The 246,090-nt window shown below is 41.9% G+C and overlaps 7 protein-coding genes across 17 annotated transcripts; 4 read left to right on the top strand and 3 right to left on the bottom strand.

The window, feature by feature from the left end:
* Window positions 1-4,555: 4,555 nt before the first annotated feature.
* Window positions 4,556-11,964, bottom strand: LOC110523880 (solute carrier family 25 member 46). Its single transcript, XM_021602987.2, has 8 exons — window positions 11,477-11,964; window positions 8,597-8,639; window positions 8,351-8,408; window positions 8,063-8,140; window positions 7,803-7,903; window positions 7,143-7,199; window positions 6,829-6,886; window positions 4,556-5,943 (listed from the first exon to the last, which is right to left on the bottom strand). Exons 1-8 carry the CDS (start codon window positions 11,724-11,726, stop codon window positions 5,368-5,370), a joined length of 1,221 nt encoding a protein of 406 aa, XP_021458662.2. The 5' UTR covers window positions 11,727-11,964; the 3' UTR covers window positions 4,556-5,367.
* Window positions 11,965-12,029: 65 nt separating this feature from the next.
* On the top strand, window positions 12,030-26,527 carry tmem232 (transmembrane protein 232). The gene is made up of 13 exons (XM_021602985.2): window positions 12,030-12,303; window positions 12,635-12,746; window positions 13,318-13,423; window positions 13,726-13,883; window positions 14,045-14,144; window positions 14,306-14,427; window positions 21,542-21,690; window positions 21,910-22,036; window positions 22,274-22,451; window positions 22,786-22,964; window positions 23,580-23,899; window positions 24,012-24,090; window positions 26,112-26,527. Exons 1-13 carry the CDS (start codon window positions 12,173-12,175, stop codon window positions 26,295-26,297), a joined length of 1,947 nt encoding a protein of 648 aa, XP_021458660.2. The 5' UTR covers window positions 12,030-12,172; the 3' UTR covers window positions 26,298-26,527.
* Window positions 26,528-27,986: 1,459 nt separating this feature from the next.
* Window positions 27,987-106,031, bottom strand: LOC110523878 (alpha-mannosidase 2). 3 transcript variants are annotated; one of them, XM_036977593.1, is made up of 22 exons: window positions 106,013-106,031; window positions 99,134-99,394; window positions 88,756-88,900; window positions 86,932-87,103; window positions 84,304-84,431; window positions 83,074-83,247; window positions 77,164-77,350; window positions 76,253-76,430; window positions 73,604-73,803; window positions 46,422-46,607; window positions 46,058-46,172; window positions 45,438-45,505; window positions 45,038-45,203; window positions 44,569-44,799; window positions 39,149-39,271; window positions 38,684-38,798; window positions 35,697-35,830; window positions 32,117-32,258; window positions 31,678-31,811; window positions 31,259-31,450; window positions 29,846-29,959; window positions 27,987-29,227 (listed from the first exon to the last, which is right to left on the bottom strand). In XM_036977593.1, exons 2-22 carry the CDS (start codon window positions 99,251-99,253, stop codon window positions 29,075-29,077), a joined length of 3,177 nt encoding a protein of 1,058 aa, XP_036833488.1. In that variant the 5' UTR covers window positions 99,254-99,394; window positions 106,013-106,031; the 3' UTR covers window positions 27,987-29,074. The 3 variants fall into 3 exon arrangements, with proteins under 3 accessions (XP_036833488.1, XP_036833486.1, XP_036833487.1); XM_036977591.1 differs by lacking the exon at window positions 106,013-106,031 and adding an exon at window positions 100,250-101,385; XM_036977592.1 differs by lacking the exon at window positions 106,013-106,031 and adding an exon at window positions 100,591-101,385.
* Window positions 103,013-116,893, top strand: pja2 (praja ring finger ubiquitin ligase 2). The gene is made up of 9 exons (XM_021602982.2): window positions 103,013-103,266; window positions 106,134-106,328; window positions 106,893-107,934; window positions 108,397-108,558; window positions 109,246-109,431; window positions 112,257-112,368; window positions 114,130-114,244; window positions 116,171-116,286; window positions 116,426-116,893. Exons 1-9 carry the CDS (start codon window positions 103,209-103,211, stop codon window positions 116,549-116,551), a joined length of 2,112 nt encoding a protein of 703 aa, XP_021458657.2. The 5' UTR covers window positions 103,013-103,208; the 3' UTR covers window positions 116,552-116,893.
* Window positions 116,894-117,140: 247 nt separating this feature from the next.
* On the bottom strand, window positions 117,141-152,608 carry fer (fer (fps/fes related) tyrosine kinase). Of its 3 annotated transcripts, none has more exons than XM_021602980.2 (19): window positions 152,466-152,608; window positions 147,310-147,618; window positions 146,611-146,784; window positions 146,318-146,417; window positions 145,660-145,843; window positions 139,189-139,326; window positions 137,370-137,489; window positions 137,107-137,229; window positions 133,409-133,598; window positions 128,647-128,742; window positions 128,157-128,363; window positions 127,508-127,630; window positions 125,718-125,774; window positions 125,467-125,582; window positions 125,177-125,271; window positions 124,930-125,053; window positions 122,007-122,161; window positions 121,416-121,538; window positions 117,141-120,850 (listed from the first exon to the last, which is right to left on the bottom strand). In XM_021602980.2, the coding sequence occupies exons 2-19, from the start codon at window positions 147,517-147,519 to the stop codon at window positions 120,714-120,716; spliced, it is 2,472 nt and encodes an 823-aa protein (XP_021458655.1). In that variant the 5' UTR covers window positions 147,520-147,618; window positions 152,466-152,608; the 3' UTR covers window positions 117,141-120,713. The 3 variants fall into 3 exon arrangements, with proteins under 3 accessions (XP_021458655.1, XP_021458656.1, XP_036833489.1); XM_021602981.2 differs by having other exon boundaries at window positions 128,157-128,360; XM_036977594.1 differs by lacking the exon at window positions 139,189-139,326.
* A 65,436-nt stretch (window positions 152,609-218,044) lies between these two features.
* Window positions 218,045-223,628, top strand: LOC110523874 (beta-1,3-galactosyl-O-glycosyl-glycoprotein beta-1,6-N-acetylglucosaminyltransferase 4). Of its 4 annotated transcripts, none has more exons than XM_021602979.2 (3): window positions 218,045-218,344; window positions 220,856-220,922; window positions 221,128-223,628. In XM_021602979.2, exon 3 carries the CDS (start codon window positions 221,129-221,131, stop codon window positions 222,479-222,481), a length of 1,353 nt encoding a protein of 450 aa, XP_021458654.1. In that variant the 5' UTR covers window positions 218,045-218,344; window positions 220,856-220,922; window position 221,128; the 3' UTR covers window positions 222,482-223,628. The 4 variants fall into 4 exon arrangements, with proteins under 4 accessions (XP_021458654.1, XP_036833485.1, XP_021458653.1 ...); XM_021602978.2 differs by having other exon boundaries at window positions 218,046-218,373; XM_021602977.2 differs by having other exon boundaries at window positions 218,047-218,389.
* A 6,651-nt stretch (window positions 223,629-230,279) lies between these two features.
* LOC118964609 (beta-1,3-galactosyl-O-glycosyl-glycoprotein beta-1,6-N-acetylglucosaminyltransferase 4-like) lies at window positions 230,280-235,863 on the top strand. 4 transcript variants are annotated; one of them, XM_036977589.1, is made up of 3 exons: window positions 230,280-230,579; window positions 233,091-233,157; window positions 233,363-235,863. In XM_036977589.1, the coding sequence occupies exon 3, from the start codon at window positions 233,364-233,366 to the stop codon at window positions 234,714-234,716; it is 1,353 nt and encodes a 450-aa protein (XP_036833484.1). In that variant the 5' UTR covers window positions 230,280-230,579; window positions 233,091-233,157; window position 233,363; the 3' UTR covers window positions 234,717-235,863. The 4 variants fall into 4 exon arrangements, with proteins under 4 accessions (XP_036833484.1, XP_036833480.1, XP_036833483.1 ...); XM_036977588.1 differs by having other exon boundaries at window positions 230,281-230,608; XM_036977587.1 differs by having other exon boundaries at window positions 230,282-230,624.
* The last annotated feature ends 10,227 nt before the right edge of the window (window positions 235,864-246,090 follow it).

The raw sequence follows: 246,090 nt of genomic DNA, 5'->3' as shown, positions 1-246,090 counted from the left end.
TGCATGTTTACATGGCCGTTTCGGAATGAAGTTCAGATTCCCACACTCTTCACCCTGTGAAAATCAAACATACAATCAAAGACAATACTATTTGTACCTTTGATTTCAGAGAAACCCCATGTGATTACTGTCTGTCATAACAATAACAATGAAAGACAAATATGGAAAATATGACAGATAAGAATGTTCAAAATACTCACCTTTGCAGAAGATGCCAAACTACATTGTATCATCCTCAATTCCTCCATATTCATCTGTGAGTAATTAACGCATTTTCCACTGGGCAGTGGGCAGTGAGACCATTTGAAAATGCAATTAGGCAGGATTGTCTGCAAAGTGAAATGAAATGTATAATATGATGGCTTTAAGTCATTGAAAAAAAAACATTTGGTCTAAGTCAAATCCAACCGATAGGATATTAAGAGTTTACCTTGTTATAATGCTTCGGTCTCCAACTTCCACAGTGCGTTTTCCACATTGCCTGCAAATGAAACCACGTAGGTGTTTCAAACCTCATGGAATCTCAGAATGTACAAACCTAATATCAACAAGATAATTAATACACTCAAAGAAACAAACTTTTAGAAATCTGACTTACATCCATGTTATATTTTGGTATGATATCATTTATAGCCTCATCCTGCATTTTTTGGAGACATCCCTTATGCATTGTTGAAATGCTGTCAGCAAGGTACACTGCAAAAGCCAGTGTGACATAACCTGCAAAAAATGAATTCGACACACAGACCAATACCACAATTACATCATGTCAGAAAGAAGCCAGGAAAGCTGTCAAAGTCAACATGTGTTCAATTGAATCAGTTACCAATCAATTGTCAAATTCAGTCATTTACCAATCAGTGCCTTGCTCATCTTTGTGTTAATTTGAGAACTGAACATTTCAGTGATCGGGCATCTTTTATACTCTCTCAAATCCCCTTAATTCAAATCCCCTTAATCACTCCATAAATGAAAAATGATCACGTGAACAAAATAAACTGTGACTCACAGTATGAATCATCTAGGCATGTACTTTAAACTAATGGTCAATTCATCTAACATTGAAGAAATCTCAACCCACTCACCACATTCCATAAAATCTCTGATCTCAGTTTGAATAACTCAGATTGTACTCAGATTGAAAAGGGTACACCTCTGATTGACAACACACCAAAGAGTTATCATACAAATTGATAAAATCAAATAGATAATTTCACTTTTCTCAAAAATGGAGTTCCCACAACTGTGGCCATTGCTGACATTTGAGCTTAGTCAGACCACTTTATCATAATGAAGACATCGGTCTGTGTGTGAGGGTATATTCTGCACTGGGCAGACAAACACATGCAGCCTGAAGCATACCTTACACTTGACCACCATGGTCCCATGTTTTATGAGCTGAAATAAAAGACACTAGACATTTCCCATACGTAGAAAAATATTATTTCTCTAAAATGTTGTGCAAATGTTTTTTACATTCCTATTTGTGAGCATTTCTCCTTTGCAAAGATAATCTACCTGACAGGTGTGGCATATCAAGAAGCGGATTAAACAGCATGATCATTAAACAGGTGCACCTTGTGCTGGGGACAATAAAAGGCCACTCTAAAATGTGCCGTTTTGTCACACAACACATTGCCAAAGTCGTCTCAAGTTTTGTGGGAGTGTGCAATTGGCATGCTGACTGCTGGAATGTCCACCAGAGCTGTTGCCAGAGAACCGAATGTTAATTTCTCTACCATAAGCCCCATCCAACATAGTTTTAGACAATTTGGCAGTCCTTCCAACCCAGCCTCACAACCGTAGACCAGACCCCGTGTAACCACACCAGCCCTCCACATCCGGCTTCTTCACCTGTGGGATCGTCTGAGACCAGCCACTCGGGTAGCTGATGAAACTGTGAGTATTCACAACAGAGGAATTTCTGCACAAACTGTCAGAAACCGTCTCAGTGAAGCTCATCTGCGTGCTCGTCGTCCTCACCAGGGTCTTGACCTGACTGCAGTTTGTCAATGTAACCCACTTCAGTGGGCAAATGCTCAACTTTGATGGCGACTAACACACTGGAGGAGTTTGCTCTTCATGGATAAATCCCGGTTTCAACTGTACCGGGAAGATGGCAGCCATATTGCTGTATGGTATCATGTGGGTGAGAGGTTTGCTGATGTCAATTTGTGAACAGAGTTACGACGTAATCCTCCTGAGGCCCATTGTAGTGCCATTCATCCACCGCCATCACCTCATGTTTCAGCATAATGCATAGTCGCAAGGATCTGTACACAATTCCTGGAAGCTGAAAATGTCCCAGTTCTTCCGTGCCCTGCATACTCACCAGACATGTCACCTATTGAGCACATTTGGGATGTTCTGAATCTACGTGTACAACAGCGTATTCCAGTTCATGCCAGAGTGGGACATTATTCCACAGGCCACAATCAACAGCCTGATCAACTCTATGCGAAAGAGATGTGTAGTGCTGCATGAGGCAAATGGTGTTCACACACTAGTGCTCTGGCGGTCCTGACAATTTATCAGCTGGCTCTTGTCATGCAAGACTTTTGGTCTCATGGTAATTGACCAATAATTAACATAAACACATTTAGCATCTCCAATAAATCCAATTTAATAATACATCAATTTAATATATAACAATCCATGATCTATTTTAGATCAGTGTGGCAGGGTAGCCTAGTGGTTAGAGCGTTGGACTAGTAACCGGAAGGTTGCAAGTTCAAATCCCTGAGCTGACAGTTAACCCACTGTTCCTAGGCTGTCATTGAAAATAAGAATTTGTTCTTAACTGACTTGCCTAGTTAAATAAAGGTAAAATAAAAAAACTATATTTCACATCAACAGAATATGAGTTGGGCTATTGTTGTATGTTATCTGGCTACATAGCATAGGCTGTAGGCTTGTTCATTTAGCAGAGAAGATATGCATATAAGTCCCTTGCTATATGATTTTATAGTAAGAAGAATATAATTAAATTTAGCTGAATAAAAAAAATATATATTTTTTCCCATTCCTGAGTTACGCTAGATTTAGATTTATTTGGCAACTTTAGTTGTGTTGATTCAAACCTTAGAATGTCTTAGAAATCAATACATAAATAGGCTGCATGATGCGACTATAGGCTATTGATGACTTGAGAAAGTCACAAAAAAAAGCTTGCCCCCTGTTCCTTGCTTCAGGCTGCACACACTGTTCTCTCATAAAGTGATCATATTATCACCCATCAGACTATTCTCAATGTAATATTGTCTTTACTAATACTGTGTTAAATTTGTTTTGATGTCGAATGGCCCATTATCAAATAGCAAATGGAAGGCGCTTTCCCGCCTTTTGGGTAGAATACTCTTATTTCACTCCAAGCACCCACCACTGTTTGAGGAGCATGCGGCCTCTTGCTGCGAAAGGTGATACTGCAGTCATGACTCATGACTGCCAGTGGCGGTAACACGTCACCGCAATAGCCCCAGTCACACCTGAGACTGGTTTTCTGATCCACCCCTAACTTTATTATTATTGCATCTGTGACCAACAGATGCATGTCTGTATTCCCAGTTGTGAAATCCATAGATTAGGGCCTAATGAACTTATTTTAACTGGCTGATTTCTTTATATGAACTGTAACTCAGTAAAATCTTTGAAATTGTTGCATGTTGCGTTTATATTTTTGTTCAGTGTAACTGCCCCAGGTAAATCCCTTGGTACCTAGAGCAGAATTCTTCATACCTCCCTTATGATGGCTGATACAGTACTTTTGGCCTACCTATGATTTGCACTATAATTATTAGTTGAATTCCAAAAAGCTTTTTATTGGGAATATACAGGTGTGACCTGTGTGTAGAGCTGGCTGGTAGACGAGACTAGTGTGGGTGGATGGAACGTTGTATATAACAATTAACAGCCCTATACTGAGGTCCAGTACATGTAAATCAGAGACATATTTAAATATACATTGAGTGTACAACACCTTAGGAACACCTTCCCAATATTGAGTTGCACCTCCTTTTGCCCTCAGAACAGCCTCACTTCATCGGGGGGATGGGACTCTACAAGGTGTTGAAAGCGTTCCACAGGGATGCTGGCCCATGCTGACTCAAATTCTTCCCACAGTTGTGTCAAGGTGGCTGGATGTCCTTTGGGTGATGGACAATTCTTGATACACACGGGAAACTGTTGAGTGTGGAAAAACCCAGCAACGTTGCCATTCTTGACCCACTCAAACCGGTGTGCCTGGCACCTACTACCATACCCCGTTCAAAGGCACTCAAAACTGCGATCCTTTTAATGGAAGGTGATGCCAAAGAAAATCCTGGATGGATTTAACAGGCAAAATCAATAAGGAATAATAGCTTACACCTGGTCAGTCTGTAATGGAAAGAGCAGGTGTTCCTAATGTTTTGAACAATTGGTGTATGTCTCCGAGGTAAACTATCTGAATGCTGGTTGGTATCCTACTGCATTTGGAGTCAATGATGTAGCTACTTTATCGCGGTCAGTCCTTGGCATTGGAGAACTCATTGTTCAAATTACACAAACGCACACCAAATATAAGTCAGCCATTTAATTTTAGCAAGGTTCTCAAGCGAGCTTATACATTTCCCTACTCTGAAAGTAAAGTCCTTAAACACTTAGAGGCAGTTCAATAATTTAAAATCCCTGAACTCAATCATCCATCTGCACAAATTATACATTATCTGCTCATGTTCCTAGTCTCGTACTAAATATCTTTAAATTGTTCCTAAATTTACAATGTACTGTACTCTGTGGATGCCAAAATGTGAACAACTTGATACATACCTACACACACAACATTATCACTCCTAAAGCAAATAATAATTTAAAGACATTCTGTACATACAATTCTGGCATAATCCATCATCTGCTAGTGCTAACACAAACCCAAAACCAACAGATTGTCACATTCATACAAAGCAGAAAAGCGCAAAGAAAGCGTGCGTCAACATGATTTGCAGAAAAGACTACTGACTGATACTTCACATAAATGATGCCAGGATGAGTTTGTTTGACAGATAGAAGGAAATATACACTTAACTTCCATGACTATTTGGGGATATTTGTTGATGCCATACCTTATAGAACATATTAAGTGCTTTGTGACACAGTGGAAGTGGTGACAATTACGTGAGGAACACCACTCTCGGCAAACACTTGAAATGTGCTTCTGGACAGAAAAAAACAAGTCATCTTTTGGTATTTTCCTTTTTTCCTCCATTTTTTTTTTAGGACAACATCCTCTGCAGTGAGCACAACCCTGACTCACGTGAGAAAAAAAACAGGTTTCAAAGGGGGGAACAACCGTCCCAAAAAACATTTAGGAATATATTCCATTGTTTAGCTTTAAGCGTTTTTCAGCAAGGTGGAATAGATCACCTTGGTGATCTGCAGCACGGCGGCGTGTAGCGAGTACTGCACCACGATGGAGCCAAAGCCTTTGTAGAATCCCAGGGCTCCCTCCTCTCGCCGGATCACATTCACACAGTCCCTGATACCCTCATACTGCGTGTTGATGGGCAGGACCTCAAAGCCCAGGTCCGTGTTGTCGATGATGGTGCGCGTGCCCTGGATGTGGAGCCTGTGCATCACCGTCTCCAGCGGATAGAGGAGGACGTCGGCACACAGACTGGCCACGAAACTGGCCATGAGTTCAGGGAAGTAGGCGTCCAGCATGGTCTGGACGGTCTCCGAGCCATCCACGGGCTGTTTGGCCGGGCTCCTCCGGCGCAGGAGGAAGAGCACTAGCTTCTGCACGGTGGAGCTCACCACATAGTGGAGGACCCCGTGGAGCACGGTGGGGAGCATGAGGCCCCACAGGGGCAGCAGGCGCTTGCTGTGGGGGATGCCCATGCCCATGACCCGGCCCACACCCTCCTTCACACAGTCCAGGATGCCAGGGTTGTCCCGGATGATCTCACTCTGGGGACACAACAAGGGACAGCATTGGTATGGTATGGCAGAATAGTTAAGAACGGCCTGAAATTACATTTGCTTGTGTGTTTGGATTGGAATGACCAGATCTGCGAAGGATTCGTAAAATGTACTGATTATTTGATACTGACAAAGGTGGAGTTTCCCAAAAACATAAAGATCATATTTATCTTTGGTAGACAATGGAAGAACGATGATCTTCACACAGTGGTAGGAAATTACCTAATTGTCATACTTGAGTAAGAGTATAGATACCTTAATAGAAAGTTACTCAAGTAAAAGTGAAAGTCACCCAGTAAAATACTACTTGAGTAAGTCTAAAAGTATTTGTTTTAAAATATACTTAAGTATCAAAAGTAAAAATCATTTCAAATTCCTTATATTAAGCTTTCTTGTTTTTAAAATGTACCGATATCCAGGGGCACACTCATACATAATTTACAAACAAAGCATTTGTGTTTAGTGAGTCCGCCAGATCAGAGGCAATAGGGATGACCAGGGATGTTCTCTTGATAAGTGCATGAATTGGACCATTTTCCTGTCCTGCTATGCATTTTGGGTGTAAGGGAAAATGTATGGAGTAAAAAGTACATTATTTTCTTTAGTAAACGTAGAAGTAAAATTTGTCAAAAATATAAATAATAAAGTAAAGATACCACAAAAAAAACTACATAAGCAGTACTTTAAATTATTTTTTATTTAAGTACTTTACACCACTGTCTTCACGCTCACGATGATCTTTATGTTTTAGGGGAAAGTCAGTTAGAAAGTGGAGGGGAGTTATAGATGTGATACCGATGGACAAGATAAGGGTGGCCAAAATACAACCGACCTCAAACGGATCATCATTCATATAAGTATGGACTCACTGACCTGCACAGTTTCAATGAGACTAGCTGAGTAAAATGGCATGGCAACCACATAGGTCAAACTGTAAGAAAGAGAGATACACAATGACTGTTCAAGAGATCAAAGCATTCTACCGAAATAAAGATATTATCAACACCATCTGATACCAGCATTTACTAAGGGTAAAGTCCCTTCAATTACACTGCACCGTTTTGAGAAATATATCCATTGGCAATCAATACTTATGCAACTGAATCCCCACTTTCACCAAACATACTTTGTCACTACTTTTTACAGTATGAAAACCATTATAAAACAAAGCAAATAAATGTTATTACCCTTTCAGAACCAAATGCCCAATAACTTGCTTTGGGTTCCATTTGTGGGAGAGTTCCCTGAGGAAACAAACATAGTCAGACCTCTATCCGTGGTACCAGTTCATATTTGTTTATTGCATATGTTCAAATAAGGAGATTCAACAGGATTGTGATTTTTAAGAAGTTAAAAAGATTGGTTGAAACTAGTTTTTGTGTTGCTTGAACAGTTACTGTTGAAGTATGTGCTATAGTTTTTTATTATGTTGTCGTCGTTCCCCCCCCCTTAGTGGTCTTTGATTTTGGTACTGGGACGTCTTGCTCATCTCACTGGAAACCTTGGAAGCTGATATATATGGCCCCTCTGAGTAGAATCGGCCACTTCAGCATGTTCTGGTAGACGCTACATTACAACGTGAATGCAAGTTTGACACTTAACGGCATCTAAAATGACTCGCAGTAGATGTGCTCGATTTTTATCAACAGCATTAAAAAAAACATTTAAAAAATGTGCTCATTGAAGTCTTGTCAAAGCTAATCCATAAGGAATAGGATATGGTGGGCGATCAGGCGATGACTAAGGGCAATATTTGTTCAGACCCGTTAGCTAGGTTTCTTGCGACCTGTAAGCTAGGATTCTTGCGACCTGTTAGCTAGGTTTCTTCTCTAAAATATAATCCATACCGTGGTAGTGGAGTACATTCACTAATGATGCCTTCTGTGCCCAATGTGACTCCTTGTACCACAAAGGTGCTGCCCATTCCTTTCCATAAGGCCTTAGGACCCTGCGAGCAGAGAATTCACAAATATATACCGGCATAAAAACAAAATGCCAGCCCCGAATTCACATTTTCAATATCCTTTGAACGTTTTCTTGCGATACACTGTCTGTTAGGACTAATTGTGAATGTTGAGTTTTTGGGATCATGAAAAACATGTATTACCTGACTCTTGGTGACATTATACATCACACTAACAGCAGTCAATGGGGACAGATGGTAGCACCTGGCATGATAATTGACCTGGAAGCCACAAAAAAACAAAACAGAATTAGGAATCATGAACATTTAATATTACTACTTACTTCATTCATACTTACTTCAAGCGCACTGGAGCATTCTAATGGACAACTGCGATATACCCAGGAAGATTGATATATTGTATGGTAGAAAAGTCTACAGACTACATCTGAGGTGGAACACATACAGTATCTAACCTGACCGTATGCTTACCTGGCACTGACGACGGAACACAATGCAAGGGTGAGCCAGGACATTTTCAGTAAAGAGACTGGAAGAAGAAGTCATGGTGTGAATAAATGAATATTACACTTCTACTGCATATGGAATGTTCAATGACGTAAATATATTTTCGTAGAAACGTTTTTTTCTCTTTCTTATGAATTCAATGTTGGATTATAGTCATCTCTTGACATTACTGGTGAACTACCGCCGTGGATAGGCCAAACACTGAATTACCTTGCAAGCCCGATACCAAATCCAGCAAATCTGTTCAACTGCTCTGAAAGAGAAAGAACAAATACATGTGAATATCAAACAGCAACATTTAAATCGCAAACCTATAGTCACTCAATAAGTAATAGTTTCTTATAACTATTTTGAGCGTCACAGATTGAGTAGCGTAGCAGCAGACTATTTTAATTGTGTTTGTTGTTTACAAACCGGGTATCTGGCACACGTATTAGTCAGATGTGGGCAATTCCACAGTATGGGAATTGCGCTGAGACTCCGAATTGTTCACTTGAAATCAATGCCAAACAAAAAACATTTACACTGAACATTTTTCAAAAACACATTTACTGGAAGAACTGCGCAGATGCAAAATTTGGTAGCAGAATTTCGGTAAAATCTCCCTCAGTTTTCGCACCGCATTTCCCCAAAAATATTAAATATCCACTCAGAATGATGATTCAAAAGATGTCTGCAGAAAGAATGGGGTGTCAGCGATGACATATCTGATCTTAGAGAAGCTGTCGTTGAAGAATATTCTCTGGGTTCTATTGGATAAATAACTATCCAACCATGTGCTAGCAGGTTATTTTCAATTTTTTTTAACCAATCATGTGTCATCTGGGTCAGTGCAGTACAAGTTGAGTGCACTTCTCTATACGCATGCAGAAAGTCAGCAGTTAACTTGTTCTTTGAAAAATAGCATTGTATTTGGTTAAACACAATTCTCTCCATCAGTTTACTAAGAACAGGCAGCAAATTGATTGGGCGGCTTTTAGATCCGGTAAAGGGTGCTTTACAATTTTTAGGCAGCGGAATTACTTTAGCTTCCGTCTACGTCTGTGGACCCACACTCCTTTAGGCTTTGGTTAAAGATCTAGCAAATAATGGTGGCAATACAGTCTGCTACCATTCCCATCAAGGTTGAGAATACCTGGTGGCTTATCATTATTGATAAATACCCTTACAAAATGAGATTGACATTTATAAACTGCAGTAAAAGTGCAGTAAGTGCAGTCAACTGTAGTATTTTGAACACAGTAGTTGCAGAATAACTGCAGTTACACTGCAAAATTACTGAAGTAAAAAAAAAGTGTTATTTTGGACGCAGTATTTGCAGCATGCTGCAATTAGACTGCACTCTAACTGCATTGTACTGCAGCAATCTTCTTTCATAAGGGATAACAAGTTTTTCCAACTCTCCTACACGAACTAGATGAAATTCTAAACAGGCAATCCTTCACTTTCATTATTAGATCTTTTATACGAAGATATAATGGTTCACTGTTGTTGTTTCCCTTGAGTTTTTCCACTTTACTAGTGAAATGGTTCATTGAAATGATTGGCAATATTGAAAGGTTTTGTTATAAATGAACCATCAACTTCAATGAACGATGGAGATTAACTGTACTGTCCAAACTTGTGAACATACGACGTCTTTACGGATCGGACCAAATCTGAACCAGTCATGGACGTCTATTTTTGGGCCAAATGAAGGCTGATCCAGACGTCTGTGGACGTTGAAATCAAGGCTGGACAAGGCAGACTGACCAAATCTCAAGTACTTTTAAACATCCATGGACGTCCGGTGTCGGTCGATGCGCAGTGGGTGAGGATGCTGGTTACAGTAAATGGAAAAAGAGGGGGCTCATGGATAGGTCTCATTAAGAGCCGGGGGAAGTTACATTAATTGGAGAGAGAAAGAGATAGAGGAAGAGAGAGAGGGAGGGGTTGTCTAGACTTTTCACACTATTGCTTTGACCACCAGACGACAGAAAAAGAAAACAGTTATGAGCTGAACATAACAAATGCCAGTGGAAGGGAAGACAGTAGCAGCAAACCAACTGTGGTTTGTGACTACTATGATTTCCCAATGTAACCAATTCAATAGTATAAATTCCATTAACGATTTTTCTGAAATTCTGTTACCAAAATTGATATTAGTAAAAACACGATAACTAATTGAAAGGTCTACCTTCACTTGTTAACTCTATGGGATGGAAAATGGTTGAAAAATGTATGTATGCCTTACTTTTCTCAACAACAAAAAATAGACACTTAGCTTTCATCTGACATGCTCCTATGAACTTCATATGTTGTTGCTCATGGGCAGTTTTACATGGAAATGACCATTGTTAAAGACACCCACAATATACTCCCCCCTGAGCTGTGTCAACAATATGCCATTAGCTGTAGTGTAAGCCTAATTGACAATCAATCAATGTTCACAAATCCACAACCAACCTAAAAGGTACAAATAACCAGAAAAGTGACTTTATAATATATGAATGATAGGCATTTAGATTTCTGTTGCACTCTACCGATGTTCCAGTAGGCCATGTTGCCTACTTGAGAACTGCACCTTGGTCTACTCTAGCCTCCCTCTCTCTTGGTCTTATCTGACAACATAAATGGCTGTCAGCCATCTTTCTCTGGACTTGGTTGGACACTAACGGCCCAATTGTACATGCAATAAAGAACAATGCCTCAGCCATAAAACTGTTTTGTTTTGTGTGTGTGTGTGTATATATATATATATATATATATATATATATATATATATATATATAAATAAACGTTATAGGCCTAGTTTGTGCTCTGTACTTCAATTTTTTTGTACTTCAATGTCACTGAATCCCTATATTGCACACACATCAGCTGTGACTGATAAATTATTGTAAATATAGATTTCAAGGCGAAGAAGCAAAACGTCTTCTACTGACACGGACTCTGCTAACATTTAAAAGCTAACGTTAGCTAGCCAGCTGAAATGTGTGAATGCTTTCACTTTCGAAACACTCATGACCCAGGGATGATACTGTGTCGTTGTCGTTGCTGTTAATGAAAAGGGCCAGCATTGCTGGAATGATCATGATGTCGATCCCCTACCGGATGGAGGAGCCGTGGGCAGGGTATCTTGAGCACCAGGCGCTGCAGGGGCCGCCTCAAATGGGGGCGTGCGGTCATCAAAATGCAAATTTCGGCTACCTGGAATATCTGGCGGTGTTGTTACCCAATTCTGTAGGTCAACACTAGAGGAATTATTAAATGACCTTCCACTGTAACCCCCACTGAAAGCCGTATCCTCCCTACCCCTGTAACCTAAGCCATCGAAATTGTCCGGACGCCGAGAAGTCATGCTGCCTGAGAGCTAAATAGGAGTGACAGCTCCCTGGTATCACGATTGGTCAAATGTGTGTAACTATGTCGCTCTCAAAATCTACGAGGAACACATTAAATATAAAACTAAACCACTGTATAACATCAATTTCGCAAGCTAGACACTCTAAATGACGTCGTTAGATAGCTAGCTATATAGCTAGCAAAACAACGCGAATGAACTGTCAACTGATCAACCGGAAGTGGTTTCGTTCTATTCCGCGTCCAAATTGCATTGTGGGATATGCATTTTTTGTGCACTTATTTGACATCGCTGTCATGCGTCCATGGAAACACAGCAAACAAACGAGACAGATGTACACGAGATGAGAGTGAAATTCCATAGACGTAGGCGAGGAAAACAGGTGTCTACAAAATGATGAAAGCTGCCAATGTTGTAATTTTGTATTTATAAAACTGTGCAAAATGCCTATAATTAAATTTCCAGTTGTCCATAATTTGGGTATAATTTCCCAAACACACAAAGAGGATTTGCAAAAAAGACTTTTCAAAAAAGCTCAGGAAATAACAATCACAACCAATTCAAAGGCTACCAGGTAAGGACTGAGTTTACTGCACTGTCCCTTTTTGATCTTAATTAAGTAATGTAGCCTATATGTGTGTAAAGGTCTGGACCATATGGCACAGGTGGTGGTGCGCAAAACCTCAGAGTTGCTGGTTCAAGCTCTGTCTCTGCAAAATGAGCTAGATTGGGGGAGCTCAATTTAGGCGACTGCCAAAATTTTGTTTTACTGTTTCAATCTCGATATATTTTTCTAAAATGTATATACCCATACCCCTTCGTAAAAAAAAAATGCATAGCCTACTACTGTAAGTTTGTTGTCTTCACATATGCCTACTGTATGGCAAAATGTATCTATTTTACAGAAACCCATTTGAAATAACAGAGGAGTTTATCAGAAAGTACAACAATTCCCATGGCTCTGAGGAACAAGAAAAGTATAATGAGCTGGCACGACAACTACTTAGCCGAAGCAAGGTGTTTACCTGGACTTATCTAATAATAAATGCTCATATTTTAATTTTCAAAATATCCAGGGGTGCGTTCAGTTCGTTTAAACGTTTGTTACATTACATAACGGCTTGTACTGAACAACACATTTCTCCAAAACGTTCTTCAAATTTCTTGAACAGACTTTGAAGGTACGTATTTAATAAAGGGCAGCGGCCATGCTGGCAGCGTTCCCCAACCCTCCCCCTTTCCCGTTTAATTGAACGTGCCATAATGTTTTTCGTACTGAACGCAGCCCAGGTGTCAATGTCCCGCATTCATTTCTCAACCATTTTCCGTGACAGTTCACAGAATTCCCAGCAGATGGTGACAAAATCAAATATGTGTGGCTATTTAACTGGACACTACGGTTGGGGCCAATTCCATTTAAATTACAGTCAATTCAGGAAGTACATTGAAATTCCAATTCTCTTTTTGCGTTTCAATTAGGAAAATTTGGCATAGGAATTTGGTTTACTTTCTGAATTTACTGGAATTTAAATGGAATTGACCCCAACCGTGCTGTACACCTCACAGTAATCATATTTTTCCTCAACAGCGCAGAGCTGGACTGAAATGCATGGGTGAGGGCTACCACGTTCAGCTTCCTCTGGCATGGGCAGAGATGCTGTTGCTTGGTTTGTGCCATGGTAAAATTCAAAATGGTAGGTTATTATTGAGAGACCTAATGTGCATAGAGTGCACTTTTCAATAACTGTACTGTAATGATTGGGCCGGGCCCTGATTTCTTTCCTGACCATTTGACCTGACCATTAAAAACCCAGGGCCCTATAGATTACTATAACTATGTAATTAGAGCCTAGAGGATTTCCTGGTCAAGTCACATGGTCAGGAAAGATTTAGGGCCTTGGTAATTATAATGATTATGAATAATATGTTAATGCCATAGCTGTTAACACATACTGTTTTTGTTTAAATCAAGACAAACATTGTGTTACCTCTTTAGATTCCCTGGATTCCCTTCTGATGTCACTGGACCATGCTCCAGTGCATGCAGAACAGATTCCCGCCCTCTTTTACCTGGGAGAGTCAGTCTTGTACTGGGTCTGTACTGATACGTCCCAGAAGCCCAATTTGTACACCTGCGAAGTGAAGATATTGAAGGTAGAGTGGACAGATCTAGGTTTCTTTTAAGTACGTGTCACTGTGTGGGAAAAAATACCTTATGTAACAAGTTTACAGAACAGCCATACTCCTAAAACAGGGTAAGAACTTGAATTGTATTATATTTAGTTCACCTTTGCAACTTTATTGTGCTCTTTTAGCTGGGATATTTGGTCTTCTTGAGACTATTTCTCTTTCACATCTCTGGAAACCTGAGTGGATACCAAAGAAGCAAATCCCATCTTCACGTTTTTTTAAAAGGTAGAGTACTAGATGGATAAATAGTGATTCATTCTACTTTTGCATAGCAATATCCTGTAATAGTGTAATTATTGTGTGTGTTCCCATGCAGGTTCTACTAATTGATGTGAACTGTGTTGTTGAAAAACACAACTAATGGCTATAAACTGTTTCCCTTTTAGCTCTGTCTCAGTGTGAGCCATGCTACCAACCGTATCCAAACATCTTGCTCTCAGTGCACTTCATGTTACGTTCAGGGGAGATCATTTGTGGACTGGAACCTTTTGAAGATGATTCAGCATCAGTAAGAGTTACATACAAATTCTAACAAATCTCCTAAAATATTTATTTTGGTCCTGATGGAACAGTTATTAAGAGCGCTGCCCATAGTATATACCCTTAATCAAGTAAAAGTACTTTAAAGTACTACTTAGGTCGTTGTATCTGTACTTTATTTTACTATTTATATTTTTGGACAAGTTATACTTTTACTTCACGACATTCCGAAAGAAAATCATGCACTTTTTACTCCATACATTTTCCCTGACATCCAAAAGTACTCGTTACATTTTGAATGCTTAGCAGTACTGAAAAATGGTCCAATTCACACACTTCTCAAGAGAACATCCCTGGTCATCCCTACTGCCTATGATCTCACTAAACAGACGTGCTTCGTTTATAAATTATGTCTGAGTGTTTGAGTGTGCTCCTGGCTATTGGTAAATTTTAAATAAAAAACAAGAAAATGGTTTCATCTAGTTTGCTTAATATAAGGAATTTGAAATTAATTATACTTTACTTTTGATACTGAAGTACATTTTAGCAATTACATTTAAGATGATATACAGTGCCTTGCGAAAGTATTCGGCCCACTTGAACTTTGCTTCCTTTTGCCACATTTCAGGCTTCAAACATAAAGATATTAAACTGTATTGTTTTGTGAAGAATCAACAACAAGTGGGACACAATCATGAAGTGGAACGACATTTATTGGATATTTCAAATTTTTTTAACAAATCAAAAACTGAAAAATTGGGCGTGCAAAATTATTCAGCCCCCTTAAGTTAATACTTTGTAGCGCCACCTTTTGCTGCGATTACAGCTGTAAGTCGCTTGGGGTATGTCTCTATCAGTTTTGCACATCGAGAGACTGAAATTTTTTCCCATTCCTCCTTGCAAAACAGCTCGAGCTCAGTGAGGTTGGATGGAGAGCATTTGTGAACAGCAGTTTTCAGTTCTTTCCACAGATTCTCGATTGGATTCAGGTCTGGACTTTGACTTGGCCATTCTAACACCTGGATATGTTTATTTTTGAACCATTCCATTGTAGATTTTGCTTTATGTTTTGGATCATTGTCTTGTTGGAAGACAAATCTCCGTCCCAGTCTCAGGTCTTTTGCAGACTCCATCAGGTTTTCTTCCAGAATGGTCCTGTATTTGGCTCCATCCATCTTCCCATCAATTTTAACCATCTTCCCTGTCCCTGCTGAAGAAAAGCAGGCCCAAACCATGATGCTGCCACCACCATGTTTGACAGTGGGTATGGTGTGTTCAGGGTGATGAGCTGTGTTGCTTTTACGCCAAACATAACGTTTTGCATTGTTGCCAAAAAGTTCAATTTTGGTTTCATCTGACCAGAGCACCTTCTTCCACATGTTTGGTGTGTCTCCCAGGTGGCTTGTGGCAAACTTTAAATGACACTTTTTATGGATATCTTTAAGAAATGGCTTTCTTCTTGCCACTCTTCCATAAAGGCCAGATTTGTGCAATATACGACTGATTGTTGTCCTATGGACAGAGTCTCCCACCTCAGCTGTAGATCTCTGCAGTCCATCCAGAGTGATCATGGGCCTCTTGGCTGCATCTCTGATCAGTCTTCTCCTTGTATGAGCTGAAAGTTTAGAGGGACGGCCAGGTCTTGGTAGATTTGCAGTGGTCTGATACTCCTTCCATTTCAATATTATCGCTTGCACAGTGCTACTTGGGATGTTTAAAGCTTGGGAAATCTTTTTGTATCCAAATCCGGCTTTAAACTTCTTCACAACAGTATCTCGGACCTGCCTGGTGTGTTCCTTGTTCTTCATGATGCTCTCTGCACTTTTAACGGACCTCTGAGACTATCACAGTGCAGGTGCATTTATACGGAGACTTGATTACACACAGGTGGATTGTATTTATCATCATTAGTCATTTAGGTCAACATTGGATCATTCAGAGATCCTCACTGAACTTCTGGAGAGTTTGCTGCACTGAAAGTAAAGGGGCTGAATAATTTTGCACGCCCAATTTTTCAGTTTTTGATTTGTTAAAAAAGTTTGAAATATCCAATAAATGTTGTTCCACTTCATGATTGTGTCCCACTTGTTGTTGATTCTTCACAAAAAAATACAGTTTTATATCTTTATGTTTGAAGCCTGAAATGTGGCAAAAGGTTGCAAAGTTCAAGGGGGCCGAATACTTTCGCAAGGCACTGTATCTTAACTTTTACTCAAGTATGACAATTGGGTACTTTTTCTACCAGTGCTGCTGGTAGAAAAAGTTGCTTTGGATAATACTCTTCTAAGTGGCATATATTCATTTAAATCCAGTCTATCCCAAAAATGAATTTGGTTTAAGATTAGTGTAAGATTAACATTGGAAAAGTGTATTCACGTTCACTCAAATGCATGTCAATATGTGTAATTCTGCACTGTGTCATAACACAACATGACTTATCTAGGTGACTAATTAAGCGATAATGCCCTCGAAACCGGTATTTGGAAGAAATATTGGCACGGGTTCAAGATTCTTGTGGACCTTTGGAAGAAGATAATACTTTTTAAAAACTCATTGTCTGAAATATAGCCATTCTCCTTAGCTTCTGTGAGGATCCCTTTCAATTCAGCTTTGAGATCCTCTGTAGGGTTGGAGGTCGGTAGAATTCATCATTGTATAATTGACGGTAGGCTTCTGTCACATTTGTCTTCACTCCACACTACGGTAGCGCCACCTTTTGTCTGCTTTTTTAACCACAACCCGTCCTTTTTTGGACAATGATTCAACTGCATCCCCCTCTGTCTTAGAAAAGTTATGTCATGTTTGGTTAGAGTAAATTTGACCTTTTAGTGTGGTATTCTGGACAATGGGACAAAAGGTGAACTTGGGCTTGAAAGGTGTTTTTGAGGGCACAGAAACTGCCTGACCTGAAACACCGGTGTCTGTAGTTGGAGAAATGTTTTGCTCGTACCAGGCCTTCAGATGTAGAAACAAAATAGGTCAATCTTTGTATTGAATTCATTAGTTGAGTATGTGGCTGCAAAGGACAGTCCTTTAGACAAGACCCTTACACAACCAGCATAAAGGGGTTCTCCAGAAATGTTGATCACAGCCTTGTTCTGGTCCTGCTTTGTGTGGTTGGATAGTCTTGATTTCTTCCTCCGTGTTGGCCTCTTCCACGTCCTCTCCCTCTCTTGTTGGGGAACCTGCGTGGCTCCTCTTCCTGGTCTAAAAAATCTTGGGAGGAGCCAGCCTTTGAGCGTCTGGGGTGATCCTCATCATTGCTGCTTGTAAATTTGATCTAGGCTTCCTCCTCTGTGGTGTGATTCTGAATTCTTGCGGGTTGCGGATTCTCCAGGTCAATGGGATGGTATTCTTCGGCTTGCAAGCCTCCCCTTTTTCCTCCAAATATAATGATGGTCATTATGGCCAAACAGTTCTATTCAGACCAGAGGACATTTCTCCAAAAAGTACGATATTTGTCCCCAGGTGCAGTTGCAAACCGTAGTCTGGCTTTTTTTATGGTGTGGTTGGAGCAGTGGCTTCTTCCTTGCTGAGCGGCCTTTCAGGTTATGTCGATATAGGACTCGTTTTACTGTGGATATAGATACTTTTGTACCTTTTTCCTTCACACGGTCCTTTGCTGTTGTTCTGGGATTGATTTGCACTTTTCGCACCAAAGTATGTTCATCTCTAGGAGGCAGAACACGTATCCTTCCTGATTGGTATGAAGGCTGCGTGGTACCATGGTATTTATACTTGCGTACTATTGTTTGTACAGAGGAACATGGTACCTTCAGGAATTTGGAAATTGCTCCCATGGATGAACCAGACTTGTGGAGGTCTAAAAAAAAGAATCTGAGGTCTTGGCTGATTTCTTTTGATTTTCCCATGATGTCAAGCAAAGAGTCACTGAGTGTGAAGGTAGGCCTTGAAATACATCCACAGGTACACCTCCAGTTGACTCAAATGATTCCAATTAGCCTATCAGAAGCTTCTAAAGCAATGACATTGTTTTCTGGAATTTTCCAAGCTGTTTAAAGGCACAGTCAACTTAGTGTACGTAAACTTCTGACCCACTGGAATTGTGATATAATGAATTTTAAGTGAAATAATCTGTCTGTAAAATGTCCTAACCGACTTGCCAAAACTATAGTTTGTTAACAAGAAATTTGTGAAGTGGTTGAAAAACAAGTTTTAATGACTCCAATCTAATTGTATGTAAACTTCTGACTTCAAATGTAGGTGGTAAGGCCCTGCAATAGACTTGCGTCCTGTCCAGGGGGTGTACTTTACATCAAGATGCCTCACGCTACAGAAACAGGAGATCGGCTCCTGCCCAATGAGCCGTTCCGGCTCTCACAAGCCAAAGCTCTTACATTGCTACTTCCTTACTACTTATGCCTACTATATTGTTGAAGATCCTTTCCATCATCTTACTCTAAATAGACAAAATATGTGTTTATGAGTTGTGAGACCCCTACCATCTCTGCCTAGCTTGCGCACGTTACTAAAATATCAAAAATTATTTTGGATTCCTGGAGCATTTAATATCTAATGCTTATTTGTATGACTTATTCAAAACTGTCCCAAGAATGGCTGCAATAGTAATACAAATATCATACTTTTTCAGAGACACAAGTACGCATATCAGATATGTGATTACACTGGCAAAATTGGGAAGAAGTGGAATAATAGAATAAGTGTGGGGAGTAACGGTAGTGTTCTTGGTGACAAGCACAGTAACTACCCTCTATTTTAGCCCATTGTTAAGAATGAGAATTGTTCCACTGATCAGACTAAATAAAGTAAATAGATAATAATAACATGAACTGACATGTTGTCCACCTAATCAAAGGATCAGAGAATGAATCTAGTACTGAAAGCATGAGCTACAGCTAGCTAGCACTGCAGTGCATAAAATGTGGTGAGTAGTTGACTCCAAGAGAAAGACAATAGTTGAACAGTTTTCAACATATGAATTTATTCAAAAATGAAGGAGAAGCGAGAGAGGGCGTGACAGTGTCATTTTTTCCTCACTTTTAGTTTCACTTACTTAGCTAGCAAATGTAGCTGGCTTGTTTAGTTACTCAACACCTGGCTAAAACAGAGGAATGCTATGTTAGCTAGCTGGCTATGACTATCCAACACATCACTGGAACTCTTCCATGTCAAGGTACGCTTTTTGTTTAATTAATTTATTGCCACCGGCACCTGCCGGTGTAACTGCTTACTGACTGTACACTGTGATCTTACTGCATGATTGTAGTGAGTTCACTAATGTATTTGTTTTATTAGCTATGTTGACTAGAATGTTACTTTAGCTAATATAGGTACAACGATGTATGCTGTGTGTAGCGGTTATGACATAGTTTGGCTTGGAAAGGTTTTTTCGCCTGGTCACATAGAGCTGATATGTTGTTTATTGAAGTCCACAAACAAAGGGAAAAGGTGAGAGGAGGAGAGTGCATAGAGGCGAGAAGGAATACAACGTGGCTGCTATGAAAGTGAACTGTGTTTATGCATGATCAGGTGGGTATTCATTCCACCGATTCTGTTTTAAAAAATGTCTTAAACGAAACGGGGAAAAATTACCAGAATTTGTCCAATAGAAACTCGTTTGCAACTGTTGGACGAATGATTACACCCTAGATAACGTAGGAGCAGGCAAGCATGTGCAAGGCGGTATTGAATGGGTCACTCTCTGTCCATGCGTCTGTCATCTCAAATTTTTCTCTCAACCTGTGTGCACCTACGTTGTAAACTTTCATTCAGGCTAGGTTGCAGCAACCACGTGATGGGTATAGGGAAAATTTGATCATGCAGTAGCCTAAACCTATCGATGTTACATTGAATTGGGTGAATGGAATTTGAATGACAGTCATCAAACATGCTGTAATAGAAAAAATAAAATCTTCACCCCTCATCATAAACGGCAGTGACCGCCACTGCTGTAAATCTGTCTTTGTCACAGCCTAAATGCCAAACGAGGGGACTAATGTGAGTGTGGATTAAATCGACTTTAGTACATGCTGTCAAAAGGCTGCATTCTGCAATAATAGGGACGGGAGTAACAGCAATTTTTGTTTTTACCGTGCTGCTCTTTTTACAGTTTTATAAACTCAGCGGATAACATTCTCGCTCTGCATTCAGCTACACTCTAATTTTGAGGGGCGTTTCTTTAAAACATGCATTCAATCCCCTTGATCCCTTACATAACTAGACCAATCATATGCTTCAATGTGCCGTTGTTCACTGTGCTGTTGCAAAACAGGACAGTGGTAGAGGTTCCGCTCGTAATGTTAAATTGCAGGCGCAGATGCTCCGATTTCAAAACGATTTGGAGCACAGTTGAAAAGTTAACGCGCTGACTATACAATTAACTAATTCGAAAAATAAAAACAGTACTTTTCAATGCGTGAGAAGAGGGTCAAATGTGTGTGTCCCTCTGCCAATGTGTGAGAGTTGGCAGATCTGCATCCACAACAATGAGCTTATGATGGGCGATTTCGCCTGGCATAGAAAATGTGCTCTCTCATCAGAACACTATTGTTCAGATGAGCTAGCCAACAACACAGCAAACACAATCACTTCAAACTGAAGCTGCAAACGAGCTGCATTTTGTTTCGTTCGACCTGTTTTCTATCGACCATTCTTTCCCTATAGCCATACAAATTATGCCAGCTGATTCATGATTTCGCCTGGCTGAGAAAAGCTGCCCGCCTGTCATTCTCATCCCGACCCTTACACCGTTTATTACTATGGGACAGCTAGAGGTCGAATTTCAATACTGAAACAATGTTGCAAATGTCAGTGAGACAGAGTAAGGTTTATACAAACATCCACTATTGAAAACCAGTTGCTAGTCTAAGAGAAACAGGAGATAATGTCAAGATGCTTTGTACAGCGGAGATCAAGTTGAACAATTCATATAAATTGCCTGGCTGGGTTGACGAGACAGTGGATTGCGCAGTGAGATGTAACAGAGTAAATAGGCATTTCAAAGTCATAGCTTTAGCCGGTGGTAATTTGTGGAATAGACACAGGCTGGAATACGGTTTCAACCAATAAACGTCCAAGATTAGACCCACCCACATATGCTGTTTGCATATCCCGTAGCTACGTCCTGATGCTTTCCATATGTGATCTGTTGTGTACTGTAGGCTCAGGCAGACTGTCAGGAGTATGACATGAACCAGGTGCTCTGGCATTGTCTTCTCAGTTGGTACTGCGTACAAAACAATGTCCGCCAGCTCTCCCAAGTGGCACAGCACCTCATCATGCTGAGAGAGGAGCTGCAGAAAGACAACTGGTTGGTTTGGGCTGGGTATTGTAATCTTGTTCTCTCCAACAGTCAAACGTTTTCATTAGTGCAACATTAGTTCCTACATTACTCCTGACGCATCATGCTTCATAAATATATGAATGTTTATTTTATACCAGTATCAAGTCATAAATACTTGTGTAATCATCCAAATCAAAGTGTTTTATTGTAAATTAATACATTTTATTTCATATTTGTTAAATCCAGGGTGGACTGTGCTTTGGGATTAATGGTTCTGGGTGAGGCTGCAAAGTCCAGCTTGTTGTGCCTTCAGATGTTGATGAGTCTCCACATCAACCCAAAGACAGAGCAGGATGGGATTATAGAAGAAAACGTAAAGCTATTAACTGCCATACATATTATGGGCTGGTTACCCAGACCAAGATTAAGCCTAGTCCTGGACTAAAAGTTATTTTAACTGGAGATTCTCCATTGAGCATGCTTTTTTTTAGCCCAGGTCTAGGCTAAATCTGGTTCTGGTAAAGCCGGCCCATAATCCACACACTAAATTAACTTCTCTCTCTTTTCATTTCTTTCATTCGTGCTAAAAGTATGTCATTCTCTTTTCCAGGAAGGTATGTCTCAGAGTGGTTGCTGGCCATGGCAGTTGGAACACATCTATACCACTGTGTTAGCAGACATATGCCAGCATAGCAGCAATGCAGAGATACAGAAAACAGCTCTGCTGGGCAGTCAAACCCCTCCAGGATATCACAATACTGATGGACTGCTTAAACTTCTGAACCACTGTAAGTCCAGGAAGTCGCATGACGGATGGAGATAGTGGAAAAACAAGCAAACAAACACTGAAGCATGAGCATTGTACAAAAATAGCCACATTTGTTTTGGTTTTGGTTTGTGGGAGTTATAGAGTTTTCATCATCTTCAGATTTTATGCCTAAATGATTTATTAGCCTAAACTTCCATTGCATGCATTACAGTTTAAAGCAAGAGTACGATCCAATGAAACAGCTTGCATTAACCATTATCTTTACACCAAAAGTCTAAAGCAGTAATTCCCTATCCTGGTCTCCAGTTTGTCAGGGTTTTCACTGAGTGTGGTGTCATCTGTTCATTCGCTAGCTGGCGCCGAGGCCTGGCAGCTGCGCTACAGTGCTGTTCAGGCTTTGGTGTGCGTATGCCGAGGGCTCAGCGGAGCTGTGTTGCAGGAGGGGCTGAGGAATGTGGCCTGGATCACTCTGCAGGAACACCTGTGCCAAGAGACTGACCAGAGAGTCGGAGATGCCGCCCGGGTTATAGAGGTGCCGAGTTGTTTTTGATATCTCTTAAGGTCCAGATCTTTTCCTAGTCAACGTACTCTCAAAGAAAAGAGATGTCTTTGACTTTTCATATACAACTGCTGTGTTGTCACAACTGCTTTTCCCTTTACAAAGTATTGTTTAAAGCACAAACATATCTGCTTACCAGGTTGGAGCTGAATAACATCATTAGGAAAATCCTGAAAGTCCTGAAATTTGTCACAGTCTATATATAGTATGGAAGATTCTGAAAACGAATATCAATTACCTGTAAAAGAGGATTCAGTCTTAAAATCCAAACAGAATCAGCAACTTGGCTTCTTATTCACACATTTATTGTTAGCTGAAATATAATTTGCATCAGAAAAAATGTAAAACTGGTTCTTACTTGTGATCGAAACGAAGGGAACAAAGGCAGTTTTTGGTGATTTATGGATCCAATTAAAGATTAGCATATTTTATCATTACTGTGGTTATTACCATGGCATTGTTTAATACTCTGTCCAAGTTTTTGCAAATGAAATGCATAACTACTAAATTACTTAACTTATTATTATTATTTTTTAAACATAAGTTAAGGCACTGCAATATATATGTGCTCTTTTATTTGTTTCCTAGGCTGAAACGAATGTTTCAGAGAGCAGTCTTCTCAGTGAGGGAGGGAAGCCATCATCATCTACCTCTGCTTCTAGCGTACCTGCTTGTCTACCTGGCCAACTGATCACTTGGAGGTTAGCATGTACCCTCTCTCAGCTCTACCTTCCCCCCACGCCTCTCCAGCTCACCCCCCACACCAAGGCCAAGAAGGAACCACCACCTCCCTCCAACAGACCTAGGCTGGAAGCCTGTCCTCCACTGCCTAAAGAAACAGTCCCTGGCCCTGCCAGTAAGACGCAGCATCCAACCAGACATCCAGAGGAATATCACAGTGCCCCGGGGTACAGTAAACAGATTTTGGCTAAATTGTTCTACGTTTGACTACAATACTTGATGTAACTATGGAAAAGAAGTGACATGTAATTGAACATGATGTCATTACATTTATCCTAGAAAAAGTAAGAAACATCAAACTTACATGGACTTCAATGCACGTACAGATGTTGACTTGATGAGAGTTGTGGAGGACCAGGTGAGAGCATTACATTAAGACATACATAAAAAGTGATTCACGCAAGGTATTACAAACCTGATACACGCAGATTACAATTATGAATGTCAATTTTGTATTGATAATGTCCCTTGCATAAATAGAGATGTGCCAAAAACAAATCATAGAGTGTAATTAGAAATGAATGTCCTTTTCCAGTGTGTGTGATGTGTTCCTTATGGTGGCATTGTGCCTGGGGATATACTGTACCCTGATTGCTTTTTGAGGATGTTCTCTTGCTAAAAGTGTATTAGCCAACCCTTACTGTGCATGGTTTAGGACAGTGCCTTGCGAAAGTATTCGGCCACCTTGAACTTTGCGACCTTTTGCCACATTTCAGGCTTCAAACATAAAGATATAAAACTGTATTTTTTTGTGAAGAATCAACAACAAGTGGGACACAATCATGAAGTGGAACGACATTTATTGGATATTTCAATTTTTTTTAACAAATCAAAAACTGAAAAATTGGGCGTGCAAAATTATTCAGCCCCCTTAAGTTAATACTTTGTAGCGCCACCTTTTGCTGCGATTACAGCTGTAATTCGCTTGGGGTATGTCTCTATCAGTTTTGCACATCGAGAGACTGAAATTTCTTCCCATTCCTCCTTGCAAAACAGCTCGAGCTCAGTGAGGTTGGATGGAGAGCATTTGTGAACAGCAGTTTTCAGTTCTTTCCACAGATTCTCGATTGGATTCAGGTCTGGACTTTGACTTGGCCATTCTAACACCTGGATATGTTTATTTTTGAACCATTCCATTGTAGATTTTGCTTTATGTTTTGTCTTGTTGGAAGACAAATCTCCGTCCCAGTCTCAGGTCTTTTGCAGACTCCATCAGGTTTTTTTCCAGAATGGTCCTGTATTTGGCTCCATCTATCTTCCCATCAATTTTAACCATCTTCCCTGTCCCTGCTGAAGAAAAGCAGGCCCAAACCATGATGCTGCCACCACCATGTTTGACAGTGGGGATGGTGTGTTCAGCTGTGTTGCTTTTACGCCAAACATAACGTTTTGCATTGTTGCCAAAAAGTTCAATTTTGGTTTCATCTGACCAGAGCACCTTCTTCCACATGTTTGGTGTGTCTCCCAGGTGGCTTGTGGCAAACTTTAAATGACACTTTTTATGGATATCTTTAAGAAATGGCTTTCTTCTTGCCACTCTTCCATAAAGGCCAGATTTGTGCAATATACGACTGATTGTTGTCCTATGGACAGAGTCTCCCACCCCAGCTGTAGATCTCTGCAGTCCATCCAGAGTGATCATGGGCCTCTTGGCTGCATCTCTGATCAGTCTTCTCCTTGTATGAGCTGAAAGTTTAGAGGGACGGCCAGGTCTTGGTAGATTTGCAGTGGTCTGATACTCCTTCCATTTCAATATTATCGCTTGCACAGTGCTACTTGGGATGTTTAAAGCTTGGGAAATCTTTTTGTATCCAAATCCAGCTTTAAACTTCTTCACAACAGTATCGTGGACCTGCCTGGTGTGTTCCTTGTTCTTCATGATGCTCTCTGCGCTTTTAACGGACCTCTGAGACTATCACAGTGCAGGTGCATTTATACAGAGACTTGATTACACACAGGTGGATTGTATTTATCATCATTAGTCATTTAGGTCAACATTGGATCATTCAGAGATCCTCACTGAACTTCTGGAGAGAGTTTGCTGCACTGAAAGTAAAGGGGCTGAATAATTTTGCACGCCCAATTTTTCAGTTTTTGATTTGTTAAAAAAGTTTTAAATATCCAATAAATGTCATTCCACTTCATGATTGTGTCCCACTTGTTGTTGATTCTTCACAAAAAAATACAGTTTTATATCTTTATGTTTGAAGCCTGAAATGTGGCAAAAGGTCGCAAAGGTCAAGGGGGCGAATACTTTCGCAAGGCACTGTATATTAGCAGTGATAACTTAATCAAAGTCACTGTAATTTCTGATGATGGTTGAAAGTAACTATGGTTGGGATGGAAATTCAAGTCAAATGTATTTTCATTTCACTACAGTGGCAAAAAGAACTACAGATCAAAATGGCAGAGGAGGAAGATGCTGAACAAAATGAATTAGAGAAAGTACAAAAGGAAAAAGAGGAACAATTCAAAGAGATTATGAGGAGGCGGGTGGAGAAAGTCAAGAAGGACACCAAACCATATGAGCTGCCTGAATATCAACAAACGGGAGGTCAAATCTGAATCTGAAAGAGACATACATGACTTGTGCCATGCTCTTTGTTATAATACTGATCCAAAAACATTTTTACCATGGTGATTGCATCTAGCATTATTTTGGGAGGGAATAGTGTCTTGCATACAACAAGTGCAAAATTGTTTTATGCACTTTATTTCATTTAATTGGCCAACGTAACTTGGGTTTCATCCTTTTTTAATCTCACATTATATTTACAGAAAGATAGAAAAAAAAATGACAAAATGTGACTCTTAGCGAGCAACATTGGTAGAAATTTGTGTGAACATTCCAAGTGAACTCGCAGTGCAGTTTCCCTTTACCTGCAAGTGATTGAATGGAACAAAACATCCAACGTGTGTGCTCTACCAAGAGGAGCTTCACAAAACGACAGTAGAGGACGTTGCACATCTCTGTTGAAGCAGTAGATATACTGCACTGAGGTTATCATAAGATGTGATTTAAAAAATAAAAAAAATGTGATAGCTGTGTAAAGCAACAAAAAATGTTTTATCACTCACCACATATACAGTGGGGAGAACAAGTATTTGATACACTGCTGCCGATTTTGCAGGTTTTCCTACTTACAAAGCATGTAGAGGTCTGTAATTTTTATCATAGGTACACTTCAACTGTGAGAGAAGGAATCTAAAACAAAAATCCAGAAAATCACATTGTATGATTTTTAAGTAAATAATTTGCATTTTATTGCATGACATAAGTATTTGATCACCTACCAACCAGTAAGAATTCCGGCTCTCACAGACCTGTTAGTTTTTCTTTAAGAAGCCCTCATGTTCAGCACTCATTACCTGTATTAACGGCACCTGTTTGAACACGTTACCTGTATAAAAGACACCTGTCCACACACTCAATCAAACAGACTCCAACCCCTCCACAATGCCCAAGACCAGAGAGCTGTGTAAGGACATCAAGAATAAATTGTAGACCTGCACAAGGCTGGGATGGGCTACAGGACAATAGGCAAGCAGCTTGGTGAGAAGGCAACAACTGTTGCTGCAATTATTAGAAAATTGAAGAAGTTCTCGATGACAGTCAATCACCCTCGGTCTGGGGCTCCATGCAAGATCTCACCTCGTGGGGCATCAATGATCATGAGGAAGGTGAGGGATCAGCCCAGAACTACACCGCAGGACTTGGTCAATGACCTGAAGAGAGCTGGGACCACAGTCTCAAAGAAAACCATTAGTAACACAATACGCCGTCATGGATTAAAATCCTGCAGCGCACGCAAGGTCCCCCTGCTCAAGCCAGTGCATGTCCAGGCCTGTCTGATGTTTGCCAATGACCATCTGGATGATCCAGAGGAGGAATGGGAGAAGTTCATGTGATCTGATGAGACAAAAATAGAGCCTTTTGGTCTAAACTCCACTCACCGTGTTTGGAGGAAGAAAAAGGATGAGTACAACCCCAAGAACACCATCCCAACCGTGAAGCATGGAGGTGGAAACCATTCTTTGGGGATGCTTTTCTGCAAAGGGCATAGGACGACTGCACCGTATTGAGGGGAGGATGGATGGGGCCATGTATCGCAAGATCTTGGCCAACAACCTCCTTCCCTCAGTAAGAGCATTGAATATGGGTTGTGGCTGGGTCTTCCAGCATCACAACGACCCGAAACACACAGCCAGGGCAACTAAGGAGTGGCTCTGTAAGAAGCATCTCAAGGTCCTGGAGTGGCCTAGCCAGTCTCCAGACCCGAACCCAATAGAAAATCTTTGGAGGGAGCTGAAAGTCTGTATTGCCCAGCGACAGCCCCGAAACCTGAAGGATCTGTATGGAGGAGTGGGCCAAAATCCCTGGTGCAGTGTTTGTAAACCTGGTTCAAGAACTACATGAAACGTATGATCTCTGTGATTGCAAACAAACGTTTCTGTACCAAATATTAAGTTCTGCTTTTCTGATGTATCAAATACTTAAAAATTACAGACCTCTACATGCTTTGTAAGTAGGAAAACCTGCTAAATCGGCAGTGTATCAAATACTTGTTCTCCCCACTGTATGAAGGTCAGAATAACAGACCCATATCAATTAATGTAATACCACATGTCAATCTTGTGACATCAACTATGAAATGCATTCATTTTGCATCGATAGCAAATTGTAAGTGACAATTTTCTCCCAAGACCAACATACAAAGATATGTACATAAGGCTCATTATAAAACTGTGAAATAAGGCACATTTCTTGCTCTTTGGAACGAACAACAAAACAAGATCTCACTTGCAATTAACAATTTATCACATATAAATGTTGACCGCTAAAAAAATATTGAATTAATATTTAGAATCAGTTGGCCTTCAAATATTTTTTCAGGCACGCCAAGGACATGAAGCAATATTCACTATGATTGAAGCCATACCTCAGTATAAAGAAAACAAAGAATCACATTGTACAAAATCATATCTGTGGAAAAAGGAAATCTGAACATGTGGTCATCCCAATAGATGTGAAATTGCAACACAAACGTTCCCAACACATACAGAACCTGAGACTGCAGCATAACTAGGTATACTGGACTCAAACAATATAATATTGCACTTGTAGAATTAAGCTTAAGCAAGTTCCATTTACTTCTCCTCCTGCCTCTCTTTCCTTCTCGTCCTCCCTCTCTTCTTCCTCTTTCCCTCCTTCTGTCTCTTCCAAGGATGTCCTATGCATTTCAGGCTTCTGCATAGCCTCGCTGACTATGTTTTTTCGGCACAGGAACAGAGGCCGGATGTTGGGCATGTTCCGTGGCGATCACCGACTCTCTGGCCAGCGCTCATGTCAGCTGCACACGGTATGTGCTGATCTCCATTGGCTTAAGGCTGATTTCCTCTTGGTTCGACCCTTTATCAGGCGTGTGCATCAGAGTAAGAGACGCAGGGGTGATGCTCTGGAATTTCAGTTCAGAAAACAGCTTCTCCATGCGGATCTGTGAGAAAACCAATCCAAACATGAACAATGGCATTATACCCGCATGTTTGAATAGGAAAACCCATTATGAAAGGCGTTGATGGATAGGTTCAATAAAAAAAATTGACACCGATGATCACGATGAAATACCATTTCCTTTTAGAAGCTATTAATATAACTGGACACTTAACAGGCTTATTAAATATATTAAGATTAAGTGCCTGGGTCAACAGAGATTTCACCATCTACTCTGGCCATTTTCTAATGAACACACTCTTGGTCATAACAGCCTTGATTTTCCTCTTGGAGAGAGATAAGTATTCACTTAAACTGATTATGGTTGCATTGTTACAGTTGTCATGACATTGGAAAAGGAGGAAATGTAATGAAAGGAATTTCCTTCCTCACTGCACATTTTCTGTGGCAAGTGACTCTTGAGCTTTTTTTGCTGGAGGGGAAGTTCATTTCTGTAACACTACTAGCTGCTTGAATAAAGAGCATCGCGTGCAACCCTCAGGTTAAAATTCCCTTTAATCACTAATTAATAAAGTGTTTGATCACAACTTTCATTTGTGTGTGTATAACGTGTGTGTTCCTGTGTGTGCTAGTGTGCCGGCATGTGTGTGGCAGGCCTTACCTTCCCCTGCGTGGTGGCACACAGTAGCCCTGTGTTCCTATTCGAGAGGGCGCAGTCAAAGCCTTTTCTGTGCAGAATCAAAGCCGCCTCGTCCGACGGCCCACCCCCTTCCTCCTGTAGGACCAGTGAGAAACTTCAGTCCCCATAAAGACCCCTCCTGTTCTCCCCCCCCCCCCTTCAGCCTAAACACTGGATCAATTATAGATACCACCCTTTCACAGGTCAGCTGCATTTCCACAGCCATGTTCGAGGTGCTGCTTCTGCAACAGACCTGGGTTCAAATACTGTTCTACATAATTTCAAACACTTTATCAGTGCTTTATTGAGCTAGTCTGGATGAATGGACCAATAGAATAGTCTCAATACCGCAAACCCCACCCCACCTATCTGGAATACCAGGCAAGAAAGATCGAAAGATTTTAAATAGTATTTGAACCCAGGTTCGGACTCTGAAACAGGGTTACTGCAGTCAATTTCATCCCCCTTTCAGAAACAGTTTTTTTTTGTTTTTACATCCACAGTTCCTGGCTGAGTATATGGAGATGCCACAGTGCATACTAAGTGTGTTAGTAGTAGGTAGTAGCGGCAGTGGTGTCATCATGTGAGTATTTGTATAAATGAGTACAAAGCCCTCGTCGAACACACATTCAACGATTCTGCCCGTCTCCTCTTTTGATTTGTTCTCAGAGTCAAATTGGATGTCCGAGCGTGCCTGTACAATCGATAATCGAGCAAATTGGTCGGCAGATCCCCGGAACAATTAGCTCGATCTTTGACATGATAGACGGCGGTGTCATCAGAGTTGATGGGCCATGCAACAACAAAGAGGAGATCATAGAAGACTTACAACATACAGATGTAGTGTTTATTTACAGAGATTATATAAGGAAATGAATGGAGAGCCCCTTGGAGGAGTGCTGAGTGTGTGTTTTGTCCTAACAAGCAATTAAGCCAGTATTCCATACAGCCAGGGTAATCCATACAGTCAGGGATGCGCTTAATCATATTAAAGACAATGACTATGAGAACACAGCGGTGCACTCATCACTTTAGAAAACCTGGTGACTCTTTGTAAGGAGTTGCTCCTATGTAGTACCACTGTAAGTACTGTGGCAACAGCATTGTATTAACATGTTACATAGTAATTCATCGTTTGAATACAGTAGCAAATGACGCGAGCGTTTCTTTTTTGGGGGAATAAGGAACGGGTTCATTCGAAAAATGTCCCGAACGCCATGAATATGCAAGTACAACGCAACGATTAAATCACTAGGGAACAACCTGTTAACGCAAGGTAAATGAAAACATTACTACACAGGTAAAAGAGCAACGGGATGTACGGCTTGTTGCGGCCTTATGCTCCACAGAGAGAAAAGAGAAGAAAGTATTATGTAGCAATACGAAAACCTTCACCTTGGACTGGATGGTGCGTAGGTTGACCAAGTGGACGTCACAGGGCAGTGATGAGGCCAGAGGGCTTAAGGGGGATAGAGACCGGGACTCTGCCTCCGTGCTCACAGCCATGGGGATCAGAGGGTGGTTCAGGTACAGCGACGACACGTGACTCAGCAGAGACGGGTAGCTGAGGGTAGAGAGTTTCTCCCCCTGGAAATATCAAAGCAGGGACATGGACGGGTTAGGGCAATACTCTGGTGCAAAAGTAACTGGGAAAAGAGAGGATTGATCATAATGTACTATAATGACAATGTTTGAACCTTAATCGTCTTAATCAAGTCTCCATTGTCAGTGAACCTCAGTAAACCTACAATAGAACTACACTCTACAGTAACTACGAAAATGACAAAATTGCTTCAAATTCCTGGTATTAGTACCCCATCGGTCTTGGCCCTCTTCTCCAGTAGCAGGCGGAAGGAGCTGGCAGTAACTTTGTTGTCCAGGACGCCCTGGCCCATCCCGCGGTTATCATCCTGGTTCAGCCGACGGTCCATGATCACCTCCAATTGGCCTGGAGGGGAAAAGGTCAAAGTTGATCTATTTCAATATCACATTGCCTTCTGTTTACATAACATAAATGTGTATATACATGTATTGCTTGGCAAGAAACAGCACGATAGAAATTGCACTCATTTTAAATCAAGTCATATCTCTCCTTCTTTTCACATCCTGGTGCCAAAATAGCAGATGACACTATGTACTGTACAGATGGTAATCTTAGAACCGAGCAGGGATGTCATCTTTCCTGGACAATTAAAGTACTGATGCCCTCCTTCCAATAGACAACAGAAAACAAATCCCCAGGCCTGCACTCACCACTCTTGAGGCTGGCGGAGCCCAGGGACTGTGCGGTGAGGAGGGTCAGTCTGGTGCCGGGGTCCTGAAGGTAGGCCATACTGGTCATGGGGTAAAAGTTTGCCTGGAGGGGAAGTTTGGCCATGGTTTTTCTAGACTGGATCTGCAAGAAAATCACATCAAAGATGGTGGATAAATGAAGATGTCCCACTCATGCGCTGACCAGCTGGCAAGTATCTTCACTGACATTTTCAACCTCTCCCTGATCCAGTCGGTAATACCTACATGTTTCAAGCAGACCACCATAGTCCCTTTGCCCAAGAAAGCAAAGGTAACCTGCCTAAATTACTATCGCCCCGTAGTACCCACATCTTTATTAATGCAATGCTTTGAAAGGCTGGTCATGGCAGTCATCAGCACCATCATCCCAGACACCCTGGACCCACTCCGAATCACATAACGCCCCAACAAATCCACAGATTATGCAATCTTTATTGAGCTCCACACTGCCCTTTCCCACCTGGACAAAAGGAACACCTATGTGAGAATGCTGTTCATTGAAGACAGCTCAGCGTTCAATACCATAGTGCCCTCCAAGCTCATCACTAAGCTCACAACCCTGGGACTGAACAACTTCCTCTGCAACTGGATCCTGGACTTCCTAACGGGCCGCCCCCAGTTGGTGAGGGTAGGCCACAACACATCCGCCACGCTGACCCTCAAGACGGGAGCCCCCAGGGGTGCATGCTTAGTCCCCTCCTGTACTCCCTGTTCACCCATGACTGCGCAGCCGCGCACGACTCCAACGCCATCATTAAGTTTCCTGACGACACGACAGTGCCTGATCACCGACGACAATGAGACAGCCTATAATGAGGATGTCAGTGTGTCAGTGACCTGGCAGTGTGGTGCCAGGACAATAACTTTTCCCTCAACGTCAGCAAGACAAAGGAGCTGATCGTGGACTACAGGAAACAGAGGGCTGAGAACGCCCCCATCCACATCGACTGGGCTATAGTGGAGCAGGTCCAGACCTTCAAATTCCTCGGTGTCAACATCACTAAAGAATTAACATGGTCCACACACACTAACACAGTCGTGAAGAAAGCATGACAATGCCTTTCCCCCTCAAAAGGCTGAAAAGATTTGGATCGGCCCTAAGATCTGGAAAAAGTTCTACAGCTGCACCATTGAAAGCATCTTGACTGGCTGCATTATCGCTTGGTATGTCAACTGCTTGGCATTCGACAGCAAGGCGCTACAGAGGGTAGTGTGTACAGCCCAGCACATCACTGGGGCCGAGCTCCCTGCCATTCAGGACGTCTATACCAGGCGGTGTTAGAGGAAGGCCCAAAAAATTGTCAAAGACTCCAGCCACCCAAGTCATAGACTGTTCTCTCTGCTACCGCACGGCAAACGGTACCGATGCACCAAGTTTGGAACCGAAAGGACCCTGAACAGCTTCTACCCCCAAGCCATAAGACTGCGAAATGGTTAGATAAATAGTTAACCAAATAGATACCTGGAGTATCTGCATTGACCCTTTTTGCACTAAGTCTTTTGACTCATTACATATGCTGTTGCTACTGTTTATTATCTGTCCCATTGCCTAGTCACTTTAACCCTACCTATATGTACATGTTTACCTCAATTAATTTGTACCCCTGCACATCGAATCGATACTGGTACTCTGTGTATATAGCCAAGTTTTCGTTACTCATTGTGTATTTATTTATTGTGTTATCATTTTTTCCCCTGTCATTTTTATTTTTTCTCTCTGCATTGTTGGGAAGGGTCTGTAAGTAAGCATTTCACTGTTAGTCTACACCTGTTGTTTACGAAGTATGTGACAAATAAAATTAGATTTGATGACTTTTACCATTGAAAAAAAAAAATGTCACAGTTCCGGTCTGCTTAAGGGGTGACTCTCCCATAGGCACCATTGCGATAGCAGCTGGGTCTGGTCTGCTTAGTTCATTGATTAACCAGAAAAAAAGCTGTCTCACTTCCTCTTCCGTCTCTGGTCACATATCAAGGTGATGTTGAGGAACCACGTGACCTGACTAGGAAAACCTTAAGGCCCTAGTTAGGGCTAGTCCATTTCCGCCTGAATGACGTGCCCAAAGTAAACTGCCTGTTGCTCAGGCCAGGATATGCATATAGTTAGTACCATTGGAAAGAAAACACTTTGAAGTTTGTAGAAATGTTAAAATAATGTAGGAGAATATAACAAAATCGATATGGTAGGAGAAAATCTAAAGAAAAACCAACCAAAGGTCATATTGAAAATTAGCTCCCTGGATGCAATTCATATGGCTTCCACAGGGTGTCAGTAGTCTTTGTTCAATGTTTCAGACTTGTAACTTCAAAAACTAATAAGAAATATCAGTTGTCGTACAGGGACACAGTCTTGGAAATTCGTGTTTGCGCGCCCCATGAAGACAATACCCCACTGCTAAAATCGGTTTCCTATTGAACATACTTATTTCCGTAAGAAGTATTATAGTTTGATTACAATTTTAGGGTATCTGAGGAATAAATAGAAATGTATTTTGACTTGTTGAAACAAAGTTTAGAGGTAGATTTTCTCTGCACAGTGAATGACTAAACATACTTTTTGGGATGTAAAGTAGGTTGAGTGGGATCTTAAGCCGACCGTCTTTGTTTTGACTACAATGGGTATGGGAAGCTGTTCAGCTGGGTTGTCTGTTGTTTGTTTGCATGAAGTGTTGCATGTCGGAGAAAAATATATTTAATCTCTGATGGCAGTAAATCCCTCTTAATCACTGAAAGTAAGGTCCGACTGCCAAAACCATGCAAATTGAGATTTTGAGGGAAAACACTGCCTCTCACTAGAATTACAGCAGAGTGTCTAATTGGCAAAGGAGCTCAGACACTGATCTGTCAAAAGATTCTCCCCTGAACAAAATGTAATCGTTTAAATCTGCATTTCTGACGTCGTTTTCAATTCAAAACTTTGTCATGACAAAATGGAAGATGTCCAAGAAGTCATTTATACGAATTTGGACATCTAATATACCCCCATTCAGCCAGTTCTATGTACATTTGATGTCAAGCTAATGCTACTAGCCATTTGTATCATAGTGAATTACTCTTGTCGTAACTGTTGACATGCTCAATGTCCATGCACAGTCTCGCATAGAAATCTCCAGTTCAGAAGCAAGAAAAGCAGTATTTGCTCTGGTATATGTGGCTCCGTTATATTGTGGAGTGCTTTCTCACAACTGGATAGCTAGGGACTGGGCTGTAATTGTGCATTCCTACTAGAAATGAAAATGAAAATGTTCCACCGTGTATAACTTGTGTACGGTTGCTCTTTGCCCGTGTTTTCTTCACTCAATGCATGTGTCTGTGATATCTTAAATATCAGGGGTGACTGCAGGGCTACATTTCCTTTCAAAGTGGCCCTCGAAGAGCTGTGACCGTTTTCCCTGTACACGCATCCTTCAGTGTGTACAAAATACAATTCTCATTCACTCATTGAATGATCTGGGGGGCAGTGCCTGAGTAGGGAGGGGAGGGGGTGAGCGGGCGAGTGAAAGGGAGAGAGAGAGAGAGCCAGGTCATACAGTAACAGTACCTGGAATCCGTTGAGGTCTGTGAAGAATCGATCCTTGCTGTCCACATCTGACGTTAACCTCATTGTAATTTCACGGTTGAACTCCCCCCTTATATCTACCGAGTTACAGATCTCCACCGCCTGGCCCTCCACACCTAGAGAGAGAGAGAGAGAGAGAGAGAGAGAGAGAGAGAGAGAGAGAGAGAGAGAGAGAGAGAGAGAGAGAAAGAAAGAGAACACTAACACAATCACAGAGCATATTCACAGCACATATTTATAAGCTTCCTTCCTCTTTTGGCTTGATTTTGATGTATTAATTATACTCCTAGTGAGTCTCAAAGGTTTGGACACACCTACTCATTCAAGGGTTTTTCTTTATTTGTACTACTTACTACATTGTAGAATGATAGTGAAAACATCAAAACTATGAATAAAACACATATGGAATCATGCACTACAGTCATGGCCAAAAGTTTTGAGAATGACACAAATATTAATTTCCACAAAGTTTGCTGCTTCAGTGTCTTTAGATATTTTTGTCAGATGTTACTATGGAATACTGAACTATAATTACAAGCATTTCATAAGTGTCAAAGGCTTTTATTGACAATTACATGAAGTTGATGCAAAGAGTCAATATTTGCAGTGTTGACCCTTCTTTTTCAAGACCTCTGCAATCCTCCCTGGCATGCTGTCAATTAACTTCTGGGCCACATCCTGACTGATGGCAGCCCATTCTTGCATAATCTATGCTTGAAGTTTGTCAGAATTTGTGGGGTTTTGTTTGTCCACCTGCCTCTTGAGGATTGAGCACAAGTTCTCAATGAGATTAAGGTCTGGGGAGTTTCCTGGCCATGGACCCAAAATATTGATGTTTTGTTCCCCGAGCCATTTAGTTATCACTTTTGCCTTGTGGCAAGGTGCTCCATTATGCTGGAAAAGGCATTGTTCGTCACCAAACTGTTACTGGATGGTTGGGAGAAGTTGCTCTCGGAGGATGTGTTGGTACCATTCTTTATTCATGGCTGTGTTCTTAGGCAAAATTGTGAGTGAGCCCACTCCCTTGGCTGAGAAGCAACCCCACACATGAATGGTCTCAGGATGCTTTACTATTGGCATGGCACAGGACTGATGGTAGCGCTCAAGCTTTTTTCTGGATGCCTCAAACAATCGGAAAGGGGATTCATCAGAGAAAATGACTTTACCCCCATTCTTAGCAGTCCAATCCCTGTATCCTTTGCAGAATATCAGTCTGTCCCTGATGTTTTTTGGCTTCTGGAGATAATTGGCTTCTTTGCTGCCCTTCTTGACACCAGGCCATCCTCCAAAAGTCTTCGACTCACTGTGCGTGCAGATGCACTCACACCTGCCTGCTGCCATTCCTGAGAAAGCTCTGTACTGGTGGTGCCCCAATCCCGCAGCTGAATCAACTTTAGGAGATGGTCCTGGCGCTTGCTGGACTTTCTTGGGCGCCCTGAAGCCTTCTTCACAACAATTGAACTGCTCTCCTTGAAGTTCTTGATGATCTGATAAATGGTTGATTAAGGTGCAATCTTACTGGCAGCAATATCCTTGCCTGTGAAGCCCTTTTTGTGCAAAGCAATGATGAAGGCACGTGTTTCCTTTCAGGTAACCATGGTTAACAGAGGAAGAAAAAAGATTCCAAGCACCACTCAGCATCAGCATCAGCAGAGTGATCTCCATCCTTGTCCTCGTCAACACTCACACCTGTGTTAACGAGAGAATCACTGACATGATTTCAGCTGGTCCTTTTGTGGCAGGGCTGAAATGCAGTGGAATTTTTTTGGGGGGGGGATTCAGTTAATTTGCATGGCAAAGAGGGACTTTGCAATTAATTGCAATTCATCTGATCACTCTTCATAACATTCTGAAGTATATGCAAATTGCCATCATACAAATTGAGGCAGCAGACTTTGTGAAAATTAATATTTATGTCATTCTCAAAACTTTTGGCCACGACTGTACATGATTCCATATGCGTTATTTCATAGTTTTGATGTCTTCACTATTATTCTACAATGTAGAAAACAGTAAAAAATAAAAAAATAAACCTTGAATGAGTAGATGTGTCCAAACTTTTGACTGGTACTGTACATTTTTTGGGAATACATCTTGCATTGTTTGATATCATTTTACATACCTAACTTAATTAATCCACCGAGAGGAGAAACAACAAAACAGTTGAAAAAAATGTTGCCCCAGTTCTTCAGATGAAAAAAAAAAAATAAACATAACCCCAGAAATAATGCAAAACATGAATAAATATATCTAAGAAGAAAAAATCCACAGTTACAGTACATAGACTTTGGGTGAATGCAAAAGCAGTAAAAAGTAAATTGGGTCTCAACATTGAGCCATTAAATATCGTAAATACATTAATAGAGGACCAATGTCACAGTGAAAAATTCCAAATGGGTAAATTACAACTATAGTGATACGTCTCGCAACATGTAGACTGTATCTTTATATACTGTACCCTCAGGTCAAAATATGCAATGAAACCATTCTTCAGTAAGAAATCTGCATGCTGGGTCCAATTAAGGCCTGGTTGGCTGTGTGATGACATGCAGCCCTTCAGGGGCTCCCTGGGTAGCATGACTGCAGCTTCCTTTTTATCGACGAGCACGCAAACAAAACAACACACATTTTCTCTTCGAAAGCAAGCCATTCAAAAGGTTTTTGCACTGACTAAACCGTCTCCCTCCCTCTCTCTCGACTATCCTAGTAAGCTCACTGAGTGAGTCTTCGCAGGGCTCATCTACAGACAGAGTTTTGGATCTTCTCCCATTTCAAAGACAAAACATTACGTTTCAGGGTGTTTTTGATATTTCAACGTTCTGTTTTTCTGATTTTGATACATGCAGGCTACGAAGGTCGCATGCATGTTTGTACAACTGCTTTCAGTTGATCACTGATCAGGTGTAACAGTGTATGGAGTCAATTGTAGATTGGCCACACATGCGCACGCACACACATTCCATCATTACCTTGAACATGATAGAGGCGTAGAGTGTGCGTCACATGATCAAAGGTAGTGGTGATCTCAGAGAACACAGATCCCTTGGTAACCCTTATCACTGGAGGCCGAGCGGGAGAGTACATCTGGAGGAGCACAGAAAACCAATGGGGATCAAATCACTCATAACACCCTCTCCCATCCATCCTCTGCCAATAATACCTCCTACAGAGAGTGTGCCGGCAAGGGAGCACAAATAAGGGAGAAAAGAGAGGGAAACTGGGGTAACAGAACTACTCTCTGATTCAGTGGTTTGGTTAAATGCAGAAGACACATTTCGGGATGAATGCATTCCGTTGTGCAGCTGACTTGGTATCTCCTTTCCCTTTACTGTAAGAGCTGAAAGCACTCTCCTCTTTACAAGGTTTCAGTGCCGCTGTAATGCTACACGTTGACAAAGGAGAATCAATCACGTTTAATAAAGTTGCCGAGTTACCTTGGCTTCCCCGTCAGGCAGGAACAAGTAGGCTCCGCTTTTATCTCGGTTGCTGGTTGTGCCGTACCACGCAAACTCCACCTTGATCTGGTGTTCTGAGCCGTCCTCTTTCAGCTTCAATCTCTGCGGATGTCAGTCAGAAGAAGGTCGGATTCAACACTTGCATCATCACCATTACATTGGCAGCTTGACATGAATAAAGAGAGCTAACGGATATGCTGTAATTCTACACAGACTGTATCCTGTGTTGTTGTAGTTGAGGTGGTTTGGTGAACAATGTGATGAGCTTGTGTGACGACTAATCTCGCCTGAAGACCTGAAGACTTGTTTTGTTTCCGAGAACTCATGCCTATGCTTTAGCTCAGAGGAATAATGTAGTCTTCTGTCACACAGACGACCCTGGTTTGATACCACGTCAGTACCATTAACAGTCTAGAAGTGTGATACATTCCTTGCGACCTTTCAGTGCAGGTCACAGTCACTAAACACTTCATGACTCTGGTTCAGTGCTAATATTAGAATAGGCTTGAATTATAGTCGTGCCGGTCACCACGACTATAGTATGGGATTGATTGAAGCTCAATGTAAATTCAAATCTCTCTAGCATCCTATCTAAGCCAATATGACACCAATGAATGAAAATTCTAAACCAATTTGATTGGAGGTACAACACACTCTCCCCGCCTCTCGTCATGACCCGTCCGGCCGTTACCTGAGAACCACTATACCGGATTTCTGACAGGGTTGTCAGACAATTTTTTTCCCAAACCTAGCTCAGTCTTTAGACGTCGATTAAAACGAGGCTACAGCGGATTGGATTGAATATGTTTGTAGGTGTAACAGTTTTTATTGAATTCACAATTTACCGCTCTCGCATGCACATTTTATTTTTATTTAACCTTTATTTAACTAGGCAAGTCAGTTACGAACAAATTATTATTTACAATGACATCCTACCAGGTACTAGTGGGTTAACTGCTTTGTTCAAGGGCTTAACGACATATTTTTACCATGTCAGCTCGGGGATTCAAGCCAGGAACCTTTCGGTTACTGGCCCAACACTCTAACCACTAGGCTACCTGCCGATTCACATTTCTGCCCAATAAAAACTAATAATGTGCTACTTTTTTGTAGCGTTTCTGACAATGCTAACACTTTTCAGCCGAATCTCAGAGATCTAAAACTAGGTTGAGCAACTCGGCTGCTGCGTAACAGTAATAGCTAACTAGTAGAAGGCTAGCAGCTGAAGCTAGCTTAGCTAACACCAGTTGGATGAAAAGCAAAAAGAGGGTGCTAGGTATATTTTGCTATGGAAGGTTTTTCATATTGACTGAAGTCATCTGTGTAAACTTCTGACCTGGACACTTGTGTGTAATCAGAGCACAAACAAATAAGCTAGCTAACAGGGATCGTAGTGTACAGGTTAGCGTCTCCGCCCTGATATTTGGACCATTCTCTTTCGTGTATAGTTTTTGACATTCCCCTCCCTTTCCCGACATACACACTAGTGCTAATTTTGATTTATTAGGGGTCTCTTAAAAATAAGATTTGGGGTTTGTTGGACATTTTTGAGTGGCAAGGGACAGGGAGTGTGACGTGTATGTAGTACTAGTGTGTGCGTCATTGCTACTACGGTGGAGAGACCAGCTCTCAATCTCTCAAGGAGGACGTCGTTGCCCTCATCCGTCAGATGCATGCCATCCCTACGGTACATCCCAGGGACACACTGCTTAAATGGCAGACTTACCAGCTCTGCAGTTGAATTGTTAAACAAGCATTTGATTACCCCCTCTCCTGACGTGCACACAAGAGCAGTGGACCTCTACACCAATCTTCGTGCTGCAGGGAATGCCCCAGCCTGCTTAATGGCCAGGATAGATGCCATTTATAAATGTGGGGAATCTGTTCTCTTTTACTGGGGTTGGACTACTGTGTACAGCGTTACTAAGAACATTTGTAGCTAAAGGATTTCGACCGCCTATCCAACGTCAGATTTCTAAATATGTATTCTTTAAAAAATATTTTGTACAGGTGTGGTAGAACTGTGCTTGAACAAGAAAGCCTGCATAACCTTGTAGCTCTTCAAGAGCAATTGTGGCCATCCCTGAACTGTATGTACAACGTTGACTATATCTGATGAATGTACGTTTGATTGTAAATCTTATATCTTGCAATAACTCATTATTGTTTACAGGTAATGTAGTACTATGCACTTCTTCAGTAGTTGTCACCTTCCGGTGTAAAAACCATGGAAATTAAAAACAAAAAAAATGTGTTTTAGGTGAGAAGTCGGCATTGATCTGAAATTCACCTGAGCACCACAAAGCGTACTTCACCCATGCTCTACCAAGGTTTTGCAGCACACATCTTTGACCTACTACGGTGGCTAGGTTTGTCTATTTGACTTCCAGCAGTGTGTGGGCAGGTTACTCTGGATTCAGACCTTTGTCAAACAGCCTAATTCATAATATTCAGAGGGATAATGGACTTTGCAGTGTCCTGCTATTAAAATAATATATATATATATATCATCAGTATGTATGTATTTTTCAGATACAGGCCTATTGCAAATGTGTATTATTGTAGCGTCATCATCTGTATTGCAAAAAGAAATACAAATACACATATAACCTTAAGCTACATAGTCTTTTGGCAAAGGCGATAAACTGCCCATTGATCACCACAGCAGTTGATAAAACAGGGCCATGTTTGAAATACAAGTGGTTCTGAGCTTATGTAAATACAACGCAGGTAAGCTAACGGTGACAGAAATCAGGAATGCAGACGTGCTCTATAGACCTCTATATCTATATGAGTGACTGAGTCGAACACACCACCACCTCCTGTTCTTATGTTGGGTACCTACTGACCCAAAAATAGGTATTTTTCAATGACATGTATTGTTAAAATAAAGGTTTAAGGAAATACAGGCAGGAACCACATTACTACAAGACAAAATAGCTCAATCAAGCCTGATGGTCTTGTAAGTATAAAAACAAAGCTTGCTTTCATATAATAAAACCTCCTCTAAGAGTATGAATTAGGCTGTTTGAGAAGGTTTGAAGTAACCTGCCGACACATTGTGGTAAGTACCATAAACCAACATAGCTACTGTAGTAGGTCAAAGCTGTGTGCTGGAAAACCTTGGTAGAGCATGGGTGAAGTACGCATTGTGGTGCTTGTGTGAATTTCCTTTATTTTTCGGCTTCAGACCAATGCCTACTTCTCACTTAAAACGTAGTTTTTGGTTTTTAATTATATAACACTTTTTCAGGAGTTCTGCGTTGTGCCCTGCTGTGTTGTGAAGTGCTATGCTTTACTAAGCTATGCTTTACTAAGCTATGCTTTACTTTACTAAGCTATGCTATAAGCTATGCTTTACTAAGCTATGCTTTACTTTACTAAGCTATGCTATAAGCTATGCTTTACTAAGCTATGCTTTACTTTACTAAGCTATGCTATAAGCTATGCTTTACTAAGCTATGCTTTACTTTACTAAGCTATGCTATAAGCTATGCTTTACTAAGCTATGCTTTACTTTACTAAGCTATGCTTTACTAAGCTACGCTATACTTTACTAAGCTATTCTTTACTAAGCTACGCTATACTTTACTAAGCTATGCTATAAGCTATGCTTTACTAAGCTATGCTTTACTAAGCTATGCTTTACTAAGATATGCTATAAGCTATGCTTTACTAAGCTATGCTTTACTAAGCTATGCTTTACTTTACTAAGCTATGCTTTACTAAGCTATTCTTTACTAAGCTACGCTATACTTTACTAAGCTATTCTTTACTAAGCTATGCTTTACTTTACTAAGCTATGCTATAAGCTATGCTTTACTAAACTATGCTATACTTTACTAAGCTATTCTTTACTAAGCTATGCTTTACTTTACTAAGCTATGCTATAAGCTATGCTTTACTAAACTATGCTTTACTTTACTAAGCTATTCTTTACTAAGCTATGCTTTACTTTACTAAGCTATGCTATAAGCTATGCTTTACTAAACTATGCTTTACTTTACTAAGCTATGCTTTACTAAGCTATGCTTTACTAAACTATGCTTTACTAAACTATTCTTTACTTTACTAAACTATGCTTTACTAAACTATGCTTTACTTTACTAAGCTATGCTTTACTAAACTATGCTTTACTTTACTAAGCTATGCTATAAGCTATGCTTTACTAAGCTATGCTTTACTAAACTATGCTTTACTTTACTAAGCTATGCTTTACTAAACTATGCTTTACTTTACTAAGCTATGCTATAAGCTATGCTTTACTAAGCTATGCTTTACTAAGCTATGCTTTACTAAACTATGCTATACTAAACTATGCTTTACTAAGCTATAGTATACTTTACTAAGCTATTATTTACTAAGCTATGCTTTACTAAGCTATGCTATAAGCTATGCTTTACTAAGCTATGCTTTACTAAGCTATGCTTTACTAAACTATGCTTTACTAAACTATGCTTTACTAAACTATGCTATACTAAACTATGCTTTACTAAGCTATGCTATACTTTACTAAGCTATTCTTTACTAAGCTATGCTTTACTAAGCTATGCTATAAGCTATGCTTTACTAAACTATGCTTTACTAAACTATGCTTTACTAAACTATGCTTTACTAAACTATGCTATACTAAACTATGCTTTACTAAGCTATGCTATACTTTACTAAGCTATTCTTTACTAAACTAAGCTATGCTTTACTAAACTATGCTTTACTAAACTATGCTTTACTAAACTATTCTTTACTAAACTATGCTTTACTAAACTATGCTTTACTAAACTATGCTTTACTAAGCTATGCTATACTTTACTAAGCTATTCTTTACTATGCTATTCTTTACTAAACTATGCTTTACTAAGCTATGCTATACTTTACTAAGCTATTCTTTACTATGCTATTCTTTACTAAACTATGCTTTACTAAACTATGCTTTACTAAACTATGCTTTACTAAGCTATTCATTACTATGCTATACTTTACTAAGCTATTCATTACTATGCTATACTAAGCTATACTTTACTAAACTATTCTTTACTAAACTATGCTTTACTAAACTATGCTTTACTAAGCTATTCATTACTATGCTATACTTTACTAAACTATTCTTTACTAAGCTATGCTATACTTTACTAAGCTATTCTTTACTTTACTAAGCTATGCTTTACTAAACTATGCTTTACTAAACTATGCTTTACTAAACTATGCTTTACTAAGCTATTCATTACTATGCTATGCTTTACTAAACTATGCTCTACTAAACTATGCTTTACTAAACTATGCTTTACTAAACTATGCTTTACTAAGCTATTCATTACTATGCTATGCTTTACTAAACTATGCCATGTTATGCTTTACCGTGCAATGGTATGCTTTGTTATGCTATGCTGTGCATGTCTCACCTCCATCAGGCCGGTGATGGGGGAGCTCCAGACCTGGAGGTGGGGGTTGTGGATGCTGAGCGGGGTGGAGGCGTCCTGGGGGATGTTAACTGTGAAGTGCTTCACGTTGACGGAAAGCTCGCCGCTCTGCCTGAAGAAGACGTATTCTGCAGTCTCCGCTCTGCCGCTCGCAGCCTCACCTAACTGGTACACCCCAAGACCCAGCGCTGGCACCTGCGCTATGAATGACAACTGACCCCAAGAGAAAACACCATAACATGAGATAATGTGGTGGAAAGCATACATGAACATAAAAGATAAAATCACAATGAACTGGTAACACATTGGTAATCAATCTCCAGTTAATCTCCGTGGTAACCTCATAGTCCTACCTGATTCTGCCATTATAAAAAACGATCGATAAATAACATTCACATGGATAAATAAAGGCTAAATACAAACACAAACGACAAAAAATTGACAATTGTACCTGGAAGGCCTCTGTGGAGGCTGTTGTGGGTTCGTTCCACACCGCGCTGACTTGAGCGGGGACGGGACGACCGTGGTCTGTGACCACACGTACGTGGGGAGTGTTCACATACACAGTCACCACTGACGTGCGGTCCTGCTCCGTGGGGTTGTAGACGACCACAGACCTGTTGGAAAATAGACAGGTTGGTGCGAGTTGCTAACGCTTTGAAAAGTCTGAAAGGCAAATTGGTCATAAAGAAAAGATTCCACAGCTGTTGTCATCAGGTTTAACATTGTTCAACCTAACCAGACTATTACTTCCTGTATTTATTCTAAATCATGTTTGCAATGTGAAAGGGGTCATAATATCAGGCAGAATGTGTAAGGGAAAAGGGAGGAAGATTTGTACGGTGCCTTACCTAGGCTGTGAGCTGATTTTCAGAACTGTTTTTCGAGGCAGGGCATCTTGAGCAGGCTGGATATCATCCTGAGAGAAATGAGATTAGAGTTGATTTGCAAAAGAACACCAATCTGGTATAGCTACACCAACACACAGTCCACGGGCTATATCCAGTCCTTATAGACTAGTTTTCAAAAAAATATATTTAATTTGAGTTTTTCTGGTATTGGTAATGCTTTTCAAAACGGAAAAGCTATTTAAACATCTAAGGCTCATTCACTTGAACACAATTTTCATTAGGTTTGGGTGAGTGAGATGCATATCGAGCGTCTTTTCAGCTGCTGTAGCGAAACCAGGAAGTGGAAGAGGATACTTTACTCTGAAAATTGATGTTGACTTCCTGCCCGGGCAATTTGCATATTCAAATCCTGATGTTGTGCCTCCTTCAGGGATTTGGCCGAAAGTAGAGTCTGGTAAACACTTCAAATGTAGCTATGGCACACATTTCACTCCCTGCACCACCACCATAAACTGTCACCCTTTGAAAATCACTATACTAATCTGAAATGTTGCTATGTACAATCAACTACCTTGTGTTTCAACACTAAAATTAAAATGCCAACGTTTTTTTTTACTCACCATTTGAAGGAAGGCCTTTGAGGGATTGTAACTGTATGCACTTTTGTCCTTCAGCACCAGCCAGTGAGCGGAATTGACGATCACTTGTTTCAAATTCAAAATGGAATGAAACAATCTGAGAAGGGAGATTTGTTCTAATGAAATGCCCAGAGGAAAGCAGTCAAAGTTCTTAGTCAAATATATAGTGTTTCACTTTAATTTAACCAACGTCTACAGCACAATGCTGGTAATAATCACAAAACCATGTCAGTGCCAATCCATTAAATTATTGATTAATCCTCGTGTTCACGTTTGAACTGCATCTCTCCCCATCAATTAAGACAATGAAAACTAATAAAGAAAGCAATAAAAAAAAAAGTGATACCTGATACCGTAGTCGATCACTACCAATTCCTTGCCGGTGCCTGTGATGGCGTCATGGTGCTGGAACAGGCCCAGGTTCCTCCTGGCTTCAGTGAGCAGTCTGTAATTCTCCATTGCTGGAAAATCATTCCGCTTCCCAGACCTCCTAATATTGGCCAGGGTGAGGGAGTAGATGATTTCAGCAGCCCTGAAGGACAGACAGAGAGAAGAGTTATTTTCTTCAGTATGCCTTTCCATGACACGAAGATAAGACATGGGTCGTGTTCATTAGGGAGGAAACGTTTTGAACAGGGAGATGCTACAGTGCCTTCAGAAAGTATTCAGACCCCTTGAATTTTTCCACATTTTGTTACGTTACAGCCTTATTCTAAAATGTATTTATTTTTTAAATACTCAGCAATCAACAGCAATCCCCATAATTCCAAAGGTTTTTAGGAATGTTTGGAAATGTATTAAAAATAAAAAACAGAAATCCAATATTTACATAAGTATTCAGACCTTTTGCTATGAGACTCGAAATTGAGCTCAGGTACATCCTGTTTCCGTTGATCATCCTTGAGATGTGTATACAACTTGGAGTCCACCTGTGGTACATTCAATTGATTGGACATGATTTGAAAAGGCTGTTTATATAAGGTCCCCCAGTTGACAGTGCCTGTCAGAGCAAAAACCAAGCCATGAGGTTGAAGGAATTGTCCGTAGAGCTCCAAGACGGGATTGTGTCGAAGCACACATCTGGGAAATGGTACCGAATAATTTCTGCTGAATTGAAGGTCCCCAAGAACACAGTGGCAAACATCATGGAAGAAGTTGCACGCATGACAAAACTGAGCAATCGGGGTAGTAAGGGCCTTGGTCAGGAAGGTGACCAAGAACCCGATGGTCACAATGACAGAGCTCTAGAGTTCCTCTGTGGAGATGGGAGAACCTTCCAGAAGGACAACCATCTCTGCAGCACTCCACCAATCAGGCCTTTATGGTAGAGTGACCTGATGGAATCCACCCATCAGTAAAAGGCCCATGACAGCCCGCATGGTGTTTGCTAAAAGGCACCTAAAGGACTCCAAGACCATTAGAAACAAGATTCTCTGGTCTAATGAAACGAAGATTGAACTCTTTGGCCTGAATGGCAAGCGTCACTTCTGGAGGGAACCTGGCACCATCCCTATGGTGAAGTATGGTGGTTTCAGCATCAGACTGTGGAGATGTTTTTCAGCGGCAGGGACTGGGGGACTAGTCAGGACCGAGGCAAAGATGAACGGAGTAAAGTACAGAGAGATCCTTAATGAAAACCTGCTCTAGAGTGCACAGGACCACAGATTGGGGTGAAGGTTCACCTTCTAACAGGACAACAACCCTAAGCACACAGCCAAGACAACGCAGGAGTGGCTTTGAGGCAAAGCATGGAGCATGGACATCTCTGGAGAGACCTGAAAATAGCTGTGTAGCAGCGCTCCAACCTGACAGAGCTTGAGAGGATCTGCCGAGAAGAATGGGAGACACTCCCCAAATACAGGTGTGCCAAGCTTGTAGCATCATACCCAAGAAGACTCGAGGCTGTAATTGCAGCCAAAGTTGCTTCAACAAAGTACTGAGTAAAGGGTCTGAATACTTATGTAAATGTGATATTTCAGTTTTACATTTTTTTTTATAAATGAGCAAAAATGTCTAAATCCTGTTTTTGCTATTTGATTATTGGATATTGTGGGCAGATTGATGATATAAAAACAACAACAATTTAATCAATTTTAGAATAAGGCTGTAACCTAACAAAATGTGGAAAAAGTCAAGGGGTCGGACTACTTTCCAAAGGCACTGTATATGATTTGTCCAATAAGACCGCAGATTTTTGTTTTCCATTGCAAAAAGTTTTGCTTTGTTCACTCATGTCAGTGAAGTGAAAAATAGTTGTTGATATATGGGTCATCATGGGCCAAGAGCGTAAGAAAAGTACTCCAAATTGACCACAGTTGGAAATCTCCCGTATTTGATTGCAATCAGAGTCTCAGCTTGTGTTATGGAACCCATTTAACCCCCGAGCCACAACAATGAAAACTGAGCTGCTCTTCTCCCAAAATAGAGGTCTTTTCATTTTCCCTAGATAGAGCTGTGGCGGTAATGACATTTTGTCAGTTGGTGATTATCAAGCAAATAACTGCCGTTCTCATGGTAATTGACCGTTAATGAACATAAACACATTTAGCATTTCCTGGCTTCCACGCATAGTGACATGACTGCCCTGTGAGGATCAGAATGGGTCAGATCAGCTCGGCGGTGGATGACAGTAGCCAGGCCCTCTCTCACCCACAGAAGGGGGGAAGGAGCTGCTGGGGGGTTGACAGTTCACACCCTCTTGTAAATTACTGGAGAAGAGGACTCTCTTTTGTCCCCTCCAATATTAACCAAAGGTGTCCCTTTGTTAACAGACAGTCTTCCCGCCGAAACTCTAACAGTTTCTAAAGCAAATACAGGAACAATATTTCTAACATAAGAACGTGGGGAATGGTCAGTGGGGAATAATCATTTCAAATGGATTGTTATTTTGTGGTGTCATTAAAAATGGTATAAAGGAAATACTGTAACTTGGAAAGTACAGTGCCTTGCGAAAGTATTCGGCCCCCTTGAACTTTGCGACCTTTTGCCATATTTCAGGCTTCAAACATAAAGATATAAAACTGTATTTTTTTGTGAAGAATCAACGACAAGTGGGACACAATCATGAAGTGGAACGACATTTATTGGATATTTCAAACTTTTTTAACAAATCAAAAACTGAAAAATTGGGCGTGCAAAATGATTCAGCCCCTTTACTTTCAGTGCAGCAAACTCTCTCCAGAAGTTCAGTGAGGATCTCTGAATGATCCAATGTTGACCTAAATGACTAATGATGATAAATACAATCCACCTGTGTGTAATTAAGTCTCCGTATAAATGCACCTGCACTGTGATAGTCTCAGAGGTCCGTTAAAAGCGCAGAGAGCATCATGAAGAACAAGGAACACACCAGGCAGGTCCGAGATACTGTTGTGAAGAAGTTTAAAGCCGGATTTGGATACAAAAAGATTTCCCAAGCTTTAAACATCCCAAGGAGCACTGTGCAAGCGATAATATTGAAATGGAAGGAGTATCAGACCACTGCAAATCTACCAAGACCTGGCCGTCCCTCTAAACTTTCAGCTCATACAAGGAGAAGACTGATCAGAGATGCAGCCAAGAGGCCCATGATCACTCTGGATGAACTGCAGAGATCTACAGCTGAGGTGGGAGACTCTGTCCATAGGACAACAATCAGTCGTATATTGCACAAATCTGGCCTTTATGGAAGAGTGGCAAGAAGAAAGCCATTTCTTAAAGATATACATAAAAAGTGTTGTTTAAAGTTTGCCACAAGCCACCTGGGAGACACACCAAACATGTGGAAGAAGGTGCTCTGGTCAGATGAATCCAAAATTGAACTTTTTGGCAACAATGCAAAACGTTATGTTTGGCGTAAAAGCAACACAGCTCATCACCCTGAACACACCATACCCACTGTCAAACATGGTGGTGGCAGCATCATGGTTTGGGCCTGCTTTTCTTCAGCAGGGACAGGGAAGATGGTTACAATTGTTGGGAAGATGGATGGAGCCAAATACAGGACCATTCTGGAAGAAAACCTGATGGAGTCTGCAAAAGACCTGAGACTGGGACGGAGATTTGTCTTCCAACAAGACAATGATCCAAAACATAAAGCAAAATCTACAATGGAATGGTTCAAAAATAAACATATCCAGGTGTTGGAATGGCCAAGTCAAAGTCCAGACCTGAATCCAATCGAGAATCTGTGGAAAGAACTGAAAACTGCTGTTCACAAATGCTCTCCATCCAACCTCACTGAGCTCGAGCAGTTTTGCAAGGAGGAATGGGAAAAAATGTCAGTCTCTCGATGTGCAAAACTGATAGAGACATACCCCAAGCGACTTACAGCTGTAATCGCAGCAAAAGGTGGCGCTACAAAGTATTAACTTAAGGGGGCTGAATAATTTTGCACGCCCCAATTTTTCAGTTTTTGATTTGTTAAAAAAGTTTGAAATATCCAATAAATGTCGTTCCACTTCATGATTGTGTCCCACTTGTTGTTGATTCTTCACAAAAAAATACAGTTTTATATCTTTATGTTTGAAGCCTGAAATGTGGCAAAAGGTCGCAAAGTTCAAGGGGGCCGAATACTTTCGCAAGGCACTGTATATCCCCTTTGTCTGTCAAGTTTCCATCAAATACATGCATATAATATGAAAAATGATGAAAGTATTAAGTAGGAATGTGATTTTAGGAGCCATAAGAGAATCTACCTCCTATAAACTGTGCATAAGTAGACACCCCCCGAGTGAGGTCAGAGAGCGTGTCAGTGTCACGTGTGCTCCCTCTCCAGTCTCTAGGTCACCAGGCTGCTTGTTATGGCGCACACCTGTCACCATCGTTACGCGCACCTGTGCTTCATCAGACTCACCTGGACTCCATCACCTCCTTAATTACCTGCCCTATTTATGTCACTCCATTTGGTTCCTTCCCCGAGCGTTATTGTAACGAAATGAACATTAGACCAGAAAAACGGTAGCCTACACGGTTGAAATGGTTGGAACTTTGAACCTCAACATGAGGTAAAGAAAAAATAAACTCACCTCCCAGACTAGACCAGAACATCGCCAGGCTGCAGCTGTGCATGTAAAGTGGTTGAAACTCTGACTATTAACACGAGGTGGAGAGAGGAGAAAACTCCCCTCTAGGACAATCACTGGTACGGCTGATTAGCTGTCCTAAGTCAAATATCTAGAAATGTTCATTTAAGTGGGACCATGCTATTACTCTTCAAATCATCCAACTGTACTATTCTCCTCAAACCATCGTATTACACTACTCTCATCACCCCACTAGGAACCATCGACACGGCTGGCTAGCCTATCTTCAAAGAAGCAGCTTCAGGAGCGAATGGAACAGAGTGAACTCTTTAGTTCTGTTCAGGACGGACAAAGACATTCACACATAAATACAATCATGATTTATTTTTTCAAAAGGGTGGTGGTTTGTGTGCAAAGTATATGATTACTGTGAGAATAGTTTTGTAAATGTATCAATGATAAGTGTCTTTTTCTCTCTCTCCCTCTCCATGTTGTTATGTAAAAAGCCACCATATTGTGTCAGTCCACTAGGGACCTTTAATTATGTATGAAGTGTGTATGTTTAATCTGTGTTATTATTTAGTTGGCTAGTAAATAAATAATTAAACCAATTTATGTAGTACTGAATCATAAGTAAGGCTGGAGGTTTTGCAGATTCAAGAAGGTTACGACTGTTCAGAATGACGATATGATAAAAGGTTATCATTAATGTGTTGACTGTTTTATGGATGTGATACGTAAAGATCCTTCAGAGTTTAATATGGGAGATGGTAACTCTTTAAACAGTTGTCCTTATGTTAGGCCCTGATCTGGCTATGGCTGTGGGCTACATATGGCTGTGGGCTACATTAGTTAATTTAGCAGAAAAGATTTGCTAAGAATTCCGTGGCACTATTTTATATGATTTTATAGAATGAAGAATACAATTGAACATTGATGAATAAAATAGAAAGGGTATTTTCTCCAAATGATTTGAGGGAGTGCTCACATGCAGCTATTCTGTGTTGAGGGGTTAACAAAGAAACAGGTCCTCCTATTTGCTTAATTTAGAGTTATTTAAGCAACTGTAGTTGTGATACAAACGTTGGGCTATATGTTTAGATGTTGTATACTCCATGATGCAACTCTAATGATGATTTGAAAAAAAAGGCATGAGCTATGCTTTGTTTTTTGAGCAGTACACACACTTAATCAGTCTCTCATTCACAATTTGACAAGCACTTGATAATGCCTCAAACTTCTCGGCGGCATCCCCATTGTGTGGCAGTAATGCCCCCTAAAGAAATCCATGCCTTTTGCGGCCAGTGACTGTTGAGCCCTAGGGCCGAATATATTAAATATAATTCCATTCTCCTGGCTGTGGGCTCCGAAGCACCTTTCACTCACATGGCTCTCTCAGATAGCTCAATTCTTAGTAGCCAATGCCCGTCACGTGATCAGGTCTTTTTCACAGGCTACACGTGAAGACGGACACATCAGGGACGGAACGGCCCGTGTCCTTATCCAATTCCGAGGCGTATATTAACAATATTGAAAGAATTGTCCACATTTACTTTTCGTCAGCCAACAAGATGAGTAGGCCTAACGAATAGCAAAAGAACTAGCCTATGTCAATCTACTATCCAGCAAAAGAACTAGCCTATGTCAATTTACTATCCCAATAGTACAAAAGTTGACCTATTATATTCTGTGAGAGAAAGAAATATTCAAAACATAGTCTGAGACAGTTGTGGGATGCGATAGATCCCAAATTAATACAACCATTAGCATCCAAAAAACGTGTGAGGCTGACGCAACAGATCAGAACGTTTAGCTTAAATGTTGATCAACTATTAGGCTATTTCTTCACATCATAAGCGCAAATGTTCCAAAATGCAATCAATTAGCGGGGAAAGTGACCGCAAATGCTATTCTGCATGTAATGCTTTTATTATAAAGGTTAGCATTTTCATGGTGAAAATGATCTTCCCTAAACTTGATACTCACGCGCTGCGTATGTATGCCAGTTAGGCCTCCCGAGTGGGGCAGCGGTCTAAGGCAATGTTAGGGGAGGGTTTGGACAACTGGGATGTCCTTGTCACATCGCACTCTAGCGACTCCTTGTGGCGGCCTGGCGCATGCACGCTGACTTCAGTCGCTAGCTGTATGGTGTTTCATTTGAAGAAGTTATTTGGCCACTTTAGTCGTGATATAAACCTTACCATAACTACATGAGGTGTGTGATTATGATTTGAAAACGTTGCAAAAAAAACTTACTGAGCACAAGCTGGGCATCATTCACAAGTGATAATATATAATTCACAAGTGATAGGCTAATATTGTCACCCATTAAACTATTCTTGATTTAATCTTGTCTTTACATGTACAAAAACATACATGTGTGAAATTTGTTTTGATTTAGAATGGACCATTATCATGCACCTGTCTAGAAACGGGCAGGGGATAAAAAAATAAAAAAACTTAAATAGCGAAAGGAGGACGCTTTTCCTGTGGTTCATTTCATGACAGCCAGATAGGCTACACTCCTGTTGCAAAGAGAAGCAATGTGCTTAATATTAGTCAAGTTTAAAAATAAATATAGTAGGCCTAGCCTATAGAAAGCTGATAGGATCCTCCTCTTTTTAATTGAGACCATCAAAACTCAGTTTTCTCACGAAATTGCATACCCTACAGAAATGTTGCGCAACATGAACTCATGGGCTCTCATGAAGTGTTTGACTAGATTCTTGAATTTGCATTGATGTCAGAGTGATTAGAGGGACAATAGAGTGCTTGAGTACCAGGCAGTTAGCAAGTTTGGTAGGCTACTAATGACCATCAGCAGCATCAGAGCTTGGAGAAGCCTAATTATTGTGACAAAACCGTTCACATGGAATTTGACTGCCGTCATGACTCGTGTCCGCCGGTGCGGCGGTAATACGGAACACCCTAACAGCCCTAGATAGTATCAAGGAAAACAGCTGATGGAAGAGTGTTCTCTTTAACTGCTTAAGCCCTGTAAGTGCTGTCAGGGAATCAGACACTATCAGTGTTACAGTTCTAAAGGTTCAATGCAGCTGTTTTTATCTTAATATCAAATACTTTCTGGGTAACAATTCAGTACTTTACTATGATGGTTTTCAATGAAAATGGTCAAAAAGAAACATAGCTTCGTAGCAAGAGCAATTTCTCCAGCAAGATGTTTGCCAGGAATGTCTGGGAGTGGTCTGAGTGGGGAGGGGAAAACTGAAAACGAGTTGGTATTGGCAGAGAGGTTTGGAACTCTTTCTTATTGGACTAATAACTCATTTTACCGCATGGTGATGTCACCATGGAAGACTAAAACTCCAACCCACCAAAAACAGACAGACATTTCAGGCAGTCTTTTCAAACAGCTCTTACACTAAAAGGGCATTATTATTATTTTCACAATATTATTCCAAACTCATGGTGCGGAAATATACTGTATATATTAAAACCCAGGAACTGCACTGGGCCTTCAAAATCACAATTCTGAGTTTGTGTTTCAGCTAGGGCTGTTAATGGTGACTGTATTACCGCCGCACCTACGGTCACACAGTCAAATTCCACGTGACCGTTTAGTCATGGTAACTAGGCTTCTCCAAATCTGTGCTCTGATGCTGCTGAAGGTCATTAGCTAATGTGCTAACTGCCAGTGCTAATGTCCTAGTACTCATCAATCTATTGCCCCTCTAATCACTCTAAAATCAATGCAAATGCATTCAAAAATCGAATTAAACACTTAATGAGAGCCCATGAGCACGTCACACAACATTTCTGTAGGCTATGCAATTGCGTGAGAAAACTGAGTTTTTATGGCCTCTATTGAAAAGAGGAGGATCCCATCAGCTTTCTATAATATTCAAATCAAATCAAACGTTATTTGTCGCATGCGCCGAATACAACAGGTGTCGGTAGACCTTACTGTGGAATGCTTACTTACAAGCCCCTAACCAACAGTGCAGTTCAAGAAAGAGTTAAGAAAATAATGACCAAATAAACTAAAGTAAAAAATTATTAAAAAGTAACACAATAAAATAACAATAACGAGGCTATATACAGGGGGGTACCGGTACTGAGTCAATGGGGCGGCAGGGTAGCCTAGTGGTTAGAGCGTTGGACTAGTAACCGAAAGGTTGCAAGTTCAAAACCCCGAGCTGACAAGGTACAAATCTGTCGTTCTGCCCCTGAACAGGCAGTTAACCCACAGTTCCTAGGCCGTCATTGAAAATAAGAATTTGTTCTTAACTGACTTGCCTAGTTGAATAAATAAAAAAAATGTGCGGGGGTACAGGTTAGTTGAGGTAATTTGTACATGTAGGTAGGGGTGAAGTGACTATGCATAGATAATGAACAGCGAGTAGCAGCAGTGTAAAAAAAAACAAATAGAGTGGCGGGAGGTTGATGTAAATAGGTCTGGTGGCCATTTGATGAATTGTTCAGCAGTCTTGGGGCTAGGTTCAGCAGGGCTTGGGGGTAGAATCAGTTAAGGAGCTTGCCGTGCGGTAGCAGAGAGAACAGTCTGTGACTGGAGTTTGACAATCTTTGGGGGCTTCCTCTAGTATATAGATCCTGGATGGCAGGAAGCTTGTGATAGCCACGCACTAGCCTCTATAGCCCCTTACGGTCAGATGCCGAGCAGTTGCCATACCAGGCGGTGATGCAACCGATCAGGATACACTAGATGGTGCAGCAGAACTTTTTCAGGATCTGGGGACCCATCTATTATATGGACAGCGTTGTTTGTCAGTGTCAGCAGAGTAGTACCCTGTAATTTGGCGTAATAAGAACGATTCTGCTAATGTCTCCAGTCATATAAAGAGTTGTACAATTGCATGAAATGTGTTTATAGAAGGCCATATTTTTCCCATGCAAAGAGGGAAGAAATTTATCTGATATCGCCTAGGAATATACTCGCTCAGCCATGCATTGAACTGCAGACATATAGAATGATGCATGAAGTGCTTTATTATAAAGGTGCATTTTTATGGTGAAAATGACTTTGCCCAAACTTGAAGCTCACACACCACCTATGTGTGCCAGGTTGTAAAGTGGATTCATGTGCTTAAAGTTAAGAACTGAGCAATAAATATAGCAGCACGAGAAAGCTGGGATCCTTTCTTTAAATAGTTGCCAGTCAAATCTCTGTTGTCACATGCTTATAAGAACACGTGTTTTGCTAGGCTCTGTGGGCATGTGACAACAGAGTTTTTGACTGGCAACTATTTAAAGAAAGGATCCCAGCTTTCTCGTGCCAAATCTTTTCAGTCTGCTGAGGGGGAAAAGGAGTTGTTGTGCCCTCTTCACGACTGTCTTGGTAATATTAAGCCCATTGCGTTGCTTTACAGCAGGAGTATAGCCTACCTGGCTGGCATGAAAATGAACCACAGGAAAAGCGTCCTTCATTTGCTAATCAAGTGCAGAGATGACATGTATTTTATTCCCCTGCTACTGTTCCGACAGGTGCATAATAACGGTTACATTCTAAATGTAAATGATGCCCAGCATGTGCAGTAAGACAAGAAACACCACATGCCTTTTTTTTGTTGCGACTTTTTCTAATCATAGTCACACACATCATGTAGCCTAGCGCATGGGCTTATAATTTGATTGTATCACAACTAAAGTGACCAAATAACTCCATACGTATCCTATAGGCTTTAGGACCCCCTGGAACATGGTTGGAGAGCACAGAGCTCACAGAGCCTAGCAAAACACGTGTTCTTATAAGCATGTGGCAACAGAGATTTGACTGGCAACTATTTAAAGAAAGGATCCCAGCTTTCTCGTGCTGCTATATTTATTGCTCAATTCTTAACTTTAAGCACATAAATCCACTTTACAACCTGGCACACATGTGAGCTTCAAGTTTGGGCAAAGTCATTTTCGCCATAAAAATGCACCTTTATAATAAAGCACTTCATGCATCATTCTATTTGCAGAGGTATGTAAGATAGTCTACTATTCCTAATGTGATGAGTAGATTGGATAGTCATCATTGAGGCTAATAATATAACTCAATCACTGTTCGCAAAAATAAATACAGTTCAATGCATGGCTGAGCGAGTATATTCCTAGGCGATATCAGATACATTTCTTCCCTCTTTGCATGGGAAAAAATATGGCCTTTTATAAACACATTTCATGCAATTGTACTACTCTTTATATGACTGGAGACATTAGCAGAATCGTTCTTAATACGTCAAATTACAGGGCACTACTCTGCTGACACTGGCAAACAACGTTGTCCATGTAATAGGTCTACAAGAAGGAGAGACACAAATTGAATATGCCGTCCATCAAAACTGGAGGAAATTATTGTCCAAAAAACAAACTTTTAAGTAACACGGACCCCATAATGATAAATAGTGAATATGCGCACCAGGGATATTGCCGATTCTCTCCACTGGTGCCAATAAGACAGGCTCTACTATTGTCCACTAAATTAAGTTGAGAATTTGTCTTTTCATTGTCTTCTCTTTACAGCTATAAACACGTGCTTTCCAAACTATGTTTTCCTGTGATTGTATTTTGAAATATTGCGGTATGCCTGGCTTGGCCTCTCTACTCTTCACAGTCACAACGCAACAATCATCTGCTCAAATTGCTTGCGCTACCTTTCCTTCTGACTGTAGGCAATACGATTTAAAGAAGGTAATGCTCCTCGGTGGCCAAATCATGCTTTAGTAGCCTATTATGAATAATTGTATTTATTTCTGTATAGATGGGAGTAGTTAGCCTATATCATTTGGGTAATTTAATTTAGGAATAGCTTCCCCTAGCCTTATGGATATGCTGCCTATGCTTGCATATTTAAAAACATAACCTGCCAAAATCTAAAAATATAGTCTTTGTAATACAGCTAAAGTTGCATAAATATCTCAAAATGAAGCATATAGTAGGACCTCACTCCCTCAGAAATCGTTTGGAGAAAATATCCTTACTAATTTATTCAGCTATGTTCAATTGTATTCATGCTTTAAGATAATATAAAATAATGCCACAGAATTCTAAGCAAATCTTGTCTGCTAATGTCACGTTCGTCATAATGATCGGACCAAGGCGCAGAGTGGTAAGCGTACATTCTTATTTATTTAACGAATGAACACTGAACAAAATAACAATACGAACCGTGAAGCTAATATGAGTAGTGCAGACAGGCAACTAAACATAGAACAAGAACCCACAAACACAAAAGGTGAAATAGCTACCTAAATATGATCCCCAATCAGAGACAACGATAAACAGCTGCCTCTGATTGGGAACCATATCAGGCCACCATAGACATACATACTACCTAGACCTACAAAACCCCTACACATACAAAACCCATAGACAATACAAAAACTAGCATACCTACCCTAGTCACACCCTGAACTAACCAAAATAATAAAGAAAACAGAGATATCTCAGGTCAGGGCGTGACAGCTAAGCAAAGCCCACAGCCATATGGCATAGCCAGATCAGGGCCTAACCAGTGGAGGCTCCTCAGAGGAGGAAGGGGAGGACCATCCTCTTCAGGGAAATTTCATTTAAAAAAAAATAGTGAAACATTAACTTCTCTAGGGTAGGGGCAGCATTGGGGATTTTGGATGAAAAGCGTGCCCAAATTAAACTGCCTGCTACTCAGCCATAAAATAATATGCATATACTTAGTAGATTTGGATAGAAAACACTCTGAAGTTTCTAAAACAGCTTAAATGATGTCTGTGAGTATAACAGAAACCATATGGCAGGCAAAAACCTGATCCAACCAGGAAGTGGGAAATCTGAGGTTTGTAGTTTTTCAACTCATTGCCTATCGAATATACAGTGTCTATGGGGTCAAATTGCACTTCCTAAAGCTTCCACTAGATGTCACCAGTCTTTAGAACCTTATTTGAGGCTTCTACTGTGAAGTGGGGGCGAATGAGAGGGGAATGAGTCAGAGGCCTGCCAGAGAGCCACGAGCTCAGTCTCGTGCGCTCACGTGAGAGCGAGCTCTGTTCCATTGCATTTCTACAGACAAAGGAATTCTCCGGTTGGAACATGTTACGGATACAAGTATCCTCTGTGTATCCTGTGAGTGTGTTTCTTTTCTCTCCTTCTCCCCTCACAGGTGAAAATCATCACTCCCCAATCAGTCACCAATCATCAATCAGAAGACACACCTCCTCCTGTTTCCTACCCAATCACCGTTCCTTTCCCTTTGTTTAAAAACCCTGTCAGTTGTTTGCTGTAGAGCTCAATCTCTCTGTAAATGCCATGTCTGTAGATCTCTCTGTTTCACTCTCTTTATGTATTGAGCTATCTTTTGTTTGAGCACCTCGATATCACTTTGTCCTCACCTGTGAGTATTGTTTTTGGTTATGGTGTTTGTTTGTTTGCTGGTGGGAAAAGGGGGAACCAAGACAAGTCGCCCATGGGCATACACTACCCGTAGGTAAACTTTGTTAAATACCCTAGTTAGAACTGGGCGGACCACCCACTGTATTTTTGGTTAGTTAGTTAGCTGTTGTTGAAATAGGCTAGTCTAGCTTAGGGGTGTTTTTGAATACTTATTATTTCTTTCCTTGGGTCCAGCTCAGCCCCTTTTCCTGCTCCCCCCATTACCGTGTGTTTTCCAATAAACCCTGAGTTTGATGGTAGATTTCAGTTGTCGTGGTTATTTCGTTCTCACTTTTACTTTGTCACTATTAGAATTTGTATGAGTTATGTTACGGGTCTCATTACCATCCCCCCTAGACTGTCGGGCCAAAAGGGATTCGTAACAGAACATTATTGAAGATTTATGTTAACATCGTAAAGATTGATTCTATACATCGTTTGACATGTTCCTACGAACTGTAATATGACTTTTCTGCCCGCGCGTCGTGAGTTTGGATTTGTGAACTGAACGCGCTAACAAAAGGAGGTATTTGGACATAAAAGATGGACATTGTCAAACAAAACAAACATTTATTGTGGAACTGGGATTCCTGGGAGTGCATTCTGATGAAGATCATCAAAGGTAAGTGAATATTTCTAATGTTATTTCTGACTTCTGTTAACTCCAACATGGCGGATATCTGTTTGACTTGATTTGTCTGAGCACCGTACTCAGATTATTGCATGGTGTGCTTTTTCCGTAAAGTTTAAACAAAATCTGACATAGCGGTTGCATTAAGGAGAGGTAGATCTAAAATTCCATGCATAACAGTTGTATCTTTAAGCAATGTTGATTATGAGTATTTCTGTAAATTGATGTGGCCCTCTGCAAAATCACTGGATGTTTTGGAACTACTGAACATAATGCGCCAATGTAAACTCAGATTTTTGGATATAAATATGAACTTTACAGAACAAAACATACACGTATTGTGTAACATGAAGTCCTTTGAGTGTCATCTGATGAAGATCATCAAAGGTTAGTGATTCATTTTATCTATATTTCTGCTTTTTGTGACTCCTCTCTTTGGCTGGAAAATGGCTGTGTTTTTCTGTGACTTGGCTCTGACCTAACATAATTGTTTGGTTTGCTTTCGTAGTAAAGCCTTTTTGAAATCGGATTTACAACAAGTGTTTCTTTAAAATGGTGTAAAATACATGTATGTTTGAGGAATTTTAGTTATGGGATTTCTGTTTTGAATTTGGCGCCCTGCAGTTTCACTGGCTGTTGACGAGGTGGGACGCTACCGTCCCACGTACCCTAGAGAAATTAAAAAAGTTATCCTTAGATTAAACTCTACTAAATATTCTCATGTCACCAAATAATTGATTAAAATACACTGTTTTGCAATGAAGGTCTACAGTAACTTCAACAGCCCTGTCTGGGGTAGCACCATGGTATAACCGGAGGACAGCTAGCTTCCGTCTTCCTCTGGCTACATTGACTTCAATACAAAACCCAGGAGGCTCCTAGGACTTTCCCCCTTCCATTGACATACATGGTAATTATGACCACTCCCGGAGGATGTTCTCCAACCAATCAAAGCTTTTGCAGTATGAAATGACATGTTGTCCATCCAGATAATTAACCTAGTGAGTTGTATTGGGATTGTGCCACAGAGCATTATGGGGGTTCTATGTGTTGAGAGGCTTGGTGACATTGTTGGATAGAGATTTTGGGGATATTATTCAATTCAAATTAGTTTTTTCAAACTACAGGAGATGGTGGAGGTATATTATACATTGTTTTCTTGGTTTTAGAACTTTATTTTTGTGCCCAGTTGGTGCAATTTATTTAAATTTGCCTTGCTAACTTCCATATCAGCACGAGTGTGCAGATTTCTCTGCCAGAATGAGTGAATGGCCAACGCTGACAAATGTTGTGGACTTTTTGTTGAAGAACCCCTTTCATTCTCTGGGGTACATGGGAAAGGTGTGAATTAAAAGCGAGGGTCGACCTCTGCCTGAGATTAGTTTCATGAATAAGGATGAAAAGATGAGGGCGTTCAGTACCACCTGACGTCAAAAGTATAACTGGTTAACGGGGAGATTTTCATCAAGCCGTCTGTATTGCTGGCCATGCCTGCTTTTGGAAAGTCTGAGCCTTGGTCGAAAGATGGGTACAGTGACCTGAAGAACATCGATTGTGTTCAGCTTAACGAAAAAACAAAAGCAGGGTATGCTCAGGTAGGCTTTCCACTTTCCTCCGGTATTTATTTAGCAAAGATGTTAACACATAATCACTCTGGACAGACACAAGCAAAAACTCCCGACAGAAATGTTGCCGCAGCCTAGGCTACACCTAAACACCTGACACGCTGTATTGGATAAAAACGAGACAATTTGAAAATTGCCCCACCGCTCTAAGACCAATGGTGTCACCAGTCTGCGTGCAGTTGTCAGTTATTGTCAGATATGTGGATGAAACAGGGTTTTATTCAGGAATGTTTCTTGGGATACTTTAAGAGGGCGAGGTGCGCAGTCTGTTTGACTTTATGAATTTTGAGATGTCTGAGTTTAACTTCATAGAGAAACTCGTTGTCCAAACCTACGATGGCGCAGCTGAAATGGAATGTATCTACTATTTGTATTTACAGCTGTTTGTATTAAGTCCCCTCCTGTTCCCTGATTAAGAGGTGATGATCACACCACTTTACCTGCCATTGTCAACTCTCTCCTGACATGAACTGAAGCTACTCATCCACTGGCACAATGAACGCTTCCCCTCAAAGAACTGTGAGTACCCCTATCAATTTTCTCTCATTCCTGTATGTAGAGTCAATCACATACACAATCACATTATTACACATCAATGATTTTACTCCTTGCTTGGACTAACTCATTCTTAGCTCTTTTGTCTAACTGTGTAGTGTGTTGTGTTATTGTTTTTTGTCTTCCCTGTCAAATCCTATCCTGCACTGGTCAAGTCTCTGAACACCTCAACTCATGCCTCATACATACCCTCATTCAATCACTGCTGTGATTCCTTTCCAACACAGTTTAACCAGTTAGAGCTCTAGGGGCGCTATTTCATTTTTGGATAAAAAACGTTCCCGTTTTAAGCGCGATATTTTGTCACGAAAAGATGCTCGACTATGCATATTCTTGACAGTTTTTGAAAGAAAACACTCTGAAGTTTCAGAATCTGCAAAGATTTTGTCTGTAAGTGCCCCAGAACTCATTCTACAGGCGAAACCAAGATGATGCATCACCCAGGAATTAGCAGAATTTCTGAAGCTCTGTTTTCCATTCTCTCCTTATATGGCTGTGATTGCGCAACGAATGAGCCTACACTTTCTGTCGTTCGCCCAAGGTCTTAGCAGCATTGTGACGTATTTGTAGGCATATCATTGGAAGATTGGCCATAAGAGACTACATTTTCCAGAGGTCCACCCGGTGTCCTTTGTCTAAATTTGTGCGTAATCTTCAGGTGCGGTCATTTTCTCCTGGGATTCAGGAGAGAAAGCATGTATCCAAGAACGATGTATCAATGAAGAGATATATGAAAAACACCTTGAGGCTTGATTCTAAAAAACGTTTGCCATGTTTTCAGTCGATATTATGGAGTTAATTTGGAAAAAAGTTTGCGTTTTGAGGACTGAATTTATGGATTTTTTTTGGTAGCCAAATGTGATGTATAAAACGGAGCTATTTCTAATACACAAGGAATCTTTTTGGAAAAACTGAGCATCTGCTATCTAACTGAGAGTATCCTCATTGAAAACATCAGAAGTTCTTCAAAGGTAAATGATTTTATTTGAAGGCTTTTATGTTTTTGTTAATGTTGCGTGCTGGATGCTAACGCTAATGCTAACGCTAAATGCTAACGCGAAATGCTAACTCTAGCTAGCTACTTTTGCACAAATGATTGTTTTTCTATGGTTGAGAAGCATATTTTGAAAATCTGAGATGACAGTGTTGTTTACAAAAGGCTAAGCTTGAGAGATGGCATATTTATTTCATTTCATTTGCGATTTTCATAAATAGTTAACGTTGTGTTATGCTAATGAGCTTGCTGATAGATTTACACAATCCTGGATACAGGGGTTTTTTCATAGCTAAACGTGACGCAGAAAACGGAGCGATTTGTCCTAAACAAATAATCTTTCAGGAAAAACTGAACATTTGCTATCTGAGAGTCTCCTCATTGAAAACATCTGAAGTTCTTCAAAGGTAAATGATTTTTTTGAATGCTTTTCTGTTTTTTTGTGTAAATGTTGCCAGCTGAATGCTAATGCTAAATGCTACGTTAGCCATCAATACTGTTACACAAATGATTGTTTTGCAATGGTTGAGAAGCATATTTTGAAAATCTGAGATGACAGTGTTGTTAACAAAAGGCTAAGCTTGAGAGCTAGCATATTTATTTCATTTGATTTGCGATTTTCATGAATAGTTAACGTTGCGTTATGGTAATGAGCTTGAGTCTGTATTCACGAACCCGGATCCGGGATGGGGAGATCAGAAAGGTTAAGTAGCCCCCTCATTCCCTTCCCATAATAGTTTGCTATAAATGTCTTTATTAAATGCTTTAGGTTAACATAAATAGTCTTTGACGATTTTTGAAACACACTTTGTCGTCTATATTCATCCTCCTCAATTTTTCAGGTCACCAGCCGCCACTGGGCCTAACACAAGGACAACTAAGAATATACTATGTTGTTCTTCTGAAATAAGCTACATGTTTCTTTAGACCTGTCTAAAATAAATAGACCTGTCTAAAATAAATGCCGTAGGCTATATTAAATTGATTTATTAGACTTTTTAAAATGTAGATGTTCAAATGGTCTGCATCAGGGGCTTGTAGGTTAGGAGATCCTGAACGTGTTTATGGTAATATATCATGGTAATTAACGGTCAATTACCATGAGACTGGCAGTTATTTGCATGACAATCACGGGCTGACAAAATGTCATGACCACCACAGTCCTAGTTTCAGCCCAATGGCAGCCCTGCCACTTGGTTTGGTATAAAGCTGAGGGATGGAGAACTGGGAGAATATAAGCACTCTTAAAGTCATAGGATAGTTTTTTACTAATGTATAACTTGATTACTGCTTTTACTCTACCGTATCTCAATATTTTATTGCGCATCCTGATAATCTTACTATGTTTTATGTCTTATTGTGTCTTTCTAGATTGTTACAATGGTGGAGCAACACCTCTCGTTTGTGGTAGTATCTCTAAGGAAATCATTGGTTTTAATGCAATGACTGCATCTTGAGAGCTTCTAACATAATACAACACACCGAGGCAACTGACCCAAATGCACCGTGTAAAAAGCCAATAGCTCTACCTCCGTCCAAGGAGAAAAACACATGTACAGAACGAGACAATGACTTAAGGGAACATCTCTTTCAGATGAATGAGGATGAGAGCATGCACACATACACCACATACTGTGCACAGTCTTGTTTGCAGCTTGAAAGGAGCCGCCGGTTGAGTGCCAAGACTAATTTAACGACTGTATTCTGATAAGCCATCTCCCGTCCTATATTTAGACACCATCAAATGCAAAACGGTCCTGTGTTTAATGAAAATCCACAAATCCATCCCTACTGTATTTGTTGGTGGACTGAATCTAACAAACTCCTTCCTGTTATGAAGTTGAACCATCCATGCATAACAATAGATGTGTACGCAGTCTTGAGACCTCAGCAGGACAGAAGAGGTTCGAAGTTCAAACGGATTCACACTCTCTGTGTGCTTAGTTCTTTCACTGACCACTTTGACGGCCTCACACAAGGGAGCCTGTAAGATTAGACCCTTATCTCAAAAGACAAAGCAAAGGAAATCAATATGTGCTGAGAACACAGTTTTAAACACTCTGAGTAAGGGTCTTTGTCCTGTTATCGGTAGAAAGTAGCCAAACTTTTGGTCAGAAGTTTGGGTACATGGTACTTTGAGGTGTATCTCAAGTGTATTCATAGAAGAAGCACTAGATTAGAAGGCCCGGATAATCAAGAGCTGCCGGGATTTCCCATGCATAGTCAGGAACAGAGAAGCTACTTCTGGAAAGTGTCTACAGTATTTGTCAATAACAGCTGGTGTGCGATGTCAAATAATAAAGAAGTCTCGAGGTATTGCTCGCCTGAGGTTGAGTACCTTACGATAAGCTGTAGACCACACTATCTACCAAGAGAGTTCTCATCTATATTATTCCTAGCCAACTATTTACCACGACAAACCGATGCTGTCACTAAGACCGCAACTCAACCACCTGTACAAGGCCATAAGAAAACAAGAAAATGCCTATCCAGAAGCTCCTAGTGGTCGAGGACTTTAATGCAGGCAAACTTAAATCCGTTACCTAATTTCTACCAGCATGTCTCATGTGCAACCAGATTAAAAAAACTCTATCAATACGGAAGTGGTCAGATGACACGGATGCTACGCTACAGGACTGTTCCTGCTAGCACAGACTGGAATATGTTCTGGGATTCATCTAATGGTATTTAAAAAAAAATAAAACAATTTCACTTTTATTTAACCAGGTAGGCCAGTTGAGAACAACAAGTTCTCATTTACAACTGCGACCTGGCCAAGATAAAGCACAGCAGTGCGACACAAACAACACAGAGTTAGTTACACATGGAATAAACAAACGTACAGTCAATAACACAATAGAAAAGTCTATATAAGAAATAGGCCATAGTGGCAAAATAATGACAATTTAGCAATTAATCACTGGAGTGATATATGTGCAGAATATGAATGTGCAAGTAGAGACACGGGTGCAAAGGAGCAAAAACACAGTTGGTTGGGCTATTTACAGATGGGCTATGTACTGATCTGTAAGCTGCTCTAACAGCTGATGCTTAAAGTTAGTGAGGGAGATATGAGTCCCCAGCTTCAGTGAATTTTGCAATTCGTTGCAGTCATTGGCAGCAGAGAACTGGAAGGAAAGGCGGCCAAAGGAGGAGTTGGCTTTGGGGGTGACCAGTGAAATATACCTGCTGGAGCGCGTGCTACGGGTGGGTGCTGCTATGGTGACGAGTGAGCTAAGATAAGGCGGGGCTTTACTTTGCAAAGACTTATAGATGACCTGGAGCCAGTGTGTTTGGCGACGAATCTGAAGCGAGGGCCAGCCAACGAGAGCATACAGGTCGCAGTGGTGGGAAGTATATGGGGCTTTGGTGACAAAACGGATGCACTGTGATAGACTGCATATAGTTTTCTGAGTAGAGCGTTGGAGGCTATTTTGTAAATGACATCGCCAAAGTCAAGGATCGGTAGGATAGTCAGTTTTACGAGGGTATGTTTGACAGCATGAGTGAAGGATGCTTTGTTGCGAAATAGGAAGCTGATTCTAGATTTAATTTTGGATTGGACATGCTTAACTTCTTGACGCTACCCATCCCTTAAGCGGGATAATTGTCATCAGCAACCGCTGAATAGCATAGCGCCTCAGTCAAATAATATTACTAAAAATATTCATATTCATGAAATCACAAGTGCAATATTGCAAAACACAGCTTAGCCTTTTGGTAATCCACCTGTCGTCTCAGATCTTGAAATTATGCTTTACAGCGAAAGCAATCCAAGCGTTTGTGTAAGTTTATCGATCGCATGACAAAACATTAAGTACACTTAGCATCAGGTAGCTTTGTCACAAATCAGAAAAGCAATCAAATTAATTGTTTACCTTTGATGATCTTCGGATGTTTTCACTCACGAGACTCACAGTTAACACAACAAATGTTCCTTTTGTTCCATAAAGATGATTTTTATAACCAAAATACCTCCGTTTGTTTGGCGCATTATGTTCAGAAATCCACAGGAAGGAGCAGTCACGACAACGCAGACAAATTCCAAATAATATCCGTAATGTCCACAGAAACATGTAAAATGTTTTTTATAATCAATCCGCAGGTTGTTTTTAAGATATATAATCAATAATATATCAACCGCAAATGTCTTTCACAGTAGGAGAGGGAAAAGCAATATCTATCCAAACTCTGTTGAGCAAGCAAAACTCATGTGACCACTTGACGCGATGCTATCGTTCTGGCTCATTTTTCAAAATAAAACCCTGAAACTATGTCTGAAGACTGACACCTTGACACCTCCCTTTAAATGGAGCAATGGGAGGCTATGGAACATGGAGTTTTCAAAATAGAAGCCACTTCCTGGTTGGATTTTTCTCTGGTGTCGCCTGCTGTTTTGGAAACTTTTGAGTGTTTTCTATTCTAATCTGTCAATGATATGCATATTCTAGCATCTGGTCCTGGGAAATAGGCCATTTACTTTGGGAACGTTATTTTTCCAACATAAAAATAGTGCTCCCTAGCTTCAAGAGGTTAATGTGAGTCTGAAAGGAGAGTTTACAGTCAAACCAACCTAGGTATTTGTAGTTGTCCACATAAGTCATAACCGTCCAGAGTAGTGATGCTAGATGGGCGGGCAGGTGCAGGCAGCGATCGGTTGAAGAGCATGCATTTAGTTTTACTTGCATTTAAGAGCAGTTGGAGGCCACGGAAGGAGAGTTGTATAGCATTGAAGCTCATCTGGAGGTTTGTTAACACAGTGTCCAAAGAAGGTCCAGAAGTATACAGAATGGTGTCTTCTGTGTAGAGGTGGATCAGAGAATCACCAGCAGCAAGAGCGACATCATTGAGGTATACAGAGAAAAGAGTCGGCCTGAGAATTGAACCCTGTGGCAACCCCATAGAGACAGCCAGTGGTCCGGACAACAGGCCCTCCGATTTGACACACTGAACTCTGTCTGAGAAGTAGTTGGTGAACCAGGCGAGGCAGTCATTTGAGAAACCAAGGCTGTTGGGGTCTGCGATAAGAATGCGGTGATTGACAGTCGAAAGCCTTGGCCAGGTCGACGAATACGGCTGCACAGTATTGTCTTTTATCGATGGCGGTTATGATATAGTTTAGGACCTTGAGTGTGGCCGAGGTGCACCCATGACCAGCTCGGAAACCAGATTGCATAGTGGAGAAGGTACGGTGGGATTCAAAATGGTCGGTGATCTGTTTGTTAACTTTGCTTTCAAAGACCTTGGAAAGGCAGGGTGGGATAGATATAGGTCTGAAACCGTTTGGGTCTAGAGTGTCTCCCCCTTTGAAGAGTGGGATGACTGCGGCAGATTTCCAATCTTTGGGGATCTCAGACGATACGAAAGAGAGGTTGAACAGGCTAGTAATAGGGGTTGAACAATTGCGGCAGATAATTCTAGAGAGGGTCCAGTTGAAAGGGGAAGGTGTAGCCAGGCGGAAAGCATGGCCAACCGGAGAAAAATGCTTATTGAAATTCTCAATTATCGTAGATTTATCAGTGGTGTTTCCACAGTGTTCCCTAGCCTCAGCTCAGTGGGCAGCTGGGAGGAGGTGCTCTTATTCTCCATGGACTTTACAGTGTCCCAGAACTTTTTGGAGTTTGTGCTACAGGATAAACATTTCTGTTTGAAAAAGCTAGCCTTTGCTTTCCTAACTGCCTGTGTATATTGGTGCCTAACTTCACTGAAAAGTTGCATATCGCGGGGGCTATTCGAGGCTAATGCAGAACGCCACAGGATGTTTTTTTGCTGGTCAAGGGTGTGAAACAAGGGCTATGCAGGCGAGCAGGGGACAGCGCATTCAGAAAAGCTAGTGGGCCGGGGCTAGTAGATGGTTCTTTGGCGATATCGTAACAGAATAGCCTGTTGAGACCACATCGGGCGATCACGTCGGCAGTACAGTCGTGATGGATCGGCGGGGCTCCGTGTCGACAATAAAGGGTCCAGGCCAATTGGCAAAGGAGGTATTGTAGCCCTAGAATTAGCTGGTATATGGACCTAGCTCGAGGCTAGCTCAAGGCTAGCTGGTGCTTGCTTCGGGACAGAGGCGTTAGCTAACAGTAGCCACTCGTTTGCAGCTAGCTAATTGCGATGATCCGGAACAATGATCCTGTGTAATGATCTAGAGCGGCAGGAATCCGGAATATACCACCTCAGTCATCGGCTTCATCAATAAGTGCAGCGCCGACGTCGTCCCCACAGTGGCCATACGTACACATCTCAACCAGAAATCATGGATTACAGGCAACATCCGCATCGAGTTAAAGGCTAGAGCTACCGTTTTCAAGGAGCAGGACACTAATCCGGACACTTATAAGAAATCCTGCTACGCCCTCAGACGAACCATAACAGGCAAAGCGTCAATACAGGATGAAGATTGAATCCTACTACACCGGCTCTGACACTCATCGGATGTGGCGGGGCTTGAAAACTATTACGGACTACAAAGGGAAACCTAGCCGCGACGCAATCTCAATCGCACTCCCTTCATTGCCCTTTCCCACCTGGACAAAATAAACAATTATTTGATGAATTGTTCAGCAGTCTTATGGCTTGAGGGTAGAAGCTGTTTAGGAACCTTTTGGTCCTAGACTTGGCGCTCCGGTACTGCTTGCCGTGCGGTAGCAGAAAGAAAAGTCTATTGTCTGACAATTTTTGGGGGTTTCCTCTTACACCACCTAGTGTATAGGTCCTGGATGTCAGGAAGCTTGGCCCCAGTGATGTACTGGGCCGTACGCACTTTCCCTCTGTAGATGCATATCAGTTGCCAGCGGTGATGCTTCCAGTCAGAATGCTCTTGATGGTGCATCTGTAGAACTTTTTAAATTTTTTTATATTTTTTTTACTACCCCCTTTTCTCCACAATTTCATGGTATCCAAGTGTTAGTAGTTACTATCTTGTCTCATCGCTACAACTCCCGTACGGGCGCGGGAGAGACGAAGGTCGAAAGCCATGCATCCTCCGAAACACAACCCAACCAAGCCGCACTGCTTCTTAACACAGCGCGCATCCAACCCGGAAGCCAGCTGCACCAATGTGTCAGAGGAAACACTGTGCACCTGGCGACCTGGTTAGCGTGCACTGCACCCGGCCCGCCACAGGAGTCGCTAGTGCGCGATGAAACAAGGATATCCCTACTGGCCAAGCCCTCCCTAACACGGACGACGCTAGGCCAATTGTGCGTCGCCCCATGGACCTCCCGGTCGCGACCAGCTGCGACAGAGCCTGGGCTCGATCCCAGAGTCTCTGGTGGCACAGCATCCGTGGTGGGTCAATGCAACTATTTAAATTGACCCACCCCCGCACATTGACTCGGAACTGGTACTGGTATTGTTATTTTATTGTTAATTTTTATATTTTTTTACTTGAGTTTATTTGGTAAATATTTTCTTAACTATTTCTTGAACTGCATTGTTGGTTAAAGAACCTCGTACGGATCTGCCACTTTTTTCAAATTTTCATCTAAAATGGCCTACCTAATTCTATCTGCCTGTAGCTCAGGCCCTGAAGCAAGGATATGCATATTCTTGGTACCATTTGAAAGGAAACACTTTGATGTTTGTGGAAATGTGAAAGGAATGTAGGAGAATTTAACACAATAGATCTGGTAAAAGATAATACGAAGAAAAAAACAACCGTTCTTTTGTATTTTTTTTGTACCATCATCTTTGAAATGCAAGAGAAAGGCCATAATGTATTATTCCAGCCCAGGTGCAATTTAGATTTTGGCCACTAGATGGCAGTAGTGTATGTGCAGCATTTTAGACTGCTCCAATGAACCATTGTATTTATGTTCAAACTGTTGTATCAAGACTGCCCAAATGTGCCTAATTTGTTTATTTATAACTTTTCCTGTTCAAAATTTAGCACTCTCCTTAAACAATAGCATGGTATTCCTTCACTGTAATAGCTACTGTAAATTGGAAGTTGCAGTTAGATTAACAAGAATTTAAGCTTTCTGCCAATATCAGATATGTCTATGTCCTGGGAAATGTTCTTGTTACTTACAACCTCATGCTAATCGCATGAGCCTACGTTAGCTCAACCGTCCCGTGGAAGGGGCACCGACTCCCGAAACCAAATCTAAACAAGGCCAAATCAGAAAGTCGCCTTTTAAGCTTGCAGTGTACATGAGGAAATGCCAAGTTGGCTGTCAATTAGCCAAACAATAGACCAAACGACATTGATTATTTATCTAGTTGCTGGGGAACAGCCCAAACCACAAGGCTCACTTGTGTAGAAACTATAGTATACTAATGAATGAATTAACATTTCTGTAAATGTGAATTTACACCACAGTGTAAACAGTGAAGTAAATTCAGTGAAGTATATTAAAATCTGCTAAATGGTACTACATACAAGTAAAATCAACATCAACTGTTGGTTTCCTGCATGTCTTCATTTATGCCCTGGCGACCCTAAAGTTGTGGCTCTATGCCTAGAAGACGCAGGCAGAAAAATATCCCACAAGTGTTACAGACCCTTTCTATAATCATGACTAACCTTCCCAACACCACACTCAACACAGGCTCTAACTGACCGTGCTGATGATGGGAAGAGATTGTCCTTTGCACTAATTTGGGAGAGACTGTCCATTGTACTAATTAAGGGTAACTACTAATTAAGGCTATTAATTAGTCTACTGGACTGTCTCCTTGCCGGAGAGGGTGTCTACCCCCGGCAGGTCCAACCAAGCCAGACAGGTCGAAGGGTAGCAGGCGGACAAAGCACCACCTACAACAAAATCCCCCACCACCTAAAAAAAAATGACGTGTTACATGAACCTTTACTAAAGAAAGAAACAGACTGGATCAAAGGCCATCAAACGACCTGGTGGAGATCTTCTCAAGCCTGTGAATTAAGGTTAAAGTCTACAAGTACTAAATGCATTAAAGTCAAGTCTGTCTGGTCAGTGTTTAAGGTGATTAGATGGTGGACCATTAGATTGGCTTTCCATTCTTTCAACACTTTGGGAGTGAGAAGACTGAATTAGAATATTTGATTGGATTTATATTCATCAATATGCAAGAGGTTGGTAAAAAAAAAACGTCATTACGAATGCAACAAATAATATCAAACAAGCATATTATTTCAATCAAAAAGGCTTGTAATAATTGTAATAGGCTTAGTTTGAGATCTGGGTTATTATTCACAGTTTATTTTGGGGCTGTCTCAGAGCTTCAAATGTAAAAATAACAATTTCTCCAATCAATTATGTGTTTATAATACTGTGCATTTTTACATTGCACAGTGGATTAGTTTCACCATGTCTTTGATTGAGTTACAGAATTCTTTATTTGAATTGGATCTCCATAAGCTGACACCTTGGCAACCACTAGGCTTCCTGGTAAATCAAATCAAACTTTATTTGTCACACGCGCCGAATACAACAGGTGTAGTACTATCAAGCCCGTTTAAGAAATGCTAGCGGCCAAGACTGAATTCAAACACGAGTTGGTTTCGGTGTGTGGTTTGATGTGGGTGTCTCTTGTGGGTTCGCAGGTGGGGAGAGCTATCCAAATTATTTAGCCAATTAGCTTCAAGCTAGCTGGTGTGCGACTATGGAAAAATTATTTTCATGTTGCACACCTTTTAGTTTTCTCATTAAATGCTTTCAATATTTGTATATGAATTTCTACAATTTATAGTTGGTTTAAGGTTTTTAAGTAATTGAAATTTGGAGCACTTGGAATTTTTATATTGTCCCATGTACATTGTGTAATTTAACGATGGTCCCTAACTAGCCCCATAGAGATATTCAAATTCAACCCTAATTTACCACAGACATTACGATTAGGTCACGTGCAGCTGCACTCTGAATTGATAATTACTTGTGTGCTGCCAGCTGTGGGCAGAATTGAAACAAACCCAACCTTAATTTACGTTGTGAGGCAGTCACAACCAAAAGTCTCACAAAACTCTTGTTTTGGACGAGACTGACTTCATGACCAAAATGATCCTATTTACATTTAGTAGTACATTTTGACACTAGAATAAATGTTTCGGCATCATATTGATGCCACATAGGTTGTTTTCTAAATGCGAAGGTCATTTTTTTAGGGGCAGTTGCTCTTTAACCAGTCATCCAATACATGCACTTACAGTGATTCACTTTCTATGTTGAAATTGTACTGCTTGTAAAAAATAATCTATGTAATCTGTTTTGGTTGACGGATGACGATTTGAAATTTAGCAATATATATACATTTTTTTAAAAATGTATATGACGTAGAAAAAGAAATTAGAATACGTTGTAAAAAAAAAAGAAACAGAGAAAAAAGAAACAGAGAAAGAGAAACAGGTTGCCACAAAATAACGGTCTGTGCTCCCACCTGAGGTGTGACTCCAGCACGCGGTCCAGGCGTTTGTAGAAGGGTCGGGAGGTGAAGTAGCCGCTCCAGTAGTGGTCATCTCTGTCTGCGTAAGTGAAGAAGTCTCCGCTGACCACAGGTAAAGAGGGAACAGTGTGACCGGGGTCTGTGGCCGATTTACGAAGAGCATTGAAGTAATCCGTGATGGTGCCGAACTGAGCCTAGAACAGAATACGCCAGTTAGAAGAGATCAACTTAAAATAGCTCTATCGTTAATGCTGCAGGGTAGTTTACTCTTCTGCTTTATTGAGAGCACTGTACCATTAAAATAGGTGGACACAAAAACAATATTTCAAGAAGGGTGGGAAGCCAACGAAACACACCATTTCACTATCGACCATCCGTCATTCCAATGAGGTGTTGCATCAAAACCTTAAACCCCACCATTTTCCACTATTGCAAACCTAATAGAGACAAAGTAGAATCTCAATTCAACGGCTCAGACACAAGAGGTATGTGGCAGGGTCTACAGTCAATCACGGATTACAAAAAGAAAACCAGCCCCGTCACGGACCAGGATGTCTTGCTCCCAGGCAGACTAAATAACTTTTTTGCCCGCTTTGAGGACAATACAGTGCCACTGACACGGCCTGCAACCAAAACATGCGGCCTCTCCTTCACTGCAGCCGAGGTGAGTAAAACATTTAAACGTGTTAACCCTCGCAAGGCTGCAGGCCCAGACGGCATCCCCAGCCGCGCCCTCAGAGCATGCGCAGACCAGCTGGCTGGTGTGTTTACGGACATATTCAATCAATCCCTATCCCAGTCTGCTGTTCCCACATGCTTCAAGAGGGCCACCATTGTTCCTGTTCCCAAGAAAGCTAAGGTAACTGAGCTAAACGACTACCGCCCCGTAGCACTGACTTCCATCATCATGAAGTGCTTTGAGAGACTATCAAGGACCATATCACCTCCACCCTACCTGACACCCTAGACCCACTCCAATTTGCTTACCGCCCAAATAGGTCCACAGACGATGCAATCTCAACCACACTGCACACTGCCCTAACCCATCTGGACAAGAGGAATACCTATGGGAGAATGCTGTTCATCGACTACAGCTCGGCATTTAACACCATAGTACCCTTCAAGCTCGTCCTCAAGCTCGAGACCCTGGGTCTCGACCCCGCCCTGTGCAACTGGGTACTGGACTTCCTGACGGGCCGCCCCCAAGTGGTGAGGGTAGGCAACAACATCTCCACCCTGCTGATCCTCAACACTGGGGCCCCACAAGGGTGCGTTCTGAGCCCTCTCCTGTACTCCCTGTTCACCCACGACTGTGTGGCCACGCACGCCTCCAACTCAATCATCAAGTTTGCGGACGACACAACAGTGGTAGGCTTGATTACCAACAACGACGAGACGGCCTACAGGGAGGAGGTGAGGGCCCTCGGAGTGTGGTGTCAGGAAAATAACCTCACACTCAACGTCAACAAAACTAAGGAGATGATTGTGGACTTCAGGAAACAGCAGAGGGAACACCCCCATATCCACATCGATGGAACAGTAGTGGAGAGGGTAGCAAGTTTTAAGTTCCTCGGCATACACATCACAGACAAACTGAATTGGTTCACCCACACAGACAGCATCGTGAAGAAGGCGCAGCAGCGCCTCTTCAACCTCAGGAGGCTGAAGAAATTCGGCTTGTCACCAAAAGCCCTCACAAACTTCTACAGATGCACAATCGAGAGCATCCTGGCGGGCTGTATCACCGCCTGGTACGGCAACTGCTCCACCCACAACCGTAAGGCTCTCCAGAGGGTAGTGAGGTCTGCACAACGCATCACCGGGGGCAAACTACCTGCCCTCCAGGACACCTACACCACCCGATGTTACAGGAAGGCCATAAAGATCATCAAGGACAACAACCACCCGAGCCACTGCCTGTTCACCCCGCTATCATCCAGAAGGCGAGGTCAGTACAGGTGCATCAAAGCTGGGACCGAGAGACTGAAAAACAGCTTCTATCTCAAGGCCATCAGACTGTTAAACAGCCACCACTAACATTGAGTGGCTGCTGCCAACACACTGACTCAACTCCAGCCACTTTAATAATGGGAATTGATGGGAAATTATGTAAAATATATCACTAGCCACTTTAAACATTGCTACCTAATATAATGTTTACATACCCTACATTATTAATCTCATATGGATACGTATATACTGTACTCTATATCATCTACTGCATCTTTATGTAATACATGTATCACTAGCCACTTTAACTATGCCACTTTGTTTACATACTCATCTCATATGTATATACTGTACTCAATACCATCTACTGTATCTTGCCTATGCCGCTCTGTACCATTACTCATTCATATATCTTTATGTACATATTCTTTATCCCCTTACACTTGTGTGTTTAAGACAGTAGTTTTGGAATTGTTAGTTAGATTACTTGTTGGTTATTACTGCATTGTCGGAACTAGAAGCACAAGCATTTCGCTACACTCACATTAACATCTGCTAACCATGTGTATGTGACAAACAATTTGATTTGATTTGATTTAATAAACATGAAATAAACCTGGCTGATTGAAAAGGAAATAAAAAATAAAAAACTTCCTGCATATTCACGCAACATTCCAGCTCCCAAAGTCAGACCTTGACGTGTAGTTCTGGATGAGAGTTCATGTAGTCAAAGAGCTTCTGGTAGTTCTGGAACTGCTGGTCCCACTCCAAGGCCTCTGTGTAGCGGAAGTCGTCCCCCAGGGGGACCATCACCACCTTGGTTCGGAACAGCTTGGACTTCTTCCTGTACTGGTCCAGCAGCATCTGAACCCTAGGGATCATGGGAAAAAGAGTTCACTATACTACAACGGATTCACAGTTTTCATGACATATTAAGCTGTAATCGTGCTTCTACACCTGCATTACTTGCTGTTTGGGGGTTTTAGGCTGGGTTTCTGTACAGCACTTTGTGACATCAGCTGATGTAAGAAGGGCTTTATAAATACATTTGATTGATTGATTGATAATTGTCAATGAATTATCTGTGTGTGTGTTCGTGCATTCACGTGTGTGGTCAATTCTCTAGTCTCTAATGGATTTGCTACTGTGTCAGAAAGTCCACTTATCATCAGAGACTATCTTGTGTTAGAAAAACAAAGGCCATCTGAAATTCCTATTACCACAAAATATTATCGTACAGTAGCTTCGATGTCTCATCTTATTCATACGAAGTGTTTGACCCTTGTCCATAACATTAGCAAACGGTGGAGAGAATGTGGACCGTCTGTCTACCCCATAGACCAGTGTTTCTAATACTTGTCTGTACTAGGGAGAGGAAAGCTACAGGACAGACCACCGATTAAGAAACACTTTACACAGAGGACCCAAAGCCTTTGTGACCAGCTTTGCTTTTGTCGTGTTTGAATGTCAAGTGTTGTTAGTAACTGTGAGCCTCAAGCCAAAGACAATTTCCTGTTTCATGTAAATTCGATAGAACAATAAAGATTGGTTTCTTATAGAGACACAGTATATCCCTCTCATTCCATTTCTATGTGATTGGTCACCTCTGTTGTACATTTCCATCCGTGATTGGCTGAGGGGGGACCCTCCAGGGACAGCTGACCCGCCCACCAGGAAGTCTCTTGAAGTCAAACTGGCAGCAGATCTTGGGGTCGGGGCCACACGTGTGGGGAACATCGTAACTGTAGAAGGGCATCATGTGACATAGAATGTCCGTGCTGGAGGCTGGGTCTGCACACAGATAGAATAGAACATGAAATAGAATAGAGAATTAGAATAGAACATAGAAAATTCTTAGGCATTCTTATTCTTATGACAACATTTCAGAATGTGGACTGTAAACATATAGCTAGCATGCAATGTCTAAAAACTGTTTGAAAGAAAAACTGTTTACATTTCTATCTGAAAGAGACTGGCCGCTGTGTGCACGCAGTATTCAAAAGTACGGTACTAACATTTATCCCTTATTAGAAATAACAACTAATTCCTGGTCGCTTGTATGATGATATAAAATGATATAAGACAAAATTGGATGATATAATCTGATCTGGCACTGAACCGATGACTAATTTGCTACGACCAAGCAGTTGTGGGTAAAATCACTGGGGAAGCCCCCCCCAAAAAAATAATGATGCTTGTAACCTGTTAATTCATATGCCGTGCCAATATAAAGGCCTAAAGGTTGATACAATAAGAAGACACAGCAGCATAATAAATTAAACCACACCTTTGTTTTATCACAAAACCAGATGGCAACCTCTGTCCAGTGAAGTCCACAAAGCATATTGCATGTAACAAACAGTTGCATGGTCAAGCAAGTTAATGTTTCTGACATTTAAAGACCACTAAAAAACTTTGAACCACAGAGAGTTACCGCAAGTCGCAAAGAAAACAAGAGCTGCCTCTACTATTCCAGAACCATTTGAACATCAAATCACCTATGCTTAGTCCAATACAGTGACAACTAACAGATACCAAAAACTATTTAGTCCAATCAACGTAAGCTGAATATGATGTGGCTGTCCATGGTTCTGATTTGTGTGTGTGTGTGCGTGCGTACGCATTTCTTGCAAGTAGAAAAACACGTTGACCTACTTTTAGAGAAACGCCAATGCCATTCTCCTCTCTTTCATGTTGACAAAACGGTCTACCACTCATATAGTAGACACTTATTTTTTGTTGTCCTAGGCTACTTGGCTAAAATGCTTGCTCGCGAGCCTAACTTCCATTCATGGGTAACGTTAGCTAGTTAGCATTAGCCTTCTACATCTAGCTACATGTTGAACTTCCATCCTCTCAGGCCAGGGGCACAACAATGTATGAATTAATGGTTGGTTCACAATTGCCGTTATAATCATTTGCCAGTATGACGAATTAAGTAAAACCACAAGTTCAAATCCCTTTGTCCATCCATGGCTAAATTTAGTTTTAGCTAGCTAACAACAGGAAGGACAACAACACGAGATGCAACAATTAAAGTTTTTCTGTCAATAACATATGCTCTCAATGGGATTTGATAGGAGTGATTCCAAAATCCAAGGTGGCTTCCCTTAACACTTTGTTTTGGTGTGCCAGGACCATTCACAGATGAGCTTTCTCAGTTACTCGCAACTCTGATTGGCAAATTTTTTATACTTTTTTTTTTTATCAAGGGAGGCCAAATGCTCGCTGGCTTCCTTTGCCTTCAATGCTACGGGTGGCAACAGTGTCATACTCGTTTGGACCAGACAGCATCAGATAGATGGCATTCACATTGAGAGACAGAGGGGCGCTGTTTCGCTCGCTTATATGCTTTCTCCTGGGAGATACTCTTGTGAATTGAAGGAAAATTATGAAACACAGAGAGACGAAAGATAAATCATTTATGTTTTTAAATGTTAATTGGTAAAATTTTTGGGGAAGCCTGGTTTCCCTTGGCATCTATGAATACACACCACTGCGGCCAAGTGAGATTAAATCCTATTTGTCCTGCAGTGGAAGTGGCCTGCTTCCTGAGCTGGAGCACGCTGTCACCTCCCATATGGATCTGCCAGTGTGACATTGCACATTTCAAACCATGCACTCTATTATGCCACAGGATGTCTGTCTCTCAAAACAATAGCAGAGTGATGTTTCCAAACCCTACATCAGTGTTGGTTTTCCATGACATGTATTTGACCCCGCGTTTGTTATTGAGTAGAGGGAACAGTGTCACGTGTGCTCCCTCTCCAGCCTCTAGGTCACCAGGCTGCTCAGTATGGCGCACACCTGTCACCATCGTTACGCGCACCTGCGTGTCATCAGACTCACCTGGACTCCATCACCTCCTTAATTACCTGCCCTATTTATGTCACTCCCTTTGGTTCCTTCCCTGGGCGTTATTGTTTCTGTTCCAGTGTATTGTCTGTGCGTCGTTTGTGGTTCTTATGTTGTATTGTGTTGTGTTTATTAAAACACTCACTCCCTGAACCTGCTTCCCGACTCTCAGCGCACATGGTTACACATACAGAGAAGGTAAGCAGCATACACACTAGCTTTAGAAAGCTTAATAATATACTGTATTCTACTGTTATTTGACCAGTAAGTTGCAGGTAAAACAACATTCTCAGACCAACCGACTGTCATTCGACTATTCATTCGACATTCATTTCATTCAAGTCTTCAAGGCTAAAAAACACGACTTAAAAAAAAATCTCATGTATATAATGTAGGTCCACTTTTATTTGTATGTTTCAAAACATTGTCCAGAGACTAAGCTATATAATTAGGGAGTGTGTCCCCTGGCAGAATGGCACCACATAGCCAAACAAACTAATCTACTCAAATCAAATTGTATTTATCACATGCGCCAAATACAACTGGTATAAACTTTACAGTGAAATTCTGGCTTACGAACCTTTCATAACGATGCAGTTTAAAAAAATTAAACACTAGCTGACAAAAATGAATAAAATAAAGTACACAAGAATGAAGCTATATACTGGTAGTACCAGTATCAGATCAATGTGCAGAGGTACGAGGTACTTGAGGTATATACAGTGCTTTGCGAAAGTATTCGGCCCCCTTGAACTTTGCGACCTTTTGCCACATTTCAGGCTTCAAACATAAAGATATAAAACTGTATTTTTTTGTGAAGAATCAACAACAAGTGGGACACAATCATGAAGTGGAACGACATTTATTGGATATTTCAAACTTTTTTAACAAATCAAAAACTGAAAAATTGGGCGTGCAAAATTATTCAGCCCCTTTACTTTCAGTGCAGCAAACTCTCTCCAGAAGTTCAGTGAGGATCTCTGAATGATCCAATGTTGACCTAAATGACTAATGATGATAAATACAATCCACCTGTGTGTAATCAAGTCTCCGTATAAATGCACCTGCACTGTGATAGTCTCAGAGGTCCGTTAAAAGCGCAGAGAGCATCATGAAGAACAAGGAACACACCAGGCAGGTCCGAGATACTGTTGTGAAGAAGTTTAAAGCCGGATTTGGATACAAAAAGATTTCCCAAGCTTTAAACATCCCAAGGAGCACTGTGCAAGCGATAATATTGAAATGGAAGGAGTATCAGACCACTGCAAATCTACCAAGACCTGGCCGTCCCTCTAAACTTTCAGCTCATACAAGGAGAAGACTGATCAGAGATGCAGCCAAGAGGCCCATGAGCAAAATCTACAATGGAATGGTTCAAAAATAAACATATCCAGGTGTTAGAATGGCCAAGTCAAAGTCCAGACCTGAATCCAATCGAGAATCTGTGGAAAGAACTGAAAACTGCTGTTCACAAATGCTCTCCATCCAACCTCACTGAGCTCGAGCTGTTTTGCAAGGAGGAATGGGAAAACATTTCAGTCTCTCGATGTGCAAAACTGATAGAGACATACCCCAAGTGACTTACAGCTGTAATCGCAGCAAAAGGTGGCTCTACAAAGTATTAACTTAAGGGGGCTGAATAATTTTGCACGCCCAATTTTTCAGTTTTTGATTTGTTAAAAAAGTTTGAAATATCCAATAAATGTCGTTCCACTTCATGATTGTGTCCCACTTGTTGTTGATTCTTCACAAAAAAATACAGTTTTATATCTTTATGTTTGAAGCCTGAAATGTGGCAAAAGGTCGCAAAGTTCAAGGGGGCCGAATACTTTCGCAAGGCACTGTATGAACACGAAGGCAGGGTAAAGTGACTAGGCATCAGGCTAGATAATAATAAAAACAGAGTAGCAGCAGCAAATGATGAGTGTAAAAGTATGTGTGTTTGTGTGAGTGTACGTGTGTATGTTTGTGTTGTGTCGGTATGAGTGTGTGTGTACTATGTATTTGAATATGTGAGGGATTTGCGTGGGAGAGACAATGTAGGGTGTGTGAGTGAGTATTTAAAGTCTAGTGAGTGTGCAAGGTCAATGCACGGTAGAGTCAGTGCAGATAGTTTGGGTACCATTGGTTGACTATTGGTTGACTACTAGTCTTTGGCCATTTTTGGGGTCTTCCTCTGACACCGCCTGATATAGAGGTCCTGTGGCAGGGAGCTCAGCCCCAGTGATGTATTGGGCTGTTCACACCACCCTTTGTAGCGCTTTACGGTCAAGGGCGGTGCTATCGCCATACCAAGCAGTGATGCAGCCAGTCAAGATGCTCTCGATGGTGCAGCTGTCAAACTTTATAAGGATTTGAGGGCCCATGCCAAATCTTTTCAGCCGCCCGAGGGGCATCAACAAGTATTCAATTCTAACATAAAACACTTCGATAAAAGTGAACCATAAGAACAGAGCAGAAACTGATCTGCTCTTTCATCATTGTCTACTATTAAATAACCACAACAGTATTTGATCATTCTCATGACGTAAATAAAAAAATTGTACAGACAGATGCTCTGGCATTGCAGACGATTTCAGCATCTGTCTACCCAGTGAGAATCATTAATGAGTACTGTATCATTTGGCTTAGGGGTTTGAGTAATCACCCGTTTTTGGACAGAGCGTCTGGGGGACGGTTGGTTCCAACATGGCTGCATGGACCCACTAACTAACAACGCCCGTTCTGTTACCAACTGATCCCTGTCACATGCGCGCGCAGGCACACACAGACACACAAAGCAGATGGTTCACGGCAAATGTGAAACCCCTTATGTTGGTCATGAGGATGTGGTCTCCATTGTTCTTATCAATCAGCGTGCTCATCATCAGACCTGGGTTCAAATAGTACTTATCTTTTTTCAAATGCTTCAGCTGTACTCGATTGAGCTTGCCTGGTGCAATGGAACCAACGTAATTGTTTCAAAAGTGAAAACCCTGCCCATCTGGCACTACGTTCAAGCTCAAACACAAATTGAAAGAAATCAAATACTATTTGAACCGAGATCTGTTCATCGCATAAAAGGCCTGCCAGACATTTTTAAGCCAGGCCTCAGTCCATACAAGGAGACAATCCCCTATACCACAGATGCTATAAGATGACGCCAAACAAAATCGGAGCCTTGAGAGACAAGCATGCTCTTGCATGTGATACGCATGAGAAATCCCTCTGCGCTGGTCTGAGTGAGTCAATACCGTCCACAGCAGATGCTACTGTCGCCTATCCTAGCGCTTTTAGTTACACAAGCTGATTGTCCAGAGTTCAACACTGGGCATCAAACCATCCACAGCATCTGCCACAGCAAATATGTAAAGGAAATGGAAGTAGCTGGAAGCATGCGTTTTCTACCGAGTATAAAGTAGTCACTCTGAGGTCATGTTCTTTTGTTTCTGCCGATAGAATTAAAACTAGGACTTTGAATATGCTAAATTCAATGGGTGAGCTAGCGCCTGAAACACCGAACGACTGAGAATAGAGGCATGAGGAGCAGATCTCTAAGGCAGAGGTCCGAAAGAGGGCCTTAGCGCCCCGCCTAGAAAACAATCTAGCTAGGGGAAACACTGGCTCTGGGAAAGCACCCTGAGAGAGCCACAGGGGACACAGTCAGTCTGCATACTTGCCCCAGTTCTGTCTCCAGAAGAACTCCAGGGTCTTCTGACTGGCAAAGTGTTTCTTGATGGAGTAGTGCACCCTCTGGATAAGCATGTTGGCCAGGCCAGCCTGTTTCAGCAGGTACGCGTTGGTAGGGGAGTAGCCAAACGGGTCCACAGCCCAGCCCGTCTCGGGTTTCACGCCTAACAGGGAAAACCAGAAGGAAGATTCAGGTTCATGCAAACAACTCTCCTCAAAATGTTGAGGAAAAATGGATAAACAATAGAAAACAATGAAACATCACCTAAAAATCTTTTGCGATAAACTTCTGTTACACAGGTCATCCCGTTCAATCAACCAGTCTTCATTTGTCATCCTCCCTAACTTTTTAACTCACCAGCTGCCACTGGGTTAATGTGTTCATGTGTAAACAGTTCAAATCTCTGATGGTTAAAGTATGCCAATCATTTTGTGTCAATCATGCAAAATAACATATGTTGAGCAGAATACACTGAGAGTACAAAACATTATGAGAGCGTTTATTCAAGACAAATCACTGGCATGTAGCTATCATTTGTGACTGGATGCGTGTGTAAACACACCTCTCTCTCCAGCACAGGGAAACAAACAGCTTCACAGTGAGTGTACAAAATAATATGAACACCTGCTCTTTCCATGGCATAGCCTGACCAGGTGAAACCAGCTGAAAGCTATGATCCCTTATTGATCACTTGTTAAATCCACTTCAATCACTGTAGATGAAGGGGTGGAGACCTGTTAAATACAGATTTTTAAGCCTCAAAGCAATTGAGACCTGGATTGTGTATGCGTGCCAATCAGAGGGTGAATGGTCAAGACAAAATATTTAAGTGCCTTTGAACGGGGTTTGGTGGTAGGTGCCAGGCGCACCGGTTTGTGTCAAGAACTGCAACACTGCTGGGTTTTTAACGCTCAACAGTTTCCAGTGTGTATCAAGAATGGTCCACCACCCAAAGGACATCCAGCCAAATTGACACAACTGTGGGAAACATTGGAGTCAACATGGGCCAGCATCCCTGTGGAACACTTTCGACACCTTGTAGAGTCCCACCCCCCTGAAGAATTGAGGTTGTTCTGAGGGGAAAAAGGGGGAGCAACAAAATATTAGGAAGATGTTCCAAATGTTTTGTACACTCAGTGTATGTTGTTTGCCAACAATATTTATTTTTTACGATCTCTTTCCAGATAACAAATGCCTGATATATTTATTATGTACTCACCCAAATTTCTCTCCAACCACTGGTGTCCCTCCAATAGCTGGTCAATTAATGCAAAGTAGTGCGAGTTGGCTTCATCAGGCATCACCCAGCCTCCAGTTGTAATCTCCAACTGGCCTCGCTCAACCAGACTAAACAACACCGAGCAAAAGGATCCGGATTTCAGATTGTCAACTCACTCAATTACCGTCTCATAGCTCACAAAACAAAATATAAACAAACAAATCGTGAAGCGATCCAAAAACCCTGCAGCTTCATGAATTTGAGCTTATTTTTTCCGTTCAACAGACAGGTATAATGTTTATTACTTGTTTAAAAAGAAAAAATTTAAAAAAAAAAACTGGATTAAAAAGAGATGCTTTCGGTCACAAACATTATGACATGGATAATATGACAATCTGAGGGTGTCAAACATGCATCTTAGTTGCAGGAGAAATCAAGGCCTCTACATATTGCAATAATCAGATCCATCTCCTCCTCCGTTGCTGTTTAATTATCTTACTCCTATGTCCTAAGAGTGAAACCAACCACTTTAGTAGATCCCCCCCCCCTTACTAGAAACCTCTTGCATTGACTTTGAGTCAGCATCGTTCCCCTGTTCGCAGAGCATATTTCAACTGCAGACCTCTTTAACGTGTCCCTGGCAAGTCCCTATAATATGTTGCTGCATGGAGCAGCAACACAAAGTACGACGACTCAGCCCTTTTTGGAATAGGAATAGCTCTTTATTTTCTCTCCTTGGAAACCGGATTTTCCTCTGGGATCATTCAATCACCGGTGGGTTTCTTTCACTGTTCTATGATTGGACGGGCGGGAGCGGGGTGTAGTGTAGGTCTGTCCGGGCGTTGAAGAGTTGGAGTGAGGAAAGCAGGTGCCATCTTCACTGAGCCGATAGCAACACTGCATTCTAACGAGGACGGATGGATGTGGCTGTCCTACAAATCCCAAACATGCTGCTCAAAAACAAGTTCCTCTCAAATCCTAAAGGTGTTTTCCCGAAGAAATAATAAGGTTGTTTGTTTGAATTTCTTGAGCGATAGTTCTCCGTGTACTGTAACGGGGGACATTTTATCATTAAGCGCCAGACCTTGAATTTGCTGACATCAAATGAAAACCTGCAAAGAAAATAAGTTATTAAATGAGCAACACCACCCTTCAAAAAAAGAGCAAACACGGAATATTCTCCAACAAAAAAAAAGGAATGGATCTGGTTCGCTTTGAACTCCCTGCGCATCAAATCAATAGTGAATAAATATTAGTGTTGGATTTTTCATCTTCCTCCATCCTTCACCTTAAGGCTGTTTTTGCTTGTGCTCCTAATTGGAATTCTAACCTGCAGCTGAAATGTTTATTGCATTTCATACACCGTTTTGTAATCTCCCAAGGCTTAGTGCTGAAACCTTACCCGCCAGTAGCTCATCGTGAGCATGGCCAATGCACACAGCATTTGTGATACCCTCTTTGCCTTTGGGGCTGTTTTCTGAAGCGGAAAACCCTATCCCCCCCTCTCCATGTCGTTCGCAGAGAACCCCCTGACTCCTGACAACTGTTACATCCTCAAGGGGACATTAGCAACAGCAAAGAGACTGAGGCAGAGAGAGAGCATGTGTGAGCCCATGTGCCTCTCACAAGCACAATTGATTTTATGACCTCACGACCATTTGGAGTCAGTTTGGCTTGTTAAGGCAATTCAAACCAATGAACTCCTGCTACCAGGTAAAGAATAGTTGTACTGTAAACTGGGACGCGGCCATTGATTTACCTGTACATACTGTATAATGACAATCTCAGGCTGTGAGGTTGAGTTAATTTATCTACAACTTCTTCACTTCTAATGTCATTGCATTTTTAATAAACCCTATAAAACCGCTAGCCCTAAGCAAGGTATAACCTTGCTTTAATTAAAATGGGAATAACAGGAGCATCGGAATGTTATTGCAAATCCACTAAGGAATTAGCTTCCATGTTTACAGCAGCCAAGCTAAATCAAGAATACACTAACAGAATCCATAAGTGAATTGCAGTGGTGTACAGTACTTAAGTAAAAAATACTTAAGTACTAATTAAGTTGTTTTATTCCTGTACTTTACTTTACTATTCATATTTTTGGAAACTTTTACTTTTACTTCACTACATTCCAAAAGAAAAGTATGTACTTTTTACTCCATACATTTTCCTTGACACCCAAAAGAACTTGTTACATTTTGAATGCTAAGCAGGACAGGAAAATGGTCTAATTCACACACTTATCAAGAGAACATTCCTGGACGTCCCTACTGCGTCTGATCTGGCGGACTCACTAAACACATGCTTTGTTTGTAAATGATGTCTGATTGTTGGAGCGTGCCCCTGGCTATCCGTAAATAAATTATAAAATGATGCTGTCTGGTTTGCTTTATATAAGGATTTTTTTTACTTTTCATACTTAAGTATATTTAAATACATTTAGACTTTTACTCAAGTAGGATTTTACTGGCCGATTTTCACTTTTACTTGACTCATTTTCTTTTAAGTTATCTTTACTTTTACTCAAGTATGACAACTGGGAAATTTTTTCACCACTGGTTATTTGCTGCTCGTATTGATTTCAGTCTCAACTTGAAGCTAGAATGACACAGACAGAACTCCTACCTCTTGACAGCGTCTCTCTTCTGGCCGTCGATGTTGTCCCACCACTTGGAGAAGTAGGAGATCTCGGACCAGATCATTTTCCTGCGGCTGTCCTCGTGGAGTTTCACCACCATGTTGTTCAGGATGTGCTGGGTCTGGTCCCGGTAGTAGTCGTCAAACGTCTTCAGCCATCCTGAAAATGAACAAATGGACAACTATGACAAAGTGGTTGAGCATACATTACGACTGTAGAGTGATGTGTAAAGGAACAATCTATGTATGCTCAGTTCTACATAAAATGCTATGTGATCTATCTGTCTGCCATAGATTAAATTAACGGATTCAATAAAGCCATCATTATCATCATCAGGTGAATGAGCAGAACATGTGGTTCAATCAATTTGCCACATCCATTGATTTCACATGTTATCATATTTCCAATGAAAATCAATGCATTAAAAAAAAAAAAACGGAAAATTGCATTGTTCTTTCCACTGCAAGACAAAATAGGGTAAATCATCCAGTGAACGGCAAACAGGCCTGAGTGCTTTTAATCTATGCAAGGGTGTGAATAGTCATGAGCTACAGTATACAGCTGTAAGGGGAAGACCAACCCAGTTAAATCAGAAAGACAGATCAGGTTACTAAAGAGTTAACCAATCTCAGGAACAAAGAATAGACTGGACCTGGCTGTTACTGAGCTGCAGATGCTGCTACTGAGCATACACAAGATGTGACAAGCGCCCGGAACTACCAGCACTCTTATTGCCTGCACTGACGCCTTAGTCTCTAGAATGCTTGTGGGGGACTACGCCTTCACACTGGAATACATAGTTCAAATGTTCTGTTTCTGTGGAAAATGTAACAGTGAGGAAATGTATAGAAAACAGGCTTCTTATACGTCTGATCAATTGTTTTTGTTTTCTGATCAATTGTTTTAGTGGTAACAGGACAAGACTTTCATCAATTGCTCTACGACCTTTATGTTGTATAATTAAGCAATAAGGCCCGATGGGGTGTGGTATAAAGCCATTATACCGCGGCTAAAGACCGTTCTTAAGCACGACACACCGCGGAGTGCCTGGATACAGCCCTTAGCCGTGGTATTATGGCCATATACCACAAGCCCCTGAGGTGCCTTATTGCTATTATAAACTAGTTACCAATGTAATTAGAGCAGTAAAAATACATGTTTTGTCATACCTGTAGTATATGGTCTGATATACAACGACTGTCAGAATTTAGGGTTCGAACCACCCAGTTTATAATGTGGTATAATGTAGTCTTTACGTTGTATGCTGTGGTATAATGCTTGTCTTTAGGTTGTATACTACGTTATAACGCTTGTCTTTACGTTGTATACTGTGGTATAATGCTTGTCTTTAGGTTGGATACTACATTATAATGCTTGTCTTTAGGTTGTATACTGTGGTATAACGCTTGTCTTTACGTTGTATACTGTGGTATAATGCTTGTCTTTACAATGTATACTGTGGTATAATGCTTGCTCCCTTGGCAGACCATGAAACACAATTAACCTAGAAATATGATTCCTGACTGCTGAGGAGCTGCCTACGCCTTGCTTCCTGTCTACACGAGGTGTGACTGTATTAAGTAGAGAAAACAAAGCGGTGAAGAAGTCACAGAGGAAAGTACAGTGTTTCTAGGTTAGCTTCTAAGGGACAATATACTCCAAAATGAAATGTGAGCGGATGTTTTTTAAACCTCAAAGGTAGTCTTATGTCAAGACAAATCCATGTCCCACGCCATCGGCTGTGAAGAACCACAACTTGGTTTTGGAGTGTGGTGTCCCTTTAATGCTCTCTGAAGTAGTGCACTGCTTACCAGGATCATTGTGTGAGTGGGGCACAACAAAGACTTGCAGTGGCTCGCTGTCCCATTCATTCTCCCGGTAGGTGATGTCAAATCCTTGTTTCCACACTCCCCCATCAGGATTGTCAAAGGTCAGAAGGTCATAAACATCCAGCAACTGAAAAAGACACACAAAAAACAAACACTCCAACCCCTGTTTCTGTTTTCTCCCCTGAGAAAAATAGTGGGATATTCTTTGAGGTAAACGACTACCGTGAAGAAGGTATGTTTCACCTGTTTATTGTCAACAATGTATGATTAGTAGTATTGAAAGTATTGAACAATATGGCCACAAATAGTCTTGTGTCACTGGTTTGCAGCAAAGCGTCACTTTATTAGGCAATGTTGCCTACTCTAGAATGTGTTCTAAGGAAGTTTAATGTATTTGCTTCAGCTTCAGTTTTGTGTTCACTTTATGTGAACAGCAGTCAAATTAAGTGCCCTACTCCACCACAGTGGAAAGAAAGAAAAGAAAACAACGCATCTGTCCCTGGAAATCGGTGTATGATAACATTCACATCTGTGATATCGGCAGGTCAGAAGAATGCAAACGAGAGATGGAACTTCTAATGCAACAGAGGCTGCTTGGGGTTTCTCTGGGACTCGCGCCAACTTAAATATCTGTCTTTGTTTTACGGCCAAATAAAATAACTGAATAATTGGAATGTGATACCGAGAGGACAAGATGATAAAATGTGTTGTCTGTCATGGGTTTATATGTCCAGTATGGAATGGTACAAGAACCCTTACTAAAGCCATGGTTTTAATAACAGGAACATGAAACGCAGGAAATAGCTTGTTATCATGATTGGTGTCAAGAAGAAACATGATGACACACAGTGCATTCGGAAAGTATGCAGACCCCTTGACTTTTTCCACATTTTGTTATGTTACAGCCTGATTCTAAAAATATATATATATTGAATAATCGTCAACAATCTACACACAATACCCCATAACGACAAAAGTGGAAAAGGGTTTGTAGACGTTTTTGCACAATTATTAAAAATGAAAAACATAACCTACGTTATTTATATAAGCATTCAGACCCTTTGCTATGAGACTCGAAATTGACCTCAGGTGCATCCTGTTTCCATTGATCATCCTTGAAATGTTTCTACAACTTGATTGGAGTTCACCTGTGGTAAATTTAATTGATTGGACATGATTTGGAAAGGCACACACCTGTCTATATAAGGTCCCACAATTGACAGTGCATGTCAGAGCAAAAACCAAGCCATAATGTCGAAGGAAATGTCCGTAGAGCTCTGAGACAGGATTGTGTTGAGGCACAGATCTGGGGAAGGGTACCAAAACATTTATGCAGCATTGAAGGTCCCCAAGAACACAGTGGCCTCCATCATTCTTAAATTGAATAACTTTGGAACTACCAAGACTCTTCCTAGAGCTGGCCACCCGGCCAAACTGAGCAATCGGGGGAGAAGGGCCTTGGTCAGGGAGGAGACCAAGAACCCGATGGTCACTCTGACAGAGCTCCAGAGTTCATCTGTGGAGATGGGAGAATCTTCCAGAAGGACAATCATCTCTGCAGCACTCCACTAATCAGGCCTTTATGGTAAAGTGATCAGACGGAAGCCACTCCTCAGTAAAAGGCACATGACAGCCCACTTGGAGTCTGCCAAAAGGCACCAAAATGACTCAGACCATGAGAAACAATATTCTCTGGTCTGATGAAACCAAGATTGAACTCTTTGGCCTGAATGCCAAGCAGCACATCTGGAGGAAACCTGGCACCATCCCTATGTGAAGCATGTTGGTGGCAGCATCATGCTGTTGGGATGTCTTTCAGCGGCATGGACTGGGAGACTAGTCAGGACCGAGGGAAAGATGAACGGAGCAAAGTGCAGAGAGATCCTTGATGAAACCTGCTCCAGAGTGCTCAGTTCGCCATCCAACAGGACAACAACCCATAAGCACACAGTCAAGACAATGCAGGAGTGCCTTCGGGACAAGTCTCTGAATGTCCTCGAGCGGCCCCGCCAGAGCCTGGACTTGAACCCGATCAAACATCTCTGGAGAGACCTGAAACAATCTGTGCAGCGACGCTCCCCATACAACCTGACAGAGCTTTAGAGGATCTGCAGAGAAGAATGGGAGAAACTCCACAACTACAAGTGTGCCAAGTTTGTATCGTCATACCCAAGAAGACTCGAGGCTGTTATCGCTGTCAATGGTGCATCAACAAAGTACTGAGTAAAGGGTCTGAATTCTTAGAATTGAAGTCGGAAGTTTACATACACCTTAGCCAAATACATTTAAACTCAGTTTTTCACAATTCCTGACAATTAAAAAAAATCCCTGTCTTAGGTCACTTAGGATCACCACTTTATTTTAAGAATGTGAAATGTCAGAATAACAGTAGAAAGAATTATTTATTTCAGCTTTTATTTCTTTCATCACATTCCAAGTGGGTCAGAAGTTTATGTACACTCAATTTGTATTTGGTAGCATTGCCTTTAAATTGTTTAACTTGGGTCAAATGTTTTGGGTAGCCTTCCACAAGCGTCCCACAATAAGTTGGGTGAATTTTGGCCCATTCCTCCTGACAGAGCTGGGTTAACAGAGTCAGGTTTGTAGGCCTCCTTGCTCGAAACGATTTTTCAGTTCTGCCCACAAATTTTCTATAGGCTTGAGGTCAGGGCTTTGTGATGGCCACTCCAATACCTTGACTTTGTTATCTTTAAGACATTTTGCCACAACTTTAGAAGTATGCCTGGGGTCATTATTCACTTGGAGGACCCATTTGCGATCAAGCTTCCTGACTGACGGATGTTTCCTGACTGATGTCTTGAGATGATGCTTCAATATATCCACATCATTTTCCTCCCTCATGATGTCATCTATTTTGTGAAGTGCACCAGTCCCTCCTGCAGCAAAGCACCCCCACAACATGATGCTGCCACCCCTGTGCTTTACGGTTGGGATGGTGTTCTTCGGCTTGCAAGTATCCCCATTTTTCCTCCAAACATAATGATGGTCATTATGGCCAAACAGTTCTATTTTTGTTTAATCAGACCAGAGGACATTTCTCCAAAAAGTACGATCTTTGTCCCCATGTGCAGTTGCAAACCGTAGTCTGGCTTTTTTATGGCGTTATTGGAGCAGTGGCTTCTTCCTTGCTGAACGGCCTTTCAGGTTATGTCGATATAGGACTCGTTTTACTGTGGATATAGATACCCATTTCCTCCAGCATCTTCATAAGGTCCTTTGCTGTTGTTCTGGGATTGATTTGCACTTTTTGCACCAAAGTACGTTCATCTCTAGGTGACAGAACGTGTCTCCTTCCTGAGCGGTATGATGGCTGCGTGGTCCCATGGTGTTTATACTTGCGTACTATTGTTTGTACAGATGAACGTGGTACCTTCAGGCGTTTGGAAATTGCTCTCAGGGGTGAATCAGACTTGTGGAGGTCTACCATTTTTTTTCTGAGGTCTTGGCTGATTTCTTTTGATTTTCCCATGATGTCAAGCAAAGAGGCACTGAGTTTGAAGGTAGGTCTTGAAATACATCGGGGTGGCAGGGTAGCCTAGTGGTTAGAGTGTTGGACTAGTAACCAGAAGGTTGCAAGTTCAAACCCCCGAGCTGACAAAGTACAAAGCTGACATTCTGCCCCTGAATAGGCAGTTAGCCTAGGAACAGAGAGTTGTCATTGAAAATAAGAATTTGTTCTTAACTGACTTGCCTAGTTAAATAAAGGTAAAATAAGTAAACATCCACTGTTACACCTCAAATGATGTCAATTAGCCTATCAGAAGCTTCAAATGACATAATTTTCTGGAATTTTCCAAGCTGTTTAAAGGCACAGTCAGCTTAGAGTATGTAAACTTCTGACCCATTGGAATTGTGATATAATGATTTATAAGTGAAATAATCTGTCCGTAAACAATTTTTGGAAAAATTACTTGTGTTGTGCACAAAGTAGATGTCCTGACCGACTTGCCAAAACTATAGTTTGTTAACAAGAAATTTGTGAAGTGGTTGAAAAAAGTTTTAATGACTCCAACCTAAGTGTATGTATACTTCCGACTTCAACTGTATGTAAATGTGATACTTCAGTTTGAATTTTTAATAAACGTACAAAAATGTCTAAAAACCTGTTTTGGCTTTGTCATTATGGGGTATTGTGTGTAGATGGATGAGGGGGGGAAATAACTATTTAATATATTTTAGAATAAGGCTGTAAAGTAACAAAATGTGGAAAAAGTCAAGAGGTCTGAATACTTTCCGAATGCTCCTTCTCTGGTTCAGGCTGTTGAAGAGCTCCAGACTGCTTTTCAGTCATTGCAGGCCTCCCTTTATGGTCTCAAACTGGTCTTGAATATACAAAAAACTAAATTCATGACCTTTACCAGAGCTAGAACTCTGCCAGAGAACGTTAGCATTGTCACATCAGGTGGCTAATTCATAGAAAAAGTGTCATCCTACAAATACCTAGGTTTTTGGTTGGATAACAAGTTGTCCTTTAAAGTTCATGTGAATAATCTTGAGACAAAGCTTAAATTGAAATTGGGTTTTTATTTTCGTAATAAGGCTTGCTTCCAGCTTACGGCTAGAAAAAAAGCTTGTTCAGGCCACTTTTCTCTCTGTAATTGATTATGGTGACTTGTTAAATACGCATGCAACCTCCTCCGTCTTACAGAGACTGGACTCTGTTATCATGCATCCATTCGCTTTATTACAAATGCCAAGTCACTCACCCACCATTGCACCGTGTACCAAATGGAAGGTTGGACCTCACTTTATATCCGCAGAAAGATACATTTGTATGTGTTCATCTACAAAACCCTTTTGGGTAAACTCCCTCTTTACCTGTGTAGTCTGGTCTGCTTTTATTTTTATTTTATTTTATTTTGCCTTTAATTAACCAGGTAGGCCAGTTGAGAACATGTTCTCATATACAACTGCCAAGATAAAGCAAAGCAGTGCGACAAAAAACAACAACACAGAGTTACACATGGGATAAACAAACGTACCGTCAATAACACAATAGAAATATCTGTATACAGTGTGAACAAATGAAGTAAGGAGGTAAGGCAATAAATATGCCAATAGTGGCAAAGTAATTACAGTGCCTTGCGAAAGTATTCGGCCCCCTTGAACTTTGCGACCTTTTGCCACATTTCAGGCTTCAAACATAAAGATATAAAACTGTATTTTTTTGTGAAGAATCAACAACAAGTGGGACACAATCATGAAGTGGAACGACATTTATTGAATATTTCAAACTTTTTTAACAAATCAAAAACTGAAAAATTGGGCGTGCAAAATTATTCAGCCCCTTTACTTTCAGTGCAGCAAACTCTCTCCAGAAGTTCAGTGAGGATCTCTGAATGATCCAATGTTGACCTAAATGACTAATGATGATAAATACAATCCACCTGTGTGTAATCAAGTCTCCGTATAAATGCACCTGCACTGTGATAGTCTCAGAGGTCCGTTAAAAGCACAGAGAGCATCATAAAGAACAAGGAACACACCAGGCAGGTCCGAGATACTGTTGTGAAGAAGTTTAAAGCCGGCTTTGGATACAAAAAGATTTCCCAAGCTTTAAACATCCCAAGGAGCACTGTGCAAGCGATAATATTGAAATGGAAGGAGTATCAGACCACTGCAAATCTACCAAGACCTGGCCGTCCCTCTAAACTTTTAGCTCATACAAGGAGAAGACTGATCAGAGATGCAGCCAAGAGGCCCATGATCACTCTGGATGAACTGCAGAGATCTACAGCTGAGGTGGGAGACTCTGTCCATAGAGACACACCAAACATGTGGAAGAAGGTGCTCTGGTCAGATGAAACCAAAATTGAACTTTTTGGCAACAATGCAAAACGTTATGTTTGGCGTAAAAGCAACACAGCTGAACACACCATCCCCACTGTCAAACATGGTGGTGGCAGCATCATGGTTTGGGCCTGCTTTTCTTCAGCAGGGACAGGGAAGATGGTTAAAATTGATGGGAAGATGGATGGAGCCAAATACAGGACCATTCTGGAAGAAAACCTGATGGAGTCTGCAAAAGACCTGAGACTGGGACGGAGATTTGTCTTCCAACAAGACAATGATCCATAACATAAAGCAAAATCTACAATGGAATGGTTCAAAAATAAACATATCCAGGTGTTAGAATGGCCAAGTCAAAGTCCAGACCTGAATCCAATCGAGAATCTGTGGAAAGAACTGAAAACTGCTGTTCACAAATGCTCTCCATCCAACCTCACTGAGCTCTAGCTGTTTTGCAAGGAGGAATGGGAAAAAATGTCAGTCTCTCGATGTGCAAAACTGATAGAGACATACCCCAAGCGACTTACAGCTGTAATCGCAGCAAAAGGTGGCGCTACAAAGTATTAACTTAAGGGGGCTGAATAATTTTGCACGCCCAATTTTTCAGTTTTTGATTTGTTAAAAAAGTTTGAAATATCCAATAATTGTCGTTCCACTTCATGATTGTGTCCCACTTGTTGTTGATTCTTCACAAAAAAATACAGTTTTATATCTTTATGTTTGAAGCCTGAAATGTGGCAAAAGGTCGCAAAGTTCAAGGGGGCCGAATACTTTCGCAAGGCACTGTACAATTTAGCAATTTACACTGGAGTGATGTATGTGCAGGTGAGGATGTGCAAGTAGAAATACTGGTGTGCAAAAGAGCAGAAAAACAAAAACAAATATGGGGATGAGGTAGGTAGTTGGTTGGGTGGGCTATTTACAGATGGGCTGTGTACAGCTGCAGCGATCGGTAAGCTGCTCAGACAGCTGATGCTTAAAGTTAGTGAGGGAGATATAAGTCTCCAACTTCAGTGAATTTTGCAATTCGTTCCAGTCATTGGCAGCAGAGAACTGGAAGGAAAGGCGGCCAAAGGGAGTGTTGGCATTGGGGATGACCAGTGAGATATACCTGCTGGATCACGTGCTACGGGTGGGTGTTGCTATGGTGACCAGTGAGCTGAGATAAGGAGGAGCTTTACCTAGCAAAGACTTATAGATGACTTGGAGCCAGTGGGTTTGGTGACATATGTAGCGAGAACCAGCCAACGAGAGCATACAGGTCGCAGTGGTGGGAAGTATATGGGGCTTTGGTGACAAAATGGATGGCACTGTGATAGACTGCATCCAATTTGCTGAGTAGAGTGTTGGAGGCTATTTTGTAAATGACATCGCCAAAGTCAAGGATCGGTAGGATAGTCAGTTTTACGAGGGTATGTTTGGCAGCATGAGTGAAGTAGGCTTTGTTGCGAAATAGGAAGCTGATTCTAGATTTAACTTTGGATTGGAGATGCTTAATGTGAGTCTGGAAGGAGAGTTTACAGTCTAGCCAGACACCTAGGTATTTATAGTTGTCCACAGATTCTAAGTCATAACCGTCCAGAGTAGTGATGCTAGACGGCCGGGCAGGTGCGGGCAGCGATCGGTTAAAGAGCATGCAATTCGTTTTACTTGCATTTTAAGAGCAGTTGGAGGCCACGGAAGGAGTGTTGTATGGCGTTGAAGCTCGTTTTGAGGTTTGTTAACACAGTGTCCAAAGATGGACCAGATGTATTCAGAATGGAGTCGTCTGCGTAGAGGTGGATCAAAGAGTCACCACCAGCAGTTACCGTACCCGGTCTGCTAGGTGGTTGCTACTTAAAGTCCCCAGGACATTCACAGTATTAGGCAAGACTGCCTTCTCTTCTTGTGCACCAGACGCATGGAATCATCTACAATCCATGCTTCATCTAGATATGTTAGTGCCCCTGAATGAATTTAATATATTGATGGGAGACTCTGTTACGAAGGAGTGTAAATGCTTTTTTTTAGGCTGGATCATGTTGTGTTGTATTGTTGTATGTTTTAATGATGAAATCTATTGATTGTTGCTGCCTTCTTGGCCAGGTCTCCCTTGAAAAAGAGACTCTGGGTCTCAATGGGCTTTTCTTAGTTAAATAAAGGTCAAATCGGGGCGTTGGACTAGTAACTGAAAGGTTGCAAGTTCGAATCCCCGAGCTGACAAGGTACAAATCTGTCGTTCTGCCCCTGAACAGGCAGTTAACCCACTGTTCCTAGGCCGTCATTGAAAAGAAGAATTTGTTCTTAACTGACTTGCCTAGTAAAATAAAGGTAAAATTTAAAAAAAAAATAAAACATGTAAAATATACACACACGGTGGCTATATACACTCATTCTGTCTATTTAAGCACAGGGGTGGCAGGTTTCTTTTTAATCCGTAACATTCTTGAGTATTGACTGACATAATTGTACCTAAAGGTACAATTATTCCATTCTCTACTGAAAGAAACCTGTATTTCAAGTTAAACTGCAGTCTCCTCCTCAACACTAGCTGCCCTCTTACATGTTACATGCATTTTTTTTGTGTATCCTATTTGTGAGATGTTTTACTAGGGTTGGGATGTATCCAGATGTCACAGCATTTCTGTACAATACCAATGTGTACTGTATTACCAGAAGTGCACACTGCTATCCAGAGCAAATTATAGTATCAATTAGGGTTAAGTGCCTTGCTCAAGGGCACATCCACAGATTATTCACCTAGACGGCTCAGGGATTTGAACCATTGACCTTTCGGTTACTGGCCCAACGCTCTTAACCGCTAGACTACCTGACACACAAAACAATTTTAGGTAACAGGGATCTTGATCCAGGAGGGGATTGAATGTCTCTGCTGTAACCAAGAAGCTTGATCTTGACATCTAGCCACTTACCTAGCAAGTTAGCAAACCAAATGCATAGCTGGCTAGAGCCCTGAGCTGGATATAATAGATTTTACACAGCTTAGATTTCTGATAGTTATACTTAAAGACACACTATGCATAAATTGTTCCGCCATTTCCTGGTTGCTAAAATTGAAATAGTTCCCCAAATTTCAGTTTGTGACAAAACAAGCAGTCATTGTACCATCTAAACCACTGTCAAATATCTTTTCCATAACTAAAAATATTGTATTTTCAGCTGTTTGAAGGTGGTGTACAAAACCAACAGCAAAAGACACAAAAGCAAAACTTAAGAACAGGAAGCATAGAACAGATCTACCACTTCTTAGACTTGCTTTCAATGAGACTGAAATATCTATGACTCACATTTCTATGTGAATTTGGTCGGGCCATTCAAAACATGACATATCGTAGCTTTAACTCATAGTTAGTTATAGGCAGTGGCATAGCACGCACCCCACATGCTCATGATATAGGTGCTGAGCAATTAAACAACATTTTGGTAATTATTTCGTTTTTAAGCAACTAATTGACCAATGTTGGTTCCATTATTTTAATTCCATTTAATGTTTTATTTTATTTTGCTCAAATACATAGTTTCTCTAGAGGTAAATCAGATCAAGCCCAAACTATGTGAGGTAGTAGGGAGTTTTAGTTTCCAAGAGGCCAATCTTCTACATGGTTTATCGCAGAAAACATGGCAATTAACTACAATGACCATAATCCATTGCGTGCCTACTTGTCTGGTGTGTTTCTTTTACGCCTGCTGCAATAGGTTAGTGTGGGGCAGACATGGCGTGGGAGACAAAATAATACACGATCGAGAGGGATAGAGAGCAGTTGCAGTTCCTGAAAATACATGAGCTAAGTGATTGATAGTTGGTGTTCAGCAGTCATAAAAGTAAACATTATTTACTTTGAAGAACTACTAAAATTGTGATTTTGTCAGACAGCATAGGCAGCAGCTCTACAGAGATGAGATGATGACTTGCACAACAACTGAAATATTTTAAAGTAAAGTCATGTGAATAAATGATGGTTAATAAGTGATAAGCAGTAATGGACAGTCACTACCATCATGGGACTTTTATTCATTGTTTTATTCTGTGTTGTTAAAGCATTCAACCCACGTATTGTATTTAATATTTATAAAATAATAAAAACCGAAAAAGTTTATATTTTTTTTAGAATCGGACCGAAACCAAACCAACCTCAAAAAGCACTAATCACTCAGCACTATCATGTTATTAATTATGAAAAATATTCATGACACATAGTGTAATGGTTTTTACATTTGTCCTTCATTTTAACACCATAGTCACGTCACACTGTAACAAGGATTTTCCCCATGGCTATTGCAAGGCTTCATATTTCACACTGATGGTAGGAGCAATTCAGCGTGGTAATGAGACCACGATGATGTCTCTCCGTATAACAAATTAATCTTATCAAATTAGGTTAGAGTTCAGTAAAAATAACACTGGCAGTTATAACGCTGTCCATTGAAGTTTTGTCCACTTCAAACGTTCACTGGAGGATGCTTTACAGCTCAAATTGATGTTCAAGCCTACAACAGCATTGCATCTACAAATACCTGAGCTGTTTCTGATTTTCTATAAAAGTCTTACCTGCACCCCCCCATCTGCTGGCTCAGAGAACTCCCTTGCTGCAAACTGACAGTCTTGGGAGTCAATAGGGAGGACCAGTGGAGGTGAAGCCAGCAGTTCTGGGTAGGGTCCTTGGCTCATGTTCCCTCCACCAGGAACCCCATCCTTGACCGACTCCTTCAGGTTGATCACAGAGTCCCTGATGTTGGTTATGATCTCGTTGTTCTCTGCCAGTAGTCTTTCCAAGCGGTCAATCTTGCCCTGCAGGATTGACAACTGGCCCTGGTCAAGGAAAATAAGGGATGGAGGAAAACAAGTTCACTGGCTTTATACAATACAGTATGCATCTAATTATTATGCAATAACCGTTGATAAATGAGTTATGACAGTCAATTGACAGTCAATAAACTAATTATAAACCCTTAATAAAAGTAACCTTATTATACTGTTACCAAAACGAGGACCTATGGGTATGTCCTCCATGGTGACAAATATAGCATACTATATTACACACAAATCCAAAGTGTCAACGCATATATAGGGTTAATTGTTAACCCCTCAATGAAAGGAAGTGGAAATGACGAATAAAGAGATAACAAGAGGTCAGTCACCTTCTTGTTGCACAAACATGTCCACTTTTACCAGTTTCACTTAGTCTCGATATCCCATACCTTGGGCAATAGCACTAGGCGCAAAATAGGTGTATAATAAGAGGGTGTAGGTTATGCTGGAACATTGTTATTGTGGGAGGCAACCCGATTGCCTAGAAATACACAACCCCACGATATCAAAATCTCAAAATGAAAATGGCCCTAGGATTTCCAAGAAAAGTCATACACTTGTGTTTATTGGAACCATTTCTGTTTCAAGACGATAACTATATCATGGCTACAGTTGCAAATGTGTTTCCTGTCGGGAAGCGAAAACTGTTAAACATTGTCTACATTGTTGGTACATTGTAACAATGAAAAAACTACTAGTTGGCCTACTAACCGTGACCATGCCTACAGCAGCCAATCAACACCAGTTATCTACACAGTAGCAGTTGATACGATTTTGAGGAAATAGGCTACTTTACAAATTCATTAATATTTGTGCAACTATGTAAAAACAAGGTTCATCATAAGTCAGACTTACATTTTGCAATCTATCCCCACCGTTGTTTGGACTTTTGGTATTGTCTAATTGCAGGTGATCCAGCATCAGGTACAATGAGAAGACCACTACACAAAATATGGCACTGCCAAAAACAGTGACTTGCCGATTGAGCCTTATCATCATTTACAATCGATACTGCCAGATGAATCGAAGTTGATCGCATTGAGTGACAGCAATAACCTATAGTCATGTAAATGCCCCTCTGCGAATGGTCGATGTCTTGACTCCGCGGCGAGGATCGGAAAATGTCTATGCTATTCCTAAAACTCTTTTATAAAATAGTAATACATTCTGCTTTAATGTGTTACGACGGAACTTACATAATTGTTGACATTCCCTCCTATTTACAATAAACTTTAAAAAGCTGGATCTGTCACCCAAAGGTAGCTTGAACCACAGACTGCGTCGTCAGTCGCAAAGTTTTAGTGTGAAAGATTAGTGTGATTCAGCAGATCGACCCCGTCTCCTTCCTGTATTTGTTTTCTGTTCAAATTAAGCGAGGAAGTGAAAAGCATATGGTATGAACGTGCGCCGCCTACCGACTCACAACTTTAATTTGTGGCGCACAGGTAAACTCGTGCGTTACTGCGTTTTTAGTCTAGCGCACAATGCGTAAACGTTTCCATCTCCATCGTTTTGCGATCATTGCCCTTATCCCACTGTAGTATCTTCCAGAAAACACGCCTCCAATGATTCATTTGTGATGCCACAACTTGGTCATTAACTCCAGAAAACACCAGAGACCTCATGAAAACAGCTGCATGGGCATGTTCAGCGCGCGCCACTGATGATTCCAGGCTGTCCAAATGCCAGCTTCTACTTGATCGCGTTTATATTTTCAACATTTGGAATAGAAAAAGAGAGAAAGATGTGACGCTATTTCATTGCAAATGTCAACAGCATCTGCGGAAATAGACAAGCCACCGACAAAAAAAAATAATTTCTTACTCCATTCTGATTGTAAGATTGAGATAAGCAAATAAAATTGAAAACGCCACACATTTCACTCAGCATTAATCGATTGAGTAAAGCGAGAGGAACGTGCAATTCTTTGCGTTACAAGTTTCCTTTGTGAATGTAATCTCACAGCTGAGAAACGTCTCCCTTCTCTCTCTCCGGGCCATAGTAGTAGCCCAGTAGGGCACAGGAGAACCGAAACTTGCATACGCCTCCTCTGACATCATTTGGTGACGAAAAATATAATTTGGATCAAATTTAACAGGTACAAAAAGATATGGATAGATTAATGGGGTAATTCGGAGTGTAAATTATCAACTATTTATATTAGGCTAATACTACTACTAATACTATTATTAATACAACTACTAGTATTAATAATAATATACATACTTGTTTTTTAAAGAAATGTAATTATATCATCAAGATCAAATCATCTAGATTTGTCAGTCAATCATTTATTCGTTTAAATAACTTAATGAATTTTGCTGCAATGTCAGATTACATTCACAAAGGAAACTTGTAACGCAAAGAATTGCACGTTCCTCTCGCTTTACTCAATCGATTAACGCTGCAATGTCGGATTTTTTTGTAAAGCGAGCTTCTAGGATCCCCATCCCTTGTTTGGCTTGGAACTCAAGCTGAGTTGGGAACAGATTTCTATGCAACCTCTTTAGCCTTCATTCATCCACCTTGGCCCCCACACCGGCCCATTTTTTCCCCCTTGAGGCTCCCATTATTAGCCAGCTCATTCCCACCCCCATAAAAAAAGTTGACACTATCTAAACATTTTGAGATAAGTAAGTCCAAATTTCGAGATAGTATATCAGAATGTTTGGATAGTATGTAAAAAAAATAAAAAAATGTTGTATCAAATTGTATCAATTTTCTTTAGATACTATCTAAAAAATGTTATTGAGCATTCGGAATTGTACATAACTGCCTGTTCAGGGATAGAACAACAGATTTGTAGCTTGTCAGCTCGGGGGTTTGAACTTACAACCTTCCGGTTACTAGTCCAACGCTCTAACCACTAGGCTACCCTGCCGCCCCGATGTATTTCAGTTTTGTTGTTGTCTGGAAAATATTGTATATCTAATAAGTATCACGCAAACTCATTCATAGATTCTACCCTGTAAAGACCTTTATTATACATAGATTTAAAATAGCTATTGATAACAAATGTGTATTTTGTGGTTGTGACCCAGAAACTCTTGACCATTTATTTTGGGACTGTTCTTATGTCAGAAGATTTTGGAGTGAGTTAGAAGATTTGATTTGAAAAGAAACAACTATTAATGGTAATCTGAGAGACTCTGATATTATGCTTTATTTTTATCCAAATGATATGGACCCTGACTTAACTTTCATGGTTAATTTGTTTATCTTTCATGGAAGATTCTTTATCCATAAAATGAAGTGGGCAGAGAACAAACCCCTTTTCACATTATTTAAGATAAAATGTAAATATTATTTTGAAATGATCAGTAAATGTAAAAACAAAAAAGCAATACGCACCCACCATAAAAGTATTTAACAAATTGAAAATGAATCTTGATATGTAATACCCCTCCTGTCTGTTAGGTTTATGTACTCTTGTTTGTATATTTCAGTTTTTTGTATTTATTGTGTTCATAATAAAAATAATATATATTTAAAAAAACATGGAAAACGAGCTCCGGACTGGATATACTTCTGGGCGCACATGCGCACTAGGCAAATTCAGGAAATGCCCTGATATCAGGAGCTGTTATATAAAAGTTATATTAAGCAATTCAGAGACTGAAACGAATACACCGGATGACAAATATTTAAGGATCGAATCGATATACATTCCCGGAATCAGCTGTAAATGTAAATAGTAAAACAAAGCTTAAAACGATGTTTGAAAAGGCGTACTCCTACTCCTCACTACTGATGTTGCAAATGCAGTCTCGGACATTCTGATTGGAGAGAGCCAGTCAGATGACACTCTTTGCGGATGACGTTGGCTTATAGGTTTGTTCGCAGTTTCGGACGGAGAGGAAGTGTCGGGACAGGTAATACGACCATTATTTTGTATTTGATATTGGTTAAAATAAGCAAGCTAGTTGAAAATAAGGTGATCGATAATGTTTGATTGATAACATCTGAAATGTTTTGTCCCTTGCCGTTTGAAAATTGCTACAGTAGCCAACTAGTTTACTGCATGCCTTGTTGACAACCAGAAGAGGGAAGCTTTTTTTTTTTGTTGACAAGCTAACGTTAGCTAGCTTAACACAACACAGTTAGTTAGCCAACGTTAGGCCAGGGCCAAGCGTTTTTCCAAGTTCCATCTACAAATAAAAATGTTATCTTGTGAAAATACACGCACTAATAATCAGCTATATTGACTAACGTTACTGTTATCGTATCGGGACCAATCGTTTCTACCTTCAGACCATCACATCAGGCTGCTGAATAGCCACCACTAACGTTAGTCAGCTAAGTTAGCTAACGCGTTACCTGCTCTCCCCTGCTATTCCCCCACAACGGATTTTTACTCTGCCCGTACCCAAACGACATTCATCAATGTTGCAGTTATTAATATGTGTATTATTGATATTTATTTATTTTTATTTATTTTTTTCACTTGGCCCTTACAAGTACAACCCCTCAAGGGTCACTCTGCCCCCCCCCCCCCCCTATTATCAGCAATTTCCACCTCATCAAGTCTTTACTCTGCCTCCATCCCCAATGGACATGCTTATTTATTCGTCACTGCCACAGTTATGATGTGTGTAGTTATATTTCTCTCTTTACCGTTTTCATGATTTGATTTCACTTGTTGGAGCGCTACCCTGCAATCACACCTGGAACCCTGTACATGTGACTATTAAACAACGAATCTGAATCGTAAGTTAGCTAAATTTTTGCTTGGGTGCAATTAGCTAGCAAGCTAATGACGTCATGAAAATAACTTTGTAACCAAGCAAGACAACATTGGGAAGCCGGTTGCAGTAATTATTCAGCTTGCTAGCTAACAAGCAACAGTATTGCTTATTCCGTTTCAATCAGGGCCGTCTAGTTAGCGCCATAATCTAGCTAAATGTTTGTTTACCATTAGCTGGCTATTAAATCATGTTGCACCTTAACGCAAGTAATGTTGCTGGTTACCTCCACAAGGCATGCATGATGATGATGATGATAATAATAATGCATGTTCTGTTATGCAACGATATGTTAACAAACTTAACCACTGGAAGGCCCAGAAAATTGTCAGACACCAGTCAGCCAAGTCATAGACTGTTCTCTCTGCTACTGCACGGCAAGCAGTATCGGAGTGCCAAGTCTAGGTGAAAGGCTCCTTAAACGCTTCTACCCCCCCCCCCCCCCCAAGCCATAAGACTGCAGAACAATTAATCAAATGGCCACCTGGACTATTTACATTGAACCCCCTCTCCCTATTTACACTGCTGCTACTTGCTGTTTACTATCTATTTACCCCTACCTGCATGCAGTGGTGTAAAGAATACTTTAAAGTACTACTTAAGTCGTTTTTTTTTGTTATCTGTACTTTTAAGTTACTGTTTTTTGACTACTTTTACTTCACTTATTTCCTAAAGAAAATAATGTACTTATTACTCCATACATTTTCTGACATCCAAAAGTACTTGTTACATTTTTAATGCTTAGCAGGACAGGAAAGTGATCCAATTCACACACCTATCAAGAGAACATCCCTGGTAATCCCTACTGGCTCTGAAGTGGAGGACTCAATAAACACATACTTCATTTGTAAATTATGTCTGCGTGTTGTAGTCTACCACTGGCTATTTTGTAAATAATACAAATAAAAAAAGAAAATTGTCCCGTCTGATCTTAAGCAATTTGAAATGATTTATACTTTTGATACTTAAGTATATTTAAAACCAAATACTTTTAGATGTTTACTCAAGTAGTATTTTACTGGGTGACTTTCACTTGTCATTTTCTATGAATGTATCTTTACTTTTACACAAGTATGACATTTGGGTACTTTTTCCACCACTGCCTACATGTACATGGGGCGGCAGGGTAGCCTAGTGGTTAGAGCGTTGGACTAGTAACCAAGTTCAAATCTCCGAGCTGACAAGGTACAAATCTGTCTTTCTGACCCTGAACAGACAGTTAACCCACTGTTCCTAGGCTGTCATTGAAAATAAGAATTTGTTCTTGACTGACTTGCCTAGTTAAATAAAGGTAAAATAAATGTACAAATTACCTTGACTAACCTGTACCCCCCCCCGCACATTGACTCGGTACCGGTACCCCCTGTATAGAGCCTCGGTATCACTTATTTTATTTTTGTACTTTATTTAAAAACATTTTGTTACCCCTTTTCTTGAACTGCATTGTTGGTTAAGGGCTTGTAAGTAAGCATTTCACAGGAAGGTACCTGTTGTATTCGGCACATGTGACAAAACATTTTATTTGAACCCAGCCAGAGATATATCATAATTTCTTTGGATAATTTCGTAGCACTGCTGGTAGTACTGAATTTTATGGTGTATATACATTTATTATATTATATACCTTTTCCATTTATCTCCAATTTTGGTCACATTTGTAGATGAACAAGAATTTTAGCAAGACCATGACGGTTTACTTTTCTTTCATGCCATGTTAATCATATTTGAGTGTTTTCGCTTTCCTTTGACAACATTTCCAGACAGATTTTAAGTGTAAAGAAGCCCACCACAACCGTAATGGCTTGCAGCAATGTTTCTTGTATCTTTACTGTGCTGTATTTTGTATGGATCAAAGCTCAAAGTTGCAGTTACTCACCCTCCCCTCTTTTCACACAATTTGTCTACTTTCAGGTTTCGATTAAACCATCAGTCACTCTGTTTGCAGCTTTTAGTTTTGAAGCTGTGTATTTCAATGTTGTTATTTCCTCTCTCTCTAGTGATGGGTCAGGAAGCTGGCAAGCCAGCCTGGCCCAAACCGGCTGTTGGATATCACACAATAACAGGAAGGAGATACGGCAGGAGGCATGCATACGTTAGCTTCCGTCCAACCTCTGCCAAGCACAGGAACCCAGCCAGTGTGGAGGATTGGCCAGCTACGGAAATGGACGGTGTTCACAGAGCGCATTCCATACGTACGTTCACGGTGCAAATACATCTATTATGCTCCATCTCAAGTCCCATTTGCAGTGCATTGATTAGCCAAGGGACAAGATGTAGGCTATTTGAGTCTGAAGAGCATATTTTTCTCTTTCAAGCAATGATACAGGTCTATATTTCTGCATGTTAGCAATGATAACAAGGTCGGCAAATCAATGAAAGTTGTGTTTATTGTTTTTGTGACATCATCCATGGCAGACCATTAAGCCGATTGTGTAGGGTATTCGGCAGCATGTGAGTGAGTACTGCATAGCTTGAGGTTTGGATTGATTTATCCTGTGACATGGAATGCAGTGTGAGCAAGCAGCTAAGCCTATGAATCCCTTATTCTGCTTTTTAATAAAATATGTCTGCTTGGAGCTGCTGCACGCTATATCTGTATTCAGAAAACAAGGACTGCTCTTTTCTGTCTTTGCTCTATTGTCTCTCTCTTCCTTTCTCTTTCAACAAGTGTAATCATTGTGTATTGACAAGTCATGGTAGATGTTTTGGTTGTGTTTTATTTAGCTGTGACTAAATGCCTCCCTCTCCTCCTCTAGCTTCAAAAGGGAACATGTCCTCGACGCTTCACACCAGCTTTCCTGTGTCATCGAGTTCGGTTCGCCCAGAAGTAAAAGCTAAATCTGGCAAAGATCCTCCCCACAAGAAACAGTTAACTTCTAGGAAGCCATCGGAAGCCCTCTCCGTCCATTACAAGAAACTAAAGAGTGACCAACCTGTAGCCTGTGACCAGGACCAAAATGTCTTGAAGAAAAGTGCTGAGGCCAGTGCGTGGCCTATCTCCGAGGACAGTAACCCATCTAATTCTAGCGTATTGAGCTTTGTAAATATTGATGCTTATGAGCCGGACAGTAGTGGAGGCGAGGAGGAGGGGCAGAGCTCCGACCTGTCTCATGGTCTCCAGAAAAGACTGGATGACATGATCTTCGAGCTGGGCAAGGAGTTTGACTATCTCAGCGGTTTGCACTCGTATTTGTATACAAAATCGTGTGAAGGGACGGACTGTTCCCTCAGAGACACTGAGTCAGTGAAAGATTCTAGAACGGATCCTAAATCCGACTCAAACACAGAGGAACCCCCTCCTGATAGGAATATATTGGAACACAACGCAACAGATCACATGGAAAACGGCACTGAGGACCACCATATACCAGATGACCTAGCAGCCGGTGGCTCTCCCATCGGTCCCAAAGGTCCTGCTGAGCCGGGGAACGACAACCAGAGAGGGACACAGTCGGAGATGGTGGTGAGGCCCAAAATTCGTAAGCAAACGAGTGAAACACACCTGGAGAAGAGGAAGAGTTCTCACCGCGAGGAGGTAGACTCTGGCTTAGCCAAGCAGGCCAGCAAGACCAAGTGTGTGTCTGCACCTCCTTTCTTTCTGACGCAAACAGAAAGGCCAAACCAGGAGATGCTCTTTGATTTTCCTCAGACTGAGTCGAATGGGTTTAGCCCTATAGAGAGGTGGCGTGAACATGGAGATGCTGGTAGCAAAATTCATTCAGATGAGGAAGATGAGATCTGGGAAGATCTGGAGGATTTCAATGAGACGTGTGCTCCTTTCATGAAGGCTGAGGAAAGGTATTGTAATACACATTTTGTTTTACATAGTACATTTTTGTTATTGGTCTTGGAGCCTAGTAAAATATGACAAAACTCACAGTGAGTGTGTGTGTATACGGTCAGTGAAATCTAATCATAAGGATTGGATTGCGGTGATGGGGAAACGTCAGTTAAACATTAGCAGTATAGATTGTCTGCACTTGGGAGTTATTCATAAAAGTAGACCGGTCATTTTCGAGATCTCTGAGCCATGACATTGCAACTCGCAATATTATTAAGCCTTTCTGGGAAAGTGTGTGAATACGAAGCTCTCTGTTGTCCTGATAAAGTATTAACTGGAGATTGAGGAAGCAAAGGTTGCTCGCGAAGGTCTTGTGTTTACTGCTAAGACCTCTGCTAGCGGATTGGTTGGTGTTTACTAGGAGGAAGTGTGTGTGTGTGCGTGCGTGTTTACACATCCGTGCGCGTGTGTATCTGCAGCTCGGAGTGCAGCGAGGGGGAGTGGGCAGCCTCGTGGACGTCGGACTCTGGCCTGGAGACGGAGCGTCAGAAAAGCTGGGAGACTCTGCCCGGCCTGGACGAGCTGCACATCAGCAACAGCAGCAGTCTGGAGGACGTACCCGAGCTCAGCCTGCCCCCTGCGTAAGCGCCATAACACATGCCTTATATACAGTTTACTCCTGATAAATACACCATGATGATACAGGCCTTGTACACAGTTCACTCCTGATAAATCCTGATAAATCAATTGCTTGAGACTGGTCTAAATGCATATGCACTAACCTGGAGCAAGGCAGACATGAGTAATTATCTGGAGTAGTTAAATAGAAACTATTCAAATTGAGACTGGGGACCACTGCACTTAGACTTTGCATTCATCAGTCAACTGTATGTATATAGAATTTCATTGGTAAGCACCGCCAGCCCTCAGATGCACATCTCCATGTGTGACTGCTGTGATGTTGAACCAGGGTGTGGACTGGAATGACGATTAAGCTAAGTGCCACAGCAGCACACTGTGTCCAAGCAAGGTCTTACATTAAATCCGTTGAGGCAGGCTGAATCATTCCCGTGGATATTGATTTTGATGAGTTAAGTAGCTAAGATGTACAGTAGCTCTGGCTTGTTTGCATATGTGTGTAGCTTGATAAATAGCGAGTTGCATAGCCTATGTTTTCTAGTACATACACTTTTTATTATTTTCAGTTGCAAGGTGAAAACTTGGTTTGCCACAATGAAAATCAGTGTTCCTTATTGGACAAGTTCCTCCCCGTTTCAGCCCCTTCTCTTCTGTCTGGCGCCCAATGAACATAGCCCTTGTGTGTGCAGGGAGCCTCCACCTTTGGAGGAGGGGGAGATTCCTTGGTTGATGTACAACGGAGAGGCGGGCAGCAGTAGTGACGAAGACCCCGATGGCATGAGTCACTTTGTCCACCCGGGCCTCTTCATCCTTGACGGCAACAACAACCTGGAGGATGACTCCAGCATGAGCGAGGACCTGGACGCTGAGTGGAGGTGGGGGGAAACATGAAGCTTTCTACTCCAAATTGTGAGAGTTGCACTGTGTGTCCAAAACATTAGGAGCACCTTCCATGACAGACTTTCCAGGGGGTATGGTAAGTGCCAGGCGCACCGGTTAGAGTGGGTCAAGAACTGTAACACTGCTGGGTTTTGTCACGCTCAACAGTTTCCCGTGTGTATCAAGAATGGTCCCCCACCCAAAGGACATCCAGCCTGTTTGACACAACTGTGGGAAACATGGGACTCAACCATGACTCTTTCGACACCCTGTAGAGTTCATGCCCCGGCGAATTGAGGCTGTTCTGAGGTCAATATTAGGAAGGTGTTCCTAATGTTTTCTACACGGCGTGTATAATTTAAGGCTCTTTTGTAGTTCGAGGCTATTCTCATTGACAAATATTTTAAGGGGAGGCAGCTTGACAGGTTTCTAATTTACATACTTTGGAACACTTTTCAATTTCCAGTACATCCTTGCCTAACCTTTGGTTGTGGCTGGCAGTAAGCTTGCAAACTATTCAACGAATGTGAGCAACTTTTCCTCAAAAACATATTGGGTTCACATTAATAATGCTACCAAACCATATTACAGCCTTGAATAATGTGCAGACAATGACAGTTTATATTTTCTTGTTCGTACAAGCGTTAGCTAAATGTAGCTTGCAAGACAATAACACTGCTAGCTAGCAATGTTAGCATTACCCCTCTCACATGAATATACATGTACGGTTTCAGCGTATTAAAGTTACCCGAGAACAAACCCAGCTTTATTTAATCAATATCGTGGAAGTTATTGTATGAGGTAAATGCAAAATTGTGACTGAGAATGTTGATGATTCCCCTGGAGTTCTTGCCTGGGCAGTGGGTCAGAGCAGCCAGTGGGGGAACACTGTTGAGCGTCCCTTAGGGATACGGTGGCAATTTCAGAATGTAATTCAATAAAACAAGCAGTGGCAATTTTTTTTTTTAGCATGTAAATCTTGGTGGGGAAAACTCCCCATTATTATTTAGTTTTTTTAGATGGGTGCTATTTGTTCAGCACTTTTTGAAATCCACAGCGACAGAATTTAGAACATGGGCTGTTCTGAATTCTGGGGGCTCCTGAATGGCGCTGCGGTCTAAGGCCCTGCATCTCAGTGCTAGAGGTGTCACTAGAGACCCTGGTTCGACTCCAGGCTGTATCGCCAGCCGTGATTGGGAGACCCATAGGGCGGCACACAATTAACCCAGCGCCGTCCGGGTTTGGCCGGAGTAGGCGGTCATTGTAAATAATAATTTATTTTCAACTGACTTACCTAGTTAAATAAATACAAAAAATGCCAGAAAAGCCATAACACAACACTAAACAATACATTCATTGCACAATAACGGTGACAAACGGTGCCCACCAAACTGTTAGGACCTACATAAAGCTGTCCCAACAGAGGAGCTTTATTTTCAGCACCATGGAGTGAATCCTTACCACTACTACATCAGTGGAGCCTTGTCTGGCAGCAGAACCGTTCATTCAGCCTCATTAAAATGTGGTTTCTCCTGACAATTGATCTGTACCAACTATGTCATAAGGGGACACCGAGCGGATAAGAGGCAATCCAGAATTTCGATTAAGACATTAATGAGCGAAGTACAGTACACATTTCCCTGGCACATTACATTTATGCAGTAGCATATAAGTCATTTTTGGACTCGCCTTACTGTGCTCACTTGAACAGTAAGGTGGTGCGGCGGTCCTTCTTGTGGGCAAATCGTGTCATCAAAGTCTGGCATTCTCTGGATTCATGTTGCGTTCAAGACAACTGGGAAATCGGAAAAAAACAAGGTTGAATCATGACGCCGGGGATCTTCAGGTCGAAGCTCTAGAAAGTGGCCCGAGTTCCCAACTTGGAATTCCAAGTTGGTTGACCGTTTTTAAGCGTCCCCCCCCCCCCCCCCTTTTTTTACATCTTTTTTTATTTCCCAGTTGTTTTAAACTCATTGAAGTCTAAGACTTACAAGTTTCCAGGAGTTTTGAACGCGGCAGAAGTCATGCTGGATTGACAACATGGTATTCAATGTATTCAACCTTTTCTGGCCCATGGTGTCGACTGTTTTTATACTTTTTAAGCTTTGAAAAGAGACACTTAAACCAAGACTTGGACCACAAGCGCTATGCACCGAATAGCAGGCTAGTGATTGCTTTGCCACGCTTGTAGTTAGCTACTGATTCCTTCCAAACTACTCATTGTTGAATATTCGACTTCTAACTTGTAATGTTTATGTCCAATGGCCGACGAGCACCGATACATTTTATCTCTAATTTCTCTGCCCCACCTGCCCTGAATGATGGGTTGCCACTGGAAACCAGTCTCAAATATAGTGATAATGTCTATATTACATTTCAGCTGTTTCAAAAACATTGCTATGCTATTAGTATTTCTACTGTATGAATTTTGGACTCAGCTAGACAATTCTGTTTCTACTGCCCTGCTGGACATTTGCCCCCCTCTAAGCGAGTGTCTTGCGCATCCCTCCAGAGGCAGTGTTCAAGACCTGAGAATTTCTCAAGTTTGAATTATAGCCATGTCTGTCGAGAAGCAATGCATCTCGAATTTCTTGAAATTCTCATCATAGAAAATGGATGCTTTGTTTCCCGGAGGTGGGAATATTTGCCTGTACTCTGTTGACTTTCACAACATGGTAGTTTCACTTCCTAAATGTAAGCTGTATGTAAAGCCAGGAGTTTTCTCTGACCCTGTGAACTGACCAGGAAGAATTGACATGGTATGCTATTGTTATGAGAGAAATCAGCACAATTCAATGCATTTTGTTTGGCTTCATCTTAGGTTGCTAGATGACTTTGGAGAGGGCTTTGGGATGGCTCAGGCTATTTCCTATGTGGATCCTCAGCTCCTCACATACATGGCTCTTGAAGAGCGCCTTGCCCAAGCTATGGAGGTAAGGCCCAAGTCCTAGACTCTTCAAGGGACAGCGACTGCACTGCTGCGTAGTCACAATGGGATCTCATTCTAGAGCACCTGGTTAAATTCTGCATGATATATATATATATATACATATTTTTTAAATGATGATCGTCTCTAAATGGTGAAACTAGTGAAAATACAGTGTGGTTACTGTAACATTTTTGCAAGTTTGTTTCACTTACGGTCATCCTAAAATGAAATATGGAATTATTTTTTCCATTTGTATGTTCTGCTACTTTCCTTGATTTGGACAATATGTGTTACTACATTAGACAAGCTCACGTTTTGAACACATTGAATTGGGGGGAATTACACATTATTTTTGTTAGTATAAAAGTTTAATAATCATGATGTATTGCTTAAAACAGATCAATGTCTTTGATTTTGTACCTTTTTTATTTAATTTGTCATTTTCTAATTTAAAAGGACAGACTAGAGAACAATTCTGGGCGGCCTCTATAAAAGTGACACACCAATACACGGATTTGACAAACTATCACTGAGATAGCAGCCAACCGTTGTCACTGTTGATATCCTGTTGCGGGTTGTGATTCATTGAGTGGTTTGTTCCATTTTCTGTGATGGCAGCCTCCCAAAATGTACGTCTGCCATTCCAAAATATAGATGGAACCCTTTTGTATAATGCATGTTTAAACAGCACATACAACCCAAACGTTTTGCCCCCCGCTCTATTGGTTTTCATGTGTAATTGATATGAGTGATTTAACAAAAGTATTGCGTTGGCATCAGTTCAGCTGGCTGTTTTCTACCAGTGAATTATACATTTTTCAAACCGTGTGTTTTTTGTTGTTGAGCTGTGCTAGTTTTTATAGGACGTGCAACCGGATTTTCCCCTCTCCACTCGCTCTATTGATTTCAATGTGATATCTATACGAGTAATCAACAAAAGTATTTCCCTTAATTTATTTGCAACACCCTTATCAAAATCTAACACTTTAAAATGTAGCCGACAGTCTTCTGCAGGTTGTTCTCTAACCAGTGATGTAAAAAAATATCTCCAGTTTCCATTTTTTTGGGGAGGGGGGGTTAGTTTCAACTTTGCATACAATCTGATTTCCCCCCTAATCGACATTTGATTTTATTGCCACATCAATTTTTTTAATTTTTTGCATATGCAGTTTATGGGGCTAGTTTTAATAAAATATGAGTAATCTGATTACTGTTGTGGCACATGTATGGGTAGGTTGTACGTTTTTATGTTTAGGTTTTCAATATATCACAAACTGTTTCTGTGTATTGACTATTGATTTGGACACTTCAAAACAGTGTTTTGACTTTGGGCTATTTATCAAAAGTTCTTGTCAACAGGAAGCAGAACGGGTTAATTTTCACCTTGTTTCAGAAATATGAATGGAACTTTCACCATTCATTTCCAATGGGATTCTACCTAATCAGGTAAAAACTGCTGAATGAGTCGATGTGCTGTGATTTTTATTTATTTTGATCATTGGGAAATCATGATAACTGGTTTGCTTTGCCTACAATGACCCGAGTCACTTAAGTTAAGTGCAGACGGAAGCATCTTAGGACCATATCTGTTAAACACCATTCCATCTCTCAAAAGGTTTGCGTCAAATGTGCATTTCAAGATGGTGCCACCCTACGTTGACAGACCGTGTTGCGGTCTTGTACAACATCGAGACACATTCCTAAAAAAATGTGTAACTACCGCGTAGGGACGTTGGCACCTAATGTTCTTCTGTTTGGTTCACAGGCGGCTTTAGCCCACCTTGAGTCTCTGTCCATCGACGTGGAGCAGGCTCACCCTCCTGCTACAGAACAGATCATCGAGTGTCTGCCTCAGATCACCATATTGGAGGACCACAGTGGTAAGTTCACAGTGGTAGGGCCACATCTTGTCCTAACAGACTAGCCCTTCCCTTCGCTCCTTTTTGAATTGGCTGTATTGTTAATGTGTGCAATTGCCCACTTTGCATTGGGGGGGGAATGGAGATTGTCACTCTTTCTGGGTGTAAAGTAGCTAAATACGGCTGAAGGTGCAATACTGTAAAGAATTCCATTCATTGGTCAATGTTGAAATTCCGAATGACCTTTGAAAATGCTCAAGCAAAGCCATATTTTCAGTGGTGGAACGAGTAAGATTAGTTGTTTTAATTTGGCATGCACTAATTACTGTAATAGGCCTAGGTAATGCTGTGCTTAATACCAACACGATGAGTGCCTTTTGTATCAGAATAAAAATAAAACATGTAGCCTAATTAGTGGGACTATCCACTCTGTAAATCCCCAACCTCGGTCTTTAGTCAGTTTTACCATTAGCCAACCAGCAGTCCAGTCCAGACTAACTGTCTGAAAGTCAGAAATTAGCTACTAATATATTATATATACAAAGTATGTGGACACCTTCAAATTAGTGGATTCTGCTATTTTAGCCACACCCGTTGCTATAGGTGTATAAAATCGAGCACACAGCCATGCAATCTCATTGGGAGCTTCATGAAATGGGTTTCCATGGTCGAGCAGCCTAAGATCACCATGTGCAATGCCTAGTGTCGGCTGGAGTGGTGTAAAGCTCGCCGCCATTGGACTCTGGAGCATTGGAAACACGGTCTCTGGAGTGATGAATAACGCGCCACCATCTAGCAGATTGATGGAGGAATCTGGGTTTGGCGAATGCCAGTAGAACACTACCTGCCCCAATGCATAGTGCCAGTTTGGGGAGGAGGAATAATGGTCTGGGGCTGTTTTTCATGGTTCGGTCTAGGCCCCTTAGTTCCAGTGTAGGGAAATCATAACGCTAGAGCATACAATGACATTCTAGACGATTCTGTGCTTCCAACTTTGTGGCAACCGTTTGGGGTAGGCCCTTCCTATTTCAACATGACAGTGGCCCTGTGAACAAAGCACGGAAATGGTTTGTCGATCGTTGTGAAGAACTTGACTGGCCTGTACAGAGCCCTGATCTCAACCCCATCGAACACCTTTGGGATGAATTGGAACGCCGACTGCGAGTCAGGCCTAATCTCCCAACATCAGTGTCCGACCTTACTAATGCAAGTCCCTGCAGCAATGTTCCAACATCTAGTGGAAAGCCTTCCCAGAAGAGTGGAGGCTGTTATAGCAGCATAGGGGGGAGCAACTCTATATTAATGACCATGATTTTGGAATGAGATCTTTGAGGAGCAGGTATCCACATACTCTTGGCCACGTAGTGGTATAAAGACTTTAAGCTCTGTTTATTAGTCTGCGAACTCTGCCAGAAAATGGATCATAAAAAAAGGTGTCACAATCTCTCAACACATCAACGCGTTCCCCATGGCAGTATCCCGCTGCTACAGAGCCGATGTGGTGCCACGACAGGAAGTAACTGTAAAGCAATGCATAATGAAACTGGGAGAGGGGGAAAGAACATTTTCATGCACTGGCGCCGCGTCAAGTTTATGACACGCCAGGCGTCCTCGGGAATAAATCACGGAATGCAGGCGTTGAGGGAAGATGGCCGCCATTCGTCATGCCATGTGTCGGAGTGTACAATTCCATCTGTGTGCACGTGGATCTAGCGATTCGAACGTGAATGCTTGGGGCTGTGAATACAAAACAGTGTGGTTGAGGCTGGGGATGTAGAACATGAAGTGATCGATGACGCGGCGCCGTTCTCTGACACTGACAATTAGTACTTCCTGTGTGTCTCCGTGTCAGTATCACTGGGCCTTTCTCGGCGTCTCTTTTTATAGCCTTTGTCCTTTCGCTATGCATCCCTCAATCTTTAGCCTTGCCTTTCTCTCTCCCTCTAGGGCAGGAACAGTGCTGTGCCATCTGCTGTTGTGAGTACGTCAAAGATGAGATTGCAACCCAGTTGCCGTGCCACCACATGTTCCACAAGATCTGCGTGACTCTCTGGCTCCAGAAGGTGTGTGTGTGGATAATTACTTATTTTGAAGTCTTACATTTTTTTTTTTTTTTAAGTAAACTAACCTTGCATGTAATTTAAATGATGGTGGCAGTCTAGCACCTGGTCTGTGATTTGACTTATGGTATCTTCTCTCTAGTCTGGGACTTGCCCTGTCTGTCGTCACGTCCTGTTGCCTGTTGTCGCTGAGACCCCTGCACCCACCTCGTTTGTGTCGGATCAGTACATCCCTCCGTCCAATCACAGCGCAGCCGGAACACGGTGAATCCACAGCCATAAGAGGCCTCTAACGCTTAAATTAAAATTATTACTTTTTCTGTCACTGCCTCTCTGCAATTTAGCATTTCATGAGGTTTATTTAGTTCTGCACATGTTAACAAGTTCCATGTCTGAGAGTGACAGTTCAGGCTTATTTTCTGAGAAAATATTATGTGTAATCAAGTTGTTTTAATGAAGGATAGGAAATTGCAATTTGTTTAGCCCAGATTTTTGTTAATGCATTTTACATGCACTTTTTTTTTTATACAGATGAAAGCACTGCTTATTATGCACCTTATTGTACTCATTTTGTTTCCCGTGTTCAATAAAGGCTGTAGTGTGGGCAAGGCTTTGTCTTCAAGAAGTCTATCAAAATAATAACTTCCTTACTCAGTTTGTATAAAAGCCATTTATACGAGGGAAAGATTAGGCACCACACCATCTCTCATACAATTTACCCACTTGTAAGCCTCTGGTTGCCTGTTGAATGAAAAAATCAGGATCAAATATTTGTATTCTGAAAATGGACTTAAAAGATTATGGTTTGTTGAAATTCATCTCTGCACCTCCCCAAACAGAACACTTCAGAGATTGAATTCAAAGAGCCAAGAGAGATTTATTGCAAGTACACAGTATTAAAAAAAAACAGGACATGAGATTTGATTATTAACAAGGGGAAAACAGTTAAGGACATTTTTCAATTCTTACTCTGAAGTGGGGTAACCGTGTAAAATTAATTTGAGAATTACTTAAATCCAGTGCATTGTCCACTTTTTTTAAATATATATATATATATTTTTTTTTTACTTTAGTGTCTTTATTAAAAGGGAAGCATGTTGAGCTAAACAATGAACACAACAGGTACTAGTGTGCCTTTTCTGATAGTGTCTTTAACATGGCCAAAGGTGCAATCAAAATATATAAAAGGTCTCTATTGTGGCAATAAATATCCCAGCCCTTTAAATTAGTCTGACACAGACTCAAATATTAGCAATATACTTTAGGAAAAGCGCTCAATAACGCACATACTTTGGAATGCTGTAAAGTTGGCCTTGGAGTAAATAAACAATGATACAGCACGAGGCATTCACATTGAATTGTGAAGCAGAATTACAGTCACTAAAAAAAACATGAGTAACAAAAGAAATTACAATTCCATTCAACACCGATGTAATAATGGTTTGCATATCATGCATTGGCCAGTAGTGTAGAGGTGAATCTCCAACTACGCAACTACACTTTGCATGAGAATAATACAAATAGAAAACAAATTCTATAAAAACAAAACACTGGAAAATATCTTAATACACTAACGAGATACAAAATGCTGAGGATACTATTTTAGTGTCTCAAATAAATAAAAGGGTTACTAAAAAGGTGTATGCCTTAAATTTGTTGAAACAGAAATATATTGAGCTCAACCAGTAGTTATGATGTAAGCACCCATTTCATTCTACAACTTTTTTGTTATTAAAGACCATGTTAATAAAAAAAATAAACGTACAAATCAATGTTTTTTTGGGGGGGTTTACAACTAAAGCTGTAACGCAAGAAAACCAATCTGGAGGTAATTTGACTGGAGAAACCACTGAATAACTGTTACTCCAGTCTACAAACGGCAACCCATTTACCATGTAGTGCACTACATGGTAAATAGGATGTCATTGGAGAGACAACAGACGAGGTCATGACAGTTTGACATTGTATACAGAGGATAGGAAACGGGAGGATCTTTCCAAATATCTTTTATACATACTAAAAATGTACAAATGAATCATGCAGACGCAAAACAGACAACGTTTTCTTTATCAAAATAAACCATTGGAAGAAACAATCCTAAAGAGTGACCTACATTTGCATGATTGCATTTTTTTCTCAGATTAGTATTAAAAAAAAACAATGTAGAAAAAGGTTATAGCATCTACAAGTATTTACAAAATACAGGAAGAGGAATGTTTGTAAAATTCGAAAGACAAGAAGTGAGATGGATGGATGTGATGTTTAATTCACAGAAGATGCTTTTAAAAAGACACACACCTGGACTGTCAGCACAAAATGGCAAGGAGCTTGGCTACATGAAGTCAACATGGCAGCCTTAGAGGAATGACCGAATACAGAAGCGACTGGAATAGCTAATTCACTAAAGAGCCAGGAAAAACTGGAGCCCATAGTTATTGACTAGGCCTAGGGGCTGAATTCAATCTGTGTTGCGGTAAAGCATGTTTTAAATTTAAAAGGCAACATTCCTGGTAAACGCTGCATATGTCGGCTCAATTAAAAATGATCTTTACATTTCAATCACGCCATACCGCCGATCTTCTGCGAATCAGATTGATTCGAGCCCTAGGTCCCAGAGTTTTATCTTGTCATGATGCATGGTCAGATAAAACTGGCCCTAAGTATACTTAATAAACTAGTTCACTGTACATTACTGAATGCAATGTCAACGATTTACAATTGTGTTTCACCAAAAATAATTGTCTGTTTGAAGTAGAAAATACCACAAATGAATGCATGGAGTTCCTTAACTGTCATGGCTAATGTAACAGCGGACTGTTTTTGACACAAAATGCGAAACGTCAGACAGTACAGTTACGACACATTCTAATTTTCAGATCATACAAAACTATTGAGGTTGTAACAACTGACCGAGACCAATACTTAGAAATGAGGCAGCAATCTGGAGGGTCTTTAAATTAAATAATTCAAAGTAAAATTGTATTAATTACAAAACTTAGACATTCATTCACTTTATAATTAAGGCAGTATTATTGCAATATTTCTGCATTATATAGCCTGAATAATTATAGGAAAGTGGTGTAACAAATTGCACTCATCCTTATGTTAAACTGAAAAGGTTTCCGAGATTGAATGGTGTGAGTGAAGAGAATACTTGATCTTTGGAAAGACATTGTAGCTGATCTCAAAATCATCACAAACAAGACTTTCAGCTAGAAGTATTTCTCTTCCTGGAAAGTCGAAAAGTCAAGCTTGAGACATACAATAATAACCCCCTAGGTATGATCTGCTGGTAAAGAGAACAACAGAACACTCATATGCAATCTGTCTAAAGACTGAAATGAGCTACAGAGTGCATCTACCTTTTCTGTCTGTTTTGGAGGTTGCACAGCTACACGAAACCTTTTTCACGTCCTCATAAACCATGCTACCTTAACAGGACCAAACTCAGGGCCCTAAAAAAAACAAAAAAAAAACATTTGGAAAACGTTCATTATTGTGGCTATGAATGAATGATGAGCAACAGCAGAAGTCATACAGTAAACTCAAAGTATTGGGACAGTGACACATTTGTTGTTGTTTTGGCTCTGTACTCCTGCACTTTGGGTTTTAAATGATACAATGACTGAGGTTAAAGTGCAGACTGTCAGCTTTAATTTGAGGGTATTTTTTTAATCCAAATTGAGAGAATCGAAATTACAGTACTTTTTGTACATAGTCGCCCCATTTTAGGGCACCAAAAGAATTAAGACAGTAAAAAGTTAAGTATTTTGTCCCATATTCATAGCACACAATGTCTACATCAAGTTTGTGGACGCATTTCCTGTTTAATGTGGTTGTTTCAGATTATTTTGGGCCCAATAGAAATGAATGGTAAATAATGTATTGCGCCATTTGAGTCACTTTTATTGTAAATATGAATATAATTTGCTTCTCAACACTTCTGTATTAATGTGGATGGTACCACGATTACAGATAATCCTGAAGGCACAAATATAATTTGTATCATTTGTCACTGTCCCAGTACGGTTGGAGCTCACTGTACGCGCAACGGAGCATGATCGTGTTATGTATTTTACACATAATCTTTCCAAGTTTGCATGGTTTTGCTCCAAAATACCTGAAGTTTACTGAGGTTCAGTAAGCGGTGAAAGAAAGGAAAAGGAATAAAAGAACACCAGGTTTAAAAAGAAATACGGTCGTATTTTGACAATGATCCAAGCGAAGCAGAGACCTCTCTCCTCGATAATGGCTCAAAACAGTTGCATAGGCAAATAACACAGTGATTTTGTGACAAAGTATAAACCGTAAATACAATCAAGACAAGTAGCATCAAGGACGTAACGTTCTGTGGTGTTTACTTGGGGTTGTAAGGGGATGATTCCCTGGAGGTGATGCATGACTTGGTCCCCCCTTCCCCTACCTGGGTGCTATTTTTTCTTGACCGAGGCCAGTTCTTTCTGAAGGTCGGCAAACTTCGGCCGGATTTCAGGCTTGTACTCCCAGCACTTCTGCATGACTTTGTAAACCTCATCAGGGCACTTTTGTGGACAGGACATTCTGTAGCCTAAGATGGGGGTGAAAGACAGACACACTTTCAGTGAACTTCCTAGGATGGATCGAGGCAGGATAATCAGGGGTATAAGGTTGGAAAACAAATTACCAACCAATGCGGTTCTCTTCACGACTGGCCAAATCCAATGCATGAGGACTCACTCGATGGTCAATGCATAATTATGGTGGCGTAGTCTTTTGAATTCCCTCATTACCTTCAGTTTTATACCTAATTAGTACACCGTTCATTCATTCTTAAAGACTGTTACCAGTCAGAAATGCCTTCATCAGACCACTAATGGTCATATGTGGTGTCCGATATCATTAGCAAATCTCTAGAAACAGGCAAAATCATAAGATACAATCGGTTAAACAATCTTGTCAAGGTAAAAAATAAATAAAAAGAGGCTCCAACAAAATATTGGAGCACATACTCCTCTGGCCACTGGCCTAAAAAAATCAACAACAGAGGAGTTGGCTAAAGCACAAACGGATCCGGCTACCAAGCTAACACAGATATTCTGTCAGACAAGGAAATCAAGACGACACTCTGAACCTTCGGAGGGACGTCTCCTTACCTTTCTCCACTTGCTCTCTGGCCTGCTGGTTGGTCATCCCAGGGTAAGGACACACTCCGAGACTAAACGTTTCCCATAAGAGGATCCCATAGCTCCACACGTCACTCTCCGAGCTGTATCTCCCTGGAACAACAACAACACTCTCAGTATTGGAGAAGAAATGTGGTGACATGTTGGGGATGTTGTGTCATCAAAAAGCTATGCTACCTTCTGCAGACTTCAAATCATATACTCCCTAAATACCAACTACTGTAGTTGCATTTAGCTGGGTTAGGCCAGTGTAATGGGGTTAGGCCAGTGTAATGGGGTTAGGCCAGTGTAATGGGGCTAGGCCAGTGTTATGGGGCTAGGCCAGTGTTATGGGGCTAGGCCAGTGTTATGGGGCTAGGCCAGTGTTATGGGGTTATGGCCAGTGTTATGGGGTTAGGCCAGTGTTATGGGGTTAGGCCAGTGTTATGGGGTTAGGCCAGTGTTATGCGGCTAGGCCAGTGTTATGCGGCTAGGCCAGTGTTGCTGTTAAGCACATAATGACAAATCTATTTGGAGGTTTGATAACGAAATTGGTGAAAAAGTAAAGCCACGCAGTTTTACCATAATTTAATGCCTCTGGAGCCGTCCACTTGATGGGGATCTGTTTGAGCCCGGACGACGAGTATATCCCATCATCCTCTTGTCTCGACATCCCAAAGTCGCTGATCTTCAGCAGGTTGCTCTCTCCCACCAGACAGTTCCTGGCAGCCAGATCCCTGTGGGAGACAGACGGAGCTACAATATCACTTTACGTGAACGAACAGTCACTCATGACCACAACATTTAACAGGCATTTCAACGGAAACCATTGCTCTCAGAGAAGTATTAGTCAATAGTTTCTATACCATGACAAGACTGGCAACATAGCGTTCAGCTAGATAGCCGTTCTCGCCGTTATTTGCTGCCCGCCTCAACATCTCCATCAAACAAGCAATTTATGCGCACGCACAGACACATTGGGTGCAGTAGCTAGATCAGAATATTTACAGAACAAAGTGAATGGATGTAGTGGTAGAGCCTGCTGATCGTGACAGATGCTAGCCATATGAATAACCATTTTAATGTACATATTAACAATGGGCCATTCAATAAATGACTTAAATAGTAGGCAAATCAGGACACCTAAAAACACATGTACATGAGTCGGGACAGACGGGGATCTCAACTACTACGGTACATGTAGGTTAAAGGTCACCATACTGTCTGTAAATCAGATGATGTGAACATTTATAATCTACAAAGAGAAAACTCATCCAACAGATAGTTTGGGCCCTGCTGCAGGTGGATGGGATGACCCTGTACCATCTCTGTGTGTGTGTGTATACACAAATCACAGGTTTGTGTGTAAGTATGCGCAAGAGTGTGTGCATGCGGCATGTTCAAATTGAGCCCTGTATCCCCCCGTTTCAATTGCACTGTGAGGAGGACTACAGATACTCAATATAAACTCAGCAAAAAAAGAAAAATCCCTTTTGTAGGACCCTGTCTTCCAAAGATCATTCGTAAAAATCCAAATAACTTCACAGATCTTCATGGTAAAAGGGTTTAAACACGGTTTCCCATTCTTGTGGAACGGTCGTTAAGACACTAACAGCTTACAGACGGTAGGCAATTAAGGTCACAGTTATGAAAACTTAGGACACTAAAGAGGCCTTCCTACCGACTCTGAAAAACACCAAAAGAAAGATGCCCAGGGTCCCTGCTCATCTGCGTGAACGTGCCTTAGGCATGCTGCAAGGAGGCATGAGGACTGGAGATGTGGCCAGGGCAATATCTTGCAATGTCTGTGCTGTGAGACGTCTAAGACAGTGTACAGAGAGACAGGACGGACAGCTGTGGCAGACAACGTGTAACAACACCTGCACAGGATCGGTACATCCGAACATCACACCTGCGGGACAGGTACAGGATGGCAACAACAACTGCTCGAATTACACCAGGAACGCACAATCCCTCCATCAGTGCTCAGACTGTCCGCAATAGGCTGAGAGAGGCTGGACTGAGGGCTTGTAGGCCTGTTGTAAGGCAGGTCCTCACCAGACATCACCGGCAACAACGTTGCCTATGGGCACAAACCCACCGTCGCTGGACCAGACAGGACTGGCAAAAAGTGCTCTTCACTTACGAGACGTGGTTTTGTCTCACCAGGGGTGATGGTCGGATTCGCGTTTATCCTCGAAGGAATGAGCGTTACACCGAGGCCTGTACTCTGGAGCGGGATCGATTTGGAGGTGGAGGGTCCGTCATGGTCTGGGGCATCATCGAACTGAGCTTGTTGCAATTTCCATGCTGTGCGTTACAGGGAAGACATCCTCCTCCCTCGTGTGGTACCCTTCCTGCAGGCTCATCCTGACATGACCCTCCAGCATGACAATGCCACCAGCCATACTGCTCATTCTGTGCATGATTTCCTGCAAGACAGGAATGTCAGTGTTCTGTCATAGCCAGCGAAGAGCCCGGATCTCAAACCCATTGAGCATGTCTGGGACCTGTTGGATAGGAGGGTGAGGGCTAGGGCCATTCCCCCCCCGAAATGTCCGGGAACATGCAGGTGCCTTGGTAGAAGAGTGGGGTAACATCTCACAGCAAGAACTGGCAAATCTGGTGTAGTCCATGAGGAGGAGATGCACTGCAGTACTTAATGCAGCTGGTGGCCACACCAGATACTGACTGTTACTTTTGATTTTGACCCCCCTTTGTTCAGAGACACATTATTTCATTTCTGTTAGTCACATGTCTGTGGTACTTGTTCAGTTTATGTCTCAGTTGTTGAATCTTGTTATGTTCATACAAATATTTACACATGCTAAGTTTGCTGAATATAAACGCAGTTGACAGTGAGAGGACGTTTCTTTTTTTGCTGAGTTTATTTTTCAAAGAACTTCTCCTGGCGTTTCTGCTGACTGCCAGCACTAAGCCGCGGAGTTGGGCCAAATTAGGCTGTCACTCAGGGGCACTGGTCCCGGTGAGATAAGTAAGAGCAATGCACCGGAGATGATTTGATAGACCCGCTGTGCTAAGAGAAATGTAAGACTGATTGCAGCAGCAGCAGCACCTCACTTTCTCTTGCTATCACTATCTGGCTTGGTGGAAATAGTTTTCACCTGAAAACACAATCTCAAATTAGCCAGCATAGAGAAATGGCTCAGAGCTCAAGGTGTTACTATCAAAGCTGATAGTGTTGTAAACCATGTTAAGCAGCGAGAGATCCATGTTGTCCTCTCACATATCTTACTTCGGGGGGAGGGGGGGGGGATCATGGAATTGTAGTTAGGTTTGAAAATGGAGTGGGCTTGCTGCTAGGGCAAGAGGTTTCATGTATAAAATGTTGTACCATTAACAGGACCCATGAGTAAAAATAAGAACAGCTGAACTGAAATTCTGTTCAACGCATGGACAATCTCTTGAACGTTAGACAGATAGGTCTATTTGGTTGGAATACTCGATGCAGAATAATGAACATACAGCACACGTAAACCAATACCTGTGGATGCAGTTTTTGAGCTCGAGGTAAGCCATTCCTGCAGCAGCATCTAAAGAAAACTTCACCAGCTGTTTGGTCTTCAGGTCTTCCTTCTTCTTCCGGAGGAACGACAAGAAGTCCCCTCCTTCCAATAAGATATCAAAATCTATGTTCAGAATTGTAACATTCGGGGGGGGGGGACATCAACGGAGTTATGTCCCAAAAAAGTTTGTTTCTGTATGGCAGTACTGTACGCTACTGGACTTACCTGACACGAGCTCCATCACAATGTAAATAGGCTGCCGTTGTGTGCAGACGCCTATCAGCTTCACAATGTTGGCGTGGTCATACTGCTTCAGGATCCTGTAGCAGCAACATTTGACAGTACGAGACAGTTACACATTTGTCAGAACTCTAAAACACCAGACTAAAAGTTTGTTCAGGTAAATACATGTCAAATATGAGTGAACAGATGTTTCTAGGCACTTAAAAAAGGGACCTGCGACTGATGGCGGACATTTCCCTCCACTATATTGCAGGATATATTGCTCCTCTCACCTGGCTTCTGATAGGAACTTAATCTTCAGCTCCTGTGGAAGATCCTCTTTACATGTCTTGACTGCCACAGGAGTCTTGTCCCGCAATGTTCCTTTGAATACCTCACCAAAGTTGCCCTAAGAACAAAGAAAGAAAAACAGAGATACAGTAACAAAAGTTTGTTTAGTATATATTAATTTAACAACCAAAAAACAACCACCTCTGTCCTACAGGTGTGGGGAACACAAAGAGGATATCCAAAACCCACTAACTTTGCCAAGGAGCTCTCCAAGAAGAACATCCTCATGGTTGAGTATCCATTTTTTATCCTACGAAAGATGGAACAAAACACAGGCAATGTAAACACCAAATACAAAACATCCACACACACACACACACACACACACACACACACACACACACGCTACTGTGTAACAAAGCATCGACTGACTATTTATTGTATGATCAAAATTCCTATAAAACCGAGAAACAATTACTTCAGCCACAAAAACCTTGATGCCTCAAAAACATTTTCACGGAGCAAGAAAATAATGGTCCAGCTAAACATAACACATTCCAATGGCCAGTCTCATTGAATAAAAATAATGATCCAATCTTCCAAGTGCGATGTGGTGCCTAATGGGAAAATGTCACCGCTTTGCCATGAAGTGCTCACAAAAAGACTATTTAAAAACACTTAGTGTTCGGCGGCTTCAGCAGACCCAATACAGTAGTAATGACAACAACCATTAACCCTGTGTTCGTAATGGCTGGGGCAATTAAAACACCATTATGTTCAACACCAACCGGGTAGCTTAGGAGGACTCTAGCACTTCTTTATGATTAAACCTGGCTATTGAAAGTGTTGACTTATTTCCCTCTATCGAGAAAACGCCAGGCATATTGGATCCAGTTGCAGCACATAGCGGATATTAAAATACATTTGCACTACGAGCCTATACATGAGAAATGTGCCGTGAAAGATGTCATACAGGTCAGGAAACCAGAGGTTAACAGCGTCAATGGCTAAAATAGCCAAGGAATCTTTTGGAGCACATTATGATCAATGTAATTTAATACAGAGGACTGAAAAGCCCGATTGGAGTATGTTTCATTAAATTGTGGCAAGTGTAGTTAGAACTTAACCTCCAGAAAGATGTTCAACTGTGATCACAGCACAGTACTTATTAAAACTGAAATATTTACTTGATTTCAGATTCTCACTATATTTCAGGATATGGCCATAACCTGCGGAACAAAACATCAAATAACGCTGAGATGATGCGGTATGTCAGAACGTCGGAAAATCAATCAATTAAAAGTCGCGAGTACCAGCGGTAGATAGTGGATGTGTACATAATGAGTCTCAGTGAGAGAGCCTGTAAAAAAGTAATGCATCTCAAATGAAGGACTTGGTGAAAACTGACTGAAATGAGAGCCGAGTACAAAAGCACCACGGCAGTCATACAAACCGATGTATGTTTATTCCGTGACTCAGTTTGGTAGAGCGTGGCGCTCGCAACGCCAGGGTTGTGGGTCTGATTCCCACGAGGGACCAGTATGAAAATGCATGCATGCACTCACTACCGTTAGTCGCTCTGGATAAGAGCATCTGCTAAATGACAAAAACTTTATGAAAATGTAAATAAGAACTTCAGAACCTTTAATATCATGATTTAGGGCCAGGAGTCGGGGCCCTATTCGTAAGGTACAACTAGGACTAATAGTTATAGAGCCTAGACCACTGATGTCGCTGAAAACGACTTGAGACGTGGGTGTTGCTTGCTATCCTTTTCCTGTTTTGGAAGCATCAAATGTAAATGTGAATGCTCATTTTGAAATTGACGGGGCTTATTTCTGAACGTCTATTAGCCTAACACCAGACGCTTCTGGACAACCTGACCGTATTAACGAGTTTTACAGTGTGCCATTAAAAGGCCTCCAAGTGAGCTCGATGGCTGTTGTAATAATTACATTTCCCATCCCTGTTGGGACAACTCCCACTGACTTCTGATCTACATCACATGGTGAATGAACATGGATATGAGAGAAAATGTTTTACCTTGACGACTGGGTTTAAAAGCACCACCCCTGACTTCTTGGTAATGACTTGCTTTGTGGTGTAATGGTGTTCAATTAACTGAGGAATGGTCGGGAAGCCAGTGCCTTCAAAACGATACTGGTTCTGCGGACAAAGAGCAGAAAGTAGGTATAAAAAAAAAAGAAAGACTTGTGCAAAGCCAGAACAGCTCATTGGCCTTACCCCCAATCCATCTCCGTAATGCTGAGTACCATTTTGGTACGACTCGGCTGGGGATTAAACTCCCAATCTTCCAATCTCAGGGAAGACACTAACTGCAAGGCTACTGACTTAGTCATTAATGCATTCAAAATATTTGCTAATCATCATCTTTCGTTTTTACGGAAACCTTATAACTTCACAAGCAATTACTAACAGCATTACTTGTGACTGCCTTCGGAATCAATGAACCGTAGAATTCCTTGTCAAATAGTTTCAGTTCGTACCAAGTTGCCTGTGAACTTGTATCTCTGTATATGTAACAGACACAAAGTAATCATTGGCTGAGGCACATCATCGCATCAAATATACCCGAAGACATCCTTTTTTTTTGTCTCTTATACTGCCGAAACCCAATTGCTCTGAAGGGAGACAAACAGCTTTTATTCACAACTGAACGCGTAGAACTCACGTCTGCAAACTGGATGATGAAGTGTCTCCGTTGTCCGTCGGAGAAGACAGACAGGACATACTCGCCAGGCTTGCCATGGCTCTCCCGGACCAGGAAGTCGCCTTGCTGTTTGAGCAGCTCCTGGGCCTCGGTCCTGGGGATGGCCCCGTGGTACCACTCCTGGTCCCCCAGGGGCTTCTCACTGGTCGGGATCACGTCAAAAAACTGCTGGACACGTACGACGGAATGAAATATGATATTATGATGATATGATAATGACAGTTAGGGATCAATTGTGAATTACTCTTCAATTGTCAGTCAAGACAGCTGGAGGATCTGTGTCACGCCACTCAGAAAAGGACATGTTGTTGACGAGACGTGATAAAACAGATCATTCACAATTGGAATGCAATGTGTACGATACACAACATATTTTCCACACTCACTACACAAGGCAACACAAACAATGGTTTTAAAAACAATTTTTGAAATAACAGACTTCAGAACCTACAGATGATGAGCCAAGGACAGATTTCGGAGAGCGGATGATACCGGCGATGGAATGACGCAAGGTGTCAAACTTTGATATCTTGTCTTTGCCTTTGTCCTAAAAATGACAGAGAAATATGTTAGACTGATAAGCAGTCGAGCATTAACAATTGAACAAGCCCAATATAGAAAACCTGACTGTACTGTATGTTCGGGAGGGTTAGAGTGATCCCTATGTGCTCACACTGCCCTCCTCTGTTCACCCAGCTATCTGCAGAGAGAGCTGAAGCCCAAAAGGAGGCTCAACAGCACTAAATCATCTCACATACCAGTCAACACAAGGCTTTGTATGTCGCGCTCATACGTTGCCCCATTCAAAGTCAAACATCTCAATGTCAATGAAATATGTTTCCCATTTCACTAAAAGGACTAAGTCAATGGAAAACTAGTACGCAACATCATTCTGAACTGGTTTTCTATGACACCATCGTCTTTAAACAGAAACCTGATTGACACACAGACACACTGTCACATTTCATCTCCCCAGATGGGCAGGCACAGCATTGTCCTTAAGAAAAAAACAAAAAAACATTTCAGTAGTCTGAATGAATGTCCTTGGAGACAGCAGAAGACAAAAAAAAAAAAAAAAAACATACTGACCTACTACCATACAATGAAAATGTACAGGACCATGCACAGAATGAATAGAACGGTCATAGAAGCTCTAACCCTGACAATTTGACTGCTAAACTCATAAGTACACTCGCAATGGCTGCCGAGTATTGTGATGTAATCATTTTCATGGTCATTTGGAATGTTCTATCAACTGATACGATATTCACGTGATAAGGACGAATTCCCCTCGACCACAACTTGGGGAAACCAACAAAAAAATCCCCATTGAAACAGAGCAAACTCACTTAAACAGAAATAACAAAACATGCCATAAAGCTACGTTGTTCAATGTACATTTAACCAGGTCAAAAAATCCCAACCTACGATTCGCAGTGCTCTCCCGTAGGGAAATATGAGCCTGCGATAAGTCCTGTGGCTTAGGCTATTTGTGGGAGAATGGGAAAAGTGGGGATCCGTTGTCCAAGTAGGCTACACATACAGTGCCTTCAGAAAGTATTCATACCCTTTGACTTATTCCACATTTGTTGTTACAGCCTGATACATTTTTCTCTCTCACCCATCTTCACACAATACCCGATAATGACAAAGTGAAAACATGTTTTTCTAAATGTTTACAAATTGATTGAAAATGAAATACAGAAATGTCTCATTTACATAAGTATTCAATACATGTTAGCATCACCCTTGGCAGCAATTACGGCTATGCGTCTTCATGGGTAACCATTTAAGTCTTGCCATAGATTTTCAAGCAGATTTAAGTCAAAACTAACTTGGCCACTCACTGTCTTCTTGGTAAGCAATTCCAGTGTAGATTTGGTCTTGTGTTTTAGTTTATTGTCCTGCTGAAACGTGAATTCATCTCCTAGTGTCTGGTGGAAAGCAGTCTGAACCAGAGTTTCCTCTACGATTTTGCCTGTGCTCAGCTCCATTCCGTTTATTTTTTATTATGGAAAAACTCCCCAGTCCTAAACGATAACAAGCATACCCATAACATGATGCAGCCACCACTATGCTTGAAAATCTGGAGTGTGGTACTCAGTAATGTGTTGTACTGGATTTGCCCCAAACATAGCACTTTGTATCCAGGACACAAAAGTGAATTGCTCTGCCACATTTTTTGCATTATTACTTTAGTGCCTTGTTGCAAAAAGGATGAATATTTTTGAATATTTTTATTCTGTACAGGTGTCCTTTTCACTCTGTCAACTAGGTTAGTATTGAGCGGTTTCCTTCCTCTCCAGGAGCTGAGTTAGGAAGGACGCCTGTATCTAGTGACTGGGTGTATTGATACACCATCCAAAGTGCAATTAGTAATTTCGCTATGCTCAAAGGAATATTCCTTATCCTTTTTTTTAATGTTTATATACCCATCTATCAATAGGTGCCCTTCTTTGTGAGGAATTGGATTACCTCCCTGGTTTTTGTGCTTGAACTTCACTGCTTGACTGATACAGATAATTGTATGTGTGGGGTACAGAGATGAGGTACTCATTCAAAAATCCTGTTAAACACTATATTGCACACAGAGTGAGTCAATGCAGCTTATTATGAGACTTGTTAAGCACACACATGCAACAATTTGAACAATTTTACCAAGTTACAGTTCATATAAGGAAATCAATTCATTAGGCCCTAATCTATGGATTTCACATCTAGGCATAGGCCCACCCACTGGGGAGCCAGGCCCAGCCAATCAGAATGAGTTTTCCCCCACAAAAAGGCTTTATTACAGACAGAAATGTTCCTAAATTTCATCAGCTGTTCGGGTGGCTGGTCTCAGACGATCCCGCAGGTAATGAAGCCGGATGTGAAGGTCCTGGGCTGGCGTGGTTACACGTCATCTACGATTGTGAGGCCGGTTGGATGTACTGCCAAATTCTCTAAAACGACATTGGAGGCAGCTTATGGTAGAGAAATTAACATTAAATGATCTGGAAACAGCTCTTGTGGACATTCCTGCAGTCAGCATGCCAATCGCACGCTCCTTCAATACTTGAGACATCTGTGGCATTGTGTTGTGTGACAAAACTGCACATTTTAGAGTGGCCTTTTATTGTCCCCAGCACAATGCGCACCTATGTAATGTTTATGCTGTTTAATGCGCTTCTTGATATGCCACACCTGCCAGGTGGATGGATTATCTTGGCAAAGGATAAATGCTCAAACAGGGATGTAAACAAATTTGTGCACAAAATTTGAGCGAAAGTATACATTTCGAAAAACATAATTCCACTTCGACATTATGGGGTATTGTGTGTAGGCCAGTGATATTTTTTTTAATCTGTTTTTCAATTTTAAATTCAGGCTGTAACATAATGTGGAAAAAGTCAAGGGGTGTGAATACTTTCTGAAGGCACTGTAGCTAGCTATGTGTGTGGAAAACGTTTAATCAGAGGTTTAGACATTTAACTTGTTTGGTAGTCTAACTGTAGCTGGCAAATGTCCCATCGCTGGAGAATAAACTGGACGAGCTCCGTTTGAGACTATCCTATCAACGGGACATTAAGAACTGTAATATACTATGCTTCTCGGGAGTCGTGGCTAAACAAAGACCTGGATAATATACATCTAGCTTGCTTTTCTATGCATCGGCAGGACAGAACGGCAGAGTCCGGTAAGATCAGGGTTGGTGGTTTTGTCTCTCTTTATTATGTGTACATTGTCCCTTATAAATAAATAAAAATGAACAACCGCTGGTGCGCGATGAGTTAGAATACCCAATTATTAAATGTAGACCATACAATTTAGAAAGAGTTTTCACCTGTATTTTTCGTAGCTGTCTAGTTATCATTACAAACCGATGCTGGCACGAAGACCACACTCAATGAGCTGTATAGGGCTATAAGCAAACAAGAAAATGCTCGTCCAGATGTGGCGCTCCCAGTGGCCGTGATTATAATACAGGGACACTGAAATCTGTTTTACAGGAAATGGAGGGCTGAACATGACCCCATTCAAATCGACGGGGTTGTAGTAGAGCGGGTTGAGAGCTTCAAGTTTCTTGGTGTCCACATCACTAAGGACCTATCATGGTCCAAACACACCAACACAGGCGTTAAGATTTGGCATGGGCCCTCAGATCTTCAAGAAGTTCTACAGCTGCGCCACTGAGAACATCTTGACTGGCTGCATCACCGCTTGGTATGCAAACTGCTCGGCATCCGACCACAAGGCGCTCCAGAGGGTAGTGCATACGGCCCAGTACATCACTGGGGCCGAACTCCCTGCCATCCAGGACCTCTATAACAGGCGGTATCAGAGGAAGGCCCTAAAAACTGTTGAAGACTCCAGCCACCCAAGTCATAGGCTGTTCTCTCTGCAAGTGCTACCGGAGCACCGAATCTGTGACCGAAATGCAGCTGAACAGCTTCCACCCCCAAGCCATAAGACTACTGAACAGTTAATCAAATTTACATTGACCCCCTCTATTATTTATGTATCTTAATTGTTTTTCACTGACTCCCTTGCACACTCACTAAACTCTACGCACACACACACACACACACACACTACATACACACATGCATATTGACGCCATACACACACCGACACACTTACACATATGCTGCCGATACTCTGTTTATTATATATCCTGATTGCCTAGTCACTTCAACCCCTACCCACATGTACATACTGCGTTAACTCAATTACCTCGTACCCCTGCACATTGACTCGGTACTGGTACTCCTTGTATACAGCCTTGTTATTGTGTTACTATTTCCTTTTTAATTTCGTTAATATTTGTTTTACTTTTTAACTCTGCACTGTTGAGAATGGGCTCGTGAGTAAGCATTTGTCTGTAAAGTCGACACCTTTTTATTTGATCTAATCAATAGATGCCTTCAGAACGATATACAGCATCTCTCTGGGGAATGCATTTAAATAACACGGCAAAGACGACCGTTTGGCTCGACACAAAACGGTCTAAGACAGGACAGAAGTTCATACCGTGGGTCAGTCCGAGTGGAAAGTGCTGCATTCCTTCTTATTACAAAGCTGTGTCTGAGTGACAAGTAATAGCCTGAAATGCACACTGATAGGCTCTGTTTCACCATGGTTCACCATCGATATATCAGCTTGGATTCCAGGCTAGACAAGTAAGTTCTTCCCAATTAAAAACCAACAACTAATCAACAACACTGACGCACCATGGAGTTGACTGAGCGCGCGTCGTCCTCGTAGTTGACCATGGGGGGCAGCTCCTTGCCCTCATTCTCCTGCATCTTGTGGTCGAGCAGGTCCTTCTGGGCGCCCAGCTTGGCCACGGTGCAGCGCAGCAACTGGACAGTCTGCCTCAGATCCTCCAGAGACTGCTTCTGACTGAGCAGCAGAACCGCACTGATGGGGAGAGGGAGAATGAGTTAGGGAGTGAATGAGTGTGTTGTGAGAGAAACAAAGAGAGAGGGGCAGTGAGATGGAGAGAGAAAATGGGAGTATGTGTATGTGAGAGTGAAAAGATAGGGATAGATATGAGGGGGGGGGGGGGGGGGGGGGGGGTCACACTCTGGCGCTTCTCTGAATTCAAACAGAATTACGGCTTAATCTGCCTCTCGGAACGAGGAAAATTATTTTGGGGTTTGCTTTCTCCCAGAGCGATATATAGCCTACAGTGCAACAGCTCCAACTGCTTAGCTTTATCTGTGCTCTGATTAATGGGTGTGAAGACCAATGTTCCCGGCACTGAGCAAATTTTACTGTGAACACTGAGGCAATACCTGCTTTAAGTTACAGTTTTAACAGCGGCCGTGTAGCCTAGTGTGACTATTTGACTACAAGAGTGGCCTACCATCAAAAACAATGGAGAAAATGCATCCCAAAACATTTTAACATGGAACTAGCTGTTCTATCATTCAGCCTACAGTAACAGCCTTTTGAAGAAAAAAAAACATGCAGGCCTTAACATTAAACTAAAATAACACATCCTAGATCTGAATGAATTAAATATTCTTATTAAATACTTTTTTCTTTACATAGTTGAATGTGTTGACAACAAAATCATACAAAAATGATCAATGGAAATCAAATTTATCAACCCATGGAGGTCTGGATTTGGAGTGACACTCAAAATTAAAGTGGAAAACCACACTACAGGCTGATACAACTTTGATGTAATGTCCTTAAAACAAGTCAAAATGAGGCTCAGTAGTGTGTGTGGCCTCCACGTGCCTGTATGATCTCCCTACAAGCCTGGGCATGCTCCTGATGGGGTGGCGGATGGTCTCCTGAAGGATCTCCTCCCAGACCTGGACTAAAGCATCCGCCAACTCCTGGACAGTCTGTGGTGCAACGTGGCATGGTGGATGGAGCGAGACATGATGCCCCAAATGTGCTCAATTGGATTCAGGTCTGGGGAACGGGCGGGCCAGTCCATAGCATCAATGCCTTCCTCTTGCAGGAACTGCTGACACACTCCAGCCACATGAGGTCTAGCATTGTCTTGCATTAGGAGGAACCCAGGGCCAACCGCACCAGCATATGGTCTCAGAAGGGGTCTGAGGATCTCATCTCGGTACCTAATGGCAGTCAGGCTACCTCTGGCGAGCACATGGAGGGCTGTGCGGCCCCCCAAAGAAATGCCACCCCACACCATGACTGATGACATGACCATGACTCCACGGCTTCTCCAGACTCTGTCACGTCTGTCACGTGCTCAGTGTGAACCTGCTTTCATCTGTGAAGAGCACAGGGCGCCAGAGGTGAATTTGCCAATCTTGGTGTTCTCTGGCAAATGCCAAACGTCCCGCACGATGTTGGGCTGTAAGCACAACCCCAACCTGTGGACGTCGGGCCCTCGTACCACCCTCATGGAGTCTGTTTCTGACCGTTTGAGCAGACACATGCACATTTGTGGCCTGCTGGAGGTCATTTTGCAGGGCTCTGGCAGTGCTCCTCCTGCTCCTCTTTGCACAAAGGCGGAGGTAGCGGTCCTGCTTCTGGGTTGTTGCCCTCCTACGGCCTCCTCCACGGCTCCTGATGTACTGGCCTGTCTCATGGTAGCGCCTCCATGCTCTGGACACTACCCTGACAGACACAGCAAACCTTCTTGCCACAGCTCGCATTGATGTGCCATCCTGGATGAGCTGCACTACCTGAGCCACTTATGTGGGTTGTAGACTCCGTCTCATGCTACCACTAGAGTGAAAGCACTGCCAGCATTCAAAAGTGACCAAAACATCAGCCAGGAAGCATAGGAACTGAGAAGTGGTCTGTTGTTACCACATGCAGAACCACTCCTTTATTGGGGGTGTCTTGCTAATTGCCTATAATTTACACCTGTTGTCTATAGGTACACTTCAACTCTGACAGACAAAATGAGAGAAAAAAATCCAGAAATTTTTTAATGAATTTCTTTGCAAATTATGGTGGAAAATAAGTATTTGGTCACCTACAAACAAGCAAGATTTCTGGCTTTCACAGACCTGTAACTTCTTCTTTAAGAGGCTCCTCTGTCCTCCACTCGTTACCTGTATTAATGGCACCTGTTTGAACTTGTTATCAGTATAAAAGACACCTGTCCACAACCTCAAACAGTCACACTCCAAACTCCACTATGGCCAAGACCAAAGAGCTGTCAAAGGACACCAGAAACAAAATTGCAGACCTGCACCAGGCTGGGAAGACTGAATCTGCAATAGGTAAGCAGCTTGGTTTGAAGAAATCGACTGTGGGAGCAATTATTAGGAAATGAAAAACATACAAGACCACTGATAATCTCCCTCGATCTGGGGCTCCACCCCAAGATCTCACCCCGTGGGGTCAAAATGATCACAAGAACGGTGAGCAAAAATCCCAGAACCACACGGGGGGACCTAGTGAATGACCTGCAGAGAGCTGGGACCAAAGTAACAAAGCCTACCATCAGTAACTCACTACGCCGCCAGGGACTCATATCCTGCAGTGCCAGGTGTGTCCCCCTGCTTAAGCCAGTACATGTCCAGGCCCGTCTGAAGTTTGCTAGAGAGCATTTGGATGATCCAGAAGAAGATTGGGAGAATGTCATATGGTCAGATGAAACCAAAATATAACTTTTTGGTAAAAACTCAACTCGTCGTGTTTGGAGGACAAAGAATGCTGAGTTGCATCCAAAGAACACCATACCTACTGTGAAGCATGGGGGTGGAAACATCATGCTTTGGGGCTGTTTTTCTGCAAAGGGACCAGGACGACTGATCCGTGTAAAGGAAAGAATGAATGGGGCCATGTATCGTGAGATTTTGAGTGAAAACCTCCTTCCATCAGCAAGGGCATGGAAGATGAAACGTGGCTGGGTCTTTCAGCATGACAATGATCCCAAACACACCGCCCGGGCAACGAAGGAGTGGCTTCGTAAGAAGCATTTCAAGGTCCTGGAGTGGCCTAGCCAGTCTCCAGATCTCAACCCCATAGAACATCTTTGGAGGGAGTTGAAAGTCCGTGTTGCCCAGCGACAGCCCCAAAACATCACTGCTCTAGAGGAGATCTGCATGGAGGAATGGGCCAAAATACCAGCAACACTGTGTGAAAACCTTGTGAAGACTTACAGAAAATGTTTGACCTCTGTCATTGCCAACAAAGGGTATATAACAAAGTATTGAGAAACTTTTGTTATTGACCAAATACTTATTTTCCACCATAATTTTAAAATAAATTCATTAAAAATCCTACAATGTGATTTTCTGGATTTTTTTTCTCATTTTGTTTGTCATAGTTGAAGTGTACCTATGATGAAAATTACAGGCCTCTCTTATCTTTTTAAGTGGGAGAACTTACATAATTGGTGGCTGACTAAATACTTTTTTGCCCCACTGTATATACAACAATTAATTGTGTATTATAGCCTGATTAATCAGACAAGGTAGCAACGTACTCAGATTTCCTTTCACATGTTCTGGTGGACTCCTCGATCTTGTTCTCCAGGTCCTGCATAAGATCCTCCTTGCTGCGTAGGCTCTGCTGAGTGAGGACCAGCTCATCTGATGTGGATTTTAGCCTGTGGAAGAAGATGGATGGATCTCAAAAGTCCTTCCTTGATTCCTCACAACATCCTCCCACCTTCTTTTCAAAACATCAGCGCGAGACAGGGTCAATGACCGCAATTACTCTCCTCCCTTCATAAATTGTTTTACTCACATCGCTTGTAAACTGTCTGCAGTCAAATTGTTCCATAGGATCTCGTTTGCTTGAAGATTCTCTGTTTCCTCCAACAGTGAAATGTCAAATTCTACATTCGGTTCTTTGGTTTCTGGAGACCTGGAAGATGACATCTCATGTTAACCAAAATCATTTAAAATGGGGACAAAAATACTGTTACTTCAAGGAAAACACCCCAAAACTATTTTGGGGCATTTGTTTTATTAGTCCATTGATGATATAGTCCCAAAATGTTTTGCATGTCAGCAATCAAGTTTTCAAAATATTTAACTTAAAAAATACAGCAAGCTGTCCCATATGATGCAAAAAGAAGCATCATATGATGGATGCTAAGTGCATCATACAGGCCAGATTTGGGTATTTTGAAAGTTATGCATCTTGAAAACATGATTGCCGACATGCAAAACATTGAGACTATATCAACAATGGAATAATGAAACAAGTACCAAAATATCATTTTGGGGTGGAATTTTCCTTTAAAGATGGGCTGAACTGACTGATTTAGCCTCTAGGTCAATCCTCCTCATTAGGAAATGTAACTGAGAAAGAGATTTGGGTCTTGGAGGCATGCTTTGATGTGGTTGTCTCGTGTGTGTGTGTGTGTGTGTGTGTTCGCACGTGGGAAGCGTTTGTACACACTGCCAAAACAGTACACAATTAGTCACTCACCCTTCTAGATAACTTGAAACAGTCTAATCAGGTCGAGTCTGGAAGTAGCTTCCTTCGCCAATTAGCTTCAGCCGGCTGGTGTGTGACCGTGGCAAAGTTGGTTTGACTTTGGATAGCCTATCTGTGGGGCTAGTTAGGGACCGCCAATTAATTACACAATGTAATTACACAATGTAAATGGGACAATATTTTCATGTTGAACACCTTTTAGTTGTATCATTAAATGCTTTCAATATTTGTATATGAATTTCTACAATATATAGTGGTTTTGAGGTTTATAATTAATTGAAACTTGGAGCTATTGAAATGTTAAAATATTGTCCCAATATTGAGTGTACAAAACATTAGGAATACCTTCGTAATTTTGAGCCCCCCCCCCCCTTGCTCTCAGAACAACCTCAAGTTGACTGGATGTCCTTTGGGTGTACACAAAGGAAACTTTTGAGTGTGAAAAACCCAGCAGCGTTGCAGTTCTTGACACAAACCGGTGCGCCTGGCACCTATCATACCCCGTTCAAAGGCACTTACATCTTTTGTCTTGCCCATTCACCCTCTGAATGGCACACATACACACTCCATGTCTCAATTGTCTCAAGGCTTAAAAATCCTTCTTTAACCCGTCTCATCCCCTTCATCTACACTGAATAAAGTGGTTTTAACAAGTGACATCAATAAGGGATCATAGCTTTCACCTGGTCAGTCTATGTCATGGAAAGAGCAGGTGTTCATAATGTTTGGTACACTCATTGTACATTGTGTAATTTACTGTTAGTCCTTCACTAGCACCATAGGGATATCCAAAGTCAAACCAAATTGACCATGTGCATTACGATTGGGTCTTGATGATTACTTGGGTGCTGCCAAATGTGGGCAGGATTGAAATAACCCCAACCCAAAGAAAACGGTGGCGTTCCCTTAATTCTGTGACATTTTTTTTCCCCTAATCATCTCACAAATCTCCGATTTTGGACGAGACTGACTTTATGACCAAATTTGATCCTATTTACCCTTTGTAGTAAATTTTGACACTAGAATAAATGTTTATGACTCATCAATGCCACATGGCTGTTTTCAACCAGAGAAGTTGTTTTTTCAGTTCAGTCTCTAAGGCAAAATCACTAAAACCTACCTGTAGACCTCAATGAAGTGTTCATATTCTGACACAGGGTCAATTTGGTCGATGGACGTGTGTATTTCTTTGTGGACCTTCACTATTTCATCAGTTAAGAGACTGGTAATTTCACTGTATTCCTCCAAAATCCCCTTCCTGAAAATGACAAAACAGTTGGAAAATCATAAAACACAGTTAGAATACGCTCAATTTATCTATTAGTATAAATCTCTATGAAATATATTATCCAATAACTAAAAATATTGAATACATATTTCTTTGAAGTTGGTGGACCAAACTGAAAGCCAAAGACTCAAGTGCAACTCTCCACCGTGGTGCGGGAAATGGAATGCAGGGGAGGGGGATAGTTGTTTCGAATACAGCCTAAGTGTCGTTGCAATTTGCCAAACTTCCACAAGGGGGAACGTTAGAAATAGTTGCTTAAAGTAAAACAGCACCCCAAAACCACCTTTTGTTATTCGGTAAATTAGCCCATTGCTGATATAGTTACAAATTCTTTGCATGTCAGCAATCAAGTTTAAGATACATAGGTTTTCAAATACATAAATACAGCTGGTATGATGCATTCAGCATCATATGATGCCGGCTGTAAACAAATACCAAAAGATAGCTTTTGGGTGCAATTTTATTCAGTGTTGTAGTACTCGAGTCCGGTCTCGAGTACTACAAAAATCTAAAAGTACTACAAGTACTCAAGTACTACAAAAATTCCCATTTTATGCTAGCTAGCTGCTAGTAGGATGAGTTATCATGTTATGCCATTGGAGTGGGTGAGTGACTGACGTTTGTTTATATTGTTTCTCGGAGTCTATACACAGCTAGAGATGCAGGTGTGATTTGGTAAGCTGGCAAGAACTTGAACCCCTGTCATCCAGTTAGCACATATCTTGCGTTTGCAAATTCCCTCTGGCGATCTACTCCGATATCAGAGCACTCTCATCTGAGTGTGCCAGAGCACAGAACTGATACATTTATGAACACACAACACCCGCTGAATATGACAGGTGTCAGTAAACGTAGGCAGTGGTGGAAAAAGTACTTGAGCAAAAGTTAAGATGCCTCAATAGAAAATGACTCAAGTAAAAGTAACCCAGTAAAATTCTGCTTGAGTAAAAGTATAAAAGTATTTGGTTTAAAATATACTTAAGTATCAAAAGTATAAATAATTTCAAATTCCTTATATTAAGCAAACCAGATGGCACCATTTTCTAGTTTTTTAATCCAACATTCAGATATAATTTACTAACAAAGCATTTGTGTTTAGTGTGTCCGCCAGATCAGAGGCAGTAGGGATGACCAGGGATGTTCAGTTGATAAGTGCATGAATTTGACTATTTTCCTGTCCTGCTAAGCATTCAAAATGTAACGAGTACTTTTGGGTGTCAAGGAAAATGTATGGAGTAAAAAGTACTATATTTTCTTAAGGAATGTAGTCAAGTAAAAGTAAAAGTAGTCAAAAATATAAATAGTAGACCTCCCGAGTGGCGCAGTGGTCTAAGGAACCACATCGCAGTGCTAGCTGTGCCACTAGAGATTCTGGGTTCGAGTTCAGGCTCTGTCGTTCTTTCATTAGATTAGATTTTAGCTCATCTTGCTCTGGCTAGCATTACTTGTTGATGTGCATAACTGAGGGAGAGAGAGCCTACCTTGTCATGGTTGTTTGATCAATAGGACTGTAAAGTTCTCAAATGTAAGAGGACTCCCGTGGTGTTTACATAATTGCAGAAATCCATTCAGGTGTATTTTGTGGCTTTTGGCAAATGCGTTCTAATGATCTAAAAGTCACGCTGTTGCAACTGCCTGTAAACACACAGTCCAGTTCAAAGTGAATAATGGCAGGCCCTTGTGGCAAATGGCTTGTTTGTATAAAGGCCTACTGTAGCTCTGATTGGCTATGGCACATCGGTCTGTGTAGACTCCGGTCCTAGACAAAACAGATGTTTTTATTCGGGTTTTATTAATTGCAGTGTCTATTAATTGTCCAAACGCACAGCCTCTTTCCCGGTGTATATTACTATAGAATTTTCACAAATGCCTTAGTATACCTAATTACCAAACATTCTAAGTGGTCGCTTGCCAGATTTTGTATTTTTTATTTTTTTTGTACCATTTTTTTTTTTTTTTAAGTGTCATTCCTCCTGTGGGTGTATATGAACAGATTTTAATAAGATTTCATGGTCGGTAAAATGCTCTCAGTTCCACTTTAAATGCAACAATGTTTCACGCACATAAGTTATTTTCAAAGATATGGCTAACAGCAAGCGTGCTGCAATAAAAAATAAAAAACACAGTTCCAATCACCAGATGATGATCATTTAAAACTTAACTTCTTGTTTAAAGTTATTCTTGATAAGGGAGAAGCTAACAAATTAGCAACAACATCCTCTTTGATAACACCTGCTGCAGCCGCTACAAACTAGACGACAACAAACGCTAGCTAAGCTAGACCGTGGGGAAACTACTGCTTGCTATTGCGCGATGACCTGTTGCCTTCAAGGCAGAAGTTTCCATACATTTTTGCAAAAACGGTCTCACCCATTAAATCAAAATGTGATTGGTCACTCCAAAACGCTGCCCTAATACAGTTGAATGGCAGATGCCTTTATCTAGCGTCTGATGGCCTAACCAAGGGCTGACTAAACTAGCTAGATTTATCTCTTCAGAAACAAGCAAAAAAAATCCTGATTGGATCTTTTTTCCCCCTTCAGTGTTAACCCTTTCCAACAAAAACTGAAGAGATGAAATCAGATCATCATTGAAAATAATAATTATCATTACAATCATTATTTTATAAATCCTTCGCCCTTCTCTGAAGGCGTAGTCGGCCCTCATTGTTCCCCACTGTGTTTGGGTTAGTAATAATTTGTAGTGTGGCTCTATTTTCACTATTCTGAATGTCTAAAGAATCCATATGTTGTCCTGAAATATGAACACAGAAATACTGGACATTTTGGACTCTTATTATGGTGGTGATTTGACAAAATTAAAATCATGGTCTTGAACTGGACTCGCATTTTTCATTTAACCCTGTCTCGGTCTTGACTCGGTCTCCCCCCCCCCAGTCTTGGTCTTGACTCGGACTTGATTTTCTCCTGTCTTGGTCTTGAATCGGTCTCACTTTAGGTGGTCTCGAAAACTGGTTTTACATTAAAGCAACTATTTCTAACTTACTCCTTGTGGATTGCTGACATGCAAAACATTTTGGGACTATGTCAATAATGGACTAATATAATTTTCCTTTAACCTGTTTAGTGTAGGGGTCAGTATTTTGATGTATGGATGAAAAACGTACCCAAATGATACTGCCTATTTCTCAGGCCCAGAATCTAGAATATGCATATAGTTGTCAGATTAGGATAGAAAACACTCTAAAGTTCCCAAAACTGTGACAATATTGTCTGTGAGTATATCAGAACTGATATTGCAGGCGAAAACCTGAGGAAAATCCAACCAGGAAGTGCTGTTTTTTCTGAAACCTCTGTTCCATTGCCTGCCTTCACTCCATTTAAAGGGATATCAACCAGATTCATTTTCATATGGCTTCCCCATGGTGTGAACAGTCTTTAGACATAGTTTCAGGCTTTTACTTTGAAAAATCAGCGAGAAAGATCACATCACGTCATTGTATGGCTGGGTGCCAGCAGCGTTTTGCATACGCAACAGCTTGGAGCAGACATTTTATCTCTCTCTCCTATTGAAGATGCTACTGTCCCGGATGAAATATTTTGATTATATATTGTAAAAACAACCTGAGGATTGATTATAAAAACGTTTGACATGTTTCTACGAACTTTACGGATACTATTTGGAATTTTCGTCTGCCTGGTCGTGACCGCTCGAGCCTGTGGATTTCTGAACATAACTCGCCAAACAAATGGAGGTATTTTGGATATAAAAATAATCTTTATGGAACAAAAGGAACATTTATTGTGTAACTGGGAGTCTTGTGAGTGCAAACATTCAAAGATCATTCATTTTTATTGCTTTTCTGACTTTCGTGACCAATCTACTTGGCTGCTAGCTGTTTGTAATGTTTTGTCTGCTGAGAGAGATGTCCTTACATAAACTATTCATTGACCTGGCCAAGGCTTTCGACTCTGTCAATCACCACATCCTCATCGGCAGACTCGATAGCCTTGGTTTCTCAAATGATTGCCTCGCCTGGTTCACCAACTATTTCTCTGATAGAGTTCAGTGTGTCAAATCGGAGGGCCTGTTGTCCGGGCCTCTGGCAGTCTCTATTGGGGGTGCCACAGGGTTCAATTCTTGGACCGACTCTCTTCTCTGTATACATCAATGATGTCGCTCTTGCTGCTGGTGAGTCTCTGATCCATCTCTATGCAGACGACACCATTCTGTATACTTCTGGCCCTTCTTTGGACACTGTGTTAACAACCCTCCAGACGAGCTTCAATGCCATACAACACTCCTTCCGTGGCCTCCAATTGCTCTTAATTACAAGTAAAACTAAATGCATGCTCTTCAACCGATCGCTGCCTGCACCTGCCTGCCCGTCCAACATCACTACTCTGGACGGGTCTGTCTTCGAATATGTGGACAACTACAAATACCTAGGTGTCTGGTTAGACTGTAAACTCTCCTTCCAGACTCACAACAAACATCTCCAATCCAAAGTTAAATCTAGAATTGGCTTCCTATTTCGCAACAAAGCATCCTTCACTCATGCTGCCAAACATACCCTTGTAAAACTGACCATCCTACCGATCCTCGACTTCGGCGACGTCATTTACAAAATAGCCTCCAATATCCTACTCAATAAATTGGATGCAGTCTATCACAGTGCCATCCGTTTTGTCACCAAAGCCCCACATACTACCCACCACTGCGACCTGTACGCTCTCGTTGGCTGGCCCTCGCTTCATACTCGTCGCCAAACCCACTGGCTCCAGGTCATCTACAAGACCCTGCTAGGTAAAGCCCCAACCTTATCTCACCTCGCTGGTCACCTTAGCAGCACCCACCTGTAGCACGCGCTCCAGCAGGTATATCTCTCTGGTCACCCCCAAAACCAATTCTTACTTTGGCCGCCTCGCCTTCCAGTTCTCTGTTGCCAATGACTGGAACGAACTGCAAAAATCTCTGAAACTAGAAACACTTATCCCCCTCACTAGCTTTAAGCACCAGCTGTCAGAGAAGCTCACAGATTACTGCACCTGTACATAGCCCATCTATAATTTAACCCAAAACAACTACCTCTCCCCCTACTGTATTTATTTTGCTCCTTTGCACCCCCATTATTTCTATCTCTACTTTGCACATTTTTCCATTGCAAATCTACCATTCCAGTGTTTATTTTTTATATATATATATATATATTTTTTTTTACTTGCTATATTGTATTTACTTCGCCACCATGGCCTTTTTTGCCTTTACCTCCTTATCTCACCTCATTTGCTCACATTGTATATAGACTCATTTTTCTACTGTATTATTGACAGTATGTTTGTTTTACTCCATGTGTAACTCTGTGTTGTTGTACGTGTCGAACTGCTTTGCTTTATCTTGGCCAGGTCGCAATTGTAAATGAGAACTTGTTCTCAACTTGCCTACCTGGTTAAATAAAGGTGAAATAAATAAATAAATGCTTGGTATGCTTTCGCCGAAAAGCTTTTTTGAAATCTGACACGCCAGGTGGATTAACAACAAGCTAAACTGTGTTTTGCTATATTGCACTTGTGATTTCATGAAAATTAAATAATTTTAGTAATTTAATTTGAATTTGGCGCTCTGCAGTTCAGCGGATGTTGACAAAAATGATCCTGCTAACGGGATGGGTGCATCAAGAAGTTAAACAGGACATCTGAAAATGCCTCTGCCTCCTAGTAATCCCTTGACAGCTATGAAATTATGTGATTAAGCCTCATCTGGGATTGTCCCACATGAAAACAATAACTCCTAACTCGCTATACTAAAATTATTCTGGATTTACGTAATTCCGAAGAATGTTTAAATTGCCTGACATGTTAGGGTGTTACAGATATGGTAATCTGCAGTGTGCTGCTGGACGTCTAGGTTGGACATTGCAGAAAAGGAGCACTTTGCACACAGTGACATATGCACCCAAGTGTGTTAACCAACAACATTTCAGCCCGTAGACCTTCATCAGTTGTTAACCTAAGAGTCGGGACCAGTGGTGTAGTGGAGGGTAAACACCTTTGTGGGAAAAATGCAAAGTATAAGGACTTTTAATTTACTCACTGCGAACAGCGTTGTTTACCTACCTTATTTTTCAATACTACATCACTGGTAACAAGACGTAACAAAGTAGCATGACTTAAAGTAACACATCATATAGAATTGAAACAAAGTAACCTAACATAAAGTAACCTAACATAAACACACTTGGAGCATACATCGCAGTACATTGACCTCCAGCATCTTTTCAAAGCCATTCGATATCATGAGTATGTTGTAATCCCTTCCCGAATATCCGCTTGACACACTCACAGTGCACTGATCATCTCCTCCTGCATCTTCTGCAGGGAGTCGAGGAGGAGGGGCAGCGTGGTGTCGTGGTAGTGCTCCTGGTGGAGCTGGGCGCTCCGCACCGCCAGCACGTACTGGTTGTGGAGGTTGTGCAACTTCATAGTGGTCTTATCGTAGCGCTCCCTCGCCTTCTCTGGCTCCTTGCCTGAAATCAAAACAAGAAGACATTTTTAATTTGTTTTATTTAACCTTTATTTAACCAGGCAAGTCAGTTAAGAACAAATCCTTATTTACAATGACGGCCTAGTGGGTTAACTGCCTTGTTTGGGGGCAGAAGGACAGATTTTTACCTTGTCAGCTCAGGGATTCGATCCAGCAACCTCTCGGTTACTGGCCCAACGCTCTAACCACTAGTCTGCCGCCCCAAAGAAATGCTGTGCTGCTGGTTTGTACGGAGGTTTAATTTGGGTGTGCCTCATCATTCGAGGGACATCATTGGGTGTGCCTCATCATTCGCCTCCCATGTCAGTCATACGATCTGCCTCCAAAGGTTTGGTGCAGTAGGTATTGATGCACTTCAGATGGTTTCTACTAAGACTTCATGCATTTCTAAGGAAAACTCCACTACGAAAACATATTCAACTTGAGTTTTCTGTCAATGTTCAGTAGAAATGTTTACCTTTCACCATTGCTTCTCTGTATTTTTCTTTGGCACTGTGGGCGTCCTTTGTCAATTGTCTATAGGTGCCCTTTAACTTTTCTAGGTCACTTGTCGTCACCTAGAAGAGATAATGTCAGAAACATCACATTGTCAACAAAAGCATCTTTGACATAAAGTTCACCTCATTTATACTCGGACTACACGTGAAACACCCTGTCAACAAACGCCCCATAACCGTAAATAAGGTAATGCACAGGGAGGATAGTGTATGAAGAAACGGTAAATGTGTGTAAGGTGAGTGCATACAATACCTTGTTCATCTCGAACTCGATCTGTGTGTGGATGCTCTGGTAGCTCTTCTTGACCTGCTGCTTGTCTTTGATCATCATGGTGAGTCTGTGCAGAGGGCCCGAGTTCAGCTCCTCCGCGTGACACTTCATGATCTTACTCAGCTGTTCCGTCTGCTGGACCATGTGGGCCCAAGACTGGAGAGATGGAGGTGGAAGAAGATAGATGAGAGGGAGAGGAAGAGGGATATAGGAGATCGCAATGTCACGCCTGATTTCAGTATATAGGAAAATCAACTGGAACTTTAAGGCATGATGTATTGTGCAAATGTTTTCTTCTTCGAAGCAAAAGCATTTAACGCCTCCTGTAGAAAACTTTCTACACAACGCTGTGACTGATATCCCACTATAACCAACCCAGTTCCACACTCCCCTTCCAACATCCTGCTCAACAGCAGAAAAACAACCCACATTCATCAGTGTGGGATCCCCACTGGTAAAAACATCAGATAAAAAGGGAGATATGGTCTTAAATGAATCTACATGTTCACTAGTGTGTGTTGTGTCTGTAATAATATAGCATATCATTTTGGCTTCGGCGGTCAACAAACCACCATCTTATCATCTCCTATCTTGCCTTAGGTTGCTGTAGTCGGTGTTCACTGTTGGGTCTGTATTGTACCGGTCTTTACTGTGTATTGATATGTTTGAATAGGTTGATACCTTGGAGACGTTGCTGATGTAGTCCATCTGGGAGGAGTTGTCGTGCTTTTCCACCTGCTGGCTGATATTGAGGAGAAGTGATGCGTACTCCTTGTCGCTCTTCACCCGTAGCGTCATGAAGCGCTTTACCGTCTCCAGCAGCTTCAGCTCCCAGTCCTGCAGCTTCAACAGCCCGTCGTGGGAGTTCCGCAGGTCCCGTCCGAACCCCATCGTCCCTCTTCCCTTCAGTCTTCCTCAAGGCACGCTGTTTAGTCTCACACTTCGCTGGGCCGAGAGGACGGGGAAATCACCCTCAGGTCTGCATCTTTCCTGGAAGGAGGATTGAGAGGGACAGAAAACGAAGCATTGATATTTGCACATACAGAAGCTATAGTACATGGGTGAAACCTATTTTTCTACAAAGTACAGCAAACAGTTTGTGGATGGTTTTCTATGACATAGCCTAAATAAAAAGGCACTCCTTTCATTAGCCAAACCCTTTATAGACTGCAACAGCCTGTTAATGGAAGAGGCAGAGTTCTCTGAAATAATGAATAAGGAGGGGAGGACGACCAGCTTAGCTCAGGAAGTGGGTGTGAGAACAGTGAACAGCACAAAACTGAAGCGTAACAAGAGACGCAACACATAGACTAGCCCTAGCCGCATCACACCACAGCTCATCAGCTCTCAGGTAGGTAGCCTGTTAAACCACATGGAGACATTAAAACAAAGTTGATAGAGAGGCCAGAAACCATTGTTTGATATACTGTATCTACAACAACAGGATGTAGGCTAGTGAGTTCTCTAACATGAGACATAAGGGTCAACCTTTATAGATAGGGCAGCTTATACACATACAGACATGTGTATTCACTCTACCTCTGCTACTACTAGATATTTAATCTGTCTTTAAACCTCAGGGGGGGAAAGGGCATTATCTCCGAGCCTTCTGTTCTGTTCCATTGTCTCACAAGGGAGTACTAAAAAAAATAAGGTACCAAGAACATATCTTGAACTATCAGTTTTGGAAGATAAAAAGTTTGGCAAATACAATTTGTCAAAGATATACCAAGCATCCCAGAGGGTAGAAAAATGTGGTTTACTTTTTGGGAATGTGCTTGTGTGTGTCCCAGTAAGATCACACGTGCCACCCACTGTAGACTAATTGGAAAGGAACGTCTTCAAATAGTGTGCCTTAGTCTAATATTTGAAAACGTGCAATCTCCCTTATGAGAATGGAGCGGCTGAAATTCAGAGATGTAGAAACTTAACAAGAACCGCCTCATTCGTCAAGCAGACTTGTCTAACCTGTGTCATCAATGGGTCATAGCATAAATACCAGGACAAGCACAACAAGAGGCTACTAAGCAAACACAAAATGTCCTCCACATTCAGGAAACCTTTTTTAGTCTTGAATTGTAACAATTTAATGATACAGAAGATCATGTGAATTGTATTTAGGCTGTCCATGCAAAATCAAGTGGACGGAGTGGAGTTTCAGGTTTTCGGTCACGGATCCCAGTGAAATATTCAGGCTTGTTGCACATTCTTGGCATGATGATGTGAGCACTGCCTGAAATGAATTCAAAAGGCGTAATTTTACCACCCACAAGTCACAGGCTAACAAGGATGAGGTACATGACTCCACTCTACAGCGCGAGTACTGAAACTATACAGTTTATGGCTAATGTCTCTGGTTTACTTAAAAACAAGCTTTAAAATACCATTACAGAAGCTGGATCAGAAGCAAATCTTTCACAGCAGAAGACAAAAGCATAACCGAACCTCAAAATGATAACATAGGCCTTTTATCATTGAGGAAACCCCATAAACTGACATACACTAGGCTACTAAAAGTTAACTAGCTAAACAGGGACTTTGCCATTCTAGAAAAGCTTCTGTATTAGCCTAGGCCTAACAACCATGCATTTTTGTGAAACTTGATCTACTGGCTACCACTTGCCCCTTACATTACTGTGAACAGTTAACATCCCCTTTACAAGGTGGCTTTGATCACTTACCTGTAGCCACAGGCAACACCACACGTTTGACCTCAACAAAGACCATTTTCTAGAACACCTACCTTTAGTCAGATAAGATCAAGGGAGCATCTTCAGGAACACAGACTACAGTGCATGTTCAAGTCATCAGTCGCCTACCAAATGTAAAAGCCACCAGCAAGCATCCAGAGAAAAAGTATGAAAGAAAACCACAAAGTGGTTATAATGCAATTGATGTAGGCCGTGGGACACCAACAAGAGAACGCAAGGGGGGCCGCAACTCCCTATTCTCAAACATCGTAGGCTATATGACAAAAAAAAAATGATTGTTTTGTATGTTTCAATGTGAGTTTTATCAAACTATAGGCCTAACTATGACCAGACTGATTTATCCCACTAAACTAAAGCCACAAAATGTCAGTGTCTGACTGATAGGGAGACAAAAGTGGTTAAGGCAAACACCAACTAGGGATGGGGTAGGATCGATACAGTAGAGTATACTGTGACTACAAGTATCGATAAAAATGATAAAATAGATAGGTAGTTATGTTAGCTAGCACTATACAGTTGTACCTGTGCCGAAACTCCAGTATCTCATCCTATAGTCATTTTTACATGTTTTAAAATGGTGTGCCAACATCTTTGAGTACTTTTTTCTTCCTAAACTCGTTTTCTAATGGCTCTCTCTTGTTCCTCTGCAGCAGACATAGTGAGCAATATGTTTGGAACATCAAATTGAATAAAATCGCAGAATCTAAATCGCAAAAGCCAAACATAAAGAATTGAGATAAATATAGAATCGCAAAACGTATCACATCATATTGTTGGATGTCCCTGGCAATTCCCAGCACTACCACAAACTTACAAAAACAATGGAGTTGACTGCGAGAACACGTTTCAGCATTTGACATCCTGATAAACAAAGACCATTGAATAGGTCTGTGTTAGTAGACATTTAACACCTTTCAAGGCTTTTTTTCTCTCCATGCTTCCTAATGCAAGAGAGACGCAAAGCTGCGGACTTGGAGCTTCAGGAACAGGAAGCTGTAAACTGTGGTACACCTTCACCTTTTTCCCCTGACACAAAATGGCTGTTGGTTCCTCCATCATCAGGCAGGCAACATCTCAATACTTAGCCTTTAGGGTCTATAAAGACAACATTGAAAATCAAGCTTGCATAACATACTGAGTCATCCACAATACAGAAATAGCCTCTGACTGGCCATCTAGTGAAAGTACAAGAGGGAGTTTGTTGTGTCACTTACGAGACAGATCACTTTGACCTGACAGTGTATCGTGACAACAACAAACCCTGGGTACAAAAAAGGAAATTCAACCAAAGCCAGCACATTTCATGAGCACATTTCATAAGCCCAGATGTGAAAAACTTGTCAAACAATAAGTTAATGATAAAGATGAACAGCTCTCAATTTCAAACGACTCTTTGTAGTAAAAGATATAGGCTCTTTCCGTCCGAGCTTCATCAAGAGCTAATAAAGTTTCTATTGAGAGTTTCAGGACAAAGCTAGTCCCCTGTATATAGCCTTGTTATTGTCATTTTATTGTGTTACTTTTCATTATTTGTTACTTTAGTTTATTTGTATACATATTTTCTTAACTCTTTCTTGAACTGCATTGTTGGTTAAGGGCTTGTAAGTAAGATTTTCACAGTAACACCGCTTGTATTAGGCACATATGACAACTAAAGTTTGATTTGACCTAAATGAGGGACAACGAGCAAGGTGCAATGCCCAGACTATTTTCATGATTTACTGTAGCTGTTCCAGGCTGCATTAAATGGGTGTCAAATGGGCCACAATGTTGTTGTTGTTTTTTTTGTCACATTTGGGTTATTTTCCTCCCTAATGTGTGCAACAAATGACAAGTCAAACAGTGTGGTTGTACACTTGCACACAGGAGTATGACAGTGAAATGTCTTCATGTGATGTTGTTACAATCCTCTCTCACCAGCAATAACACAATTAGAGTGGGTGGTGGTGGGCTGCTGAAGGAGATCATCAGTGGGAGTTAGCTAAGCTCAACAAGGATTTGCTGTGTGCTACAGAACAGGGTCTGTAGGGAGGGTACTGCTACTTGAATACCCCATCTGAGCAAGCAGTCTAGTAAAGGAATGTCCTCATTCTTCTCACTGGTGTGGCATGAAAAGGTCATGGAACTCAAGGCTGACAGACAAACAGTGTCCCTGACATGAAACAACTGATGATGATATATTGTTTTCTGGATTTGCATTTCTAACCTGTGTTTATTAATGTAGGTGTATGCAAACACTGTCGCTAGCTAATATATTTCATTTGGCCAACGAGTAGCCTATCTATGATGGGAGAGAATATTGGACACAGCTGGTTGAGTGTGACAAAAGGTTTTGTCAAGTCCTATTGGACCAGTTGGCTGTGATAAGGTTTGCTGTAACTGCATCCGTTCCCTCCGCCCATTTTGTAGCAATTCATAATACAGTACTTCACAGCAGCATTGAACTTTTACCCAATAATACTGGTTATACTGCAAACAAGTTGTCATATGTCAAAACCAGTTCTGCTAAAACAATAACAATCATGATTAACTATTTGAAAGCTGACATAATTTGAACCGTTTCACCTAAAATGGCTATTTGACGTTACATGTTTCCCATCCCGAGGAAAGTTTTTGTTAACAATTATGCAGCAAAGCAAAGGCATTCGCTAGCTAGCAAGCTAGAACAACACAACAGCCAAATCTCCTTACAGTGTGGCGGTGCCTCTTCTTACCAAGTACAGTCCAGTAGTTAATTAGCAAGAGTAGGCTAACTAGCTAAATCTAAACATAATCTGATTCACATTGGCTAACTAGCAAACTATTTTATCGGTAGCGTGCTAGGTAACGTTACCCACAGTGACTATTTCACGGGCGATAAACAGCTATGTATTATAAAAGGTCGCTATAATAATATCATGGCTAATTAAGTTATCCGTATTTTGATTAGCTTGCTAGCTAGCCCGCTAGGTAAACTTAGCTATTCCTGCTATTAATGTCGGGTGCCTGGCTGGACGTTTTTTTTTTCTGTAGGAAAAAAAACTCCTAAACCATTTCTCGAGTGTTCGTTCTCTAGCAAATATCACATCTACATGTCGATTCCGTTCAAATAGACAGTTGATACAGTCAATGGCAGATTGCACTCACTTTATACTGATAGTTTCTTTTCTCTTCTACTATTTCTCAGTGTTTCCTGATTCCTTGGAATTCTTCTTTTCTTTTGCTCCGCTGCCCGAGTTGGGATTCGGGAGGGGTTTCCGCTTCGAGCTCTGTACTGGTACCATAGGATTATGACGTGTGTGTAAAATATTGTGTTTTAGAAAGAAAGATAAAATTTTAAATTACACAGCTCTGATCCTGATATACAGTGCCTTCAGAAAGTATTCATACCCCTTGACTTATTCCACATTTTGCTGTGTTACAGCCTGAATTCAAAATGGATGAAATGTATGTTTTTCTCTCACCCATCTATACATAATACCCCATATTGACCAAGTGAAAACGTGTTTTTAGAAATGTTAGCAAATTTATTGAAAGTGAAATACAGAAATATCTCATTTACGTAAGTATTCACACCCCTGAGTGAATACACGTTAGAATCACTGTTGGCAGCAATTACAGCTGTGAGTGTTTCTGGGTAAGTCTCTAAGAGTTTTGCACACCTGAATTGTACAATATTTGGATGAACCAGGTTTTCCTCTGTGATTTTGCCTGTGCTATTCTGTTTGTTTTTATCCTAAAAACTCCCTTTTCCTTGCTGATGGCAAGCATACCCATAACATGATGTAGCCACCACCATGCTTGAAAATATGAAGAGTGGTACTCAGTGATGTGTTGTGTTTGCCCCAAAACATAACACTTTGTATTCAGGACATAAAGTTAATTTCTTTGCCACATGTTTTGCAGTTTCACTTTAGTGCCTTATGGCAAACAGGATGCATGTTTTGGAATGGTTAAAAACAATTCTGTACAGACTTCCTTCTTTTTACTCTGTCAATTAGGTTAATATTGTGGAGTAACTACAATGTTGTTGATCCATGCTCAGTTTTCTCCCATTACAGCCATTAAACTCTGTAACTGTTTTAAAGTCACCATGGACCTCATGGTGAAATCCCTGGGCAGTTTCCTTCCTCTCCAGCAACTGAGTTACAGTAGGAAGGACGCCTGTATCTTTGTAGTGACTGGGTGTATTGGTACACCATCCAAAGTGTAATTAATAACTTCACCATGCTCAAAGGGATATTTAATGTCTTTATTTATTTAATTTATTTGTTATTTTACCAGGTAAGTTGACTGAGAACACCTTCTCATTTGCAGCAACGATTTGCAGCAACGGCCAATTGTAAACTGTTGTCTGTTTTTTTTTTTATTAAAACCTTCTTATGGATCAAATCCCGTTAGCGGGATCGATTAGGCAACAGCCGGTGAAATGGCAGAGCGCCAAATTCAAATTAAATTATTAGAAATATTTAACTTTCATAATATCAAAAGTGCAATACACCAAAATAAAGCTTAACTTCTTGTTAATCCAGCCACCGTGTCAGATTTCAAAAAGGCTTTAAGGCGAAAGCAAACCATGCTATTATCTGAGGACAGCACCCCATCAAACAAACACATGACAATCATATTTCAACCCGCCAGGCGCAACACAAAACTTAGAAATAACGATATAATTCATGCCTTACCTTTGAAGATCTTCTTCTGTTGGCACTCCAATATGTCCCATAAACATCACAAATAGTCATTTTGTTCGATTAATTCCATCGTTATATCCCCAAAATGTCCATTTATTTGGTGCGTTTGATTCAGAAAAACACTGGTTCCAACTCGCCCAACATGACTACTAAGTATCTAATAAGTTACCTGTAATCTTGGTCCAAACATTTCAAACAACTTTCCTAATCCAACTTTAGGTATTTTAAAACATAAATAATCGATACAATTTAAGACGGGATAAACTGTGTTCAATAGTGGATAAAATGAAAGTGGAGCGAGCTCCAGGTCACGTGCACCAAACAAAACAGTCCACTTGGCTGTACACCCAGAAAGGAAAGGGCTACTTCTTCATTACTCAAAGAAAAACATCAACCAATTTCTAAAGACTGTTGACATCTAGTGGATGCCATAGGAACTGCAAGCATATTTCTATTAAAACGGGCTTGCCATAGAAAACTAATGGAAAACAGATTGACCCCAAAAAAAGTTTTATTTGGATGGATTGTGCCCAGGGTTTTGCCTGCCAAATCAGTTCTGTTATACTCACAGACATTATTCAAACAGTTTAAGAAATTCAGTGTGTTTTCTATCCAAATCTACTAATAATATGCATATCCTAGCTTCTGGGCCTGAGTAGCAGGCAGTTTACTTTGGGAACACTTTTCATCCGGATGTGAAAATACTGACTCCTATCCCAGAGAGGTTTTAATTAACTAATCTACCAGTAAGTGTCCTTCTTTGCAAGGTATTGGAAAACGTCCCTGGTCTTTGTGCTTGAATCTGTGTTTGAAATTCACTGCTCGACTTAGATACCTTACAGATAATAATTGTATGTGTGGGATACAGAGATGACGTAGTCATTCAAAAATCATGTTAAACATTATTATTGCACACAGTGGTCAATCATCTCCACTGATTGAAGTGTGTTTAACAAGTGAAGTCAATAAGGTTGTGTCCATGCAACTTATTATGTGACTTGTTAAGCAAATATTTACTCCTGAACTTATTTAGGCTTGCCATAACAAAGGGGTTGAAAACTTATCGACTCAAGACATTTCAGGTTTTCCTTTTTAATTCATCTGTAAACAATTCTAAAAACATAATTCCACTTTGACATTGTGGGGTATTACAGTGCCTTGCGAAAGTATTCGGCCCCCTTGAACTTTGCGACCTTTTGCCACATTTCAGGCTTCAAACATAAAGATATAAAACTGTATTTTTTTGTGAAGAATCAACAACAAGTGGGACACAATCGTGAAGTGGAACGACATTTATTGGATATTTCAAACTTTTTTAACAAATCAAAAACTGAAAAATTGGGCGTGCAAAATTATTCAGCCCCCTTAAGTTAATACTTTGTAGTGCCACCTTCTGCTGCGATTACAGCTGTAAGTCGCTTGGGGTATGTCTCTACCAGTTTTGCACATCCTTGGGATGTTTAAAGCTTGGGAAATCTTTTTGTATCCAAATCCGGCTTTAAACTTCTTCACAACAGTGTCTCGGACCTGCCTGGTGTGTTCCTTGTTCTTCATGATGCTCTCTGCGCTTTTAACGGACCTCTGAGACTATCACAGTGCAGGTGCATTTATACGGAGACTTGATTACACACAGGTGGATTGTATTTATCATCATTAGTCATTTAGGTCAACATTGGATCATTCAGAGATCCTCACTGAACTTCTGGAGAGAGTTTGCTGCACTGAAAGTAAAGGGGCTGAATAATTTTGCACGCCCAATTTTTCAGTTTTTGATTTGTTAAAAAAGTTTGAAATATCCAATAAATGTCGTTCCACTTCATGATTGTGTCCCACTTGTTGTTGATTCTTCACAAAAAAATACAGTTTTATATCTTTATGTTTGAAGCCTGAAATGTGGCAAAAGGTCGCAAAGTTCAAGGGGGCCGAATACTTTCGCAAGGCACTGTATGTGTAGGCCAGTGATACAACATCTCAATTTAATCCATTATAAATTCCGGCTGTAACACAACACAATGTGGAATAAGTCGAGGGGTGTGAATACTTTCTGCAAGCCCCAATGTTCATCAAATCTTACTACTTGCAAGGTGTAAGACAATATTCTAAGGAGGCATTTGTAAAGTAGGCAGGCGCACTGTAAGGATTTCCTATTAATTATAATTGACAAGGAACAAACTGATAACTCTCTTGGCCTTTTGCTTGGTGTGAGAGTGTTATCAGCTACATGTTTCTTATCAATTATAATATTATATTATATTTTTACACTATCAGTTGAAAGAGACTACAATAGTAATGTTGCCTACTACATACTCCATAAGTTCCCAGGGGTGGGACTGGGACCATGTACACTACATGACCAAAAATATGTGGACACCTGCTCTTCGAACATCTCATTCCAAAATCCAAAAATCACGGGCATTAATATGGGGTTGGTTCCTCCCTTTGCTGCTATAACAGCCTCCACTCTTCTGGGAAGGCTTTCCACTAGATGTTGAAACATTGCTGCGGGGACTTGCTTCCATTCAGCCACAAGAAAATGAGTGAGGTCGGGCACTGATGTTGGGCGATTAGGCCTGGCTCACAGTCGGCGTTCCAATTCATCCCAAAGGTATTAGATGAGGTTGAGGTCAGGGCTCTGTGCAGGCCAGTCAAGTTCTTTCACACCAATCTCAACAAATCATTTCTGTATGTACTTCACTTTGTGCATGGGGGCATTGTCATGCTGAAACATGAAAGGGCCTACCCCAAACTGTTGCCACAAAGTTGGAAGCACAGAATCGTCTAGAATGTTATTGTATGCTGTAGCGTTAAGATTTCCCTTCACTGGAATTAAGGGGCCAAGACCGAACCATGAAAAACAGCCCCAGACCATTATTCCTCCTCCACAAAACTTTACAGTTGGCACTATGCATTCGGGCAGGAAGCATTCTCCTGGCATCCGACAAACCCAGATTCTTCCATTGGATTGCCAGATGGTGAAGAGTGATACATCACTCCAGAGAACACGTTTCCATTGCTCCAGAGTTTAATGCGGCGAGCTTTACACCACTCTAGCTGACTCTTGGCATTGTGCATGGTGATCTTAGGCTTGTGTGTGGCTGATCAGCCATGCAAACTCGTTTCATGAAGCTCCCGAGGGACAGTTATTTTGCTGACATTGCTTCCAGAGGCAGTTTGGAACTCGGTAGTGAGTGTTGCAACAGAGGACAGATGATTTTTATGAGCTACGTGCTTCAGCACTCGGCGGTCCTGTTCTGTGAGTTTGTGTGGCCTACCACTTCACGGGTGAGCAGTTGTTGCTCCCAGATGTTTCCCCTTCACAATAACAGCACTTACAGTTGACTGAGATCTTCAACTGTAAGTGATGTTATTGTGAAGGCTGGGCAGTTGTTGCTCCCAGATGTTTCCCCTTCACAATAACAGCACTTACAGTTGACTGAGATCTTCAACTGTAAGTGCTGTTATTGTGAAGGGGAAACATCTGGGAGCAACAACTGCTCAGCCGCGAAGTGGTAGGCCACACAAACTCACAGAACAGGACCGCCGAGTGCTGAAGCACGTAGCTCGTAAAAACCCTCTGTCCTCTGTTGCAACACTCACTACCGAGTTCCAAACTGCTCTAGCAGGGCATAAATTTGACCAACTCACTTGTTGGAAAGGCAGCATCCTATAACGGTGCCACATTGAAAGTCACTGAGATCTTCAGTAAGGCCATCCTACTGTCAATGTTTTCCAATAGAGATGGCATGGCTGTGTGCTCGATTTTATACACCTGTCAGCTACAGGTGTGGCTGAAATAGCAAACTCCAATAAGTTGAATTGGTGTCCACATACTTTTGTAGATACTGTATGGTGTAAATATTAACTGGTTATAGCTCTAATCTCAATTTTGAACAATCATTTCTTATGTTGAGCAGATCATCCACAAAATGATTTAACAACTCATATTATACATTTAAAGCCCCCATGCAGTCTTTCTAATTGTATGTTTAATAAATCACTGTCAGACTGATTTGTAATAGATTGTCATAACCCCAATTCAAAAATTAAACATTGACCTTTGATTAAATGACTTGTTTTACATGGTGGGGTCCTGGTACATTTTTAAAATCAAAATCGGGTCACGGTCTCCAAAAAGTTTGAGAACCCCTGCTCTAAAGCCTACCCCACTTAATAGTACGAGGATAAAAAGATGACTGGTCATTAACTAGTCTCGAAAACCTAGGCAACACATGCCGCATTCAATACAACTGGGCACTCCGAACTCGGAAAACTCTGACTTCTGACTTTAGTGTGTTCAAGACAACTGCAAACTCTGGAGAAAAAAATTGCACTGACTGGGAAAAATTGTTTTGAACGGTCATCCAACTTTGAAATCCATCGCGGGAACTCTGGCCTCTTTCTAGAGTTCTGACTTTCCGACCTGAAGACCCCTGACATCATGATTTGACCTCTTATTTTTTTTTAGTTCCCAGTTGTTTTGAACACGACAACAGTGACACGAAGAACAACTTCATTGCCTACGTCACTACTTTATCTGCTTGAATAAAATACTAAATAGTAGCTAGCAAGATGGAGATCACGGAGGTTGTTTTTAATCAGTGCAAGTGTCTATTCTGCATTAACTACCTTAAACTAAAATGACTGCAAAGGTTTTGCCTGCAAACCTTGGTTTTGAATTGCGACGTTCTGTCATGTCTACCTCCTGATTTGTTGGTAGAGTCCTCAGATTTGTTTTCCCCTTATCGACGTGACATAGTTCCTCTATGCCAACAGAGTAGAGCCCTGCACTATATACTATGGAACGCCGTTTGGGTCTTTGCTGTCAAGAAGATACATGTCAAATAACACTATTTTATGCGTCAAATAAGTTTATTGACCAATCAGGACCTGAATATGACTTCAAGTCACATAATAATTGAACACGTTCATATTTTTTTTTTTTTACATAGTTATTACACGTTGATTACACTCTCACTCGTATTTCATATGTATGGATACACAAGCATGAATTTTAAGCCTTTTGAATTTTAAGCCGTTTTTAGTATAAGGCCTACTCAGACCCAATTGCTTCTGAGAAATGAAAGGCCCAAAACCCGAAATCAGAAATAACTTCCTCCATTAGTAAATCCATTAGCTCATCCTCTCTTGTTTGTTATGGCTCTGCTCATGGTGCTCTGAGTCCGTCAATAAAGCAACTGCTCCGCTTGTGCTGCCTCTGCTCAATTAAGAGACACGAGAGAGCTGTTAGCTACTTTTTGTCACTCTAAACTAAGACAAAACCATTCAGGGACCATTATTATTTTCTGTGAAACAATAACCCCTGTCTTATATTTGACATGGTTGAAGCACTTCTAACACTATGTTATGACCTTAGTCAGATACTGCTGTACTGCGCAGCAGAGCATGCGCAAATGGCTCAGCTTCAATGTGTTAGTGATCAATTGAGTTATATCTGAGCCCTGCCCGTACTCTAGTTATTGATGAAAATAGAGGCCCTATCCCGTCCTAACCTGATGCATAATGTCGGTGCTATCAAGTCGGGCCCGTCGGGCTCAGGTCAGGTAGCAGAGCTCAACAAAAGAGTCCATCATCGAACCAGACCCTAGTCACTGTGTTGCCTAGGGTCCGGTTTTCAAGACTAGTCATTGCTCAGAATAATCAGGTCAGATTGTAATGTCATGGTGTTGGCCAACAACTACATCCCAACTGAACAGGCTGAAATTCACTTACACTAAAAGGGTATTATCATCATTTTCACAATTTCAGAGTGTTATTTCGACCTCATAGTGTGGAAATATAATTAAAGAAAACTTGAAATCACGTTTGTGACTGCACTGCGCCTTTAAAGCACTGCACATTGATTAACACATATTCCTGCATGAAGGTAATAGCACCCTCTAGTGGCTTACAATATCATGTATCATTTCTTAGTTCAGTCAAGCAAAACCTGTGCCTAGTCTTTGTTTTACTACTTTTTTCTAATAAATACTAATTCAGAGTTTGTGACTATTACCCATGCAAAATAATTTGGCATTGATCATTTTCATGTTTTCTGGCAAGGTGATCATCAGAGCCTTTGACACTGACAAAGTCCCTGAGGTGTGAAGTTTTGTAAACCTTACTCTTTTTGGAAACATTACTTTTTTTAAATGTTAAATCACTTGATGCCTGTTGAAGCTCTATTTGCTCTTAGTATTAAGATATAGGTCAAATAATATGTAAAATGCTTGAAAGTATTTGAGATGGCTTGACTGACATTGGAGTTTGCACTTTTCGGACGTGGTTCCATTATACATGGCACAGCTAAATCAAGTGCAGCTCAAATTATTGCTATTGATACCATGGCACTGTTGAATAGTTGTTTCTGATTGGATTGAAGGGCATTCAAAATCGTGCATTATTTTCCTATAATGCATGCTATAAACTGGGTGGTTCAAGCACTGAATGCTGATTGGCTGACAGCCGTGGTATATTAGACCATATACCACGGGTATGAGAAAACATTTATTTTTACTGCTCTAATTATAGTGGTAACCAGTTTATAATAGTAATAAGGCACCTCAGAGGTTTGTGGTATATAGCCAATATACCACGGCTAAGGTCTGTATCCAGGCACTCTGCGTTGCGTCGTGTGGTATATTGGCCATATACCACACCCCCTCAGGCCTTATTGCTTAATTATGGCTTAGATCCCGCTAACGGGATCGATATGACAACAGCCAGTGAAAGTGCAGGGCGCCAAATTCAAAACAACACAAATCTCAAAATTAAAATTCCTCAAACATTGAAGTATTTTACACCATTTTAAAGATAAACTTGTTGTTAATCCCACCACAGTGTCCGATTTCAAAAAGGCTTTACGACGAAAGCATACCAAACGATTATGTTAGGTCTGCACCTAGTCACAGAAAAACACAGCCATTTTTCCAGCCAAAGAGAGGAGTCACAAAAAGCAGAAAGAGATAAAATTAATCACTAATCTTTGATGATCTTCATCAGATGACACTCATAGGACTTCATGTTACACAATACATGTACGTTTTGTTCGATAAAGTTCATATTTATATCCAAAGATCTGAGTTTACATTGGCGCGTTATGTTCAGTAGTTCCAAAACATCTGGTGATTTTGCAGAGCCACATCAATTTACAGAAATACTCATCATAAATGTTGATGAAAATACAAGTGTTATGGATGGAACTTTAGATAAACTTCTCCTTAATGCAACAGCTGTGTCAGATTTCAAAAAAGCTTTACAGAAAAAGCACACCATGCAATAATCTGAGTACAGCGCTCAGACAACAAAACAAGCCATACAGATATCCGCCATGTTGTGGAGTGAACAGAAGTCAGAAATAGCATTATAAATATTCACTTACCGTTGATGATCTTCATCAGAATGCACTCCCAGTTCCACAATAAATGTTTGATTTGTTCGATAAAGTCCATAATTTATGTCCAAATACCTTCTTTTTGTTTGTGTGTTTAGTACACAATCCAAACTCACGACGCACGGGCAAGTCCAGGCGAAAGTTCAGACAAAAAGTCATAAACATGTCAAACGAAGTATAGAATCAATCTTTAGGATGTTTTTATCATAAATCTTCAATATTGTTTCAACCGGAGAATTCCTTTCTGTAGAAATGCAAGAAATGCAAACTAACTCTCACGTGAGCGCGTGTGATAAGCTCATGCCACTCTGGCAGACCTCTGACTCATTCAGCGCCCATTCCCCCCTCCTTCACAGTAGAAGCATCAAACAAGGTTCTAAAGACTGTTGACATCTAGTGGAAGCCTTAGGAAGTGCAATATGACCCCATAGACACTGTATATTCGATAGGCAATGGGTTGAAAAACTACAAACCTCAGAATTCTCACTTCCTGGTTGGATTTTTTCTCAGGTTTTTGCCTGCCATATGAGTTCTGTTATACTCACAGACATCATTCAAACAGTTTTAGAAACGTCAGAGTGTTTTCTATCCAAATCTACTGATAACATGCAGTAGATGGCAGTTTACTCTGGGCACCTTATTCATCCAAGCTACTATTAGGGCATGAGCATTTCACTGTACCCTGCAAGCAATTACATCTGCAACCCTGTGCATATGACTAATAAACAAATCTAATATTTTATAATTCACAGGGTTGGGTAGGTTACATTCTAAATGTAATCTGTTACAGTTACTAGTTACTTGTCCAAAATTGTAATCAGTAACGTAACTTTTTGTCACGCCCGGACCTTAGAGAGCCTTTTTTTATTCTCTATTTGGTTATGTCAGGGTGTGACTTGGGTCGGCAAATCTATGTTTCTATTTCTTTGTTGGCCTAGTATGGTTCCCAATCAGAGGCAGCTGTTTATCGTTGTCTCTGATTGGGAATCATACTTAGGCAGACCTTATTGTTACGGTGCGTGAATGAGGACCCAAAAACGAATTAACTTAAACAGAGCTTCTTTAATTACCAAACATAGGTAGGCTCAGACGGACCGGCAGATTCCGACAGGACAAGACAAGGTTACAGCAAACATGACGACAGTCTGGTTCAGGCATGAAACACAACAAACAAGAATCCGACAAGGACAGGAACAAAAACAGAGAGAGATATAGGGGACTAATCAGAGGGAAAAAGGGCACAGGTGGGAAAAGGGGTGACGAGGTAGTTAGGAGGAGACAAGGCACAGCTGGGGAAAAGAGGGGGAGAAAAGGTAACCTAACAACGACCAGCAGAGGGAGACAGGGTGAAGGGAAAGGACAGAAACATGACACAACATGACAGTACATGACAGTACCCCCCCACTCACCGAGCGCCTCCTGGCGCACTCGAGGAGGAAACCTGGCGGCAACGGAGGAAATCCTCGATCAGCGCACGGTCCAGCACGTCCCGAGAGGGAACCCAACTCCTCTCCTCAGGACCGTACCCCTCCCAATCTACGAGGTACTGGTGACCACGGCCCCGAGGACGCATGTCCAAAATTCTAAAAAAAAAATCAAATTTTATTTGTCACATACACATGGTTAGCAGATGTTAATGCGAGTGTAGCGAAATGCTTGTGCTTCTAGTTCCGACAATGCAGTAATAACAAGTAATCTAACTAACAATTCCAAAACTACTGTCTTGTACACAGTGTAAGGGGATAAAGAATATGTACATAAGGATATATGAATGAGTGATGGTACAGAGCAGCATAGGCAAGATACAGTAGATGGTATCGGGTACAGTATGTACAAATGAGATGAGTATGTAAACAAAGTGGCATAGTATAGTATAAAGTGGCTAGTGATACATGTATTACATAAGGATACCGTCGATGATATAGAGTACAGTATATACGTATGCATATGAGATGAATAATGTAGGGTAAGTAACATTTATATAAGGTAGCATTGTTTAAAGTGGCTAGTGATATATTTACATCATTTCCCATCAATTCCCATTATTAAAGTGGCTGGAGTTGAGTCAGTGTCAGTGTGTTGGCAGCAGCCACTCAGTGTTAGTGGTGGCTGTTTAACAGTCTGATGGCCTTGAGATAGAAGCTGTTTTTCAGTCTCTCGGTCCCAGCTTTGATGCACCTGTACTGACCTCGCCTTCTGGATGATAGCGGGGTGAACAGGCAGTGGCTCGGGTGGTTGATGTCCTTGATGATCTTTATGGCCTTCCTGTGACATCGGGTGGTGTAGGTGTCCTGGAGGGCAGGTAGTTTGCCCCCGGTGATGCGTTGTGCAGACCTCACTACCCTCTGGAGAGCCTTACGGTTGAGGGCGGTGCAGTTGCCATACCAGGCGGTGATACAGCCCGCCAGGATGCTCTCGATTGTGCATCTGTAGAAGTTTGTGAGTGCTTTTGGTGACAAGCCGAATTTCTTCAGCCTCCTGAGGTTGAAGAGGCGCTGCTGCGCCTTCTTCACGATGCTGTCTGTGTGAGTGGACCAATTCAGTTTGTCTGTGATGTGTATGCCGAGGAACTTAAAACTTGCTACCCTCTCCACTACTGTTCCATCGATGTGGATAGGGGGGTGTTCCCTCTGCTGTTTCCTGAAGTCCACAATCATCTCCTTAGTTTTGTTGACGTTGAGTGTGAGGTTGTTTACGGACCCTGTAGATGGGTGCGCCCTCGACAAGGATGGGGGGGGGGGGGGGGGGGGGGGGAAGACGAGCGGGGGCGCGAAGGACGGGCTTGATGCAGGAGACATGGAAGACCGGGTGGACGCGACGAAGGTATCGCGGAAGAAGAAGTCGAACTGCGACAGGATTAATGACCCGAGAAATACGGAACGGACCAATGAACCGCGGGGTCAACTTGCGAGAAGCCGTCTTAAGGGGAAGGTTCTGAGTGGAGAGCCAAACTCTCTGACCGCGACAATATCTAGGACTCTTAGTTCTACGCTTATTAGCAGCCCTCACAGTCTGCGTCCTATAACGGCAAAGTGCAGACCTGACCCTCTTCCAGGTGCGCTCGCAACGTTGGACAAAAGCCTGAGCGGAGGGGACGCTGGACTCGGCGAACTGAGATGAGAACAGCGGAGGCTGGTACCCGAGGCTACTCTGAAAAGGAGATAGCCCGGTCGCAGACGAAGGAAGCGAGTTGTGGGCGTATTCTGCCCAGGGGAGCTGTTCTGACCAAGACGCAGGGTTACGAAAAGAAAGACTGCGTAAGATGCGACCAATAGTCTGATTGGCCCGTTCTGCTTGACCGTTAGACTGGGGGTGAAAGCCGGAAGAGAGACTGACGGAAGCCCCAATCAAACGGCAAAACTCCCTCCAAAATTGAGACGTGAATTGCGGACCTCTGTCCGAAACGACGTCTGACGGAAGGCCATGAATTCTGAAAACATTCTCGATGATGATTTGTGCCGTCTCTTTAGCAGAAGGAAGCTTAGCAAGGGGAATGAAATGAGCCGCCTTAGAGAACCTATCGACAACCGTAAGAATAACAGTCTTCCCCGCTGACGAAGGCAGTCCGGTGACAAAATCTAAGGCGATGTGAGACCACGGTCGAGAGGGAATAGGAAGCGGCCTGAGACGGCCGGCAGGAGGAGAGTTACCGGACTTAGTCTGCGCGCAGACCGAACAAGCAGCCACGAAACGACGTGTGTCATGCTCCCGGGTGGGCCACCAAAAACGCTGGCGAATGGAAGCAAGCGTACCCCGAACGCCAGGGTGGCCGGCTAACTTGGCAGAGTGAGCCCACTGAAGAACGGCCAGACGAGTAGGAACGGGAACGAAAAGAAGGTTCCTAGGGCAAGCGTGCGGCGACGGAGTGTGAGTGAGCGCTTGTTTTACCTGCCTCTCAATTCCCCAGACAGTCAACCCGACAACACGCCCCTCAGGGAGAATCCCCTCGGGGTCAGTGGAGGCTACTGAAGAACTGAAGAGACGAGACAAAGCATCAGGCTTGGTGTTCTTAGAGCCCGGACGATAAGAAATCACGAACTCGAAACGAGCGAAAAACAGCGCCCAACGCGCCTGACGCGCATTAAGTCGTTTGGCAGAACGGATGTACTCAAGGTTCCTATGGTCAGTCCAAACGACAAAAGGAACGGTCGCCCCCTCCAACCACTGTCGCCATTCGCCTAGGGCTAACCGGATGGCGAGCAGTTCGCGGTTACCCACATCATAGTTACGTTCCGACGGCGACAGGCGATGAGAAAAATACGCGCATGGGTGGACCTTGTCGTCAGAGAGGGAGCGCTGAGAAAGAATGGCTCCCACGCCCACCTCTGACGCGTCAACCTCGACAACGAACTGTCTAGAGACGTCAGGTGTAACAAGGATAGGAGTGGATGTAAAACGATTCTTGAGGAGATCAAAAGCTCCCTGGGCGGAAACGGACCACTTAAAGCACGTCTTGACAGAAGTAAGGGCTGTGAGAGGAGCTGCCACCTGACCGAAATTACGGATGAAACGACGATAGAAGTTCGCGAAGCCGAGAAAGCGCTGCAGCTCGACGCGTGACTTAGGGACGGGCCAATCAATGACAGCTTGGACCTTAGCGGGATCCATCTTAATGCCTTCAGCGGAAATAACAGAACCGAGAAATGTGACGGAGGAGGCATGAAAAGTGCACTTCTCAGCCTTCACAAAAAGACAATTCTTTAAAAGGCGCTGGAGGACACGTCGAACGTGCTGAACATGAATCTGGAGTGACGGTGAAAAAATCAGGATATCGTCAAGGTAAACGAAAACAAAGATGTTCAGCATGTCTCTCAGGACATCATTGACTAATGCCTGAAAGACAGCTGGAGCGTTAGCGAGGCCGAAAGGAAGAACCCGGTATTCAAAGTGCCCTAACGGAGTGTTAAACGCCGTCTTCCACTCGTCCCCCTCCCTGATGCGCACGAGATGGTAAGCGTTACGAAGGTCCAACTTAGTGAAAAACCTGGCTCCCTGCAGGATCTCGAAGGCTGAAGACATAAGAGGAAGCGGATAACGATTCTTCACTGTTATGTCATTCAGCCCTCGATAATCTATGCAGGGGCGCAGAGACCCGTCCTTCTTCTTGACAAAAAAAAACCCCGCTCCGGCGGGAGAGGAGGAGGGGACTATGGTACCGGCGTCAAGAGCTACAGACAAATAATCTTCGAGAGCCTTACGTTCGGGAGCCGACAGAGAGTATAGTCTACCCCGGGGGGGGGGGTGGTTCCCGGAAGGAGATCAATACTACAATCATACGACCGGTGTGGAGGAAGAGAGGTGGCCCTGGACCGACTGAACACCGTGCGCAGATCGTGATATTCCTCCGGCACCCCTGTCAAATCACCAGGCTCCTCCTGTGAAGAAGAGACAGAGGAAACAGGAGGGATAGCAGACATTAAACATTTCACATGACAAGAGACGTTCCAGGAGAGGATAGAATTACTAGACCAATTAATGGAAGGATTATGACAAACTAGCCAGGGATGGCCCAAAACAACAGGTGTAAAAGGTGAACGAAAAATTAAAAAAGAAATGGTTTCACTATGATTACCAGAAACAGTGAGGGTTAAAGGTAGCGTCTCGCGCTGAATCCTGGGGAGAGGACTACCATCCAGGGCGAACAAGGCCGTGGGCTCCTTTAACTGTCTGAGAGGAATGTCATGTTCCCGAGCCCAGGTCTCGTCCATAAAACAGCCCTCCGCCCCAGAGTCTATTAAGGCACTGCAGGAAGCTGACGAACCAGTCCAGCGTAGATGGACCGACAAGGTAGTGCAGGATCTTGAAGGAGAGACAGGAGTAGTAGCGCTCACCAGTAGCCCTCCGCTTACTGACGAGCTCTGGCCTTTTACTGGACATGAAGTGACAAAATGACCAGCGGAACCGCAATAGAGACAGAGGCGGTTGGTGATTCTCCGTTCCCTCTCCTTAGTCGAGATGCGGATACCTCCCAGCTGCATGGGCTCAGCACCCGAGCCGGCAGAGGAAGATGGTAGTGATGCGGAGAGGGGGGCGACGGAGAGCGCGAGCTCCTTTCCACGAGCTCGGTGACGAAGATCAACCCGTCGCTCAATGCGAATAGCGAGTTCAATCAAGGAATCCACGCTGGAAGGAACCTCCCGGGAGAGAATCTCATCCTTTACCTCTGCGCGGAGACCCTCCAGAAGACGAGCGAGCAAGGCCGGCTCGTTCCAGCCACTGGAGACAGCAAGAGTGCGAAACTCAATAGAGTAGTCTGTTATGGATCGATTGCCTTGACATAGGGAAGACAGGGCCCTGGAAGCCTCCTCCCCAAAAACAGATCGATCAAAAACCCGTATCATCTCCTCCTTAAAGTCCTGATACTGGTTAGTACACTCAGCCCTTGCCTCCCAGATTGCCGTGCCCCACTCACGAGCCCGTCCAATAAGGAGAGATATGACGTAGGCGACACGAGCAGTGCTCCTGGAGTAAGTGTTGGGCTGGAGAGAAAACACAATATCACACTGGGTGAGGAACGAGCGGCATTCAGTGGGCTCCCCAGAGTAACACGGCGGGTTATTGATTCTGGGCTCCGGAGATTCGAAAGCCCTGGAAGTGGCCGGTGGATCGAGGCGGAGATGGTGAACCTGTTCTGTGAGGTTGGAGACTTGGGTGGCCAGGGTCTCAACGGCATGTCGAGCAGCAGACACTTCCTGCTCGTGTCTGCCTAGCATCGCTCCCTGGATCCCGACGGCTGAGTGGAGAGGATCCGAAGTCGCTGGGTCCATTCTTGGTCGGATTCTTCTGTTACGGTGCGTGAATGAGGACCCAAAAACGAATTAACTTAAACAGAGCTTCTTTAATTACCAAACATAGGTAGGCTCAGACGGACCGGCAGATTCCGACAGGACAAGACAAGACAAGGTTACAGCAAACATGACGACAGTCTGGTTCAGGCATGAAACACAACAAACAAGAATCCGACAAGGACAGGAACAAAAACAGAGAGAGATATAGGGGACTAATCAGAGGGAAAAAGGGCACAGGTGGGAAAAGGGGTGACGAGGTAGTTAGGAGGAGACAAGGCACAGCTGGGGAAAAGAGGGGGAGAAAAGGTAACCTAACAACGACCAGCAGAGGGAGACAGGGTGAAGGGAAAGGACAGAAACATGACACAACATGACAGTACATGACACTTATTCCCACTTTAGATTGTGGGATCTTGTTTTTGTGTAGCTGCCTGTGAGCAGCCAAGAACGTCACTTTTCGTTTGTGCTTGTTTGTTTGTGTTTGGTGAGTTTTGATTTATTAAAATATGTGGAACTCTATGCACGCTGCGCCTTGGTCTACTCACTCCAACAACGAACCTGACACTTTTGGATTACCTAAACTCAGTAACGTAATCTGATTAAAGTTACTTTTAGATGACTTTCCCCTTAAGAGGCATTAGAAGAAGACAAAAATGTATGTTACCAATTGAACGACATCTATTGCAGGATAAATCAATGTTCAAGTTTACATAGCTGGCCATATATGGGATGTTAAATTTTACTTTATGGGTTGGTTGTGTATGCTTCTTCTTCTAACCCATCACTTTCTACTACATATAATAATATGATTCAATTATATCTTTACATTAATATATATATAATTTATAAGTCCAAAAATGGATGTAACAACTACAGATTGCCCCTTTAAGACTATCAAAAGTGTGCGAGTTTGAGCACGTATCCATTAGGCCTCTGGATAATTATTTTTATCAGCATGAATTAGATTGAGCAATAAAAGCCACACTTTTATTCCATAGGCCGGGATCCACACTATGCAGCTGTTGCAAGAGTGCCTTTTTCACTAGCTATCCACTGGTTTCAAATGTTTTTTGATAGGCAGCTTAAACTTCCTGAATTCAACCATTAATTGTTTATGGTTCATTGAACACGCATGGGAAACCGTTTTTAAACCCTTTACAATGAAGATCTGTGAAGTTAATTGGATTTTTACAAATGATCTTTGAAAGACAGGGTCCTGAAAAAGGAACTATTCTTTTTTTGCTGAGTTTATTACAATGCTGTAACTGTAATCAATTATGTTCCAAGCAAAACATATTGTAATCAGATTACAGATACTGAAAACTAGATGATTACTTCTTGGAATACTTTTAAATTCAGAAATTATGTTTGTGGAAAAAATACATTATGAAACATTACGGATTTCTCAACAACATTCAATTCAGCAAAAAAAAAAGGCAAAGTTGAAGTTTGTTCCACCTGAACTAGTCTGACCACAAATCAGAGACCACTATCATGACACACCAAATGCATTTGATGGATCCTTTTTGTCTTCTTTGAATGCTGCTTTAAGGGGAAAGTAATCAGATTACATAACTGGGTTTGGGTAATCCAAAAGTTACAATTTTGGACAGGTAACAAGTAACTGTAACAGATTACATTAGAAAGAGTTACCTACCCAACCCTGACTAGTCTGCTTTTTCAGGCTGCAATAAATTATGCATCCTCCAGATGAGGCTGTTTAATATCATTTTTTTTAATCACCTTGGCACATTTTTCAGATGTAAGTGGTATATTAAAAACATTCTAAGTACCAAACTCTAAACTGATAACACTTGTAATGCCCCCTATTTTTTGTTCAGAACTTTGTGTATTCATTGAGGTTTCACAAAGAGAACATTTTGTTTCGTTACCAGAAATGGTAGGCTCATGATTTAGTCATTTTAACTACTCTTTAATCCAATAGAAAAAAATACAAGACACACATTTCAAAACTCTTCTTTTTGAAGTGCTGAATAGAAAGATGGTAATAATAATAGATGGTAAGTATAAGTTTCCATACAGTCTTTGACTACATCTTCCCTATATCTCATAAAGAGACAGGCGATACTGTATCAGTTGACAAGTCATGCAGGAAAGGTGATCTTGTACAATGTTGCATGAGGCCTCCCACTCTTTCTATTCTGGTTAGAGCCACTTTGCGCTGTTCTGTGAAGGGAGTAGTACACAGCATTGTACGAGAACTTCAGTTTCTTGGCAATTTCTCACATGGAATAACCTTCATTTTTCAGAACAAGAATATACTGCCGAGTTTCAGAAGAAAGGTCTTTCTTTCTGGCCATTTTGCGCCTGTAATTGAACCCACAAACGCTGATGCTCCAGATACTCAACTAGTCTAAAAAAGGCCAGTTTTATTGCTTCTTTAATCAGAACAACAGTTTTCAGCTGTTCTAACATAATTGCAAAAGGGTTTTCTAATGATCAATTAGCCTCTTAAAATGATAAACTTGGATTAGCTAACACAACAATGGGCCGCTGTACGCCTATGTAGATATTCCATTAAAAAAAATAATCAGCCGTTTCCAGCTACAATAGTTATTTACAACATTAACAATGTCTACACTGTATTTCTGATTCATTTTATGTTATTTTAATGGACTGAAAATGTGCTTTTCTTTCAAAAACAAGGAAATTTCTAAGTGACCCCAAACTTTTGAACGGTAGTGTGTATATATATATATATATATATATATATATATATGTGTGTGTGTATGTATATATATATATACAGTGCCTTGCGAAAGTATTCGGCCCCCTTGAACTTTACGACCTTTTGCCACATTTCAGGCTTCAAACATAAAGATATAAAACTGTATTTTTTTGTGAAGAATCAACAACAAGTGGGACACAATCATGAAGTGGAACGACATTTATTGGATATTTCTAACTTTTTTAACAAATCAAAAACTGAAAAATTGGGCGTGCAAAATTATTCAGCCCCCTTAAGTTAATGCTTTGTAGCGCCACCTTTTGCTGCGATTACAGCTGTAAGTCGCTTGGGGTATGTCTCTATCAGTTTTGCACATCGAGAGACTGAAATTTTTTCCCATTCCTCCTTGCAAAACAGCTAGAGCTCAGTGAGGTTGGATGGAGAGCATTTGTGAACAGCAGTTTTCAGTTCTTTCCACAGATTCTCGATTGGATTCAGGTCTGGACTTTGACTTGGCCATTCTAACACCTGGATATGTTTATTTTTGAACCATTCCATTGTAGATTTTGCTTTATGTTTTGGATAATTGTCTTGTTGGAAGACAAATCTCCGTCCCAGTCTCAGGTCTTTTGCAGACTCCATCAGGTTTTCTTCCAGAATGGTCCTGTATTTGGCTCCATCCATCTTCCCATCAATTTTAACCATCTTCCCTGTCCCTGCTGAAGAAAAGCAGGCCCAAACCATGATGCTGCCACCACCATGTTTGACAGTGGGGATGGTGTGTTCAGCTGTGTTGCTTTTACGCCAAACATAACGTTTTGCATTGTTGCCAAAAAGTTCAATTTTGGTTTCATCTGACCAGAGCACCTTCTTCCACATGTTTGGTGTGTCTCCCAGGTGGCTTGTGGCAAACTTTAAACAACACTTTTTATGGATATCTTTAAGAAATGGCTTTCTTCCATAAAGGCTAGATTTGTGCAATATACGACTGATTGTTGTCCTATGGACAGAGTCTCCCACCTCAGCTGTAGATCTCTGCAGTTCATCCAGAGTGATCATGGGCCTCTTGGCTGCATCTCTGATCAGTCTTCTCCTTGTATGAGCTGAAAGTTTAGAGGGACGGCCAGGTCTTGGTAGATTTGCAGTGGTCTGATACTCCTTCCATTTCAATATTATCGCTTGCACAGTGCTCCTTGGGATGTTTAAAGCTTGGGAAATCTTTTTGTATCCAAATCCGGCTTTAAACTTCTTCACAACAGTATCTCGGACCTGCCTGGTGTGTTCCTTGTTCTTCATGATGCTCTCTGCGCTTTTAACGGAACTCTGAGACTATCACAGTGCAGGTGCATTTATACGGAGACTTGATTACACACAGGTGGATTGTATTTATCATCATTAGTCATTTAGGTCAACATTGGATCATTCAGAGATCCTCACTGAACTTCTGGAGAGAGTTTGCTGCACTGAAAGTAAAGGGGCTGAATAATTTTGCACGCCCAATTTTTCAGTTTTTGATTTGTTAAAAAAGTTTGAAATATGAATTCCACTTCATAATCATCATAAAATAATGAATTCCACTTCATGATTGTGTCCCACTTGTTGTTGATTCTTCACAAAAAAATACAGTTTTATATCTTTATGTTTGAAGCCTGAAATGTGGCAAAAGGTCGTAAAGTTCAAGGGGGCCGAATACTTTCGCAAGGCACTGTATATATATATATATATATATATACAAGAAACAAAAGTGTGTTTTATCTCAAATGTAATTGTTGACAGCCAGTAGACACCATGTTTATACTTGACAAGGTGGCACATTTAAGTTGGTTATGTTGTGCAATGGAAGTTGTTTTCTGTTGGTGGTGAGCAAACATGTCCAACAAAAATATACAATATGACACCGGTTGGTGTCACCGCCTTAGTCAGTATGTGTTACACCTGTGCTGGTTGCCATCTTGTTAGTGGGAAGGGGTTTCACCTGGTGCTGGCCCAGGTGCTATTTAAGAGTGGCTGGCCTAATACTTCAGCTGTCTTGAAAGGAGTTTAGTGTGACTTTTTATTTTGTTTGCCTCTTTTTGGACACATTTAGTAGGTATCTGTTTGTTGTTGCTTGACAACTTTTAGTGAACATCCTCATGAATATCTTTCAGAACCCCTCATAAAACACCACCTGTTTTGTTTTGGTTGTTCAGTGACTTTGATAATTCCCCCTTCTGTTTGAGTGACATTTTTGGTGTTCTTGCTGAGGAACGTAACAATTCACACCCCTGAGTCAATGCATGTTGGACTCAAATTTGGCAGAAATTCCAGTTCTGAGTCTTTCTTAATAGGTCTCTAAGAACTTTGCTCACCTGGATTGTACAATATTTTCACATTTTGAATACTGTCAAGCTCTGTTGGTTGTTGTTCATTGCTAGTCAGCCATTTAAGTCTGCCATACATTTTCAAGATGTTTCAAGTCAATACTGTAACTAGGCCACTCGGGAACAGTCAATGTTTTCTTGGTAATCAACTTGTGTAATTTGGCTGTGATTGAGGTTACTGTCTTGCTGAAAGGTGAATTTGTCTCCCCGTGTCTGGTTAAAAGCAGATAAGCACAGGCAAAATCCTAGAGGAAAAGCTGGTTAACTCATTCAGCTTTTTTTATCCTGAAAGACTCCAGTCCTTAACGATTACAAGCATGCCCATAACATGATGAAACCACCAGTATGTTTGAAAATGGAGTGGTACTCAGTAATGTATTAGATTTGCCCCAAACATAACACTTTGTATTCAGGACAAAAAGTGAATTGCCTTGACACATTTGTTGCAGTATTGCTTTAGTCCCTTGTTGCACTGTCTATTAGGTTAATATTGTGGCAAAACGACAACATTGTGGATACATCCTCAGTTTTCTCCTATCACAGCCACTAACTGTTTTAAAGTCACCATTGGCCTCCTGATGAAATCCCTGAGCGGTTTACTTTTTCTCCGGCAACTGAGTTAGGAAAGATGCCTGTATCTTTAATGAATGGTGTATTGATACACCATCCAATTAAGTGATAATTCCCTCAAAGTCGGTGTTTTGAGGATATATTGGCACGGGTGTTAGGTCCGAAACAGTGCCAATATATCCTCCTAACACCAGCTTCGAGAACATTATCACTTTTATACAACGGGTTACCAACGATTGACATATTTTCATGACGTTATTTTGATGAATGCATTCATACTATTTCATTCTTCCACAAGATATAGTCCTCACACAAATCTAGGGTTACTACCCAAGCCGACGGGTTGTTCGTTCTATCGTTTCGGTTGCTACAGACGCGACCCAGTCAAAGTATTTTTGTTCAGTATCTATGGACGTGACCCAGTCGTTTGTTCTAAATGTTCCATTGCCGTACTCGCTGATTACATTCATATCCCTTGCTTGCTAACTTACAGTCACGTGTGACGACCCTCCCACTCTGTCTGCCGAATTCTTTCTCTTTGGTCTTGTTTTCCTTAATAGGATGTCGATGGGTGGAGCTGGGAGGGTTGTCAAGGAAATGGGACACATCTGGGCTCTGGTGTGTCCCGGGAATAAATGCACCTTTCCCCCCCATACATTGAAGAGACTCTCTCCACACATGCACACTGTTTTTGGTTGTGGCATTTTGGGTCTTTGTGTGCATTTTGTTTTGACCTCTCATTATCAGCATCTATGCGTGCATCCACTGAACACTACTGACTACACACACACACACACCATTGTTATTTGTATATAGTTTACTTCATACAAGAGCGTTGTCTCCCTCTTTGTTATGGACTACAAGCCGCTTCGTAACACAGAATAACAGCAACGTGGCTGCATTTGCATTTAAACTGTCTTCTAGTGACATTTATTTGGATAACAATGAGCTACTGAGAAGCGATTTCGCCTGGCACAGAAAATGTGCTCACTCGTCAGGACACTGTTGTTCTGGGAAGCTAGTCAACAAAACAGCTAACACAATCACTTCAAAATGAATCTAGAAAGACTGTAAACTAGCGGCACTTAGTTTTGTGTGACCTTTTTGCAAATGAAAAAAAGGCAGTTAATTCATGATTCTGACTGGTTGAGAAACACTGCTTGTCTCGTCCCGTCCCCTACACGTTCATTACTATGGGACAGTTGGAGATCGAATTTGAATATTGCAACAATGTTGCAAATGTTAGAGACAGACGGCAACAGGTTTATACAAATCTCCGCTGTTGAAAATGAGACAGTCGAATGTGCAGTCAGATGGAACAAAGAAATATAAATTTTAACATCATAGATTTAGCCGGAGGTAACTTGTGGAATAGACACCGGCTGGAAAGTGGTTTAAACCATTCAGGATTAGACCCACCCGTTGTAAAAAAAAAAAATTAAAAGTGTAACTTCACCATGCTCAAAAATATATTTTACCCATCGACCACTAGGTGCCCTCTATGAGCCACTGGAAAACATCCCTGGTCTTGGTGGTTGAATCTGAAATTCACTGCTTGACTGAAGGACCTTACAGCGATGAGGTAGTCATTCAAAAATCATGTTAAACACTATTGAACACAGTGAGTCCATGCAACTTATTACGTCACTTTTTAAGCAAAGTTTTACTCCTGAATTTATTTAGGCTTGCCTTAACAAAGTTGAATACTTATTTACTCGAGATTTCAGCTTTTCATTTTTAAATTTGTGAACAGTTCTAAAAACAACTCCACTTTGACATTGCTGTATTGTGTGTCGGCCAGTGTCAAATCTCAATTGAATCCATTTTAAATTCCGCCTATAATGCAAAATGTGGAAAAAGTCCAGGGGTGTGAATACTCTCTGAAGGAACTGTACATGCAAGCGCCAATGTCCAACAAATCACACACATCTTACATCCACTGTGCTCCATAAATACCCCTCTTTCTTCCTTGTGTTTGGTGAGAAAGCAAACATCAATAGGCTACAGTGTATGACAACATTGACTATATTTATTGAACAAAAATATGAAGTACAGGTACACCTTGTGCTGGGGACAACAAAAGGCCACTAAAATGTGCAGTTTTGTGTCACAATGCCACAGATGTCTGAAGTTTTGACATAGCGTGCAATTGGCATGGTGAATGCAGGAATGTACACCAGAGCTGTTGACAGAGAATTGAATGTTCATTTTAATACCATAAGTTGCATCCAAAGTCGTTTTAGAGAATTTGGCAGTACATCCAACTGGCCTCACAACCGCAGACCACGTGTAACTACGCCAGATCCGGCTTCTCCAAATCCGGCTTCTTCACCTGTGGGATTGTCTGAGACCAGCCACCTGGAGAGCTGATGAAACAGGAGTACTCTATTTCTGTCTGTAATGAAGCCCTTTTGTGGGGGAAAACTCATTCTGATTGGCTGGGCCTAGAGCCTGAGTGGGTGGGCCTATTTCACATGACTGGACAGGGGCGCAGCCATGGGTGGGCCTGGGCCTATGCCTATGCCCTCCTAGGCCCACCCATGGCTGCGCCCCTGTTCAGTCATGTGAAATTCAGATTAAGGTCTTATGAATGATTTCCTTTTATGAACTGTAAGTCAGTAAAATTGTTGATTGTTGCATGTTGGGTTTATATTTTTGAATTCGTAAAGTATTCACACCCCTTGATTTTTTATATCCACATTTTATTTTACAGCCTTATTCTACAATTGATTCAACTGACCCCCCCGCCTCATTCTACACACAATACCCCATAATGACAAAGCAAAAACAGTTTTTTTAGATCTTTTCTGAAAAAAAGTGTTCAGACCCTTTAGTCAGTACTTTATTGAAGCACCCTTTGTAGTGATTATTTAATGCAGCTGACAGTGAGAGGACATTTCTTTTTTTGCTGAGTTTACATATTGGGAACAGCCGCTCGTGAAAGAATGCTCTCGATGGTAACTCATACTGATTGTTCATTTCCAGCAATAATTATTTAAACGATTGCTTTTCAAATGTATGAAAAGGAACCACTTCCCTTACCAAGTAGTGAGTCATAAAGTCAGTTATTCTCTGCCATCTGTTGTGGTCTCTTTTGTATTTCTCCACCCAGGAGAACGCCTAAGCAACAACTCAGCTGTCCCTTGCCCCGTGTTTTGCTGCCACCTGTTGAATCTGTTGTGGCAGAGGTTCCTCTGAGTTCAGCTAATTTTGCAAGGTGGCTTCTCAGATTCGAGGTGTTTGCGAGTTTAACAAATATTTTCCTCTCACATATTCGGCAAATGGCTTCATCCAGGTTTATTAGCTGACCTTTCACAGTTGACTTGAATTCAAAATGTGCCCAAATGGCTGCAGTTGTGTTTGGTTTTGAAACAATATCCATGACAGTTTTTTAGAATCAGTTTCCACCTGTTATTGACAAACTGGGCCTGATGGGACTGCTCAGATCTTCTGCTCTTTTCTGTCCATATGGGAAGCCATGGTTAAATCAAGGTAAGTCAATACACCAGATTTTTCAAATATGTTTGTTTCTGCTATTGCTATCTCTGCAGATTATTCAAATTCAATCATGAAGTGTTTGATTTTCGACTGCATTTACATTGACCTCAGATTGATTAGAAGGACAATAGAGCCCTGAGTACCAGGCCATTAGTGACTTGATGGCTGTTAAGCCTAGTTACGGTGAATCAACGATCACGTGGAATTTTACAGCAGTCATGATTTACTGCTGGTATGGCATTAATCTGGCGTTAACAGCCCTAACCACAACTGGCACAGCTTCTTTCATGTGTCTAATGTTGGTCTTTGATTTAGCCCACAGTTCTTCAGGTACATCTTTTAGCCAATCAATGTGTGAATTATCTTGTAATACTACAGGCATGGTTTCAATTGTTTATTTTCATGGTATTGTCATTGCAGTAGCCCAGTATGGGGGATAGAAAGTTGCTGTTGGAAGTTGACCACTTTCCCTCTCCCTTCCAGGCCACCCAATCAATCAATCAAATGCATTGATAAAGTCCTTTTTACATCAGCAGATGTCACAAAGTGCTATAAAGAAACCTGTCTAAAACCCCAAACAGCATGGTGGCTAGGAAAAACTCCCTAGAAAGGCAGGAACCTAGGAAGAAACCTAGAAAGGAACCAGGCTTTGAGGGGTGGCCATCTCTCTTCTGGCTGTGATGGGTGGAGATTATAAGAGTGCATGGAAATTAAGGCCAGATTGTTTTTCAAGATGTTTAAACGTTCGTAGAGGACCAGCAGGATTAAATAATAATCACAGTGGTTGTAGATGTTGCAACAGTTCAGTCCCTCGGGAGTAAATGTCAGTTACTTCCATTACTTTCTTCATCCAAACACCCACATCTTTCCATTGAGTGTCAGGAGCTTTTGATAAACTACAATGGGGAACAGAGCCAGGGGCTTCAAACAGACTCGTCTCAGTCAGCAGCACTCCAGCTGCTACGAAGTCTTCTCCTCTGTATATCCCATTCATGGTCATCTCAACTTTCTCTTTTTGTTTTGACCATCTCTGTTGGGTCCTCTTCGCATGAGGGAACAGCAGCAGTACAATGCAGGTGTTCAGACACTTCTCAGTTAGCATGCAACGGGGAAGAGAGGGACTGCTCCCTCAGCTCTCCCTCAACATGTTGATCATTCCGGTGGCAAACATAGTAACAGTTCATCAGGCACGGAAATTTTCAATTTTCTCTCGATCCTAATGACAATCCTTCAGGGAATTCCATATGCTCATACTGTGTGCATTGTTTTCTTTGAGGGAGGGGGGGCAGACAGGGCAGATATTTTCAACACTGAAACCGCGGCCCCAGTGCCAACCAAAAATGGAATTCTATGTTTACCAACTAAAATGTCAATAAGGGGGTTTTGGGGTTTGACAGGTTTCTCCTGGTTCTTTATTTTCTTCTGTTACTGCCTCATCCTATATTTAGTAGTCCCTTCGTCCACCTCTTTCAAATGGGTTATCCACATGCATGCCAACAGGTGGGAGACGGCCACTCTCCTTTGCCTTCTCCAGCTCTAGGACAGTGTCTAGAGAAATGCCCTAACTGCCCACAGTTGTAGCAGCTCCAGTCTCCCCCTCTGTCAGTTCCAGAAGGGGCCCCTCATCCTCTACCTCTTCATCTGCCTCTTTTTATCTGGTTCTTGTCTTGGCTGGTTGCTTTCTGTCTTCAGCTCCAGCTCCTTCTGCAGCTCCTCCAACAGTTCCTGATCCCACGGTTCCTCCACCGGGCACAGGCCCACCCCCAAGTGGGTTATGAGGGGGTGGAAGGCCACCATCTCCATCTGCTGGTGGAGGATTTGGCAGTGGCGGATATAAAGGGGGGCCCTATGAAAGGGTTCCCCTCAGAGAAAGGCCAGCCAGGCTTCCTCTTTTTCTTGAATCTTTCTCTTCAAGTTGGCCTCTTACAGATACCAGTTTTTCTGTGCTCAGTGTCCCATCCGCAGGGAAATTTCCATCTGTCTATCTTGTCCAGTCTTCTGTTTGGCAAAATAAATTCACTACACGGCCCTTTTGGTTCCCAGCACGGATCCTCCATCCTATTCTTACAATTTCCCTTTCCTATACTAAATCCGTTGTTGAACTGTTTGTTTCCCTTCAGACTCTGGTGTTCGTGGCTGTACTTCCTCCCTCATATGGGCCTCAGTCACCTGGGGCACAGAGAGGGGAGAAGTCAGGCTTGTCTATCACATGTCCCTGTTGCTGTGCAGAATATCAGAAAGAGAATAGAGCAAATGAGGTCAGAAGGGAACATTGTTTCCATATGTGACTGTGACTCACCACCTGGATTCTGTGTAGCAATTTTTTTTTTTTTTACATTGGTAAAAAGTAAAATGGTATATCATACACTACATTTTGAGGAACAATGGGAAAGTCATTCTGCTTTGAAAGTTGATAAACTTGTAAACTTACTTTTGAGAAAAGGGCCTTGAATGTTTTGGTACCTACTGGAGAGATCTCCTTTACACCCATTCAGCATTTTTCACACCCTCTTAAGCCAGCCCCACCCATCTCTTTAAGGATTCACAGGTGAGGTCTAACAGTGAGTAGTGTAGTAAAGATAGACTAAAAGTGGTAGTAGTCTAGAATAAGGAAAAATTCCAGGTAAATAGAAAATAAAATACATTTATAAAAATATTTTATAAATATTAGATGGCACTTACCCAGACACACTTGTCTAAATTGATGGGTCATGTGAAAGAAATGCTATAACCCCCAGCCACATCCAGTGGTGGAAAAAGTACAACAATTGTCATAGAGTAAAAGTAACTTAATAGAAAATGACTCAAGTAAAAGTAGGCCAGTAAAATACTACTTGAGTTAAAGTATTTGGTTTTAAATATACTTAAGTGTAAACAGTAAATGGAATTGCTAAAATGTGCTTAAGTATCAAAAGTAAAAGTATAAATCATTTCAAATTCCTTGTATTAAACCAGACGGCCCAATTGTACTATATTTTTATTGACGGATAGCCAGGGGCACACTCCAGCACTCAGACATAATTTACAAACGAAGCATGTGTTTAGTGAGTCCGCCAGATCAAGTGCAGTAGGGATGACCTGGGATGTTCTCTTGATAAGTGTGTGAATTGGAGAATTCTCCTGTCAAAATGGGTGTCAGGGAAAATGTATGGAGTAAAAAGTCCATTATTTTATTTTGGGAATGTCGTGAAGTAAAAGTTGCCAAAAATATAAATATATAGATATATAAAAATATATATTTTGGTGTATGCTCTATCAATCTATCTATCCGCGTATGTCCGTAATCAGTATAAAGGATGAAATGTTGCTTACTTGTTGAGCAAAATCAAAGCTGTAATGCATCCTAATGTCTTTGCTTGCTGGTTTAGTAGGGGTCCCCAGAGACAGCTGCAGGTCTTGACAGGTGGTCTTACAGTCAGCAACCATCTTCTCATAGAAAGACTGCTCACTCTGAACAAGCAGGAGATGCTGCTCTTGCTTCTTCAGCTTGGCTGACTTAACAGCTTCTGGAAAATACAGCAATAATGTGAGATCAATACAAGTAGGGCCAATCATGTTGGAGGTCAATTAAATAATCAAAATGTGTTTATGCTTTACCTACCAATTGTTGTCATCGATTCCTTGTAGAGACACCACACTGCTGTTTTGTCACTTGGGATGGCAGCAGCAATCCACCAGAGTGTTTGTGGCCTGGGTGGCATTCTGGTAATACAATATCCTCTGAGTAGTTGTTGACTTAGTTCACTACTCGCTGCAAGTCCTCATACTTCAGGTTAAACCTGTGTTTGCTTTTGCCAGCTCTCTTTTTGATGGGAGGCATTAGACCATTATCCTTGTATGACTGGTGGAGGAGAGTCAGGCATGTTCTACTGATTCTAAAAGACAAATTTCAGAAACAAATATTTTAGCATTATTATACAATAGATGTGAAATGGCATCCTGAGATATCACTACACACAGTTAATCTTAACGTCAGCTAGCTATCTAACAGCAAGCTTTAACTTGGTATTTTGTTTAGACATGTAGCTAGCTAGCTAAACAATTAACCATCATTCCAAACCATAGAGTGCTAGCAATACAAATCGAATGTCACAGCTAGCTAAAGTTAACAATATAGGGTCAATGTTAGCTAGCTAACATTAGGCTGTAACTAGCAATGCGAAATGGCTTTCTGAGAAAATAGCATTATGGTCACGTTACACAAAGTCCATACACGTAAATGAATGTTAGCTAGCTAACAGCAAGCTTTAACTTGGGGTCTTTTGTTTAGACATGTAACGTTAATGTTAGCTCGCTAAACAATTAACTATAATCCCAAACCATAGCGTACTAGCAATACAAAAAAAATTGTCGTAGCTAGCTAAAGTTAACCAAATATAGTAGGTTCAATGTTAGCTAGCAATCCAGCCATCCATCAAACATCAGCTATTTAACAGCAAGCTTGAACTTGCAATGAAAACTACTTTATGACAAAAGTAGAAATGTATAATATCAAACTGTAACTAGACTATTTATTACCCCTTGTGACAAACCTCTTCAAGATTAGGAGAGTTTGTCACAAATTAAGCGGGAAACTGTCCCCAAAATCACCCCAGAATGAGAGTTCTTTCAAACAGGATAGTGTAAGGAAGTGCTATTTCTTATGCAGGTGACCAGCCTACTGCTATTACATTGCTATAACTGAGACAACGTATTTTCACAGTAAAACATGTTAGGTCCCATACAGGATAGCTCCCACACCCACACACACAGCACACACACATTACACACACTAACTGCCGAGGACACACAGATAAGACATACACCCACACATTGGGAGGAAGAGACAGCCTTGACTTGCAGAAACCAGCGCACACACCTAATCTCCTTTCTAGCCGAACATTGTGTGACAAAGAACGGGACTCAGAGGGATGACGGACGGCCCAACAGGGCCAATCCAAGAAGACTACACCTCAGCCTGAACCAACCCGAAGACCCGATCTTCTAGAATCAACCTACTTTCTGTTCTGTATATGAGACATGTGCAAACTGTTAGCGGGGCTTCTTTTCTGCTGGTTCCTTAAGAACCGAATGAAATGGGCCCGTATACGTTGTACCAGATATCTTTACTCATAATTAAACTGTCACTTGTCATACAATAGACCACCTTGTCTGAATCGATCCTTGACCGGCTCACCCTCCTACATATCCCATTATCAACAATAGTACCTGTGTGTTTGTTTCTCCATCCAGGTCCACCCAGGCCTCAGGCGAGGTCAAGGATAGCAGGGTTCGGTACACAAACTGGGTTCTCGGTAGGTCCAGGTCCAAACGCCAACAGGTAAGTCCAAACAGTCCAGCTCATACACGGTAAATCCAGACGATATATACTGTCTCTTTTTCTATGGTTTACAGATCCTTTCAGCCCCTCCTCTCTCTCTTCCTGGTTTGTCTTGACCCCTTATTTGTGGGTCGGCCCCACCTTCTGAGCGTTCCCCTTGCTTCTGGGAATGGTAGTTTTGGTGGTCAGCCATTTTGTGATCTGTAGTTCTGATCGGGGTGGCCATTTTAGTGAGAGGGCAGAGCCAGTTTATTAGTTCTGCTCTCACATATCTACCATTTATCACTCGACCCCCTTCTTTGCCACACATCTCCCACCCTAGATACGACCAAGTCAAAGTGAAACTGTTGGAGACTCAAAAACCACCACATCACCCGAGCGTTTTTCTCTTTTGCCCTCTCCATCCAAGTGAGTGGGGCATGGTCACTGATGAGGGTGAAGTGGCACCCTAGCAAGTAGTATTTCAGGTTTTCTAGATCCCACTTTACTGCCAGCGCCTCTTTCTCAACGACTGAGTAGTTGCCTCCCGTGGTTCCAGAATCCTGCTTAAAAACAGGATGGGGTGTTCCACTCCTTCTACCTCTTGGGATAGCATGGCTCTGAGCTCTGAGCTCTGAGGCATCTGTCTGAACCACGAACTCTCACTCAAAGTCTGGTACCACCAGCACCGGATTATAGCAGAGAGCCTCCTGTAATGTTCTAAATGCTTTGGTGGCCCTTTTCATCCCATTTTACCATGTTTGGCCCTCTGGCTCTAGTCATGTCGGTGAGTGGGGCGGCCACTGTGGCATAACTTGGGATGAACTTCCGGTAGTCAACTCTAGGAAGGCTCGAACCTGCTTCTTATTTACTGGTTTCGGCCATCCTCCAATGGCCTCCACAATCTTACGTTGGGGTTTGATTAACCCTCATCCCACGGTGTATCCCAGATACTCTGTTTCCTCTAACCCCACGTAACACTTGGCAGGGTTCACCGTGATGGCATGACGGTGTATTGAAACAAACCGTCAGGGGTGGCAAAGGCTGTCTTTTCTCTGGCTCTGGGGGTCAGAGGAATTTGCCAGTAACCTTTGGTTACATCTCCTAACTTCTTCTATTCTCTCCAGTACTTCATATGGTTCTTTCCATGTGTCTAGTAGTTTGCACTAACACCTTATCTCCTGGTTGAAATTCCCTCAGGGTAGCCTGCTGGTGCTCTTGTGGTTGTCTCATGTGCTCTCTGACGATGGGCATGACTGTGGCTATCCTGTCTTGCATTGCTGTGACGTGCTCTATAGCACTAGTATACGGGGTGGATTGGTGTTCCCGGGCGATGTCTAAGATTCCCCGGGGGTGCCTCCCATATACCAGCTCAAAGGGGGAAAACACCAGCGAGGCTTGGGGAACCTCTCTAATGGCAAACATCAGATACGGCAACATGCAATGCCAGTTTTTCCCATTCTTATCGATTACCTTCCTGAGTATTGACTTCAGGGTGCGATTGAATCTCTCAACCAGCCCGTCCGTCTGAGGATGGTAAACCAATGTCCTCAATTGTTTCACCTGCTACAATTTACAAAGTTCTGCCATAGGGCTGGACATAAAGGGGGTCCCTGGTCAGTAAGGATCTCCTTTGGAACCCCTACCCTGGTGAACCGCAGCATTAATTCCTTGGCAATAATTTTGGGAATGGCTTCTTGGTAGAGAGTGGCATAATCTACGTAGAATGACCAGAATGTATTGGTGCCCTCTGGCGGATTTGGGTAGTGAGGCCACTATATCCATCGCTATCCTCTCAAATGGCGTTTTGATTATGGGGAGTGGCACTAACATACTTCTAACAGCTGGTCGGGGAGCTGTTACCTGGCACTTGGGGCACTCTCCACAATGCCGAGCCACTTCAACCTGAATTCCTGGCCAGTAAAACCTCCTTACAATCCGGTCTCGGGTTTTATCGATACCAAGGTGTCATCCCAGAATGTGCCCATGAGCTAGATCCAGTACTGTCCTCCGGTACCGGGTTGGGACCAACAACTGTTCCACCACATCAACCCCTATTTTTGAGACTCTGTACACCAAACCCTTTTTCATGATTAACCTCTCTGATCTCCCAAACCCGGATCCGGTATCGTGACTACAGCCTCAAGCTCATTACCATAACGCAACGTTAACTATTCATGAAAATCGCAAATGAAATGAAATAAATATGCCATCTCGCAAGCTTAGCCTTTTGTAAACAACACTGTCATCTCAGATTTTCAAAATATGCTTCTCAACCATAGGAAAACAATAATTTGTGTAAAAGTAGCTAGCTAGCAAAGCATTTAGCGTTAGCATTAGCGTTAGCATCCAGCACGCAACATTTCAACAAAAACATAAAAGCCTTCAAATAAAATCATTTACCTTTGAAGAACTTCTGATGTTTTCAATGAGGATACTCTCAGTTAGATAGCAGATGCTCAGTTTTTCCAAAAAGATTCTTTGTGTATTAGAAATAGCTCCGTTTTATACATCACATTTGGCTACCAAAAAAAAAAACGAAAATTCAGTCCTCAAAACGCGAACTTTTTTCCAAATTAACTCCATAATATCGACTGAAAACATGGCAAACGTTGTTTAGAATCAATCATCAAGGTGTTTTTTACATATCTCTTCATTGATACATCGTTCTTGGACACATGGTTTCTCCCCTGAATCAAATGGTAAAGTACAAGCAGCTGGCAATTGCGCACCGAATTCCACGCAGGACACCAGGCGGACACTTGGAAAATGTAGTCTCTTATGGTCAATCTTCCAATGATATGCCTACAAATACGTCACAATGCTGCTAAGACCTTGGGCGAACGACAGAAAGTGTAGGCTCATTCCTTGCGCAATCACAGCCATATAAGGAGACAATGGAAAACAGAGCTTCAGAAATTCTGCTAATTCCTGGTTGATGCATCATCTTGGTTTCGCCTGTAGAATGAGTTCTGGGGCACTTACAGACAAAATCTTTGCAGATTCTGAAACTTCAGAGTGTTTTCTTTCCAAAACTGTCAAGAATATGCATAGTCGAGCATCTACAAAATATCGCGCTTAAAACGGGAACGTTTTTTATCCAAAAATGAAATAGCGCCCCTAGAGATCTAACAGGTTAAGTGGGGAAAGCTATTAGGCATCGTCCCATCATTTATGGGAGTACCATCTACGACCTGCACTTCTGCTCGGGCTCGCTACAGGGTTGGATCCTGGTTTAGGGCTGTCCCGAAAATAGTCAGGGACCCTGCCAGGTCTGTTGGTTCTAGATAGTTGTCTTCTGGATCCAGATTGACCCCGGCCCCACTAGTACCAGGCTGCTTGTTATGGACGAGGTCTGCCACTTCTTCCTCATCCTCCCCTACTAGCACCTGTGAGGTTGGCCCCTGGGAGACCTTCTCTTTTCTTGGCTTTGGTTGAAGGCTACATGCTACTTCCTGCTTGGTCAGGGTTGTTGGCTTCTCAAATATGCCGTTCTTTTGGCATAAATTCACAAAGTTAGGAAAGTATCTACCCAGCATTACATCATATAACATCTTTGGGACCACGCTGACCTCATAATCCAGCAGCCCGTCCTCGGTTTGTATGCTACTAAGGCTTTGGGGTACGGGTGGGTATCCCCATGAATGCATGTAACACTGATATCCTGACTTGTATCCAGTTTATGAGTCGGCACTAGGTTTGCAACGACCATACTTCCAGAATCAAGCAGGGCTTCAACCTTTTTCCCTTCAACCTTTACCATACACATGTGTTTGTTTCTTGATCTTTCAAGTACAGTGGTTACCACAGGACATGCATACAATATATCAGCTTCTTCTTTTTCCACAGAGGTTACATTGCATTGGCTCTTCTTTAATAGGGCAGTATGCTGCAATATGTCCCGGTCGATTACAATTGTAACAGATAATAGGGTTTCGAGGGGGGGACCTCGAAACCCTACTAAACCAGCAAGCAAACCGGTCCCGGTTTCCGTTTTTTTCTGTAGTGTCTTGGCCCCATTCTGATTCTTTCCACACTGCCCCACGCTGCTCTCTTCCCTTTTCAAATGTTGGAACAGTCTTACCCTGTCCGCTGATTTGCCCAGGCCTGGGGAATGGGGGTCTTTCCTCCTGTGCCTGCTCAGCTGTTCCTGCCGTACAATACCATTCAACCAGGCCCACGAGATGGTCGGCGGGAAAGTACCTTGTTCTGGCCAACCCATCATCAAACTTCTTGGGGTAGACCTTGCTGAAACTGGTCGACGATCTTAGCGGATGAACGGGTCTCCGGGCGCAACCATTTGCGTGCCAGGTGAATCAAGTCGGACATCTGTGTTCGGGGGGGGGGGGGGGTGGTTGTCCAGGTCGGTAGGACCACTGGTGGAAGCAATGTGCCCTCACGGTATCGGTCACTCCCAGTCTAGTCAGAATCACTCCCTTTAGTTTATCGTAATCCTGTGCATCTTTCAACTCCAGGTCGAAATACGCTTTTTGAGCATCCCCTACCAGGTATGGTGCCAGAAGCCCTGCCCATTCTTCTTTCGGCCACTTCTCCCTCTCTGCCGTCCTTTTGAAGGTGGTGAGATATGCTTCCACATCATCCTGCTGTGTCATTTTTTGAAGAAAAGGATTGGCCCGACTCTGGGTATTTGCAGCTGGTCCGCTAGCCCCTTTAGGCCTTTTCTTAACTCCCGGGTGTTTCTCTCTTGCTCCTCTCTGAGCAGCTGGTTGGTGCTGTGCTGGACCTGTAACGTATCCTGATACATTCGCATTGAATCCTGATGAGCTATTTGTTAAGCTCTAGTTGCCTCTTGTTGGGCGGCTGTCTCTTGTAACAGGGCCTGTATGGCTCCCTCCATACCCATTTTCCCAGAGCAAATTGTCATAACCAAACAAAGTCACAAAAAAACGTGACTGACCTTTGGAGTGCTAACTGAACATGATTTTTTTCTCTTTCTGCTACTTCCTACACATATAAAATAACACCTTGTGCTCAATAGCACCTTGTGCTATTATCAGTGGTTCTCAGACCATGAGGACACTTCTCATAAATGCTTACAGACAATTGTCAGTGGGGCTTTTACGGCCCTCACTCTAGACTTCTCCTGAGATTAGTTATAGCCTTCTCCTAAGAATATGGTACGCTCATTTTTCTGTTTAGTTTTATTGGTTTTTAAGCAAATTCATTTAAATTGATTTACTGAAATCAGTTGAGTTGTCCTTATACTGTAGGTCTTGTAGATATTGTGTTCCTCCCAGATGCATCCCACAGTGAAAGTCTGTTGGGCGTGTCCTTATCCTTTTTTTGGTGAGATGGGAATTTCCCTTAATGCCTTCCCAAGAAAGCGCCATCAGTGTTCCCTCTCAGACATTCACTGATGGATCATGTTGAGAAGATTAAACCTTTGTATTCGTGAGGCCAAAATTGTTGTGGAAATTCACCACTATGGACTTAAACTCAATGTAAATGAATCAATTTTCATTATCACGGCCGGAGAGGTTCACAAACTCAATCAAAGCTTGATGAAAACTATGAAAAGGGCGTTCCCATTCAGTTCTTAGATAACGCTATACAAACAAGTAATTTAAGCATGATCTACATTAATCATTATTAATGTTGGTTCCTGCATGTGACTGACCGATACCTCACAAGGCTTCTTCTCTCAAAGCTGAGACCTTGAAACTGAGATACTCCTTTTGGTTTCCAGAGTAATGTTCTGGACATACTGCCAAATTTCTTATATAGTGATAGTGATGATTTATCCCATGTGCAATCAATCATTGTGTACAATCAATCAGTCACTCGAATGAACACAACAGAGTTGGTTATTAGAAAAGCAGCATTTTTGCTAAACATACGATCTGTGTATTATCTGATACACACAAACATAACATTTTCCCTCCGTGTAAGGAAGCATGTGTGTAACTGTATGAAGCAAAATTCTTAAGTTAAACCACTCTACTGCAATGATTTTAGGAGTGTAAAGGCTATGAAATAAGGATTAGTTACTAGTCAGATTGTAAAACCCAGAATGAAGGGTTTGAAAGTGTCTGTGGTTTTATGTGTTGATTTTGCTTACTTTTAATATAATTATTTTTGATAGAACCTCCGTTGATAGTTTAAGCTATAATATAATGATTACCTTAAAATGTAACATTCATTATTACAGAACTGAGTGTAAGGGAAATTGTAATTGTCTGAAGAGAGAGCCTTGAGTTGTACACAGTATGCATCTCCTCTCACTCTATCTTGGATTGTGCAGGTGACTGTGACCTCCTCCTCAGACCAATTGGCAGAAGGCCCAGCATCTGTTCTGGGAGTTAAGATAGAAGTTTTTTGGGAAACAGCCAGTCATGCACAGGAACCAACCCTATGAACCCATGCCTATGTAGCTTTTTTTGTAGAGCAGTAAATAAGAGGACTGAAGGGATTCATTTAATATTGACTTAATATTGAATTTCTTCCACACTAGCTTTACCAACAGCCATATGAAAACCTTTTAAAAACAGAATAACACAATACAAAATTAACAAGGGCAACATCTAAGCAGGCAAAGGTGTTTGAGTGTAATCATGTTAGCCATATTGAGATTCAGAATAAAGTAGATTTACACCAAAACATTAATTTTTAGTTTTTTTTTTAAAGAATATGGGGGTGGGGGGGGCCTAGAGATGCAAAATCCTTCAAGGAACCTTGGACCCCAAATTGTTTTATTTTGATGTCAGATCCCACTTGTTTTCCTTAAAGCTCCAGAGCAGTTGACAACATAATTTTACACATTATGAGATACTGTGAAAATTATGATAATTCCCTTTTAGTGCAAGAACTGTTTAAAAAGCTATGTCAGCTTGTTTTGGTGGGGTGGAGTTTTGTCCTTCCATGAAGAAAATTGCTCCACCATAGATGGTCAAGTCAGACAGAGCACTGCGGACTGCAGCTTTCCTTCTCGTTCACTGACTTGTAACCAAAGAAAATGTTTGATTTGGCTAGCTGTGTGACGTGACACAAACCCATCTAGCAAACTTCGGTCAACTTGCACCGGAGACTGAATGTGTTTTGCGTATAATCTGCTTTTTACTCAAGCCTCCGATCTATCCTGTTGCCAATTTAACATGAATAGCCCATAGCCTACAGAATATTGTCTTGTCCAGTCATGGGAAAAGTACCCAATTCTCACACCCTGATCTGTTTAACCTGCCTTGTGCTTGTCTCCACCCCCCACCAGGTGTCTCCCATTTGTCCCCATTATCCCCTGTGTATTTATACCAGTGTTTTCTATTTGTCTGTTGCCAGTTCATCTTGCCCCGTCAAGTCTTACCAGCGTGTTTTCCCGTTTGAGTCTTTCTAGTTTCTGTTTTCTAGTCTTCCCGGTTCCAACCATTCTGCCTGCCCTGACCCTGAGCCTGCCTGCCGTTCTGTAACTCATTGACTCTGCCCTGGATTACTGACCTCTGCCTGCTCTCAACCTGCCCCGGCTTGTCCCCTCGTATAATAAATATTATGAGAACTGTACGATCCGCCTCCTGTGTCTGCATCTGGGTCATATCCTGAGTTGTGACAGTACGAACTGGCTATGACTGACCCAGCAGACTCGGATCAGCTCTGCGACACTGTCTCCTTACAAGGAGCCACCATTAGAAGACACAAGGACTTGCTACGGAACCTTATAGAAAGATTCCACACTGTGGCAGAACGCCATGACCAAACCTTCGATAACTTACTGGAGCAATTCTTCGGGCTATCTAATAGGCAGCAAGCCACAACGGTACCTGCCCAGACTCTCAGTAACCCCGCCTCTAGCGGTGCTTCTCCCCTTCCCACCCCGGCTCTCCAAGAACCCCACTTACCACCTCCAGAGCGCTATGCTGGGGATCCTGAAATATGCCGGGTGTTTCTCTCCCAGTTGTCCCTCATCTTCGAGCTGTAGCCCTCTTCATTTCCTTCGGATTGCTCGAAGATAGCGTACCTTATAACGCTGATGTCTGGGAGGGTGCTCGTCTTTGCTACGGTGATGTGGGAGCAACAAATCGCCGTGTGCCATAATCTGGAGGAGTTCGTGGCAGAAGTAAGGAAGGTGTTTGATTCTCCGATGTCCGGGAGAAAGGAGACTCAGAAGCTTCTGCAACTGCGTCAGGATTCCCGTAGTGTGGCTGACTACGCTGTAGATTTTCGTACGTTGGCTGCCGAGAGTGCCTGGAATCCAGAGTCCCTATTCAACACCTTCCTTCATGGATTATCGGAGAGGGTCAAAGATGACCTCGCAGCCTGGGAGCTACCCATGGACCTCAATTTCCTCATAGCCCTGACTATAGGGATTGCTGGGCAGCTATGGGAACACAGGAGGGAGAGGAAGTCTGTTCCCGACCACTCATTTCTCCCTCGCCTCCGAAGAATCCCAGAAGTCCCAGACGCCTACACTTCCAAGAGAATCCGAAGTTACCGGAGTTCCCTTGGGAATCATCGAGGACTGTCGACTTGTCTTTTCCGGCATCCATGCAACTGGGCATGGCTAGATTATCCCCTGAGGAATGTTCACGCAGACTAAGCTCTAAAAGCTGTCGGTATTTTATATATCCACCTGTCCAATAAAAAGCCCAGGCCCATCAGAAGGTAGGAGTACGCTGGTGGGCCATGAGTCTTTACTCATACTCCTCTCCATGCTATCCTGTTGTAGGGGGGGGGGGTCCCGGTCCCGGTCTTAGAGTGGGCTCATTCCTATAAGCTAATCTGGCTCCTGCCGAACCCTGGCTTTCCTCCGAACCCTGGCCTTCCTCTATCACATGACCTACAGAATGGTCAAGCAAGTTCATGCTAACGACATTTTCGGATCACTAAACAACTTAATTTAGAACCACGGAAAGTTACTGCAAGTCGCAAAGAAAACAGGAGCTGCCTCAACTATTACAGCACCATTTCAACTTCGACATCAAATCACCTATGGTTAGTCGAATACAGTGACAACAAAAAGATATCAAAAACAATTTAGTCTAATCAATGTAAGCTAAATATGATGTCCATGGTTCTGATTTCTTTGTGTGCCTGCATTCGTGCAAGTAGAAAAACATGTTGACCCTCCCTACTTGTAGAGAAAAGCCAATGCCATCCTCCTCTCTTTCATGTTGACAAAACGGTCTATCATTCTGTCACACAGTAGACACTTGATTTTTGGCTATAATCATTAGCCAGTACGGAGATTTAAGTAAAACGACAATCCAAATCCCTATCTTCATCCATGGCAAGGCTAATTTAGGAAAGGAACAATTTTAGCTAGCTAGCTAGTTAGCCACCGGAGGACAACAACACAACGAGATGCAACAATTCAAGTTGTTTCTGTCAATGATGTATGGTCTCAATGTGATTTGACAGGGGAGACGCCAAACCCAAGCTGGCCGTGACACATTTTGTTTTGGTGTGTCGGGACCATTCACAGTTGAGCTCACTCAGTTTAGCTCAACGCTGATTGGCTATAATTTTATACTTTATCAAGGGAGGCCAAATTCTCACTGGCTTCCCTTGCATTCAATGCTACAGGCGGCAACATTGTCATACTCGTTTGGATCAGATAGATGGCCCTAACAGAGACAGAGGGCCGCTGTTTCGCTCACTCAGATGCTTTCTCCTGTGTGATACATTAAGCCTCTTGCGAATTGAAGGGAAATTATGAAACACAGAGAGAGGAAAGATACATTACTTTGTATGTTCGTTTCTTTTTTCCTTGGTCAATTTGAGGAAGCCTGTCTTCCCTTGGCATCCATGAATACATGCCACTGGATCTGAAACGGGTGGAGCCTTTGCTTACTTCACCACAGGTCCTGTGGTAAAGAAGACAAAGGCTTCACCTCTGTGATCACCTAGGTGACTCAGTGATCTCTGTCGCAAGGGGCCAAAGAGAAACCTACATCTACCTCAAGACGAGACAAAACATTCCTATGAGATAAGTTTTAACGTCAAAGTTTTTAACTCCTTATACCATTATACTGTTAAAACAAAACAAAAATATATTCTGAAATAATGGAAAGATAAGTGTGTATGGGTTAGTATCTACATAAATGACAACTTAGAGCTCAAGTCAAGTGTATCAGTTGTCTATACTTGTTCAGGAACATTTCGATAAATGAGTTGTTGAACAGGTTATGTATTCCCCAGATTGTTAATACCAATGACAAAAATATACATTAATTTACCCTCTGTGCCAGTTCCACCCCTTTGTTTCAATTTGTTCTCTAAGACAAGGCACACTCACCTCTTGAAGGGAGGTGCAGGTTGTCAGGGTTAGTTTCGGTCCAGAGGAAAAATGCAGGTAGCTGGTTTCTGGTGTTGCTGCAGCGAAACATCACATTGTAATGTTATGTTGTAGGCAGACACTAACACCAGTATTGCAGATTTCATCAAGCAAATGGTGTTGGGCGAAACCCCAGTGAAAGGGGATACAAAGGTTGAGGTTCATGTGATTTAAAAAAAATAAACCAACATCACACAATTCCTAAAAAAACAAAAACACCTGGAGGACATAAACCAAAGGCCTTCTGATAGTTTCCAAAATGCCACACACAAAATAAACAAAAAGGTGAGCCTGAATGTGGTCAAATACAAGTTTGTTACAATTTTCTCAAATGGTTTGGCAAATTGTGAGAACCTATGCACTCCAAACAGTTAACAAAACTACCAAAACAGTTATGGTCAGCTGGCTTTTCATAAAGTAAAGAAAGGAAGGTACGTGAGAATAGGGTTTGCCGACAGAATAAGGGCCACCCATATGTGGTGGTGTTGTAGTTTAGCGTCCCGATGGTTGCGGGGAAAGAGGAAGGCAGATCCAAAAGGAGGCAATAGCAGCTCTCAGATGTGGTCCTAAGGCCTCAGGCCCTCTGGCAAAAAGAGAAACGAGGGGGTTAGTTGGAGCACATGACCACACAGTAAACAAGATAAAACAAACTTCCCCAGCCACCCAGGCAAGATATGAGCTATCGCAGCATACATTATTGCACCCCTCCCAACAAGGCACAGCTCTCACTGCTTAGATGTCAGTACACCCTCAAATGACTACCCTAAGACACTACTGAGTGCAGCACGAGACGTCAGGGGCGCGACCTGAGTTGATCTCCCCCACTGTATGTTCCTCACAATATGCCTAGCTAAAACTGTAATTGTCCACATCATATCCCAGTCCAGAAACAACCCCTACCCCGTAGTCACTTCATGTTTATCCGAAAGAATTGGACAGGACATGCAGGATTTTGTAATCGTTGGTATCAATGATGTAAATGCAATTAGGTGATATTCTTGTCCTTTATTCATAAAGCATTGCAGAGTAGATGTGCTGATCTAGGATCATGGCTCCATGCCCATGTATTCATTTTGAAATAAAAGGCATAACTGACAGCAGGCAGTTGTTTTGCTGTGTTGTTTCCTGTGAAGGGTACTATTGAACTATATTGGCTGCCATTTCTTTCTTTCCAGGGCTGGTAACTATTTCCCTTTCAAGTGTACAAGAGGACGTTCTGAAACTGGCAATGGTTTCAGAAGAGTGGGATGGAACGCCTATATCTCCTTCACTCTGCAGTCCAGGACAGACTTCATTGTTATAGAAAGGCTGTATGACATCCACAACAGTCATGATCCCTCAGATCCCCATGACCAACACTGCAGCCAGATCCACCCAACCTTGAGGAAGGAAAGAGAGCTGGCTGCGTACCCACCTACAGAGCTGGCTGCGTATTGGGGGTAACACCGTCAATGATGCTGGTACTTGCACAGAATTGGGCCAAGGCACGTGGGAAGTGATTGGAACACGGGAGAGTACTTTGACACCAGGGGACATACAAAACATCAGGAACACCATGATGCAGAGACAACAAATGGCCAGAAATGATGCCATCAATGTCTCAGAAAAATCACAGTAGAAACTATTTCATGAACAATACATCTACAACAAAAACCTTGCCCTTGTGCTGACGACAAAAGAAATAAGGAAAAATGTCATGGCCTATGGTAAGGTCACGGTCTTCATGGATGCCACAAATGGCCTCCCCAACTACGGCTTCCCTCTCTATTCCGTCCCGCTTAGAGAAGCTCATGGCCATGGGGTGCCAGCTGCCTAGATCATCGCTCTGTGCAAGAGCATACTTTTGCTGTTTTCACAGAGCGATCCACAGGCCAACTTGCACACACACCATTGCCAGGTCCTCACATACCCGCAGGTAGATGCAGAGGGCTGTGGCTGACATCTTCTCTGGCCCATCTGTATGCCTCTTCATCTCCTCCCAACTGATGCTGCACGTCATTTTTTTTTTACCCCATCACTTGAATGCCTTCAAAACAGAAGTAAACATGTTTAAATCCACAGTAACTGTCCTGCTTTTCTGACTTGTAACCTACAGTATTAGCCTATACGATTAGTAAGGGATAAACGCAGAACCTCTGTACATGATCTGGAAATAATGGACAACATAGCAGGGACGACACACCATATGTTTTAGGTATCCAAGGCCCTGCAACAGACTAACGTCCTGTCCAGGGGTTGTACTTGTACATCAAGCTGCCTCACACCCCCCGAAACAGGAGATGCACTTTTTTTTAAATCGAGTTAATTGATTGGGTAGAGACATCTACATACCTGCACTCCTCATTGCATTCTCTGCCAGCTGAATCATCTACTGCTCCTCGGGGCTTATGTTCTTTACAATGATGTGTTTGAGCTAATCTACTGAGTAGCTTTATCCTTAGTTTACAATCCATTTTTACGTTAATATCTATTAAAAAGTGTACTTACCATCGCTAATAAATGTAGGAAATTGATATAGTTATATGTATGCAATGGCGAAATTAGCTAGCTAGCTATTTACCAGCAAAGGCTCCACATTTATGTTGTGCAGCATAACATTTTGCACCTGATTGGTCTGACGCTAAAAATGATGCTTCGCAGTGATTGGCTTGAATGTCCAACGTGTAGTTTAAAACGCCATCTACCACGGAGACGGTAAATTAGTTAATCCTTTAGACCCAAATATAATTCTAGAAGACTGCTGTAGATTACTGAGAATTTTCAAGATGAGGCACATTTTCTCACACATACATAGAGACACAAACAGACATAGCTCAAAAACAACGAATAAATCACAATTACAAGTTAACTTAGTTTTAGAGAGCACACACTGGCACACACTCAATCATTTGCTCACTCGCACATAATATGCACATACATTTGTACCGACTCTTCCCACCCGCACACCCACTCACAATACAAGCTGCTTCTACTCTGTTAATCGTATACCCTGTTGCCCTTACCTGTATACAGTACATATCTGCCTCCATCACTCCTGTATCCCTGCACATGTAAATATGGTACTGAGACTGACTTTTTAAATCATTCCTGAATATAGTATGCCTACTTTCTTACTTACTTACTTATTGTGTATTCAATATTTGCTATTATTATTTATTGTGTGTTTATTTTCTAGTGATAAGTTGTTATTGGGTTTTGAGTTTTGAGTTTGGAAGAACGACATTTCACTGTACTTGTGCATGTGACATTAAAAACTTGAAACACAACCTCTTCTTTCATTTGATGCTACATTCATGTCAATAAGAATAAGACTCATTTTGTCTTCCATTGTGTAAAGACACCCACTATAAAAACAAGATTAACACTCAACACAAGAAAAAAACTCTAGAATATTTCAATTGTAGTACATTTGACCGAATTACTCAATCAAAATGTACAAAGTATAATACAGTATATTAATAAAAACGATTGGCAGGTATGCCCTCACCCGTCTGAGCAGTCGACTGTGAATGCCCTCACCTTCTAGTGCAATTATGCTGACTGTGATTTGGGTTCACAGAATGTCCTATATGAACAATGCTGATGCTCCTCTGGGTTCTGACCTTGCACAGGATGACAGGATGTCTGGTAACAACAATGCTTCTTTTTTCAGGGTTTTTATTTCATTTTCATTTTCACCGACACCACACACACACACAGTTTTGGTAATATAACATGAATCTTGACTGGGAGTGAATCTGGGTGGAATAGTACTTGTGTTTCTCTGAATGAACATGACAACATATGGCACCCTCTCTCTCCGGCCTTCCATGCTGATGTGTGATCTGATTTGCCCCAGCACCACAGGGTAGTAAATTACTCTGCGCATGCAGAGATCCATCTGGGTGGGTTCCTTGGCAGTGCAACAACCACTTTAAGGATTGCTGATATCATGGCCTTGTAGTTTCAATGGAGTGGTGTATATAAAAAAGTACATGGTATTGCGCAGAGGTGGAGCGCATGAGGTCCTCGCTTATCCAAGGAGTTTTGTGTCAAATTCACATTTTTACGTAACTACTACTTTCGATATTCCAAGCAGAAAATAGTGGCATGGTGGCCAAGTGGAAGGTGTCCGTTTTGTTAACCAAATCATGGATTCAATCCCCGTCCGTGCCATAATGGAAGATGACTGACATCATGGTATTGGAGTTGTATATGAAACAGCACACTGTAATGATATGGCATTATGTCTACCAAAGGGGATGAGGTGCAACACAATTGTGAGGTCCTCGGTTTTGATCCCCAGCTTCTCCATGGAGTTATTTGTTGTCAAATTCAAGTTTGACAACAAATAAGAGCAGTGGTTGATTAGCCTCAACCCATGTCCAGAGTGTAGCTCCAATGTTTTCTGGGATTTGCACATTTATACCACCGCTTCATTCAGGACTACAGCACCCTCTCTCCCAAGGTTCTGTTCACATGGTCCCCAGCTGCTGACCGGGCGTCTTCATATCTGAAGTATCGGTTCATCACAGCCCCTATCCTCATGCATCTGGACCTGTTCCAACTATTCGTGGTAGAGGTCTATGCTTCTGATGTTGGAGTGAGGGCCGTCCTGTCCCAGCGGTCTGCCCGGGACCAAAAGCTGCATCCCTGTGCCTTCCTGTCCCATTGTCTCAATCCCCCTGAGAGGAACTATGACGTGGGAGGCTCGGTCCCCGGTCCTGGAGTGGGCTCATTCCTCTAAGCTAACCTGCCACCTGGCTCCCGCCGAACCCTGGCCGTCCTCCGTCAATGCTTTTGGTGGCCCACTAGTTTCTGACTTCTCCGCATTTGTCGCAGCATGCATGGTGTGTGCTCAGACTCCGTGGCAAGCTCCGGCTGGCCTCCTTCAACCACTCCCTGTTCCTCATCACCCCTGGTCCCATATATCCCTGGACTTTGGCACTGGTCTCCCTCCGTATGATGGCAACACCACCATCCCTACAGTGGTGGATAGGTTTTCTAAAGCCACCCATTTCCTCCCCCTCCCCAAGTTACCTTCAGCCAAGGAGATGGCCCAGCTCATCGTGCAGCATGGACTTCCTGTCGACATAGTCTCCGATCGCCTCCTGTGTCTGCATCTGGGTCATATCCTTAGTCGTGATACCAATTGTCATACATGATTAAAGTATAGATACCTTAATAGAAAGTTACTCAAGTAAAAGTCACCCAGTAAAATAATAAAAGTATTTGGTTCTAAATTTTGTGGCAGACCAGGGGGTTTGGTCAAGACGTTTACACAGATCAGACTCGGACAGAATTGTATTAGCTCAGTTTCAAGGGTGTTTATTAAATAACAAACAAAGAGAAAATAATAGGTCTCCTCCAGGTCTCCTCCCTCTCAGGTGTGCTCTCCCTCTTCCTCTTCCTCCTCCTCTCCCTCTGCTACTTTCTTTCCCTCCTCCTCTTCCTCCTCCTCTCCCTCTTCCTCTCCATGTTCCTCTCCCTCCACTCTCCCTCCTCTTCACTCTTCTCTCTCCCTCCACTCTCATCTCCTTCCCTCTCCTCTTCCTCTCTCCCTCGTCTTCCTCTCTCCCTCCACTCTCCTCTTGTGCCACTCCTCCCTCCTCACTCCACATCTCTATCCCTCCAATCATTTCTAACTCCTCTTCCTCCTTGCCTTTTGCTGCTGAGCTCACATCACTCCCTTCCCTTTCATTGATCTAGTGGAACAGAGTAACCGAAGGAGGGGAACAAATAGAATGCCATAGTGGTCAGGAACATAACCTCTCTCTCTTCCTCTCACACACGTCTCTCTCTTCCTTCCTCTTCCTTCCTCTCTTTCTCAACCATACACAAACCATTTTCCTAAGAATGGGTTTTCCATAATTCATTGTGTGATATAGTTACAAGCCTCCCATTCGATACATGCACTTTCTCTCTCTCTTTCTCTCTCTCTCTCTCTCTCGACTCCAATCAACTATTGCTTTGTTGCCTGACAGACGAACTACATAGTTTGCCAATGTTAGCTGATTAGTTACAAAGCTGGGTCAGTTTCCAAATTAATTGCATCTATAGAAACAGGATACAACAAGCAACTTGTTAGCTGGCTATGTAAACATATATCCAACTCATCATATAAGCTCCATTGCACGGGCATCTACACTGCCCTAACACAACAGCTAAGCTGTCAAATAATAGGAAAACGAGGCAATGTATAGCCTATGAATGTCTGCACCTAGCAAACATGACAAACCATAAACTAAGGCCAACAGATAAACACAAATTAGTCAATCCATTTCAGCGGCTAGTTAGCTGGTTGTCTGTATGGCTAGCTAGTGAAAGTGACAGCTGAGGTTGACGCTACAAGAGCGCAGCCCAAATTGTATTTTCTTGCCTGAGAGACTAACTAGCGTGCTAACTATAGCAAGCAGCTTGGGCCGTTTCCATTTGAATTACATTGGTAGAAACAAGACAAACAACCAATTACACTGACCAAAAACAAATAAATGGAATATGTAAAGTGTTGGTCCCATGTTTCAAGAGCTAAAATAAAAGATGCCAGAAATGTTCCATACAAGGTCATTGACCACAGATAAAATGACATCAAATCACATAATATCTACTGTAGCTTTGATTTGATTGATACTTTCAAAATCTTAGCTAGCAAGCTAGCAGTCATTGTCATGAATCAAGTCGACAATCAACTGGCAAATCCTTATCAATCCTTGTCATATGAAGAGAAATTATGAAGAGAAATTATAGATAAAACGTATCGGTGCTGATCGGCCATTGGAGTTAAACATTATACAACAAGTTTGAAATTGCAAATTCAACAATGAGTTTGGAAGGAATCAGTGGCTAAGCATTGCAAAGCAATCACTAGCCTGGTATTCAGTGGAGTGGGTGTGTGGTCCAAGTCTGAGTTTAAGGGTCTCTTTTCCTGGCAAATTTAAAAGAATAAACATTTAACATTGGCCATGCTGTCAAGCAGGCATGACTTTTGTCGCATTCAAAACAACTGGAAACTCGGAACTGGAAAATCTCAGAAAAAACAAGCTCCAAATTGGAAAATAAGTTTTGAACGATCATCCATAGCCTGTTTTAGCAAAATGTAATCATTGAACATAGTCAAAGCTTTCATTGTCTGCTTATATGCCCCCTTTATTTATCCTATGGTTCTGACTTGGTGTACAGGGAGAATGCTGTAAGAACGGCCCATGTTCTGAATTCTATCGCTGTACATTTCAAAGTGCTAAACAAATAGTTATATTGACTACGTCCGTCCTAGATCGCTCATTAATGTCTTAATCGAAATTATGGATTGCCTCTTATCCGCTCGTCGTCCCCTTATGCCATAGTTTGTACCTCTCAATTGTCAGTAGAAACCACATTTGTTAAAGCATATTTTTTTCAAAGGCAGTAAATGAGGCTGAATGAACTGGTTCGCTGCCAGACAAGTCTCCGCTGATAGCCAGGTGTAGCAGTGGTAAGGTGTTGGGACTGCAGCTGGAAAAGCTTTATGTAGGCCCAGTTTGTGGGCACTGTTTGTCACCGTTATAGTGCAATTAATGTACAGTATTGTTTAGTGTTGTGTAGTGGTTTTGCTGGCATGCATCCCACAATTTTGGGGGGGAGTTTGCCCCACCAAGATTTACATGCTAAAATTGCCACTGGGAATACTTCTTCAAGACGTTTCCACTTCACAATAACAGCACTTACAGTTGACTGGGGCAGCTCTAGCAGGGCAGAAATTTGACGAACTTGTTGGAAAGGTGGTATCCTATGACGGTGCCACGTTGAAAGTCACTGAGCTATTCAGTATGGGCCATTCTACTGCCAATGGCGATTGTATGGCTGTGTGATTCATTTTATAAACCTGTCAGCAATGGGTGTGGCTGAAATAGCCAAATACGGTTATTTGTCCTTATACATTTGTGTATATATAGTCTATATTACACTGAACAAAAACATAAACGCAACATGTAAAGTGTTGGTCCCATGTTTCATGAGCTGAAATAAAATAACCCAGATATGTTCCATTCCCACAAAAAGCTTATTTCTCTCAAGTTTGGTGCACAAATTTGTTAACATCCCTGTTAGTGAGCATTTGTTATTTGCCAAGATAATCTATCCACCTGACAGGTGTGGCATATCAAGTAGCGGATTAAACAGCAAGATAATTACACAAGTGCGCCTTGTGCTGGGGACAATAAAAGGCCACTCAAAAATGTGCTGTTTTGTCACTCAAGACAATGCCACAGATGTCTCAAGTTTTGAGGGAGCGTGCAATTGTCATGCTGACTGCAGGAATGTCCACCAGCGCTGTTGCCAGAGAATTTAATGTTAATTTCTCTACATAAAGCCGCCTCCAACGTACATCCAACCAGCCTCAAATTAAATCAAAGTTTATTTGTCACGTGCGCCGAATATAACAGCCTTACAGTGAAATGCTCACAACCGCAGCCCATGTGTATGGCGTCATGTGGGTGAGCGGTTTGCTGATGTCAACATTGTGAATAAAGCTGGTTTATGGCACGGGCAGGCATAAGCTACAGACAACGAACACAATTGCATTTTATCAATGGCTACTTGAATGCCCCAAAATACCATGACGAGCTCCTGAAGGCCATTGTGAGGACTATTTTCTTGAAGATATCTCTTACCAACAGATGCATATCTGTATTCCCGGTGATGTGAAATCCATGGATTAGGGCCTAATGAATTTATTTAAATCTTTGGAATTGTTGCATGTTCCATGTTTATATTTTTGTTCAGTATATTTTCTACAAATAAATTGCTCAGAGAAAGAGATTTTGTTTAAAGGGTTGCTTCGGGATTTTGGCAATGAAGCCCTTTATCTTCTTCCCCAGAATCAGAAGAATCTGGGGAAGTAGATAAAGGGCCCCATTGGCAAAATCTCAAAGTATGCTTTTAACAAGTCATTTTTTTTAAATGGAGAAAAGAATCGAGGTTCAAATTATTGTCTATGTAATTAGGTACTTTTCTGCATATGCTTCTGTTTTTTAAGTAAACCTCACCACTGGTGTGCGTGGCCAAAGAGCTTGTTTGTCAAACTCCAGGTTGTACTATGGTCAGATGACATGAAAAAGAGCTCTTTGGCCACCCTAACTCGAACTTCATGGGAATCTTAGCAACTGTTATGGGAATGTTCCTAGTTTGCTGGGATGATGAAACAATTGTTGTTTTTTGGAAATTTTTTCTTTGGGACCATCAGACGACGTCCTGATAACTGATATACAGGAACATTCTTACAACGTTCCCATGAAACGTGTCTAGAACATTAACATTTTATATTCTCAGAACATGGCAACCATGTTCTATGTATGTTTTGGTGGGACGTTGATGGAATATTGTCCTAACCCTCAGAACACAGGAGACTAATGTTCTTGCAACGTTCCCATGAATCATGTTTAGAATATCTTATATTCTGAGAACATGGCAAGCATGTTTTGTATACATTTGGTGGGATGTTGATGGAATATTCTCCTAACATGAATGTTCTTACAACATTCTCATTTAACATGTCAAAAAACGTAATATCTTATACTCTGAGAACATGATAACCAGGTTTTGGGTAAGTTCTATTTGACATCAAGGAATGGTCTCTTGGAAACATTCTTAGCACGTCTATAAAGTTGTGAGAAAGTTTGTTGTTCGCTGGGTTATAGTTACATGTCATTTGCTGCATGCATGATCACTTTTTGCAACCTATCATTTCACTTACCCAGTGAGAACCACGAGCCCAGGCTGACATGGATTTCCTGTACCGCATCCAAAGTCTGCCAGCAGCCTACCAAAGGTTGCACCTTGTGCAATAGTTATCCATATTTCTGGAACTTCATATTATTCACTCTAACTATTTCTATGGTGGATTTGCGGCCTTAATTCTGGAAGATGCCAAAACTTTGGAGAACTCAATTCTTGACATAGATTTTCAAGCATATTTAAATCAAATCTGTAACTCAGCCACTCAGGAATAGGGGAAGACACATCTTGGTAAGCAACTCCAGTGTAGATTTGGTCTTGTGTTTTGGGTTATTGTCCTGCTGAAAGGTGAATTAATCTCCTATTGTTTAGTGGAAAGCAGACTGAACCTATCATGGCACAAGGCGAGACCCAAATGCAGACACAGGAGGCAGATGGTTGGAGTCCTACAAAGTTTATTAATCCAAAGGGGTAGGCAAGAGAATGATCGTGAACAAGCAAAAAAGGTCAAAACAAGATCAGAGTACAGGAGGTACAGAGTGGCAGACAGGCTCATAGTCAAGGCAGGCAGAATGGTCAGGGAGGCGGGTACAAAGTACAGAAACAGGCAGGGGTCAAAACCGGGAGGACTAGAAAAAGTAGAATGCAAAAAGCAGGAGAATGGGAAAACCGCTGGTTGACTTGGAAACATACAAGACGAACTGGCACAGAGAGACAGGAAAACAAGCGACACCTGGAGGGGGTGGAGACAATAATGAGGACAGGTGAAACTGATCATGGTGTGACAGAACCAGGTTTTCTTCTAGGATTTTGCCTGTGCTTCGCATTAATTTGTTTCTTTTTTATCCTGAAAACTCCCAGTAATTAACGATTACAAGCATACCCATAACACGATGCAGCCATTACTATGCTAGAAAATATGGACAGTGGTACTGTAATGGAACATTTTAATTGTCACGTCCTGACCTTAGTTCCTTTTTTATGTCTACATTTTAGTTTGGTCAGGGCGTGAGTTGGGGTGGGCATTCTATGTTTTGTTCTATGTGTTATATGTCTAGGTGTTTGGCCTGGTATGGTTCCCAATCAGAGGCAGCTGTCAATCGTTGTCTCTGATTGAGAACCATACTTAGGCAGCCTGTTTTCCCACTATGGGTTGTGGGTAGCTGTTTTCTGTTTTGTGTTGCTGCACCTTACAGGACTGTTTTGTTTTCCTCCCTTTGTTATTTTGTTTAGTGTTTCTGTTCTAAGAAAAGTAACAGGAACACTTACCACGCTGCGCATTGGTCCGATCTTTCATACTCTTCATCCGAAGACGAGAATCGTTACAGAACTACCCACCACAAACGGACCAAGCAGCATGGTAACAGGGAGCCGAAGGTTCAGGACGCCTGGACTTGGGAGGAGATGTTTGGCGGCAAGGGACCCTGGGCACAGGCTGGGAAATATCGCCGCCCCAAAGAAGAACTGGAGGCAGCGAAAGCTGAGAGGCAGCGATATGAGGTAAGGCAGCGCAACAGGCATGAGAGGCAGCCCCCAAATAATTTTTGGGGCGGGCACACGGGGAGATTGGCGGAGTCAGGCGATAGACCTGAGCCAACTCCCCGTGTTTACCAGAAGAAGTGCAGTACTGGTCAGGCACCGTGTTATGTGTCGCCAGTCCGCGCTCATAGCCCGGTGCGCTATAGGCCAGCCCCCCGCAAGTGCCACGCGAGAGTGGGCATCCAGCCAGGGCGTATTGTGCTGGCTCAGCGTGTTTGGTCTCTGGTACGCCGTTTCGGCCCAGGGTATCTTGCGCCGGCTCTGCGTGCTGTGTCTCCGAGGTGCTGGGAGGGTGCAGTGCGCCCTATGCCTGTGCTCCGCCCGTGCCGGGCGAATGTGGGCATGGAGCCTAAGGGAGAGGTGCGAGTGGTATGCACCAGATCTCCAGTGCTCACCCACAGCCCTGTTAAACCTGTGCCTGCACTCTGGAGGGGCCGGGCTAAAGTGGTCATCCCGCCTGTCCGGCCGCTGCCAGAGTCTCCCGCCTGTCCGGCCGCTGCCAGAGTCTCCCGCCTGTCCGGCCGCTGCCAGAGTCTCCCGCCTGTCCGGCCGCTGCCAGAGTCTCCCGCCTGTCCGGCCGCTGCCAGAGTCTCCCGCCTGTCCGGCCGCTGCCAGAGTCTCCCGCCTGTCCGGCCGCTGCCAGAGTCTCCCGCCTGTCCGGCCGCTGCCAGAGTCTCCCGCCTGTCCGGCCGCTGCCAGAGTCTCCCGCCTGTCCAGCCTCTCGCCTGTCCGGTGCTGCCGGACTGTCCTATCATTATCTCCTGTTCTTGGGAGTATCATCATGTGTTGCAAACCAACCACACCTGTTTCCTTGTGTAGATAAAAACAGGAACTGAGAATTCCGGCCAAGAACAGAAACTATAAAGATATGTGCTTTTCACCAAGTGCTTCGGAATTCAGACTGTCAACACACTCTGCTATTCTCCTGAGTTCATCAAAATAAAGAATCTTAGTTTGACTTGGACTCCAGCAAATCCTTATTTTATAATATCCAACCCAGCCAACTGTATATTAACCATGTCGTCGTTCACAAGATATTACAGTTTTTAATGTCCTGTTGGTAGGATAGTCTCGAACGGAGATCATTCAGTTGTTGTTGTGTTGTGGTTTGTTGAGCAAGTATTTCTAATGATTGTGTGCTTTGGTGGGAGTTTGTGTTGATAACAGAGTCCACTTTGCTGGATTAAGTTGGGTGAGACGGGCTGAATCTGCATGGAGAGCTCTCAGCTGTTTTGTAAGCAGTGCGCTCATGATTTCTGCTCTTCTCTATTCAGTTGTGGGGGCTTGGAGTCGGACACACGCAGCATATCTACCTAAAACATATTTAGCTACCCTTACGAAAAAAGATTATGGGCAGAGTGCAGTATAACTGCAGTAGTTTTGCAGTGTAAATGCAGTTAGAGTTCAGTATAATTGCAATACACTGCAGTTACTCTGCATTCACTGCATCTAAAATACCACAGTAGACTGCAGCTACTGTACTTTTACTGCAGTTTTAAAACTGCAATCTTTTTTTGTAAAGGTAGACAGCAAATAAACTTTGAGGCCATTTTCTCAGTTTTACAGTTTGCATAGTTACTTTGACTTTGTATGTCAGAGCAGGTAACTGCAGTCACAACACAGTGGAACAAAGCCATAGTGCAGTAACTTCACTTGCTGTTTGCCTTGGTTTTTTACTTGGATTTTGTAGTTGCTGCAAATTTCACACTCCACTTTCTCTGAAACGGAACACAACTGAATACTTTGTCACAAGATAAAACAGATACTACAAAGACTGATTTCAATCTTAACTCTTTTTTTTTGCCAAAAGTGTAGTTACTGCATTTATCCTTTGTAGGGCAGTGTAGTACAGTCTACTGTAATATTTACTGTAGTGCTTTTGCAGACATTTCTGTAGTATTTACTATAGTGTTTTTGTTTAATTATCTTTGACATAGAAGTGAAGGCTCTGCTTGAGGAAACATTGAAATTGTCTATAATCTGTAGTTGGGTACAATAAGACAGGGCTCTGAACAGACAGGGTCTAGCTTCTACTCTTTCCTGTAACCTGTAGAAAACACAATATATGATATATATTTGCCATGTACATTAGGTTTCTCACTTATGGGTGGCACAAATTGGGATATGGGGGAGTGGAATGGGCAGGGTGTATGCAAATTAAATACTGTAGTATTTACTATAGTTTAAAAGTGTTGTGTTTTTGGGGACATTAGTTTTTACTACAGTCTTTTTTCCCCCAGATAATACTGTCATCTTGTCATCTCTTTTTCCCCAATACTATCATATTGGGGCGACGAGGAGAGCAGGGTTGCAAAATGTAATCATATCTGTGACGCCCCCTCCCTGCTCTGTCTCCTGGGTTTTGCTGTGCTTACTTCCTGCAGGAGATTGGTGGGCGGAGCTGGGAGGGTCGTCAGTGCTGATGCTGACCTGTGAAAGCACAGTTGTGGCATAAAGTCCCTGTTTCCCCATTAGCAAGAGATTCCTCTCACCATGCATACTTTTGGTTGTTTTGTTGTGGTTTTGGCAGTTGAAACCTAATTTACTGACATTCATGCCTCATCTGATTATTGTTGTGATTTTTTTACTTTACTTATGGAATAAATTAGTTTTGTTATTCCTTTACTCAGTGTGTGTTTCCTCATTGTTTGTTACAATCTTGAGCAAGGTTGTAACATATCATGCAAATATAGGCCTACCATTTATAAAATGATAAATTTTTTTGGACTACAGACTAGCTGAAAAATAATTGAAAATTGACAAATGATGTACATTTTCTGGTAAAAAAGTGGAGGTACAACATTTTGCACCCAAAAAGCTGTTTCAGCCCAGTCGTGACTCACGAAGAGGAAGGACTTTGCAAGTGTTTCTGATTAACCCATAAGCCTCGTCTAAGCCAGGGGAGGGGAGTTCTACTAAAAACAATAATATTTAGCCAAGGTCATACTAAGGATAATATTTCTATTTGCTTTTGACCACTTGAAGTATCTCAAAAATATTTGTACTTAGCCCATACAAACATATTGAATAACAGATTCACTACATGGAACAAAATATAGTCGTCGTCGCCCCCCCCCCACCCAAAAAAATACATCTAAAGGAAGTTTGTTCTGAAGTATATAAACTCAGCAAAAAAAAGAAATGTCCCTTTTTCAGGACCCTGTCTTTCAAAGACAGGACGGACAGCTGATCGTCCTCACAGTGGCAGACCACGTGTAACAACACCTGCACAGGATCGGTACATCCAAACACACCTGTGGGACAGGTACAGGATGGCAACAACAACTGCCCGAGTTACACCAGGAACGCACAATCCCTCCATCAGTGCTCAGACTGTCCGCAATAGGCTGAGAGAGGCTGGACTGAGGGCTTGTTGTAAGGCAGGTCCTCACCAGACATCACTGACAACAACGTCGCCTATGGGCACAAACCCACCATCGCTGGACGAGACAAGACTGGCAAAAAGTGCTCTTCACTGACAAGTCGCGGTTTTGTGTCACCAGTGGTGATGGTCGAATTTGCGTTTATCGTCGAAGGAATGAGCAGTACACCGAGGCCTGTACTCTGGAGCGGGATCAATTTGGAGGTGGAGGGTCCGTCATGGTCTGGGGCGGTGTGTCACAGCATCATTGGACTGAGCTTGTTGTCATTGCAGGCAATCTCAACGCTGTGCGTTACAGGGAAGCTATCCTCCTCCCTCATGTGGTACCCTTCCTGCAGGCTCATCCTGACATGACCCTCCAGCATGACAATACCACCAGCCATACTGTTCATTCTGTGCGTGATTTTCTGCAAGACCGGAATGTCAGTGTTCTTCCATGGCCAGCGACGAGCCCAGATCTCAATCCCATTGAGCATGTCTGGGACCTGTTGGATCAGAGGGTGAGGGCTAAGGCCATCCCCCCCCCCCCCCCCCTGAAATGTCCGGGAACTTGCAGATGCCTTGTTGGACGAGTGGGGTAACATCTCACAGCAAGAACTGGCAAATCTGGTGCAGTCCATGAGGAGGAGATGCACTGCAATACTTAATGCAGCTGGTGGCCACACCAGATACTGACTGTTAGTTTTGATTTTGAACCCCCCTTTGTTCAGGTACACATTGTTCCATTTATGTTAGTCACATGTCTGTGGAACTTGTTCAGTTTGTCTCAGTTGTTGAATGTTATGTCCATAGAAATATTTACACATGTTAAGTTTGTGGAAAATAAACGCAGTTGAAAGTGAGAGGACGTTTATTTATTTTTTGCTGAGTTGATAAGAGATATAAGAAAGATCTCTTTTGTTGTTGTTGTATTTAACCCCATATTTTTGTCCCTTAACAGTCTACGCCCTGTCTAAGCCAGTTGGTTCTACTAATAATTGAGCTATTTTATTATGAATTTTAAGACCCCTTGAAGTATAAAATATATATATTTTTGTATATATATATTTTTACATGTATTCAACCCCTTTTTTGGTCACTAAACATTCTCCATACAACATACCATACTTCGATTCATACATTTTTTTCAACTGGTACAGGGGGACCTTCAGACAAGTCTTGTGAGGCCTGTGGGTGTCCTAGAGCAGAACAATGTTTGTGAGAGTCTCATCTTTCCACAGTTTACACCTCAGTGTGTCGCCCAAACAGTTTGGATGCCACAGAAGTTGGCAGATCGGCTGTACCGACTTCAGATGAGTCCCAAGATGCTTGTGTGGATCGTAGAGTAAAACGGAGAACATCATCGTGTTCGCGAGTCTCTCATCTTTGGAGTGGTCGGCCAAACCGTTTGTAGGCCAAATCGTTCGGACGCTACAGACGATTATGTGAGAAGACCGATTTTCAGGATGTCTCATTTGTCTGACAAACTCTGTTACCTTTCACCGCAAACGTCGCACACTAGTTTAAACTGACAGATTATTACGTGGACTTGTTTATTTATGCTAATTTGATTTCAGCAGGGCGTGGACATGGACTCCAGGGAGTTTTAGTAAACAAAGCCATGCTGGTTGGTGGTAATATTCAAAAACACAGAAAAAGTCCCCACTTTGGATTTCCCACTTCAAGCCCAAATATACCACACTTTGACTAAAACGATGACTTATTGACTTAAATCGTTGTGGAACATCGTGGGTAAGCTCTGTGGGGGATACTTCTATTAAAGCTAGATCTACTCAGGGATTTCGAAAACTAGTCAGCTTCAGTTAGCTTCTCATTCCAGCTCAGGCTTCTTCCGTACTACGATGGTGGATATTGCTCGTCCGCCTGTTGCTAACTCTAGCAGGCTTGTAAGAGCACGTGCATGTGGCTAGGTGAACACCAAACTCTTCATTGAGACAATGCTGAAACATCAAGCCATGGGCGAGTCAGTGCCACCTTTTAACTGGTGCATAGATCAAAATGAAATGAAAGTTATTTTTAGAAATTCAGCAGGCTATGGTGTGAAATAGGCTTGTTGAAGTGCCGTCTCTAAATCAAATCGTATTGTTGGTCAAGTACACATATTTTGCAGATGCTATCGCAAGTGCAGGGAAATGCTTATGTTTCTAGCTCAACCAGTGCAGTAATACCTAACAATACACACACAAATCCCCCCCCCCCCCAAAAAAAAAAAATATATATATAAAGAAATTAAGAAATATCTGAATGAGAAATATATACAAATGTATATACTGGTGTGTATAGACAGTATAGACATAGAAAATGTGTGTACAGCAGAAGTTGTGTACAGCAATAGTTACAGGGCCTTCAGAAAGTATTTATACCCCTTGACTTATTCCACTTTTTGTTGTTACAGCCTGCATAAATAAATACTAATCTCATCCGTCTACACACAATGCCCCATACTGACGAAGACAAAACATGTTTTTAGAAATGTTTGCTAATTTATTGAAAATGAAATACGGAAATAACTCATTTACATAACTATTCACACCCCTGAGTCAATGCACTGTAGAAGCAGCGGTTACAGCTTTGAGTCGCCTTGGGTTTGTCTGGATCAGCATTTCACATCTGGATTTGGGGATTTTCTCAGATTCTCCCTTGCAAATTTTCCTCCAGCTCTAGTAAACTTGATGGGGAGCAGCAGTGAACAACAATCTTCATCTTTCCACAGATTTTCAATGGGGATCCAAGTCTGGGCTTTGGCTGAGCCAATCAAGGTCCTTCACATTCTTGTTCTGAAGCCATTCCAGCGTTGTTTTGGCTGTATGCTTGGAGTCATTGTTCTGTTAGAACATAAATCTTAAGCCCAGTCTGAGAAAGTTTGCACTCTGAAGCAGGTTCTCATCAAGGATTTGCCTGTATTTGGCTCCAGTCATTGTTCCCTCTATACTCTTTTCTACATTGTAGAATAATAGTGAAGACATCAAAACGATGTAATAACACATATGGAATCATGTAGTAAGCAAATCAAAATATAATTTGATTCTTGAAAGTGGCCACCCTTTGCCTTGATGACGGCTTTGCACACTCCTGGCATTCTCTCAACCAGCTTCAACTGGAATGCTATTACAACCGCTTTGAAGGAGTTCCCACATTTGCTGAGCACTTGTTGGCTGCTTTTCCTTCACTCTGTGGTCCAACACATCCCAAACCATCTCAATTGGGTTGAGGTCAGGTGATATGATGCAGGCCAGCACTCCATCACTCTCCTCCCTGGTCAAATAGCCCTTACACAGCCTGGAGGTGTGTTTTGGGTCATTGTCCTGTTGAAAAACAAATGATAGTCAAACTAAGCGCAAACCAGATGGCATGGCGTTTCGCTACAGAATGCATTGGCAGCCTTGCTGGTTAAGAGTGTCTTGAATTCTAAATAAATCACAGAAAGTGTCACCAGCAATGCAGCCCCTACAATCACACCTCCTCCTCCATGCTTCACAGTGAGAACCACACATGCAGAGATCATCCGTTCACTTACTCTACGTCTCACAAAGACATGACGGTTGGAACCAAAAATCTCGAATTTGGACTCCTCAGACCAAAGAACAGCTTTCCACCAGTCTAATGTCTGTTGCTGGTGTTTCTTGGTCCAAGAAAGTCATCTTATTATTGTTGGTATCCTTCTTTGTAGCAATTCGACCATGAAGGCCTTATTCACGCAGTCTCCTCTGAACAGTTGAGATGTGTCTGTACTTGAACTACATGAAGCATGTATTTGGGCTGCAATCTGAGGTGCAGTTAACTCTAATGAACTTATCCTCTGCAGCAGAGGTAACTCTGGGTTTTCCTTTCTGGTGGTGGTCCTCATGAGAGCCAGTTTCATCATAGCACATGATGGTTTTTGCGACTGACATTCTTGACAAGTTATTGACATTTTCTGTATTGACTGACCTTCATGTCTTAAAGTAGTGATGGACTTTTGTTTCTATTTGCTTATTTTAAGCTGTTTTTGCCATAATATGGACTTTTACCAAATATGGCTATCTTCTGTATACCACCCCAACCTTGTCACAACACAACTGATTGACTCAAAAGCATTAAGAAGGAAAGAAATTCCACAAATGAACTTTTAACAAGGCACACCTGTTAATTGAAATGCATTCCAGGTGACTACCTCATGAAGCTGGTTGAGAGAATGCCAAGTGTGTGCTAAGTTGTCGTCAAGGCAAAGGGTGGCTACTTTGAAGAATCTCAAACAGAAAATGTATTTTGATTTGTTCAACACATTTTTGGTTACTACATGATTCCATGTGTTATTTCATAGTTTTGATGTCTTCACTGTTATTCTACAATGTAGAACATCGTAAAAATAAATAAAGAAAAAACAAACTTTTGACTGGTACTGTATATCCATACAAACTATCAATAACGACATTTAAATCAACTAAATCAGCCTGCTTTTCTAACAACATTCTAATCAGGTCCCTACACAGACTCAGAAGGATCCTGTGAGGGCGATGCATTTTCTGGTGACAGTAGTCCTTGCAGTGCTCCTGCCATCAAGTCTTGGATGCCCAAAAACTTAACTGTGGCTATAAAGTCTACAAAATCCACCTTCACAGTAAGTGTATCCAGATTACTTGGTTGATTTATAACATTTGCAACTGGTTGTGGTGTATTCCCCACCATATCTCCTTCAGCACTGTGGCCTCTGACCCCTTCACATAGGATATTTGCTGTATAGCCCCGATCCTTGACACCTCAACCTCTTTCACCCTATTGAACCTTTATTTAACTATCCCAGCTTTAGGTTGGTAGATACACTTAATCAAACATCAATAATATAGATCAACTTTGCACCTTTTTTACCATTCTAGACTTAACACAAATATAAACGCAACATGCAACAATTTCAAAGATTTCACTGAGTTACAGTTCATATAAGGAAATCTGTCAATTGAAATACATTCATTAGGCCCTAACCTATGGATTTCACATGACTGGGAATACAGATGTGCATCTGTTGGCCACAGATGCCTTAAACAAAAGTAGGAATGTGGATCAGAAAACCAGCCAGTATCTGGTGTGACGACCATTTGCCTCATGCAGCGTGACACATCTCCTTTACATAGAGTTGAACAGGCTGTTGATTGTGGCCAGTGGAATGTTGTCCCACTCCTCTTCAATGGCTGTGTGAAGTTGCTGGATATTGGTGGGAACTGGAACACGCTGTTGTACACGTCGATCCAGAGCATCCCAAACGTGCTCAATGGGTGACATGTCTGGTGAGTATACAGGCCATGAAAGAACTGGGACATTTTCAGCTTCCAGGAATTGTCTACAGATTCTTGCGACATGGGGCTATGCATTATCATTCTGAAACATGAGATGATGGTGGTGGATGAAGGGCACGACAATGGGCCTCAGGATCTCGTCACGGTTTCTCTGTGCATTCAAATTGCCATTGATAAAATGCAATTTTGTTCGTTGTCTGTAGCTTATGCCTGCCCATACCATAACCCCACCGCCACCATGGGACACTCTGTTCACAACGTTGACATCAGCAACCCGCTCGCAAACACAACGTCATACACGCTGTCTGCCATCTTCTCAGGACAGTTGAAAGCGGGATTCAGCCGTAAAGAGCACACAAGTGTTTCCCTGAGATGGTGTCTGACAGTTTGTGCAGAAATTCTTCAGTTGTGCAAACCCACAGTTTCATCAGCTGTCCGGGTGGCTGGTATGGGATGACCCTGCAGGTGATGAATCCGGATGTGGAGGTCCTGGGCTGGTGTAGTTACACGTGGTCTGTGGTTGTGAGGTCCATTGGATGTACTGCCAAATTCTCTAAATTCTCAAAGCCTCGGCTTATGGTAGAGAAATAAACATTAAATTATCTGGCGACAGCTCTGGTGGACATTCCTGCAGTCAGCATGCCAATTTAACACCCTCAACTTAGATATATGTGGCATTGTGTTGGGGGACAAAACTGCACATTTTAGAGTGGCCTTTTATTGTCCCCAGCACAAGGTTCACCTGTGTAATGATCACGCTGTTTAATCAGCTTCTTGATATGTCACACGGCCAGTTGGATGGATTATCTTGGCAAAGGAGAAATGCTCACTAACAGACGTAATCAAATTTGTGCACAAAATTTGAGCGAAATAAGCTTTTGTGTGTATGGAACATTTCTGGGATCTTTTATTTCAGCTCTTGAAACATGGGACCAACACTTGATATATTGTGTTCATATGTGTAGATACAGGCCAAGCGACGTGCATATGAACTACATCCTGGAATGTTTGGCCTAAGATATTGATTATCAATGTCCAATGGGACTCCAGAGAGAACACTTTTAACCGGTTTCCCTGCTCTGAGAATCAAAGCAGTCCACGTCATGCTTTTTATCAACACCAATCCACTCCTGGTTACTTTGACTGCATTAACTTTAACCAGCGCCTTCTTCACCATCCTAGTGATTTGAAAAGGGTTTCCTAAATGAGCATCCGTATCCAAAAAACATACTCAAACAACCAACGGTTCTTCACTCATTTTCCACAACAATTTTAGCTCTTTTTGTTCCCTTCTTGGACTTTACTGTTATCCACTTTATCACTAACACGCTTTGTTTCAAACAACACTTCCGGTATCTCAACCATCTCCCCTTCTTCCAACAATCACATAACTTCTTCCTCTACTTCTTCTGAAATGCACTGTCAAATGTGGGATCTTTATATAGACAGGTGTGTTTCTTTTGAAATCATATCCAAACAATTGAATTGGTCACAGGTGGACTCCAAGTTGTAGAGACATCTCAAGGATGATCAAAGGTAATTGGATGCACCTGAGCTCAAATTGGAGTGTCATAGCAAAGGGGTGTGAATACTTATGTAAATGAGATGTTTCTGTAATTAATTTTCAATACATTTGCAAACATTTCTAAAAACATGTTTTAACTTTGTCATTATGGGGTATTGTGTGTAGATGGGTGAGAAAAAAACCATTTAATACAGGCTGTAACCTGACAAAATGTGGAGTAAGTCAAGGGGTATGAATACTTTCTGAAGCCTGAGTTTTGAATAGAATCCTGTTTATACACTATCTTTCAAAAGTTTGGGGTCACTTAAATGTCCTTGTTTTTGAAAGAAAAGCATTTTTTTTTGTCCAATAAAATGTATCAGAAATACAATGTAGACATTGTTAATGTTGTAAATGACTTTTGTAGCTGGAAACTGACTATTAAAAAAAAAAAAAATGAATATCTACGTAGGCGTACAGAGGCCCATTATCGGCAAGCATCACTCCTGTGTTCCAATGGCATGTTGTTAACTAATCCAAGTTTATCATTTTATAAGGCTAATTGATCATTAGAAAACACTTTTGCAATTACGTTAGCACAGCTGAAAACTGTTGTCCTGATTAAAGAAGCAATAAACTTGCCTTATTTAGACTAGTTGAGTATCTGGAGCATCAGTATTTGTGGGATGCTGGCATTCTAGACAGAGTTGCAAAGAAAAAGCCATATCTCAGACTGGCCAATAAAAAGAAAAAATTAAGATGGGGAAAAAGACCACAGACACTGGACAGAGCAACTCTGCCTAGAGGGCCAGCATACAGGAGTCACCTCTTCACTGTTGACATTGAGACTGGTGTTTTGCGGGAACGATTTAATGAAGCTGCCAGTTGAGGACTTGTGAGGCGTCTGTTTCTCAAATTAGACACTCTAATGTACCTGTCCTCTTGCTTAGTTGTGCACCTGGGCCTCCCACTGCTCTTAATATTCCGGTTAGAGACAGTTTGAGCTCTTCTGTAACAGAAGTAGTACACAGCGTTGTACGAGATCTTCAGTTTCTTGGCAATTTCTCGCATGGAACAGCCTTCATTTCAGAAGAAAGTCTTTGTTTCTGGCCATTTTTTCAGTCTCAACCGCTTCCCCTTCTTCCAACAATTACATAACTTTCTTCTTCTGAAATGCAATGTCAACTGTGGAACCTTATAAAAAGACAGGTGTGTTTCTTTCAAAATCATGTCCAAACAATTGAATTGGTCACAGGTCGCATCTCAAGGATGCCCAAAGGAAACGGGATGCACCTAACTTTTAAAATACAGAAATCATCCCTGTATGATGCATATCGCATCATATGACGCACATTGCAGCTTAATGTGATGCAAAATGTGTCATACTGGAATAATTTATGTATTTTGAAAGTTACATATCTCGAAAACTTGATTGCTGACAAGCAAAACATTTTGGGACTATGTCAACAATGGAGTAATGAAAGAAATACCAAAATATCCTTTTTGTGTGTAGTTTTCCTTTATGTACTTCACACCACTGCTTCTGAGGTATTTGCCCATGCCTGATGGGCATAGCAGTGTAGGTCAGCTCCAGGCCCCGCAACACTAATACAGCTCTATATCACAGAGGGAGGGAGAGAGAGAAATACTGTCACCATACAGTCATGGAAGCCAACATTAAATACACAGTTAAACAAAGCCAATCAAAGATCCTGATTCACTGCTAATTCACATAGGACATGTGCCAGCACGGCACTGACTGGGGCCCATTGGCACAGTGGAAAGGGGCATATACTTACAACATACAAGACACACAGCACTGATTACATGATCAATGGTAGTTGGGTGAATTCTAGGACAGATAGTATTTTGACAATTGACCAGATCAAATGTTACCAACCCGATTCAAGTGTCCTCCATTACTCTGAAGTGGGACTGGTGTCTGGCCACTGCCTCAGCCTTCTGGAACAGCTCCTGATATGGTTGAGGGGTTCCCACAACGCTGCGCTGAACCACAAATCCACCAGGTTTGGATATACAGTATCACTCAATAAACATATAGTGAAATAACTTTCTCTAATTTGGAAGTAATTTATATGCTAGTAGAGGGACTGTAACTACAGAATAGATTCAGGCCGGTGACACTGACACCGTTACTATGCACCTAGCTGTGTACGTTGCTGAATGCTGGCTGACACGTTTTGTTATTTGCTATTTGTAGTAGACAAGTGCCATCCTTGATTTACATCCTTGAAAATATGCTATAAACTTATGAGAACATGCATGTTGTTTTGGGTTAGCAGGCGAAGCCCCGAATGCTAGCTACCCACTAGGCACACACTGGTTGAATTAACGTTGTTTCAAACATGAACAAACATGGAATAGATGTTGAGTGGATGTCTGTGCCCAGTGGGTAGTCAGCCACCTAACTTGCAAATCCGTGTTAGCTATCCATATCTTTGTCCGAGTTTAAATTAGTTGGCTATCTAGCCAGTTCGAGTTGAAACATTGTTGAAAGGAAGCTGGCTACATCCTATGATTAGTTGGCAAGCTGGTATCCAATGCCTGCCCTGTATTGACCCTAAATGCAAATAGGCTACAGTTAGCAACGTGAGATATGTGCATCTTCATCTTTTTATTTTCTTTGTACTTTTAACCCCTTTTCTCCCCAATTTGTAGATACAGTCTTATCCCATCGCTGCAACTATGAACTTGGGAGAGACGAAGGTCGAGAGCCATCCAAGCCGCACAGCTTTTTGATTCACTGCTCGCTAAACCCGGAAGCCAGCTGCACCAATGTGTCGGAGGAAACACCGTCCGACAAGGAAATCATGGCCCGGCCAAACCCTCTCCTAGGCCAATTGTATGCCTCTTTATGGGTCTCCCAGGCACGGGCGGCTGTGACACAGCCTGGGACCGAACGTGGGTCTGTAGTGACACCTCAAGCTGCAGTGTCTTAGACCGCTGCGCCACTCGGTAGGCCCGCACATCTTCATCTGACATGCTACATCACATTACGTGTTAGCTTCATGTATTTAGCTAGCTACAGTATCATTCCACTTTCATCTGTGATTTCATTGCTAGCCTGGCTCACTAGCATGCTCCAAAAAAAATATATATAACCAAAAGTAGTTACTAGCTAGCTAGTACCAGCTATCTAATTAGCTAACGCACTCACAGAAGTAAACGCATCGGATGTAATACATTCCTGGCCATCTGGCAATATTGTTGAAATGCATTGGAAGTTTACACCAACTTTATGGAAGCCCATTTTCACTCCTATTTGCTGTGCCAAATGTGCGTGCATTGCACCCATATGCAGACTTGACAACATTGTCCACATAGCAGTTGGCGGCGGACCACAAAGTGTTGTTTCTGGGAAATTGTGCATCACTGGCAAAAGTGTGCATATTGTTAACCCCATGCCCAATCCTCCGGTAAATTGGGATGTACTCACTTAAAAACTCTGTTTTGGACAAGACTGACTTCATGACAAAAAATTATCATACTTTGTAGTACATTTTGACACTGTAATTCATGTTTCTGACTCATATCGATGCCACGGGCCATTTAAAAACAGAGAAGTTGGTTCTAAGGGGAAGTTGATCTTTCTGTCATGCAGGTTTTACTGTGCATGGAGTTTCCAATAAATGGCATTACTAAATGTGTGACGTGATAGGTATTTAAACATGACAAAACATTTTAACACACACAAAACAAACATTTGATTAATAAAATATTTAGTCTTCCTCAAAAGGGGACGCTATCTCACTGGGTCTCAACTCGTTTGGTACTTCAACACCTCTCTCTCTCTCTCTTCATTGCTGCAGTGAATAGGAAAAGTCACCCCGTGCGCGCTGTCAGAGTCCAAGCATAACGATAGCGGATCATTTGAACATGATGGGATTTAACCGAAGACATACGGAGCTCTGCAATTAACAACGGATTGGTGGGATATCAAAGGAGTTTACCATGCAGCGAACAACAATCTGTTTGTGGAATAACACTTTCGAGAGATTGACGAAAAGTTTACAAATCTGAATGGGATTGTAGAAGCAACATGCTAAAGTACGGAGGCAAATATGTCAATTATACCGGTATGCAAAGAGAAAAGTAAGAAGGAAAAAAAATGGAATCTTGTAATTCACAATGATATGACTTTATAGTTGTTTTTTTTTATCAGAACTTGAAATGTAGAGCACATTGGGTGATCATTCTTCTTCAGAACAAACATTCAACACGATAAATATTTTATTTCTGAAAATTCGAGTCATTGCTAGGAAGTCACAGTCAACTGAACACTGTTGTCTTCACATGTTAGTTCTCAATTAAACTCAATTCAATAAAATGTATTTATCATCAAGGAATGGGCGTTAATATGGACAGTGATGGAAAAAGTACCCAATCGTCATACTTGCGTAAAGATACCTTATTAATAGAAAATGACTAAAAGTGAAAGTAACCTACGAAAAATTCTAAAATACTTGTTTTGAAATATACTTAAAAATCAATAGTAAAATGGAATTGCTCAAATATACTTAAGTATCAAAAGTGAAAGTACAAATCATTTGAAATTCCTCCTGTTAATCTAACAAGATGGCGCCATTTGTTAAAGATATATTTTTATTTACGGAAAGCAAGGGGCACACCAACACTCAGACATAATTTACTAACGAAGCATGTGTGTTTAGTGAGTCTGCCAGATCCCTTGACCCTTTTCCTGTCCTGCTAAGCCTTCAAAATGTAACGAGTACTTTTGGGTGTCAGGGAAAATGTATGGAGTAAAAAGTGAATGACTTTCTTTAGGAATGTAGTGAAGTAAAAGTAGTAAAAAATATAAATAGTAAAGTACAGAAACCCCCAAAACCTAATTAAGTACTTTAAAGTATTTTTACTTAAGTAATTTACACCACTGAATGTGGAGTTGGTCCCCCCCTTTGCTGCCACTCATCTGGGTAGGCTTTCCACTAGATGTTGGAACATTGCTGCGGGGACTTGCATCCATTCATCCACAAGAGGATTGGTGAGGTCGGGCACTGATATTGGGCGATTAGGCCTGGCTCAGTTAGTGTTCCAATTCATCCCAAAGGGGTTCGGTGGGGTTGAGGTCAGGTCTCTGTGCCGGCCAGTCAAGTTCTTCCACACCGATCTCGACAAACCATTTCTGTATGGACCTCGCTTTGTGCACTGGGGCATTGTCATGTTGAAACAGGAAACAGCCCTCCCAAACTGTTGCCACAAAGTTGGAAGCACAGAATGTCTAGAATATCATTGTATGCTGTAGCGTTCCCTTCACTGGAACTAAGGGGCCTAGCCCGAACCATGAAAAACAGCCCCAGACCATTATTCCTCCCCCACCAAACTTTACAGTTCCTCATTCCAGAGAACGTGTTTCCACTGCTCCAGAATCCAATGGTGGCCAGCTTTACACCACTCCAGCCGACTCTTGGCATTGCACATGGTGATCTCAGGCTTGTGTGCGGCTGATCAGCCATGGAAACCCATTTCATGAAACTCCCAACACACAGTTATTGTGCTGAAGTTGCTTCCAGAGGCAATTTGGAACTTGTTAGTGAGTGTTGCAACCGAGGACAAACTATTGTTAGGCGTTACGTTTCCGCTTCACAATAACAGCACTTACAGTAGACCGGGTCAGCAGGGCAGAAATTGTATGAACTGACTTGTTGGAAAGGTGGCATCCTATGATGGTGCCACGTTGAAAGTCACTAAGCTCTTCAGTAAGGCCATTCTTCTGCCAATGTTTGTCTATGAAGATTGCATGGCTGTGTGCTCCATTTTATACACCTGTAGGCAATGGGTGTGGCTGAAATAGCCAAATCCACTAATTTGAAGGGTGGTCCACATACTTTTGTATATATAGTGTATTGTAGTGATTCAGGAGTAATATTACATCAGAATAATATGCCCCACCAACATTAGGCAACTATTCTGAAAACCCAAACTCAAATAGCTGAAATAAGTCAATTAAATCAATGATTTTCAGTAGGTATGAGGTACCTCTTGTGGTCATTGAATGTCCCAAGGATAACCTCCTTTCAGAATCAAATAATAGGAATATTTTCTGAACGTTCCCTAAAGCACATCAAATATCTTATTATAACGGTATACTGCGACCAAACCAGGACCTGTACTAAACTTCCTCTTATGGTCCCGAGTTATCGTCATGTTTTATTGTTCCTAGAATGTTCTGAGAATGCCAGTGGGATAATGTCTCGCCGAAACCCTTAAAGGGACCTAATGGAAACATTGTCCTTAGGATTTCCCTGTTTGCTGGGAAGATCCCTTTCAATGTGCCATCCAATCTCATAAAACGTTTCAGAAAAAGTCTGTCTTGTTACCCTTTAAAGAGGATGGTGTTGGAGTATTGAAAACAGGGATGCCAGTAATCTTTACATCTCTTTGAGATTTTTTATTGTACGAATTGTTAATCAAAATCAATTTGTTGCATACAATATGGCTCCGTATTTGTATTATTGATATTGTTTATACAGTCTTTTTTTCTCATCTTTATCAATGTGCCAATAATTTCTGACCTTACTGTACATTTGAACTCTTCAGGCTCGGGTTTTAGAGCAAGTCATCTTTTCTGGGCGTTACGAGACCTCCACACCATTTTCTGAGCGAGGTGATTTTTTTTATTTTACAGGATTATATATTTAGCCCAACATTTAAGTCGTCTAAGCAATAGAGCAAATAACCAGCTGAGCACGGTTATCAAACATATTGTAAAAAATGGATTCAGTTAAATCCTAACAACTTTTTTGCATGATTGCATGCGTGAACTGACTTGTTTCTTTTTTTCTGATTATTGTTCTTTTGTGTCACCACAGAATGAAAATAAGATTTGCCTTTCCAAGCAGACTGCGGAAGAAGAATTTCATTTCTTCTTTATCATTGCTGCTGGTGATCTGTGCCTTCTTGCTGCTCTTCCTAAAGTTCACTGTTAAATACAGCATTACCATTGAAACCTATGGGTCTACCGCAGGCTACAATGACATTGAGCTCCTCCATCGCTACAACATTGACTGCAATGCCATCTATGAAATGGAGCCGGCCGAGTTGGGGAAGTCGCTGGTCATCAGAAAACAGGTTGTGGTGGAAGAGCAGGACAAGAGCTTGGTCAACCTGATCTCCAATTGCCCGCGATACCTCCGCTCTCGGGGCTATGGGGATGTCCAAGTGTCTGAGGAGGAGCAGGCCTTCCCCCTGGCCTACTCACTGGTGGTCCACAAGTCTGCCTCCATGGTGGAGAAGATCCTCAGGGCTGTCTACACCCCTAACAACATCTACTGTATCCACTATGACCTGAAGTCATCAGAACTGTTCAGAGAGTCCATGGAGGGTCTGGCACGCTGTCTACCCAATGTCTTCATCGCCTCTAAGCTGGAGGCAGTGACGTACGCCAGCATCAGCCGCCTCAATGCTGACCTCAACTGCCTGTCTGACCTTATAGGATCAAAGGTCAAGTGGAGGTATGTCATCAACCTGTGCGGTCAGGACTTTCCCCTGCGCTCCAACATAGAGTTGGTGGCTGACCTGAAGAAGCTCCGGGGGGGTAACATGATGGAGACAAGTCGCCCCAGCGAATACAAGAAGCAACGTTTCTCCTTCCACCACGAGCTGCAGAACGCATCATTCGAGTACCACCGGCTGCCGGTGAAAACTAACAAGGCCAAGGGTCCTCCGCCGCACGGCATACAGATGTTCATCGGCAGCGCGTACTTCGTACTCTCGCTGGAGTTCGTCACTTATATGAACAAGTCTGCGCTGGCCAGGGACTTCCTGATGTGGTCAAATGACACCTACTCCCCAGACGAACACTTCTGGGCCACGCTGACACGGGTGCCGGGCGTGCCAGGTGAGGTGCCACGGGCCCAGGCCGACATCACAGACCTGATGAGCAAGACCAGACTGGTGAAGTGGAACTACCTGGAGGGACCGCTTTACCCATCATGCACAGGGAAACACGTCCGCAGTGTGTGTATCTATGGGGCGGGGGAGCTGCGCTGGCTACTGAACTACGGCAGCTGGTTCGCTAATAAGGTGGACGCCAAAGTTGACCCGGTCCTTATCCAATGTCTTGAGGATACATTACAGGAGAAACAGAGACTCTTGGTCAAGGCTATGAAGTCACAACAAAAGATTCCCTCCTCTGTGTTAGCAGTTGATGTTATTCTTCAATAATACAAACTCCAAAGCAAATAAGGGGGAGAAAATTTGATTTATTTGAGAAAGACAAATCATAGATGTTATGCTGGGAGGTAGATGTTCAGTCTCCCCGGTCCTCAGCTTTTCTCAACAGAACAAAGGACAGGATGCCATTGATAACCCCCCACCCTAGCCTGGGATTGACCAATAACAAGGATACTTGTTATTGGGCCAATGGCCAAATTACAAGTATCCTGCTCCAGACTCAATGTACAGACCAATGAAAACGTGGCACACATAGCTCTGAGTCCAGGACTGACATTCCACAGATTCTAAACAGCTGTTGAACTGAAGACCTACTATTTACATTGACAATTCCCTATTGATCGTTAATTCTAGTACTCTCGTCCTCTTATCCTCTGCGCTGTGTATTTATTTTCAAAATATTCTTATACCTGGAAAAGGTTAAATAAATGGATGATTGATTATTAATGGGTTAATTCATGTGGGAATATGGAACCTTTGTAATGCTGTTTTTGACAGCACCATTTTGGTATTTTTTTAAAGACTTTTGTCTTTGAGTTGATCATGTCCGAAACTCAATTGATGTGACAGTGCTTTATGGTATATATGACAGTGGAATACTGGATGAGATAGTGGAATGCTGGATGAGATAGTGGAATGCTGGATAAGATAGTAGAATGCTGGATGAGATAGACTTGGCTATCTATGTTAGGGTTATTCTCTCGTTTTGCAACTTGAGACTTGAAGTGGGGAATGTTTGTGATAGTCTGACCTTTATGTAATATGGATTAGGTTAACCAGGGCCTTGGCTCCCCGGGTGAAAGCATGTGAAAACCAGCGTATGATGACTAGAGTATGTATACTGACTTCAGAAAGTATTCACATCCCTTGACATTTTCCAGAACTTGTTGTGTTACATCCTGAATTTAAAATAGATTGCATTGAGATTTTGTGTCACTGGCCTATACACAATACCCCATAATATCAATTCATGTTTTTATAAATATTAATTTACATAAGTATTCACACCCCTGAGTCATACATGTAAGGATCACCTTTGACAGCAATTATAGCCGTTACTCTTTCTAGGTAAGTCTCTAAGAGCTTTGCACACCTTGATTGTACACTATTTGTAAAAAAAAAAAAATCAAAATTCTTCAAGCTCTGTCAAATTGTTTGTTGATCATTGATAGACAACCATTTTCAGGTCTTGCCATAGACTTTCAAGTAGATTTATAAGTCAAAACTGTAAATCGGCCACTCAGGAACATTCACTATCTTCTTGGTAAGCAACTCCAGTGTAGATTTGGCCTTTTGTTTTGGGTTATTGTCCTGCTGAAAGGTGATTTCATCTCCCAGTGTCTGGTAGAAAGCAGACTGAGAAAGTTTTTCCTGTAGAATTTTGCCTGTGCTTAGCTCCATTCTGTTTATTTTTTATCCTGAAAAACTCCCCAGTCCTTAACGATTACAAGCATAGCCATAACATGATGCTGCCACAACAATGCTTGAAAATATGGAGAGTCGTACTCAGTTATGTGTTTTGCGCCAAACATAACACTTTTTTATTAAGGACAAAAAGTGAATTACTTTGCCACATGTTTTCAGTATTACTTTAGTGCCTTGTTGCAAACAGGATGCATGTCTTGGAATAGGTTTATTCTGTACAGGCTTCCTTCATTTCACTCTGTCAATTAGGTAAGTGGTGTGGAGTAGCTACAATGTTGTTGATCCAGCCTCAGTTTTCTCTTATTAAAGCTATTAAACTCTGTAACTGTTTTAAAGTCACCATTTACCTCATGGTGACATCCCTGAGCGGTTTCCTTCCTCTCCGGCAACTGAATAAGTAAGGAAGCCTGCATCTTTTTACTGACTGGGTGTACTGATACACCATCCAAAGTGTAATTAATAACTTCACCATACTCGAATGAATATTCAATGTCAGCTCTTTTTTATTTTGACCCATCCACCAATAAGTACCCTTCTTTGCGAGGTATTGGAAAACCTTGTTGGTCTTTGTGGCTGAATCTGTGTTTGAAATGCACTGCTCGACTGAGGGATGTTACAGATAATCGTATTTGTGGGGTACAGAGATGAGGTAGTCATTCATAAATCATGGGAAACACTATTATTGCACACAGAGTGGGTCCATTCAACTTATTATGTGACTTGTGAAGCACATTTTTACTCCTGAACCTATGTAAGCTTGACATAACAAAGGGGTTGAACACTCATTTAAGACATTTCAGTTTTTTTAAATGAGAAAGTGAGAGTTGTATGAATCAGTTCATTAGTCCAGACATGAAGGGCTTTCAGACTTTATGGCATTCCCAGAAAGCATGCATTATTGAGGCATTATTTATTTTACACTTAAGACATGAATCTGCCGTTGTGCTGTAGAATTTGTGAATTTTGAAACTTGTAAAATGATTGTATACGTTAGTTTATACTGGATTAAGCGTATAGTTTCGTTAACTGTCATTTTGTTAGCTATGCTACGACTTTCCCTCCATCTTGTGCCAACATCAGTTCTTTCTAAGTCTTGGTTCCAATAGTAAAAACAATTTTCTAAGAGAGTTCTCAATTGGATATGCTCTCTGCAGTGTTTTGTATGTGAACATCATTTTCTGACTCAAATAAGATTCCCTTAAGGTTGCTCTGATCTCCAAAATATGCATGTATCATGGAAATAAACGTATTTCCTGTTACCAAGTCATTTACGATTTCTATGTCTTAGTGTTCCACGTGGACCAATTTATCAGTGAATTCTGAATAGCTCTCCAAGGATTGTTCCATAAGGTTGTGTCCTTAGGGAGAGATATTGAACATAGACACATATAAGGTTTCTGGGGATGAGCATGCTATCTTCAATATGTAGTTATCGTTCCTCTTTAGTGCAATATGTCACAAGTAAAAGCCTTGGATAGTGAGTTTCCAGATCTGGAAGGTTTAAAGGATGTATTTTGCGGGGTAATAAAACCATGCCATTCTAATAAGTTTTATTCTACCTGTAATATTTAACCAAAGATTATTCCATTTAATTAGATATGCTTTCATGTTGAGTAATGGGAAAATAAGTTATCTTTAGCAATTTGTTTGTAGTCACTTATTAAGAATCCTAAGTGTTTAATATAAGCGTTGTTCTTTATCTTAATTTCCTGTCTCACATGTTCAAACTGTCAAGACGGTTCTCCCGAGTGGCGCATTCGATCTAAGGCACTGCATTTCAATGCTAGAGGCAACACGACAGACCCTGATTCCAGGCTGTATCACAACCGGCCGTGATTGGGAGTCCCATAGGACGGCGCACAATCGGCCCAGCGCCGTCCAGGTAGTCAATGTAAATAAGAAATTGTCCTTAACTGACTTGCGTACTTAAATAAATAAAATCTGGACCTAAATAAGTGAACCCCTTGCTTATCAGTTGCCTGTTGATTGCATTAATACAAGTAAGGGCCCACAAGGGAGTAAAATGAGTGTGTATTTAATGGTGAATTAGAAGGTAAACAGGGGAAATGTAATCTCTGGAACAATAGTTTCAACCCCCTTACCAGCTGGCTAAAGTTGCCTTGACAAACATAGTAAAGACACTAACGATCACACATGATCACCTCCCTGCTCTGAGAATCAAAGCAGTCCACGTCATGCTTTTTATCAACACCAATCCACTCCTGGTTACTTTGACTGCATTAACTTTAACCAGCGCCTTCTTCACCATCCTAGTGATTTGAAAAGGGTTTCCTAAATGAGCATCCGTATCCAAAAAACATACTCAAACAACCAACGGTTCTTCACTCATTTTCCACAACAATTTTAGCTCTTTTTGTTCCCTTCTTGGACTTTACTGTTATCCACTTTATCACTAACACGCTTTGTTTCAAACAACACTTCCGGTATCTCAACCATCTCCCCTTCTTCCAACAATCACATAACTTCTTCCTCTACTTCTTCTGAAATGCACTGTCAAATGTGGGATCTTTATATAGACAGGTGTGTTTCTTTTGAAATCATATCCAAACAATTGAATTGGTCACAGGTGGACTCCAAGTTGTAGAGACATCTCAAGGATGATCAAAGGTAATTGGATGCACCTGAGCTCAAATTGGAGTGTCATAGCAAAGGGGTGTGAATACTTATGTAAATGAGATGTTTCTGTAATTAATTTTCAATACATTTGCAAACATTTCTAAAAACATGTTTTAACTTTGTCATTATGGGGTATTGTGTGTAGATGGGTGAGAAAAAAACCATTTAATACAGGCTGTAACCTGACAAAATGTGGAGTAAGTCAAGGGGTATGAATACTTTCTGAAGCCTGAGTTTTGAATAGAATCCTGTTTATACACTATCTTTCAAAAGTTTGGGGTCACTTAAATGTCCTTGTTTTTGAAAGAAAAGCATTTTTTTTTGTCCAATAAAATGTATCAGAAATACAATGTAGACATTGTTAATGTTGTAAATGACTTTTGTAGCTGGAAACTGACTATTAAAAAAAAAAAAAATGAATATCTACGTAGGCGTACAGAGGCCCATTATCGGCAAGCATCACTCCTGTGTTCCAATGGCATGTTGTTAACTAATCCAAGTTTATCATTTTATAAGGCTAATTGATCATTAGAAAACACTTTTGCAATTACGTTAGCACAGCTGAAAACTGTTGTCCTGATTAAAGAAGCAATAAACTTGCCTTATTTAGACTAGTTGAGTATCTGGAGCATCAGTATTTGTGGGATGCTGGCATTCTAGACAGAGTTGCAAAGAAAAAGCCATATCTCAGACTGGCCAATAAAAAGAAAAAATTAAGATGGGGAAAAAGACCACAGACACTGGACAGAGCAACTCTGCCTAGAGGGCCAGCATACAGGAGTCACCTCTTCACTGTTGACATTGAGACTGGTGTTTTGCGGGAACGATTTAATGAAGCTGCCAGTTGAGGACTTGTGAGGCGTCTGTTTCTCAAATTAGACACTCTAATGTACCTGTCCTCTTGCTTAGTTGTGCACCTGGGCCTCCCACTGCTCTTAATATTCCGGTTAGAGACAGTTTGAGCTCTTCTGTAACAGAAGTAGTACACAGCGTTGTACGAGATCTTCAGTTTCTTGGCAATTTCTCGCATGGAACAGCCTTCATTTCAGAAGAAAGTCTTTGTTTCTGGCCATTTTTTCAGTCTCAACCGCTTCCCCTTCTTCCAACAATTACATAACTTTCTTCTTCTGAAATGCAATGTCAACTGTGGAACCTTATAAAAAGACAGGTGTGTTTCTTTCAAAATCATGTCCAAACAATTGAATTGGTCACAGGTCGCATCTCAAGGATGCCCAAAGGAAACGGGATGCACCTAACTTTTAAAATACAGAAATCATCCCTGTATGATGCATATCGCATCATATGACGCACATTGCAGCTTAATGTGATGCAAAATGTGTCATACTGGAATAATTTATGTATTTTGAAAGTTACATATCTCGAAAACTTGATTGCTGACAAGCAAAACATTTTGGGACTATGTCAACAATGGAGTAATGAAAGAAATACCAAAATATCCTTTTTGTGTGTAGTTTTCCTTTATGTACTTCACACCACTGCTTCTGAGGTATTTGCCCATGCCTGATGGGCATAGCAGTGTAGGTCAGCTCCAGGCCCCGCAACACTAATACAGCTCTATATCACAGAGGGAGGGAGAGAGAGAAATACTGTCACCATACAGTCATGGAAGCCAACATTAAATACACAGTTAAACAAAGCCAATCAAAGATCCTGATTCACTGCTAATTCACATAGGACATGTGCCAGCACGGCACTGACTGGGGCCCATTGGCACAGTGGAAAGGGGCATATACTTACAACATACAAGACACACAGCACTGATTACATGATCAATGGTAGTTGGGTGAATTCTAGGACAGATAGTATTTTGACAATTGACCAGATCAAATGTTACCAACCCGATTCAAGTGTCCTCCATTACTCTGAAGTGGGACTGGTGTCTGGCCACTGCCTCAGCCTTCTGGAACAGCTCCTGATATGGTTGAGGGGTTCCCACAACGCTGCGCTGAACCACAAATCCACCAGGTTTGGATATACAGTATCACTCAATAAACATATAGTGAAATAACTTTCTCTAATTTGGAAGTAATTTATATGCTAGTAGAGGGACTGTAACTACAGAATAGATTCAGGCCGGTGACACTGACACCGTTACTATGCACCTAGCTGTGTACGTTGCTGAATGCTGGCTGACACGTTTTGTTATTTGCTATTTGTAGTAGACAAGTGCCATCCTTGATTTACATCCTTGAAAATATGCTATAAACTTATGAGAACATGCATGTTGTTTTGGGTTAGCAGGCGAAGCCCCGAATGCTAGCTACCCACTAGGCACACACTGGTTGAATTAACGTTGTTTCAAACATGAACAAACATGGAATAGATGTTGAGTGGATGTCTGTGCCCAGTGGGTAGTCAGCCACCTAACTTGCAAATCCGTGTTAGCTATCCATATCTTTGTCCGAGTTTAAATTAGTTGGCTATCTAGCCAGTTCGAGTTGAAACATTGTTGAAAGGAAGCTGGCTACATCCTATGATTAGTTGGCAAGCTGGTATCCAATGCCTGCCCTGTATTGACCCTAAATGCAAATAGGCTACAGTTAGCAACGTGAGATATGTGCATCTTCATCTTTTTATTTTCTTTGTACTTTTAACCCCTTTTCTCCCCAATTTGTAGATACAGTCTTATCCCATCGCTGCAACTATGAACTTGGGAGAGACGAAGGTCGAGAGCCATCCAAGCCGCACAGCTTTTTGATTCACTGCTCGCTAAACCCGGAAGCCAGCTGCACCAATGTGTCGGAGGAAACACCGTCCGACAAGGAAATCATGGCCCGGCCAAACCCTCTCCTAGGCCAATTGTATGCCTCTTTATGGGTCTCCCAGGCACGGGCGGCTGTGACACAGCCTGGGACCGAACGTGGGTCTGTAGTGACACCTCAAGCTGCAGTGTCTTAGACCGCTGCGCCACTCGGTAGGCCCGCACATCTTCATCTGACATGCTACATCACATTACGTGTTAGCTTCATGTATTTAGCTAGCTACAGTATCATTCCACTTTCATCTGTGATTTCATTGCTAGCCTGGCTCACTAGCATGCTCCAAAAAAAATATATATAACCAAAAGTAGTTACTAGCTAGCTAGTACCAGCTATCTAATTAGCTAACGCACTCACAGAAGTAAACGCATCGGATGTAATACATTCCTGGCCATCTGGCAATATTGTTGAAATGCATTGGAAGTTTACACCAACTTTATGGAAGCCCATTTTCACTCCTATTTGCTGTGCCAAATGTGCGTGCATTGCACCCATATGCAGACTTGACAACATTGTCCACATAGCAGTTGGCGGCGGACCACAAAGTGTTGTTTCTGGGAAATTGTGCATCACTGGCAAAAGTGTGCATATTGTTAACCCCATGCCCAATCCTCCGGTAAATTGGGATGTACTCACTTAAAAACTCTGTTTTGGACAAGACTGACTTCATGACAAAAAATTATCATACTTTGTAGTACATTTTGACACTGTAATTCATGTTTCTGACTCATATCGATGCCACGGGCCATTTAAAAACAGAGAAGTTGGTTCTAAGGGGAAGTTGATCTTTCTGTCATGCAGGTTTTACTGTGCATGGAGTTTCCAATAAATGGCATTACTAAATGTGTGACGTGATAGGTATTTAAACATGACAAAACATTTTAACACACACAAAACAAACATTTGATTAATAAAATATTTAGTCTTCCTCAAAAGGGGACGCTATCTCACTGGGTCTCAACTCGTTTGGTACTTCAACACCTCTCTCTCTCTCTCTTCATTGCTGCAGTGAATAGGAAAAGTCACCCCGTGCGCGCTGTCAGAGTCCAAGCATAACGATAGCGGATCATTTGAACATGATGGGATTTAACCGAAGACATACGGAGCTCTGCAATTAACAACGGATTGGTGGGATATCAAAGGAGTTTACCATGCAGCGAACAACAATCTGTTTGTGGAATAACACTTTCGAGAGATTGACGAAAAGTTTACAAATCTGAATGGGATTGTAGAAGCAACATGCTAAAGTACGGAGGCAAATATGTCAATTATACCGGTATGCAAAGAGAAAAGTAAGAAGGAAAAAAAATGGAATCTTGTAATTCACAATGATATGACTTTATAGTTGTTTTTTTTTATCAGAACTTGAAATGTAGAGCACATTGGGTGATCATTCTTCTTCAGAACAAACATTCAACACGATAAATATTTTATTTCTGAAAATTCGAGTCATTGCTAGGAAGTCACAGTCAACTGAACACTGTTGTCTTCACATGTTAGTTCTCAATTAAACTCAATTCAATAAAATGTATTTATCATCAAGGAATGGGCGTTAATATGGACAGTGATGGAAAAAGTACCCAATCGTCATACTTGCGTAAAGATACCTTATTAATAGAAAATGACTAAAAGTGAAAGTAACCTACGAAAAATTCTAAAATACTTGTTTTGAAATATACTTAAAAATCAATAGTAAAATGGAATTGCTCAAATATACTTAAGTATCAAAAGTGAAAGTACAAATCATTTGAAATTCCTCCTGTTAATCTAACAAGATGGCGCCATTTGTTAAAGATATATTTTTATTTACGGAAAGCAAGGGGCACACCAACACTCAGACATAATTTACTAACGAAGCATGTGTGTTTAGTGAGTCTGCCAGATCCCTTGACCCTTTTCCTGTCCTGCTAAGCCTTCAAAATGTAACGAGTACTTTTGGGTGTCAGGGAAAATGTATGGAGTAAAAAGTGAATGACTTTCTTTAGGAATGTAGTGAAGTAAAAGTAGTAAAAAATATAAATAGTAAAGTACAGAAACCCCCAAAACCTAATTAAGTACTTTAAAGTATTTTTACTTAAGTAATTTACACCACTGAATGTGGAGTTGGTCCCCCCCTTTGCTGCCACTCATCTGGGTAGGCTTTCCACTAGATGTTGGAACATTGCTGCGGGGACTTGCATCCATTCATCCACAAGAGGATTGGTGAGGTCGGGCACTGATATTGGGCGATTAGGCCTGGCTCAGTTAGTGTTCCAATTCATCCCAAAGGGGTTCGGTGGGGTTGAGGTCAGGTCTCTGTGCCGGCCAGTCAAGTTCTTCCACACCGATCTCGACAAACCATTTCTGTATGGACCTCGCTTTGTGCACTGGGGCATTGTCATGTTGAAACAGGAAACAGCCCTCCCAAACTGTTGCCACAAAGTTGGAAGCACAGAATGTCTAGAATATCATTGTATGCTGTAGCGTTCCCTTCACTGGAACTAAGGGGCCTAGCCCGAACCATGAAAAACAGCCCCAGACCATTATTCCTCCCCCACCAAACTTTACAGTTCCTCATTCCAGAGAACGTGTTTCCACTGCTCCAGAATCCAATGGTGGCCAGCTTTACACCACTCCAGCCGACTCTTGGCATTGCACATGGTGATCTCAGGCTTGTGTGCGGCTGATCAGCCATGGAAACCCATTTCATGAAACTCCCAACACACAGTTATTGTGCTGAAGTTGCTTCCAGAGGCAATTTGGAACTTGTTAGTGAGTGTTGCAACCGAGGACAAACTATTGTTAGGCGTTACGTTTCCGCTTCACAATAACAGCACTTACAGTAGACCGGGTCAGCAGGGCAGAAATTGTATGAACTGACTTGTTGGAAAGGTGGCATCCTATGATGGTGCCACGTTGAAAGTCACTAAGCTCTTCAGTAAGGCCATTCTTCTGCCAATGTTTGTCTATGAAGATTGCATGGCTGTGTGCTCCATTTTATACACCTGTAGGCAATGGGTGTGGCTGAAATAGCCAAATCCACTAATTTGAAGGGTGGTCCACATACTTTTGTATATATAGTGTATTGTAGTGATTCAGGAGTAATATTACATCAGAATAATATGCCCCACCAACATTAGGCAACTATTCTGAAAACCCAAACTCAAATAGCTGAAATAAGTCAATTAAATCAATGATTTTCAGTAGGTATGAGGTACCTCTTGTGGTCATTGAATGTCCCAAGGATAACCTCCTTTCAGAATCAAATAATAGGAATATTTTCTGAACGTTCCCTAAAGCACATCAAATATCTTATTATAACGGTATACTGCGACCAAACCAGGACCTGTACTAAACTTCCTCTTATGGTCCCGAGTTATCGTCATGTTTTATTGTTCCTAGAATGTTCTGAGAATGCCAGTGGGATAATGTCTCGCCGAAACCCTTAAAGGGACCTAATGGAAACATTGTCCTTAGGATTTCCCTGTTTGCTGGGAAGATCCCTTTCAATGTGCCATCCAATCTCATAAAACGTTTCAGAAAAAGTCTGTCTTGTTACCCTTTAAAGAGGATGGTGTTGGAGTATTGAAAACAGGGATGCCAGTAATCTTTACATCTCTTTGAGATTTTTTATTGTACGAATTGTTAATCAAAATCAATTTGTTGCATACAATATGGCTCCGTATTTGTATTATTGATATTGTTTATACAGTCTTTTTTTCTCATCTTTATCAATGTGCCAATAATTTCTGACCTTACTGTACATTTGAACTCTTCAGGCTCGGGTTTTAGAGCAAGTCATCTTTTCTGGGCGTTACGAGACCTCCACACCATTTTCTGAGCGAGGTGATTTTTTTTATTTTACAGGATTATATATTTAGCCCAACATTTAAGTCGTCTAAGCAATAGAGCAAATAACCAGCTGAGCACGGTTATCAAACATATTGTAAAAAATGGATTCAGTTAAATCCTAACAACTTTTTTGCATGATTGCATGCGTGAACTGACTTGTTTCTTTTTTTCTGATTATTGTTCTTTTGTGTCACCACAGAATGAAAATAAGATTTGCCTTTCCAAGCAGACTGCGGAAGAAGAATTTCATTTCTTCTTTATCATTGCTGCTGGTGATCTGTGCCTTCTTGCTGCTCTTCCTAAAGTTCACTGTTAAATACAGCATTACCATTGAAACCTATGGGTCTACCGCAGGCTACAATGACATTGAGCTCCTCCATCGCTACAACATTGACTGCAATGCCATCTATGAAATGGAGCCGGCCGAGTTGGGGAAGTCGCTGGTCATCAGAAAACAGGTTGTGGTGGAAGAGCAGGACAAGAGCTTGGTCAACCTGATCTCCAATTGCCCGCGATACCTCCGCTCTCGGGGCTATGGGGATGTCCAAGTGTCTGAGGAGGAGCAGGCCTTCCCCCTGGCCTACTCACTGGTGGTCCACAAGTCTGCCTCCATGGTGGAGAAGATCCTCAGGGCTGTCTACACCCCTAACAACATCTACTGTATCCACTATGACCTGAAGTCATCAGAACTGTTCAGAGAGTCCATGGAGGGTCTGGCACGCTGTCTACCCAATGTCTTCATCGCCTCTAAGCTGGAGGCAGTGACGTACGCCAGCATCAGCCGCCTCAATGCTGACCTCAACTGCCTGTCTGACCTTATAGGATCAAAGGTCAAGTGGAGGTATGTCATCAACCTGTGCGGTCAGGACTTTCCCCTGCGCTCCAACATAGAGTTGGTGGCTGACCTGAAGAAGCTCCGGGGGGGTAACATGATGGAGACAAGTCGCCCCAGCGAATACAAGAAGCAACGTTTCTCCTTCCACCACGAGCTGCAGAACGCATCATTCGAGTACCACCGGCTGCCGGTGAAAACTAACAAGGCCAAGGGTCCTCCGCCGCACGGCATACAGATGTTCATCGGCAGCGCGTACTTCGTACTCTCGCTGGAGTTCGTCACTTATATGAACAAGTCTGCGCTGGCCAGGGACTTCCTGATGTGGTCAAATGACACCTACTCCCCAGACGAACACTTCTGGGCCACGCTGACACGGGTGCCGGGCGTGCCAGGTGAGGTGCCACGGGCCCAGGCCGACATCACAGACCTGATGAGCAAGACCAGACTGGTGAAGTGGAACTACCTGGAGGGACCGCTTTACCCATCATGCACAGGGAAACACGTCCGCAGTGTGTGTATCTATGGGGCGGGGGAGCTGCGCTGGCTACTGAACTACGGCAGCTGGTTCGCTAATAAGGTGGACGCCAAAGTTGACCCGGTCCTTATCCAATGTCTTGAGGATACATTACAGGAGAAACAGAGACTCTTGGTCAAGGCTATGAAGTCACAACAAAAGATTCCCTCCTCTGTGTTAGCAGTTGATGTTATTCTTCAATAATACAAACTCCAAAGCAAATAAGGGGGAGAAAATTTGATTTATTTGAGAAAGACAAATCATAGATGTTATGCTGGGAGGTAGATGTTCAGTCTCCCCGGTCCTCAGCTTTTCTCAACAGAACAAAGGACAGGATGCCATTGATAACCCCCCACCCTAGCCTGGGATTGACCAATAACAAGGATACTTGTTATTGGGCCAATGGCCAAATTACAAGTATCCTGCTCCAGACTCAATGTACAGACCAATGAAAACGTGGCACACATAGCTCTGAGTCCAGGACTGACATTCCACAGATTCTAAACAGCTGTTGAACTGAAGACCTACTATTTACATTGACAATTCCCTATTGATCGTTAATTCTAGTACTCTCGTCCTCTTATCCTCTGCGCTGTGTATTTATTTTCAAAATATTCTTATACCTGGAAAAGGTTAAATAAATGGATGATTGATTATTAATGGGTTAATTCATGTGGGAATATGGAACCTTTGTAATGCTGTTTTTGACAGCACCATTTTGGTATTTTTTTAAAGACTTTTGTCTTTGAGTTGATCATGTCCGAAACTCAATTGATGTGACAGTGCTTTATGGTATATATGACAGTGGAATACTGGATGAGATAGTGGAATGCTGGATGAGATAGTGGAATGCTGGATAAGATAGTAGAATGCTGGATGAGATAGACTTGGCTATCTATGTTAGGGTTATTCTCTCGTTTTGCAACTTGAGACTTGAAGTGGGGAATGTTTGTGATAGTCTGACCTTTATGTAATATGGATTAGGTTAACCAGGGCCTTGGCTCCCCGGGTGAAAGCATGTGAAAACCAGCGTATGATGACTAGAGTATGTATACTGACTTCAGAAAGTATTCACATCCCTTGACATTTTCCAGAACTTGTTGTGTTACATCCTGAATTTAAAATAGATTGCATTGAGATTTTGTGTCACTGGCCTATACACAATACCCCATAATATCAATTCATGTTTTTATAAATATTAATTTACATAAGTATTCACACCCCTGAGTCATACATGTAAGGATCACCTTTGACAGCAATTATAGCCGTTACTCTTTCTAGGTAAGTCTCTAAGAGCTTTGCACACCTTGATTGTACACTATTTGTAAAAAAAAAAAAATCAAAATTCTTCAAGCTCTGTCAAATTGTTTGTTGATCATTGATAGACAACCATTTTCAGGTCTTGCCATAGACTTTCAAGTAGATTTATAAGTCAAAACTGTAAATCGGCCACTCAGGAACATTCACTATCTTCTTGGTAAGCAACTCCAGTGTAGATTTGGCCTTTTGTTTTGGGTTATTGTCCTGCTGAAAGGTGATTTCATCTCCCAGTGTCTGGTAGAAAGCAGACTGAGAAAGTTTTTCCTGTAGAATTTTGCCTGTGCTTAGCTCCATTCTGTTTATTTTTTATCCTGAAAAACTCCCCAGTCCTTAACGATTACAAGCATAGCCATAACATGATGCTGCCACAACAATGCTTGAAAATATGGAGAGTCGTACTCAGTTATGTGTTTTGCGCCAAACATAACACTTTTTTATTAAGGACAAAAAGTGAATTACTTTGCCACATGTTTTCAGTATTACTTTAGTGCCTTGTTGCAAACAGGATGCATGTCTTGGAATAGGTTTATTCTGTACAGGCTTCCTTCATTTCACTCTGTCAATTAGGTAAGTGGTGTGGAGTAGCTACAATGTTGTTGATCCAGCCTCAGTTTTCTCTTATTAAAGCTATTAAACTCTGTAACTGTTTTAAAGTCACCATTTACCTCATGGTGACATCCCTGAGCGGTTTCCTTCCTCTCCGGCAACTGAATAAGTAAGGAAGCCTGCATCTTTTTACTGACTGGGTGTACTGATACACCATCCAAAGTGTAATTAATAACTTCACCATACTCGAATGAATATTCAATGTCAGCTCTTTTTTATTTTGACCCATCCACCAATAAGTACCCTTCTTTGCGAGGTATTGGAAAACCTTGTTGGTCTTTGTGGCTGAATCTGTGTTTGAAATGCACTGCTCGACTGAGGGATGTTACAGATAATCGTATTTGTGGGGTACAGAGATGAGGTAGTCATTCATAAATCATGGGAAACACTATTATTGCACACAGAGTGGGTCCATTCAACTTATTATGTGACTTGTGAAGCACATTTTTACTCCTGAACCTATGTAAGCTTGACATAACAAAGGGGTTGAACACTCATTTAAGACATTTCAGTTTTTTTAAATGAGAAAGTGAGAGTTGTATGAATCAGTTCATTAGTCCAGACATGAAGGGCTTTCAGACTTTATGGCATTCCCAGAAAGCATGCATTATTGAGGCATTATTTATTTTACACTTAAGACATGAATCTGCCGTTGTGCTGTAGAATTTGTGAATTTTGAAACTTGTAAAATGATTGTATACGTTAGTTTATACTGGATTAAGCGTATAGTTTCGTTAACTGTCATTTTGTTAGCTATGCTACGACTTTCCCTCCATCTTGTGCCAACATCAGTTCTTTCTAAGTCTTGGTTCCAATAGTAAAAACAATTTTCTAAGAGAGTTCTCAATTGGATATGCTCTCTGCAGTGTTTTGTATGTGAACATCATTTTCTGACTCAAATAAGATTCCCTTAAGGTTGCTCTGATCTCCAAAATATGCATGTATCATGGAAATAAACGTATTTCCTGTTACCAAGTCATTTACGATTTCTATGTCTTAGTGTTCCACGTGGACCAATTTATCAGTGAATTCTGAATAGCTCTCCAAGGATTGTTCCATAAGGTTGTGTCCTTAGGGAGAGATATTGAACATAGACACATATAAGGTTTCTGGGGATGAGCATGCTATCTTCAATATGTAGTTATCGTTCCTCTTTAGTGCAATATGTCACAAGTAAAAGCCTTGGATAGTGAGTTTCCAGATCTGGAAGGTTTAAAGGATGTATTTTGCGGGGTAATAAAACCATGCCATTCTAATAAGTTTTATTCTACCTGTAATATTTAACCAAAGATTATTCCATTTAATTAGATATGCTTTCATGTTGAGTAATGGGAAAATAAGTTATCTTTAGCAATTTGTTTGTAGTCACTTATTAAGAATCCTAAGTGTTTAATATAAGCGTTGTTCTTTATCTTAATTTCCTGTCTCACATGTTCAAACTGTCAAGACGGTTCTCCCGAGTGGCGCATTCGATCTAAGGCACTGCATTTCAATGCTAGAGGCAACACGACAGACCCTGATTCCAGGCTGTATCACAACCGGCCGTGATTGGGAGTCCCATAGGACGGCGCACAATCGGCCCAGCGCCGTCCAGGTAGTCAATGTAAATAAGAAATTGTCCTTAACTGACTTGCGTACTTAAATAAATAAAATCTGGACCTAAATAAGTGAACCCCTTGCTTATCAGTTGCCTGTTGATTGCATTAATACAAGTAAGGGCCCACAAGGGAGTAAAATGAGTGTGTATTTAATGGTGAATTAGAAGGTAAACAGGGGAAATGTAATCTCTGGAACAATAGTTTCAACCCCCTTACCAGCTGGCTAAAGTTGCCTTGACAAACATAGTAAAGACACTAACGATCACACATGATCACCTCCTATTAGTAGTGAAACAACCTCTTTTACTAGGTTTTCCAATCTCTGTCCATGGCAGCAGAGTTTCAGAAATGATTAGAAACAATCAATCAACTCACACATGGCAAAATTATTATATTAAGCATCTAATGACCAGTGAATGTCACGATCGTCGTATTGAGGAGACCAAAGCGCAGCGTGGTGTGAATATATACTTTTAATTATAGACGAAAAAACACGAAGTACACTAAACAAACAAAACAAACTAACCAGATGAACGTGACCGCTATAGAAACTGAGTGCTAACATGCAACATCACATAGACAATAACCCACGAACCACAATACAAAACAGGCTACTTAAATATGGTTCCCAATCAGAGACAACGACCAACACCTGCCACTGATTGAGAACCATATCAGGCCAAAACGCATGGAAACAGACTAACTAGACATGCAACATAGAATGCCCACTCATATCACACCCTGACCAAACAAAACATAGAAACAAACGACGCAAATAATGGTCAGAGTGTGACAGTACCCCCCCCCCCCCCCCCCTAAGGTGCGGACTCCGGCCGCAAAACCTAAACCTATAGGGGAGGGTCTGGTTGCCTTCTGGCCTCGGTGGCGGCTCTGGCGCGGGACGTGGACCCCACTCCACCATAGTAATTTCCCTCTTCAAGGGCCTCTTTAGAGTGGCGACCCTCGCCTCCGACCTTGGGTCTAAGACCCTAATTAAAGGCCCCGCTGAACTGAGGAGCGCCTCTGGACTGAGGGGCAGCTCCGGATTGGCTGACGGCTCTGGCGGCTCCTGACTGGCTGACGACTCTGGCGGGTCCTGACTGGCTGACGACTCTGGCGGTCCTGGCTGGCTGACGGCTCTGGCGGGTCCTGGCTGCCTGGCGGCTCTGGCGGCTCAGGACAGACGGGAGACTCTGGCGGCTCAGGACAGACGGGAGACTCTGGCGGCTTTAGGCAGGAGGAAGGCTCTAGCGGCGCTGGGCAGGCGGGAGCACCTGTAGGGATGAGACGGAGAGACAGCCTGGTGCGGATGGCTGCCACCGGAGGGCTGGTGCGTGGAGGTGGCACCGGATAGACCGGACCGTAAAGGCGCACTGGAGATCTTGAGCACCGAGCCTGCCCAACCTTACCTGGTTGAATGCTCCCCGTAGCCAGGCCAGTGCGGCGAGGTGGAATAGCCCACACTGCGCTGTGCTGGCAAACCAGGGACACCATGCGTAAGGCTGGTGCCATGTATGCCGGCCTGAGGAGACGCACTGGAGACCAGATGCGTAGAGCTGGCTTCATGGCACCTGGCTCGATGCCCACTCTAGCCCGGCCGATACGAGGAGCTGGAATGTACCGAACCGGGCTATGCACACGCACCGGGGACACAGTGTGCTCCACCGCATAACACGGTGCCTGCCCGGTTCCTCTCTTTCTCCGGTAAGCACAGGAAGTTGGCGCAGGTCTCCTACCTGGCTTCGCCACACTCCCTGTGTGCCCCCCCCCCCCCCATACATTTTTGGGGCTGCCTCTTGGGCTTCCAGCCACGCTGCCGTGCTGCCTCCTCATACCGGCGCCTCTCTGCTTTCGCTGCCTCCAGCTCTGCTTTGGGGCGGCGATAGTCCCCTGGCTGTGCCCAGGGTCCTTCGCCGTCCAGAATCTCCTCCCAAGTCCATGAGTCCTGCGTTCTTTGCCGCTACTGCTGCTGGCCGTTACCACGCTGCTTGGTCCATTGTTGGTGGGTTATTCTGTCATGATCGTCGTATTGAGGAGACCAAAGCGCAGCGCGGTGTGAATAAATACTTTTAATTATAGACGAAAAAACACAAAGTACACTAAACAAACAAAACAAACTAACCAGACGAACGTGACCGCTATAGAAACTGAGTGCTAACATGCAACATCACATAGACAATAACCCACGAACCACAATACAAAACAGGCTACTTAAATATGGTTCCCAATCAGAGACAACGACAAACACTTGCCACTGATTGAGAACCATATCAGGCCAAAACACATAGAAACAGACTAACTAGACATGCAACATAGAATGCCCACTCATATCACACCCTGACCAAACAAAACATAGAAACAAACAACGCAAATAATGGTCAGAGTGTGACAGTGAAGGTAGCAGACATTTTGGCTCCTTAGTTTTATTTCACTCGTCTTTGAATAGAAGTCTGATTTTAACTGGTTGTATGTTCAAAAACCTGCAGGTCAAAATGAGACTGTTGATTTTTGTTTCCTACCAGTGATAGTATACAATATACAGTACAGTATAGTGTCATCACAGTTTCATATTTTCCCGGTATTTTACCAATGTTTCATCCCTAGAAGAAATCACTTTTTTAATTTGGTATTGTCATTCTAAAGCGTTTGAGCTTTAATCAGCATGGACATTCAAGTCAAAGCGTTTGAGCCAAAGCTCAAAAAAAGCCCACATGATTGTGCTGTTATCCAATACATATAATCATTTGTAGGCTGATGAATAGCTAGCTATAAGTATAAGAAAGTCAAGAACCCAGTAGCACAGGGAGTGCTTCAGACCCAGGGCCCCCAAGCTTAGTGATAAGTTTAGAGGGCACTATGGTGAGCTGTAGTCATTGAACAGCAATCTCACGTAGACGTTCCTCTTGTCCAGGTGTGATAGGGCAGTGTGCGGTGCAACAGCAATTGCGTCGTCCGTGAATCTGTTGGGGCGGTAGGCAAATTGTAGTAGACTGGCCGCAAACAAACCATCACAAGACTAAAGAACAAAAGGCAGAAGAGGTTTCTGACTGACACAAGGAATGTATTTTTGTGTTGTTTTTCACAATGAATATGTAACTAAAGAGCAGTTCCAATGTTGTTACTACATGTATTACTATCTAGATGTCTATTCAGTGTTCAGTATGCAGTGTTCAAGGTTTCATATATGTTCTGTCCCATTGCAGCTGTCCACCCTGTTATACCTTGGTCCCTGTTATACCTTGGTCCCTGTTATACCTTGGTTCACCCTGTTATAGTTGTGGTATGGTAAACAAAACACGGTTACAACACACATGTGGACAAACCCTAACCCGCAGGAAAACAAGACTCCTGTCTCGTCCTCCATTCATTCAAGACCCAGACATCTTTATCCTGTCAGCTGGGGGACTCTTTTCCTTGTCGGGTCACGTGGTTCTCCTGGCCAGATAAAACATGTGTGAATCATAACGAAGCTACGACGGTAGTTCTCTATTGAAGAACATTTTCAGCCTAAACTGCCTTCATCTTCAGTGTAAGAAAAATTTGTTGAAAATGGATCATTACATATAAAAAATGATTCAGGGGACAAACACGAGCCGAGAGTAGCTTAGAGGAGGAAGAGAGGTAGAGAGATGGAGCAAGGAAGGGGAGAGGGTACCCTGGAAAGTCAGATGCTTGTCATACATTCCATGGATGTTTGAGCTGGTCCAGGGGAGGCATAAAGGCAGGCTGGCAGTAAAAACACATGTCCTCTCCACCCTGCATTGATCCATTGTGGGTGTATGTGTATGTTGATGTTACAAATGATTCATTTGCATATTTCTTTGTAAAAAATGGAGAGCGAGGCAGATGTTTTTTTTATTTTTTTTTATTTCACCTTTATTTAACCAGGTAGGCTAGTTGAGAACAAGTTCTCATTTGCAACTGCGACCTGGCCAAGATAAGGCATAGCAGTGTGAGCAGACAACACAGAGTTACACATGGAGTAAACAATTAACAAGTCAATAACACAGTAGAAAAAAGGGGAGTCTATATATACATTGTGTGCAAAAGGCATGAGAAGGTAGGCAAATAATTACAATTATGCAGATTAACACTGGAGTGATAAATGATCAGATGGTTATGTACAGGTAGAGATATTGGTGTGCAAAAGAGCAGAAAAATAAAAATAAATAAATAAAAACAGTATGGGGATGAGGTAGGTGAAAATGGGTGGGCTATTTACCAATGGACTATGTACAGCTGCAGCGATCGGTTAGCTGCTCAGATAGCAGATGTTTGAAGTTGGTGAGGGAGATAAAAGTCTCCAAGTTCAGCAATTTTTGCAATTCGTTCCAGTCACAGGCAGCAGAGAACTGGAACGAAAGGCGGCCAAATGAGGTGTTGGCTTTAGGGATGATCAGTGAGATACACCTGCTGGAGCGCGTGCTACGGATGGGTGTTGCCATCGTAACCAGTGAACTGAGATAAGGCGGAGCTTTACCTAGCATGGACTTGTAGATGACCTGGAGCCAGTGGGTCTGGCGACGAATATGTAGCGAGGGCCAGCCGACTAGAGCATACAAGTCGCAGTGGTGGGTGGTATAAGGTGCTTTAGTGACAAAACGGATGGCACTGTGATAAACTGCATCCAGTTTGCTGAGTAGAGTGTTGGAAGCAATTTTGTAGATGACATCGCCGAAGTCGAGGATCGGTAGGATAGTCAGTTTTACTAGGGTAAGTTTGGCGGCGTGAGTGAAGGAGGCTTTGTTGCGGAATAGAAAGCCGACTCTTGATTTGATTTTCGATTGGAGATGTTTGATATGGGTCTGGAAGGAGAGTTTAGAGTCTAGCCAGACACCTAGGTACTTATAGATGTCCACATATTCAAGGTCGGAACCATCCAGGGTGGTGATGCTGGTCAGGCGTGCGGGTGCAGGCAGCGAACGGTTGAAAAGCATGCATTTGGTTTTACTAGCGTTTAAGAGCAGTTGGAGGCCACGGAAGGAGTGCTGTATGGCATTGAAGCTCGTTTGGAGGTTAGATAGCACAGTGTCCAAGGACGGGCCGGAAGTATATAGAATGGTGTCGTCTGCGTAGAGGTGGATCAGGGAATCGCCCGCAGCATGAGAAACATCATTGATATATACAGAGAAAAGAGTCGGCCCGAGAATTGAACCCTGTGGCACCCCCATAGAGACTGCCAGAGGACCGGACAGCATGCCCTCCGATTTGACACACTGAACTCTGTCTGCAAAGTAATTGGTGAACCAGGCAAGGCAGTCATCCGAAAAACCGAGGCTACTGAGTCTGCCGATAAGAATACGGTGATTGACAGAGTCGAAAGCCTTGGCAAGGTCTATGAAGACGGCTGCACAGTACTGTCTTTTATCGATGGCGGTTATGATATCGTTTAGTACCTTGAGCGTGGCTGAGGTACACCCGTGACCGGCTCGGAAACCAGATTGCACAGCGGAGAAGGTACGGTGGGATTCAAGATGGTCAGTGACCTGTTTGTTGACTTGGCTTTCGAAGACCTTAGATAGGCAGGGCAGGATGGATATAGGTCTGTAACAGTTTGGGTCCAGGGTGTCGCCCCCTTTGAAGAGGGGGATGACTGCGGCAGCTTTCCAATCCTTGGGGATCTCAGACGATATGAAAGAGAGGTTGAACAGGCTGGTAATAGGGGTTGCGACAATGGCGGCGGATAGTTTCAGGAATAGAGGGTCCAGATTGTCCAGCCCAGCTGATTTGTACGGGTCCAGGTTTTGCAGCTCTTTCATGACATCTGCTATCTGGATTTGGGTAAAGGAGAACCTGGAGAGGCTTGGGCGAGTAGCTGCGGGGGGGGGGGAGCTGTTGTCCGAGGTTGGAGTAGCCAGGCGGAAGGCATGGCCAGCCGTTGAGAAATGCTTGTTGAAGTTTTCGATAATCATGGATTTATCGGTGGTGACCATGTTACCTAGTCTCAGTGCAGTGGGCAGCTGGGAGGAGGTGCTCTTGTTCTCCATGGACTTCACAGTGTCCCAGAACTTTTTGGAGTTGGAGCTACAGGATGCAAACTTCTGCCTGAAGAAGTTGGCTTTAGCTTTCCTGACTGACTGTGTGTATTGGTTCCTGACTTCCCTGAACAGTTGCATATCGCGGGGACTATTCGATGTTAGCGCAGTCCGCCACAGGATGTTTTTGTGCTGGTCGAGGGCAGTCAGGTCTGGAGTGAACCAGGGGCTATATCTGTTCTTAGTTCTGCATTTTTTGAACGGAGCATGCTTATCTAAAATGGTGAGGAAGTTACTTTTAAAGAAAGACCAGGCATCCTCAACTGACGGGATGAGGTCAATGTCCTTCCAGGATACCCGGGCCAGGTCGATTAGAAAGGCCTGCTCACAGAAGTGTTTTAGGGAGCGTTTGACAGTGATGAGGGGTGGTCGTTTGACTGCAGCTCCGTAGCGGATACAGGCAATGAGGCAGTGATCGCTGAGATCCTGGTTGTAGACAGCAGAGGTGTATTTGGAGGGCCAGTTGGTCAGGATGACGTCAATGAGGGTGCCCTTGTTTACAGAGTTAGGGTTGTACCTGGTGGGTTCCTTGATGATTTGAGTGAGATTGAGGGCATCTAGCTTAGATTGTAGGACTGCCGGGGTGTTAAGCATATCCCAGTTTAGGTCACCTAACAGAACAAACTCTGAAGCTAGATGGGGGGCGATCAATTCACAAATGGTGTCCAGGGCACAGCTGGGAGCTGAGGGGGGTCGGTAGCAGGCGGCAACAGTGAGAGACTTATTTCTGGAGAGAGTAATTTTCAAAATTAGTAGTTTGAACTGTTTGGGTATGGACCTGGAGAGTATGACATTACTTTGCAGGCTATCTCTGCAGTAGACTGCAACTCCTCCCCCTTTGGCAGTTCTATCTTGACGGAAGATGTTATAGTTGGGTATGGAAATCTCAGAATTTTTGGTGGCCTTCCTGAGCCAGGATTCAGACACGGCAAGGACATCAGGGTTAGCAGAGTGTGCTAGAGCAGTGAGTAAGACACACTTAGGGAGGAGGCTTCTGATGTTGACATGCATGAAACCAAGGCTTTTTCGATCACAGAAGTCAACAAATGAGGGTGCCTGGGGACATGCAGGGCCTGGGTTTACCTCCACATCACCCGCGGAACAGAGAAGGAGTAGTATGAGGGTGCGGCTGAAGGCTATCAAAACTGGTCGCCTAGGGCGTTGGGGACAGAGAATAAGAGGAGCAGGTTTCTGGGCATGGTAGAATATATTCAGGGCATAATGCGCAAACAGGGGTATGGTGGGGTGCGGGTACAGCGGAGGTAAGCCCAGGCACTGGGTGATGATGAGAGAGGTTGTATCTCTGGACATGCTGGTTGTAATGGGTGAGGTCACCGCATGTGTGGGGGGTGGGACAAAGGAGGTATCAGGGGTATAAAGAGTGGAACTAGGGGCTCCATTGTAAACTAAAACAATGATAACTAACCTGCACAACAGTATACAAGGCATATTGACATTTGAGAGAGACATACAGCAAGGCATACAGTAATCACAGGTGTTGAATTGGGAGAGCTAGCTAAAACAGTAGGTGAGACAACAACAGCTAATCAGCTAGCACAACAACAGCAGGTAGAATGGCGATTGATTAGGCAGAGAGGGTCGGATTAACTACACACAGAGCCTAAGTGCGGCTGGGGCCGACAGATAAAACATAAACAAGCAGAATGGATTACCGTGAATTAATGGACAGTCCAGCATGCATCAGCTATGTAGCCAAGTGATCAGTGTCCAAGGGGCAGCGGTGGATGGGGCAGGGAAGCTGGACTGGCGAGTGTTATCCAGGTTAGAAAACTAACAATGACTAAATAGCTTGTAGCCAGTTAGCTGGTTAGCTTCTGAAGGTTCTTGAGTGTGTTCTAAAAATGTAAAGATAATAGCGGTTCCGTATCACATTGGGTGAGGCAGGTTACCGGAAGGTATAAACAAATTAAAAATCGAAAAGGGATAGAAAGTAAATATGGGTTCAGTGAGTGTTTGGGACGCGGCGATTCAGATGGTTAGCAGGCCTGTGCTAACAAG

Source organism: Oncorhynchus mykiss, chromosome 5 (assembly GCF_013265735.2).
Source record: "Oncorhynchus mykiss isolate Arlee chromosome 5, USDA_OmykA_1.1, whole genome shotgun sequence".
Lineage (NCBI taxonomy): Eukaryota > Metazoa > Chordata > Actinopteri > Salmoniformes > Salmonidae > Oncorhynchus > Oncorhynchus mykiss.
The sequence above is the reverse complement of the archived record's forward strand: the minus strand, read 5'-3'. Positions and strand labels throughout refer to the sequence as shown.

Bases quoted from the DNA above. Each gene is read 5' to 3' on its own strand.
- LOC110523880 (XM_021602987.2), bottom strand. From the start codon at position 11,726: ATGACTTCTCGGCGTCCGGACAATTTCGATGGCTTAGGTTACAGGGGT. The intron at 7,904-8,062 runs GTAATACATGTT...CTCTGCTCGCAG, and splicing joins ATAATGTCACCAAGAGTCAG to GGTCCTAAGGCCTTATGGAA. The intron at 7,200-7,802 runs GTATGGATTATA...TTGTTTCCTCAG, and splicing joins GAATGTACTCCACTACCACG to GGAACTCTCCCACAAATGGA.
- tmem232 (XM_021602985.2), top strand. From the start codon at position 12,173: ATGCCTATAATTAAATTTCCAGTTGTCCATAATTTGGGTATAATTTCC. The intron at 13,424-13,725 runs GTAGGTTATTAT...TTACCTCTTTAG, and splicing joins CCATGGTAAAATTCAAAATG to ATTCCCTGGATTCCCTTCTG. The intron at 22,452-22,785 runs GTAAGTCCAGGA...TTCATTCGCTAG, and splicing joins GCTTAAACTTCTGAACCACT to CTGGCGCCGAGGCCTGGCAG.
- LOC110523878 (XM_036977591.1), bottom strand. From the start codon at position 100,393: ATGATGATAAGGCTCAATCGGCAAGTCACTGTTTTTGGCAGTGCCATA. The intron at 88,901-99,133 runs GTAAGACTTTTA...TGTCTTTTTCAG, and splicing joins CAGCAGATGGGGGGGTGCAG to TTGCTGGATGTTTATGACCT. The intron at 87,104-88,755 runs GTAAGCAGTGCA...GTTCATTTTCAG, and splicing joins CCACTCACACAATGATCCTG to GATGGCTGAAGACGTTTGAC.
- pja2 (XM_021602982.2), top strand. From the start codon at position 103,209: ATGACGTTGGCTTATAGGTTTGTTCGCAGTTTCGGACGGAGAGGAAGT. The intron at 108,559-109,245 runs GTAAGCGCCATA...TTGTGTGTGCAG, and splicing joins GAGCTCAGCCTGCCCCCTGC to GGAGCCTCCACCTTTGGAGG. The intron at 116,287-116,425 runs GTGTGTGTGTGG...TCTTCTCTCTAG, and splicing joins TGACTCTCTGGCTCCAGAAG to TCTGGGACTTGCCCTGTCTG.
- fer (XM_021602980.2), bottom strand. From the start codon at position 147,519: ATGGGGTTCGGACGGGACCTGCGGAACTCCCACGACGGGCTGTTGAAG. The intron at 137,490-139,188 runs GTAGGTTTTAGT...GTCATCTTCCAG, and splicing joins CACTTCATTGAGGTCTACAG to GTCTCCAGAAACCAAAGAAC. The intron at 137,230-137,369 runs GTGAGTAAAACA...CTTCTTCCACAG, and splicing joins GCAGACAGTTTACAAGCGAT to GCTAAAATCCACATCAGATG.
- LOC110523874 (XM_036977590.1), top strand. From the start codon at position 218,337: ATGCTAAAGTACGGAGGCAAATATGTCAATTATACCGGTATGCAAAGA. The intron at 218,390-221,127 runs GTAAGAAGGAAA...GTGTCACCACAG, and splicing joins ACCGGTATGCAAAGAGAAAA to AATGAAAATAAGATTTGCCT.
- LOC118964609 (XM_036977585.1), top strand. From the start codon at position 230,572: ATGCTAAAGTACGGAGGCAAATATGTCAATTATACCGGTATGCAAAGA. The intron at 230,625-233,362 runs GTAAGAAGGAAA...GTGTCACCACAG, and splicing joins ACCGGTATGCAAAGAGAAAA to AATGAAAATAAGATTTGCCT.